The 288,358-nt window shown below is 51.5% G+C and overlaps 1 protein-coding gene across 1 annotated transcript; it reads right to left on the bottom strand.

Annotated features, from left to right (window-relative positions):
• Window positions 1–71,502: 71,502 nt before the first annotated feature.
• LOC144766558 (poliovirus receptor homolog) lies at window positions 71,503–222,653 on the bottom strand. The gene is made up of 5 exons (XM_078650363.1): window positions 222,461–222,653; window positions 141,022–141,375; window positions 137,355–137,660; window positions 111,858–111,994; window positions 71,503–71,671 (listed from the first exon to the last, which is right to left on the bottom strand). Exons 1-5 carry the CDS (start codon window positions 222,522–222,524, stop codon window positions 71,609–71,611), a joined length of 924 nt encoding a protein of 307 aa, XP_078506489.1. The 5' UTR covers window positions 222,525–222,653; the 3' UTR covers window positions 71,503–71,608.
• Window positions 222,654–288,358: the final 65,705 nt, after the last annotated feature.

Here is a 288,358-nt window from a genome sequence, read left to right as displayed (position 1 = left end):
ACCTTACAAGACACACCCACCTTACAAGAGACACCCACCTTACAAGAGACACCTCACAAGAGACACCCGCCTTACAAGACACACCCACCTTACAAGAGACACCCGCCTTACAAGAGACACCCACCTTACAAGAGACACCCACCTTACAAGACACACCCACCTTACAAGAGACACCTTACAAGAGACACCCGCCTTACAAGAGACACCCACCTTACAAGAGACACCCGCCTTACAAGAGACACCCACCTTACAAGAGACACCCGCCTTACAAGAGACACCCACCTTACAAGAGACACCCACCTTACAAGAGACACCCACCTTACAAGAGACACCTTACAAGAGACACCCACCTTACAAGAGACACCCACCTTACAAGACACACCCACCTTACAAGAGACACCCACCTTACAAGAGACACCCGCCTTACAAGACACACCCACCTTACAAGAGACACCCGCCTTACAAGAGACACCCGCCTTACAAGAGACACACCCACCTTACAAGACACACCCACCTTACAAGAGACACCCGCCTTACAAGACACACCCGCCTCACAAGAGACACCCTCCTTACAGGACACACCCACCTTACAAGAGACACCCACCTTACAAGAGACGCCTTACAAGAGACATCCGCCTTACAAGAGACACCCTCCTTACAAGAGACACCCCCCTTACAAGAGACACCCACCTTACAAGAGACACCTTACAAGAGACACCCACCTTACAAGAGACACCCACCTTACAAGAGACACCCGCCTTACAAGACACACCCTCCTTACAAGAGACACCCACCTTACAAGAGACACCCGCCTTACAAGACACACCCTCCTTACAAGACACACCCACCTTACAAGACACACCCACCTTACAAGAGACACCCACCTTACAAGAGACGCCTTACAAGAGACACCCGCCTTACAAGAGACACCCTCCTTACAAGAGACACCCACCTTACAAGACACACCCACCTTACAAGAGACACCCGCCTTACAAGACACACCCACCTTACAAGAGACACCCACCTTACAAGACACACCCACCTTACAAGACACACCCACCTTACAAGAGACACCTTACAAGAGACACCCACCTTACAAGAGACACCCACCTTACAAGAGACACCCACCTTACAAGAGACACACCCACCTTACAAGACACACCCACCTTACAAGAGACACCCACCTTACAAGACACACCCACCTTACAAGAGACACCCACCTTACAAGACACACCCGCCTTACAAGACACACCCACCTTACAAGAGACACCCGCCTTACAAGAGACACCTACCTTACAAGAGACACCCGCCTTACAAGAGACACCTTACAAGAGACACCCGCCTTACAAGACACACCCGCCTTACAAGAGACACCTTACAAGAGACACCCGCCTTACAAGACACACCCACCTTACAAGAGACACCCTCCTTACAAGAGACACCCACCTTATAAGAGACACCCACCTTACAAGACACACCCACCTTACAAGAGACACCCACCTTACAAGACACACCCGCCTTACAAGACACACCCACCTTACAAGACACACCCACCTTACAAGACACACCCACCTTACAAGACACACCCACCTTACAAGAGACACCCACCTTACAAGACACACCCACCTTACAAGAGACACCCACCTTACAAGAGACACCCACCTTACAAGACACACCCGCCTTACAAGAGACACCCACCTTACAAGACACACCCACCTTACAAGAGACATCCACCTTACAAGAGACACCCGCCTTACAAGAGACACCTGCCTTACAAGATACACCCACCTTACAAGACACACCTTACAAGAGACACCCACCTTACAAGACACACCCACCTTACAAGAGACACCCGCCTTACAAGACACACCCACCTTACAAGAGACACCCGCCTTACAAGACACACCCACCTTACAAGAGACACCCACATTACAAGAGACACCTTACAAGAGACACCCACCTTACAAGAGACACCTTACAAGAGACACCCACCTTACAAGAGACACCCACCTCACAAGAGACACCCACCTTACAAGAGACACCCGCCTTACAAGAGACACCCGCCTTACAAGAGACACCCACCTTACAAGAGACACCCACCTTACAAGAGACACCCGCCTTACAAGACACACCCACCTTACAAGAGACACCCACCTTACAAGAGACACCCACCTCACAAGAGACACCGCCTTACAAGAGACACCCACCTTACAAGAGACACCCACCTTACAAGACACACCCACCTTACAAGAGACACCCGCCTTACAAGAGACACCTTACAAGAGACACCCACCTTACAAGAGACACACACCTTACAAGAGACACCCGCCTTACAAGAGACACCCACCTTACAAGAGACACCCGCCTTACAAGAGACACCCACCTTACAAGAGACACCTTACAAGAGACACCCGCCTTACAAGACACACCCACCTTACAAGAGACACCCGCCTTACAAGAGACACCCACCTTACAAGAGACACCCACCTTACAAGACACACCCACCTTACAAGAGACACCCACCTTACAAGAGACACCTCACAAGAGACACCCGCCTTACAAGACACACCCACCTTACAAGAGACACCCGCCTTACAAGAGACACCCACCTTACAAGAGACACCCACCTTACAAGACACACCCACCTTACAAGAGACACCTTACAAGAGACACCCGCCTTACAAGAGACACCCACCTTACAAGAGACACCCGCCTTACAAGAGACACCCACCTTACAAGAGACACCCGCCTTACAAGAGACACCCACCTTACAAGAGACACCCACCTTACAAGAGACACCCACCTTACAAGAGACACCTTACAAGAGACACCCACCTTACAAGAGACACCCACCTTACAAGACACACCCACCTTACAAGAGACACCCACCTTACAAGAGACACCCGCCTTACAAGACACACCCACCTTACAAGAGACACCCGCCTTACAAGAGACACCCGCCTTACAAGAGACACACCCACCTTACAAGACACACCCACCTTACAAGAGACACCCGCCTTACAAGACACACCCGCCTCACAAGAGACACCCTCCTTACAGGACACACCCACCTTACAAGAGACACCCACCTTACAAGAGACGCCTTACAAGAGACATCCGCCTTACAAGAGACACCCTCCTTACAAGAGACACCCCCCTTACAAGAGACACCCACCTTACAAGAGACACCTTACAAGAGACACCCACCTTACAAGAGACACCCACCTTACAAGAGACACCCGCCTTACAAGACACACCCTCCTTACAAGAGACACCCACCTTACAAGAGACACCCGCCTTACAAGACACACCCTCCTTACAAGACACACCCACCTTACAAGACACACCCACCTTACAAGAGACACCCACCTTACAAGAGACGCCTTACAAGAGACACCCGCCTTACAAGAGACACCCTCCTTACAAGAGACACCCCCCTTACAAGAGACACCCTCCTTACAAGAGACACCCACCTTACAAGACACACCCACCTTACAAGAGACACCCGCCTTACAAGACACACCCGCCTTACAAGACACACCCACCTTACAAGAGACACCCGCCTTACAAGAGACACCCGCCTTACAAGAGACACCCACCTTACAAGAGACACCCGCCTTACAAGAGACACCCTCCTTACAAGAGACACCCGCCTTACAAGAGACACCCGCCTTACAAGACACACCCTCCTTACAAGAGACACCCACCTTACAAGAGACACCCACCTTACAAGACACACCCACCTTACAAGAGACACCCGCCTTACAAGACACACCCCCCTTACAAGACACACCCACCTTACAAGAGACACCCACCTTACAAGAGACACCCACCTTACAAGACACACCCACCTTACAAGAGACACCCGCCTTACAAGACACACCCGCCTTACAAGACACACCCACCTTACAAGAGACACCCGCCTTACAAGAGACACCCGCCTAACAAGAGACACCCACCTTACAAGAGACACCCGCCTTACAAGAGACACCCTCCTTACAAGAGACACCCGCCTTACAAGAGACACCCGCCTTACAAGACACACCCTCCTTACAAGAGACACCCACCTTACAAGAGACACCTTACAAGAGACACCCGCCTTACAAGACACACCCGCCTTACAAGAGACACCCTCCTTACAAGAGACACCCACCTTACAAGAGACACCCTCCTTACAAGACACACCCACCTTACAAGACACACCCTCCTTACAAGAGACACCCGCCTTACAAGACACACCCACCTTACAAGACACACCCGCCTTACAAGAGACACCCGCCTTACAATAGACACCCACCTTACAAGAGACACCCACCTTACAAGACACACCCACCTTACAAGAGACACCTTACAAGAGACACCCACCTTACAAGACACACCCTCCTTACAAGAGACACCCGCCTTACAAGAGACACCTTACAAGAGACACCCACCTTACAAGACACACCCACCTTACAAGAGACACCCACCTTACAAGACACACCCGCCTTACAAGAGACACCCACCTTACAAGAGACACCCGCCTTACAAGACACACCCACCTTACAAGACACACCCTCCTTACAAGAGACACCCGCCTTACAAGAGACACCCACCGTACAAGACACACCCTCCTTACAAAAGACACCCGCCTTACAAGAGACACCTTACAAGAGACACCCACCTTACAAGACACACCCACCTTACAAGAGACACCCACCTTACAAGACACACCCGCCTTACAAGAGACACCCACCTTACAAGAGACACCCGCCTTACAAGACACACCCACCTTACAAGAGACACCCACCTTACAAGAGACACCCACCTTACAAGAGACACCCACCTTACAAGAGACACCCACCTTACAAGGCACACCCGCCTTACAAGAGACACCCGCCTTACAAGAGACACCCGCCTTACAAGACACACCCACCTTACAAGAGACACCTTACAAGAGACACCCGCCTTACAAGACACACCCACCTTACAAGACACACCCACCTTACAAGAGACACCCACCTTACAAGAGACACCCACCTTACAAGAGACACCCACCTTACAAGACACACCCACCTTACAAGAGACACCCACCTTACAAGACACACCCACCTTACAAGACACACCCGCCTTACAAGACACACCCGCCTTACAAGAGACACCCACCTTACAAGAGACACCCACCTTACAAGAGACACCCACCTTACAAGAGACACCCACCTTACAAGACACACCCACCTTACAAGAGACACCCGCCTTACAAGAGACACCTGCCTTACAAGACACACCCACCTTACAAGACACACCCTCCTTACAAGAGACACCCGCCTTACAAGAGACACCCACCTTACAAGACACACCCACCTTACAAGAGACACCCGCCATACAAGAGACACCTGCCTTACAAGACACACCCACCTTACAAGACACACCCACCTTACAAGAGACACCCGCCTTACAAGAGACACCTGCCTTACAAGACACACCCACCTTACAAGACACACCCTCCTTACAAGAGACACCCACCTTACAAGACACACCCACCTTACAAGACACACCCACCTTACAAGAGACACCTTACAAGAGACACCCACCTTACAAGACACACCCACCTTACAAGACACACCCACCTTACAAGAGACACCCACCTTACAAGAGACGCCCACCTTACAAGACACACCCACCTTACAAGAGACACCTTACAAGAGACACCCACCTTACAAGACACACCCACCTTACAAGACACACCCACCTTACAAGAGACACCCACCTTACAAGAGACGCCCACCTTACAAGACACACCCACCTTACAAGACACACCCACCTTACAAGACACACCCACCTTACAAGAGACACCCGCCTTACAAGAGACACCCTCCTTACAAGAGACACCCCCCTTACAAGAGACACCCTCCTTACAAGAGACACCCACCTTAAAAGACACACCCACCTTACAAGAGACACCCGCCTTACAAGACACACCCGCCTTACAAGACACACCCACCTTACAAGAGACACCCGCCTTACAAGAGACACCCGCCTTACAAGAGACACCCACCTTACAAGAGACACCCGCCTTACAAGAGACACCCTCCTTACAAGAGACACCCGCCTTACAAGAGACACCCGCCTTACAAGACACACCCTCCTTACAAGAGACACCCACCTTACAAGAGACACCCACCTTACAAGACACACCCACCTTACAAGAGACACCCGCCTTACAAGACACACCCGCCTTACAAGACACACCCACCTTACAAGAGACACCCTCCTTACAAGAGACACCCACCTTACAAGACACACCCACCTTACAAGAGACACCCGCCTTACAAGACACACCCGCCTTACAAGACACACCCACCTTACAAGAGACACCCGCCTTACAAGAGACACCCGCCTTACAAGAGACACCCACCTTACAAGAGACACCCGCCTTACAAGAGACACCCTCCTTACAAGAGACACCCGCCTTACAAGAGACACCCGCCTTACAAGACACACCCTCCTTACAAGAGACACCCACCTTACAAGAGACACCTTACAAGAGACACCCGCCTTACAAGACACACCCGCCTTACAAGAGACACCCTCCTTACAAGAGACACCCACCTTACAAGAGACACCCTCCTTACAAGACACACCCACCTTACAAGACACACCCTCCTTACAAGAGACACCCCCCTTACAAGACACACCCACCTTACAAGACACACCCGCCTTACAAGAGACACCCGCCTTACAATAGACACCCACCTTACAAGAGACACCCACCTTACAAGACACACCCACCTTACAAGAGACACCTTACAAGAGACACCCACCTTACAAGACACACCCTCCTTACAAGAGACACCCGCCTTACAAGAGACACCTTACAAGAGACACCCACCTTACAAGACACACCCACCTTACAAGAGACACCCACCTTACAAGACACACCCGCCTTACAAGAGACACCCACCTTACAAGAGACACCCGCCTTACAAGACACACCCACCTTACAAGACACACCCTCCTTACAAGAGACACCCGCCTTACAAGAGACACCCACCGTACAAGACACACCCTCCTTACAAAAGACACCCGCCTTACAAGAGACACCTTACAAGAGACACCCACCTTACAAGACACACCCACCTTACAAGAGACACCCACCTTACAAGAGACACCCACCTTACAAGACACACCCACCTTACAAGAGACACCCGCCTTACAAGACACACCCGCCTTACAAGACACACCCACCTTACAAGAGACACCCTCCTTACAAGAGACACCCACCTTACAAGACACACCCACCTTACAAGAGACACCCGCCTTACAAGACACACCCGCCTTACAAGACACACCCACCTTACAAGAGACACCCGCCTTACAAGAGACACCTGCCTTACAAGAGACACCCACCTTACAAGAGACACCCGCCTTACAAGAGACACCCTCCTTACAAGAGACACCCGCCTTACAAGAGACACCCGCCTTACAAGACACACCCTCCTTACAAGAGACACCCACCTTACAAGAGACACCTTACAAGAGACACCCGCCTTACAAGACACACCCGCCTTACAAGAGACACCCTCCTTACAAGAGACACCCACCTTACAAGAGACACCCTCCTTACAAGACACACCCACCTTACAAGACACACCCTCCTTACAAGAGACACCCCCCTTACAAGACACACCCACCTTACAAGACACACCCGCCTTACAAGAGACACCCGCCTTACAATAGACACCCACCTTACAAGAGACACCCACCTTACAAGACACACCCACCTTACAAGAGACACCTTACAAGAGACACCCACCTTACAAGACACACCCTCCTTACAAGAGACACCCGCCTTACAAGAGACACCTTACAAGAGACACCCACCTTACAAGACACACCCACCTTACAAGAGACACCCACCTTACAAGACACACCCGCCTTACAAGAGACACCCACCTTACAAGAGACACCCGCCTTACAAGACACACCCACCTTACAAGACACACCCTCCTTACAAGAGACACCCGCCTTACAAGAGACACCCACCGTACAAGACACACCCTCCTTACAAAAGACACCCGCCTTACAAGAGACACCTTACAAGAGACACCCACCTTACAAGACACACCCACCTTACAAGAGACACCCACCTTACAAGACACACCCGCCTTACAAGAGACACCCACCTTACAAGAGACATCCGCCTTACAAGACACACCCACCTTACAAGAGACACCCACCTTACAAGAGACACCCACCTTACAAGAGACACCCACCTTACAAGGCACACCCGCCTTACAAGAGACACCCGCCTTACAAGAGACACCCGCCTTACAAGAGACACCCGCCTTACAAGACACACCCACCTTACAAGAGACACCTTACAAGAGACACCCGCCTTACAAGACACACCCACCTTACAAGAGACACCCACCTTACAAGAGACACCCACCTTACAAGAGACACCCACCTTACAAGAGACACCCACCTTACAAGACACACCCACCTTACAAGACACACCCACCTTACAAGACACACCCGCCTTACAAGACACACCCGCCTTACAAGAGACACCCACCTTACAAGAGACACCCACCTTACAAGAGACACCCACCTTACAAGAGACACCCACCTTACAAGACACACCCACCTTACAAGAGACACCCACCTTACAAGAGACACCTGCCTTACAAGACACACCCACCTTACAAGACACACCCTCCTTACAAGAGACACCCGCCTTACAAGAGACACCCACCTTACAAGACACACCCACCTTACAAGAGACACCCGCCATACAAGAGACACCTGCCTTACAAGACACACCCACCTTACAAGACACACCCACCTTACAAGAGACACCCGCCTTACAAGAGACACCTGCCTTACAAGACACACCCACCTTACAAGACACACCCTCCTTACAAGAGACACCCACCTTACAAGACACACCCACCTTACAAGAGACACCCGCCTTACAAGACACACCCACCTTACAAGAGACACCCACCTTACAAGACACACCCACCTTACAAGACACACCCACCTTACAAGAGACACCTTACAAGAGACACCCACCTTACAAGAGACACCCACCTTACAAGAGACACCCACCTTACAAGAGACACACCCACCTTACAAGACACACCCACCTTACAAGAGACACCCACCTTACAAGACACACCCACCTTACAAGAGACACCCACCTTACAAGACACACCCGCCTTACAAGACACACCCACCTTACAAGAGACACCCGCCTTACAAGAGACACCTACCCTACCTTACAAGAGACACCCGCCTTACAAGAGACACCTTACAAGAGACACCCGCCTTACAAGACACACCCGCCTTACAAGAGACACCTTACAAGAGACACCCGCCTTACAAGACACACCCACCTTACAAGAGACACCCTCCTTACAAGAGACACCCACCTTACAAGAGACACCCACCTTACAAGACACACCCACCTTACAAGACACACCCACCTTACAAGACACACCCACCTTACAAGACACACCCACCTTACAAGACACACCCTCCTTACAAGAGACACCCACCTTACAAGAGACACCCGCCTTACAAGAGACACCTACCTTACAAGAGACACCCGCCTTACAAGAGACACCTTACAAGAGACACCCGCCTTACAAGACACACCCGCCTTACAAGAGACACCTTACAAGAGACACCCGCCTTACAAGACACACCCACCTTACAAGAGACACCCTCCTTACAAGAGACACCCACCTTACAAGAGACACCTTACAAGAGACACCTTACAAGAGACACCACCTTACAAGACACACCCGCCTTACAAGACACACCCACCTTACAAGAGACACCTTACAAGAGACACCACCTTACAAGACACACCCGCCTTACAAGACACACCCACCTTACAAGAGACACCCTCCTTACAAGAGACACCCACCTTACAAGAGACACCTTACAAGAGACACCCACCTTACAAGAGACACCCACCTTACAAGAGACACCCACCTTACAAGAGACACCACCTTACAAGACACACCCACCTTACAAGAGACACCTTACAAGAGACACCCACCTTACAAGAGACACCTTACAAGAGACACCCACCTTACAAGAGACACCCACCTTACAAGAGACACCTTACAAGAGACACCACCTTACAAGACACATCCGCCTTACAAGAGACACCCACCTTACAAGAGACACCCACCTTACAAGAGACACCCACCTTACAAGAGACACCTTACAAGAGACACCCACCTTACAAGAGACACCCACCTTACAAGAGACACCCACCTTACAAGAGACACCCGCCTTACAAGAGATACCCACCTTACAAGAGACACCCGCCTTACAAGACACACCCGCCTTACAAGAGACACCTTACAAGAGACACCCGCCTTACAAGACACACCCACCTTACAAGAGACACCCTCCTTACAAGAGACACCCACCTTACAAGAGACACCTTACAAGAGACACCTTACAAGAGACACCACCTTACAAGACACACCCGCCTTACAAGACACACCCACCTTACAAGAGACACCTTACAAGAGAAACCCTCCTTACAAGAGACACCCACCTTACAAGAGACACCTTACAAGAGACACCCACCTTACAAGAGACACCCACCTTACAAGAGACACCCACCTTACAAGAGACACCACCTTACAAGACACACCCACCTTACAAGAGACACCTTACAAGAGACACCCACCTTACAAGAGACACCTTACAAGAGACACCCACCTTACAAGAGACACCCACCTTACAAGAGACACCTTACAAGAGACACCACCTTACAAGACACATCCGCCTTACAAGAGACACCCACCTTACAAGAGACACCCACCTTACAAGAGACACCCACCTTACAAGAGACACCCATCTTACAAGAGACACCTTACAAGAGACACCCACCTTACAAGAGACACCTTACAAGAGACACCCACCTTACAAGAGACACCCACCTTACAAGAGACACCTTACAAGAGACACCACCTTACAAGACACACCCGCCTTACAAGAGACACCCACCTTACAAGGGACACCCACCTTACAAGAGACACCCACCTTACAAGAGACACCCACCTTACAAGAGACACCTTACAAGAGACACCTGCCTTACAAGAGACACCCACCTTACAAGAGACACCCACCTTACAAGAGACACCCACCTTACAAGAGACACCTTACAAGAGACACCACCTTACAAGACACACCCGCCTTACAAGAGACACCCACCTTACAAGACACACCCACCTTACAAGACACACCCACCTTACAAGAGACACCCGCCTTACAAGAGACACCCTCCTTACAAGAGACACCCGCCTTACAAGAGACACCTTACAAGAGACACCCACCTTACAAGAGACACCCACCTTACAAGAGACACCCACCTTACAAGAGACACCTTACAAGAGACACCCACCTTACAAGAGACACCCACCTTACAAGAGACACCTTACAAGAGACACCCACCTTACAAGACACACCCTCCTTACAAGAGACACCCACCTTACAAGAGACACCCTCCTTACAAGAGACACCCGCCTTACAAGAGACACCCACCTTACAAGAGACACCCACCTTACAAGAGACACCTTACAAGAGACACCCACCTTACAAGAGACACCCTCCTTACAAGAGACACCCGCCTTACAAGAGACACCTTACAAGAGACACCCACCTTACAAGAGACACCCACCTTACAAGAGACACCCACCTTACAAGAGACACCTTACAAGAGACACCCACCTTACAAGAGACACCCACCTTACAAGAGACACCTTACAAGAGACACCCACCTTACAAGACACACCCTCCTTACAAGAGACACCCACCTTACAAGAGACACCCTCCTTACAAGAGACACCCGCCTTACAAGAGACACCCACCTTACAAGAGACACCCACCTTACAAGAGACACCTTACAAGAGACACCCACCTTACAAGAGACACCCACCTTACAAGAGACACCCTCCTTACAAGAGACACCTTACAAGAGACACCCGCCCTACAAGAGACACCTTACAAGAGACACCCACCTTACAAGAGACACCCACCTTACAAGAGACACCTTACAAGAGACACCCACCTTACAAGACACACCCTCCTTACAAGAGACACCCACCTTACAAGAGACACCCGCCTTACAAGAGACACCCACCTTACAAGAGACACCCACCTTACAAGAGACACCTTACAAGAGACACCCACCTTACAAGAGACACCCACCTTACAAGAGACACCCGCCTTACAAGAGACACCTTACAAGAGACACCCACCTTACAAGAGACACCCACCTTACAAGAGACACCCACCTTACAAGAGACACCCACCTTACAAGAGACACCCACCTTACAAGACACACCCGCCTTACAGGAGACACCCACCTTACAAGACACACCCGCCTTACAAGAGACACCTACCTTACAAGAGACACCCACCTTACAAGAGACACCACCTTACAAGACACACCCGCCTTACGAGAGACACCCACCTTACAAGAGACACTCACCTTACAAGAGACACCTTACAAGAGACACCTTACAAGAGACACCCACCTTACAAGAGACACCCACCTTACAAGACACACCTTACAAGACACACCCGCCTTACAAGAGACACCTTACAAGACACACCCGCCTTACAAGAGACACCCACCTTACAAGAGACACCCACCTTACAAGAGACACCCGCCTTACAAGAGACACCCACCTTACAAGAGACACCCACCTTACAAGAGACACCCACCTTACAAGACACACCTTACAAGACACACCCGCCTTACAAGAGACACCCACCTTACAAGAGACACCCACCTTACAAGAGACACCCTCCTTACAAGAGACACCCACCTTACAAGAGACACCCACCTTACAAGAGACACCCGCCTTACAAGAGACACCCGCCTTGCAAGAGACACCCACCTTACAAGAGACACCCGCCTTACAAGAGACACCCACCTTACAAGAGACACCTTACAAGACACACCCGCCTTACAAGAGACACCCACCTTACAAGAGACACCCACCTTACAAGACACACCTTACAAGACACACCCGCCTTACAAGAGACACCTTACAAGACACACCCACCTTACAAGAGACACCCACCTTACAAGAGACACCCACCTTACAAGAGACACCCACCTTACAAGAGACACCCACCTTACAAGAGACACCCACCTTACAAGACACACCTTACAAGACACACCCGCCTTACAAGAGACACCTTACAAGACACACCCGCCTTACAAGAGACACCCACCTTACAAGAGACACCCACCTTACAAGAGACACCCGCCTTACAAGAGACACCCACCTTACAAGAGACACCCACCTTATAAGAGACACCCACCTTACAAGAGACACCTTACAAGACACACCCGCCTTACAAGAGACACCCACCTTACAAGAGACACCCGCCTTACAAGAGACACCCACCTTACAAGAGACACCTTACAAGAGACACCCTCCTTACAAGACACACCCTCCTTACAAGAGACACCCACCTTACAAGAGACACCCACCTTACAAGACACACCCACCTTACAAGACACACCCACCTTACCAGAGACACCTTACAAGAGACACCCACCTTACAAGAGACACCCGCCTTACAAGACACACCCACCTTACAAGAGACACCCACCTTACAAGAGACACCCGCCTTACAAGAGACACCCACCTTACAAGAGACACCTTACAAGAGACACCCGCCTTACAAGAGACACCCACCTTACAAGAGACACCCACCTTACAAGAGACACCCACCTTACAAGAGACACCTTACAAGAGACACCACCTTACAAGACACACCCGCCTTACAAGAGACACCCACCTTACAAGACACACCCACCTTACAAGACACACCCACCTTACAAGACACACCCACCTTACAAGACACACCCACCTTACAAGACACACCCACCTTACAAGAGACACCCTCCTTACAAGAGACACCTTACAAGAGACACCCGCCTTACAAGAGACACCCACCTTACAAGAGACACCCACCTTACAAGAGACACCTTACAAGAGACACCCACCTTACAAGAGACACCCGCCTTACAAGAGACACCCACCTTACAAGAGACACCTTACAAGAGACACCCACCTTACAAGACACACCCACCTTACAAGAGACACCCACCTTACAAGAGACACCCACCTTACAAGAGACACCCACCTTACAAGAGACACCCACCTTACAAGAGACACCCTCCTTACAAGAGACACCTTACAAGAGACACCCGCCTTACAAGAGACACCTTACAAGAGACACCCACCTTACAAGAGACACCCACCTTACAAGAGACACCTTACAAGAGACACCCACCTTACAAGACACACCCTCCTTACAAGAGACACCCACCTTACAAGAGACACCCGCCTTACAAGACACACCCACCTTACAAGAGACACCCACCTTACAAGACACACCTTACAAGACACACCCGCCTTACAAGAGACACCCACCTTACAAGAGACTCCTTACAAGACACACCCTCCTTATTTACGGGTTTGTACCGCGCTAGGATCACCTCCCGAAGGAGTATCTCCGCGACACCCACCTTACAAGAGACACCCACCTTACAAGAGACACCCACCTTACAAGACACACCTTACAAGACACACCCGCCTTACAAGAGACACCCACCTTACAAGAGACACCTTACAAGAGACACCCTCCTTTCAAGACACACCCTCCTTACAAGAGACACCCACCTTACAAGAGACACCCACCTTACAAGACACACCCACCTTACAAGACACACCCACCTTACCAGAGACACCTTACAAGAGACACCCATCTTACAAGAGACACCCGCCGTACAAGACACACCCACCTTACAAGAGACACCCGCCTTACAAGAGACACCCACCTTACAAGAGACACCTTACAAGAGACACCCGCCTTACAAGAGACACCCACCTTACAAGAGACATCCACCTTACAAGAGACACCCACCTTACAAGAGACACCCTCCTTACAAGAGACACCCACCTTACAAGACACACCCACCTTACAAGAGACACCCACCTTACAAGAGACACCCACCTTACAAGAGACACCCACCTTACAAGAGACACCCTCCTTACAAGAGACACCCACCTTACAAGAGACACCCACCTTACAAGAGACACCCACCTTACAAGAGACACCCACCTTACAAGACACACCCGCCTTACAAGAGACACCCGCCTTACAAGAGACACCCACCTTACAAGAGACACCCACCTTACAAGAGACACCCACCTTACAAGAGACACCCACCTTACAAGAGACACCCTCCTTACAAGAGACACCCACCTTACAAGACACACCCACCTTACAAGAGACACCTTACAAGAGACACCCGCCTTACAAGAGACACCCACCTTACAAGAGACACCCACCTTACAAGAGACACCCACCTTACAAGAGACACCCACCTTACAAGAGACACCCTCCTTACAAGAGACACCTTACAAGAGACACCCACCTTACAAGAGACACCCACCTTACAAGAGACACCCTCCTTACAAGAGACACCTTACAAGAGACACCCGCCTTACAAGAGACACCTTACAAGAGACACCCACCTTACAAGAGACACCCACCTTACAAGAGACACCTTACAAGAGACACCCACCTTACAAGACACACCCTCCTTACAAGAGACACCCACCTTACAAGAGACACCCGCCTTACAAGACACACCCACCTTACAAGAGACACCCACCTTACAAGACACACCTTACAAGACACACCCGCCTTACAAGAGACACCCACCTTACAAGAGACTCCTTACAAGACACACCCTCCTTATTTACGGGTTTGTACCGCGCTAGGATCACCTCCCGAAGGAGTATCTCCGCGACACCCACCTTACAAGAGACACCCACCTTACAAGAGACACCCACCTTACAAGACACACCTTACAAGACACACCCGCCTTACAAGAGACACCCACCTTACAAGAGACACCTTACAAGAGACACCCTCCTTTCAAGACACACCCTCCTTACAAGAGACACCCACCTTACAAGAGACACCCACCTTACAAGACACACCCACCTTACAAGACACACCCACCTTACCAGAGACACCTTACAAGAGACACCCATCTTACAAGAGACACCCGCCGTACAAGACACACCCACCTTACAAGAGACACCCGCCTTACAAGAGACACCCACCTTACAAGAGACACCTTACAAGAGACACCCACCTTACAAGAGACACCCGCCTTACAAGAGACACCCACCTTACAAGACACACCCACCTTACAAGAGACACCCACCTTACAAGAGACACCCACCTTACAAGAGACACCCTCCTTACAAGAGACACCCACCTTACAAGAGACACCCACCTTACAAGAGACACCCACCTTACAAGAGACACCCACCTTACAAGACACACCCGCCTTACAAGAGACACCCGCCTTACAAGAGACACCCACCTTACAAGAGACACCCACCTTACAAGAGACACCCACCTTACAAGAGACACCCACCTTACAAGAGACACCCTCCTTACAAGAGACACCCACCTTACAAGACACACCCACCTTACAAGAGACACCTTACAAGAGACACCCGCCTTACAAGAGACACCCACCTTACAAGAGACACCCACCTTACAAGAGACACCCACCTTACAAGAGACACCCACCTTACAAGAGACACCCTCCTTACAAGAGACACCTTACAAGAGACACCCACCTTACAAGAGACACCCACCTTACAAGAGACACCCACCTTACAAGAGACACCCTCCTTACAAGAGACACCTTACAAGAGACACCCGCCTTACAAGACACACCCACCTTACAAGAGACACCCACCTTACAAGACACACCCTCCTTACACGAGAGACCCACCTTACAAGAGACACCCACCTTACAAGAGACACCCACCTTACAAGAGACACCTTACAAGAGACACCCGCCTTACAAGAGACACCCACCTTACAAGAGACACCCACCTTACAAGAGACACCCTCCTTACAAGAGACACCTTACAAGAGACACCCGCCTTACAAGAGACACCCTCCTTACAAGAGACACCTTACAAGAGACACCCGCCTTACAAGACACACCCACCTTACAAGAGACACCCTCCTTACAAGAGACACCTTACAAGAGACACCCGCCTTACAAGAGACACCCACCTTACAAGACACACCCACCTTACAAGACACACCCACCTTACAAGAGACACCCTCCTTACAAGACACACCCACCTTACAAGACACACCCACCTTACAAGAGACACCCACCTTACAAGAGACACCTTACAAGAGACACCCACCTTACAAGAGACACCCACCTTACAAGAGACACCCACCTTACAAGAGACACCCTCCTTACAAGAGACACCTTACAAGAGACACCCGCCTTACAAGAGACACCCTACAAGAGACACCCACCTTACAAGAGACACCCACCTTACAAGAGACACCTTACAAGAGACACCACCTTACAAGACACATCCGCCTTACAAGAGACACCCACCTTACAAGAGACACCCACCTTACAAGAGACACCCACCTTACAAGAGACACCTTACAAGAGACACCCACCTTACAAGAGACACCCACCTTACAAGAGACACCCACCTTACAAGAGACACCCCCCTTACAAGAGATACCCACCTTACAAGAGACACCCGCCTTACAAGACACACCTACCTTACAAGAGACACCCGCCTTACAAGAGACACCCACCTTACAAGACACACCCACCTTACAAGAGACACCCACCTTACAAGAGACACCCACCTTACAAGAGACACCCACCTTACAAGACACACCCACCTTACAAGAGACACCTTACAAGAGACACCCGCCTTACAAGAGACACCCTCCTTACAAGAGACACCCGCCTTACAAGAGACACCCTCCTTACAAGAGACACCCGCCTTACAAGAGACACCCACCTTACAAGAGACACCCACCTTACAAGACACATTTGCCTTACAAGAGACACCCACCTTACAAGACACACCCACCTTACAAGAGACGCCTTACAAGAGACACCCGCCTTACAAGAGACACCCTCCTTACAAGAGACACCCCCCTTACAAGAGACACCCACCTTACAAGAGACACCTTACAAGAGACACCCACCTTACACGAGACACCCGCCTTACAAGACACACCCTCCTTACAAGAGACACCCACCTTACAAGAGACACCCGCCTTACAAGACACACCCTCCTTACAAGACACACCCACCTTACAAGACACACCCACCTTACAAGAGACACCCACCTTACAAGAGACGCCTTACAAGAGACACCCGCCTAACAAGAGACACCCTCCTTACAAGAGACACCTTACAAGAGACACCCACCTTACAAGAGACACCCACCTTACAAGGGACACACCCACCTTACAAGAGACACCCACCTTACAAGAGACACCCGCCTTACAAGAGACACCCACCTTACAAGAGACACCCACCTTACAAGAGACACCCACCTTACAAGACACACCCTCCTTACAAGAGACGCCTTACAAGAGACACCCGCCTAACAAGAGACACCCTCCTTACAAGAGACACCCCCCTTAAAAGAGACACCCTCCTTACAAGACACACCCACCTTACAAGAGACACCCGCCTTACAAGACACACCCGCCTTACAAGACACACCCACCTTACAAGAGACACCCGCCTTACAAGAGACACCCACCTTACAAGAGACACCCACCTTACAAGAGACACCCGCCTTACAAGAGACACCCTCCTTACAAGAGACACCCGCCTTACAAGAGACACCCGCCTTACAAGAGACACCCACCTTACAAGAGACACCCGCCTTACAAGAGACACCCACCTTACAAGAGACACCCACCTTACAAGACACACCCTCCTTACAAGAGACACCCGCCTTACAAGAGACACCCACCTTACAAGACACACCCACGTTACAAGAGACACCCACCTTACAAGAGACACCCACCTTACAAGAGACACCCACCTTACAAGACACACCCACCTTACAAGAGACACCTTACAAGAGACACCCGCCTTACAAGAGACACCCTCCTTACAAGAGACACCCGCCTTACAAGAGACACCCTCCTTACAAGAGACACCCGCCTTACAAGAGACACCCACCTTACAAGAGACACCCACCTTACAAGACACATTTGCCTTACAAGAGACACCCACCTTACAAGACACACCCACCTTACAAGAGACACCCACCTTACAAGGGACACACCCACCTTACAAGAGACACCCACCTTACAAGAGACACCCGCCTTACAAGAGACACCCACCTTACAAGAGACACCCACCTTACAAGAGACACCCACCTTACAAGACACACCCACCTTACAAGAGACACCCGCCTTACAAGAGACACCCACCTTACAAGAGACACCCGCCTTACAAGAGACACCCGCCTTACAAGGGACACACCCGCCTTACAAGAGACACCCGCCTTACAAGAGACACCCACCTTACAAGAGACACCCACCTTACAATACACACCCGCCTTACAAGACACACCCGCCTTACAAGAGACACCCGCCTTACAAGAGACACCCGCCTTACAAGAGACATCCACCTTACAAGAGACACCCACCTTACAAGAGACACCCACCTTACAAGAGACACCCGCCTTACAAGAGACACCCACCTTACAAGAGACACCCGCCTTACAAGAGACACCCACCTTACAAGAGACACCTGCCTTACAAGAGACACCTTACAAGAGACACCCACCTTACAAGAGACACCCGCCTTACAAGAGACACCCACCTTACAAGAGACACCCTCCTTACAAGAGACACCCACCTTACAAGAGACACCTGCCTTACAAGAGACACCTTACAAGAGACATCCACCTTACAAGAGACACCCGCCTTACAAGAGACACCCACCTTACAAGAGACACCCGCCTTACAAGAGACACCCGCCTTACAAGGGACACACCCGCCTTACAAGAGACACCCGCCTTACAAGAGACACCCACCTTACAAGAGACACCCACCTTACAAGAGACACCCACCTTACAAGAGACACCCGCCTTACAAGAGACACCCACCTTACAAGAGACACCCGCCTTACAAGAGACACCCACCTTACAAGAGACACCTGCCTTACAAGAGACACCCGCCTTACAAGAGACACCCGCCTTACAAGACACACCCGCCTTACAAGAGACACCCGCCTTACAAGAGACACCCACCTTACAAGAGACACCCGCCTTACAAGAGACACCCACCTTACAAGAGACACCCACCTTACAAGAGACACCCACCTTACAAGACACACCTTACAAGAGACACCCACCTTACAAGAGACACCCACCTTACAAGAGACACCCACCTTACAAGAGACACCCACCTTACAAGAGACACCCGCCTTACAAGAGACACCCACCTTACAAGAGACACCCACCTTACAAGAGACACCCACCTTACAAGAGACACCCGCCTTACAAGAGACACCCACCTTACAAGAGACACCTGCCTTACAAGAGACACCCGCCTTACAAGAGACACCCGCCTTACAAGACACACCCGCCTTACAAGAGACACCCGCCTTACAAGAGACACCCACCTTACAAGAGACACCCGCCTTACAAGAGACACCCACCTTACAAGAGACACCCACCTTACAAGAGACACCCACCTTACAAGAGACACCCACCTTACAAAAGACACCCGCCTTAAAAGACACACCCGCCTTACAAGAGACACCCGCCTTACAAGAGACACCCGCCTTACAAGAGACATCCACCTTACAAGAGACACCCACCTTACAAGAGACACCCACCTTACAAGAGACACCCGCCTTACAAGAGACACCCACCTTACAAGAGACACCCGCCTTACAAGAGACACCCACCTTACAAGAGACACCTGCCTTACAAGAGACACCCACCTTACAAGACACACCCACCTTACAAGAGACACCCACCTTACAAGAGACACCCACCTTACAAGAGACACCCACCTTACAAGACACACCCACCTTACAAGAGACACCTTACAAGAGACACCCGCCTTACAAGAGACACCCTCCTTACAAGAGACACCCGCCTTACAAGAGACACCCTCCTTACAAGAGACACCCGCCTTACAAGAGACACCCACCTTACAAGAGACACCCACCTTACAAGACACATTTGCCTCACAAGAGACACCCACCTTACAAGACACACCCACCTTACAAGAGACACCCACCTTACAAGGGACACACCCACCTTACAAGAGACACCCACCTTACAAGAGACACCCGCCTTACAAGAGACACCCACCTTACAAGAGACACCCACCTTACAAGAGACACCCACCTTACAAGACACACCCACCTTACAAGAGACACCCGCCTTACAAGAGACACCCACCTTACAAGAGACACCCGCCTTACAAGAGACACCCGCCTTACAAGGGACACACCCGTCTTACAAGAGACACCCGCCTTACAAGAGACACCCACCTTACAAGAGACACCCACCTTACAATACACACCCGCCTTACAAGACACACCCGCCTTTCAAGAGACACCCGCCTTACAAGAGACACCCGCCTTACAAGAGACATCCACCTTACAAGAGACACCCACCTTACAAGAGACACCCACCTTACAAGAGACACCCGCCTTACAAGAGACACCCACCTTACAAGAGACACCCGCCTTACAAGAGACACCCACCTTACAAGAGACACCTGCCTTACAAGAGACACCCGCCTTACAAGAGACACCCGCCTTACAAGACACACCCGCCTTACAAGAGACACCCGCCTTACAAGAGACACCCACCTTACAAGAGACACCCGCCTTACAAGAGACACCCACCTTACAAGAGACACCCACCTTACAAGAGACACCCACCTTACAAGACACACCTTACAAGAGACACCCACCTTACAAGAGACACCCACCTTACAAGAGACACCCACCTTACAAGAGACACCCGCCTTACAAGAGACACCCACCTTACAAGAGACACCCGCCTTACAAGAGACACCCACCTTACAAGAGACACCTGCCTTACAAGAGACACCCGCCTTACAAGAGACACCCGCCTTACAAGAGACACCCGCCTTACAAGAGACACCCGCCTTACAAGAGACACCCACCTTACAAGAGACACCCGCCTTACAAGAGACACCCACCTTACAAGAGACACCCACCTTACAAGAGACACCCACCTTACAAGACACACCTTACAAGAGACACCCACCTTACAAGAGACACCCACCTTACAAGAGACACCCACCTTACAAGAGACACCCACCTTACAAGAGACACCCACCTTACAAGAGACACCCGCCTTACAAGAGACACCCACCTTACAAGAGACACCCACCTTACAAGAGACACCCACCTTACAAGACACACCTTACAAGAGACACCCACCTTACAAGGCACACCCGCCTTACAAGAGACACCCACCTTACAAGAGACACCCACCTTACAAGAGACACCCACCTTACAAGAGACACCCGCCTTACAAGAGACACCCCAGGCCAACGAACCCATGTGAAGGTGAGAGAGGCGCCTCGAAACCCTCCAGGAAAAGGGGCCCCAAGAACAAGCGTCACTGCAGGCTGCCCGGGGGCACGAATGGGACCCTCCAAAGAGGGAGGCCGCCTTACTGCCACATGAGGGCCCACGAGGCAGCCGACAGTGTTGGGGGCCCCTCGGGGTCCGCGTGCCCGCAGCACATCCGGGCAGGTGTGGGCGGGGCGAGGTACACATACGTCTCCCACCTGTAATGTTTCAGATGGGGGGCATTGCCCTACCTCTGGACAATGGGGGCGGGGCCCTTGCAGCTCGCCGCGCAATAATGAGGCTCATACTCGGATTAAACTTTGGCGCGGACTGCCGTCACAGCTCCTCCCATCTTTATTGACGCGCTCACGCCGGCCGGCGTGAACGCGGGGGCGGTGAACTCTCGGCGCGCACCAGCGGTAAACACTGGTGCGCTGACCGTCACATCCCTTCTTAACTCAGTCCTTGACTGGATCTCAAAAGTCGCATGGTTCACTTACTTGACTGGCGAAGTCTCTCAGACGAGTGCTCGGCGGGGGATTCTCGCTGAGAACGTACCTGGAGATGCTCCGGCCGGTGGTGGAGGCAGGGACCTGGGTGAGGGGTGCAGGGTCCTGGAGGCAGATTGGTGGTTTCACAGGTGGCGTCAGCACTTGCCAGCAGCGGGGTTACAGGACTTTCCGGAGGCGGGGTTACTCCTGGATGGTGGTCGGCCGCTTCTGGGGACCCCTCTCGACTGGCCTGGGCCTCCTTGGCTAGATTCTTGACAATTGTGGGAGTATTGGGCTTGTCTACTTGTTGGACCCACGATATGTTGTGGGTCACTGTTTCTCCCTCCTTCTCGACAGTCCTCATGGTTCCTTGTCTATTGATCACTGTCCAGTACCCCTGCTCGTACCGAGTCCAAAATTTGCCTCCGGTCTTTCATGATGACTGTGTCTCCTTGCTGCAGCTGGCGGAAAAACGATCTCCAAGATTGACTGGCGGTGTTATTACGCTTCTCTCTCCTCCTGACGGCTCCTTCTTCGTCAAACGGAGGGGGAGACCAACCCGTTGCAGTGGGGAGACCATCGCGGCGGGTGCCATTGAACATTAGCGCCCAGGGAGCTTGGCAGGTGGAACAGTGTGGCGTGCTCCGATACTCCCGCAGGAACTTCTGCAGTTCTTGTTCTGGGTTGCTTTGCTCTGCCATGACGATGCGGAGGGCTTTGTTTAGTGTTCTCATGAGGCGTTCAATTTCCCCATTGGGCTGGGGCCATTGTGGGGTGATCCGCCGGATGCCATGGTGGTGCATGAACTCACAGAATGTGTACCCTTGGAATGGGGGCCCATTGTCGCTGCGGAGTTCATCCGGACATCCGAACATGCTGAATATCATCTTGAGGGCAGGGCCAACATGCAGGAATGCGGTTGACTGCACGACTTCTACCACTGGATACTTTGAGTAGCTGTCGATAAGGGCTAGAGTGACATGCCCGTCAGGGAAACTCCCAAAGTCCACGCTCACCTTTTCCCATGGGATCTGGCCGTGTACTTCTGTGAGGAGGGGTGCTGGTCGCCCAGACCCGCTTGTTAGTTTGCAAGGCGGGCACTTCCGTACGGTCTCTTCCACTCGAGTGTCTATCCCTGGGAACCAGACCTTCTCTCTCATGCGGGCCTTCATCTTCTCCATACCCTGGTGCCCGCCGCGGGTGAGTTGCATCACCCGTAGCTGCAGGGAGGCCAGGATGACGATCCGGGATCCTCTGAGGAGAATGTCTCCTTGGGTAAGGCCTAGTTTGTTCCGGACTCTCTACATGTGCATCAGGTCTTCTTTCTCCGGGCTTGACCATGTGTTAGCAGACTGTTGGAATTGATGCCACAGCCCTCCCTGGATGGTGTCCCGAACTTTGATCATGATGGGGTCTTGCTCGGCAGCGGTAGCCACTTCTTCAAGCGTCAATGCTCGGGTGCACATCAGTGCCGCGATCAGGTCTAGGTGGGCCTTTGTGTCATTACTGCTAGGCTCTTCGCTGCCTTCTTCGGTTGTGTCTGGGTGTCGTGACAGGAAATCGGCTGGTTTCTTGGTGCCAGGTCGGTAGACCACGTCCATGTCGTAGTGTTGGAGCCCGATGGCCCATTTTTTGATATGTGGCAGCAGGTGAGGCGCTGATCCTTTGAATAGCGGCACCAGTGGTTGGTGATCTGGGACTACCGTGAATGGGTGTCCGCTTATGTAAGATGGAAGTGTCTACAACCCCACCGGATGGCTAGGGCCTCTCTCTCGATTTGAGAGTCTTCCTTCTCGGTCGGGGATAGCGCTTTGCTGGTGTATGCTAAGGTGGCCCATTGTCCTGGCTCTTGTTCCTGAGTGAGGACAGCCCCTTGGCCTATTGGGCTAGCTTCTACCAATATTTTCATCTTCTTCTTTGGGTCAAAGTACAACAGCGTGGTGTGGTCAAGGAGGACTTTCTTGATGGCTGGGAACACCATCTCTTCAGCTGGACCCCACTACCACATGGAGTCTGCTCTAGTGAGGTTTCAAAGGGGCTCTGCAAGGGTTGCCAGGCCCAGAATGAAACGGCAACAGTACATGGCCATCCCCAGGGAACTGCGTACTTCCGCCACGGAGAGTGGGGCAGCTGCGGTCTTGATGGCTTGGGATTTCAGTGGATCGACTTGTATGCCTTCTTGGGTAAATGTGTATTTGAAAAATTCTATCTTTTGTTGGAACAGTAGGCACTTCTGTTTGTAGAGGGTGACTCCGTGGTCTATGAGTCTCTTCAGCGTGGCTCCCACATGCCGGTAGTGTTCTTCTGATGTCTTAGATTGAATGAGGATGTCATAGTCATAACTCACATTTAGGACGCCAGGTAGTCCTACCAGTATTTCCTTAACAGCAATCTGGATTATTTATGCTGCAGAGGATATTCTGAAATTCAGCCTTTTGTACCTCCAGAAACCTAGGTGCGTGCTGAAGGTTGTTATGTAACAACTGTCTTTGTCAAGGGCTAGTTGGTGATAGCTCGCATTCAGATCCAGCTTCGAAAAACATCTGGATCTGTTCAGGTAAGCCTTGATGTCATCCGTGGTCGGCATTATGTGGCGTTTGTGCCGAATGGCCTTGTTGGGAAGGCGCATATCAATGCAGAGCCTGATCTTCTCTGGTTGGCGAGGTTTTTCTGCAATCACCATGGGTGATACCCACAGCGTTGGCCCGGATACTTTCTCTATAACCCCTTGGTCTTCGAGTTTCTGCAATTCCTCTTCTACCAGAGGCCGTAGGTGGAACGGGATCCTCCGGTGTCATAGGGCCGTTGGCGGTACAATCGGGTCTATGTGTAGTCAGATGGGGGCTTTATTCATCTTCCCTAGCCCCTTGAACAGGTCTTCAAACTGGCCCAGTAAATCTTCCATCTGGTCTGCCTATATTCTCTTGGCGAACATCACTAGACACAGGTCTTCAGCTGCATGGCTACTGAGCAGTGTGTCCACTTCCTGGTTAATCACATTGATATCGATGGTGATCTAAATTTTTTCTGACCGCAGTGGCATGGTCATTTTGCATCGGAGGGGTAGTGGCGAGTCGTTCCCATTCGCGAAGATTTGGGCCTTCGCCGGTCTGAGCTCCGGTCTGGGCCTTAGCTTGTTGTACTGCTGGATCCCCATTACTGTCACTGAGGCTCCGGTGTCGATTACCGCATTGATGTCTGTCCCTGCGACAGTACATTCAGGGTGTGGGGGGGTGAGTTTTTCTAACCTATTATTTTGTGTTGCAGGCATAGTTACAGGGCGATCCAGAGGCTGTAAGGTACAGAGGGGTACCCTCTGCAGGAGCACAACAAGATTGCAAAGGCCAAATATCCCTAGGGAGGTCCTTGCGTTGGACCCTGGAGGAGCGATGGTGTCCCGTTAGTCCTATGGGTGGTTGTGGACCTGAGCAACTGGGGGTTGCCTGGAATGCTTCCCCCCTTCTGGGGGCGTGAGTCATGGGGTGGACTAGCTGTCTACCGGTGGATGGGGTTATCCACTCTCCCAAATCTGACAAACACCATTGGCTATGGCCACGGTGAAATTTGGCTCATCAGGTAGGCAGGTGGCGAGGGGCTGCCTGCCCTGGTATCGCCCATAAGATAACCCACGATGTTGGTATATTTGTCATGCAAATAAATCTGCAGCAATTTTCTCCACAAAGAAGGTGTCTTGTCTATTTATTTCTCCAGGAGATTGCTGTATGGGGGATGGGGAGTGTTGCCGATATTGGCACTGAGCTCCTTGCATGGTAAACCAGCCCTCTGTGCCCGACTTCTGCACCTAAAATAAACCAAACATTGGGCCTGATCACAGAACTAACTAAAGACAAAATCCTAAACTTACTACTTTTGGTATTCACAGATGGCATTTAGTGGTCTTATGTTAGGATTTTGTCTTAAGTTAGGATTTTGTCCTAAATTAAGATTTTGTCCTAAATTAGGATTTTGTCTTATACTAGGATTTTGTCCTAAATTAGGATTGTGTCTATTTTGTCTTAAGTTAAAGTTAAGTTTAACTTATGTTTGTTTTAAATTTAATTTAAAACAAAATCCCAATTTAAAACAAAATCCTAACTTAAGACAAAATCCTAATTTAAGACAAAATCCTAATTTAAGACAAAATCCTAATTTAAGACAAAATCCTAATTTAGGTCAACATCCTAACTTTAATACAAAATCCTAATTTAAGACAAAATCCTAATTTAGGTCAACATCCTAACTTTAATACAAAATCCTAATTTAAGACAAAATCCTAATTTAAGACAAAATCCTAATTTAGGTCAAAATCCTAATTTAGGTCAACATCCTAACTTTAATACAAAATCCTAATTCAAGACAAAATCCTAACTTAAGACAAAATCCTAATTTAAGACAAAATCCTAATTTAGGTCAACATCCTAACTTTAATACAAAATCCTAATTTAAGACAAAATCCTAACTTAAGACAAAATCCTAATTTAAGACAAAATCCTAATTTAAGACAAAATCCTAATTTAGGTCAACATCCTAACTTTAATACAAAATCCTAATTTAAGACAAAATCCTAATTTAGGTCAACATCCTAACTTTAATACAAAATCCTAATTTAAGACAAAATCCTAATTTAGGTCAACATCCTAACTTTAATACAAAATTCTAATTTAAGACAAAATCCTAATTTAGGAAAAAATCCTAATTTAAGACAAAATCCTAATTTAAGACCACTAAATGCCTTCTGTGAATACCAAAAGTAGTAAGTTTAGGATTTTGTCTTATGTTAGTTCTGTGAACTAGGCCCATTGAGTCTGCTTACTCTCAGGCATGCAGTTTCTAGGGTAATTCACGGTCAATGCACCTGCTCTCTTTAATGACACGTTTTGGCATGCTTGCTGCCCTCCACAGTGCTTCTGCAGGCTTGTGTTGAGGATGTAGCATTTTCTTCACGTTCACCAGTGAAGACTTCCTTCAGTTACTGCAGTGCCTTGGTGGTGTGCAGTGATGGAGGTGGGCAGTGGCAGTGATGGGGTGGGCAGTGATGGGGTGGGCAGTGATGGATGCGGGCAGTGATGGGGGCGGGCAGTGATGGGGGCGGGCAGTGATGGGGTGGGCAGTGATGGAGGTGAGCAGTGCAGGAGGGAGTGTCTCTGCATCTCTTTTTCCCCCAAAGTCACACTGTTGCCAGAGTCTCTGAGTGTCGCCTGTCTCGGGCGATCTGTGTTTCCAGTAGTCGCCCAGGCGGTATTTGGAGGCTGTTAGCGCTTTGAGGTTTTCACCACAATGAGCCTTTCAGTGAGGTAAAGTTTCTTCCCAGCAATCTGTATGGCTGTATGTATGTACGTGGTATTTCTATAGCCGCGTCTGGTAGCTAAGTGGACTGATGCGCCCACTGTAGGGGGCTGTGTTTGACCTCAAGGTCACAGTTTCAAACCCTGACTGGCCCACTCAGCCTCTCATCCTTCAGAGGTGGGTAAAATGAATACTGTTGCGTAACAATAAACACCTGTTATTCAGCGCCAAGAGGCCCTTGTGGGTGAACGTACAGACCTCTGTACCAACTGAAAGAACATTTTAGACCCTCTAGCTTGTGTTGAGAAGGCTGTGTTTTGCCTCAATTGTTACACAAGGGGTTAACAACTCTGGAAAAAGAAAAGTCTCCGGGAAAAGAGACCTCTTTTAGGAAAGATATTGACAAGACTCTGCATCTCAAGGCCAGAGTCTGTATGGTTAGTAAAGGGTTACACCCTCAGGGAATGGGAACTGTGACATCCGGGAGAGGCAGGATTGGGGACACAGCACCGCGCACAGAGTGCAGCACCACACACAGAGTGCAGCACCACACACAGAGCGCAGCACCACACACAGAGCGCAGCACCACACACAGAGCGCAGCACCACACACAGAGCGCAGCACCACACACAGAGCGCAGCATCACACACAGAGCGCAGCATCACACACAGAGCGCAGCACCACACACAGAGCGCAGCACCACACACAGAGCGCAGCACCACACACAGAGCGCAGCACCACACACAGAGCGCAGCAGCACACACAGAGCGCAGCACCACACACAGAGCGCAGCACCACACACAGAGCGCAGCACCACACACAGAGCGCAGCACCACACACAGAGCGCAGCACCACACACAGAGCGCAGCACCACACACAGAGCGCAGCATCACACACAGAGCGCAGCATCACACACAGAGCGCAGCACCACACACAGAGCGCAGCACCACACACAGAGCGCAGCACCACACACAGAGCGCAGCACCACACACAGAGCGCAGCATCACACACAGAGCGCAGCATCACACACAGAGCGCAGCATCACACACAGAGCGCAGCACCACACACAGAGCGCAGCACCACACACAGAGCGCAGCATCACACACAGAGCGCAGCACCACACACAGAGCGCAGCACCACACACAGAGCGCAGCACCACACACAGAGCGCAGCACCACACACAGAGCGCAGCAGCACACACAGCGCAGCACCACACACAGAGCGCAGCACCACACACAGAGTGCAGCATCACACACAGAGCGCAGCACCACACACAGAGCGCAGCATCACACACAGAGCGCAGCACCACACACAGAGCGCAGCACCACACACAGAGCGCAGCACCACACACAGAGCGCAGCATCACACACAGAGCGCAGCACCACACACAGAGCGCAGCACCACACACAGAGCGCAGCACCACACACAGAGCGCAGCACCACACACAGAGCGCAGCACCACACACAGAGCGCAGCACCACACACAGAGCGCAGCACCACACACAGAGCGCAGCACCACACACAGAGCGCAGCACCACACACAGAGCGCAGCACCACACACAGAGCGCAGCACCACACACAGAGCGCAGCACCACACACAGAGCGCAGCACCACACACAGAGCGCAGCACCACACACAGAGCGCAGCACCACACACAGAGCGCAGCACCACACACAGAGCGCAGCACCACACACAGAGAGCAGCACCACACACAGAGCGCAGCACCACACACAGAGAGCGCAGCACCACACACAGAGCGCAGCACCACACACAGAGTGCAGCACCACACACAGAGCGCAGCACCACACACAGAGCGCAGCACCACACACAGAGCGCAGAACCACACACAGAGCGCAGCACCACACACAGAGCGCAGCACCACACACAGAGAGCGCAGCATCACACACAGAGCGCAGCACCACACACAGAGCGCAGCACCACACACAGAGCGCAGCACCACACACAGAGCGCAGCACCACACACAGAGAGCGCAGCACCACACACAGAGCGCAGCACCACACACAGAGAGCGCAGCATCACACACAGAGCGCAGCACCACACACAGAGCGCAGCACCACACACAGAGCGCAGCACCACACACAGAGCGCAGCACCACACACAGAGCGCAGCACCACACACAGAGAGCGCAGCATCACACACAGAGCGCAGCACCACACACAGAGCGCAGCACCACACACAGAGCGCAGCACCACACACAGAGCGCAGCACCACACACAGAGCGCAGCACCACACACAGAGAGCGCAGCATCACACACAGAGCGCAGCACCACACACAGAGCGCAGCATCACACACAGAGCGCAGCACCACACACAGAGCGCAGCACCACACACAGAGTGCAGCACCACACACAGAGCGCAGCACCACACACAGAGCGCAGCACCACACACAGAGCGCAGCACCACACACAGAGCGCAGCACCACACACAGAGCGCAGCACCACACACAGAGCGCAGCACCACACACAGAGCGCAGCACCACACACAGAGCGCAGCACCACACACAGAGCGCAGCACCACACACAGAGAGCGCAGCATCACACACAGAGCGCAGCACCACACACAGAGCGCAGCATCACACACAGAGCGCAGCACCACACACAGAGCGCAGCACCACACACAGAGTGCAGCACCACACACAGAGCGCAGCACCACACACAGAGCGCAGCACCACACACAGAGCGCAGCACCACACACAGAGCGCAGCACCACACACAGAGCGCAGCACCACACACAGAGCGCAGCACCACACACAGAGCGCAGCATCACACACAGAGCGCAGCACCACACACAGAGCGCAGCACCACACACAGAGCGCAGCACCACACACAGAGCGCAGCACCACACACAGAGCGCAGCACCACACACAGAGCGCAGCACCACACACAGAGCGCAGCACCACACACAGAGCGCAGCACCACACACAGAGCGCAGCACCACACACAGAGCGCAGCACCACACACAGAGCGCAGCATCACACACAGAGCGCAGCACCACACACAGAGCGCAGCACCACACACAGAGCGCAGCATCACACACAGAGCGCAGCACCACACACAGAGCGCAGCACCACACACAGAGCGCAGCACCACACACAGAGCGCAGCACCACACACAGAGCGCAGCACCACACAAAGAGTGCAGCACCACACACAGAGCGCAGCACCACACACAGAGCGCAGCACCACACACAGAGCGCAGCACCACACACAGAGCGCAGCACCACACACAGAGCGCAGCACCACACACAGAGCGCAGCACCACACACAGAGCGCAGCACCACACACAGAGCGCAGCACCACACACAGAGCGCAGCACCACACACAGAGCGCAGCACCACACACAGAGCGCAGCACCACACACAGAGTGCAGCACCACACACAGAGCGCAGCATCACACACAGAGCGCAGCACCACACACAGAGCGCAGCACCACACACAGAGCGCAGCACCACACACAGAGCGCAGCACCACACACAGAGCGCAGCACCACACACAGAGCGCAGCACCACACACAGAGCGCAGCATCACACACAGAGCGCAGCACCACACACAGAGCGCAGCACCACACACAGAGCGCAGCACCACACACAGAGCGCAGCACCACACACAGAGCGCAGCACCACACACAGAGCGCAGCACCACACACAGAGCGCAGCACCACACACAGAGCGCAGCACCACACACAGAGCGCAGCACCACACACAGAGCGCAGCACCACACACAGAGCGCAGCACCACACACAGAGCGCAGCATCACACACAGAGCGCAGCATTTATGGGAAACATCAGAAATCTCCAGGAAAAGAAACTCTGCCAATGGGAGTGACAGTTACGAAAAAAAGACACAACAAAATGTAACGTCTCTGGGAAGAAAGAGGTATCTTGAGCAAAACAGACATCAATGGGGGGAGAAGTAATCCCGCAATGATTCTAACATGTTTGATACCAAACACAACAGGGCTCATTACAGCCAGTTTAGAGTTAGCCATCGCCTAATGACTCATGCTCACTCTATATATTGTAATGGCTGAGGCACGTGCAACCACGGACAATGGACTGCGTGGATTGTAGGGGTGTCCTACTCAAGCAGGGGCACTCTCACGCTTAGAATCGAGTACCCTGCCTTCAGGATTCAAAGGCACGGACCAAGCACCGTGCCATCAGGATTGAAAGGCCTGCCTTAGGGGTGACTTATAGGTTTAAAGTGTAGTGACCTCAGATATCAGGTAACATATCTGCCGTACGTGGTGCTAGCAGCAGCGTAAACAGGCTGCAACGGCAGGCCTGTAGTCACAATTTGAGTGGTCTCCCTTGGGAGGCATAATACATGCTTCAGCCCATGGGGGGCCCTGGTGTACCTATGCCCTGCGTACCTTAGTACCATACACAAGAGACTCACATGGGTATACCAGTAGCCAATGTGGGGTGTACCTTAGTACTCAACATGTCCAACAAACGGAGGAACATCAAAAAATGGGACAGCTTAGTGTCCCAAGCCTCTAGCACTGCGAGATGCCGCTTTGGCTGTCTATTATTTCTTCACTTTTAGTCCATTTTCTTGATTTTTCATTTTTCTCATCATGCTTTTCCATCTTGTTTGTCCTTTTAAACTTTGTACTTGGTCGCAATCCACAAGTGAGAAATTAAGGCAATTTCCCAAGTTTCCTGTGTTAGAGATGGCCCTTCCGAACCTTTTTCAAAAACACGTACTGAAGCCTGGTTCTTAAAAAAGCAGTTTTTATTCACTCCCAATGCATTTCAAGCCGCCTTGGCTCTTCGTCAGGGGTCACTGAAAATTACAATATACGCATGTTTTAATGTAACATCTTCTTGTTGCATAATATTCAACACCATTCTTTACATTTAATTTAACTAATCAGTTAAAAACGTCAGTTGCATTTAGCTCCCGGTAAATATTTGCTTTACATTTCCCAACGTATTTTACAGCGTTTCACAAACCTCCCTACTGTGTTTTAAACAAAGACCATCCTGCCAGTGTTTACGTTAGACTTTCATTTCCCTCTTTAGATCTGTGTCTCTGACGTACCTGCTTTATAATCCTTCTTTCTGCGGTAACACCATCCTGCTCCTCACCTACTCGCTAGGACGTGCTCCTGAGCACTGCAGTTCACCTGTTTTTAAGCCTTAGTTCCACCCCTCTTTCCCATTTCAGTCCCGCGCTAATTACGTCATGATCACCTGACCTCCGTCTATCACTCATTTGTGCTGTGAAACACTCTAACTCCCATGGTACATCATTCCCGTCTACAACATAACCCGGTGCTCGTGAATAATGCAAAGTAACTACATTATCATTAAAAACATACAAGATAACTCAGAGCCTATGATGCTCGGTATAAATATAAAAATTCAACATTGTTACATCTTCAGTTAAATTCTATTTCTCTGCGCCAAAACCTGCTATACGAACACGGCTGTTCCGTCTCACGTGTGGAATGTGGTGTGCAGAAACGTTGATTTATTACTTCTTCTACCGATTAATTATGGGTGCAAACCCCAGGGCTAAGTTATACAAAACAGCCCGATTTCGGCCGTTACCGACCGGTATTTGGAGTTTCAGATGTAGGGGGCCAAAATTTTACTGAGTCTGTAAATTTACCGAATCGGTAGATTTACCGATTCTGTAAATTACTGAATCGGTAAAATTACTGAATCGGTAAACAGTGCCACAGGCCCTTAAGAATTCGTTATTTACCATCAAATACTAGTTGATGGTAAATAACGAATTCCTGTGTACATGCACATCTGTGCATGTACACCTGTGCCATGTGGCACACAAGCCTGAATCAGGGGTGCAACAGGGTGTCAAAGTGACACCCTGCCCCCCTTGTAAAATCGGTAATTTTACCGAATCTGTATTTACCGATTCGGTAATTGCCATTGGTTCCTATGGGCCTCAAGGCCCAGAGAAATCAATGGCAATTACCGAATCGGTAAATACCGATTCGGTAATTGCCGAATGTTACCGAATCGGTAATTATTTAGGTAAATATACCTACATAGCATTTACCGATTTGTAAATACCGAATCGGTAAAATTCGGTATTTACAAATCGGTAAATACCATTTACCTACATATGGCCCCTGGTCAGGAAAATAATTATGCATAAGAAATGATTTGGGCCATCTTACAATGTGCCTGTACCCGTCCTGGCTGTCGAAGGTACCAGAACTGTATTCTTCTGCCCCCTGCCGATCGAAGAGACAAAAGGTTTGTCTCCATTGATCTGATTAAACCACCTTATGAGGCTGATTCTCAGTAGTAGGCCACGTGGCATCCTGGGTAGCTGTGGGTCTCCTCTCACTACTGTACAAGAAGTTCATATGAAAGCTTTAATAACTAAAGAAGATCCCCTTCTCCAGCAAGAGACAATAAACATTAATGAAGTATTTCTCTCCCTGTTGAAACAACAACTGTAGGAATCAACTAGTACAGAGACACAAATGTCTATTCAACAACTGAAAGAAAACAAGATCTTGATAGATATATCAAAGATTGACTCATGTCCTGATCATACAAAACTAGACCGGGCATGCATCTGGCTACTTCGTGGACTATGATGATTTCTCGTCTTTGACAGAACCTGGGCCACCATTGCCACCACCTCTCTTTTCAAGCTACAAGTGCATGCTCTCAATCTTTGGCTGAAAAAGACAGGTTTTGTTACTCCTTGGTTACACCTATGGATTACAATTCGATTACTATTCCTGGTCCACTGGATTGGTTTGGTGAGTGTCTTTTACCTGCTTCTGAATGAAAATTATCTCCCGGAACATCGTGCAGTACGACTTGTGAACTTGGTTCTGAAACCACATGAGTCATCACACCATGAACTAAGAGGCCTGTCCCTGGTGAACATTACAGCGGTTCCAGTTCCAGAAGGAATAGTGTGGGACAGGGTATCGAACGATGTGTATGGTCCTACTGAACTTTTGCAAATTCCTTATTTATTTGAACTTTCTTTAAATTGTATCCTCCCCTCTAGTTCTTACTCTAATTATTGGGACATTGATACAGTACATACTATGTTAGAAGATCTAGAGCAGTCCACTGTGTTTTCTTCTGATGAATTGTATGATCGAATTACGTCAAGCAAGAAAACAAGAGTAGTCGAATAATATACAGCACATTGACAACAAGAGAGCAAAGTACTTGTGCACCAGGGGCGAACCAACAATAGTCAACATAGAGCTAGAAACCAAAACAAACACCAAACACGCAACAAGAAAACAAGACACGTATAACTATATACAGCACATTGACAACAAGAGAGCAAAGTACTTGTGCACCAGGGGCGAACCAACAATAGTCAACATAGAGCTAGAAACCAAAACAAACACCAAACACGCAACAAGAAAACAAGACACGTATAACTATGTACAGCACATTGACAACAAGAGAGCAATGTCCTTGGGCACCAGGAGAGAACCATCGATAATCAATGTTTATAGAACCATAAAAGAAACCAAACACCAAGCACACAGCAAGAAAGCTAGACAAGTAGAATCATATATATTAGACTGACAACAAGAGAAATGTCTTTGAGCACCAGGAGAGAAACATCAACAATACATGTTCACAGAACTAGAAAAAAAAAACAACACCAATAACACAGCAAGAAACAGGGGTGTCAGATTACAGGCTTTCAGCCAGGCTTTACTGGCGCAGGGTTGGAAGCTGGCTCTTTAGTTTCCTGAGTGTGGGAGGGACTGATAGGGACGGGAAGAGACTCCAGTTTCTGGGGATACTCACAGAGAAGGCGGGCCGGTGGGGGGGATTTTAAAAAAAAAGCCTCTTTGCTTTCAGAGGCATAAACATGTCTTCCCCTCTCATGTTAATATTTCAAACAAATCATGGATTCCAGTTTTAGGATGTAGGGCACAGAAACAGAAACATGAAGCAGGTCCAAACCAATGACACAAGGGCAGGCACAGGGTTTAGGCTCTGTCAGAGACCCTCCACCAGGACTGGGGAGCGCTCCTAGAACCCCCTTCTCTCAGGGAGCCTGCGGATCGATGGTGAAGAAACCCACAGCGAACCATCACAGATCCATAGGCTTCCAGGCACCGCAGGAAGAGTCGTGTCTCATGTGCCGACAGTCACTCCTCGACCGCTTCCTTGGTCACTTGGGGACTCACTACGGAGCTGGTGTTAAATCAGGAGGCAAAAAAAACAGAACAATGAAAAAAAGTGCTGGACGTTTGCTACCAGTTTAACCCGCCACAGGAACGCGCAGCTAACAGGGTTGCCAGGCATGTTACCACTCTGCCAACAGGACTTTTTCTGGAAGCTACGGGGAAATGTGACAGTAATACAACAAATCTATTAGTATGTGTTGTCCTGGCTCTACCCTTCCAGGCCAAGAGGCATGCCCGCAGTCAGCACAGCAGGGTGACACTGGGAGCATCAGCACCACCCTCCAAGGCTTAGAGGCGTGCCTGTGTCAGCACAGCAGGGTGACGTCAGCACCATCCTCCAAGGCCTTGAGGCGTGCCTGTGTCAGCACAGCAGGGTGACGTCAACACTACCCTACGATGCCTAGAGGCGTGCCTGCAGTCAGCACCACCCTCCGAGGCCTGGAGCCGTGCCTGCAGTCAGCACCACCCTCCGAGGCCTGGATGCGTGCCTGCAGTCAGCACAGCAGGGTGACGTCAGCACCAGCACCGCAGACTATGAAATTGACCGTCCCTTTTAGGGCAGTTTTACGCCATTTTTAAGTCTCGCCTAGAGCTGCGCACATGCACTGTACTGGGAGATGACCTTTAGCAATTGGTCAGCACTTTTAAAGCATTGAACAAAAAAAGAGACCTGCCTGTGGAACCTTCTAATTACCAGCACCTAACTCGTTTTAAACTCATTTGATATTGTCCCTATTGTGTAGAATGGGAGCTGTGTGTACACTGTATAGTACCCAACCGTCACAGTACTTGTTCCTTCAAGGAACTTAACAAATTACAAGAAGCAAACAAAGGTGCATCACTCAACAGAACGGAATAGCACGGAAACAGCGATTCTCCATATTGTTGATGATGCGATATAGGCCCTTGACCAAAATCAAGCATGCCTACTGATTCTCCTTGATCTGTCGTCGGCGTTTGATACGGTAAACCACGAAGCATTACTGACCAGGCTGCAGGACAGGATGGGACTGTCGGGAATTGTGCTGAACTGGTTCAACTCTTTTTTACAGAACAGAACACAGCGATTCCTGGTCAACCAATCAATCTCACCTCCATGCCCTATTTCAATAGGAGTCCCTCAAGGATCGACGCTATCCCCAGATCTGTTTAACCTATACGTCGAACCGCTTACAGAAATTCTCCAAAAATCACAGATATCATATCACATGTATGCGGATGACACGCAAATATACATAAAGATCGCATCCCTAAAAGACATTGAACTAATGAACGAGACATTAAAAAGGGCACTACAATGGCTAACTAACAATCATCTGAAACTAAATGCTCACAAAACCGAGTTCTTACTAATCTCACCACCAAGGAGCCATGCGGAAATAAAGGAATGGACGAAATTCGTGACTGCGCTTAACTGCACCCCAACCCTAGTCAACTCAGCTAAATCGCTTGGAATCACCTTAGACGAGAATCTGGACATGAAAGCAACATTAACTCAATGGCTAAAAATGCCCGCTTCCACCTGAACTACTTAAGAAAACTGAAACCATTCATCTCAGAGGCGGATCTCAAACTGGCAATCCAATCCTTAGTTATCTCTAGGATTGAATATGGCTGCACCACCTTAGCTGGCCTACCAAAAACGTCCACAGCACCACTAAAAGCCTGCCTCAACGCCGCGGCAAGACTTGTCACCGGATCTAGGAAATATGATCATATATCCCCTCACTTGAAAGCTTTAAACTGGCTACCTTACGAAGCCAGAATCCAAATGAAGATAGCTTGTATCACACATAAAGCATTACATGACAACACCCCAGGATACCTAGCCAAGAAAATTCAGCTGTCTGGAGGTAACCGACCAGCTAGAAGTGCTGAGGAGTTGCTATTACGGCCAGCCATCTTCCGAAAGAAAAAAACCTATGACAGAGCGTTCTCAAGAGCTGCCCCCAGAATCTGGAACTCACTCCCTCCAACCATTCGGAAGATCAAAAATGTGGCAGCATTCAAGCGGGAAGTGAAGAGCCTTCTGATGAACAAATACAATAAATAGAGAAGATCATCGATCACTGCCCTGAACTATTGCTGCTTTATTTCAGAACATTTATGACATCAGGAAGGCGAAGAATAAGTCAGTATTATAAAGATCGCTAATTCTAGGATATGAAACGGTCCATAAATTTATCACCAAACGATATCTTTAAATGACCTTACAACCGCATCCCTCATGGACTTATAACGATCTACCTCACCTATGTGTATATATTTTGCTTATGATATAATTGTAGCCGCAACTCACTATTAACGCTAACGGCACATGTGTTAAGAATGATTATATTTCATCTACCTCATATCTGTGATTCTTACAACTGTTAATATATATGTTAAGCTTTCACCTACTCTATGTTAAGCGCTCTGATACCCACGGGTCTTGTTTGCGCTATACAAAACTTTATAATAAATAAATAAATAATAAATAAATAACAGAAATGTTATCAGAAAGAACACATGCAATGTCCATATCCGAGAACAAAGAGATCTTCAACTTTTTCTGTTTTTCTTTCTCTTTTATTGTTTCATTTTCATTTTGGATAAAACACAAAGAACAGCTGACGCGTTTTGTCCTCATACATAACTTCTTCAGGGCACTAGATTTGAAAATAAGTCAACACTCTCCATAAGATTTCGGGATATGAGGATCCTTTCAGAGAGGTTTTCACCATCTAGTTGAGTATTTTATTAAAGTGTTGCGCCGTATATATCTGGGCCATAGGTAATCACTAGTCACTATAGACACGTCCCACTGTACTGATGACCACCTCCGCCAATATAGGAGCTAAAAAAGGTCTTTCTTTGAAGTTGGTCACCCACATCAGGTGGCGAAGCAAGGGTCACCCTTAATAAAGGATAAAACCCTTATTGTATAAAGCGACCGCTACACCTCCATAGCATCCGTATAGAAATGATGTCCCATTACAATACAACTTGATAGTTGTGGACATAAACACAACCTAACAGGATAACAGCTGAAATAAGGCTGTCGCAGTCGAAACGGGCGCTGTGGGGCACGCAGCAACGCGGCTCTTTTCAAGCACTCGTGCTTGTGCTGGCGTTCACCTTGCAGGAGCGCACGCGCCGATGCCAGCACAAGCACGAGTGCTTGAAAAGAGCTGCTCGCCTTTGCCTGCTCTCGGTGGAGAAGTGTGGCTCAATGGTTAGAGCGGCAGACCCTGATGCAGAGGTCTGGCCCGCGACCAGGGTTCAATTCCCCGCCTCGCCGGGTCTTGGACTCAAAATCCCACGGACCTGATAATTCTCGCCTCGGTGCCTATTCCAATCATGGAGTCCCACTCTGCAACTCTGGGCAATAGCTTGCTTAATCTCCACAACGACTCCCACAACGCTAAGGATGCCTGGCCTCCACCTTGGGGGTGCCCAGGAGTGGACACCTCACAGGGAAAGCCAGGATGGGTTCCACAGCGGTATGAGTACAAGCGCCTTGAGACCCTTGTGGGTGAGTAGTGCGCTATACAAGTATCAATTTACATTTTTACATTTACATGTTCTTGTACTGTACTTGTGCTCTACCTACTGGCCATTTTCTGCAAGGCAATTTTCATCCATTCAAACACTGTCAACAGCTTCTAAAGAGGCCATTCAAGGCCACTTGGAAGTTGAGCTCCATCTGTATCAAGACATGTCTCCATAGACCCAGAATGGGTCAAATCTCTGATCCATCGAGCCCTTGGATATTTAATGAGAACCTATGAAAAATACCAAACTCGGGCTGCAAATGACACATTCTTCTTGCCAATGCATCACTTGTTGAAAACTAAGAGTTAGTCAGTGCTGGAGTGAGGACCTCTGGGAGGCACATCCTTAGGAAGTAACACAATTCACAGTCCTTAAAAGACCTGGGTAAACTGGCAACAAACCATGAAACAATGTGAAGGTCTGAAATTATGTGATGCCAAAATACCACTGCAGAAAATGAATTTTGGTTGCAGCCAAGGGAATACTATTAATACAGGATGACGTTACATTGTTAAACACAAGGGGGCAGATTTATGAAGGCCTTGCGCCGCCGGTGCGTCACTTTTTCCCATGTTAAAAATGACGCACCGGCGGCGCAAGGCCTTCATAAATCTGCCCCAAGGTTCTTTTTCGTTGACTTCCTCAGTCCAGCTCTGCGTCTCTTCCTATTCTCAGAAAGATTTCTGTTTACGGATACTAATAAAGTAATGCATACTTACATTTAAACACATAGTGCAAACCCATACATGTTATGTTATTTATGCTTACAGAGCTCCTGGTACCCTGGGGTGTCCTGGCGCTGAGCACTGGTTACCTGAGGAGCGTAAGGCCGAGTGGTGAGAGAAAAACCATGTCTTCAAGCCCTTCCGGAAAGAAAACAGATCTTGGGCATTTCTAAGTTGGAACGGGAGTTCCTCCCATGCCTTAGAGGCACAGTGAACAAAGCTCTACCACCCCAGTTAGTTTTTAAAAGGGGGGGGGGGTTAGCACTAGTTTTGGCCCGGTTGACCTTAATGTTTTGTTAGGAATATACCATGAAAGTTTAGATTTAAGGAACTCAGGACCTGTCCCATTCACAGTTTTAAAGACAATACAAAGTGCTTTGAAGCGTGATCTTAGAGGTATGTGAGGCCAATGCAAATTCTTAAGTACTCCCCTGACTGAGGCAGCCCTAGGTGTTCCGGTCAGCAATCTAGCTGCCGCGTTCGCGACCACTTGCAGCCTGTGCAGATGTTGTCATCTGTAGAAAAGGGTGAAAAGACTGTAATGAAGAACGTTTCCCGGAGCCCTTGTTACTGTAGCGCGCCCTCTTTATCAGCAGCGGCAGGAACCGATGCAGACATCTTTCATTCATCACAGGTTAGGCTTCGATTAGGTTAGTACTTTGCATTTTTCAACATGGTGGCATGGAAGCAAAGGGTTTGGCGCAATAAGAACAGGTGCCTAAATTGCATTAAAAACTTTGTATTCGTTTGTTTCTAAATGTCCAGGCAAAGCTGCTCATTAAGTGGGACCTGCTACTTCCGGCCTGGTTGTATTTTACACCATCATTAGCACAAACATTGTGTGGCAGAAATAGTGTGTCCGAAACATGGTGCACAAAACACTGGACCCGTTGGGTGTGGACGTTCTACTGTTAATTACAATGGAGCCAGATATCTGTCAATCATATTCAGGATACAGAATTTCTGTCTAACGCTGCTCTGGTGTCAGTCCCACTCAGTGGAATTTTTAAATCAAACTGCCACCTGTCTACTGAAGTTCACCCGAGCTCACGGGCTACTTTCGCAGACTTAAGCATCGTCTCCACAATGTAAGCAAGAGTTCTTGATTGAAAATACAACAACTGTCCATGCACCGATGTTGTCTCTTTTGCAGTTGTATTTAATCAGCCTTTCAGTTGTTCAAAAAACGTGAGCTTTCCACTATAGTGTCGTGCAAGTTAACCCTTTTGGTTCCTGATGAACTCCGTAGAACTATGACGTATTGGTTTTGTTAAAGGTGTGATCAGAGTCTCGGTGTTAAACTGCTACTACCAACTGCCATATCTGAAGATGCCCTTCTCAAGTGCATACGCGAAACAAAGCCCTCCAACCATTCTCTTGACCCCATCCCCAGTGCCATTGCCTTGGACTTCTATACCCATTCCCTTTCCTATTGGACCACTCTGATCAACCTCTCCCTATGGCAAGGCTCCCTTCCTGTCGCCTTCAAAACTGGGCAGGTCACCCCTCTGCTTAAAAAACCCACTGCTGATGCGAATGACCTCAACAACTTCCGCCCCATCACTAACCTTCCCTTCCTTGCGAAGGTCACAGAAAGATGTGAAGCGAAACAACTCTCTCGTCATATCAAGGACAATGATCTTCTTGACAAGTGTCAGTCCGGCTTCATCCAAGACTGCAGCACTGAAACAGCCCTGCTGCAAGTGGTTGATGATGCGCTGAGGATACTCGACTCAGGGGGGTCCTGTCTTCTAATTCTCCTTGCCCTTTCGGCAGCCTTTGACACTGTCAATCACAACACCCTCCTCAACATTCTTAAACAGAGAATGGGCATGGAGGGCACTGTGCTTAAATGGTTTGCCTCCTTCCTCTCTGACAGATCCCAAATGATCAAAATTGCGAACAGTCTTTCTTCTCCTGTGGCGGTAGGTCAGGGTGTTCCTCAAGGCTCTATACTTGCACCCACATTGTTCAATCTCTACTTAGAACCACTGGGAAACCTCCTAAGCAAATCCGGGATTCACTACCATCTCTATGCAGACGACACTCAACTCTACCTCAAGGTCGCCTCCACTCATGATCTCTCCATCCTAAGCTCTACTCTGGACTCCATCCAAAACTGGATGTCAACTCATCAACTGATTCTGAATCCTTCCAAAACTGAATTCCTCCTCTTCTCCTCCTCACTCTCTCCCCCCCCCGGTTCAATCATGGATGGATCAGCTGAATCTACTCAACACTAAACCCATCATTGTCGACAGCGCAAAATCCCTTGGAGTTATTCTAGACAAAAAACTCAATCTAACCCCCCACATCAATTCTATTGCAAAATCTGCTCGTTACCAACTGCGCCTTCTTTGGGGAATCCGTCGCTTCTTCCCGGAGCAGGACCTTATAACCCTGGTGCAATCGCTGGTCCTCTCCAGATTAGACTACTGCAATTCTCTTCTTACCGGCCTCCCCAAATCCCACTTGTCCCCACTTAAGTCTGTTTTCCACTCAGCAGCTCGTTTCATCTATGGGGCCAAAAGAAGCGAACATATCACTCCGATGTTATCCACCCTTCGCTGGCTCCCCTTCGAGGCTAGAGCTATCTACAAGACCACCTGTATCACCCACAAAGCCTTGCACTCCTCCTCTCCTCGCTACCTGGCGAATAAACTGAAACTCTCTGGAGGCTCTAGACCTTCACGCAATGCGGAGAATCTACTGCTTGAACCTCCCACTTTCAAGAAGGAGAGAACAATGGCCCAATCCTTTTCAGGCAACGCGGTGAGAATCTGGAACTCACTCCCGCCCCAGCTCCGGACCACCACCTCCTCCGAGGCTTTCAAAAGGGACCTCAAAGTTCTCCTCCTCCAGAGACACCTCCAAAAGTGATTCACGTCCTCTTGGTATTTGGAGGAAGACTTCCCACTACTGATATTTTCCATGGTGTACAGTCTTAATATCGAGTCATTTATTTCGACTGGACATAATATCGACTAGAGAATATCGAGATGGCATTAATATCGAGGTAAGTAATATCGATTTTTTTTTTATCGATTGTTATGTATGTAAAAAATATCGACATAAAAAATATCGAGTAAGTAATATCGTCAGTAAAAAATATCGATATGTTTATTAGTTTAAAAATATCGAAAGTTGTGTTATCGACTGTCACAATATCGACTCTCATGATATCGAATTTTAATATGTATATATATAATATGTAATAGTTCAATGTACATTGTTTTAATGTTTTATAATAGCATTTTGTGTTAAAATGTATTAATTTTAATTATTTATTTATATAGAATTAATGTTAAAAATAATTAATAAATTAAAAAAAAATTATATTACTATAATAATTTCTAGGAGCGGGTAGTGGGTTTTTAGGGGAATAGGGTGGGAAGTATTTTAAATATAATTAATTAATTATGTAAATATATTAATTGGTATTAATTAATTAATTATGTAAATATATTAATTGGTATTAATTAATTAAATATGTAAATATATTAATTGGTATTAATTAATTAAATATGTAAATATATTAATTGGTATTAATTAATTAAATATGTAAATATAATTATTGGTATTAATATGTAATTAATTGTTAAATTACTATTTAATTAAATATATAATATGTAATTGGTAAATATGTTATTTTAATAGCTTATTTGAGAATTATGCTTATTTAAATCATTTTTTTCATGTAGCCGGTTGTGGGATTATAGGGGATTAGGGTGGGAAGTAATTTAATAGTAAGTAATTAAATCTGTTAATTAATTAATTTGTAAGAATAAGTAAATACTTGTTATTTATCTAAAATATGTTAATTATATATAATTTAATTGTTAATTTATTTAAATAAATGGAATTATTGTTGAATATGTAAAATCAAACTTTTTTAGGATATGTAGTGGGTTGTGGGATTATAGGGGAATAGGGTGGGAAGTAATTTAATTGTAAGTAATTAATTATGTTAATTAGTTAATTGTTATGAATAATTAAATATTTGTAAAATAAATTAAATATGTTAATTATATTTTATGTAATTGTAAATTTATTAACATTAATGCTATTATAGTAAATTATGTTACATCTCACATTTTTATGTTATGTAGTGGGTTGTGTGTTAATAGGGGTATAGGGTGGGAAGTTAATTAATTATAATTAATGACATATGTTAATTAATTAATTGGTATTCATAATGAAATAATTGTTAAAGACTTAAAATATGTTAATTATATAGATATAAATAGATATAACTAATATTATAATAATTAAATATAAAATATATATATATGAAATATAATTGTCTAATTACATTTAATTACATATATAATATATTTATAATTAGATATATAAAGATATATATAACATATATATATATAATTATAGATATTCTCATATATATATTATTTTGTATTTGGGGAAAGAGGTTGGTTTAGTCTTCTGGGTTACTTTTCTGTTTGGTTATTAAGGGGTATATGTTGTGTGCAGAGTCAGTTGTCAGTTTTTTGGTAAAGGTGTATTTGTAGGGGTCAGGGTCAGTTTTCATTTAGTGTGTAAAGGGGTATTTTTAGGGGTCAGGGTCAGTTTTTAGTTAGTGGGTAAAGGGGTATTTGTAGGGTTCAGGGTCAGTTTTCAGTATTTGGGTAAAGGGTAATTTTTTTCTTTCAGAGTCAGTTTTCAGTTTGTGGATAAAGGTGTTTTTAGGGGTCAGGGTCAGTTTTCAGTTTTTGGGTAAAGGGGTATTTGTAGGGGTGAGGGTCAGTTTTCAGTTAGTGGGTAAAGGGGTATTTGTAGGGGTCAGGGTCAGTTTTCAGTTAGTGGGTAAAGGGGTATTTTTAGGGGTCAGGGTCAGTTTTCAGTTAGTGGGTAAAGGGGTATTTTTAGGGTTAAGGGTCAGTTTTAAGTATTTGGGTAAAGGGTATTTTTTTGGTTGCAAGGTCAGTTTTCAGTTTGTGGGTAAAGGGGTATTTTTAGAGGTCAGGGTCAGTTTTCAGTTTTTGGGTAAAGGGGTATTTTTAGGGGTTAGGGTCAGTTTTCAGTTAGTGGGTAAAGGGGTATTAGTAGGGGTCAGTGTCAGTTTTCAGTTAGTGGGTAAAGGGGTATTTTTAGGGGTTAGGGTTAGTTTTCAGTTAGTGGGTAAAGGGTTATTTTTAGGGTTAAGGTTCAGTTTTCAGTATTTGGGTAAAGGGTCTTTCTTTGGTTGCAGGGTTAGTTTTCAGTTTGTGGGTAAAGGGGTATTTTTAGAGGTCAGGGTCAGTTTTCAGTTTTTGGGTAAAGGGGTATTTTTAGGGGTTAGGGTCAGTTTTCAGTTAGTGGGTAAAGGGGTATTAGTAGGGGTCAGTGTCAGTTTTCAGTTAGTGGGTAAAGGGGTATTTTTAGGGGTTAGGGTCAGTTTTCAGTTAGTGGGTAAAGGGTTATTTTTAGGGTTAAGGGTCAGTTTTCAGTATTTGGGTAAAGGGTCTTTCTTTGGTTGCAGGGTTAGTTTTCAGTTTGTGGGTAAAGGGGTATTTTTAGAGGTCAGGGTCAGTTTTCAGTTTTTGGGTAAAGGGGTATTTTTAGGGGTCAGGGTCAGTTTTTAGTTAGTGGGTAAAGGGGTATTTGTAGGGGTCAGGGTCAGTTTTTAGTTAGTGGGTAAAGGGGTATTTTTAGGGGTCAGGGTCAGTTTTCAGTTAGTGGGTAAAGGGCTATTTTTAGGGTTAAGGGTCAGTTTTCAGTATTTGGGTAAAGGGTATTTTTTTGGTTGCAGGGTTAGTTTTCAGTTTGTGGGAAAAGGGGTATTTTTAGAGGTCAGGGTCAGTTTTCAGTTTTTGGGTAAAGGGGTATTTTTAGGGGTCAGGGTCAGTTTTCAGTTAGTGGGTAAAGGGGTATTTTTAGGGGTCAGGGTCAGTTTTCAGTTAGTGGGTAAAGGGTTATTGTTAGGGGTCAGGGTCAGTTTTCAGTTAGTGGGTAAAGGGGTATTTTGTGGGTTCTGGGTCAGTTTTTAGTTTGTGGGTAAAGGGGTGTTTTTAGGGCTTTGGGTCAGTTTAGGGTTTTAGGTTAGAGGGATACAGGGTAAAAATATGGTCAATTTAAATGTCTATTTAATTAGTTACTTTTTCATATATTTTATATAAAATATTTCAATTAATATACATTAAAACAATTATTGGTATTGTAGGACTTTAAATATTAATACAATTTTTAAATATATTTAAATGTATAAGGTATTTTTAAATAGATTATTTAATATGCAAATAATATTTATATACAATAATAAAGAAGGAAACATAGACAGGGTTAAATGCCATAAATGAAAAATTGTTTATTCACATATAAAAATTTATTTGTAAGTAGAGAATCATTTTTTATTTATAATCAAAAATTTTCATTCAATGTTTTTATTAACATAACAAAAATATGAAGTACATGTATATGTTTTTAACACATAAATTATATTAACATAATTTTTTTATCTTTTACATATATTAACATTTAAATAGTTTCTGAAACAAATTGGTAATATGTACTTTTTATTTAATAACAAAATATTTATTCAGATACACATTGAATTTATTGTGATTGCAAATTATGTACATTTTTTTGTAATTGTAACATTTTTGTTTATTACCAAGTCATGTTATATTTTTGGAAATAATTATTATGAATATTGAACATATTTATAATATTCATTTTTAAATACATAAACACCAAAAACATTTATTATATACATACATAATGTTTTACATAATATTTGCAAATTTAAAAAAAACATTTCTTGTAACAAACTTATATATGCAATTTATTTTTACATTAACATTATTTACTAAATGTATTTATAAATCAAAAATTAATTTTTTAACTATAACATAACAGTTGAATAATTATTTCAAACTTATGAATATTTATGAAATAATTTTATACACTTTAAATAAATATTTACACTTAATATAATACTCTGTGTATTTTTTAAAGTGTTGGAATATAGAAATTAAATAGCATTTAGCTGTATACAGGGACTACTTTTTAACCGCGTAATGTTACTTAGGCGTATTTGGTGCTTCAACAGATCGCGGTTGGGTGCTGCTTCGCGTTAGAGAGGGTAAGTTTGTTTTAATTGTGTTTTATAAGTTTCTGAACTTATTGCTAGTGTATGTGTGCTGTGTTTATGTTTATGTAGGTAGAGTTAATTAGAGAAGATTGTGTGTTCGGTGTTAGGTAGAGTGTACGATATTGGATTTTTACCGCGTTTTTGTTGTAGGTGTGTGAGGTGAGGTAATATGTTTAAATGTTACTAAGATAATATGTTTGATGTATAAATATGTGTTTTTATATATGTATGGGTGTTTTTATGTGGGTGGGTATGTTATTTATTTTTTCTAGGTTATCGTTGCGTTTCGCTGTTTTGGAGGACTCCCTTCTTTTTTGATCACAGCTGTGTAACGAGTATTATATACTCTTAGTTTTGCACACTATTTTTTGGGTTTTTACATTTTCTTGGAGCGTTTATTTTTCGCCATTACGGATTTTGGGGTTTTCTATGGTATCTGGTGTCTACTGAAGTGGAAAGGAGTCGCTATGCATTTGCTTGTATTTTTGCATTTATTTTGGGCTTTCATGGATTGTATGGGTTTTTGGAATGGTGTCCTATGGATTGCTTGGAATTGGATTACGTTTGAAGCTGCATCAGAAATATAAGTATTTTCTGGATTTTTAATGGGTGGGAAAACTGTTTTTAATTTTGCTTTACTTACGTTGTATGTAACATTTTGTAAATACATTATCTAAATACATTTTATATATGTTAATATTATGTATTTGATAATTTAATTGCAATTTGTTACATATTATAATGAAGAATTTTAGGAAAAATATGTTTAGTTTTACGTGTATAGTTATGTAATGTTTTAAAGAATAGTTTTGGCAATCATTGATAGATATTCTAGTCCTTTGCTAGTTGGATAGAGGGTAACTTGACTTTGGAGTGTGTTATACATTTTTTTAGTTTCTTTGGTGAGTTTAGGTCCAATCAAAGTTACTGATTGCTCCATTCGGAGCTCCTGGTAACTTTGTTCTTTTTGTAAGGATTGTATTAATTTGTGAAGGGTAGGCGTTCCTCGGCCTGTAGTTGCTTGGAAGGCATTGTGCCATCCTTCAACTGCATTGTTTGTTTTTGCTTCCTTATTTAGTGTGCTAAGGTAGACATTCCACCAAGCTATTTGGTATTTGGGTTGTCTTCTATGGCCTGATCTGTGTAGCCTTCCTACCCATGTGTCTTCGAAGTAGTCAAGCATAGGGCTTAGTTTATCTTCGTTTCTTTTATAGTAGGGGCTGTCTATTAATAAGTTATAGTGCTCAGTTACATCTGTTAGTGGAACATAGGCTAGGGCGATGAGTTTTTTGATTTGATAAGCAAATGTGCTATCAGTGGCGTATTGGATACTCAAGGTTGATTTTTGTAGATGTCGCCAGATACATTGATTAAAGTGGTAATAGCAACCTTGTATTGCTGTGTGTGGGTATGTTTTAAGGATGCTGTTTATCATAGCTTTTTCAAAGTCAATGATAATTTTTTGTGGAAAATAGTTGTTAGTATGTTGCTTGACTTCAGTTAGTATTTCTTGATAGGTAGTTTGCTGTTTGTTTGGTAGAAGGGCATAAAGGAATGGAATATTTGCATTTTGGAAATGACCATGGATGGTGTATAATTGATAAAAAGGTTTGGGGCATACAGAAAAAGTACCGTCCATCATCCAAGTTTGGCATTGGGTAAGTTTTGTCATGTTGTTTGCTGTGGCAAACAGTATAATTCTTTTATCTTTAGATTTGTTGTCATAGAGTATAAAATTTTCTTTATTGTGAGTTACAGAGAGTTCAGGTGGAATTTGGACTTCTTCTAAAGTTTTTGGTGTGGGAGGAGTAGTGCATGTTGCTCTTTTTTGTCTAGCTACTGTTCTTTTAAGGGATTCTATAGATGGTAATTGGCTAGAAGCATGTTGGGGAAGTACACTTAAATGGTGTTTCAGAATAGCAGTTGTTGGTTGATCAGTGCTAGTACTAGCTTCTTTAAGGGAATCTAGCATTTGTCTAATCTCTATTTCTGTTACATTGGGTGGGTGATTATGTTCTTTAGTATAAGTAACAGTAGTTTCCTGAGTTATAGCTCTACCATAACATTTGTTGGCATAATATTTCGTACACTTCCAAAACACTTTCAAATCTTTTTGTTTCTCTTGAGTGTAGACATATCCCATGTAACAAAGAAGCATTTTCCCTTTTTGTGAATAAATGAATTTAGCTCCTTCAGTCATGATAGTATTGTAGTGCTAGGAGGTAATTAAAAGAGAATGTAAATATTTTTTAAGGAAAAAAAATGTTCTAATCACATTATACAGTTTCACACATTTGTATTTTACCTGTAAATGTTTTGATGCTTTCAAGTCGTTATTTTCAGCTGTTGATGTTCTTCAAACTGTTATTTTCTGTGTATATCTTTTTGTACCTGTGGAAGTTGAGAAAATGTGTAGAAATATTTTATTACTATTTATGATAATTTGTTCGACGTTTTTTGCTAGTTTAGATTTAGTTACCTATCTATTAATTCTCGATTTTACATTTCTAATATATACTTACTTTTTTATATGTAACTTTTGATGTCCAGGTGTTGTGTAGGTCTTCTGTTTTTTTTTTTCATCTGTAGGATGAGTGCTAAAAAAAAAAGATATATTTGATGTATTTTGCTTTAAAATATAGGTGTGAGCTTTGAGAGTTACATTTTCGCTGACTAATAATGTAGTAGTACTTACTTTAGATATGTGTAGGTCTCTTTCTGTTGAAGTCCATCAGTTTTCTTCCAGAAATCCAGCAGAGTTTCGTCTTCCTTTACTTAGGAGATGTATACTGCGTTTTTAGTTACTTATTATTTCATTTATATAGTATTAGGTTAATTGTTTCAGAAATAGGATTGGTTGTTTAAATGGATAGTCTGTTTTTATTTGTTGATTTGAATTTTTTTTTCTGTTATGCTAATTGCTTTCCTTATATGGGTGACGCAAATTAACGTTTATTGAATGTGTAAGGATTTATTTTGTATAGGTAATGTTCTAGGTAATGTTATTTTGATATTTGTAAAGTGGAGGAATATATATAATTAGTTGTAAAAAATGTGTAGAAGGTCGAAACATTGTTTATGTATTATAAAATGTATGTTAGTATTTATTGTGTGTTGTAAATGTTATGAAAATAAATAATATATGTCATCTATTTATATTAACTAAATCTGGTTTTTTATGATCAGTATGACTTAATTATTAAATAATAAAGTCATTTATTTTAGGATCTATTAATGGCGATATTTTTACAATCGATAAATTTGCTATCTATGTTTGTGTAATCGATATTTTGACTGTTGTTATATAAATATTTGATAATCGGTGTTTTAGAAATCGATAATGTTGTGAGTCGATATTGTTGTAGTCGTTGTTTTTAGTAGTCGATATTGTGTAGTCGATATTTTTGATGTTTGTTGTGTAAGTATAGTAAATCGATAATTTTGTTGTCGATAATTAGTCATCGATATTTTGTCCAGTCGATATTCGGTCTGTCGAGGTTATGTCAGTGATCCATTTTCCATGCCCATGGAAGTGCCTTCCCAGGGTACTCCTGGGGTTGGAGTGTCTGCCTCTTTGGAGTTTTTTCCATGTACCTGTGTTCGGTGCCCTTGTGTAACATGCACACTCCACTTTGTCCTTGTAACACACGGTTGCTACCTCTCACATGTTTTTATCTTTGATACTTGCACAAGTGCCACCTTGCCTACATAACGCTTGTTCGTGTGCCCGAGTGTCTAGCACCTTTTGCAGTATTACACCTCAAATGATACTTTGTTCTCTCTTGTAACTGCACACTTGTCACTTTTTTCTTCCTGTGCACTTTTTACTACCTCATGTATTCTGTTTGCTCACAACTGTCACTATTACCTTTACTACCTCATGTATTTTTGGTTGCTCACAATTTTTACTACCTCATGTATTCTGTTTGCTCACAATTGTCATTATTACCGTTACTACCTCATGTATTTTTGGTTGCTCACAATGTTTAACACCTCATGTATATTGTTTGATCACAAATGTCACTATTACTTTATGTAACGTAACGTATGCTTTTGTAATGTTTCTCATTATGTTCCATTTCTGTTCCTTTTGTGAAGCGCTCTGACACCTTCGGGTAAAGTCTGCGCTATATAAAAATGCATAAATAAATAAATAAATAAATAAATACTAAGTAGGCGCGACCTATGTCCAGACAGCGTTAACAAGTGTAAAAAAAAAGACAGAAAATGAACTAATCCTATCAGCAAATGTGCCGGATTATGCCACATCATTTTCCATTTCTTGCCTCTTAATTTACTCAACCCTGCTGCATAATGTGGCCCTCCCCTGCCGCACAGGTCCAGGGCCCTGAATATGATGGTTTGGCCCCACCCTGCTGCACACGTCCAGGGCCCTGAATATGATGGTTTGGCCCTCCCCTGCCGCACAGGTCCAGGGCCCTGAATATGATGGTTTGGCCCTCCCCTGCTGCACACGTCCAGGGCCCTGAATATGATGGTTTGGCCCCCCCCCCCTGCCGCACAGGCCAAGGGCCCTGAATATGATGGTTTGGCCCCACCTGCCGCACAGGTCCGGGGCCCTGATAATGATGGTTTGGCCCCCCCTGCCGCACAGGTCCGGGGCCCTGAATATGATGGTTTGGCCCTCCCCTGCCGCACTGGTCCGGAGCCCTGAATATGATGGTTTGGCCCTCCCCTGCCGCACTGGTCCGGGGCCCTGAATATGATGGTTTGGCCCTCCCCTGCCGCACAGGTCCGGGGCCCTGAATATGATGGTTTGGCCCTCCCCTGCCGCACAGGTCCAGGGCCCTGAATATGATGGTTTGGCCCCCCCCTGCGGCACAGGTCCAGGGCCCTGAATATGATGGTTTGGCCCCACTCTGCCGCACAGGTCCAGGGCCCTGAATATGATGGTTTGGCCCCACTCTGCCGCACAGGTCCAGGGCCCTGAATATGATGGTTTGGCCCCACTCTGCCGCACAGGCCAAGGGCCCTGAATATGATGGTTTGGCCCTCCCCTGCGGCACGGGTCCAGGGCCCTGAATATGATGGTTTGGCCCTCCCCTGCCGCACAGGTCCGAGGCCCTGAATATGATGGTTTGGCCCCCCTGCCGCACAGGTCCGGGGCCCTGAATATGATGGTTTGGCCCTCCCCTGCCGCACAGGTCCAGGGCCCTGAATATGATGGTTTGGCCCTCCCCTGCGGCACGGGTCCAGGGCCCTGAATATGATGGTTTGGCCCTCCCCTGCTGCACACGTCCAGGGCCCTGAATATGATGGTTTGGCCCTCCCCTGCTGCACACGTCCAGGGCCCTGAATATGATGGTTTGGCCCTCCCCTGCCGCACAGGCCAAGGGCCCTGAATATGATGGTTTGACCCCACCCTGCCGCACAGGCCAAGGGCCCTGAATATGATGGTTTGGCCCTCCCCTGCCGCACAGGTCCAGGGCCCTGAATATTTCAATTAATATACATTAAAACAATTATTGGTATTGTAGGACTTTAAATATTAATACAATTTTTAAATATATTTAAATGTATAAGGTATTTTTAAATAGATTATTTAATATGCAAATAATATTTATATACAATAATAAAGAAGGAAACATAGACAGGGTTAAATGCCATAAATGAAAAATTGTTTATTCACATATAAAAATTTATTTGTAAGTAGAGAATCATTTTTTATTTATAATCAAAAATTTTCATTCAATGTTTTTATTAACATAACAAAAATATGAAGTACATGTATATGTTTATAACACATAAATTATATTAACATAATTTTTTTATCTTTTACATATATTAACATTTAAATAGTTTCTGAAACAAATTGGTAATATGTACTTTTTATTTAATAACAAAATATTTATTCAGATACACATTGAATTTATTGTGATTGCAAATTATGTACATTTTTTTGTAATTGTAACATTTTTGTTTATTACCAAGTCATGTTATATTTTTGGAAATAATTATTATGAATATTGAACATATTTATAATATTCATTTTTAAATACATAAACACCAAAAACATTTATTATATACATACATAATGTTTTACATAATATTTGCAAATTTAAAAAAAACATTTCTTGTAACAAACTTATATATGCAATTTATTTTTACATTAACATTATTGACTAAATGTATTTATAAATCAAAAATTAATTTTTTAACTATAACATAACAGTTGAATAATTATTTCAAACTTATGAATATTTATGAAATAATTTTATACACTTTAAATAAATATTTACACTTAATATAATACTCTGTGTATTTTTTAAAGTGTTGGAATATAGAAATTAAATAGCATTTAGCTGTATACAGGGACTACTTTTTAACCGCGTAATGTTACTTAGGCGTATTTGGTGCTTCAACAGATCGCGGTTGGGTGCTGCTTCGCGTTAGAGAGGGTAAGTTTGTTTTAATTGTGTTTTATAAGTTTCTGAACTTATTGCTAGTGTATGTGTGCTGTGTTTATGTTTATGTAGGTAGAGTTAATTAGAGAAGATTGTGTGTTCGGTGTTAGGTAGAGTGTACGATATTGGATTTTTACCGCGTTTTTGTTGTAGGTGTGTGAGGTGAGGTAATATGTTTAAATGTTACTAAGATAATATGTTTGATGTATAAATATGTGTTTTTATATATGTATGGGTGTTTTTATGTGGGTGGGTATGTTATTTATTTTTTCTAGGTTATCGTCGCGTTTCGCTGTTTTGGAGGACTCCCTTCTTTTTTGATCACAGCTGTGTAACGAGTATTATATACTCTTAGTTTTGCACACTATTTTTTGGGTTTTTACATTTTCTTGGAGCGTTTATTTTTCGCCATTACGGATTTTGGGGTTTTCTATGGTATCTGGTGTCTACTGAAGTGGAAAGGAGTCGCTATGCATTTGCTTGTATTTTTGCATTTATTTTGGGCTTTCATGGATTGTATGGGTTTTTGGAATGGTGTCCTATGGATTGCTTGGAATTGGATTACGTTTGAAGCTGCATCAGAAATATAAGTATTTTCTGGATTTTTAATGGGTGGGAAAACTGTTTTTAATTTTGCTTTACTTACGTTGTATGTAACATTTTGTAAATACATTATCTAAATACATTTTATATATGTTAATATTATGTATTTGATAATTTAATTGCAATTTGTTACATATTATAATGAAGAATTTTAGGAAAAATATGTTTAGTTTTACGTGTATAGTTATGTAATGTTTTAAAGAATAGTTTTGGCAATCATTGATAGATATTCTAGTCCTTTGCTAGTTGGATAGAGGGTAACTTGACTTTGGAGTGTGTTATACATTTTTTTAGTTTCTTTGGTGAGTTTAGGTCCAATCAAAGTTACTGATTGCTCCATTCGGAGCTCCTGGTAACTTTGTTCTTTTTGTAAGGATTGTATTAATTTGTGAAGGGTAGGCGTTCCTCGGCCTGTAGTTGCTTGGAAGGCATTGTGCCATCCTTCAACTGCATTGTTTGTTTTTGCTTCCTTATTTAGTGTGCTAAGGTAGACATTCCACCAAGCTATTTGGTATTTGGGTTGTCTTCTATGGCCTGATCTGTGTAGCCTTCCTACCCATGTGTCTTCGAAGTAGTCAAGCATAGGGCTTAGTTTATCTTCGTTTCTTTTATAGTAGGGGCTGTCTATTAATAAGTTATAGTGCTCAGTTACATCTGTTAGTGGAACATAGGCTAGGGCGATGAGTTTTTTGATTTGATAAGCAAATGTGCTATCAGTGGCGTATTGGATACTCAAGGTTGATTTTTGTAGATGTCGCCAGATACATTGATTAAAGTGGTAATAGCAACCTTGTATTGCTGTGTGTGGGTATGTTTTAAGGATGCTGTTTATCATAGCTTTTTCAAAGTCAATGATAATTTTTTGTGGAAAATAGTTGTTAGTATGTTGCTTGACTTCAGTTAGTATTTCTTGATAGGTAGTTTGCTGTTTGTTTGGTAGAAGGGCATAAAGGAATGGAATATTTGCATTTTGGAAATGACCATGGATGGTGTATAATTGATAAAAAGGTTTGGGGCATACAGAAAAAGTACCGTCCATCATCCAAGTTTGGCATTGGGTAAGTTTTGTCATGTTGTTTGCTGTGGCAAACAGTATAATTCTTTTATCTTTAGATTTGTTGTCATAGAGTATAACATTTTCTTTATTGTGAGTTACAGAGAGTTCAGGTGGAATTTGGACTTCTTCTAAAGTTTTTGGTGTGGGAGGAGTAGTGCATGTTGCTCTTTTTTGTCTAGCTACTGTTCTTTTAAGGGATTCTATAGATGGTAATTGGCTAGAAGCATGTTGGGGAAGTACACTTAAATGGTGTTTCAGAATAGCAGTTGTTGGTTGATCAGTGCTAGTACTAGCTTCTTTAAGGGAATCTAGCATTTGTCTAATCTCTATTTCTGTTACATTGGGTGGGTGATTATGTTCTTTAGTATAAGTAACAGTAGTTTCCTGAGTTATAGCTCTACCATAACATTTGTTGGCATAATATTTCGTACACTTCCAAAACACTTTCAAATCTTTTTGTTTCTCTTGAGTGTAGACATATCCCATGTAACAAAGAAGCATTTTCCCTTTTTGTGAATAAATGAATTTAGCTCCTTCAGTCATGATAGTATTGTAGTGCTAGGAGGTAATTAAAAGAGAATGTAAATATTTTTTAAGGAAAAAAAATGTTCTAATCACATTATACAGTTTCACACATTTGTATTTTACCTGTAAATGTTTTGATGCTTTCAAGTCGTTATTTTCAGCTGTTGATGTTCTTCAAACTGTTATTTTCTGTGTATATCTTTTTGTACCTGTGGAAGTTGAGAAAATGTGTAGAAATATTTTATTACTATTTATGATAATTTGTTCGACGTTTTTTGCTAGTTTAGATTTAGTTACCTATCTATTAATTCTCGATTTTACATTTCTAATATATACTTACTTTTTTATATGTAACTTTTGATGTCCAGGTGTTGTGTAGGTCTTCTGTTTTTTTTTTTCATCTGTAGGATGAGTGCTAAAAAAAAAAGATATATTTGATGTATTTTGCTTTAAAATATAGGTGTGAGCTTTGAGAGTTACATTTTCGCTGACTAATAATGTAGTAGTACTTACTTTAGATATGTGTAGGTCTCTTTCTGTTGAAGTCCATCAGTTTTCTTCCAGAAATCCAGCAGAGTTTCGTCTTCCTTTACTTAGGAGATGTATACTGCGTTTTTAGTTACTTATTATTTCATTTATATAGTATTAGGTTAATTGTTTCAGAAATAGGATTGGTTGTTTAAATGGATAGTCTGTTTTTATTTGTTGATTTGAATTTTTTTTTCTGTTATGCTAATTGCTTTCCTTATATGGGTGACGCAAATTAACGTTTATTGAATGTGTAAGGATTTATTTTGTATAGGTAATGTTCTAGGTAATGTTATTTTGATATTTGTAAAGTGGAGGAATATATATAATTAGTTGTAAAAAATGTGTAGAAGGTCGAAACATTGTTTATGTATTATAAAATGTATGTTAGTATTTATTGTGTGTTGTAAATGTTATGAAAATAAATAATATATGTCATCTATTTATATTAACTAAATCTGGTTTTTTATGATCAGTATGACTTAATTATTAAATAATAAAGTCATTTATTTTAGGATCTATTAATGGCGATATTTTTACAATCGATAAATTTGCTATCTATGTTTGTGTAATCGATATTTTGACTGTTGTTATATAAATATTTGATAATCGGTGTTTTAGAAATCGATAATGTTGTGAGTCGATATTGTTGTAGTCGTTGTTTTTAGTAGTCGATATTGTGTAGTCGATATTTTTGATGTTTGTTGTGTAAGTATAGTAAATCGATAATTTTGTTGTCGATAATTAGTCATCGATATTTTGTCCAGTCGATATTCGGTCTGTCGAGGTTATGTCAGTGATCCATTTTCCATGCCCATGGAAGTGCCTTCCCAGGGTACTCCTGGGGTTGGAGTGTCTGCCTCTTTGGAGTTTTTTCCATGTACCTGTGTTCGGTGCCCTTGTGTAACATGCACACTCCACTTTGTCCTTGTAACACACGGTTGCTACCTCTCACATGTTTTTATCTTTGATACTTGCACAAGTGCCACCTTGCCTACATAACGCTTGTTCGTGTGCCCGAGTGTCTAGCACCTTTTGCAGTATTACACCTCAAATGATACTTTGTTCTCTCTTGTAACTGCACACTTGTCACTTTTTTCTTCCTGTGCACTTTTTACTACCTCATGTATTCTGTTTGCTCACAACTGTCACTATTACCTTTACTACCTCATGTATTTTTGGTTGCTCACAATTTTTACTACCTCATGTATTCTGTTTGCTCACAATTGTCATTATTACCGTTACTACCTCATGTATTTTTGGTTGCTCACAATGTTTAACACCTCATGTATATTGTTTGATCACAAATGTCACTATTACTTTATGTAACGTAACGTATGCTTTTGTAATGTTTCTCATTATGTTCCATTTCTGTTCCTTTTGTGAAGCGCTCTGACACCTTCGGGTAAAGTCTGCGCTATATAAAAATGCATAAATAAATAAATAAATAAATAAATACTAAGTAGGCGCGACCTATGTCCAGACAGCGTTAACAAGTGTAAAAAAAAAGACAGAAAATGAACTAATCCTATCAGCAAATGTGCCGGATTATGCCACATCATTTTCCATTTCTTGCCTCTTAATTTACTCAACCCTGCTGCATAATGTGGCCCTCCCCTGCCGCACAGGTCCAGGGCCCTGAATATGATGGTTTGGCCCCACCCTGCTGCACACGTCCAGGGCCCTGAATATGATGGTTTGGCCCTCCCCTGCCGCACAGGTCCAGGGCCCTGAATATGATGGTTTGGCCCTCCCCTGCTGCACACGTCCAGGGCCCTGAATATGATGGTTTGGCCCCCCCCCCCTGCCGCACAGGCCAAGGGCCCTGAATATGATGGTTTGGCCCCACCTGCCGCACAGGTCCGGGGCCCTGATAATGATGGTTTGGCCCCCCCTGCCGCACAGGTCCGGGGCCCTGAATATGATGGTTTGGCCCTCCCCTGCCGCACTGGTCCGGAGCCCTGAATATGATGGTTTGGCCCTCCCCTGCCGCACTGGTCCGGGGCCCTGAATATGATGGTTTGGCCCTCCCCTGCCGCACAGGTCCGGGGCCCTGAATATGATGGTTTGGCCCTCCCCTGCCGCACAGGTCCAGGGCCCTGAATATGATGGTTTGGCCCCCCCCTGCGGCACAGGTCCAGGGCCCTGAATATGATGGTTTGGCCCCACTCTGCCGCACAGGTCCAGGGCCCTGAATATGATGGTTTGGCCCCACTCTGCCGCACAGGTCCAGGGCCCTGAATATGATGGTTTGGCCCCACTCTGCCGCACAGGCCAAGGGCCCTGAATATGATGGTTTGGCCCTCCCCTGCGGCACGGGTCCAGGGCCCTGAATATGATGGTTTGGCCCTCCCCTGCCGCACAGGTCCGAGGCCCTGAATATGATGGTTTGGCCCCCCTGCCGCACAGGTCCGGGGCCCTGAATATGATGGTTTGGCCCTCCCCTGCCGCACAGGTCCAGGGCCCTGAATATGATGGTTTGGCCCTCCCCTGCGGCACGGGTCCAGGGCCCTGAATATGATGGTTTGGCCCTCCCCTGCTGCACACGTCCAGGGCCCTGAATATGATGGTTTGGCCCTCCCCTGCTGCACACGTCCAGGGCCCTGAATATGATGGTTTGGCCCTCCCCTGCCGCACAGGCCAAGGGCCCTGAATATGATGGTTTGACCCCACCCTGCCGCACAGGCCAAGGGCCCTGAATATGATGGTTTGGCCCTCCCCTGCCGCACAGGTCCAGGGCCCTGAATATGATGGTTTGGCCCCCCCCTGCGGCACAGGTCCAGGGCCCTGAATATGATGGTTTGGCCCCACTCTGCCGCACAGGTCCAGGGCCCTGAATATGATGGTTTGGCCCTCCCCTGCGGCACGGGTCCAGGGCCCTGAATATGATGGTTTGGCCCTCCCCTGCCGCACAGGTCCGAGGCCCTGAATATGATGGTTTGGCCCCCCCTGCCGCACAGGTCCGGGGCCCTGAATATGATGGTTTGGCCCTCCCCTGCCGCACAGGTCCAGGGCCCTGAATATGATGGTTTGGCCCTCCCCTGCGGCACGGGTCCAGGGCCCTGAATATGATGGTTTGGCCCTCCCCTGCCGCACAGGTCCGAGGCCCTGAATATGATGGTTTGGCCCCCCCTGCCGCACAGGTCCGGGGCCCTGAATATGATGGTTTGGCCCTCCCCTGCCGCACAGGTCCAGGGCCCTGAATATGAGGGTTTGGCCCTCCCCTGCCGCACAGGTCCGGGGCCCTGAATATGATGGTTTGGCCCCCCCCTGTCACAGTGGTCCAGGGCCCTGAATATGATGGTTTGGCCCCCCCTGCCGCACAGGTCCGGGGCCCTGAATATGATGGTTTGGCCCCCCCCTGCGGCACAGGTCCAGGGCCCTGAATATGATGGTTTGGCCCCACTCTGCCGCACAGGTCCAGGGCCCTGAATATGATGGTTTGGCCCTCCCCTGCGGCACGGGTCCAGGGCCCTGAATATGATGGTTTGGCCCTCCCCTGCCGCACAGGTCCGAGGCCCTGAATATGATGGTTTGGCCCCCCCTGCCGCACAGGTCCGGGGCCCTGAATATGATGGTTTGGCCCTCCTCTGCCGCACAGGTCCAGGGCCCTGAATATGATGGTTTGGCCCTCCCCTGCGGCACGGGTCCAGGGCCCTGAATATGATGGTTTGGCCCTCCCCTGCCGCACAGGTCCGAGGCCCTGAATATGATGGTTTGGCCCCACTCTGCCGCACAGGTCCAGGGCCCTGAATATGATGGTTTGGCCCCCCCCTGCCGCACAGGTCCAGGGCCCTGAATATGATGGTTTGGCCCCACCCTGCGGCACAGGTCCAGGGCCCTGAATATGATGGTTTGGCCCTCCCCTGCCGCACAGGTCCGGGGCCCTGAATATGATGGTTTGGCCCTCCCCTGCCGCACAGGTCCAGGGCCCTGAATATGATGGTTTGGCCCTCCCCTGCGGCACAGGTCCAGGGCCCTGAATATGATGGTTTGGCCCTCCCCTGCGGCACGGGTCCAGGGCCCTGAATATGATGGTTTGGCCCTCCCCTGCGGCACGGGTCCAGGGCCCTGAATATGATGGTTTGGCCCTCCCCTGCCGCACAGGTCCGAGGCCCTGAATATGATGGTTTGGCCCTCCCCTGCCGCACAGGTCCGGGGCCCTGAATATGATGGTTTGGCCCTCCCCTGCCGCACAGATCCAGGGCCCTGAATATGATGGTTTGGCCCTCCCCTGCCGCACAGGTCCGGGGCCCTGAATATGATGGTTTGGCCCCCCCCTGTCACAGTGGTCCAGGGCCCTGAATATGATGGTTTGGCCCCCCCTGCCGCACAGGTCCGGGGCCCTGAATATGATGGTTTGGCCCTCCCCTGCCGCACAGGTCCGGGGCCCTGAATATGATGGTTTGGCCCCCCCCTGTCACAGTGGTCCAGGGCCCTGAATATGATGGTTTGGCCCCCCCTGCCGCACAGGTCCGGGGCCCTGAATATGATGGTTTGGCCCTCCCCTGCCGCACAGGTCCAGGGCCCTGAATATGATGGTTTGGCCCCCCCTGCCGCACAGGTCCGGGGCCCTGAATATGATGGTTTGGCCCCCCCTGCCGCACAGGTCCAGGGCCCTGAATATGATGGTTTGGCTCCTAAACCAGGCGCTGGGCCCAGTGTGTGCCACCGGTGACTTGTCAGCTCATTAAGCAATGGCCGGATTATTAACAGGATAATGTGCTGTGTGGCTAAACACTTGTAAGGTCCCGAAGGCGAAGCCTATTGGCTATGCCAATGCTTGTTAGACCTTCCTAATGCTTTGAAAGCCAATAGTGATCTCTTTACACTCTTCATTGCTTCGTTTTATTTGTTAAAATGTCACTCAAAATGTCACACATTTGGCGTGAAATGTCACTCCTAGAGACACTGACACCAGGGAAGTGTCACACATGAGGAGTCTGAAAGCGTGGCTCAGAGTACCTCAGAGTACCAGAGTGAGTGTGAGTGAGTGTGAGTGACTGAGTGTGAGAGAGTGAGTGTGAGAGAGTGTGAGTGAGTGAGTGTGAGAGAGTGAGTGTGAGAGAGTGAGTGTGAGAGAGTGTAGTACAGTCAGAATGGGGGCAAGCGAGGGTGAACGAGAAAGTATGAGTGCCTCAGAGTACCAGAGTGAGTGTGAGTGAGTGTGAGTGACTGAGTGTGAGTGAGTGAGTGTGAGAGAGTGTGAGTGAGTGAGTGTGAGAGAGTGAGTGTGAGAGAGTGTGAGTGAGTGAGTGTGAGAGAGTGAGTGTGAGAGAGTGTGAGTGAGTGAGTGTGAGAGAGTGTGAGTGAGTGTGAGTGAGTGCGTGTGAGAGAGTGAGTGTGAGAGAGTGTGAGTGAGTGAGTGTGAGAGAGTGAGTGTGAGAGAGTGTGAGTGAGTGAGTGTGAGAGAGTGAGTGTGAGAGAGTGTGAGTGAGTGTGAGAGAGTGTGAGTGAGTGTGAGAGAGTGTGAGTGAGTGTGAGTGAGTGAGTGTGAGAGAGTGAGTGTGAGAGAGTGTAGTACAGTCAGAATGGGGGCAAGTGAGGGTGAATGAGAATCTTTTGTTTCTGATCCTGCCATGCTGATGGTAGTTCTTGGTGACCCTGGCACAGGGAGGCAGTTCTTAGCATCAGAGGCCCCTGCAGACTGGCAGTGGCACACTCGAGGTACTCTTGGTACGTTTGCTTTTGTAATCTGTTCTTTTGTAATGTTTCTCATTATGTTTCATTTCTGTTCCTATTGTGAAGCCTCTGACGCCTTCGGGTAAAGTCCGCGCGAGAGAAAAACGCATAAATAAAAATGCATAAATAATTGGCCTCATACTCACCCCTGGTAAAATGAGGGTTCTGGCTACTAGGGGCAACTCTTGTCTCCATGGACACCCGTGAGGAGATGCCGTCACTGCCACATTTGAGGTTATTGCAGACACGAGGAAGGACAGCCGGGGTTGAAGGTAGTGGGCGCGATAAGAGAAGGCGGGCGATGACGAACTAGACGCAGTGTGCGTCAGAAGCGTCATACATGGCTTATGGACTGCATTCATGGCAACATTCTGGCGCATCATATGTACTTTTTGGCCTAAGTGGGCATCCTTGGCCTGGGGGGGAGGGGGGGCACCCAAAACACAATACTGCCCCTGGCAGAGTGGTATGGTGTACAGTCACCCATGGGCAGACTCTGGTTTCAGTGGCGTGTCATTCCATTAAAGGACTTTGGGCCAGATGTAGGTAGCCAAATACCGGTCGGTAACGGCCGAATTCGGCCGTTACCGACCGGTATTTGGCTATTGAGATGTAGGGGCACGGAAACAGGGCAAATCGGTAATTTTACCGATTCGGTAAATATACCGGTCGGTAAATTTACCGACCGGTATATTTACCGACCGGTAAATTTACCGACCGGTATATTTACCGATTCTGTAAAATTGATATGTAGGTGGGACTCTTCTGAGTCCCACAAGGCCTACAAAATCGGTATTTTACCATCAAATTCAATTTGATGGTAAAATACCGATTCCGGTGTGCATGCACATGTGTGCATGCACACCTGTGCCATATGACAGGCAGACCTGCCCTTAGGGCAGGTATGCCTGCCACATGGCCCCCGAACCTTTTTTGGGGGTGCTAGAGGGTGTCAAAGTGACACCCCCTGCACCCTTGTCAAAATCGGTATTTACCGAATCGGTAAATACCGACCGGTAATGCCCCATTCATTCCTATGGGCTTCAAAGCCCATAGGAATGAATGGGGCATTACCGGTCGGTATTTACCGATTCGGTAAATACAGATATTTACCGAATCGGTAAAAAACACATCTGGATGGACCTACATGTCCACCCTTCATATTTACCGATTCGGTAAAATTCGGTAATTAAGAATCGGTAAATATTTTTTACCTACATCTGGCCCTTTAATATTTAATAAGGCCCCTTTCAGCGTCCATGGCTCATCTTCAAATGTATGTGAAAACTGTGCTTTAAAAGGCACCGGTTCACCCATTTTTTAACTTCTTCTAGTTGCACCGGGTGGTGATGGGGGGAATCACCCTCCAGACCCACCTAGAAGGGGCCGGTTCTCCAGTCACCTGCTACAGTTCAGGCAAGTACTGTGCCCCCCACATTCAGAGATCACGCCCCCCTCAGGCTAGAGGCGGGATCTAAACCATACATGTGTCTGGGTTGTGTTGTTTTATTAATAATGCAGTTATTATGGAACTTCCTTGATCCCAGGTCTTGTAATGCCCTCAGGGCTAAGGTCATGTGACATTAGGTGCTGGTGAGACTCGAGGTCAATGATCATGTGATGTCACTTCCTGTGATATCATTGCGGTGAACGGGTATGTAACGTCACTTCTGGTACGGGAAACATCCTTTACAACGAAACTTTTACAACGCAGTGCTTTTACAACGCAGGTTTTACAACGAAAACCATTACAACGCATTGCGCTGGGGGGCGCTCTAGGATAGGGAATAGTTTTAATTTACTATCCAACACCTTCCCTACTATCCACGGGCACTGGAGTTGGAATAGTAAATTAAACTATTCACTATCCAGCAGCCCAAAGCGCTATGTGATGTAACAGCATGCGTTGTAAAAACTGCGATGTAAAGGCATGCGTGGTAAAAGCATGCGTTGTAACGTCATGCAACCTTCTGGTACCCCAGGAAGTTTATATTCTGGGCACACTTTAAATCCCCGAGTGGGCTGCACAAAGATGCTGCACGCGTAAGATCTCTGGATCTTGCCAGATCTGGTCTCGGAGTGGCAGCCATGGCTGGGATCCACGGGCCCGCGCGGGGTGAAGGCCACGGGTCACGTGCACAGGGCTCCGCTGCCCATGGACACTGTTGGGCGGCTTCTCTTCGGTGGGACCTGGGTGGTGTGGGGTACACGTGACTGGGCAGTCTGAGGAACCCAAGGATAGCGATGCCCCGCGGGTGCCCACCTGGGTCTTTAGGTGGGACCCTGGCAACATGTAGATGTTACATTTGCTAAGAACAAAAAATGCACGCTGGTAAATTTCTCAGAAAAACGTCATCCCTTTATTAAAATAAGTTAAATTTAAGATTAACACATCACATGTTGTTTATCCAACAGCTACCTCTCAGCTGACTCCCAGGTCTTCCTCAAGTTCTAAAAATAGCCACATTACACGAGAGCGTGTATTCGAGAAAACCATACACCAAGGGGCATATTATCAAGGGGGGCGATAGGCAATTATCACTGTTTTCGGCCGCTAAGCGGCGATAATTCTATCGCCCTATTACCAAGCTGACGCTAACTAATGTTAGCGACAGCTTTAAGGCGATAGCGAGCGGTTTGGGGCCCGCTTTGCATGTCAGCTAGATTTATCGCTAATGACATGCAAAGTGGGCGTACCCAACCTGTTAGCGACTGAAAGCAGTCACTAACGTAACTATCGCCTATTAGCAAGGCAGGCGTAGCGATGGAAATATTCGCGCTAAGCGCGAATATCTCCACATATTAACACCTGCCCAGATCAGTTCTTAGCCATGTTATACAATGGGAGGTGGATAACATGGCTAAGAGCATTTCGTTGCTAATGCGTGAATATCATCTGTATTCTCAGCGATATTCACGCATTTCGCCACTATCGCTGGATATTTTAGCACAATGGAGCTGTGTCGTGCTTTACGGCACAGATGCGTCCTGCATCTGTCCGTTTTTGCCCCATGGTGCACTGCATTGTGAATGCGGCACATCCAGGGTGGCGGAGCCGTGGCGCACAATAACTGGCGCATCCCTGCTGATATGCAGGGATGCGCCAGTTATTGTAAATCTGCCCCTTCGATTTTGGAGGAATCTTGCCTTATCGACCACTTCTTCTTACCTCCAGGCAGCTGTCTTTACGGGCATATCCCAAAACTTTGCTGTTGCCAGGGTTGTTATCTATCCCATCATTAGAGATTTTTCTTGCCCTGTTTTCTTCTCTGGGTTCCCTGTTTCCGGGAGCAACCACAAATATATTCTATCATTTTCTACAGTTCCTTGTCCAGCAATTAATTTTTTTATTTATTTGTTTGTATAGCGCTAGAATCGACCCCGAAGGGGTATCTCTGCACTTAAGCAGACTGTGAGAAGAGGCAGTGGTTCTTAGCAAGTTTACCAGACACAGAACAAGAAGGTTTTAAGCAGTTTCCTGCCCAGTTTCCTTCCAAGAACATACTGTTGCTGCTGATAGTTATTACACGACAATACTCTATTGAGGTTCCACACAGTCCACTCGTACTCGTACTCTCAACGCATCATTCAAACATTCAAAGACCCTTACTGACTCTGACCACTTTGAAGTTTCTTTGCCAGAATCAGAGGGTCCTTAAGTATGGGTGAATTTTGCAAATCAGCGGTCCGCGAATTCGCAAAAAATCTGCAAATTCGCGTATTTTTGCACGAAATCAGGGATTTTTTTGCGATTTGCACCATACTTTACTAGAGTACTTTCTACTGGCTAATCAGTAAGTGCTACCTCATTGGGTAAATGTATCGTGCTTTTTCTACAATACAGCTGCGTAAATGCCCAGAAGAGTTGACCTCGTGTGTCTGTAACTTTGCCACCGCGCCCATAGGAGCCGAGGTTCCTCGAGTGAGCTGTCCATCACAGTGGGGGAAAGGGCGGGAAGAGGCTGCATCGCCTAGTATGTGTGGGGCCGGGCTTCTGTGCGAGTTCACATGCCTCTCGTTTATAAAGGGTCAGAGACCGATCAGCGCTAAGCGCGAATATCTCCAAAAGCTAACACCTGCCCCTGAGCAGTTCTTAGCCATGTTATCCAATGGGAGGTGGATAACATGGCTAAGAGCATTAGCTCGGTAATGCATGAATATCGCTGACTTTTCAGCGATATTCATGCATTGCGGCCAATTTTTTATCGCTTAGGAGATAAACCTTGCTAATAGCAAGGTTCCTAAGCGAAAAAAATCGTCGCTACACGGCGATAAATTATAGCCGCTAAGCCAACATAGCGATAATTATCACTAGTTGTTGGTAATATGCCCCTGAGATTTTATATTCCACTCTGGTAGCATCGGGCCAGATGACGATCTTGGCGAACAGGGTTACTCCGTCACAAACGTGCCGGCCATCCCGCCCGCTAAATTACCATTCCATTATATCCTACGGAACTTGTAATACGACGGAAGGAATATCCGTCGCGTTGGAGATGGAGTATCCCATCCGCCAAGATCCTAATCAGGCTCATAGTCTTGTATGAATTTTGAATAACATTCGGTTAAACTTAAAAAGGCGACCAATTGTTCTTTCGACATCAGTTTATTGACATCCATGAGGACTGAGACAAGGCAGGGCTGGGGTCTCATACGCATCTCTGGAACGGTGTGTCCAGGATATCCAACCTCTCGCACGCGCAGCTCACACGTAGACACTTTAAGATCAGACATGTCTTTTGAAGAACGCATCACACTTCCTTCTGCTTGACGTCAGGATCCAACTCATCCTTTCAACAGGCTGTTTGTCATCTTGGAACGCGATCACCCCTGAGACACTCTCTAAAGTTTCCTTTATTAACCTTTGTAAGACTGAAGCTGCACTAACAGTATAAAGAGGAACTCTACAAAATCAAAACGTGCCTCTCGGAGTCACAAATGCCATGAGGTGTCTGGAAATACCATCTAATACCTCCTGGTGATACACACTAGTTAAATCAAGGGTTGAAAGTACTGATGCACCAGCCGGAGTAGAGGCACCACCTCATGTAAACTAGGTAATGGATGTGAATCTACCCACATTCCTTTACTTAAACGGAGAAGGTCAACAATCTCAATTCCCCTGATGTTTTCACAGAACATGAGATGAGGCAACCCTGGCTAGGGAACATACGTTGAGGCAGCCCTGGCTAGGGAACATGAGATGAGGCAACCCTGGCTAGGGAACATACGTTGAGGCAGCCCTGGCTAGGGAACATGAGATGAGGCAACCCTGGCTAGGGAACATGAGTTGAGGCAACCCTGGCTAGGGAACATGAGATGAGGCAACCCTGGCTAGGGAACATGAGATGAGGCAGCCATGGCCAGGGAACATGAGATGAGGCAACCCTGGCTAGGGAACATGAGATGAGGCAGCCCTGGCTAGGGAACATGAGATGAGGCAGCCCTGGCTAGGGAACATGAGATGAGGCAGCCCTGGCCAGGGAACATGAGATGAGGCAACCCTGGCTAGGGAACATGAGATGAGGCAACCCTGGCTAGGGAACATGAGATGAGGCAGCCCTGGCTAGGGAACGTGAGATGAGGCAGCCCTGGCGAGGGAACATGAGATGAGGCAGCCCTGGCGAGGGAACATACGTTGAGGCAGCCCTGGCTAGGGAACATGAGATGAGGCAACCCTGGCTAGGGAACATACATTGAGGCAGCCCTGGCTAGGGAACATGAGATGAGGCAACCCTGGCTAGGGAACATGAGTTGAGGCAACCCTGGCTAGGGAACATGAGATGAGGCAACCCTGGCTAGGGAACATGAGATGAGGCAGCCATGGCCAGGGAACATGAGATGAGGCAACCCTGGCTAGGGAACATGAGATGAGGCAGCCCTGGCTAGGGAACATGAGATGAGGCAGCCCTGGCTAGGGAACATAAGATGAGGCAGCCCTGGCCAGGGAACATGAGATGAGGCAACCCTGGCTAGGGAACATGAGATGAGGCAACCCTGGCTAGGGAACATGAGATGAGGCAGCCCTGGCGAGGGAACATGAGATGAGGCAACCCTGGCTAGGGAACATGAGATGAGGCAACCCTGGCGAGGGAACATGAGATGAGGCAGCCCTGGCTAGGGAACGTGAGATGAGGCAGCCCTGGCGAGGGAACATGAGATGAGGCAGCCCTGGCCAGGGAACATGAGATGAGGCAACCCTGGCTAGGGAACATGAGATGAGGCAACCCTGGCTAGGGAACATGAGATGAGGCAGCCCTGGCGAGGGAACATGAGATGAGGCAACCCTGGCCAGGGAACATGAGATGAGGCAACCCTGGCTAGGGAACATGAGATGAGGCAACCCTGGCGAGGGAACATGAGATGAGGCAGCCCTGGCGAGGGAACATGAGATGAGGCAGCCCTGGCCAGGGAACATGAGATGAGGCAACCCTGGCTAGGGAACATGAGATGAGGCAGCCCTGGCGAGGGAACATGAGATGAGGCAGCCCTGGCCAGGGAACATGAGATGAGGCAACCCTGGCTAGGGAACATGAGATGAGGCAACCCTGGCGAGGGAACATGAGATGAGGCAGCCCTGGCGAGGGAACATGAGATGAGGCAGCCCTGGCGAGGGAACATGAGATGAGGCAGCCCTGGCCAGGGAACATGAGATGAGGCAACCCTGGCTAGGGAACATGAGATGAGGCAGCCCTGGCGAGGGAACATGAGATGAGGCAGCCCTGGCCAGGGAACATGAGATGAGGCAACCCTGGCTAGGGAACATGAGATGAGGCAACCCTGGCTAGGGAACATGAGATGAGGCAGCCATGGCTAGGGAACATGAGATGAGGCAGCCCTGGCTAAGGAACATGAGATGAGGCAACCATGGCTAGGGAACATGAGTTGCGGCAGCCCTGGCTAGGGAACATGAGATGAGGCAGCCCTGGCTAGGGAACGTGAGATGAGGCAGCCCTGGCTAGGGAACATGAGATGAGGCAGCCCTGGCTAAGGAACATGAGATGAGGCAACCATGGCTAGTGAACATGAGTTGAGGCAGCCCTGGCTAGGGAACATGAGATGAGGCAGCCATGGCTAGCGAACATGAGATGAGGCAACCCTGGCTAGGGAACATGAGATGAGGCAGCCCTGGCTAGGGAACATGAGATGAGGCAGCCCTGGCAAGGGAACATGAGTTGAGGCAGCCCTGGCGAGGGAACATGAGATGAGGCAGCCCTGGCCAGGGAACATGAGATGAGGCAGCCCTGGCCAGGGAACATGAGATGAGGCAGCCCTGGCGAGGGAACATGAGATGAGGCAGCCAGGCTAGGGAACATGAGATGAAGCAACCCTGGCCAGGGAACATGAGTTGAGGCAGCCCTGGCGAGGGAACATGAGTTGAGGCAGCCCTGGCGAGGGAACATGAGTTGAGGCAGCCCTGGCAAGGGAACATGAGTTGAGGCAGCCCTGGCGAGGGAACATGAGATGAGGCAACCCTGGCTAGGGAACATGAGATGAGGCAGCCCTGGCCAGGGAACATGAGATGAGGCAGCCCTGGCTAGGGAACATGAGATGAAGCAACCCTGGCCAGGGAACATGAGTTGAGGCAGCCCTGGCGAGGGAACATGAGTTGAGGCAACCCTGGCGAGGGAACATGAGATGAGGCAGAGCTGGCTAGGGAACATGAGATGAGGCAGCCCTGGATAGGGAACATGTGATGAGGCAACCCTGGCTAGGGAACATGAGATGAGGCAGCCCTGGCTAGGGAACATGAGTTGAGGCAGCCCTGGCGAGGGAACATGAGATGAGGCAGAGCTGGCTAGGGAACATGAGTTGAGGCAGCCCTGGCGAGGGAACATGAGTTTAAGCAGCCCTGGCGAGGGAACATGAGATGAAGCAACCCTGGCGAGGGAACATGAGATGAGGCAGCCCTGGCCAGGGAACATGAGTTGAGGCAGCCCTGGCTAGGGAACATGAGATGAAGCAACCCTGGCTAGGGAACATGAGTTGAGGCAGCCCTGGCGAGGGAACATGAGTTTAAGCAGCCCTGGCTAGGGAACATGAGTTGAGGCAGCCCTGGCTAGGGAACGTGAGATGAGGCAGCCCTGGCTAGGGAACATGAGATGAGGCAGCCCTGGCTAGGGAACATGAGATGAGGCAACCCTGGCCAGGGAACATGAGATGAGGCAGCCCTGGCTAGGGAACATGAGATGAGGCAACCATGGCCAGAGAACATGAGATGAGGCAACCCTGGCTAGGGAACATGAGATGAGGCAGCCCTGGTGAGGGAACATGAGATGAGGCAGCCCTAGCTAGGGAACATGAGATGAGGCAGCCCTGGCTAGGGAACATGAGATGAGGCAGCCCTGGCGAGGGAACATGAGTTGAGGCAGCCCTGGCTAGGGAACATGAGATGAGGCAGCCCTGGCTAGGGAACATGAGATGAGGCAGCCCTGGCTAGAGAACATGAGATGAGGCAGCCCTGGCGAAGGAACATGAGATGAGGCAGCCCTGGCTAGGGAACATGAGATGAGGCAGCCCTGGCTAGGGAACATGAGATGAGGCAGCCCTGGCGAAGGAACATGAGTTGAGGCAGCCCTGGCTAGGGAACATGAGATGAGGCAGCCATGGCTAGGGAACATGAGATGAGGCAGCCCTGGCTAGGGAACATGAGATGAGGCAGCCATGGCTAGGGAACATGAGATGAGGCAGCCCTGGCTAGGGAACATGAGATGAGGCAGCCCTGGCGAGGGAACATGAGTTGATGAGGATGATGTTCGTTGTCAGCATCTGAGGTCCCTCCGGTACAGTGATGATGCTGTCGCTCGCTGGCAGTGTCGGGGTCCCTCCAGTCCGCTGCTGACGGTCACTGCCAGTGTCGGGGTGCTACGGGTGACTGCTCTAGGGCGCCCGCTGAGGGGATGGACAGACTGGTACCTCTGCACCATGGGTTACTCGCTGTATCTGGACAACGTTCCACAATTAGCGAGAAGGTCCGACGTGGAACCCGCACAGCGGGCTCTAAAGCTTGGTGGTGCAGCGCTCCAGCGCTGTGTCCTCGCGACAACTCGGGTACCGCTCGTCCTAAAGAGGAGGGAACAAGCCAGACCCATGGTTAACTGAAAATAAAGTGAGTCTAGATCACACTGAAAAGAAAGGAAAGCATTTGACAATATAGCATATCTACTGTGATTATTATTAATTATAATAATAATAACTTCCTAGGGGATCTTAAATTCCACCTCAACGACCCCAGATGGCCCACTCAAGCGGCGGCGCCCTCAATGCGAACAGAAGGTTTCTCAACATGAGTGGTAGCAACCTGCCGCCATCGCCCGCGCTGAGAAATCTCACTGTGGGTGGTCTAACATTGGACTTTCCTTACTCGCGCTCGCCAACGTAACATTGGCGAGCCGCGAGAGTGGAAAAACTCCACTCTGCGCCGCAACACAGTTTTGCAGGACTTCGTGCTGTACGCGGAGCATGAAGTGGGAAAAACTCCTGAGCAGAGCAGCCCTTGTCCCTAGTAGGAGTCAAATTCCCAGGTAGGGTTTTTTTGGGTTTTGCATATGAAAATTACCCTCGTTGCTGTGTGGGTCTGGGGTGCAATGCACCAGCTGTGGGGGAGCCTGGGTGCAGCAAGCAGAACACACGAGCAGCATGCGGCGAAGAATGACAAACAAGCCTCAAACCTATCCATGAATAGCGCTTCGCTAAACTCCCAGGCGCAGATTCACAAGCCCCTTGCGCCTCTTTTACTTGGCCTTTGTGTCACTTTTGTGACGCAGCGGCGGTGCAAAACCAGCGCCATGGTGCAGGCTATTTACAACGTGATACATCTGGGAGATGCGTCACGTTGTAAAGCCCTATTTACAACAAGGGGTGGTGATGGACAGAGTCTCTGAATTAAGCAGAGTACTCTCACCCAGTCAAGAGATCAGGGCTAGATCCAACACCGTTTTTTAGCTCATTGCACCATCCCAGTTTCAGAACCTGGCTGTATGCAAATTAGTCTGTCCCTGGCCCAGTGCATCATGGGAACAGGGCAGACCAGACTACAAAAGCCAATTCTTACACTGGGAAGGAAACAAGCTTCCGGGGACCGGTTTCTGCCATTTCAGGCGTCTTCGGCCCGGCTTGCTTGAACCCTGATGGTGCAATGAGCAAGGGACTCACGTCTGAGTATACCCTTCCACGCTTAGGGTGGACAAAATTATTTGTAGTAGTTTGGTCTGCCCTGTTCCCATGATGCACTGGGCCAGGGACAGACTAATTTGCATATAGCCAGGTTCTGAGCTGGGATGGGGCAGTGATCTAAATAACGGTGATGGATCAAGCCCTGATCTTTGGACTGGGTAAGAGTGGTCTGCTTAATTCAGACACTCTGTTCATCACCACCCCCTTTTCTGAATCGTTTTTGGCCACTATAGGTGTGGCAGGGTATACTCAGACATCAGTCCCTTTCTCACTGCTCCATCAGGATTCAAGCAAGCCGGGCCGACGAGGCTGAAATGCCAGAAACCGGTCCCCTGTAGCTTGTCTCCTTTCTGGTGAAGAATTGGCTTGGTAGTTTGGTCTGCCCTGTTCCCATGATGCACTGGGCCAGGGACAGACTAATTTGCATATAGCCAGGTTCTGAGCTGGGATGGGGCAGTGAGATAAATAACGGTGATGGATCAAGCCCTGATCTTTGGACTGGGTAAGAGTGGTCTGCTTAATTCAGACACTCTGTTCATCACCACCCCCTTTTCTGAATCGTTTTTGGCCACTATAGGTGTGGCAGGGTATACTCAGACATCAGTCCCTTTCTCACTGCTCCATCAGGATTCAAGCAAGCCGGGCCGACGAGGCTGAAATGCCAGAAACCGGTCCCCTGTAGCTTGTCTCCTTTCTGGTGAAGAATTGGCTTGGTAGTTTGGTCTGCCCTGTTCCCATGATGCACTGGGCCAGGGACAGACTAATTTGCATATAGCCAGGTTCTGAGCTGGGATGGTGCAGTGAGCTAAATAACGGTGATGGATCAAGCCCTGATCTTTGGACTGGGTAAGAGTGGTCTGCTTAATTCAGACACTCTGTTCATCACCACCCCCTTTTCTGAAACGTTGTAAAGCCCTGCGCCAGAAGTTGGAGTTCCGGTGCGCGGAGGGGGGGGGGGGCATTCTGGCGCAGGAACGCATCCTATAAGTGGCTGAGTGAAATCTACAAGATTTCACTCAGTCACTTTTAGGCCAATGCTGCGTCAAAACCCTGCGTCTGCTTGAAGCAGGCGTAAGGATTGACGCAGCATTTACAGGATAGGGCCCCCCAGAGCATTGCTGGAGCTGCGTCACGCTTGCAATGCCACCTCAGCAATGTGCCGCCTTTATGGCACAGATGCGTGACGCATCTATCTATTCTTGCCCCATGGTGCACTGCTTTGTAAATGCGGCCCATCCATGGTGGCGGAGCCATGACGCACAATAACTGGCGCATCCCTGCTGATATGCAGGGATGCGCCAGTTATTGTAAATCTGCCCCCAATGATAACCGCATTAGGCGCTACTAATTGCAGCGATGACTTACAAGAGCTCGCCCACAGGGACCTGAGCCTGGGGGTGCAAGGGCCAGTCCAGGGCGGGTGGGAGGTGCTGAACCTGGGTGGAGGGGGGGGAGGGGCTTCTCAGGTCTCAGCAGCAAGGCAATGAAAGAGAGACCTTTGGTGATCCAATCACCGCAGACGGCCAGAGAGACATTCATGACTTCACTTCCGGCTCAACTGCAGCTTTGCTTTGTCAATGTTAAGTTTCCTCAGGAAGGTGAATGAGTATTCATGGAGTCAGGGCGCCACCTGCTGGTCACGTGGCACCATGATTACAGATTCAATGATGATGACACTCATGGAGTGGGGTCCGGGAATAAACTCCGCCCCGCGGGGGCGGGGGGGGGGGGGGGGGGAGGGGGAGGGTTGCTGATTTCAGTACACAAAGCAGAGCGGAGAGCAGCGACAACTCTGCAACCTCCGCAGGCAGAACTGAGTTCACCCCACCCTGCATCGGAGGCGCCCTCGCTTACAGACCACCAGGACCGCGCCCTCACATACAGACCACCAGGACCGCGCCCTCACATACAGACCACCAGGACCGCGCCCTCGCATACAGACCACCAGGACCGCGCCCTCGCATACAGACCACCAGGACCGCGCCCTCGCTTACAGACCACCAGGACCGTGCCCTCACATACAGACCACCAGGACCGCGCCCTCACATACAGACCACCAGGACCGCGCCCTCGCATACAGACCACCAGGACCGCGCCCTCACATACAGACCACCAGGACCGCGCCCTCGCTTACAGACCACCAGGACCGTGCCCTCACATACAGACCACCAGGACCGCGCCCTCGCATACAGACCACCAGGACCGCGCCCTCGCTTACAGACCACCAGGACCGCGCCCTCGCATACAGACCACCAGGACCGCGCCCTCGCTTACAGACCACCAGGACCGTGCCCTCACATACAGACCACCAGGACCGCGCCCTCGCTTACAGACCACCAGGACCGTGCCCTCACATACAGACCACCAGGACCGCGCCCTCGCATACAGACCACCAGGACCGCGCCCTCGCTTACAGACCACCAGGACCGCGCCCTCGCATACAGACCACCAGGACCGCGCCCTCGCATACAGACCACCAGGACCGCGCCCTCGCATACAGACCACCAGGACCGCGCCCTCGCATACAGACCACCAGCACCGTGCCCTCACATACAGACCACCAGGACCGCGCCCTCACATACAGACCACCAGGACCGCGCCCTCGCATACAGACCACCAGGACCGCGCCCTCGCATACAGACCACCAGGACCGCGCCCTCGCATACAGACCACCAGGACCGCGCCCTCGCATACAGACCACCAGGACCGCGCCCTCGCATACAGACCACCAGGACCGCGCCCTCACATACAGACCACCAGGACCGCGCCCTCGCATTCAGACCACCAGGACCGCGCCCTCACATACAGACCACCAGGACCGCGCCCTCGCATACAGACCACCAGGACCGCGCCCTCGCTTACAGACCACCAGGACCGCGCCCTCACATACAGACCACCAGGACCGCGCCCTCGCATACAGACCACCAGGACCACGCCCTCGCTTACAGACCACCAGGACCACACACTCGCATACAGACCACCAGGACACCGCACCCTCGCATACAGACCACCAGGACCGCACACTCGCATACAGACCACCAGGACCGCGCCCTCGCATACAGACCACCAGGACCGCGCCCTCGCATACAGACCACCAGGACCGCGCCCTCGCTTACAGACCACCAGGACCGCGCCCTCGCATCCAGACCACCAGGACCGCGCCCTCGCTTACAGACCACCAGGACCGCGCCCTCGCATCCAGACCACCAGGACCGCGCCCTCGCATACAGACCACCAGGACCGCGCCCTCGCATACAGACCACCAGGACCGCGCCCTCGCTTACAGACCACCAGGACCGCGCCCTCACATACAGACCACCAGGACCGCGCCCTCGCTTACAGACCACCAGGACCGCGCCCTCGCTTACAGACCACCAGGACCGCGCCCTCGCTTACAGACCACCAGGACCGCGCCCTCGCATACAGACCACCAGGACCGCGCCCTCACATACAGACCACCAGCACCGTGCCCTCACATACAGACCACCAGGACCGCGCCCTCACATACAGACCACCAGGACCGCGCCCTCGCATACAGACCACCAGGACCGCGCCCTCGCTTACAGACCACCAGGACCGCGCCCTCGCATACAGACCACCAGGACCGCGCCCTCGCATACAGACCACCAGGACCGCGCCCTCGCTTACAGACCACCAGGACCGCGCCCTCGCATACAGACCACCAGGACCGCGCCCTCGCATACAGACCACCAGGACCGCGCCCTCGCATACAGACCACCAGGACCGCGCCCTCGCATACAGACCACCAGGACCGCGCCCTCGCATACAGACCACCAGGACCGCGCCCTCACATACAGACCAACAGGACCGCGCCCTCGCATACAGACCACCAGGACCGCGCCCTCACATACAGACCACCAGGACTGCGCCCTCGCATACAGACCACCAGGACCGCGCCCTCACATACAGACCACCAGCACCGCGCCCTCGCATACAGACCACCAGGACCGCGCCCTCACATACAGACCACCAGCACCGCGCCCTCGCATACAGACCACCAGGACTGCGCCCTCGCATACAGACCACCAGGACCGCGCCCTCGCTTACAGACCACCAGGACCGCGCCCTCGCATACAGACCACCAAGACCGCGCCCTCGCTTACAGACCACCAGGACCGCGCCCTCGCATACAGACCACCAGGACCGCGCCCTCGCTTACAGACCACCAGGACCGCGCCCTCGCATCCAGACCAGCAGGACCGCGCCCTCACATACAGACCACCAGGACCGCGCCCTCGCATCCAGACCACCAGGACCGCGCCCTCGCATACAGACCACCAGGACCGCGCCCTCACATACAGACCACCAGGACCGCGCCCTCGCATACAGACCACCAGGACCGCGCCCTCGCATACAGACCACCAGGACCGCGCCCTCACATACAGACCACCAGGACCGCGCCCTCGCATACAGACCACCAGGACCGCGCCCTCGCATACAGACCACCAGGACCGCGCCCTCGCATACAGACCACCAGGACCGCGCCCTCGCATACAGACCACCAGGACCGCGCCCTCACATACAGACCACCAGGACCGCGCCCTCGCTTACAGACCACCAGGACCGCGCCCTCGCATACAGACCACCAGGACCGCGCCCTCGCATACAGACCACCAGGACCGCGCCCTCGCTTACAGACCACCAGGACCGCGCCCTCGCATACAGACCACCAGGACCGCGCCCTCGCATACAGACCACCAGGACCGCGCCCTCGCTTACAGACCACCAGGACCGCGCCCTCACATACAGACCACCAGGACCGCGCCCTCACATACAGACCACCAGGACCGCGCCCTCGCATACAGACCACCAGGACCGCGCCCTCACATACAGACCACCAGGACCGCGCCCTCGCATACAGACCACCAGGACCGCGCCCTCGCTTACAGACCACCAGGACCGCGCCCTCGCATACAGACCACCAGGACGGCGCCCTCGCATACAGACCACCAGGACCGCGCCCTCGCTTACAGACCACCAGGACCGCGCCCTCACATACAGACCACCAGGACCGCGCCCTCGCATACAGACCACCAGGACCGCGCCCTCGCTTACAGACCACCAGGACCGCGCCCTCACATACAGACCACCAGGACCGCGCCCTCACATACAGACCACCAGGACCGCGCCCTCGCTTACAGACCACCAGGACCGCGCCCTCACATACAGACCACCAGGACCGCGCCCTCGCATACAGACCACCAGGACCGCGCCCTCGCATACAGACCACCAGGACCGCGCCCTCGCATACAGACCACCAGGACCGCGCCCTCGCATACAGACCACCAGGACCGCGCCCTCGCTTACAGACCACCAGGACCGCGCCCTCGCATACAGACCACCAGGACCGCGCCCTCGCATACAGACCACCAGGACCGCGCCCTCGCTTACAGACCACCAGGACCGCGCCCTCACATACAGACCACCAGGACCGCGCCCTCGCATACAGACCACCAGGACCGCGCCCTCGCATACAGACCACCAGGACCGCGCCCTCGCATACAGACCACCAGGACCGCGCCCCCGCATACAGACCACCAGGACCGCGCCCTCGCATACAGACCACCAGGACCGCGCCCTCGCATACAGACCACCAGGACCGCGCCCTCACATACAGACCACCAGGACCGCGCCCTCGCATACAGACCACCAGGACCGCGCCCTCGCTTACAGACCACCAGGACCGCGCCCTCGCATACAGACCACCAGGACCGCGCCCTCGCATACAGACCACCAGGACCGCGCCCTCGCTTACAGACCACCAGGACCGCGCCCTCGCATACAGACCACCAGGACCGCGCCCTCGCATACAGACCACCAGGACCGCGCCCTCGCATACAGACCACCAGGACCGCGCCCTCGCATACAGACCACCAGGACCGCGCCCTCGCATACAGACCACCAGCACCGCACCCTCGCATACAGACCACCAGGACTGCGCCCTCGCATACAGACCACCAGCACCGCGCCTTCGCATACAGACCACCAGGACCGCGCCCTCGCATACAGACCAGCAGGACCGCGCCCTCGCATACAGACCACCAGGACCGCACCCTCGCATACAGGCCACCAGGACCGCACCCTCGCATACAGACCACCAGGACCGCACCCTCGCATACAGGCCACCAGGACCGCGCCCTCGCATACAGACCACCAGCACCGCGCCCTCACATACAGACCACCAGGACCGCGCCCTCGAATACAGACCACCAGCACCGCGCCCTCGCATACAGACCACCAGGACCGCACCCTCGCATACAGACCACCAGGACTGCGCCCTCGCATACAGACCACCAGCACCGCGCCTTCGCATACAGACCACCAGGACCGCGCCCTCGCATACAGACCAGCAGGACCGCGCCCTCGCATACAGACCACCAGGACCGCACCCTCGCATACAGGCCACCAGGACCGCACCCTCGCATACAGACCACCAGGACCGCACCCTCGCATACAGGCCACCAGGACCGCGCCCTCGCATACAGATCAGCAGGACCGCGCCCTCGCATACAGACCACAAGGACCGCACCCTCGCATACAGACCACCAGGACCGCACCCTCGCATACAGACCACCAGGACCGCACCCTCGCATACAGACCAGCAGCACCGCGCCCTCGCATACAGACCACCAGGACCGCGCCCTCGCTTACAGACCACCAGGACCGCGCCCTCGCATCCAGACCACCAGGACCGCGCCCTCGCTTACAGACCACCAGGACCGCGCCCTCGCATCCAGACCACCAGGACCGCGCCCTCGCATACAGACCACCAGGACTGCGCCCTCGCATACAGACCACCAGGACCGCGCCCTCGCTTACAGACCACCAGGACCGCGCCCTCACATACAGACCACCAGGACCGCGCCCTCGCTTACAGACCACCAGGACCGCGCCCTCGCATACAGACCACCAGGACCGCGCCCTCACATACAGACCACCAGGACCGCGCCCTCGCATACAGACCACCAGGACCGCGCCCTCGCATACAGACCACCAGGACCGCGCCCTCGCATACAGACCACCAGGACCGCGCCCTCGCATACAGACCACCAGGACCGCGCCCTCGCATACAGACCACCAGGACCGCGCCCTCACATACAGACCACCAGGACCGCGCCCTCGCATACAGACCACCAGGACCGCGCCCTCACATACAGACCACCAGGACCGCGCCCTCGCTTACAGACCACCAGGACCGCGCCGTCACATACAGACCACCAGGACCGCGCCCTCGCATACAGACCACCAGGACCGCGCCCTCGCTTACAGACCACCAGGACCGCGCCCTCACATACAGACCACCAGGACCGCGCCCTCGCATACAGACCACCAGGACCGCGCCCTCGCTTACAGACCACCAGGACCGCGCCCTCACATACAGACCACCAGGACCGCGCCCTCACATACAGACCACCAGGACCGCGCCCTCGCATACAGACCACCAGGACCGCGCCCTCACATACAGACCACCAGGACCGCGCCCTCGCATACAGACCACCAGGACCGCGCCCTCGCTTACAGACCACCAGGACCGCGCCCTCACATACAGACCACCAGGACGGCGCCCTCGCATACAGACCACCAGGACCGCGCCCTCGCTTACAGACCACCAGGACCGCGCCCTCGCATACAGACCACCAGGACCGCGCCCTCGCATACAGACCACCAGGACCGCGCCCACGCTTACAGACCACCAGGACCGCGCCCTCACATACAGACCACCAGGACCGCGCCCTCACATACAGACCACCAGGACCGCGCCCTCGCTTACAGACCACCAGGACCGCGCCCTCGCATACAGACCACCAGGACCGCGCCCTCGCATACAGACCACCAGGACCGCGCCCTCGCATACAGACCACCAGGACCGCGCCCTCGCATACAGACCACCAGGACCGCGCCCTCGCATACAGACCACCAGGACCGCGCCCTCGCTTACAGACCACCAGGACCGCGCCCTCACATACAGACCACCAGGACCGCGCCCTCGCATACAGACCACCAGGACCGCGCCCTCGCTTACAGACCACCAGGACCGCGCCCTCACATACAGACCACCAGGACCGCGCCCTCGCATACAGACCACCAGGACCGCGCCCTCGCTTACAGACCACCAGGACCGCGCCCTCACATACAGACCACCAGGACCGCGCCCTCGCATACAGACCACCAGGACCGCGCCCTCACATACAGACCACCAGGACCGCGCCCTCACATACAGACCACCAGGACCGCGCCCTCGCATACAGACCACCAGGACCGCGCCCTCGCATACAGACCACCAGGACCGCGCCCTCGCATACAGACCACCAGGACCGCGCCCTCGCATACAGACCACCAGGACTGCGCCTTCGCATACAGACCACCAGGACCGCGCCCTCGCATACAGACCAGCAGGACCGCGCCCTCGCATACAGACCACCAGGACCGCGCCCCCGCATACAGACCACCAGGACCACGCCCTCGCATACAGACCACCAGGACCGCGCCCTCGCATACAGACCACCAGGACCGCGCCCTCGCATACAGACCACCAGGACCGCGCCCTCGCATACAGACCACCAGGACCGCGCCTTCGCATACAGACCACCAGGACCGCGCCCTCGCATACAGACCAGCAGGACCGCGCCCTCGCATACAGACCACCAGGACCGCGCCCCCGCATACAGACCACCAGGACCACGCCCTCGCATACAGACCACCAGGACCGCGCCCTCGCATACAGACCACCAGGACCGCGCCCTCGCATACAGACCACCAGGACCGCGCCCTCGCTTACAGACCACCAGGACCGCGCCCTCGCATACAGACCACCGGGACCGCGCCCTCGCTTACAGACCACCAGGACCGCGCCCTCGCATACAGACCACCAGGACCGCGCCCTCGCATACAGACCACCAGGACCGCGCCCTCGCATACAGACCACCAGGACCGCGCCCTCGCATACAGACCACCAGGACCGCGCCCTCGCATACAGACCACCAGGACCGCGCCCTCACATACAGACCACCAGCACCGCACCCTCGCATACAGACCACCAGGACTGCGCCCTCGCATACAGACCACCAGCACCGCGCCTTCGCATACAGACCACCAGGACCGCGCCCTCGCATACAGACCAGCAGGACCGCGCCCTCGCATACAGACCACCAGGACCGCACCCTCGCATACAGGCCACCAGGACCGCACCCTCGCATACAGACCACCAGGACCGCACCCTCGCATACAGGCCACCAGGACCGCGCCCTCGCATACAGACCACCAGCACCGCGCCCTCACATACAGACCACCAGGACCGCGCCCTCGAATACAGACCACCAGCACCGCGCCCTCGCATACAGACCACCAGGACCGCACCCTCGCATACAGACCACCAGGACCGCGCCCTCGCATACAGACCACCAGCACCGCGCCTTCGCATACAGACCACCAGGACCGCGCCCTCGCATACAGACCAGCAGGACCGCGCCCTCGCATACAGACCACCAGGACCGCACCCTCGCATACAGGCCACCAGGACCGCACCCTCGCATACAGACCACCAGGACCGCACCCTCGCATACAGGCCACCAGGACCGCGCCCTCGCATACAGATCAGCAGGACCGCGCCCTCGCATACAGACCACAAGGACCGCACCCTCGCATACAGACCACCAGGACCGCACCCTCGCATACAGACCACCAGGACCGCACCCTCGCATACAGACCAGCAGCACCGCGCCCTCGCATACAGACCACCAGGACCGCGCCCTCGCTTACAGACCACCAGGACCGCGCCCTCGCATACAGACCACCAGGCCCGCACTCTCGCTTGCAGACCACCAGCACCGCGCCCTCGCATACAGACCACCAGGACCGCACCCTCGCATACAGACCAGCAGCACCGCGCCCTCACATACAGACCACAAGGACCGCGCCCTCGCATACAGACCACCAGCACCGCGCCCTCGCATACAGACCACCAGGACCGCGCACTCGCATACAGACCACCAGGACCGCGCCCTCGCATACAGACCAGCAGGACCGCGCCCTCGCATACAGACCACCAGGACCGCACCCTCGCATACAGACCACCAGGACCGCGCCCTCGCATACAGACCACCAGGACCGCGCCCTCGCATACAGACCACCAGGACCGCGCCCTCGCATACAGACCACCAGGACCGCGCCCTCGCATACAGACCACCAGGACCGCGCCCTCGCTTACAGACCACCAGGACCGCGCCCTCGCACCACCAAGACTGCACCTTTTCATACAGACCACCAGGACCGCGCCCTCGCATCCAGACCACCAGGACCGCGCCCTCGCATACAGACCACCAGGACCGTGCCCTCGCATACAGACCACCAGGACCGCGCCCTCGCATACAGACCACCAGGACCGCGCCCTCGCATACAGACCACCAGGACCGCGCCCTCGCTTACAGACCACCAGGACCGCGCCCTCGCATACAGACCACCAGGACCGCGCCCTCGCTTACAGACCACCAGGACCGCGCCCTCGCTTACAGACACCCAGGACCGCGCCCTCGCACCACCAAGACTGCACCCTTTCATACAGACCACCAGGACCGCGCCCTCGCATCCAGACCACCAGGACCGCGCCCTCGCATACAGACCACCAGGACCGCGCCCTCGCATACAGACCACCAGCACCGCGCCCTCGCATACAGACCACCAGGACCGCGCCCTCGCATACAGACCACCAGGACCGCGCCCTCGCATCCAGACCACCAGGACCGCGCCCTCGCCTACAGACCACCAGGACCGCGCCCTCGCATACAGACCACCAGGACCGCGCCCTCGCATACAGACCACCAGGACCGCGCCCTCGCTTACAGACCACCAGGACCGCGCCCTCGCTTACAGACCACCAGGACCGCGCCCTCGCACCACCAAGACTGCACCCTTTCATACAGACCACCAGGACCGCGCCCTCGCATCCAGACCACCAGGACCGCGCCCTCGCATACAGACCACCAGGACCGCGCCCTCGCATACAGACCAGCAGCACCGCGCCCTCGCATACAGACCAGCAGCACCGCGCCCTCGCATACAGACCAGCAGCACCGCGCCCTCGCATACAGACCACCAGGACCGCGCCCTCGCATACAGACCACCAGGACCGCGCCCTCGCATACAGACCAGCAGGACCGCGCCCTCGCATACAGACCACCAGCACCGCGCCCTCGCATACAGACCACCAGGACCGCGCCCTCGCATACAGACCACCAGGACCGCGCCCTCGCATACAGACCACCAGGACCGCGCCCTCGCTTACAGACCACCAGGACCGCGCCCTCGCATACAGACCACCAGGACCGCACTCTCGCTTGCAGACCACCAGCACCGCGCCCTCGCATACAGACCACCAGGATCGCACCCTCGCATACAGACCAGCAGCACCGCGCCCTCGCATACAGACCACCAGGACCGTGCCCTCGCATACAGACCACCAGCACCGCGCCCTCGCATACAGACCACCAGGACCGCGCCCTCGCATACAGACCACCTGGACCGCGCCCTCGCATACAGACCAGCAGGACCGCGCCCTCGCATACAGACCACCAGGACCGCACCCTCGCATACAGACCACCAGGACCGCGCCCTCGCATACAGGCCACCAGGACCGCGCCCTCGCATACAGACCACCAGGACCGCGCCCTCGCATACAGACCACCAGGACCGCGCCCTCGCTTACAGACCACCAGGACCGCGCCCTCGCACCACCAAGACTGCACCCTTTCATACAGACCACCAGGACCGCGCCCTCGCATCCAGACCACCAGGACCGTGCCCTCGCATACAGACCACCAGGACCGCGCCCTCGCATACAGACCACCAGGACCGCACCCTCGCATACAGACCACCAGGACCGCACCCTCGCATACAGACCACCAGGACCGCGCCCTCGCTTACAGACCACCAGGACCGCGCCCTCGCATACAGACCACCAGGACCGCGCCCTCACTTACAGACCACCAGGACCGCGCCCTCGCTTACAGACCACCAGGACCGCGCCCTCGCACCACCAAATCTGCACCCTTTCATACAGACCACCAGGACCGCGCCCTCGCATACAGACCACCAGGACCGCGCCCTCGCATCCAGACCACCAGGACCGTGCCCTAGCATACAGACCACCAGGACCGCGCCCTCGCATACAGACCACCAGGACCGCACCCTCGCATACAGACCACCAGGACCGCACCCTCGCATACAGACCACCAGGACCGCGCCCTCGCTTACAGACCACCAGGACCGCGCCCTCGCATACAGACCACCAGGACCGCACCCTCGCATACAGACCACCAGGACCGCACCCTCACATACAGACCACCAGGACCGCGCCCTCGCTTACAGACCACCAGGACCGCGCCCTCGCATACAGACCACCAGGACCGCACCCTCGCATACAGACCACCAGGACCGAGCCCTCGCACCACCAAGACTGCACCCTTTCATACAGAGCACCAGGACCGCGCCCTCGCATACAGACCACCAGGACCGCACCCTCGCATACAGACCACCAGGACCGAGCCCTCGCACCACCAAGACTGCACCCTTTCATACAGACCACCAGGACCGCGCCCTCACATACAGACCACCAGCACCGCACCCTCGCATACAGACCACCAGGACTGCGCCCTCGCATACAGACCACCAGCACCGCGCCTTCGCATACAGACCACCAGGACCGCGCCCTCGCATACAGACCAGCAGGACCGCGCCCTCGCATACAGACCACCAGGACCGCACCCTCGCATACAGGCCACCAGGACCGCACCCTCGCATACAGACCACCAGGACCGCACCCTCGCATACAGGCCACCAGGACCGCGCCCTCGCATACAGACCACCAGCACCGCGCCCTCACATACAGACCACCAGGACCGCGCCCTCGAATACAGACCACCAGCACCGCGCCCTCGCATACAGACCACCAGGACCGCACCCTCGCATACAGACCACCAGCACCGCGCCCTCGCATACAGACCACCAGGACCGCACTCTCGCTTGCAGACCACCAGCACCGCGCCCTCGCATACAGACCACCAGGATCGCACCCTCGCATACAGACCAGCAGCACCGCGCCCTCGCATACAGACCACCAGGACCGCACCCTCGCATACAGACCACCAGCACCGCGCCCTCGCATACAGACCACCAGGACCGCGCCCTCGCATACAGACCACCTGGACCGCGCCCTCGCATACAGACCAGCAGGACCGCGCCCTCGCATACAGACCACCAGGACCGCACCCTCGCATACAGACCACCAGGACCGCGCCCTCGCATACAGGCCACCAGGACCGCGCCCTCGCATACAGACCACCAGGACCGCGCCCTCGCATACAGACCACCAGGACCGCGCCCTCGCTTACAGACCACCAGGACCGCGCCCTCGCACCACCAAGACTGCACCCTTTCATACAGACCACCAGGACCGCGCCCTCGCATCCAGACCACCAGGACCGTGCCCTCGCATACAGACCACCAGGACCGCGCCCTCGCATACAGACCACCAGGACCGCACCCTCGCATACAGACCACCAGGACCGCGCCCTCGAATACAGACCACCAGCACCGCGCCCTCGCATACAGACCACCAGGACCGCACCCTCGCATACAGACCACCAGCACCGCGCCCTCGCATACAGACCACCAGGACCGCACTCTCGCTTGCAGACCACCAGCACCGCGCCCTCGCATACAGACCACCAGGATCGCACCCTCGCATACAGACCAGCAGCACCGCGCCCTCGCATACAGACCACCAGGACCGCACCCTCGCATACAGACCACCAGCACCGCGCCCTCGCATACAGACCACCAGGACCGCGCCCTCGCATACAGACCACCTGGACCGCGCCCTCGCATACAGACCAGCAGGACCGCGCCCTCGCATACAGACCACCAGGACCGCACCCTCGCATACAGACCACCAGGACCGCGCCCTCGCATACAGGCCACCAGGACCGCGCCCTCGCATACAGACCACCAGGACCGCGCCCTCGCATACAGACCACCAGGACCGCGCCCTCGCTTACAGACCACCAGGACCGCGCCCTCGCACCACCAAGACTGCACCCTTTCATACAGACCACCAGGACCGCGCCCTCGCATCCAGACCACCAGGACCGTGCCCTCGCATACAGACCACCAGGACCGCGCCCTCGCATACAGACCACCAGGACCGCACCCTCGCATACAGACCACCAGGACCGCACCCTCGCATACAGACCACCAGGACCGCGCCCTCGCTTACAGACCACCAGGACCGCGCCCTCGCATACAGACCACCAGGACCGCGCCCTCACTTACAGACCACCAGGACCGCGCCCTCGCTTACAGACCACCAGGACCGCGCCCTCGCACCACCAAATCTGCACCCTTTCATACAGACCACCAGGACCGCGCCCTCGCATACAGACCACCAGGACCGCGCCCTCGCATCCAGACCACCAGGACCGTGCCCTAGCATACAGACCACCAGGACCGCGCCCTCGCATACAGACCACCAGGACCGCACCCTCGCATACAGACCACCAGGACCGCACCCTCGCATACAGACCACCAGGACCGCGCCCTCGCTTACAGACCACCAGGACCGCGCCCTCGCATACAGACCACCAGGACCGCACCCTCGCATACAGACCACCAGGACCGCACCCTCACATACAGACCACCAGGACCGCGCCCTCGCTTACAGACCACCAGGACCGCGCCCTCGCATACAGACCACCAGGACCGCACCCTCGCATACAGACCACCAGGACCGAGCCCTCGCACCACCAAGACTGCACCCTTTCATACAGAGCACCAGGACCGCGCCCTCGCATACAGACCACCAGGACCGCACCCTCGCATACAGACCACCAGGACCGAGCCCTCGCACCACCAAGACTGCACCCTTTCATACAGACCACCAGGACCGCGCCCTCACATACAGACCACCAGCACCGCACCCTCGCATACAGACCACCAGGACTGCGCCCTCGCATACAGACCACCAGCACCGCGCCTTCGCATACAGACCACCAGGACCGCGCCCTCGCATACAGACCAGCAGGACCGCGCCCTCGCATACAGACCACCAGGACCGCACCCTCGCATACAGGCCACCAGGACCGCACCCTCGCATACAGACCACCAGGACCGCACCCTCGCATACAGGCCACCAGGACCGCGCCCTCGCATACAGACCACCAGCACCGCGCCCTCACATACAGACCACCAGGACCGCGCCCTCGAATACAGACCACCAGCACCGCGCCCTCGCATACAGACCACCAGGACCGCACCCTCGCATACAGACCACCAGGACTGCGCCCTCGCATACAGACCACCAGCACCGCGCCTTCGCATACAGACCACCAGGACCGCGCCCTCGCATACAGACCAGCAGGACCGCGCCCTCGCATACAGACCACCAGGACCGCACCCTCGCATACAGGCCACCAGGACCGCACCCTCGCATACAGACCACCAGGACCGCACCCTCGCATACAGGCCACCAGGACCGCGCCCTCGCATACAGATCAGCAGGACCGCGCCCTCGCATACAGACCACAAGGACCGCACCCTCGCATACAGACCACCAGGACCGCACCCTCGCATACAGACCACCAGGACCGCACCCTCGCATACAGACCAGCAGCACCGCGCCCTCGCATACAGACCACCAGGACCGCGCCCTCGCTTACAGACCACCAGGACCGCGCCCTCGCATCCAGACCACCAGGACCGCGCCCTCGCTTACAGACCACCAGGACCGCGCCCTCGCATCCAGACCACCAGGACCGCGCCCTCGCATACAGACCACCAGGACTGCGCCCTCGCATACAGACCACCAGGACCGCGCCCTCGCTTACAGACCACCAGGACCGCGCCCTCACATACAGACCACCAGGACCGCGCCCTCGCTTACAGACCACCAGGACCGCGCCCTCGCATACAGACCACCAGGACCGCGCCCTCACATACAGACCACCAGGACCGCGCCCTCGCATACAGACCACCAGGACCGCGCCCTCGCATACAGACCACCAGGACCGCGCCCTCGCATACAGACCACCAGGACCGCGCCCTCGCATACAGACCACCAGGACCGCGCCCTCGCATACAGACCACCAGGACCGCGCCCTCACATACAGACCACCAGGACCGCGCCCTCACATACAGACCACCAGGACCGCGCCCTCACATACAGACCACCAGGACCGCGCCCTCGCTTACAGACCACCAGGACCGCGCCGTCACATACAGACCACCAGGACCGCGCCCTCGCATACAGACCACCAGGACCGCGCCCTCGCATACAGACCACCAGGACCGCGCCCTCGCTTACAGACCACCAGGACCGCGCCCTCACATACAGACCACCAGGACCGCGCCCTCGCATACAGACCACCAGGACCGCGCCCTCGCTTACAGACCACCAGGACCGCGCCCTCACATACAGACCACCAGGACCGCGCCCTCACATACAGACCACCAGGACCGCGCCCTCGCATACAGACCACCAGGACCGCGCCCTCACATACAGACCACCAGGACCGCGCCCTCGCATACAGACCACCAGGACCGCGCCCTCGCTTACAGACCACCAGGACCGCGCCCTCACATACAGACCACCAGGACGGCGCCCTCGCATACAGACCACCAGGACCGCGCCCTCGCTTACAGACCACCAGGACCGCGCCCTCGCATACAGACCACCAGGACCGCGCCCTCGCATACAGACCACCAGGACCGCGCCCACGCTTACAGACCACCAGGACCGCGCCCTCACATACAGACCACCAGGACCGCGCCCTCACATACAGACCACCAGGACCGCGCCCTCGCTTACAGACCACCAGGACCGCGCCCTCGCATACAGACCACCAGGACCGCGCCCTCGCATACAGACCACCAGGACCGCGCCCTCGCATACAGACCACCAGGACCGCGCCCTCACATACAGACCACCAGGACCGCGCCCTCGCATACAGACCACCAGGACCGCGCCCTCGCTTACAGACCACCAGGACCGCGCCCTCACATACAGACCACCAGGACCGCGCCCTCGCATACAGACCACCAGGACCGCGCCCTCGCTTACAGACCACCAGGACCGCGCCCTCACATACAGACCACCAGGACCGCGCCCTCGCATACAGACCACCAGGACCGCGCCCTCGCTTACAGACCACCAGGACCGCGCCCTCACATACAGACCACCAGGACCGCGCCCTCGCATACAGACCACCAGGACCGCGCCCTCACATACAGACCACCAGGACCGCGCCCTCACATACAGACCACCAGGACCGCGCCCTCGCATACAGACCACCAGGACCGCGCCCTCGCATACAGACCACCAGGACCGCGCCCTCGCATACAGACCACCAGGACCGCGCCCTCGCATACAGACCACCAGGACTGCGCCCTCGCATACAGACCACCAGCACCGCGCCTTCGCATACAGACCACCAGGACCGCGCCCTCGCATACAGACCAGCAGGACCGCGCCCTCGCATACAGACCACCAGGACCGCGCCCCCGCATACAGACCACCAGGACCGCGCCCTCGCATACAGACCACCAGGACCGCGCCCTCGCATACAGACCACCAGGACCGCGCCCTCGCATACAGACCACCAGGACCGCGCCCTCGCTTACAGACCACCAGGACCGCGCCCTCGCATACAGACCACCGGGACCGCGCCCTCGCTTACAGACCACCAGGACCGCGCCCTCGCATACAGACCACCAGGACCGCGCCCTCGCATACAGACCACCAGGACCGCGCCCTCGCATACAGACCACCAGGACCGCGCCCTCGCATACAGACCACCAGGACCGCGCCCTCGCATACAGACCACCAGGACCGCACCCTCACATACAGACCACCAGCACCGCACCCTCGCATACAGACCACCAGGACTGCGCCCTCGCATACAGACCACCAGCACCGCGCCTTCGCATACAGACCACCAGGACCGCGCCCTCGCATACAGACCAGCAGGACCGCGCCCTCGCATACAGACCACCAGGACCGCACCCTCGCATACAGGCCACCAGGACCGCACCCTCGCATACAGACCACCAGGACCGCACCCTCGCATACAGGCCACCAGGACCGCGCCCTCGCATACAGACCACCAGCACCGCGCCCTCACATACAGACCACCAGGACCGCGCCCTCGAATACAGACCACCAGCACCGCGCCCTCGCATACAGACCACCAGGACCGCACCCTCGCATACAGACCACCAGGACCGCGCCCTCGCATACAGACCACCAGCACCGCGCCTTCGCATACAGACCACCAGGACCGCGCCCTCGCATACAGACCAGCAGGACCGCGCCCTCGCATACAGACCACCAGGACCGCACCCTCGCATACAGGCCACCAGGACCGCACCCTCGCATACAGACCACCAGGACCGCACCCTCGCATACAGGCCACCAGGACCGCGCCCTCGCATACAGATCAGCAGGACCGCGCCCTCGCATACAGACCACAAGGACCGCACCCTCGCATACAGACCACCAGGACCGCACCCTCGCATACAGACCACCAGGACCGCACCCTCGCATACAGACCAGCAGCACCGCGCCCTCGCATACAGACCACCAGGACCGCGCCCTCGCTTACAGACCACCAGGACCGCGCCCTCGCATACAGACCACCAGGCCCGCACTCTCGCTTGCAGACCACCAGCACCGCGCCCTCGCATACAGACCACCAGGACCGCACCCTCGCATACAGACCAGCAGCACCGCGCCCTCACATACAGACCACAAGGACCGCGCCCTCGCATACAGACCACCAGCACCGCGCCCTCGCATACAGACCACCAGGACCGCGCACTCGCATACAGACCACCAGGACCGCGCCCTCGCATACAGACCAGCAGGACCGCGCCCTCGCATACAGACCACCAGGACCGCACCCTCGCATACAGACCACCAGGACCGCGCCCTCGCATACAGACCACCAGGACCGCGCCCTCGCATACAGACCACCAGGACCGCGCCCTCGCATACAGACCACCAGGACCGCGCCCTCGCATACAGACCACCAGGACCGCGCCCTCGCTTACAGACCACCAGGACCGCGCCCTCGCACCACCAAGACTGCACCTTTTCATACAGACCACCAGGACCGCGCCCTCGCATCCAGACCACCAGGACCGCGCCCTCGCATACAGACCACCAGGACCGTGCCCTCGCATACAGACCACCAGGACCGCGCCCTCGCATACAGACCACCAGGACCGCGCCCTCGCATACAGACCACCAGGACCGCGCCCTCGCTTACAGACCACCAGGACCGCGCCCTCGCATACAGACCACCAGGACCGCGCCCTCGCTTACAGACCACCAGGACCGCGCCCTCGCTTACAGACACCCAGGACCGCGCCCTCGCACCACCAAGACTGCACCCTTTCATACAGACCACCAGGACCGCGCCCTCGCATCCAGACCACCAGGACCGCGCCCTCGCATACAGACCACCAGGACCGCGCCCTCGCATACAGACCACCAGCACCGCGCCCTCGCATACAGACCACCAGGACCGCGCCCTCGCATACAGACCACCAGGACCGCGCCCTCGCATCCAGACCACCAGGACCGCGCCCTCGCCTACAGACCACCAGGACCGCGCCCTCGCATACAGACCACCAGGACCGCGCCCTCGCATACAGACCACCAGGACCGCGCCCTCGCTTACAGACCACCAGGACCGCGCCCTCGCTTACAGACCACCAGGACCGCGCCCTCGCACCACCAAGACTGCACCCTTTCATACAGACCACCAGGACCGCGCCCTCGCATCCAGACCACCAGGACCGCGCCCTCGCATACAGACCACCAGGACCGCGCCCTCGCATACAGACCAGCAGCACCGCGCCCTCGCATACAGACCAGCAGCACCGCGCCCTCGCATACAGACCAGCAGCACCGCGCCCTCGCATACAGACCACCAGGACCGCGCCCTCGCATACAGACCACCAGGACCGCGCCCTCGCATACAGACCAGCAGGACCGCGCCCTCGCATACAGACCACCAGGACCGCGCCCTCGCATACAGACCACCAGCACCGCGCCCTCGCATACAGACCACCAGGACCGCGCCCTCGCATACAGACCACCAGGACCGCGCCCTCGCATACAGACCACCAGGACCGCGCCCTCGCTTACAGACCACCAGGACTGCGCCCTCGCATACAGACCACCAGGACCGCACTCTCGCTTGCAGACCACCAGCACCGCGCCCTCGCATACAGACCACCAGGATCGCACCCTCGCATACAGACCAGCAGCACCGCGCCCTCGCATACAGACCACCAGGACCGCGCCCTCGCATACAGACCACCAGCACCGCGCCCTCGCATACAGACCACCAGGACCGCGCCCTCGCATACAGACCACCTGGACCGCGCCCTCGCATACAGACCAGCAGGACCGCGCCCTCGCATACAGACCACCAGGACCGCACCCTCGCATACAGACCACCAGGACCGCGCCCTCGCATACAGGCCACCAGGACCGCGCCCTCGCATACAGACCACCAGGACCGCGCCCTCGCATACAGACCACCAGGACCGCGCCCTCGCTTACAGACCACCAGGACCGCGCCCTCGCACCACCAAGACTGCACCCTTTCATACAGACCACCAGGACCGCGCCCTCGCATCCAGACCACCAGGACCGTGCCCTCGCATACAGACCACCAGGACCGCGCCCTCGCATACAGACCACCAGGACCGCACCCTCGCATACAGACCACCAGGACCGCACCCTCGCATACAGACCACCAGGACCGCGCCCTCGCTTACAGACCACCAGGACCGCGCCCTCGCATACAGACCACCAGGACCGCGCCCTCACTTACAGACCACCAGGACCGCGCCCTCGCTTACAGACCACCAGGACCGCGCCCTCGCACCACCAAATCTGCACCCTTTCATACAGACCACCAGGACCGCGCCCTCGCATACAGACCACCAGGACCGCGCCCTCGCATCCAGACCACCAGGACCGTGCCCTAGCATACAGACCACCAGGACCGCGCCCTCGCATACAGACCACCAGGACCGCACCCTCGCATACAGACCACCAGGACCGCACCCTCGCATACAGACCACCAGGACCGCGCCCTCGCTTACAGACCACCAGGACCGCGCCCTCGCATACAGACCACCAGGACCGCACCCTCGCATACAGACCACCAGGACCGCACCCTCACATACAGACCACCAGGACCGCGCCCTCGCTTACAGACCACCAGGACCGCGCCCTCGCATACAGACCACCAGGACCGCACCCTCGCATACAGACCACCAGGACCGAGCCCTCGCACCACCAAGACTGCACCCTTTCATACAGAGCACCAGGACCGCGCCCTCGCATCCAGACCACCAGGACCGCGCCCTCGCATACAGACCACCAGGACCGCGCCCTCGCATACAGACCACCAGGACCGCGCCCTCGCATACAGACCACCAGGACCGCGCCCTCGCATACAGACCACCAGGACCGCGCCCTCGCATACAGCCCACCAGGACCGCGCCCTCGCTTACAGACCACCAGGACCGCGCCCTCGCATACAGACCACCAGGACCGCACCCTCGCACCACCAGGACCGCGCCCTCGCTTACAGACCACCAGGACCGCACCCTCGCACCACCAGGACCGCGCCCTCGCTTACAGACGACCAGGACCGCACCCTCGCACCACCAGGACCGCACCCTCGCTTACAGACCACCAGGACCGCGCCCTCGCTTACAGACCACCAGGACCGCACCCTCGCTTACAGACCACCAGGACCGCACCCTCGCTTACAGACCACCAGGACTGCGCCCTTTGCATACAGACCACCAGGACCGCGCCCTCGCATACAGACCACCAGGACCGCACACTCGCATACAGACCACCAGAACCGCACCCTCGCATCCAGACCACCAGGACCGCGCCCTCGCATACAGACCACCAGGACCACACCCTCGCTTACAGACCACCAGGACCACACACTCGCATACAGACCACCAGGACCACACCCTCGCTTACAGACCACCAGGACCACACCCTCGCTTACAGACCACCAGGACCACACCCTCGCATAAAGACCACCAGGACCACACCCTCACTTACAGACCACCAGGACCACACACTCGCATACAGACCACCAGGACACCGCACCCTCGCATACAGACCACCAGGACCGCACACTCGCATACAGACCACCAGGACACCGCACCCTCGCATACAGACCACCAGCTCCGCGCCCTCGCATACAGACCACCAGGACCGCACCCTCGCATACAGACCAGCAGGACCGCACCCTCGCATACAGACCACCAGCACCGCGCCCTCGCATACAGACCACCAGAACCGCACCCTCGCATCCAGACCACCAGGACCGCGCCCTCGCATACAGACCACCAGGACCACACCCTCGCTTACAGACCACCAGGACCACACACTCGCATACAGACCACCAGGACACCGCACCCTCGCATACAGACCACCAGGACCACACACTCGCATACAGACCACCAGGACACCGCACCCTTGCATACAGACCACCAGCACCGTGCCCTCGCATACAAACCACCAGGACCGCACCCTCGCATACAGACCAGCAGGACCACACCCTCGCATACAGACCACCAGCACCGCGCCCTCGCATACAGACCACCAGGACCGCGCCCTCGCATACAGACCACCAGAACCGCACCCTCGCATCCAGACCACCAGGACCGCGCCCTCGCATACAGACCACCAGGACCACACCCTCGCTTACAGACCACCAGGACCACACACTCGCATACAGACCACCAGGACACCGCACCCTCGCATACAGACCACCAGGACCGCACACTCGCATACAGACCACCAGGACACCGCACCCTCGCATACAGACCACCAGCACCGCGCCCTCGCATACAGACCACCAGGACCGCACCCTCGCATACAGACCAGCAGCACCGCACCCTCGCATACAGACCACCAGCACCGCGCCCTCGCATACAGACCACCAGGACCGCGCCCTCGCATACAGACCACCAGAACCGCACCCTCGCATCCAGACCACCAGGACCGTGCCCTCGCATACAGACCACCAGGACCACACCCTCGCTTACAGACCACCAGGACCACACACTCGCATACAGACCACCAGGACACCGCACCCTCGCATACAGACCACCAGGACCGCACACTCGCATACAGACCACCAGGACACCGCACCCTCGCATACAGACCACCAGCACCGCGCCCTCGCATACAAACCACCAGGACCGCACCCTCGCATACAGACCAGCAGGACCGCACCCTCGCATACAGACCACCAGCACCGCGCCCTCGCATACAGACCACCAGGACCGCGCCCTCGCATACAGACCACCAGAACCGCACCCTCGCATCCAGACCACCAGGACCGCGCCCTCGCATACAGACCACCAGGACCACACCCTCGCTTACAGACCACCAGGACCACACACTCGCATACAGACCACAGGACACCGCACCCTCGCATACAGACCACCAGGACCGCACGCTCGCATACAGACCACCAGGACACCGCACCCTCGCATACAGACCACCAGCACCGCGCCCTCACATACAGACCACCAGGACCGTGCCCTCGCATACAGGCCACCAGGACCGCGCCCTCGCATACAGACCACCAGCACCGCGCCCTCGCATACAGACCACCAGGACCACGCCCTCACTTACAGACCACCAGGACCGCGCCCTCACTTACAGACCACCAGGACCGCGCCCTCGCATACAGACCACCAGGACCGCGCCCTCACTTACAGACCACCAGGACCGCGCCCTCGCATACAAACCACCAGGACTGCGCCCTCGCATACAGACCACCAGCACCGCGCCCTCGCATACAGACCACCAGGACCGCGCCCTCGCATACAGACCACCAGGACCGCGCCCTCGCATACAGACCACCAGGACCGCGCCCTTGCATACAGACCACCAGGACTGCACCCTTGCTTATAGACCACCAGGACCGCGCCCTCGCTTCTTCAACACCATCCCCATCATCGCCCGTCGCCACTACACCTTCCTAGGGGATCTTAAATTCCACCTCTATGACCCCAATGACACAAACACAGCCCCCCTCCTGGAAAGCATGAGCAACATCGGCCTCAACCAACTCATCACCGACCGTACCTACATCACCGGGCACACGCGCAGCCACATTATCATTTGCAGCGACAGAGTGAAGTACAACAACGCATCAGGGAGGAGAAGCATGGCTCAATGAGTGGAGAAGTGTGGCTCAATGGTTAGAGCGTCAGACCCTGATGCAGAGGTCTGGTCCGGGACCAGGGTTCAATCCCCGCCTCGGCGGGTCTTGGGCTCAATTTCCTCGGACCTGATAATTCTCGCCTCGGTGCCTATTCCAATCATGGAGTCCCACTCTGCAACGCTGGGCAATAGCTTGCTTAATCTCCACAACGGCCCCCACAACGCTAAGGATGCCTGGCCTCCACCTTGGGGGTGCCCAGGAGTGGACACCTCACAGGTAAAGCCAGGATGGGTTCCACAGCGGTATGAGTACAAGCGCCTTGAGACCCTTGCGGGTGAGTAGTGCGCTATACAAGTATCAATTTACAATTTATTTACAATTTATCACAGCTCACCTGCACCAACCACTACTGCACACACGTCACCATCTCAGGACCCACCAATGACAGCACCACGACCCCCAAAAACATGCAGAGAAACTTGAATAGGACATCAGAAGAACAATGGAACATCGCACTCAACTTCCACCTCCCATACAAGCATAGAATTTATGACATTACAACACATATATTTACAATGCATGCCTTTACAGCGCAGTTTTTACATCGCAACTTCCTTTACAACGACCTCCATTACATCGCATACCACTACAATGATTTTTTTAAACTACACTTACAACGCATTCCATTACATTGCATTTAAGGTAAGTGTTGGATAGTGTAGGGGTAAAAATGACTATTCTAACTCCAGGGGGTGCAACAGTAGGGTAACTGTTGGATAGTGTAAGGGTACTATGCGTTGTAATGACATGCGAAGTAATGCCTGCATTGTAGTGACATACGATGTAGTGTTATGCGTTGTAGAAACATGCATTGTAATGGATGCGTTGTAGTGACATGCGATGTAAAGGATGTTGCGATGTAATCCCCGCGTTGTAAATGTAGTGCAATGTAATGGTTGCGTTGTAAAGGTTGTTTCCCATAAGCATCCCACCCTGATCAGGCTGCAAGGAACGCCTCCCAGTGGATCACAAAACGCACTGACACAATCACCCCCGCCAAGCCAGCCAAACCCAACGGACCTGCCGTAAGAGCCAGCTGGTTCACAGAGCAGCGGAACTTGACCAAATACAACTGCCGGCAACTAGAAAGGACTGGCACACCAGCAAAGAGCCAGGACACCACACCATCTTCAAGACAGCACTCAACCAGTACCACCGCCTCCTGAAAAAAACAAAGAGGAACACGCTAGCAGACCACATAGAAGCCAGAACGAACCACAGCCCGGAGCTCTTCGCCACTGTGAAGGAGTTTCCAACCCCATAGCCACCACGAATGACATCACCCCTTTCCCAAGAACTTGGGACACCCTGGCGGACTTCTTCCAAGACAAGATCTCAGCAGTCTACGAACACTTCGAACCTCGACCCCACCACCAACAATATCAGCCTTCAAACTCCCAAGAACACAGACCCAGAACACCCACTTACCCGACGAGACCCTCTCTTAATGAAAGCCATAGTCTCCATCACAAACTCCATCACAAACTCCATACATTCAGGAGCATGCACGGACCCTGTCCCTACCATATCTTTAACCTCAGAGCAAGACGATAGGCAACAAGCTCAAGAAAGTCTTGAAGGCCTCCATCACCTCGGCCACCTACCCAGAGGACTGGAAACACGCTGAAGAGAGGCCCCAATCAACCAGCAAATCACTGACCACCTGGGACACAACAACCTCCTGAACCCCTCTCAATCCGGATTCCGAGCCAACCATAGCACCGAGACAGCTCTTACGCAGCTACAGATGGTAGGAAAGTGCCCCCCTTTGCATGGTCACCCCCGCTTTTTGCCTGACACGTGATGCACTTTGACTTGATGTGCCCTGGGTCCCTGCCAATCAGGCACCCAGGGCCTGTGTTCATTCTGAAACACTGTACCTTTGTACCCACAATTGGCACATCCCTGGTGACAGATAAGCTCCTTGTAAAAGGTACCAAGGGCACTGGGACCAGGGAAGGCCTCCAAGGGCGTCAGCACCTATTGTGCCACCCTTAGAGGTCCTGTACCTTTACACACCCACACTGACATTGCAGGCTGCATGTTTTGGTGCAGAGAAAAGTGAAGCGCCACACATGGCCCATACCTGTGTGCCATGCTTGCAACCCACTGCCCTGGCATAGGTGAGGCACCCCTCTAGCTGGGTACACTAGATCACAGATGAGGGTACAGTCGCAGGAGCCCTGTACCCCTGCAGTGTCTAAGTACATTCTAAGAAAGAACACATTTAAAACAAGAACAGAAAGAAATTGTGCCAGTGGCGTTAGCAACATCACACGAGCGCAAAGCCGGGCCCGGCTCCCTCCAGGAGGACTCATGAGGGGCGCGGTCTCCGGGCTGCAGCAATCCAGCAATGACCACAAGGCTCAAAAGCAGCCAAACCAAAGCCACTCTAAGGACATTAGAGATTATTTTAACTGTGATAAGGCAACAAATACTTCACATACGTTGAAAGGAATGGCTCTATTCATTTAGGAGGGAATGGATGAAACTCTCTGTCACCTCCCGTCGGCTGATGTCTCTGTGAACAAGTGGACACGAGCCGGCGCCACTGGAAGACCAGCCGAGTCTACAGCAGAGAAATCAAGCCATACAAAAAACCTAGAACTGACTCCCGATCTGTTCTTATTAAAACCTCGCTACCCTTTGTCTCCAAACGTTAAGATTAACAACAATCAACTAATGGAAGACCAGGAGCTAACTTGTGAGAACCCCGGGGGTGTTGGCAGAAACACAGCAAAGGGTTCTGGCACTCCACTCCCCCCTCACTTCTCCTCTGGTACATCTAATATTACATTAATATGAAACAAATTAAACATTCACCCCCAGTCAAGAGATCTTGGCAAAACCCATCGTTCTTTTGTTCACTATCCATCTCAGTTTCGACCCAGCCAGATGCAGATCAGTCTTGACCCTGCTCCCTATGAGTACAGTCCAGCCCGCACTGGCAGGCCAAGTGTTACCCTGAAACCAGTTCCAGGATGCTTGTTTCCGGTCCAGGGAAGACCTGGCAGTTCAGGCCGGACTGTTCCCATGAGGCACCGGGTCAATACTTATTTGCATATGGCTGGGTCCAAAATGGGGTGGCATGGTGAGAAAAGAACGATGAATTTAACCCAGGTCTTGTTGCGGGGATTCTGCACATACACAGAACTATGCACAGAAAAACAGGACCTTAGTGTATGGGGGTGTACCAACCTATCACCTTAGTACCCAAAATCACAAAACTGATTAGCTATAGTGTCTCATCCGTTCTCCTCCAAAAATCACGAAGCTACAAGTACCCGGGGCTTATAGCACACTCATGGGATAGTAGGAACTTAATGACACCTTCACAAAACCAGAAGCAATGAAGGACTTGAGGCTAAACAATATAGTTAGCATCCAGGAGACCTGGAAGACAATAGGTGCCTGCCGACAAGACTACAACAAAGAACGTGCTCGGACCTACCATCAATGAAAGGGGTCGTCCTAATGACAGCGTGGCAACGCACATAAGTTAAAGCCTGGGGCAAATATAGCATCACTCCACACGGGCGCTGCTGACTTTGTATTCATTCAACTAGAATTGAAATCTCCGGTAACAAATCCCAGCTCAACAATAATCATCCGTAGTGTATATGTGTTATAAATGGGATTTCCGGTTGGCTAAGGCTTGCACCAAAGCCAGGCAGGAACCACCACTCTAGTCAGGGCAAGGGAGTTACACGCCAAAGATAACCCCTGCTCACCCTCTAGGCAACATGACACGAGCAGTAAGGCTGATCCCCGGGGCAATGTAAGTTAAGTATTTGCACACGCACCCCAGCAACAACATCCAAGGCCCACCACAAAGGAAACTCCACACAAGGTTATATATAAAAATAGCCTTTGTATTATACCAAACACATTAGATAAGAAACACACACTTTACAATGTGCCAGAGGCGCAGGCAGAATTTATAGGGGATTATATACATGGGGCAGCGCCACGTGGGCCACTGTCATGAATAGGCACTTTTAGAACTAGCACTTGGTAGAACATAGGATACTTGTAGGAATAGTGCTGGGAACATAGAACAATAATAACCGTAGCACCAAATAGAAAATGTAGGACACAACCAGTAATCACTGGTAAAAGGTAAGTACCACCCACGCAACCCTAAACACCTTAGAAAAATATCACACAGGGAACCCTGAACTCACTAGCATAACTATACTAGGAAAAACAACCTCCTAAACATAACACTACATTCAGAGGTATAGCAACAAAGACATTATACATGATGCAGAAATGACATTAGGCAGATTATCACAAATTGCGCAAAGATCACATGAGGCCAAACATGTACCCCACGCAAGGGCACAGCCGCACAACACATGAACTGTCCCCCAGGCCAACTGGCCTCTCAGGGGCTGAAACGCCCTGTGTCCACAATGTCAGGGCAGGCTGCGCGGGCAGCCACAGGAGAAATGCGCAAGGGTTCCTGGGGGGCCTAAACGAAGCAGCTGCCCACTAAGTGCTGGGGATAGAAATGTGGCCTGGGCTCTCAGTAGACCTGTGAATAAATTGCGCCACGTTGGAGCCCTCTGGCTCGAAGAAAGAATGCCCCCGGTCGTTGGGAGTCCCGCTCGGGGGACTCGAAGTGGCCAAAATGCCCCCTGAGCCTCGTGGGCTCTGAACAATAATGCTGACAACACTTTGGAGTCCCTCCCTGGGGGACTCGAGAACAATGGCCCCTGTAGCCTCTCGGGGGCTCTGAAGTATAATATGCCTGATGGTGTTAGAGCCTCCTGGGCTCTAACAGTAATGCCCTCTTCGTTGGAGTCCCCCCTCTGGGGACTCTTACTAAAATGCCCCCAGCACTGGAGAAACGGAGCAGCACTCACCGGGACTCCTGGGGCGGGTGCTCCTCCTCGGCGCTGCTCCTCTGCTGCATCTCCCGGCGGCTGGGACTCCTTCTGCTGGCGGCGGGCGGGGCTCTCTCCCTCAGGAGAGCCTCGCCGGGCGGCAGGACGCTTCCTGCTTTTTCTCTCGCGCTGCCCTCCGTGGCTCTCCCTCACTCTGGGGAGCCCCAGGGAAGAGATGACGGCTTTCCTTGGGTTGCGTCAGGTGGAGGCGGAGTGGGCTCTCGTCCTCACCCAGCACTTCTTCCGCTTCCGGGTCGCTTTCCTGCACAACCAATGGCAGCGCAGCCCTCACCTCGAGCCCCCGGGCTGGCGGCGGTGATTACCTCAGGCAGAATACGGGGTGGGCACCCGTTGCGCAAATAATGATAAATACGGGATGGGCACCCGTGAAGGCTGTAGCAAGTCAACAAATAATGATAAATACGGGTGGGCACCCGTGATGGCTGTAGCACGTCGGCAAATAAGGGGGTGGGCACCCGCGCCGCAACTCGGCCAACCGGCTCGGCAAAATGCAGGGTGGGCACCTGCCTTGGAAATCAGTCAAAAGGGGAATCCCCACACCGGGGAATCCCTCTAGGAAGGGATCGCCTGCACCAGCGGCGCAACGCGCTATTTTGAGGGGGAGGCCAGCACTCCTCAGGCCCTGGCAGGCCACCCAAGTCCCTCCAGGTCCAGGGACAAAGTCCAGAAAGAAGGGAAGGCAGGGGGGGGGCAAAGGCTGGGCCCAGGGGCCAGCTCACAGGGCCCTCCAGGCAGGGAGGCAGTCCCAGTGGCGGTCCTCCTGGCACCCAGCAGAAACAGCAGGCCCACCTCCTAGTTAGGATCAGCAAGAGAACATTTTGTAAGGGGTCACAGACCCTTTTTGTACACTAAATCCCTTTGTCTGTGTCTGTAGGGTGGGGGGAAACCAGTTGCAGCTGGTTTTGGAGCACTCTGATGTGCTCAGCCCCTCTTACTATTCACTGGCCTGGCTAGGGACATTAGACGCACCACAGGGGGCGGAGCCAGCATTGTGTGGGGGAAAGCCCAGCCCTATTCAGGTCCCAGGTGCACTCATCCCCGGCCTTCAACATGCAGATCTCCCATTCACCACTGGGGCAGACCCATCCTGACTCCTGGAGCCTGGCACACCAGCCAGCTCCAGCCAATCACAAGCCAGCCAGTCATTTCGCCTAAATTACACAGACATGCCAACTTCTAGAAGTGGCACCTCCACACTAGACACATTCACACCGCACACATCATTGCGCAGCATTCACTCTCACGAGTTCGCACATACCAAACTCGAGCCTGCACTCCCCACACATCAGGAACTAACATGGACACATACATTCCCCATGCATTCCTATGGGAGGGCAGGCCAATCTCACCACACGCACTCAGAGCGCGCACGCACTTTACACTGGGACACAGTGAAAGTGCGCAGAAGCCCAACAATAACTAACAGCAAGTCACAATTAAAAGCAAAAAGTTCAGGGGTGAACCTGCCAGAAGGGCCAAGTCCAACAATATGTCGACCCACACCGGCGAAGTCCCAGCTCAAAAGCATTGTTTCAATAGTGAGAGGCCAGATGATGAGACCTCCAGAAGCTATCTGGGTACAGACGGGAGATTGCAATCCATACTTGCTGGGCTGGCCAGGTATGCCAATACGGCATAAAATACACAATGTAGAATGGGGAATTCTTCCTTTAAAAAAAACATCGGCAAACGAGGGATCACTTATGGATGCCCCCTTGAATGACCTGGCCTTCAGACTTCTAATGGAAGATTCTTGTGTGATCGACCGGCGTCATTCACACGAATTTTCCGAAATCAGGTGTTGCCGTTAGATCACATCTCGGTCTCAGGCCAAGATTTTCTAGAGTTAAAGCCTTTACAGTGCTTCGTACAAGGATCCATGGCCACGCGATTCTAGAGTGCCAGTTTGAGCATAGCTGTCACCATAAAGATCCAGTGAAACTATTAGGGACCCAAAAGGAACTTACACCACCCTAGTGAGATGAGATGGAGACCACTGCATTATGAGGAAGAGAGCGAGAAACTCAAATGCTGTCTTTGGAGGATGCCAGTTGAATCCGGTGGTACTGCTAACAGCTCGCATGCAGTTACCAGGAAAGTTCACGATGATCTACAATTCTCCAGAGCCCGCCACGGCCACAAAAAGTCACCCATGAATAAGAGCACTTCAAGAGTTGAAGAAATCAGACTTCTGCAAAGAAAAGTCAAACTACTGTGAGACAGCTGGCATGTGACGGATTACATAAACAAGTTAAAACCAACCTGTCTCAAATCAGGAAACACTGCAGGAGAAACCTTTGGGATTTTAAAGAACAAAAGCAGGATAAACAATGGTTGCAATTGCACGAGGCCTCATAGCCTTCAAATCCTCATACATTCTGGATCCTTGTCCATCGATCATTGAGATCAAATAGCACACCGGTGCATTCCAATATGGCAGCAGCAACATGTAGCTACCTTATACACGGTCGACTACTCAGCAGTGCCACAAGAGTGGCCTTCCAAGAAGTGGATTACAGTCGGGCCACTCAGCTCGAAGTTCCAAGCCTAACCTACGATTCAGTGTTGAACAGAATTCCATGGTGCGCCGGGGCCGAACGGGTTGCAGCCAATATTTTTCAAGTGGCTAGCCATGAATGGGCAGACTTGATGTTTGCATTATTGAATAACTACAGAATATTTAATACCATTCCAGCCACTTGGAGAGATTCCATTCTGATACCAATTCACAGGAAGTGGCCTAGAGATCAACGTGGGTAATGAACTCCGCTCCGCTAGCGGAGGTTGCCGAGATTTGTTAACTACGCATTACATTGAAAACACAGAATTCATGCAAGAATTCCGACTACGCCACGTAGCGGAGTTAGCTATTGCACCCACAACCCATTCATAAAACAACTTTACCTTTACATGCTAGAAAGCATATAACCAATTCACAAAAGTGAGCTTTGAAAATTATCAGGCAATGACGATTATCAGGTGATGATTAACCCTAACCTAGGGGGAGGACCAAGCAGATGCCTCGAACGCAAGGAGCACATCATGCTGAACGACTGTGGTGGTCCCATCCTCCTAGGACCACCCCAAGCACAGTTATGGGCAAAAATACAATGCCAACCAAAGGCCCTGCAAAGCATTATGGGGCGAGATTCTACATTGCAGTGGATAATATAGTATTAGCTCTCAGCTGAGCCCAGAGAGCCTGCCCCTTGAGCAATGTTTTGATATTGGATACAATAATATTCACTGCACACTAGAATCTCGTCCCATAATGCTTTGCAGGGCCATTGGTAGGGATTGTATTTTTGCCCATAACTGTGCTTGGGTTGGTTCTAGGAGGACGGGTGAGTCCCATACAAAAGCCCTGCGTCATTCCTTACGCCTAGTCTGAGCAGGAGTAGGGATTTTGACGCAGTGAAGGCGTAGAGTGATGTGATGTCTTGTAGATTTACTGTGTCAGCTCTACATGGCTTTTTGCGTGGGAACGCCCACCCGGCATACATTATACCTGACGCAGGTATAATGTGACGCTGGGCTCTACAACGTGACGCATCTCCATAGATGCCTCATGTTGTAAATGGGCCGCAACATGGGCTTGTAAATCTGCCTGGAAGTATTTTCATGATCTAAGAGCTGCTGCCGACAGAAAATGTGAACAAGAATTGTAGTTTAGTGTAAGGTGATGCCTCTTTTTGTATGGTCGACCTCACATTTTTTAACTGATGCTGCTGGTGTTTCGACTATGAGAGTGCACTGCGGCCCCCCAACCAGACCTTGGTGCCGGCGCACTGACAGTAAACTGTGAATGTTTGACTGGCTTACACCCCATTGGCAGAAGCAAAGTTACCTATAGGTGCCGGGTATATGGTAACCAGACCTGTGAGAAGGATGGTCATCCCAGAGGCTGTAGCACTGGCTGTGCCACCCTGGGTGTGCCAACCGTAAACATGGCTGCCGGTCGGCCACTGTTCACTCGACTTGGTAATTTAAGGTAATGACAAACCACAATCCTCCCCTTTTAATATATATAAGTCACCCGTATGGTAGGCCTAACAATCCCTATATCAGAGTGCTGTATATTAGAAAGAGGGACAGGTACTTTTACATGTTCCAATAGTAAAAACCTGCAATAAAGTTTTTACTGTATACGGCTAGAAGCCCCATTGGTGAGTGCAGGGCTACAGGCTGACAGCAGCCCTGCTAAGGTCTGACTGTGGCTACTATAGGTGATTCTGTAAGGTACAAACAACTCATTACATTAAGCCCGACTTGAGGTCCACGTGGAAATGAATGTGGCTTGTTGCTGGGTGCATCTTTTGTAAAATTGCCAATTTGTGCCCACAGTCGCCTTTGCCCTTTCACAGTTGCACACGGGGCCTGTCCCTGAGACAGCTTTCTGCCCTCCAGGGATAATGTGCCATCGACTCCCAGGAAAGGACACAATAGAAGCCGGCGTGGGGGCAGGTGTGACCGCTCCGTGGCAGGAAGTCACACAGGAGTTGGCCGAAAAGGCAAGCGTCAAGGCTGAAGCCGTCTTTGGAGGGCACTGGTGAACACTTGGGACAGGGGCCGGCTACATTAGGATGTACGACGTTACAACGCGTACTTTTATAACGCGTGCCATTACTACGCAACTTTTACAACGCAAGTCGTTACAACGACTTGCGTTGGGGGGCACAGGATAGTTAATGTTTTTATTTACTATTCCAACTCCAGTCCCCGTGGATAGTAGGGAAGGAGTTGGATAGTAAAGTAAACTATTTACTATCCTGGAGCGCCCCCCAGCGCAAGTCGTTGTGACGACTTGCGTTGTAAAAGTTGTGTGGTAACAGTACCGCGTTGTAAAACCTTCGTTGTAAAGGTTGTTCCCCCTCCATTATTCAGGCAGACAGGCTGGCACTCGGGAAGGAGTGGGGAAACCAGTAGCCAAACCAGTTGTTCAGGAGCGCATAGCCTCCTTGGTAGCCACACATCTGGATTGAGCTACGGAGCTCTACAAGCTGAGAGGGGGGTTCTGCCATCTTGAGAGTGGGCAGAGTGAAGGCTTCTGGGATAGCTGGATGCCGCACTTGACAAGACAGAGTCACCAGGAGGGAAAGAGCCTGCAGCCCATTGGCTAGTGACTGCACCCTTCCCCAGGGGCATAAAAAGGGCAGTCCTGGCACCCTTGGGTACAGATCACATCCGGTGACTGGAAGACGCTGGCAGGTGTGGAGTTTGCAGTTTTCCATGAAAACCAACTTCTTCAGCGAGATTTCGGCCAAAAGGTGTCCGGCTTTGAGTGAACTCCTCAGGCACAGCCTTTAACCTGGCCCTATTGGGGGACTCTGACTCCCATAAACAGAACGTAGAGACTTTGACCGGGGTGACCCGCGTGGTGTGTCCGCGCTCCGCTCCATCGCGGTTAGCCTGCACCCACACCTAGGTCACGTCAGCCTCAATCCCTGACTTCTGATTGGTGCTTTACTTTTTCTTCTAAAGTGTAAAGATTCATATCTCTGGTTCCTCTAAATGGATTGTAATCCTTTTTGTGATGATTTTCTTATTCAAATGTTCTTTTTTTTTAGAAATGGACTGTGGCGTTTTTATTGAGTTGCGTTTGGACTTTTTAATTGTTTTTGGTTCTGTAAATATTTCACACACTTTTCCTCACCTGAGGCTTTCTGCTCTGAGGCGTGGCCCCGGTGACCTGAGGCGTGGCCCCGGTGACCTGAGGCGTGGCCCCGGTGACCTGAGGCGTGGCCACGGTGACCTGAGGCGTGGCCACGGTGACCTGAGGTGTGGCCATGGTGACCTGAGGCGTGGCCACGGTGACCTGAGGCGTGGCCACGGTGACCTGAGGCGTGGCCACGGTGACCTGAGGCGTGGCCACGGTGACCTGAGGCGTGGCCACGGTGACCTGAGGTGTGGCCATGGTGACCTGAGGCGTGGCCACGGTGACCTGAGGCGTGGCCACGGTGACCTGAGGCATGGCCACGGTGACCTGCGGCATGGCCACGGTGACCTGAGGCGTGGCCACGGCGGTCTGAGCCGGGTTTACGTTCCTGAGACTGTCCGTAGAACCTGACCGGATTCTGCATTTATTCTTGGGGGGGCCCACCCTCCGCCCCAACGAAGAACCCACTGCCTCACACTGTGCACTCAGCACACTTGTGGTTGATAACTGGACCATTTACTGATACTGAGAAGGAATCATCGTCTAGACCAGAGGTCTTCAAACGTTTTGATGCCGAGACCCCCTTGTCAAACTTTTTAAGGCATAAGGACCCCCTTCTGACAAACATTTCTAAACCCCAGAACTCCTCGTCATTGACAACTATCGACAGCCATAAACACCCCAAATCCCACAGCAAATAATTTTTGTGGTGGGTAAATGATATTAAACCGTGTGTAGCAAAGCAAAGGTCAGTGAGCGTGGGGCGTGGTCAAAGGTGTAGATAAAAACAAAGGGCCTCCGTTATAAGGGATTGGTGCAGGGCCGCGCTGCCAGTCTTCCTGCTGCACTGCCAGTCTTCCTGCCGCGCCGCCAGTCTTGTTGCTGCGCCGCCAGTCTTGTTGCTGCGCTGCCAGTCTTGTTGCTGCGCTGCCAGTCTTCCTGCCGCGCCGCCAGTCTTCTTGCCGCGCTGCCAGTCTTCTTGCTGCGCTGCCAGTCTTCTTGCTGCGCTGCCAGTCTTCTTGCTGCGCTGCCAGTCTTCTTGCTGCGCTGCCCTACGCCAATGTGCAAGGACGGGAGTGCACCGTATTTACGAAATGCACCGCATTCCTGTCCTTTTGCAGTGTGTTGGTTCACATCTTGCTGCCGAGCACCAACATCGCAAGGATTGTTTTTGTGCAGAAAGGGGCGCCTTCCTTCACAAAAACAATCCCAAGAGGCGCTTCCTCGTTCTACGTGAGCTGCAGAATGCAGCACGCATGGAAAGAGGAAAAAACGAGGAGAAATGAAAACAATACTCCTTGTTCTGCCTCTGCTGGGGTGGCGTCTGCTGTTTGAGCTGCCCCGGGTTTACGTGATTTTGTAAATATGGCGCAGCCTCAAAACCCATGGGTGTTGGCTGGGAACAGCACGCAGCGCCCATGGCCTACCTCCTTTACGCAGAGTACGACAGCGCAGTGACCTGCGCTGCTGTGTTTTACTCCATATCTATGAGGCCACGCAGGTGCCTTTGCTCCGCCTCATAGGTGTGGTTGAGACGCCTGCGCCGCCTGCTCCTCAAAAAAGTGATGCTCTGGCGATGCGAGCCGCTCATAAATGGGCACCAAAATATTCTTCATGTTTGTTTAGGTCTTTCATCCTCAGGTATCTACATAAAATAATGGGCAGCCAAGTGAAAAATAAATGTAAAAAGTTGTTACTCAGTGAGAAATGCACTGTAGTGCATTATGAAACCTCGATTAGTTAAAGCACTGCAGAGGTCTGTGTGTAACCAGAGAGACACAGAATTAAATCTTGGTTGGTGCAGTGGAGAATAGTGCCGTGTATTTTTAGTGCTACGAGGTCACAGCATGCGACAAAAAGCACTGTGAATATATAAGTGATTATTTCATACTTGCACTTCACACAGTGCAAGATAGAGTGCTACAAAATGTGCAAATATTTTAACAATAAAATGGTGCCTCCAAAATATTGACTTTAACAATACCAGAGCATATGTGATGGAATTTATTTTTCTATAGCTGTCCCTTCAACACCTCTTTAGGGGCGCTAAGGGCTGTGTAAATGCAGATACAATTAAAATCAAGCACTTCACAGCCCAGTTGTTAGCTCTTTGCACTACCACTCAAAAAAACAAATCTTTGTCATCCCAAAGCTTGGAGTGATTTGATCAATTAAAGCCAGAACTGGTCCCAAGCACCCTTTACACTTGTAGATGAACTAATAGGCACATTTGCATTTCAATCAGGCAAACAGGCACCCTGGCACAAAGCTTTAACAGCACGAGGGACTCAAATGATAAAACCTCAGCTGATAATGCTCTAAATTAGCCATTCGAGGAGGGCTGTTTTTTTCCAAAACAAAAGCAAAGGTTTTGGATTGCAGGCACAAGTGAAGCTGGGGAATGCGCGACCCCCTTCCCAGGACTCCACGGCCCCCCTGAGGGCCGCGCCCCACAGATTGAAGACCTCGGGTCTAGACCATCCCAAACTGCATTACCGCATTAAAAACACCTGTGACAATATTACAGATGTGTGTTAGTAGCAATACTGCACATTTCTACATTACAAGACAACTTTAATTCAACATTGGTTATTCAATTGTTAATTATTGGGAGAAAGAAATAAACTAGTAAGTGACTGTGTGCGCCCGCTTCCCCCCCACCCCATCTCGCGCCTCTCCTTCGCAGCCAAGGTTGCAGAGAAAGCAGTCAACAGGGAACTGACACGTTTCATCAAAGACAACGCCGTCCTCGACCCGTCCCAATCTGGATTCCAAAGGAACCACAGTACGGAGACCGCCCTACTCGCCGCCACGGACGACATCTGCGCCCTCCTGGACCAAGGCCACTCCGCAGCCCTTATCCCACTCGACCTATCAGTGGCCTTCGACACCATCTGTCACCGCGCTCCAGCCAACGGATTACACTACGCCGGCATACAAGGTACAGCCCTGGACTGGATCTGATCATTTCTCACCGGAAGAAGCCAAAGGATCAAACTCCCACCGTTCCTCTCTGATCCCACGACAATCACCTGCGGAGTCCCACAGGGGTCATCACTGAGCCCCACCCTCTTCAACATCTACATGGCCCCCCTCGCAACCATCGTCTGACAACACAGCCTTAACATCGTGTCCTCCGCTGGCGACACCCAGCTCATTCTCATCTTACCAAAGACCCCAACATCACAAAACTCAACTTCCAGAGAGTAAAGCAAGGCGTCGCAGTCTGGATGACCAACAGCTGCCTAAAACTCAACGCCGAAAAGACTGAAGTTCTCACCCTCGGAACCACCTCCTCAGCATGGGACAACACCTGATGGCCCCCGCGCCTTCGGACGCCCACCTACCCTCTCAGACCATGCCAAAAATCTCAGCATCGTACTCGACTCATCACTTGCAATGACCCGACAGGTCAACGCCATCACCTCCCGCTGCTTCAACACCATCCGCATCTTTTGAAAGACCTTCAAATGGACCCCCCCAAAGTCTAGGAAGACAGTCACCCACGCACTCATTACCAGCAACTGGACTATGGAAACACACTCAATGCCGACATCAATAAATACCTACTCCGCAAACTCCAGACAATACAGAACACCGCAGCCAGACTCGTCCTCAGCATCCCCCGGCACAAACACATCAGCCAACACCTGCGGAGAATCCACTGGCACACTGTGGAGAAGAGAGTCACCTTTAAAAATCCTCACCCACACCTACAAAAGCTTACACAACAACGGACCCAAATACCTCAACGACAAAATACATATCCACGTGCCCAAAAGAAACCTCCAATCTGCCAGCCTTGCACTGGCCGAAACCCCACACATCCACAGAGACAGAGAAGGCGGAATATCGTTCTCCCACATTGCAGCCAAGACCTGGAACGAGCTACCGGCACACATCAGACGCGCCCCCTCCCCGAACACCTTCAAGAAGACCCTCAAGACCTGGCTTTTCGGCTGAACGGGTCTGCGTACCCCAACGCCCCCCTCTGCGCCTTGAGACCCTCACGGGTGAGTAAAGCGCTAACAATTCCCTGGTTGATTGATTGATGGATTAATTGAGGACTCCTGCCCAGTGGGGGCTCTCTTTAGGGTGGTAGTACAGGTGGGCGGGCCCTGCCCCGTGGGGGCTCTCTTCATGGTGGTACTTACAGGTGGGAGGGCCTTGGTCCTCGGACACTGGGAGTACATGATGGTGAAGCCGAGAAACGCCATGGTCGCCAGGAGCCCCACACACACCCAGATGGACACACTGGGCGCCCAGACGGGTGTCCTATGGATCGAAGGCGCTGTGGAGGAAAAGTAGAGACGTCAATGTATGTCAATGTGTGTAAAATGAAATTAATTCACTCAGAGACTAAGGGGCACTGCAATCCCATGAGGGAGGAGTGGGGACCTGTTAGACAGCCTGGACAGTTCCACTGGGGAAAGGGGTAGATATTCACTGCAGTGCCTGGACAGAGCCACTGGGGAAAGGGGTAGATATTAACTTAACATAACATGACACGTATATTTGTAAAGTGCACTTATCACCCATGGGTCTCAAGGCGCTGAAATAACAGATGTATATTGTTACCCAACTCAATGGTACTCATTTTGTCGACCTCAGATGGATGAAAGGCTGAGTGGTCCCTCCGGCATTTGAACCTGTGACCATTAAGTTGAACGCAGGCCCCTGCGGTGGGTGCGTTAGTCCACTGAGCCACCAGACGCAGTGCAGCGCCTGGACAGGTCCACGGGGGGGGGGTAGCTATTCTCTGCAGAGCCTGGACAGTTGCAGGGGGAGCAGGGTACGTATATGGACTTCTCACCCCCTTCTGTATTCCGGACACACTGTCCCTTTTTCATTTCCTCTGCCCTATCCTTGATGTCTCTTCACAGTCAAAGTTACACTGTTTGTAGGGAGCTGCCAGACCCTCAAAAAGCACCTGGGAGATAAAACAAACGTAGATAAAGAAATGAAAGGAAATGCTGGCCCACCAGTCCTGGCGCTGTAGTGCACTACTTTGTAGGCGGATGTGCACATGTACTAAGGACTGCCGTCACTCCTAGTGCAACAGAGCGACTGCCTACTGCCCGCCCTCTGTTACTTGTTATGTTACTTGGTACTTATAAAGCGCGCGGGTATTCCACAGAGTGTCCAGGCGCTAAGAAAGGACCCGGAGACGAGACAGTGCACACAGGCTGACGTGGAGATCTCTACTGAGGCTGGAAAAACAAGTTGAAAGATTTTTCCTAAAGCTGAGTGTGAGAAGTTGGCCTGGCATATGCTGTCCACTCTTCCAGTGGGCACCTTGCACCAGTCCAAATGACCCTTATTGATGGTAGGTTAAAGACAACCTTTATTGAGAGCTGTCCTAGTGGTAGCTATAGAGAGGAGCCTTCAGGCTAAGTCTCGAAGGAATGTAAAGCAGCTTGTTTTACCAGTCTATAATATCGTGAATGACCAAATGAAAGGAGAACCACACCAAGTATATATCTAAAATATATGTATTTATTCTAAACACATCCCTCAAATTTCCTTATGAGGTTAGAGGCAAAAGTATATTCAGTAAACTTAATATCAAACAGTAAATTAGCACAATATACGTTGAGCCCTAGGGGCGTACCAAACCATATATTAAGAAAGTGGTATAAGAACCATGACTTGCATAGACACAAGGCATAGAGCCTGTAGAACCGCTGGGACCACAAGGAACCACCCAAGGTAGTGACACCGGAGACCCACGGGGGACGCATGCAGTGTGTAATCAATGCCGAGAATCACCATTAACTTCTATGGGGAAAGTCGCGGTTGGAATTTTGAAGATAAAGGACACTTAGAAGAGAACTTGGAGCAAACCCCTGTAGAACTAGGAGGTTACCCACGGAAGCACCAGAGTACTTGTGTTACCTCACCCAGGGAAGCCGGGTGCATAGGTGTCTTTTGGTGTCGGGTTTCGTCGTCGTTTTCAATGGTGATCTCCTGCAAAGTGCTGCTGCTGCCGTAGATAAAAGTGTCCGGTGTGATCCAAGCCTGGATTGAAGATGAGAAGAACATGAAAGCAGAGGGGACAGAGTCTGGGTCATTAGCCAGTGATCAGGAGCACGATAGGCGGATGCCCACAGATGTCATGTGATTTCAGGTGAAAGAGGTGAAACTTGACTATTCAGCCACGAGGACCAGGAGGCATCGATGACGAGGACCTGAAGTCGGGCTGTGCCACAAAGGATGTCGAGTGCTGCGGTGCCGGTTTCCGGATTGCCCTAAACAAGCCTTGGCAAAAGCAACCCACGCAGAAAGAAGAGATAGGCTTCGGTGCAGACCAGCAAGGTCTGTGGGGCTCACCACTTGGTAGGGAGTCAGGGCACATCTGGAGCAACCATGAAAGCCCAAGGAAAATAAGCATGGCCATCATGGCGACCAGGGATCGCAAAGGAGCCCTGAGCGGAATTGCAAGAAGCAGGCTCACGGGACACTTGTGGAGTGTAGGCCACTATCCTCAAAGCAGATGGTGCTCGGGGCTTGGGCTACAAGTAACCCAAAGCATAACTTCGGGAAAGATTGGGAAGTCAATGCACTTAGCAAATGTGCACGGTGTCCAGGAGTTCCAGTTCCACGTCACTCGTGAGGGCTGCGGGTCTCAGCTTTGCTGGGGACTCGTGTCGGACTCTGAGAAGTCTGGAAATCCTCTTCCTGGGCTGCAAATACCTCAGAGGCCGTCGGGAGCTTCAGAGATGCAGACCGGCAAATGCTTTGTTGGTGCCTGCCAAGCAGGGGAGTCACTCCTTGACCCCAGGGGATATTCTTCCTTCCTCTAGTCTTTAGTAGAGCATCGAAGTTCCAGGATTCAGTTTCAGAGTTTCGTCCAGGTGTAATCTAAAGTCCTGTTGCCAGGGGTTCCTTACTTATGCTAAAGAAAGGGGTTGGACATACTCTGGGGACCCACCTATGGGAGGTTCTGGAAAGAGGGGTGGCTACACCCATTTCCTCTGTCCAGGTTCATGCCAGATCAGGGGCTGATAGACCCTGCAATCAGTTTGAACTGGCCTATGCACAGGGACACCAAATGTACCCCCAGTGCAGACATCAATGCACTCTCACAGTGCTCCCAAACAGCCCCGATACACTCAAGCCTGTCTGGGAGGTGGTTACACCTCCCTGTGACAGGTAACCTATTGTCCAGGCCTCCCCTGCCAGAGTTTCGTCCAGCAGCAGGAGGTCAGACTCGTGTCTGTGGCTGCAGCATCCATTTTGTGATGCTAGGGCTCTTTTAAACTATTACTATAGACCAGTGTGTACATGTCTCTCCCTCTAGAAGGGTGGAATTCTACCCCCACCACCAGGACTGGCGGGGGGGGGGGGGGGGGGGGGGGAGGATTCCAAAGTGTTTGACACCAAACACGACATATTTCCATGCAGCGATTTCAAAGTTAGCATTTACAGCGAGGTTATATGCACTTAAGAGTATATGGTCTGGCTGCATCACAGAGCAGCCTCAGAGAATAGATTCTGAAGGCTGCAGAGGGGTCCTGCTCATGCACGGGCACCCTCTCACACAAAACTAAACACCATGGGCCCGCTTCACAGAACTTACTTAAGACAAAATCCTAAACTTACTACCATTTTGGTATACACAGAAGGCACTTACTCATTTCTTTTTTTTTTTTTTTTTTTATTTGTCCTCATCTCCACCATGGTTGTAATCTGTCGAGTTTCTGGACTGGGAAGAAAGAAAAACAGACAGTGGATATGACACGCAAACTCAGTATGAACTGGTAGGGGTGCGACCGATTTGTGGAATTACCAAAGCCCAGATGCTGTGTCAATCACTCTGCCCATTCTTTTACGGGGAGATGAAAATCCCCGTCAATCTCCTCCAAGATTAAATTGTACCATAGGGAGACTTTCTTTGCTGCTGTTGGTTTATCTAACATGAGGGATTCCAGATGGTTGCCTTCACCTAGAGGTCTATTGTGAAGCCGAGCGGGTCTATCTAGCTGCGCTTGGGCTTGAGTCCAACTTGAGATTTGCAGATACTTTAATCTAGACAGGCTTGGACCTGTCTTTCTCGCTAGATGTTCCCATGGCAGCAAGACTCCATCCACGAATAAGTCACCCCAAGTTGAAATTCCAGTGTCTTTTAGTGGGATTACCAATGCATCTGTAGTCCAGCCAGGGGGTACAGGGAGATCCCATATTGGAGATCTATTAGAATAGTATCCTAATTTAGTTACAGACCTTATATTGTACCAAGTTCTTGCAAGACCCTGCAGCACCTTTAATTTGATCTTCTTAAAAAATGTTGGGTCGCCAAACTTGAATAGGAAGCCTGACTGCCTGACTTCTTCCCCCTGCAACAATGCCTTAAACATCGACCCTATTCCTTGGTCTGCTGGAATTTTTAACAGCATTCGTGCATGTGTCATCTGAAAGGCCCAGGCATATATCTGGAGGTCGGGACCAGCTAAGCCACCTTTCTCCCTACGTCGCCTTAATTTCTTCCACGCTATTGTTAGTTTTCTTTTTCCATATAAATGAAGAGATACTGCTTTGCATCTTCGCCACTAATGATGTGTCAAAAAATAATGGTATAGTGTTAAAAATAAAAGTTAACTTAGGTAAAATTGACATTTTCACCAAGTTTGCACGTCCCAGAACCGTCAGAGGTAGATGCATCCAAGACTCCATTAGTTTCCGGCATTCTTTCGCAACTATTGTAAAATTTGTAGATGCAATCAAATTGATGTCTTTAATGATTCTTAAACCAAGATATCTGAGATTACTACTAAGTTGGCCATTGAAACCTGTTAGATCGCTGTTCCAAGCCATTGTTTCCGTCTTAGATGCGTTAACCTCGTACCCTGAAATTTCCCCGAACTCCAATGCTAAATTTATGGCTGCTGGAAATGCGGTGCAGATGTCCGAAGTCATGATCATAACATCATCGGCATACAGTGACACAATTTTTTTCCCAATCTCTGTACTTAAAAGGCTTGATGTTATTAGCCTGGCGGATTTTCTGCGCAAAGGGCTCAATATAAAGATCGAAAAGCAGAGGGGATAAGGGGCACCCCAGACGTGTGCCCCTTGTGATGGTAAATAGCTCAAATAGTCCTCCGTTAACCAAAACGGAGGCAGTTGGATTATGATATATAAGATCCACTGCTCTACGAAAAGAGCATCCCACACCGAACTTTTCCAAGACCCCCGACAGGTACAACCAATTGACCCTGTCGAAGGCCTTGGTGGCGTCCAGCGTGAGAATTGCCAATGGCGCAGAAGTTGTCGCCATATCGATTGCTCCTATAAGGTCATTCGTCAGCTCAAAGAGCTGGCGACCCTTCAAGAAGCCCTTCTGATTGGAATGTAGGACTTCTGGAGCCACCTGGCTCAATCTCTTGGCTAAAAGGGACGTAAAGATTTTGTAGTCCGCATTAAGTATTGAAATGGGACGGTATGAACCGCAGTCGGTAGCGACCTTACCTGGTTTCAGGATGAGTGTAATGGAAGCATTATTCCAGGAGGTAGGGGGTAAGATTCCTTCCTGCAAAATTTAGTTAAATATATCTACAAGAAGAGGAGAAATTTCAGTTATTAGGTGTTTATATATTTCGGACGGCAAGCCGTCGGGCCCCACCGCTTTACCTCCCTTGCTGTTTTTTATTACATATATCACCTCTTCTTCCGTGATCCTCTTATCCAAAGCTAAACTTTGTTCTGCGGATAGAGATGGTAAAGAAATGCCTTCCAGCCACTCCTTTATTCTATCAGATGAGGTATTCATATCCTCCTGGTATATATTCTGGAAAAAATCCTTGAAGGCAGATCTTATTTCTGCGTCTGATGATACGGTCCCAGCCCTGGTTTTAATAAAATCTACGTTGTTCCGACTCCGATCAGTTCTGGACTTCCAGGCTAGTAATTTACCAGCCCCTTCTCCAAATTCAAAATTGGCTGACTTGCTAGCTTCCCACTTCTGGAGAATACGCTGGTTGAGGATAGAAGCCAACTGCCCCTTAAGCTCTAGTAGTTTTTCCTGCTTATCCGATGTAGCTGAGTTAGAGACATTATTGCAGGCCTCCAGCTCAGCTTGGATCAGTGACAGGTTGGCTTCTATAGATTCAACTTCTTAGGTGTATTGCTGTTGGACCCGGCCTCGTGGCGTGGTCCCACTTCCCCTGCATAGCGGGCCCTGGACAACAGCAACCCCTATCCCCCGGCCTAAAACTATCCCCTCCGAACTTCACGAGAGCCACCACCCCTGGCGACCCCCGGCTCTCCCCCTCGGGAACCCGGTGACCCATGCTCGCCCCACTCTGCGGATCCAACCCCGATTCCGGCCCACCATTTCAGGCCCCGACTCTATCTTGGACCCTACACGTCCGGACCATGTGGCCTCGGCCCGACCTCGGCCACAGCCCCAGCGAAGCCTCGACATCGAGGCACCAGGATCCAACCAGGTGGTAAAGCGGCCACTTGACGGATCCAGGAGGAGGGGAGTTTCGATGGGCCCCCCCAGCCGTCCCCGGACGCCTGGTTTCGATCGCCCTCCGGCCTCCTTGGGCGCTGGCTCCACCCCCTGCTGGGTGTCTGGACCCTCTCATCCCGGCCCCTCTGACCCCCAGGCGCGAGGGTCCGGACATCAAAGGGCTCCAGACGTATATCTGGGGCAGCTCTGGGATGGGTCAGTAGTTGTATCCTGGATACGAGAGCCCTGCTGACGCTGTCGCGGCTGACCCCGAGAAGAACTCACTACTTGGAACCCTGAACCTTTGGAGTCCTGCTGGCGCTGCCCCGGCCCAACCTCGCCGAAACCTTCTTCGGAGCCTGCTGGTGCTGCCGCGGCCCAACCTCGCCGAAACCATCTTCGGAGCCTGCTGGCGCTGCCGCGGCCCAACCACGCCAAAACCATCTTCGGAGCCTGCTGGCGCTGGCGCTGCCGCGGCTCAACCTCGCTGAAACCATCTTTGGAGCCTGCTGGCGCTGCCGCGGCCCAACCCTTACGGAACCCCCCAGCTCGAGGATTGAGAACTGAGCGGAGGGTACCCCCGTGCCAGACTGGTATTAAGACTGTCCCGCTACCCTTTTCCCCCCTATTACCGAGACTCTGAGGATCCCTCGATCCGTTGTACATATTACCGAAGGAACCAATCATTAATGCTGATAAAGATTCTAAGAAGTACTCTCTTGTGTGGGGTCCCTTTGTAGTGTTGTGATTACTCTGCTGTGACGATTCTAGGAGAGGGCCCTCACCCAGGAGGCCTCTCGACGGCGCTCGGCCAATTCCTTAAGGAAAGGTGGGCCTCGGGGTGGTCAGTCAGACATCCTCTGCCTCCCCAGGGAATGCTTTTCTAACAATTGCTTTCTACGGAATATAGTTTTACTCTTAATAACACCTCGCAGGAAGCACTTAAAAGCGTCCCAGACAATACTGGGATTAGCAAAGCCTATATTGAGGCGAAAGAATTCCTGTACTTCTGCCTTAATACATGCGAGATCATCCGGAGATGAAAAAAGGGAGCGATCGCACGTCCATGTCCTGTTCGGAGGTCTGATCAAGCCTACAAGTTCTAGAGAGACAGCACTGTGATCTGACAAATGTGACGGTAGATAAGCAATATTTTTTACCGAGTCAAGCAAAGTTTTGCTGATTAGGATGAAATCGATCCTAGATTGATGGTGATATTTAAAATTATGAAATGAATAGGCAGGTTTTTGATCTGCTCTTACTCTCCAGATATCTAGAATTCCATATTGATTCATAGATTTAAGTAAAAAAGCTCTGGATTTGGAGAATGTTTGTTGTCGGCTAGACGGAGTCTTGTCAATCAGACGATTAAGCACGATATTAAAATCTCCTGCCATTATGACCGGTTCTGGGAAGTGCAATAATTCAGAGAATAATGTCTCTAAAGCTGATGGGTCGTCCCGGTTAGGTCCATAATACCCTACAATGGTGAAATGTGATCCATTTATGACCACTGCGGCAATGACCCATCTGCATGCGGAGTCAACCTTCTGCTTTATGATTTTTGTGGTGATTGATTTTTTTTTAAAAATCGAGACCCCTCTGGTGGTAGTTGTTTGCGAAGTTGAAACAGACAGATCTATCCACTTGTCCTTTTTTATTACGTCTAACAGCTCGACTTCAACCAGGTGTGTCTCCTGGAGTATTATGACATGCGCATCCGAGTCCCGTAAATATTGAATAATCCTGTTAGACCTAGGTTTGGTGCGCAGGCCATTAATATTCCAGGAGAGAATTCTAAGCATACTCAAGACAAGTAAGATTAATTCGACCCATCATGTGGTCATTAACTGACAACTGAAATACTATGCCTAAAAATATTATACCTGTCCATACTGAAGAGCAAAATAATGAGACAGTCTACAGCTGAATTGGAAATGAGGAATTTTTTATTTTTTACTCCCACCCCCCAACACCCAAGTGAAACCCCCCCCACCCTCCCTTGAGGAACCCTTGTTCTATCTAACCGAAACATGTCCGGTTTTCGGTACCCCTAACTCTTTACTAAGCCCCTGCAAGAGCGTATCTTATAGTGTAGAGGGCTACATAGTGCTCCATTATACTAATAACTTGGATATCGCAAATTTTTTTTTTGTATCAAAACACCCCATTGTGCAAATTAACTTCGTGTGAATATTTAGTCTTTCGACCTCTCCCTTTTTTTTTAATTTATTTATATTATTATTTTGTAACATTTTTTTTCCACTTCCTTTTCTCCTCTTTTTCTCCTATCTTTCCATTATCTTTTTCCCTTGCTTCTATCCTTCTCCTATTTTCCTTATTTCTCTAATAGTTTCCTCCCCTTTTTTTTCTCCTTTTCTCCTTATTAACTTCACCCTCCTCCATTATTTTACTAAGGGGGGACACAGAATTGTTTTGGGGGGGGGAGTCAAAGAGATAAAGGGAAGGACAAGAGACAAAAAAAAAAAAAATAGTGTGGCCCTCGTTATTTTATCCCGAGCCGCCTTCAGCCCCCTTTGCGGCTCCAAAGGTCATCAGTAGGTCATCTGCAGCCTGAACCGTGTGGATATTAAACATCTTATTATTCATCATAATCTTCAGGGCTGCTGGAAATCTCAGCTGTACTGTTGCGCCTAGATTTCTAAATGCCTCCATCCTCCTGCCTAATTCCCATTGCCTATTTAAGGTGGCCCTTGATAGATCAGATCGTATTTGAAAGTTAAAGCCATCTCCTAACAGGAATTTTTGCTTAAGTGCTAGGTTGAGAATCTGGTCCTTTAAAGAATAGGTGTGGAAGTTTACCAATATCTTGCGTGGTTTAGACCTCTGTGTACTTAATCTAAAGGGATCCCTCTGTATTCGTTGTATATCTAGAGCTAGTTCCTCTTCCGTGTGATCCAGATTAAGAGATTTTTGTAGGAATCGGATGATGTATGCCTTGATATTTGAGCCTTCACTACCTTCTGGCACATTTAAGATACGAATATTAGAGCGCCTAGAGTTATTCTCCAAAATCTCCAGCCTATCAGCCAGGACAGTGTCCTCTCTTTTTAGTTTTGTGATCTCTTCCTTAGCATTGTCCAGTTCAAGACAGATCACAGCAACTGTCTCCTCAAGCGCTCCAGTTCTCGAAAATAGGCCATCTATCTTGCTGTCCAGGGACTTGCAATAAGATCTAATTTCTTTCTGAATTTTCGTTGACTCGTCGAACTCCCGTTTTATATCTGCTGACAAGTTCGAGAGCATGGGCAATAGAGATGAGACCGTGAGATCTGGGAAAGCGTCCATACCAGAAACGGGAGGTCTAGATGACATAGCACTAGTGGAAAGGAGATTAGGAATTATCTGTGAAGAAATATTCAAATTCGAATATAAATTTAAATCGGGACCCTCCTCTTGGCTCTGGGTTTGGTTTTGGTTTTCTAATGGGACTTCAAGCTCAACAAAATTGCTTGATACACTGGGGGTTTCAGGTAACAAGAGAAAATCTGTTGAGGGCTCTCCGATGCAGATGCCTTTGCCGGCATTCACCTCTGCCGTGGATGCCGTATGATTGGGTGTACTAGGGGCACTATTGGCGTCTGCCAAGAAAAGGCTCTTTGTGGAGTCAATACAAGACATCTTATCATTGTTGATCACAGGAGCGTCCTCATCCAAACAACCGGATTGATCCGTCTCCATTTGCTGGTCTAAGGGTATGCTTGTAAGGGTAGAAATATTTTGTACCAGGTCCAATACTTGAGGGATCGCCTTAAAATAGGAACGGAGCGACGGTGTTATCTTAGAACTGGTGTCCAGGACAGTTTTTGCAGCCTTAGTTTTTTTTGCTCGCTTGGCTTTCACATCATTGGAAAGGTAAGAAGATATTTTAGAGGGGGTTTTTGAGTCACTCACTATCTTAAACCATTCGATACCCCCTTCAGCAATTTCTGGGAGCGGGCTCTTGATCTCTGGGCTGACTTTCGACTGACCCCCTGCCCCTGGGAATGCACTTCCGACCCCTTTCCCGTTTTTCACTTTCCCCCCTCGGTTGTGATGTTTGCTCGAACCCTTTCCTCTGTGCCCTTTGTTAAGTACCTCAGACTGCACGCAATCGCGGGGAACCCCCCTCCCTCCGATGGTTCCCAAGTCTAAGTCTGAGGGTACCTGAGTTAACTTGCCACAAACTTGCCCCCCCTCTTTGCTTCCCCTTCACCTGTTTTATCGGCGTTAATTGTTGAGCTGCTTGCGATATAACATCCGATGCTGTGGCTGCTGCTGGTGCAAGGGGTGAGGCTGCCGCTATCAGGTCTGCTCCGCTTCTTCCACACGGTCCCTACGGAGAGACCGCAAGTATCTTCCGCGGCGGAGCTCCAGGGCGGCCCTGTGCCAGAGCCAGAAGCTAAACGGCGAAGTTTGCAGAGGAGACGACGAGTCAGATGAGAAAACGCCCTTCTCCCAACACACGGAGAGGGAAAAAAGACTTACACTACCCTATTCAGAAACGACAGTCCTGTGGAGCCGATTTTTTTGAAAAACAGCGTGTTCTCCGGAAAAATAACTCCAATATTTCCTGATTTAAGGATTAGATTTAGAGCTTTCCTTAGCTTTCACACGATGAAAAAAAAAAACGCCCTCATTCTTCCTTTCGATGTTAGTAGAGAAGCACCGCTCTGCAGGTGCTCAGAGCGGAGTACCGCGGCAGCTAGCCTGCTGCCGCCATGTTCCTCCCAAAAGCAAACTCACCGGCACTTACTCATTCCGGTCTTCACAGAAGTTAGGAGTCCTAACTTCACTACTCCTAAACTGAGAAAAATCCTGACTTTAAGACTTTCGGTATTCACAGAAGGCATTTAGGAGTCCTAAAGGTAGGACTCCTAACTTCTGTGAATACCGAAATGGTAGTAAGTTTAGGATTTTGTCTTAAGTTAGTTCTGTGAATCGGGCTCCCGCCTTCAGGATTGATAAGGCCTGCCATAGGAGTGACTGATAGGTTTATATGTGCACCACCTTACCCAGGCTACAGTAGCAGTCATGTGGTGTCATATTGGAAGGCTTCCCAGGGGTGGCATAATACATGCTTCAGCCCCTGGTAGGCCTCTGGGGTACCTATGCCCTTGGTACCTAAGGTACCATATACTAGGGACTCACAAAGATACCCCAGTAACCAAACCGGAGTGTACCTAAAATACATGCAATCAATTTAGAGAGGAAGCAGCTAGGCTGGGGTCCTGGATAGCAGGGCCCCAGCCAGACTAAAGTAAAAAAACAATGAAACACCCGCAAAAAGTGGGGGCGACCATAGTAAGCAGATCCTACTCTCCTACACTGAGGAGATCCTGAACCTGTCTTGAGGAGGGCGGCAGGCTATTCCATGGCTGTGAGGCCACCACCTGAAAGGAGTGGCCCTTATGCGAGAGCGAGCACATTTTGGCACCACCGACAGTCGCTGAGTGGAAGATCTCAGGATTCTAAGGAGAGCGTAATGTTGTATTCTGTTCCCAATTGACACTAGGCTCAGGACGTGCGCTCACCATGGCTTTTTCACTAGGTGCAAGACGTGTGCTCACCATGGCTAGTTCACTAGGTGCAGGACGTGTGCTCACGATAGATTGTTCACTAGGCTCAGGACGTGTGCTCACCGTGGCTTGTGTTTGTTCACTAGGTGCAGGACATGCGCTCACCATGGCTTCTGTTTGTTCACTAGACTCAGGACGTGCGCTCACCATGGCTTGTGCACTAGGTGCAGGACGTGTGCTCACCGTGGCTTGTGCACTAGGTGCAGGACGTGTGCTCACCATGGCTTGTTCACTAGGTGTAGGACGGGTGCTCACCATGGCTTGTTCACTAGGTGTAGGACGTGTGCTCACCATGGCTTGTTCACTAGGTGTAGGACGGGTGCTCACCATGGCTTATTCACTAGGTGCAGGATGTGCGCTCACCATGGCTTGTTCACTAGGTGTAGGACGTGTGCTCACCATGGCTTGTGCACTAGGTGCAGGACGTGTGCTCATCATGGCTTTTTCACGAGGTGTAGGACATGTGCTCACCATGGCTATGGCACTAGGTGCATGACGTGTGCTCATCATGGCTTTTTCACTAGGTGTAGGACATGTGCTCACCATGGATTGTGCACTAGGTGTAGGACGGGTGCTCACCAAGGCTTATTCACTAGGTGCAGGATGTGCGCTCACCATGGCTTGTTCACTAGGTGTAGGACGTGTGCTCACCATGGCTTGTGCACTAAGTGCAGGACGTGTGCTCATCATGGCTTTTTCACTAGGTGTAGGACATGTGCTCACCATGTCTTGTGCACTAGGTGCAGGACGTGTGCTCATCATGGCTTTTTCACTAGGTGTAGGACGTGTGCTCACCATGGCTTGTGCACTAGGTGCAGGACGTGTGCTCACTGTGGCTTGTGTCTGTTCACTGGGTGCAGGATGTGTGCTCACCATGGCTTGTTCACTAGGTGTAGGACGTGTGCTCACCGTGGCTTGTTCACTATGTGTAGGATGTGTGCTCACCATGGCTTGTGCACTAGGTGTAGGACGTGTGCTCACTGTGGCATGTTCACTAGGTGTAGGATGTGTGCTCACCATGGCTTGTGCACTAGGTGCAGGACGTGTGCTCACCGTGGCTTGTGCATCAGGTGCAGGACGTGTGCTCACCGTGGCTTTTATCTGTTCACTGGGTGCAGGACGTGTGCTCACCATGGCTTGTTCACTAGGTGTAGGACGTGTGCTCACCATGGCTTGTTCACTAGGTGTAGGACGGGTGCTCACCATGGCTTATTCACTAGGTGCAGGATGTGCACTCACCATGGCTTGTTTACTAGGTGTAGGACGTGTGCTCACCATGGCTTGTTCACTAGGTGCAGGACGTGTGCTCACCATGGCTTGTGCACTAGGTGCAGGACGTGTGCTCAACATGGCTTGTGCACTAGGTGCAGGACGTGTGCTCACCGTGGCTTGTATCTGTTCACTGGGTGCAGGACGTGTGCTCACCATGGCTTGTTCACTAGGTGTAGGACGTGTGCTCACCATGGCTTGTTCACTAGGTGTAGGACGGGTGCTCACCATGGCTTATTCACTAGGTGCAGGATGTGCGCTCACCATGGCTTGTTTACTAGCTGTAGGACGTGTGCTCACCATGGCTTGTGCACTAGGTGCAGGACGTGTGCTCATCAGGGCTTTTTCACTAGGTGTAGGACGTGTGCTCACCATGGCTTGTGCACTAGGTGCAGGACATGTGCTCACCGTGGCTTGTTCACTAGGTGTAGGACGTGTGCTCACCGTGGCTTGTTCACTAGGTAGGTGTACGACATGTGCTCACCATGGCTTGTTCAGTAGGTGTAGGACGTGTGCTCACCATGGCTTATTCACTAGGTGCAGGACGTGCGCTCACCATGACTTGTTCACTGGGGGCAGGATGTGCGCTCACCTTGGCTTGTGTTTGTTCACTCGGTTCAGGACGTGTGGTCACCATTGCTTGTTCACTAGGTGCCGGACATGCGCTCACCATGGCTTGTGTTTGTTCCCTAGGTGTAGAACATGTGCTCACCATGGCTTGTGTTTGTTCACTAGGTTCAGGACGTGAGCTCACCATGGCTTGTGTTTGTTCACTAGGTGCAGGACGTGTGCTCAGTGTGGCTTGTGTTTGTTCACTAGGTTCAGGACATGTGCTTACCATGGCTTGTTCACTAGATGCAGGACGTGTGCTCAGTGTGGCTTGTGTTTGCTCACTAGGTGCAGGAAGTGTGCTCACCATGGCTTGTTCACTAGGTGCAGTATGTGTGCTCAGTGTGGCTTGTGTTTGTTCAATAGGGGCAGGATGTGTGCTCAGTGTGGCCTGTGTTTGTTCAATAGGTGCAGGACGTGAACTCACAATGGCTTGTGTTAGTTCACTAGGTGCAGGAAGTGTGCTCACCATGGCTTGTGTTTGTTCACTAGGTGCAGTAAGTGTGCTCACCATGGCTTGTTTACTAGGTGCAGGATGTGTGCTCAGCGTGGCTTGTGTTTGTTAACTAGGTGTAGGAAGTGTGCTCACCATGGCTTGTTCACTAGGTGCAGGAAGTGTGCTCACCATGGCTTGTTCACTAGGTGCAGGAAGAGTGCTCACCATGGCTTGATCACTGGGTGCAGGATGTCCGCTCAGCATGACTTGTGTTTGTTCAATAGGTGCAGGACGTGTGCTCACCATGGCTTTTTCACTAGGTGCAGGACGTGTGCTCACCATGGCTTGTTCACTAGGTGCAGGACGTGTGCTCACAATGGTTTTTTCACTAGGTGCAGGACGTGTGCTCACCATGGCTTGTTCACTAGGTGCAGGACGTGTGCTCACCATGGCTTGTTCACTAGGTGCAGGACGTGCCCTCACCATGGCTTGTTCATGAGGCTCAGGACGTGTGCTTACCATGGCTTGTTCACTAGGCTCAGGACGTGTGCTCACCATGGCTTGTTCACTAGGTGCAGGAGGTGTGATCACCATGGCTTGTTCACTAGGTGCAGGACGTGTGCTCACCATTGCTTTTTCACTAGGTGCAGGACGTGTGCTCACCATGGCTTGTGTTCGTTCACTAGGTGCAGGACGTGTGCTCACCATGGCTTGTGTTTGTTCACTAGGTGCAGGACGTGTGCTCACCATGGCTTGTGTTTGTTCACTAGGTGCAGGACGTGCGCTCACCATGGCTTGTGTTTGTTCACTAGGTGCAGCAGGTGCGCTCACCATGGCTTGTGTTTGTTCATTAGGTGCAGGAAGTGTATTCCCCATGGCTTGTTCACTAGGTGCAGCACGTGTGCTCACCATGGCTTGTGTTTGTTTACTACGTGCAGGAAGTGTGCTCACCATGGCTTGTTCACTAGGTGCAGGATGTGCTCTCACGATAGATTCTTCACTAGGCTCCGGACATGTGCTCACCATGGCTTGTGTTTATTCACTAGGTGCAGGACGTGTGCTCACCATGGCTTGTGTTTGTTCACTAGGTGCAGGACGTGCAGTCACCATGGCTTGTGTTTGTTCACTAGGTGCAGCATGTGCGCTCACCATGGCTTGTGTTTGTTCACTAGGTGCAGGGCGTGCGCTCACAATGGCTTGTGTTTGTTTAGTAGGGGCAGCAGGTGCGCTCACCATGGCTTGTGTTGGTTCATTAGGTGCAGGACGTGCGCTCACCATGGCTTGTTCACTAGGTGCAGCACGTGCGCTCACCATGGCTTGTGTTTGTTCACTAGGTGCAGGAAGTGTGCTCACCATGGCTTGTTCACTAGGTGCAGGACGTGCTTTCACAATAGATTTTTCACTAGGTTCAGGACGTGTGCTCACCATGGCTTGTGTTTGTTCACTAGGTGCAGGACGTGTGCTCACCATTGCTTTTTCACTAGGTGCAGGACGTGTGCTCACCATGGCTTGTATTCGTTCACTAGGTGCAGGACGTGTGCTCACCATGGCTTGTGTTTGTTCACTAGGTGCAGGACGTGTGCTCACCATGGCTTGTGTTTGTTCACTAGGTGCAGGACGTGCGCTCACCATGGCTTGTGTTTGTTCACTAGGTGCAGGACGTGCGCTCACCATGGCTTGTGTTTGTTCACTAGGTGCAAGACGTGTGCTCACCATGGCTTGTGTTTGTTCACTAGGTGCAGGACGTGCACTCACCATGGCATCTGTTTGTTCACTAGGCTCAGGACGTGCGCTCACCATGGCTTGTGTTTGTTTAGTAGGGGCAGCAGGTGCGCTCACCATGGCTTGTGTTTGTTCATTAGGTGCAGGACGTGCGCTCACCATGGCTTGTTCACTAGGTGCAGCACGTGCGCTCACCATGGCTTGTGTTTGTTCACTAGGTGCAGGAAGTGTGCTCACCATGGCTTGTTCACTAGGTGCAGGACGTGCTTTCACAATAGATTTTTCACTAGGTTCAGGACGTGTGCTCACCATGGCTTGTGTTTGTTCACTAGGTGCAGGACGTGTGCTCACCATTGCTTTTTCACTAGGTGCAGGACGTGTGCTCACCATGGCTTGTGTTCGTTCACTAGGTGCAGGACGTGTGCTCACCATGGCTTGTGTTTGTTCACTAGGTGCAGGACGTGTGCTCACCATGGCTTGTGTTTGTTCACTAGGTGCAGGACGTGCGCTCACCATGGCTTGTGTTTGTTCACTAGGTGCAGGACGTGCGCTCACCATGGCTTGTGTTTGTTCACTAGGTGCAAGACGTGTGCTCACCATGGCTTGTGTTTGTTCACTAGGTGCAGGACGTGCACTCACCATGGCATCTGTTTGTTCACTAGGCTCAGGACGTGCGCTCACAATGGCTTGTTCACTAGGTGCAGGACGTGCGCTCACCATGGCTTGTGTTTGTTCACTAGGTGCAGGACGTGCGCTCACCATGGCTTGTGTTTGTTCACTAGGTGCAGGACATGCGCTCACCATGGCTTGTGTTTGTTTACTAGGTGCAGGACGTGCGCTCACCATGGCTTGTGTTTGTTACACAACGGAGCTACAATGTTAACTTATACCAGCAGGGAATTAAAGAGGTGGAATCAAGGTAAAGCCGTCAAGTCACACTTGAGCTCCCAGCTGACACAGTCAGCTACACTCCCTGGGAAGCTCCCCCTATGGGAGCCGCCTAGAAACCTCCCTACACCCATCATAAAGGGTAGTATAGAGACCAGACTGCTAACAAGCTCGCCAAAGTCACCAGTTAGGAATGGTCTTGTAGAATGTGCGATTATTACTGCACTCTACCTTAATGCTCGTTCTATACCCAAGCATGCCACGGAGCTATGGAGCCTACTCGAGGCAGACAAGCCGGAACTCTGCTTCTTGACAGAAACCTGGCTCCATAGCTCGGCGGCCTCAGACATAGTGGCTGCCTTTCCTTCTGAATATTTTGTTACAAGGCTGGACAGGGTGGGGAAAAGGGGGGTGGCTTAGCAATAGCAGCCAGATCCGCCATTAAGATCAAGCTACTAGATTCTCTGTCCAGTGCCACACTCGAAATCATGATCGTGAACACACAGCTTTCCCGTGCGGATAATTGGTGAGTTGCACTAGTGTATAGGCCCCCGGGCGCTAAAACAGGTTTTGTTAACAAATTGTTAGAAATAATAGTCACCCACGCCCTACCCATGGAGAATTTTATTTTATTAGGCGACTTTAATTATCATGCAGAGCTTTCCGTAGATCCAGAGACATGTCTCCTAATAAGGACTAAGGAAAGCCTGGGCCTGTCTCAGCGAGTCAGCGGCCCCACCCACTGTGCGGGCCACACTCTTGAATTAATTTTTACTAGTTCCCCTAGATTAAGCATTGCTGATCCCCTCCCAATGATCTGGACGGATCACTATCTTTTAAAGTTTAATCTCCCAAGTAAAATTCCGGCCATTCCTGTGAGTGGCACAAGAGTGCGGATCCGCCCATGGCGGAAACTTACCCCGGAAGCATTTTTAGCTCATTTTAAGCATGTAAACAATTCGGCTCTTCCATTAGAGCAAAGGGTAGATAATCTGGGGGCATATTATCAAGGGGGTTTATCTCTGCTTTTTTGGCTTTAAAAGCCAAGAAAGCGGAGATAAAATGATCTCCCTATTACCTAGCTGTCGCTAACACCAGTTAGCGACAGCTAGTAGGAGATAGCGACCATCATGGGCCCCACTTTGCATGTCAGTGATATTTATCACTAATGACATGCAAAGTGGGCGTGCCAAGATGTTAGCGACTGGAAACAGTCGCTAACATCGCTATCTCCTATTACCAACTTTTGGAGATATTCGCGCTAAGCCCGAATATCTCCAAAAACTAACACCTGCCCTGAGCAGTTCTTAGCCATGTTATCCAATGGGAGGTGGATAACATAGCTAAGAGCATTAGCTCGGTAATGCATGAATATCGCTGACTTTTCAGCGATATTCATGCATTGCGGCCGTTTTTTATCTCATTTGCGATAAACCTTGCTAATAGCAAGGTTTATCTGCGATAAAAATCGCCGATTTGCGGCGATAATTTTTGTCTCTAAACAAGTTAGAGACAAAAATTATCGCTAGTTGTTGGTAATATGCCCCCAGGAGTCTTCCATTCTACAAGCTTTAGATCATGTCATTCCGGAAACCACCGTCAAAGCCAAATTGGTGGCTTCTCCATGGTTTACCACCAATCTTAAGATAGATAAACTGGCTAGTAGAGCCGCAGAGCGAACATGGCGGAAAACCAGAACCGAGGAGGACAGAGCTAAATACAAGTTACTTCATTCAGGCTACATGAACAAAATAAAATTGGCAAAGAAGGAGTATTTAACTCCGCGGATAAAAATCTCAGCTAATTCAAACAGAGAACTATTTAAAATATTGAATGAATTTACGTCCTCTCGTGCTGAACAATCCCTGTTTAGCCCCTCCCAAAAATGGGTTGAGTCAATGGCAGAATTTTTTGAGGATAAAATCAAGTTAATATATTCTGCTTTCCCTACTCTAGATTCAGACCAACCGATCCCAGATAATAGCTCGGTGACGCCGCCACCTGAGATGATCGATAACCAAGATCTCTACTTGACAAAATTCACGCCGATCACGGTCAAGGAGACTCTTGAAGGTCTTAGCAGAATAAAGTCAGGCTCCCCTATGGACCCTTTCCCGCCACGACATTGCACGAAAATCATGCCCCTGCTAGCCGAGTACCTTACAGCCATCTTTAACGCCTCTCTGGAGCAAGCTGAGGTCCCTTCTAAGTGGAAGCAGGCCCAAGTAAAGCCTATCTTGAAGAAGACATCTGATGATCCTGCTTTACCTTCCCACTACCGGCCAATATCACTGCTGCCTTTTTTTGGTAAGGTGTTGGAACTCCTTGTGAACAACCGACTGACGGCCTACATAGAAGCCAGTGGAGCTCTTGACCCCTCCCAGTCTGGCTTTCGGGCCGCGCACAGCACTGAGACCGCTGTAGTGGAGATTGTGGATAACATCAGACTCACGGTGGATAGGGGCGATTCAGCTGTACTCATCCTCCTAGACCTCTCCGCAGCATTTGACACCATCTCCCACGGTATTTTGAAACATCGGGTGTGGGAGATTGGTGTCCGAGGAGGGGCACTGGGTTGGATTGAGGATTATCTCACTGGCCGCCTCACCACCGTTCGAGTCGACTCCCTGGCTGCCGTAGTCACCCGGTCACGGTAGGCGTGCCTCAAGGCTCGATTTTGAGCCCGCTGCTTTTTAATCTGTACTTGACACTAGGCTAAAATAATCAAATCTTTTGGCTTTGGAACGGTGTCATATGCAGATGATACGCAGCTGCTGATCACATGCGGGGTAGATCCTGCTGACACCTGCCTGCATTTAAAAAAATGCATGGTTGAGATCAGCAGCTGGATGCGGGCGAATAAACTCCAACTCAATGCGGGCAAGACCGCAATCATTCTGTTTGGAAAAGCAGACAGATGTTGGACGCCAGAGTGGTGGCCATCCGAGTTGGGAGCTTGCCCGTCCCCTAAGTCGGTAGTCCGGAACCTTGGAATTATAATGGACAGCGCTCTGTCCTTGAAACATCATGTAGCCAAGGTGACGTGCACCTGCTATGGTATAATGCGTGGCCTCAGAAAGATCTTCAGATGGCTTCCGCTTGAAGCCAGGAAGCCGTTGGTCCAGGGCCTGATCATTAGCCTTCTTGATTATGGTAATGCCATGTACCACGGCCTGAATGAGGACCTGTTGACAAAACTACAAACTTTGCAGAATACGGCGGCTAGATTGGTGCTGGATCTGCCGCCTAGAACAGCGTCCGCTCCATGTTTGAAACAACTACACTGGCTCGCCATACGGCAAAGAAGTCAATTTAAGATCCTATGTTTGACCCACAATGCATTGTATAATAAGGGGCCCCGGTATCTTAAAAAAACTGAACTGGTATGCCCCCAAGAGGGCCTTAAGATCTAGCCTCAAGTCTTTACTAATGCAACCCCGCGTGCGAACCTCTATGGGCAACGCTCCTTTTCATTTCTCGCACCTGCTCTCGGGAATAAGTTACCCCCTCACCTTCTTTCTATTAATGAGCATTAGCTATTTCGTAAAGCCTTGAAAACATGGCTTTTTCCCTAGCAGGGGGCCCCTGTTCTTTGCTGTGAGGCCCGTTCTGTGTTTGTCTCCTCCTACCCGGTTCTTATGCTGCAAGCGCCTTGAGACCTTGCGGTGATAATGGCGCTCTATACAAACTTATGACATTGACATTGACATTTGTTCACTAGGTGCAGGACATGCGCTCACCATGGCTTGTTCACTAGGTGCAGGATGTGCTCTCGCGATAGATTTTTCACTAGGCTCAGGACGTGTGCTTACCATGGCTTGTCTTTGTTCACTAGGTGCAGGACATGTGCTCACCATGGCTTGTGTTTGTTCACTAGGTGCAGGACGTGTGCTCACCATGGCTTGTGTTTGTTCACTAGGTGCAGGATGTGTGCTCACCATGGCTTGTGTTTGTTCACTAGGTGCAGGACGTGTGCTCACCATGGCTTTTTCACTAGGTGCAGGACGTGCGCTCACCATGGCTTGTGTTTGTTCACTAGGTGCAGGACGTTTGCTCACCATGGCTTGTGTTTGTTCACTAGGTACAGGACGTATGCTCACCATGGCTTCTGTTTGTTCACTAGGCTCAGGACGTGCACTCACCATGGCTTGTTCACTAGGTGCAGGACGTGCGCTCACCATGGCTTGTGTTTGTTCACTTGGTGCAGGACGTGTGCTCACAATGGCTGGTGTTTGTTCACTAGGTGCAGGACGTGCGCTCACCATGGCTTCTGTTTGTTCACTTGGCTCAGGACGTGCGCTCACCATGGCTTGTTCACTAGGTGCAGGACGTGCGCTCACCATGGCTTGTGTTTGTTCACTAGGTGCAAGACGTGTGCTCACCATGGCTTGTGTTTGTTCACTAGGTGCAGGACGTGCACTCACCATGGCGTCTGTTTGTTCACTAGGCTCAGGACGTGCGCTCACAATGGCTTGTTCACTAGGTGCAGGACGTGCGCTCACCATGGCTTGTGTTTGTTCACTAGGTGCAGGACGTGTGCTCACCATGGCTTGTGTTTGTTCACCAGGCTCAGGACGTGCGCTCACCATGGCTTGTTCACTAGGTACAGGACGTACGCTCACCATGGCTTCTGTTTGTTCACTAGGCTCAGGACGGGCGCTCAACATGGCTTGTTCACTAGGTGCAGGACGTGTGCTCACCATGGCTTGTGTTTGTTCACTAGGTGCAGGACGTGTGTTCACAATGGCTGGTGTTTGTTCACTAGGTGCAGGACGTGCGCTCACCATGGCTTCCGTTTGTTCACTAGGCTCAGGACGTGCGCTCACCATGGCTTGTTCACAAGGTGCAGGACGTGCGCTCACCATAGCTTGTGTTTGTTCACTAGGTGCAGGACGTGCGCTCACCATGGCTTGTTTACTAAGTGCAGGACGTGCGCTCACCATGGCTTGTGTTTGTTCACTAGGTGCAGGACGTTTGCTCACCATGGCTTGTAATTGTTCACTAGGTGCAGGACGTGTGCTCACCATGGCTTATTCACTAGGGGCAGGATGTGTGCTCAGCATGGCTTGTTCACTAGGCTCAGGACGTATGCTCACCATGGCTTGTGTTTGTTCACTAGGTGCAGGACGTGTGCTCACCATGCCTTGTGTTTGTTCACTAGGTTCAGGACGTGCGCTCACCATGGCTTGTGTTTGTTCAGTAGGTGCAGGACGTGTGCTCAGTGTGGCTTGTATTTGTTCACTAGGTGCAGGACGTGTGCTCACCATGGCTTGTGTTTGTTCACTAGGTTCAGGACGTGCGCTCACCATGGCTTGTGTTTGTTCACCAGGTGCAGGACGTGTGCTCATTGTGGCTTGTGCTTGTTCACTAGGTGCAGGACGTGTGCTCACTATGGCTTGTGTTTGTTCACTAGGTTCAGGACGTGAGCTCACCATGGCTTGTGTTTGTTCACTAGGTGCAGGACGTATGCTCAGTGTGGCTTGTGTTTGTTCACTAGGTGCAGGACGTGTGCTCACCATGGCTTGTGTTTGTTCACTAGGTGCAGGACGTGTGCTCAGTGTGGCTTGTGTTTGTTCACTAGGTGCAGGACATGCGCTCACCATGGCTTGTGTTTGTTCACTAGGTGCAGGACGTGTGCTCACCATGGCTTGTTCACTAGGTGCAGGACGTGTGCTCACGATAGATTGTTCACTAGGCTCAGGACGTGTGCTCACTGTGGCTTGTGTTTGTTCACTAGGTGCAGGACATGCGCTCACCATGGCTTCTGTTTGTTCACTAGGCTCAGGATGTGCTCTCACCATGGCTTTTTCACTAGGTGCAGGACGTGTGCTCACCATGGCTTGTTCACTAGGTGCAGGACATGTGCTCACCGTGGCTTGTGTTTGTTCACTAGGTGCAGGACGTGCGCTCACCGTGGCTTGTGTTTGTTCACTAGGTGCAGGACGTGTGCTCACCATGGCTTGTGTTTGTTCACTAGGTGCAGGACGTGTGCTCAGTGTGGCTTGTGTGTGTTCACTAGGTGCAAGACATGCACTCACCATGGCTTGTGTTTGTTCACTAGGTGCAAGACGTGTGCTCACCATGGCTTGTTCACGAGGTGCAGGACGTGTGCTCACGATAGATTGTTCACTAGGCTCAGGAAGTGTGCTCACCGTGGCTTGAGTTTGTTCACTAGGTGCAGGACATGCGCTCACCATGGCTTCTGTTTGTTCACTAGGCTCAGGACGTGCGCTCACCATGGCTTGTTCACTAGGTGCAGGACGTGCACTCACCATGGCTTGTTCACTAGGTGCAGGACGTGTGCTCACCATGGCTTGTTCACTAGGTGCAGGACGTGTGCTCACCGTGGCTTGTGTTTTTTCACTAGGTGCAGGACGTGCGCTCACCGTGGCTTGGGTTTTTTCACTAGGTGCAGGACGTGTGCTCAATGTGGCTTGTGTTTGTTCACTAGGTGCAGGACATGCGCTCACCATGGCTTGTGTTTGTTCACTAGGTGCAGGACGTGTGCTTACCATGGCTTGTTCACTAGGTGCAGGACGTGTGCTCACGATAGATTGTTCACTAGGCTCAGGACGTGTGCTCACCGTGGCATGTGTTTGTTCACTAGGTGCAGGGCATGCGCTCACCATGGCTTCTGTTTTTTCACAAGATTCAGGACGTGCGCTCACCATGGCTTGTCCACTAGGTGCAGGACGTGCGCTCACCATGGCTTGTTCACTAGGTGCAGGACGTGTGCTCACCGTGGCTTGTGTTTGTTCACTAGGTGCAGGACGTGCGCTCACTGTGGCTTGTGTTTGTTCACTACGTGCAGGACGTGCGCTCACCGTGGCTTGTGTTTGTTCACTAGGTGCAGGACGTGCGCTCACCATGGCTTGTGTTTGTTCACTAGGTGCAGGACGTGCGCTCACCGGTGCTTGTGTTTGTTCACTAGGTGCAGGACGTGCGCTCACCATGGCTTGTGTTTGTTCACTTGGTGCAGGACGTGTGCTCACCATGGCTTGTGTTTGTTCACTAGGTGCAGGAGGTGCACTCACCATGGCTTGTTCACGAGGTGCAGGACGTGCGCTCACCATGGCCTGTTCACTAGGTTCAAGACGTGCGCTCACCATGGCTTGTTCACTAGGTTCAGGACGTCCCCTCACCATGGCTTGTGTTTGTTCACTAGGTGCAGGACGTGTGCTCACTATGGCTTGTGTTCGTTCACTAGGTTCAGGACGTGCGCTCACCATGTTTTCTGTTTGTTCACTAGGCTCAGGACGTGTGCTCACCATGGCTTGTGTTTGTTCACTAAGTGCAGGACGTGTGCTCACCATGGCTTGTGTTTGTTCACTAGGTGCAGGACGTGCGCTCACCATGGCTTGTGCTTGTTCACTAGGCTCAGGACGTGCGCTCACCATGGCTTGTGTTTGTTCACTAGGTGCAGGACGTGTGCTCACCATGGCTTGTGGTTTTTCCCTAGGTGCAGGACGTGCGCTCACCATAGCTTGTGTTTGTTCACTAGGTGCAGGACGTGTGCTCACCATGGCTTGTGTTTTTTCCCTAGGTGCAGGACGTGCGCTCACCATTGCTTGTGTTTGTTCACTAGGTGCAGGACGTGCACTCACCATGGCTTGTTCACTAGGTGCAGGATGTGTGCTCACCGTGGCTTGTGTTTTTTCACTAGGTGCAGGACGTGCGCTCACCATTGCTTGTGTTTGTTCACTAGGTGCAGGACGTGCACTCACCATGGCTTGTTCACTAGGTGCAGGATGTGTGCTCACCGTGGCTTGTGTTTTTTCACTAGGTGCAGGACGTGCGCTCACCGTGGCTTCTGTTTGTTCACTAGGTGCAGGACGTGCGCTCACCATGGCTTGTGTTTGTTCACCAGGTGCAGGACGTGCGCTCACCATGGCTTGTGTTTGTTCACTAGGTGCAGGACGTGCGCTCACCGTGGCTTGTGTTTGTTCACTAGGTGCAGGACGTGCGCTCACCATGGCTTGTGTTTGTTCACTTGCTGCAGGACGTGTGCTCACCATGGCTTGTGTTTGTTCACTAGGTGCAGGAGGTGCGCTCACCATGGCTTGTTCAGGAGGTGCAGGACGTGCGCTCACCATGGCTTGTGTTTGTTCACTAGGTGCAGGACGTGCGCTCACCATGGCTTGTGTTTGTTCACTAGGTTCAAGACGTGCACTCACCATGGCTTGTTCACTAGGCTCAGGACGTCCGCTCACCATGGCTTGTGTTTGTTCACTAGGTGCAGGACGTGTGCTCACTATGGCTTGTCTTCGTTCACTAGGTTCAGGACATGCGCTCACCATGGCTTGTGCTTGTTCACTAGGCTCAGGACGTGCGCTCACCATGGCTTGTGTTTGTTCACTAGGTGCAGGACGTGCGCTCACCATGGCCTGTTCACTAGGTTCAAGACGTGCGCTCACCATGGCTTGTTCACTAGGCTCAGGATGTCCGCTCACCATGGCTTGTGTTTGTTCACTAGGTGCAGGACGTGTGCTCACTATGGCTTGTCTTCGTTCACTAGGTTCAGGACATGCGCTCACCATGGCTTGTGTTTGTTCACTAGGTGCAGGACGTGCGCTCACCATGGCTTGTGTTTGTTCACTAGGTGCAGGACGTGCGCTCACCATGGCTTGTGTTTGTTCACTAGGCTCCGGACGTGCGCTCACCATGGCTTGTTCACTAGTGCACCACACACACTTACATTTCTCACAGGTGATAGACAGGAACACCTCGATGCTCTCTTGCACTGCCCCGGGCTTGTTGCTGATCTCGCACGTGACCCTCTGGTTGTGCACCTGGACAGTGGGACTCACGAGGAGGTGGCTTTGCACACTGACGGTCCCATCCGTGTTCACCGTCTCGGTGGTGTTCACATCAAAGAGGAGCTCCGACCTCCAGGTGATCTTCGCTGGGGGAAGCCCCCTGGCCGAGGTGCAGATGGCGACCACCGCCAAGCCAGGGGTGCCCCCCGCAGCTGGCACTGCGTGGGCACTGTTGTTGGGTGTGGCTGAGGATAGAAGAGAAGAAGAAAGAAGAGGTTCAGTTGGAAGGAAGCTGGCACAAGTCTTTCAAGGGCACCTCAAGCCGAACCCACAAAAGATGGACTCTAGAAGAGGCCTTCCCTCGACCCCTGGTGAACTCACCCTCAACGCCAGCCTGCCATGCTGTCTGGGGGAGAGTGAGCCCTGGCACCCAAAGGGAGAGTGAGCCCTGGACCCACAGGGAGAGTGAGCCCTGGCACCCACTGGGAGAATGAGCCCTGGCACCCACAGGGAGATTGAGCCCTGGCACCCACAGGGAGAGGGACCCCTGGCACCCACAGGGAGAGTGAGCCCTGGCACCCACAGGGAGAATGAGAGTGAGCCCTGGCACCCACAGGGAGAGGGACCCCTGGCACCCACAGGGAGAATGAGAGTGAGCCCTGGCACCCACTGGGAGAGTGAGCCCTGACACCCACTGTGAGAGTGAGCCCTGGCACCCAAAGGGAGAGTGAGCCCTGGCACCCACAGGGAGAGGGACCCCTGGCACCCACAGGGAGAGTGAGCCCTGGCACCCACAGGGAGAATGAGAGTGAGCCCTGGCACCCACAGGGAGAGTGAGCGCTGGCACCCACAGGGAGAGTGAGCCCTGGCACCCACAGGGAGAGGGACCCCTGGCACCCACAGGGAGAGTGAGCCCTGGCACCCACAGGGAGAATGAGAGTGAGCCCTGGCACCCAGAGGGAGAGGGACCCCTGGCACCCACAGGGAGAATGAGAGTGAGCCCTGGCACCCACTGGGAGAGTGAGCCCTGACACCCACTCTGAGAGTGAGCCCTGGCACCCACAGGGAGAGTGAGCCCTGGCACCCACTGGCAGAGTGAGCCCTGGCACCCATAGGGAGAATGAGAGTGAGCCCTGTCACCCACTGGGAGAGTAAGCCCTGGCACCCACTGGCAGAGTGAGCCCTGGCACCCACAGGGAGAGTGAGCCCTGGCACCCACAGGGAGAGTGAGCCCTGGCACCCACAGGGAGAATGAACCTGGCACCCACTGGAAGAGTGAGCCCTGGCACCCACTGGGAGATGGAGCCTTGGCACCCACTGGGAGAGGGATTACTGGCACCCATTGGGAGAGTGAGCCCTGGCACCCACTGGAAGAGTGAGCCCAGGCACCCACTGTGAGAGTGAGCCCTGGCACCCACTGGAAGAGTAAGCCCAGGCACCCCGCTGTGAAAGTGAGCCCTGGCATCCACAGGGAGAGTGAGCCCTGGCACCCACAGGGAGAGTGAGCCCTGGCACCCACTGGGGGAGGGAGCCCTGGCACCCACAGGGAGAGTAAGAGTGAGTTCTGGCACCAACTGGGAGAGTGAGCCCTGGTGCCACAGGGAGAGTGAGCCCTGGCACCCACAGGGAGAATGAGCCCTGGCACCCACAGGGAGATTGAGCCCTGGCACCCACAGGGAGAGGGACCCCTGGCACCCACAGGGAGAGTGAGCCCTGGCACCCACAGGGAGAATGAGAGTGAGCCCTGGCACCCACAGGGAGAGGGACCCCTGGCACCCACAGGGAGAATGAGAGTGAGCCCTGGCACCCACTGGGAGAGTGAGCCCTGACACCCACTGTGAGAGTGAGCCCTGGCACCCAAAGGGAGAGTGAGCCCTGGCACCCACAGGGAGAGGGACCCCTGGCACCCACAGGGAGAGTGAGCCCTGGCACCCACAGGGAGAATGAGAGTGAGCCCTGGCACCCACAGGGAGAGTGAGCGCTGGCACCCACAGGGAGAGTGAGCCCTGGCACCCACAGGGAGAGGGACCCCTGGCACCCACAGGGAGAGTGAGCCCTGGCACCCACAGGGAGAATGAGAGTGAGCCCTGGCACCCAGAGGGAGAGGGACCCCTGGCACCCACAGGGAGAATGAGAGTGAGCCCTGGCACCCACTGGGAGAGTGAGCCCTGACACCCACTCTGAGAGTGAGCCCTGGCACCCACAAGGAGAGTGAGCCCTGGCACCCACTGGCAGAGTGAGCCCTGGCACCCATAGGGAGAATGAGAGTGAGCCCTGTCACCCACTGGGAGAGTAAGCCCTGGCACCCACTGGCAGAGTGAGCCCTGGCACCCACAGGGAGAGTGAGCCCTGGCACCCACAGGGAGAGTGAGCCCTGGCACCCAATGGGAGATAGAACCCTGGCACCCACAGGGAGAATGAACCTGGCACCCACTGGAAGAGTGAGCCCTGGCACCCACTGGGAGATGGAGCCCTGGCACCCACTGGGAGAGGGATTACTGGCACCCATTGGGAGAGTGAGCCCTGGCACCCACTGGAAGAGTGAGCCCAGGCACCCACTGTGAGAGTGAGCCCTGGCACCCACTGGAAGAGTAAGCCCAGGCACCCCGCTGTGAAAGTGAGCCCTGGCATCCACAGGGAGAGTGAGCCCTGGCACCCACAGGGAGAGTGAGCCCTGGCACCCACAGGGAGAGTGAGCCCTGGCACCCACTGGGGGAGGGAGCCCTGGCACCCACAGGGAGAGTAAGAGTGAGTTCTGGCACCAACTGGGAGAGTGAGCCCTGGTGCCACAGGGAGAGTGAGCCCTGGCACCCACAGGGAGAGTGAGCCCTGGCACCCACTGGGGGAGGGAGCCCTGGCACCCACAGGGAGAGTAAGAGTGAGTTCTGGCACCAACTGGGAGAGTGAGCCCTGGTGCCACAGGGAGAGTAAGGCCTGGCACCCACTGGAAGAGTGAATCCTGGTACGACAGTTAAAATGAGCCCTGGCACCACCTGGGAGAGTAAGGCCTGGCTCCCACTGCAAGAGTGAGCCCTGGCACGCACAGGGAGAGTGAGCCCTGGTGCCCACTGGGAGAGTGAGCTGGGGCACCCGCAGTGAGAGTCAGCCCTGACACCCGCAGTGAGAGTGAGCCTTGGTGCCCATGGGGAAAGTGAGCCCTGGCACCCACAGGGAGAGTGGTCTGAGAGAATGAGTGAAGGAGGCACCTATTACGAAGGAGTGTTGGGGACGTCTACCAAAGAGGGGGAGTATGTGGACTCTCCTAAGAGAAGGAGTGAGTGGACTCTACCAACATAAGTGGAAGGAGCAAAAAGAAAGTGAAACTCGTGAGCTCTGAAGGACGCTCCCAAGACGAGGAAGGCTTTAATCCATAGAAAGATTGACTATGGAGGCCAGAGTGAGCTTCCTAAAGTCGGGGGAAAGCTGCCAGGATTTGGAGTGAAGGTGACACTAATCACCAGGTGAAGCAAGGGGCATCGCTTAGTCATCAGAGCTTTGATGGTATCCCCCACAACCCTCAGTCAGACCGTGGCCTGTGGTTGTCGCTTCAGGTCCGGCGCCCATGACGCCGGTGGTCAGTCCCTAGTAGTCATTTGCGATCCTCACCTGTGATGATCAGTGTCGTTGGCTCCTCTGCCCTTCGTTGAGGTAAGTCGAAGGTGCAGTAGTAGGTTCCTCCATCCTTGACCGTCAATGACCGGATGATGAGCGCTGCGTCTTCAGTAGGGAGAGAAGACCTAAATTCGAGGCGGCCAGGGCGTCGCTCCAGAGGGTAGGATGGTCGCCCATCTCGCTCAAACACAGCCACTTGCACCCGATCCCCATTGGTCACCACTGACCAGCTGACCTTGGCCACGTCAGAGGAGGCGGGAACAAGCGCGCATCTCAAGCTGACCTCGTCCATCAGAGAGCCAAAGACAGTGGGAGCCACCCGGACTACTGGTGCTCGCTGCCACGACACTGAGAAGAGAGCATTGAGGGAGTTAGACTCAAGCCAAAGTGTCAACAGAAGAGGATAAAGAAGCAAGGCTGAAGGCAAGAGACCTGGAGTTAAGAAACAAGAGAAAGAATAAAGAGATAGAAAAAAGAAGGAGCAAAGATAAATACTGGGACAGAGTGGAGAATAGAAAACGAGGTACAAGGAAGGAAAAGGCAGAAGTGAGTTAAAAAGTGGAGAAAAGAGGAAACAAAATTAAAGAGCAGGAGCCACAAAAGGAGAAGAGGAGGGATACAAAAGCAGTGGAGGGTTCGGAACAAGCTGCACTGGTCCTGAGAAAAGAAAGGAACTAAGGCACAGCATTGATTACTGGCCATGTAGAAGAAACCATATACTCGTCTTCTTCCAATGGAATCGGGCAAAAGAAGATGAAGGATTGAGCCCCCCCATGCTGCCCTCATCAGTACCTTTCCTGGATGGACACAAGGTTGAGCCCCCCCATGCTGCCCCCATCAGTACCTTTCCTGGATGGGCACAAGGTTGAGCCCCCCCATGCTGCCTCTCATCAGTACCTTTCCTGGATGGACACAAGGTTGAGCCCCCCCATGCTCCCCCTCATCAGTACCTTTCCTGGATGGACACAAGGTTGAGCCCCCCCATGCTGCCCCTCATCAGTACCTTTCCTGGATGGACACAAGGTTGAGCCCCCCCATGCTGCCCCTCATCAGTACCTTTCCTGGATGGACACAAGGTTGAGCCCCCCCCATGCTGCCCCTCATCAGTACCTTTCCTGGATGGACACAAGGTTGAGCCCCCCCCATGCTGCCTCTCATCAGTACCTTTCCTGGATGGACACAAGGTTGACCCCCCCCATGCTGCCCCTCATCAGTACCTGTTGGAAATGGGATCCCCGGCTGGCCAGGGCTTTCGCCAAAGTCAGTCAGAGACCACCACACCCAAGTCAGGGCAAGGGAGTTACACGCCAAGATAACCCCTACTCACCCTCTAGGTAACGTGGCGCGAGCAGCAAGGCTAAACTTGGAGGCAATGTAAGTTAAGTATTTGCGCACGCACCCCAGCAACAACAACCAAAGGCCCACCACAAAGGAAACTCCACACAAGGTTATATAAAAATAGCCTTTGTATTATAATAAATATACATCAGATAAAACACACATCTTGTTACACTGTGCCAACAGGCACGGGTGGAATTTACAAGGGATATTGCACAGGACAGGGCCACTTGGACCACTGTCAGGGGTATCAGCACTTTTTGAAATAATACTTTCAGAAATAGCACTTTAGAAAGTAAAATCAGTGTAGCACACAATATAAACATAGAGCACTCAACCAGTAATCACTGGTAACAGGACCTCACTAGCACCACCTGTACTAGGGAGAAAAACAACCACCTACACATCTTAATTCCTGTAGGGGTGTAAAAACATAACACATGATGCATTAACATTCAGAGGTGTAGCAATAACATTGCGCAAAACTTAGATCAGTCACCACCTGTGACAGTCCCTGTGTCCCAATGTCAGGGCCTAAACGTAGCAGTTGCCCACAAAGTGCTGGGCAACTGGTTCAGGGAAAGTTCGGGCAAAGTTGGAGCCTCTCTGGGCTCAAGAACCACCACTGTGGCACTGCGGAGCCTCACTGGACTCTCAGAACAAATGGGCAATGAGCCTCTCTGGGCTCACAAAGCAATCTGCCACCTCGAGCCTCTCAGGGCTCAAAACCAAAAAGGTGCAGCCTCACTGGGCTGTTGGGGACCCTCACGGGGGAATGGCACCCTCAGAGCCTCTCTGGCTCAAAGAACAAATGGCCCCCAGGAGCCTCTCTGGGCTCTTCAACAATGATGTGGGCGTCGGGGCCCCTCACGGGGGACCCTCGACCACGTGGGGCGCTTCTGTGTGAGTCCCCACCTCTGGGGGACTCGGGAAACAACTGTGCACCCTGGTGGAGCGGCCCGCTGTCACGTGGGGCCGCTCGAGTAGAGGCAGGGGGGGGGGAGAGGGTGCGCGACCTCGCGCCTCTCTCCCTGGCCGGCTTTCACTCACCGGCTGCTGGGCTCCTCACTCCCGGGCGGCGGCTCCTGCACGAGAGCTCCCGCTCCTCGGGGGCTCTCTCCACACTTCTCCTCCGGGGCCTCGAAGGTCCAGGACTCTTCCTGGGCGGCGGGGCTCCTCTTCTCTCGTCCCGGGGCTCTCCTCTCCACTCGGGGAGCCTCGGGGAGCCTCGGGGACCCGGCCGGCAGCTTCTCTGCTGCGAGGGGCGGGACTTCCGGGTTGCCTGTCTCGGGCAGCGCTGCAATTGGTCAGCCGGCCCAGTGCTTCCGGGTCGCCGCGGGCAGCGCGGCGGCTCGCTTTTAGGCAGGCAGGCGGGCTCCCATGATCCGAGGAGTGGGCTCCCTCGTGGATCAACAAAAACGGGCCAAACAAAGCGGCAATGAGCGGGGTGGCACCCGCGCCGCTAACTCGCCACACGGGGCAGTCAGATGCCGGGTGGGCACCGGCTGTGCACACCAAGCGCTAGCAGCGCTAGTAACGAAGGGCAGGCGCTCCCAAGCGCCTCCAGGACAAAATACAGCGCTCACAGCGCTATGGCCAAAATCAAGCGCTTTCAAGCGCTAGGCAGGCGATTTCAGCGCTTCCAGCGCTGAAGGGCAGAGAGCAGCGCTCTCAGGCTGCAGGCAAGGAGTCCTCAGTGCTCCCCAGCACTGGAGGACAGGACAAGGCTCCAGCAAGGGCTGGAGGCAGGCAGGGGGGCAAGGCTGGGCCAGAGCCAGCACACTGGGTCTCCAGGCAGGGAGACACCCCAAGTGGCGGTCCTCCTGGCCCCAGCAGCAGAAACAGCCCCCTCTGGCAGGATCCAAAAGCAGAACATTTTCCAAGGGGACACAGCCCCTTCTTTATACTGTAAAATCCTTTGTTTCAAGGTGCAGGGTGGGGGGAAAACCAGTTTCAGCTGGCTCTGGAGCACTCTTGATGGCCCAACCACCCATTTCTTTCACTGGGGAGGCTAGGGTCGTTAGACACACCACAGGGGGGCGGAGCCAGCATTGTGTGGGGAAAACCCAGCCCATCCAGGACACAGGTACACTCCTCCCACACATCACTCATGCTAATCTCCCACTCACCACCGGGCAGACCCATCCAGACTTCCTGGAGCCTGGCATGCCAGCCAGCTCCAGCCAATCACGCTCCAGCACCCTCACAGCACACGCACACATATCTCAATGTCCAGAAGTAGCACTTCCCTTCTAGACACATACATGCCGCAGACACCATCTCGCAGCATTCACTCTCACGAGTTTACACATACTAAACTCGAGCCTGCACTCCCACGCATCAGGAACTACCAGGGACACACACATTCCCCATGCATTCCTATGGGAGGGCAGGCCAGCCATGCTACACGCACGCACTTTCACTCTGGGACCCAGGGAAAAGTGCGCAGAGACCCAAAAATCACTGACACATGGTCACGCATAACAGCAAAAAGTTCAGGGGTGAACCAGCCCTGCGGGCCAAGTCCAACAGTACCTTTAATGGATGGACACAAGGTTGAGCCCCCCCATGCTGACCCTCATCAGTACCTTTAATGGATGGACACAAGGTTGAGCCCCCCCATGCTGACCCTCATCAGTACCTTTCCTGGATGGACACAAGGTTGAGCCCCCCCATGCTGCCTCTCATCAGTACCTTTCCTGGATGGACACAAGGTTGAGCCACCCCATGCTCCCCCTCATCAGTACCTTTCCTGGATGGACACAAGGTTGAGCCCCCCCCCCATGCTCCCTCTCATCAGTACCTTTAATGGATGGACACAAGGTTGAGCCCCCCCCATGCTCCCCCTCATCAGTACCTTTAATGGATGGACACAAGGTTGAGCCATCCATGCTGCCTCTCATCAGTACCTTTAATGGATGGACACACGGTTGAGCCCCCCCCATGCTGCCTCTCATCAGTACCTTTCAAGGATGGACACAAGGTTGAGCCCCCCCCCATGCTCCCCTCATCAGTACCTTTAATGGATGGACACAAGGTTGAGCCCCCCCCCCCATGCTGCCCCTCATCAGTACCTTTAATGGATGGACACAAGGTTGAGCCCCCCCCCATGCTGCCCCTCATCAGTACCTTTAATGGATGGACACAAGGTTGAGCCCCCCCCCATGCTCCCCTCATCAGTACCTTTAATGTATGGACACAAGGTTGAGCCATCCATGCTGGCTCTCATCAGTACCTTTAATGGATGGACACAAGGTTGAGCCCCCCCATGCTGCCTCTCATCATTACCTTTAATGGATGGACACACGGTTGAGCCCCCCCCATGCTGCCTCTCATCAGTACCTTTCAAGGATGGACACAAGGTTGAGCCCCCCCCATGCTCCCCCTCATCAGTACCTTTAATGGATGGACACAAGGTTGAGCCCCCCCATGCTGCCTCTCATCAGTACCTTTAATGGATGGACACACGGTTGAGCCCCCCCCATGCTGCCTCTCATCAGTACCTTTCAAGAATGGACACAAGGTTGAGCCCCCCCATGCTCCCCCTCATCAGTACCTTTAATGGAGGGACACAAGGTTGAGCCCCCCCATGCTGCGCCTCATCAGTACCTTTAATGGATGGACACAAGGTTGAGCCCCCCCCCATGCTCCCCTCATCAGTACCTTTAATGGATGGACACAAGGTTGAGCCCCCCCCATGCTGCCTCTCATCAGTACCTTTAATGGATGGACACAAGGTTGAGCCCCCCCCCCATGCTCCCCTCATCAGTACCTTTAATGGATGGACGCAAGGTTGAGCCCCCCCCATGCTGACCCTCAACAGTACCTTTAATGGATGGACACAAGGTTGAGCCCCCCCCATGCTGACCCTCAACAGTACCTTTCCTGGATGGACACAAGGTTGAGCCCCCCCCATGCTGCCTCTCATCAGTACCTTTAATGGATGGACACAAGGTTGAGCCCCCCCCCCATGCTGCCTCTCATCAGTACCTTTAATGGATGGACACAAGGTTGAGCCCCCCCATGCTCCCCCTCATCAGTACCTTTAATGGATGGACACAAGGTTGAGCCCCCCCCCCCCCCATGCTGCCTCTCATCAGTACCTTTCCTGGATGGACACAAGGTTGAGCCCCCCCATGCTGCCCCTCATCAGTACCTTTAATGGATGGACACAAGGTTGAGCCCCCCCCCCCATGCTGCCTCTCATCAGTACCTTTAATGGATAGACACACGGTTGAGCCCCCCCCCATGCTGCCTCTCATCAGTACCTTTAATGGATGGACACAAGGTTGAGCCCCCCCATGCTCCCCCTCATCAGTACCTTTAATGGATGGACACAAGGTTGAGCCCCCCCCCATGCTGCCTCTCATCAGTACCTTTCCTGGATGGACACAGGTTGAGCCCCCCCCATGCTCCCCCTCATCAGTTCCTTTAATGGATGGACACAAGGTTGAGCCCCCCCATGCTGCCCCTCATCAGTACCTTTAATGGATGGACACAAGGTTGAGCCCCCCCCCATGCTGCCTCTCATCAGTACCTTTAATGGATGGACACAAGGTTGAGCCCCCCCCCCCATGCTGCCTCTCATCAGTACCTTTCCTGGATGGACACAGGTTGAGCCCCCCCCCATGCTCCCCCTCATCAGTTCCTTTAATGGATGGACACAAGGTTGAGCCCCCCCATGCTGCCCCTCATCAGTACCTTTAATGGATGGACACAAGGTTGAGCCCCCCCCATGCTCCCCCTCATCAGTTCCTTTAATGGATGGACACAAGGTTGAGCCCCCCCACGCTGCCCCTCATCAGTTCCTTTAATGGATGGACACAAGGTTGAGCCCCCCCCCATGCTGCCTCTCATCAGTACCTTTAATGGATGGACACAAGGTTGAGCCCCCCCATGCTGCCTCTCATCAGTACCTTTAATGGATGGACACAAGGTTGAGCCCCCCCCCCCATGCTGCCTCTCATCAGTACCTTTCAAGGATGGACACAAGGTTGAGCCCCCCCCATGCTGCCCCTCATCAGTACCTTTCCTGGATGGACACAAGGTTGAGCCCCCCCATGCTGCCCCTCATCAGTACCTTTAATGGATGGACACAAGGTTGAGCCCCCCCCATGCTGCCTCTCATCAGTACCTTTCCTGGATGGACACAAGGTTGAGCCCCCCCATGCTGCCCCTCATCAGGACCTTTAATGGATGGACACAAGGTTGAGCCCCCCCATGCTGCCCCTCATCAGTACCTTTAATGGATGGACACAAGGTTGAGCCCCCCCCATGCTGCCTCTCATCAGTACCTTTCCTGGATGGACACAGGTTGAGCCCCCCCCATGCTCCCCCTCATCAGTTCCTTTAATGGATGGACACAAGGTTGAGCCCCCCAATGCTGCCCCTCATCAGTACCTTTAATGGATGGACACAAGGTTGAGCCCCCCCATGCTGCCCCTCATCAGTACCTTTAATGGATGGACACAGGTTGAGCCCCCCCCCCATGCTCCCTCTCATCAGTACCTTTCCTGGATGGACACAGGTTGAGCCCCCCCCATGCTCCCCCTCATCAGTTCCTTTAATGGATGGACACAAGGTTGAGCCCCCCCATGCTGCCTCTCATCAGTACCTTTAATGGATGGACACAAGGTTGAGCCCCCCCCATGCTCCCCCTCATCAGTTCCTTTAATGGATGGACACAAGGTTGAGCCCCCCCCATGCTCCCCCTCATCAGTTCCTTTAAGGGATGGACACAAGGTTGAGCCCCCCCCCCATGCTGCCCCTCATCAGTACCTTTAATGGATGGACACAAGGTTGAGCCCCCCCCACGCTGCCCCTCATCAGTTCCTTTAATGGATGGACACAAGGTTGAGCCCCCCCCATCAGTTCCTTTAATGGATGGACACAAGGTTGAGCCCCCACCCATGCTCCCCCCATCAGTACCTTTAATGGAGGGACACAAGGTTGAGCCCCCCCCATGCTCCCCCTCATCAGTACCTTTCCTGGATGGACACAAGGTTGAGCCCCCCCATGCTGCCCCTCATCAGTACCTTTAATGGATGGACACAAGGTTGAGCCCCCCCCATGCTGCCCCTCATCAGTACCTTTAATGGATGGACACAAGGTTGAGCCCCCCCCACGCTGCCCCTCATCAGTACCTTTCAAGGATGGACACAAGGTTGAGCCCCCCCATGCTGCCCCTCATCAGGACCTTTCCTGGATGGACACAAGGTTGAGCCCCCCCCCCACGCTGCCCCTCATCAGTACCTTTCAAGGATGGACACAAGGTTGAGCCCCCCCCCCATGCTGCCCCTCATCAGTACCTTTAATGGATGGACACAAGGTTGAGCCCCCCCATGCTGCCCCTCATCAGTACCTTTAATGGATGGACACAAGGTTGAGCCCCCCCCCATGCTGCCTCTCATCAGTACCTTTAATGGATGGACACAAGGTTGAGCCCCCCCCATGCTCCCCCTCATCAGTACCTTTAATGGATGGACACAAGGTTGAGCCCCCCCCCCCCATGCTGCCTCTCATCAGTACCTTTCAAGGATGGACACAAGGTTGAGCCCCCCCCATGCTGCCCCTCATCAGTACCTTTCCTGGATGGACACAAGGTTGAGCCCCCCCATGCTGCCCCTCATCAGTACCTTTAATGGATGGACACAAGGTTGAGCCCCCCCCATGCTGCCTCTCATCAGTACCTTTCCTGGATGGACACAAGGTTGAGCCCCCCCATGCTGCCCCTCATCAGGACCTTTAATGGATGGACACAAGGTTGAGCCCCCCCATGCTGCCCCTCATCAGTACCTTTAATGGATGGACACAAGGTTGAGCCCCCCCCATGCTGCCTCTCATCAGTACCTTTCCTGGATGGACACAGGTTGAGCCCCCCCCATGCTCCCCCTCATCAGTTCCTTTAATGGATGGACACAAGGTTGAGCCCCCCCATGCTGCCCCTCATCAGTACCTTTAATGGATGGACACAAGGTTGAGCCCCCCCATGCTGCCCCTCATCAGTACCTTTAATGGATGGACACAGGTTGAGCCCCCCCCCCATGCTCCCTCTCATCAGTACCTTTCCTGGATGGACACAGGTTGAGCCCCCCCCATGCTCCCCCTCATCAGTTCCTTTAATGGATGGACACAAGGTTGAGCCCCCCCATGCTGCCTCTCATCAGTACCTTTAATGGATGGACACAAGGTTGAGCCCCCCCCATGCTCCCCCTCATCAGTTCCTTTAATGGATGGACACAAGGTTGAGCCCCCCCCATGCTCCCCCTCATCAGTTCCTTTAAGGGATGGACACAAGGTTGAGCCCCCCCCCCATGCTGCCCCTCATCAGTACCTTTAATGGATGGACACAAGGTTGAGCCCCCCCCACGCTGCCCCTCATCAGTTCCTTTAATGGATGGACACAAGGTTGAGCCCCCCCCATGCTCCCCCCATCAGTTCCTTTAATGGATGGACACAAGGTTGAGCCCCCACCCATGCTCCCCCCATCAGTACCTTTAATGGAGGGACAAAAGGTTGAGCCCCCCCCATGCTCCCCCTCATCAGTACCTTTCCTGGATGGACACAAGGTTGAGCCCCCCCATGCTGCCCCTCATCAGTACCTTTAATGGATGGACACAAGGTTGAGCCCCCCCCATGCTGCCCCTCATCAGTACCTTTAATGGATGGACACAAGGTTGAGCCCCCCCCACGCTGCCCCTCATCAGTACCTTTCAAGGATGGACACAAGGTTGAGCCCCCCCATGCTGCCCCTCATCAGGACCTTTCCTGGATGGACACAAGGTTGAGCCCCCCCCCCACGCTGCCCCTCATCAGTACCTTTCAAGGATGGACACAAGGTTGAGCCCCCCCCCATGCTGCCCCTCATCAGTACCTTTAATGGATGGACACAAGGTTGAGCCCCCCCATGCTGCCCCTCATCAGTACCTTTAATGGATGGACACAAGGTTGAGCCCCCCCCCATGCTGCCTCTCATCAGTACCTTTAATGGATGGACACAAGGTTGAGCCCCCCCCCATGCTCCCCCTCATCAGTACCTTTAATGGATGGACACAAGGTTGAGCCCCCCCCCATGCTGCGCCTCATCAGGACCTTTAATGGATGGACACAAGGTTGAGCCCCCCCCATGCTGCGCCTCATCAGTACCTTTAATGGATGGACACAAGGTTGAGCCCCCCCCATGCTGCCTCTCATCAGTACCTTTAATGGATGGACACAAGGTTGAGCCCCCCCATGCTGCCTCTCATCAGTACCTTTAATGGATGGACACAAGGTTGAGCCCCCCCATGCTGCCCCCATCAGTACCTTTAATGGATGGACACAAGGTTGAGCCCCCCCCCCATGCTGCCCCTCATCAGTACCTTTAATGGATGGACACACGGTTGAGCCCCCCCCATGCTGGCTCTCATCAGTACCTTTCCTGGATGGACACAAGGTTGAGCCCCCCCATGCTGCCCCTCATCAGTACCTTTAATGGAGGGACACAAGGTTGAGCCCCCCCATGCTGCCCCTCATCAGTACCTTTCCTGGATGGACACAAGGTTGAGCCCCCCCATACTGCCCCTCATCAGTACCTTTAATGGATGGACACAAGGTTGAGCCCCCCCCCATGCTGCCTCTCATCAGTACCTTTAATGGAGGGACACAAGGTTGAGCCCCCCCCCCATGCTGCCCCTCATCAGTACCTTTAATGGAGGGACACAAGGTTGAGCCCCCCCCCCCATGCTGCCTCTCATCAGTACCTTTAATGGATGGACACAGGTTGAGCCCCCCCATGCTGCCCCTCATCAGTACCTTTAATGGATGGACACAAGGTTGAGCCCCCCCCATGCTGGCTCTCATCAGTACCTTTCCTGGATGGACACAAGGTTGAGCCCCCCCATGCTGCCCCTCATCAGTACCTTTAATGGAGGGACACAAGGTTGAGCCCCCCCATGCTCCCCCTCATCAGGACCTTTAATGGATGGACACAAGGTTGAGCCCCCCCATGCTGCCCCTCATCAGTACCTTTAATGGATGGACACAAGGTTGAGCCCCCCCCCATGCTGCCCCTCATCAGTACCTTTAATGGATGGACACAAGGTTGAGCCATCCATGCTGCCCCTCATCAGTACCTTTCAAGGATGGACACAAGGTTGAGCCCCCCCATGCTGCCTCTCATCAGTACCTTTAATGGAGGGACACAAGGTTGAGCCCCCCCCCATGCTGCCTCTCATCAGTACCTTTAATGGATGGACACAAGGTTGAGCCCCCCCCCCCATGCTGCCTCTCATCAGTACCTTTAATGGAGGGACACAAGGTTGAGCCCCCCCCCCATGCTGCCTCTCATCAGTACCTTTAATGGATGGACACACGGTTGAGCCCCCCCCCATGCTCCCCTCATCAGTACCTTTAATGGATGGACACAAGATTGAGCCCCCCCCATGCTGCCCCTCATCAGTACCTTTAATGGATGGACACAAGGTTGAGCCCCCCCCCCATGCTGCCTCTCATCAGTAGCTTTAATGGATGGACACAAGGTTGAGCCCCCCCCATGCTCCCCCTCATCAGTACCTTTAATGGATGGACACAAGGTTGAGCCCCCCCCCATACTCCCCTCATCAGTACCTTTAATGGATGGACACAAGGTTGAGCCCCCCCCCATGCTGCCTCTCATCAGTACCTTTCAACGATGGACACAAGGTTGAGCCCCCCCATGCTGCGCCTCATCAGTACCTTTAATGGATGGACACAAGGTTGAGCCCCCCCCCCCCCATGCTGCCTCTCATCAGTACCTTTCAAGGATGGACACAAGGTTGAGCCCCCCCCCCCCATGCTGCCTCTCATCAGTACCTTTAATGGAGGGACACAAGGTTGAGCCCCCCCCCATGCTGCCTCTCATCAGTACCTTTAATGGATGGACACAAGGTTGAGCCCCCCCCCATGCTGCCTCTCATCAGTACCTTTAATGGATGGACACAAGGTTGAGCCCCCCCCCATGCTGCCTCTCATCAGTACCTTTAATGGAGGGACACAAGGTTGAGCCCCCCCCATGCTCCCCTCATCAGTACCTTTAATGGAGGGACACAAGGTTGAGCCCCCCCCCCATGCTCCCCTCATCAGTACCTTTCCTGGATGGACACAAGGTTGAGCCCCCCCATGCTCCCCCTCATCAGTACCTTTAATGGATGGACACAAGGTTGAGCCCCCCCCATGCTGCCTCTCATCAGGACCTTTAATGGATGGACACAAGGTTGAGCCCCCCCCATGCTCCCCCTCATCAGTACCTTTAATGGATGGACACAAGGTTGAGCCCCCCCCCCATGCTGCCTCTCATCAGTACCTTTCCTGGATGGACACAAGGTTGAGCCCCCCCATGCTGCCTCTCATCAGTACCTTTCCTGGATGGACACAAGGTTGAGCCCCCCCCCCATGCTGCCTCTCATCAGTACCTTTAATGGATGGACACAAGGTTGAGCCCCCCCCCCATGCTGCCTCTCATCAGTACCTTTAATGGATGGACACAAGGTTGAGCCCCCCCCATGCTGCCCCCATCAGTACCTTTAATGGATGGACACAAGGTTGAGCCCCCCCATGCTGCCTCTCATCAGTACCTTTAATGGATGGACACAAGGTTGAGCCCCCCCATGCTGCCTCTCATCAGTACCTTTAATGGATGGACACAAGGTTGAGCCCCCCCCCATGCTCCCTCTCATCAGTACCTTTAATGGATGGACACAAGGTTGAGCCCCCCCCATGCTGCCTCTCATCAGTACCTTTAATGGAGGGACACAAGGTTGAGCCCCCCCATGCTGCCCCTCATCAGTACCTTTAATGGATGGACACAAGGTTGAGCCCCCCCCATGCTCCCCTCATCAGTACCTTTAATGGATGGACACAAGGTTGAGCCCCCCCCCCATGCTGCCTCTCATCAGTACCTTTCCTGGATGGACACAAGGTTGAGCCCCCCCATGCTGCCCCTCATCAGTACCTTTCCTGGATGGACACAAGGTTGAGCCCCCCCCATGCTGCCCTCATCAGTACCTTTAATGGATGGACACAAGGTTGAGCCCCCCATGCTGCCTCTCATCAGTACCTTTAATGGATGGACACAAGGTTGAGCCCCCCCATGCTCCTCTCATCAGTACCTTTAATGGATGGACACAAGGTTGAGCCCCCCCATGCTGCCTCTCATCAGTACCTTTAATGGATGGACACAAGGTTGAGCCCCCCCCCATGCTGCCTCTCATCAGTACCTTTAATGGATGGACACAAGGTTGAGCCCCCCCATGCTGCCCCTCATCAGTACCTTTAATGGATGGACACAAGGTTGAGCCCCCCCCCCCCCCATGCTGCCTCTCATCAGTACCTTTAATGGATGGACACAAGGTTGAGCCCCCCCCATGCTGCCTCTCATCAGTACCTTTAATGGATGGACACAAGGTTGAGCCCCCCCATGCTGACCCTCATCAGTACCTTTAATGGATGGACACAAGGTTGAGCCCCCCCATGCTGCCCCTCATCAGTACCTTTAATGGATGGACAGAAGGTTGAGCCCCCCCCCACGCTGCCCCTCATCAGTACCTTTCAAGGATGGACACAAGGTTGAGCCCCCCCCCATGCTGCCCCTCATCAGTACCTTTAATGGATGGACACAAGGTTGACCCCCCCCCCATGCTGCCCCTCATCAGTACCTTTAATGGATGGACACAAGGTTGAGCCCCCCCATTCTGCCCCTCATCAGTACCTTTAATGGATGGACACAAGGTTGAGCCCCCCCATGCTGCCCCTCATCAGTACCTTTAATGGAGGGACACAAGGTTGAGCCCCCCCATGCTGCCCCTCATCAGTACCTTTCAAGGATGGACACAAGGTTGAGCCCCCCCCCATGCTGCCTCTCATCAGTACCTTTAATGGATGGACACAAGGTTGAGCCCCCCCATGCTCCCCTCATCAGTACCTTTAATGGATGGACACAAGGTTGAGCCCCCCCACGCTGCCCCTCATCAGTACCTTTCAAGGATGGACACAAGGTTGAGCCCCCCCCCATGCTCCCTCTCATCAGTACCTTTAATGGATGGACACAAGGTTGAGCCCCCCCCCCATGCTCCCTCTCATCAGTACCTTTAATGGATGGACACAAGGTTGACCCCCCCCCATGCTGCCCCTCATCAGTACCTTTAATGGATGGACACACGGTTGAGCCCCCCCACGCTGCCTCTCATCAGTACCTTTAATGGATGGACACAAGGTTGAGCCCCCCATGCTGCCCCTCATCAGTACCTTTAATGGATGGACACAAGGTTGAGCCCCCCCCATGCTGCCTCTCATCAGTACCTTTAATGGATGGACACAAGGTTGAGCCCCCCCATGCTGCCCCTCATCAGTACCTTTAATGGATGGACACAAGGTTGAGCCCCCCCCCATGCTGCCTCTCATCAGTACCTTTAATGGATGGACACAAGGTTGAGCCCCCCCCATGCTGCCCCTCTGTAAAAAGTTCATTCGGGTCGGGGACAATCGATATTTGCCCGGCGGTATTGCCTCTGTGACCCCCTAGTTATTTAAATCAATGAAGAGGCAGGCGCTGGAGACTGGAAAGCAGGAAACAAGGTTTTTTTATTCTCTCCGGAGGAGAACACAACGAAACGGACAGAAGGTATCGTTCTGAGGTGCTCTAACTGTATTTCTGAGGCCTGGCCTCTTATACCCACATTTATGACTTTATTGTAGATTACACATACATGTTAAAGCTTTGATGTACGGAAAAGACATTCTCGGAACTCCCCTTTGGGCCCGTTCCCACACACATTTACAGTTGGAGTCCCCACCCTAGTCACAACAGGTGATGAGCATCGCGCAGCTGGATAATCCGCCGATTCACGGAATGTGGGGAGTTTGATCGGATCTCATGGGGTGGGGGCTTTGATCAACCCAGGGATTCTTTGATGGGGGAAGCTTTCTATTGTACGGGGAGGGGCAAGGATGGTATCGGCAGAGCTGGGTGTCGGCTTGGGAACGGGGAGGACAAAACGGGCACACGGGGAAAAAAGGGTTTTGCATCTAAGGGCCGGAGATCATGAAAGGAAAGCAGGGAGGTGTCGCGCTGGGAACAGGATGAGGGCCTGGGGCAGAGCAGCGCCGAAGAGGGGTTTATGACTCAAGGCAGGTGCAAGCAGGGGGTGGTCAGCGTGCAGGCTTAGTGAAGGCAAAGGGCTATGTCAGGGGCCAGCGGCATGCAAAAGGGTTTGTTCTGATCGGGGCATCTTAAAATGGCGGGCGCGCACGACAAAAGTGTGGCATCAGGGGAAGAGGCAAGATGGCGCAGATAATGTTCACCAAAATGTACTAATTTTCCACAGTCCTCCCTTTAACATATTCAAGACATCTTGCTGGTTCATTTTCTATTCGGTTCTACTGTGGTGAGCATGAGAAAGAAAACGGTGGGAACCCTAGATGAAAAGAGTTGTAAATAATACATTTTAACATTTCTAGTTTTCAGGAGGTGCACCTATTCGATAAACTTTGATACATTTGTTCAGCAGGAAAGTCATAGGAATGAAATACAAAAAACGGTTCTGCAGCGAGAGCAGCAAGTACATATCATAACGTGAACTGGCAGGTTATTACATATTTCAGATTCGGATTGGAGCAGGATCAATACAATGGCGGCTGGGAGAGAAATGAGGCGTAGCAAAACGGTGGTTGAGGATGTCAAATGTTCGAAGTTTACGAGTTCTCATTGTTCTTTGTGGTCTTTCGTTGGCGCTGTTGAGCACCGGCGGTGGAGCTACAAGTCCAGCTCTGTTCTAAGTTCTGCGTTGCAGGGCACGACCCTTTCCTCGCGTCTCCGGCCGAAAAGGTCCTTTTCGCCCTGTGTCCTTTGAGGTGATTGTCAGAAAGTTCAGATGGAAGAAGAGAGTACAAAACAGTCCATAGGGTAGGTCAGAGGAAAAGGGGGATGGAGCAAGGCCAAATTAGAAACAAACTAGGAGAACGAGAGACTTCAAATAGGCGAGCATGTGACCGAATTCAGAGAGCGGGGACTTGTCGACAAGTACTGGACATCGAGCAGGGGCATCAGGTCGACCCTTTCTTCTCATGTTGTCAAAAACAGTGCCTCGTCCTGCCGCTCTTTTCTGTCGTGGTCTCGCCTCGGCTAATGTCGCAGGTGTTCCATAGTCTGCAGTCAGGCCTCGTGCTCCCACATCCGGTCCTTTTCTCCTCCAACAGCGGTACCCTTAAACAAGTTTGAAAAGACAGTCTTTAGAAAATTTGCAGATGAAGATAATCAAAAAGTCTATTTCTCTCCCAGCTCCAGGCAAAGAATGAAAAAATGCCCGTTATTTTAGTGGTCACAACTGGCATATGAATGACTGGCGACGGGTCCTGTTGGATTTACTATGACTTTCCTTCATAATTATTTATTACAGGCATGGCAGTTCATCTGATGGTAACCCACCCTTGTGAGACAAATCTGGCGAAGATATGCCGTTCTCTAGAGTTTCACATTTACAAAAGGGTACAGTGAGTCGTCAACATGGTACTACACAGGTATTTTGCTGAGAGACGAACATGGCTAAACATTTCCTTTCTATCGGTGCATCCTGCTTTTCAACTACTGCGGGGTTCATTTTGATGATTTCTTTACCTTGGTCTAGTCTGTTAACCTTGTAAAACATCATTCTGGGTCCTACGTAACCTTTTACAGCCCGGTTACTTAACTAGGAAGGACAGGGGTTTTATGGGAAACAACCAGGGACATAGACAGGGGAGGTAACGGGGGTGATCGTTTTTCTGGTTTGGGTATTGCGACAATTCAGGGAGGGGAGGGTCGCGTATTCTGAGGTCCTTGTTTTATACTATAGGAGCCGTCGACATGTAGTTCCCTTATTTCGGGTCAGATTAGGGAACCTCTGCCGTCTTACCTGTCCTTTCCCTTACGGCCCCACCTGGGTTCATTGACTTCTAGCGGAAAAGGAGAGGTAATGACGCGGCTTCAGGGTGATTGTATTAAAGACAAGTTTTTGTGCAAATACTGACGGTATTTGAAGCCAATTAGGTGGGGTGCTAGGGGTGGCAATCTGCCAATTTCGGGGCTAACCACTCGGAAGAGTGGTAGTGCAAAAATAGAGAGAGAGAGAGAGAGAGAGAGAGAGAGAGAGAGAGAGAGAGAGAGAGAGAGAGAGTGCAACGGCAGGCTAAATAGTACACGTGCAACAGAGAGGGTGGCAGTGTATTCAAGAAAGGCTATTTAGTGCATTACACAGTAAAGGGTATTCACGAGTCCGCGTTAGAATCTTGTAATCATGCAGTTTGAGCATTAGACAGGGTAGAGGGGACGTGCTTTGAGAAAAGGAAAGAAGGAAAAAGGAGGTACCATTCTGTCGCACTTTCTCGCATTCTCGGTCCTTTGACCAGTTGGGTCAACGCCTCAGTCACACACACACATTCCCTCATAGTTTCACATCATACGTGACATGGGTTCATTCATCCGGTCTGGTTTAAGGGTGATCACTTTCTATCAAGTTGTGCTAATTTTCCGGGTCTGTTCGATACGTGAGTAGTCTGCAGGCGTGCTTAGACACCACCTTGCGGCGCTAGTCCGCTTCGTGTATTAGACGTGGCAGGGCTTCAGATCTTCGTCACACCTCAGCTGTAATCTCTGATGTAACCTGCAGAAGGAGGAAAAAAAGGGGGGGGGTGGGGGAGACAGCATTCGCGCGCATTCAAATACATGGATTCATAAGTCCTTTACTTGCCTCTTACTCGTCTTTCCTCCTTGGGGCAGGGTCCCCGGGGATATGGTTTCCGGAGTCGAGGGGGGGTAGTGTGTTCATGTAGGGCGTGTGCGGGGAAACATAAAGAGGAAACCAGAGGTGCCTAGTGCGAGGTATCTAGTCAAAGGATATATCTCACTATCGGGATCCTTAAACCTCTTTCAACGCCGTGGCGTTCTAAAGTTCTTCGGTTCTTGGGTCCCTGCTACTTTGGAACGTTGTACTTTATAATATTTACATTATTTCATTTCACCCTCCTTTTACATTCCCTCATTTACACCATTCGTTTTACCCATCCTTGGAAGTCAAGGTCTTCCTCTACGCGAGAGTTCATGAGTCAGTCGCGTACTTTGAAGGCGGAGTGTCGTGTTGTCGATCCGATCCGTCCTCCAGGGCTGGGCAACCATCTTCTTTTAACCTTAAAGAGAGAGCAGAGTAGGGTGCACAGAAAAAGAACTTTCCCACCGATCCCACATTTTTAAAATAAAGCATGCAATACCCGTCCATAGTTTCAAAGACTTTATTTTGCAAAATCATTTCAGCATATGGATTATGAGGGTGCGGTCGTATTTGGTCGGTCGTGGCAATGGCTAAAGTGCATACAGTGGGGGGTGTCGTTTGCAGCAATAAAAACATCGGAAAGTTTTACTCATTCATTTGTAAGAGACTAAAACGTCTATTAATTGACTGGGGGTTCGGGGGCATATATTTTCATAATTTAGAAGCATAATCATAACAGTTGTAATCAGATTTCCTATATGCATACCGTACGTGTGCATCGTAAATGGGGTTTACATCAGTTATAAAAATATAATACATTGTACATTCGTAATCAACATTTGTAACGGGGATCTTTTCACACTATTCGTCGAGTGAGTTCTCTTTGTCTTTTCTAGCCAAGTGTACAAAGGATCACAAAAAAATCTCAGAACATCAAGTTTGTATTAGTGCGAAGGAACACCACGAGGTGTTCGTAAGTTCCGATTGATACCGGCGCCATTTTGGGCGGGGCCGGCTCAGTCCGGAAGCAGCATCAGGGGAAATGTTTCCATTACTGGCAGTTTGGACCAGAGTCCTTTTCGGCAGTTCTAGAATTCACGCTAACAGAAGGTGTGGCAATGTCATGTTTGTTTCGTTGGCGATCAAGGCAGCCGTCCCTTACCGGAAACCTGCAAAGGCTGAAGGTTCCGCCGGGGACCTTTGTATGATCTTCAAGGCTGCGGAGATGCTGTCGGAGATGGGGGCTCAGACTCCAGAGGGCAAATGTTCGAGTTATATTGCTGGTCAAAGTTACTCTAGGGGCCGGGGCCCACCTTCCAGCGGACCCAGACGCCATTTTGAGGCCCTACCGGGGCCACTCTCGCCGAGTTTGCAAGAGTGGAAGAGACCCTTCGGAGTGAAAGGAAGAGGTCCCTGTTTTGTGAAAGCGGGACGTTCGGCTGGGGTGCGGCTGTGATGCCCCCACCTGGGGGGGGGCGAGGGAGACTCGTTCACATCGTCTCCTTCTCCCGGTGCCCTCCATGCCGCTCCTTTTCATCGCCCCGCATGAAGGCCTCTCCACATCCGGTGTTCCCCCAGGTGCCACCATTGTACGTTCGGTGCTGCGCAAATACTGGGGTGCCACCATTGTACGTTCGGTGCTGCGCAAGTACTGCGGTGCCACCATTGTACGTTCGGTGCTGTGGAAGTATTGGCACCATCGCCTGACTGGGGGTGTTCGGCGCCGGGCTGGGGGCTGGGAAACCTCCTACCGGTGGAGGTGGGAGAGGCTCGTCCGCGTCGCCTCTCCCTCCCAGCCCAACTTGGACAAATTGTTGTGGAGGTACGTGCAGGACATCCCGCCGTCCAGGACTGCTGCGGCTGTGACGGAAGAGAAAAGGAAGAGGTGCCTCGTTCTCCTCTTGGACATGTGGCGGGACTACCTTAGTCTTTCCCGGCCCGTTGCGGCCGGCCAAGGAGACATGTGGCGGGACTACCTGCAAATGCCCAGGCTGCGGGCTCCTGCCTCTCCTCCGGCTCCCCCATACGTTAAGATTTCCTGACCAAGAGTTGGCGGCGGGGCTCGCCTTATATGGGTTGCCGTTGGTTGGGCGTAGCCGTAACCCTGCCCTACTTTGGAAGGTTCCAGAATGGGGGGGGGCGAATGTTCTGTTTGACTTTCATTTTCTACAGTTTACCGTTATTATTCCTTGTTTGTTGTGTTAAATTAAAAGTTCAAGTTCATTAATGGTCTACGGATTTTGCTTTACCATTTCTTTCTTTTCAGGTTGTTTTTATGCTAAGTTTCTGCTAACAGAGGTTGAGTAACACGGAAACACGTGTAGAGGGATGACGCAGATTTGTACATTACATACACACAAACTCAGACGGGGGAATAGTACAAGTATGACATACAAAGACCCAAGACGAATATAAAACAGTTATTGGTCATAATTATCTCTTTCTGTCTGCGAATTTGAAACGAGGCTGGGTTCCCGTCTTGACATTGCCCGACCTAGGAGAACTTGAGCATGCCGCTGAGATTTTCCTGGCGAAATCTGTGCCATCGGGCATAATCAAACGTGGTGGTTCTGTCTGGTCTGTCTATGTAAGTCGGGTTCTTCTTTGTCTCGCGCTTTTTCTCGTACTGTCGGTCTGTCGTTCTTGTCGGCCCTTTGCCTTTACTCACGCTCAGTAGAGTCGGGCATTGGGCTTTCCAGTGTCCGACATACCTACAAAAAGCGCATTGGTCTGACCCTAAGTCTGGTCGTCCTTTGCATAGTGTCGGGGGATAAGTTGTGGGTAGCGGTGTCCTGGGGTTGTCCTGTCGGTATATTTCCCTACTTGGTTTATCCTCGTCTTTTCTCTGTCGTTTCGTAGCCTCTCTGCGCCACATACCGAGACTGTCGAGCATAATTGGCGTCGTCTTATTATTTCGAAGGGCTATTTCTAACGTTTCTATTTTATCAAGGTCAAAGGATCCTGCCAGTGGCCACTGTTTGTTTTGGCTATCTTCGGTATACCTGTGCCATAATTTATTATAAGCTATGGTGACTAACCCATAGTTTATGAACATGTCCTTATTAGGGGTGCCTTCTAGTGGAGCTATATGGTCCACCTCTAACACCCGGTCCGGGCTAAACAGGCTATTTATCAGTGGGGAGAAGACAGACATGACGGCTCGTAACGAGGGACTAAAAAGTCAGCACTGCCTATCTTATCACTAGGTGCAAAGACTAGACAGAATATTTCTATTCTACGTTGTTTGCAGGTAGTGAATACCTCATGGATCAAAAAAAAATATAAAACCAAACGACCAATAAATAACAATGGGGAGAATGAGTAGGTCCGCAAAGATCTGCGTTACCTACCCTTTTCACTATCTGCAAAAAGGGTGGTCTCTTCCCTACTTGCAGACAGGGAATCTCCAGGAAACAATAGTTTGCGAACAACAGTTCAGTTTCAAGCAATTATTGAGTGGGGGAGAAAAAGAATAAGCACGGCTGCTACCCTACCTATCCTCCACTGCTTGCAAAGGGAGAGAGAGCCTGTTGTTTCTCCGTTTGCAGACAGTGAATCTCCAAATAAAAATAAACAAAGCAATACTAGTATTTTGAACAATCAAGCAATCAAACAAATTTTTCGCAACTTGTCGTGGCAACACGACCTTACCCGGACCATGTGGACAGTTTCTTGTCTTCCGAATCCAGCGCCCGATCGTCCTCTTTTTCTCGTATTTCTCACGGCACTCCTGATGGTTCCCAGTCAGGACCGTAGATCACTCGAGAGAGGTCTGTTCGGAACTAGTGAAGTTCGGATGATCGGCTGCCAGACGAGGGTCTATTGGGCAAGAGCTCTCCCGATCGTTGCAGTCGTTCACTCTGTCGTCGGGACCTCTCCCACTGGATCCACGAGTCGCTGATGGGCCCCACGCTTGGGACGCCAATTGTAAAAAGTTCATTCGGGTCGGGGACAATCGATATTTGCCCGGCGGTATTGCCTCTGTGACCCCCTAGTTATTTAAATCAATGAAGAGGCAGGCGCTGGAGACTGGAAAGCAGGAAACAAGGTTTTTTTATTCTCTCCGGAGGAGAACACAACGAAACGGACAGAAGGTATCGTTCTGAGGTGCTCTAACTGTATTTCTGAGGCCTGGCCTCTTATACCCACATTTATGACTTTATTGTAGATTACACATACATGTTAAAGCTTTGATGTACGGAAAAGACATTCTCGGAACTCCCCTTTGGGCCCGTTCCCACACACATTTACAGTTGGAGTCCCCACCCTAGTCACAACAGGTGATGAGCATCGCGCAGCTGGATAATCCGCCGATTCACGGAATGTGGGGAGTTTGATCGGATCTCATGGGGTGGGGGCTTTGATCAACCCGGGGATTCTTTGATGGGGGAAGCTTTCTATTGTACGGGGAGGGGCAAGGATGGTATCGGCAGAGCTGGGTGTCGGCTTGGGAACGGGGAGGACAAAACGGGCACACGGGGAAAAAAGGGTTTTGCATCTAAGGGCCGGAGATCATGAAAGGAAAGCAGGGAGGTGTCGCGCTGGGAACAGGATGAGGGCCTGGGGCAGAGCAGCGCCGAAGAGGGGTTTATGACTCAAGGCAGGTGCAAGCAGGGGGTGGTCAGCGTGCAGGCTTAGTGAAGGCAAAGGGCTATGTCAGGGGCCAGCGGCATGCAAAAGGGTTTGTTCTGATCGGGGCATCTTAAAATGGCGGGCGCGCACGACAAAAGTGTGGCATCAGGGGAAGAGGCAAGATGGCGCAGATAATGTTCACCAAAATGTACTAATTTTCCACACCTCATCAGTACCTTTAATGGATGGACACAAGGTTGAGCCCCCCCCATGCTGCCTCTCATCAGTACCTTTCAAGGATGGACACAAGGTTGAGCCCCCCCCATGCTGCCTCTCATCAGTACCTTTCAAGGATGGACACAAGGTTGAGCCCCCCCCATGCTGCCCCTCATCAGTACCTTTAATGGATGGACACAAGGTTGAGCCCCCCCCCATGCTGCCTCTCATCAGTACCTTTAATGGAGGGACACAAGGTTGAGCCCCCCCATGCTGCCCCTCATCAGTACCTTTAATGGAGGGACACAAGGTTGAGCCCCCCCATGCTGCCCCTCATCAGTACCTTTAATGGAGGGACACAAGGTTGAGCCCCCCCCCATGCTCCCCCTCATCAGTACCTTTAATGGATGGACACAAGGTTGAGCCCCCCCCATGCTGCCCCTCATCAGTACCTTTCAAGGATGGACACAAGGTTGAGCCCCCCCCCCCCATGCTGCCTCTCATCAGTACCTTTAATGGATGGACACAAGGTTGAGCCCCCCCCCCATGCTGCCTCTCATCAGTACCTTTAATGGATGGACACAAGGTTGAGCCCCCCCCATGCTGCCCCCCATCAGTACCTTTAATGGACGGACACAAGGTTGAGCCCCCCCCATGCTGCGCCTCATCAGTACCTTTAATGGAGCGACACAAGGTTGAGCCCCCCCCATGCTCCCCCTCATCAGTACCTTTAATGGATGGACACAAGGTTGAGCCCCCCCCATGCTCCCCCTCATCAGTACCTTTCAAGGATGGACACAAGGTTGAGCCCCCCCATGCTGCCTCTCATCAGTACCTTTAATGGAGGGACACAAGGTTGAGCCCCCCCCATGCTGCCTCTCATCAGTACCTTTCCTGGATGGACACAAGGTTGAGCCCCCCCCATGCTCCCCCTCATCAGTACCTTTAATGGACGGACACAAGGTTGAGCCCCCCCATGCTGCCTCTCATCAGTACCTTTAATGGATGGACACAAGGTTGAGCCCCCCCCCATGCTGCCCCTCATCAGTACCTTTAATGGATGGACACAAGGTTGAGCCCCCCCCATGCTCCCCCTCATCAGTACCTTTAATGGATGGACACAAGGTTGAGCCCCCCCATGCTGCCCCTCATCAGTACCTTTAATGGATGGACACAAGGTTGAGCCCCCCCCCCATGCTCCCCCTCATCAGGACCTTTAATGGATGGACACAAGGTTGAGCCCCCCCCATGCTGCCCCTCATCAGTACCTTTAATGGATGGACACAAGGTTGAGCCCCCCCATGCTGCCTCTCATCAGTACCTTTAATGGAGGGACACAAGGTAGAGCCCCCCCATGCTGCGCCTCATCAGTACCTTTCCTGGATGGACACAAGGTTGAGCCCCCCCCATGCTCCCCCTCATCAGTACCTTTAATGGACGGACACAAGGTTGAGCCCCCCCCCCATGCTGCCCCTCATCAGTACCTTTAATGGATGGACACAAGGTTGAGCCCCCCCCCCATGCTGCCCCTCATCAGTACCTTTAATGGATGGACACAAGGTTGAGCCCCCCCCATGCTCCCCCTCATCAGGACCTTTAATGGATGGACACAAGGTTGAGCCCCCCCCCCCATGCTGCCCCTCATCAGTACCTTTAATGGATGGACACAAGGTTGAGCCCCCCCATGCTGCCTCTCATCAGTACCTTTAATGGATGGACACAAGGTTGAGCCCCCCCCCATGCTGCCCCTCATCAGTACCTTTAATGGATGGACACAAGGTTGAGCCCCCCCCCCCATGCTGCCCCTCATCAGTACCTTTAATGGATGGACACAAGGTTGAGCCCCCCCCATGCTGCCCCTCATCAGTACCTTTAATGGATGGACACAAGGTTGAGCCCCCCCATGCTGCCTCTCATCAGTACCTTTAATGGAGGGACACAAGGTTGAGCCCCCCCCATGCTCCCCCTCATCAGTACCTTTCAAGGATGGACACAAGGTTGAGCCCCCCCATGCTGCCTCTCATCAGTACCTTTAATGGAGGGACACAAGGTTGAGCCCCCCCCATGCTGCCCCTCATCAGTACCTTTAATGGATGGACACAAGGTTGAGCCCCCCCATGCTCCCCCTCATCAGTACCTTTAATGGAGGGACACAAGGTTGAGCCCCCCCCCATGCTCCCCCTCATCAGTACCTTTCAAGGATGGACACAAGGTTGAGCCCCCCCATGCTGCCTCTCATCAGTACCTTTAATGGATGGACACAAGGTTGAGCCCCCCCCCATGCTCCCCCTCATCAGTACCTTTAATGGATGGACACAAGGTTGAGCCCCCCCATGCTGCCTCTCATCAGTACCTTTAATGGAGGGAAACAAGGTTGAGCCCCCCCATGCTGCCCCTCATCAGTACCTTTAATGGATGGACACAAGGTTGAGCCCCCCCCATGCTGCCCCCCATCAGTACCTTTAATGGATGGACACAAGGTTGAGCCCCCCCATGCTGCCCCTCATCAGTACCTTTAATGGATGGACACAAGGTTGAGCCCCCCCCCCATGCTGCCCCCATCAGTACCTTTCCAGGATGGACACAAGGTTGAGCCCCCCCCCATGCTGCCTCTCATCAGTACCTTTAATGGATGGACACAAGGTTGAGCCCCCCCATGCTGCCCCCATCAGTACCTTTAATGGACGGACACAAGGTTGAGCCCCCCCCATGCTGCCCCCATCAGTACCTTTAATGGACGGACACAAGGTTGAGCCCCCCCATGCTGACCCTCATCAGTACCTTTAATGGATGGACACAAGGTTGAGCCCCCCCCATGCTCCCCCTCATCAGTACCTTTAATGGATGGACACAAGGTTGAGCCCCCCCATGCTGCCCCTCATCAGTACCTTTAATGGATGAACACAGGTTGAGCCCCCCCCATGCTCCCCCTCATCAGTTCCTTTAATGGATGGACACACGGTTGAGCCCCCCCATGCTGCCCCTCATCAGTACCTTTAATGGATGGACACAAGGTTGAGCCCCCCCCCATGCTGCCTCTCATCAGTACCTTTAATGGATGGACACAAGGTTGAGCCCCCCCCATGCTGCCCCCATCAGTACCTTTAATGGACGGACACAAGGTTGAGCCCCCCCACGCTGCCCCTCATCAGTACCTTTAATGGATGGACACAAGGTTGAGCCCCCCCCCATGCTGGCTCTCATCAGTACCTTTAATGTGTGGAAAAGTAAATTTTGCCATGTTCTGTGTCCCTACGCCTCATCCATCATATGTTATGTGTGCATGACCAATATGCATATGTTATTCCCCATGTCCGATTAATAACGCAATTACAGTTGTGTCCACCTCTGGTATGTCAGTTTCCAGTCCTCGTGAATACTACGAATATCAGGCCTATGTAAAGCTACGTTGCCACGTTTCCAGTGTGCACGTTATTCCATTATAAAGTCCCCGTTTCTAGGCCTCAAAAGGGCCCGGACATCAGATTCAGCTCCTGTCTCCTGAAGCCTCGCTGAGGAGCGATACAGCCCCCACCTGTATCCTCGACCTTTCACTTACTTCCTGCCTCGCAGTGCCCGGTGCAGCCCGGCTCTGCCTCTGAGTCTGCCAAAAGTATGTTATAGTTCCAGCTATCAGTTCAGTCCTCCTTCTCTGCATTCCTAAGCTACTGAACTGCATCAATAGTTTCCGTCATTGTCTAGCCTATTCGGCTCCATGTTAGAGAAATACTGTATTAATGGTCATTTCATATTCTTCATCACGCACTACATGTAGAATAATGCATGGTCCAGTCTTAGAATCAAGTTAGCCTCTTCCCCACATGACTTCTAGTTTATATCAACATGTTCCCTAAACATCAGATACTAGATAGGGTTTAGGTACATGTCGCTCCGACCCTCCAGACTTTAGTCTCTGCTCCTAGCACAGAGTTCATAGCCCCCAGCTTCTCCCAGTAACACGTCATTGCCAGTTTACGCGCACCACCAGGTTAGAGGTCCCGGCTCCTTAGGTAGCACCCTCCAATGTTTCCGCCCCATTCATGACATATTCTGTTACGTTTGCATCACATGTCTATGTATACTCCCAGTTACACCTCTTTTTACTGTTATCTTTCGCGACTGCTACGCGTCACGCCTTCTGCTCCACCCACTGCTACGCCTACTGCAATGTAATGCTATGTGTTCGCGCTATGTATATAAGTTCATGTATTGTTATTAAAAGTTAGCGCGCTCATTCCTGACCCAGCCCCGGCAGCTGCCGGGCCCTGTTACCCCCGTTCTATGCAGGTTGTCCTGATCCTGTCCTTATGCTGTAATAAACCTGCAGAAACTCCTACTACCTCGAATCTTGACTCTTATTTTATTGAGCTATCTGTTATTCATTCATTCATTCAAAAATAGATCCGGTATTATTTATTTATATACCACATAATGGCGCCCGAATAGGGACTTGCCCTTTCCCCACGCGTCGGTGAAGCCACGCCGACCCCCTGACCCTCTGCAGCCGTGACGGAACCATACCGTGCACCGGCAGATATTTCTGCTTCAAGTATCCCTCAGGCCCACGGAGGAGACGGAGGAGGCGGTCCAGCATCCAAACGAGACGGTGGAGGAACGCGGCGAGTCCCGACCAGAGCCCAAGCCGAGAGTCCAAGGTCCGAGGTATCCGGAGGCCCACCCGTAACTGAAGTCCGAAGTCCGTCGTCGTAGCAGTCCAGTCCCGTCCGAGGCCTTCCGTTCCGTGCTGCCCGGTGAGTACCATTGCTGGGGTAGTATCTAGACAGGGTCAGTCTAAATTGACTCCTGGTCCGTGGGTTGGTGGTGCCCAGACTCACAAACGAAGTGTTCACCTAGGTGGATACGGGTCTTGATGCGTCCCTTTATGGGACCGGTATGTTCCGTACTGTTATAGCAGTGCATCCAGTAATTCTAGTCTGTTCCGTTCTCGAGAAATTCTGTTCTGTTTCTGTTTTCCGTATTCCAGGTAATATTCTGTTCGAACTGTTATTTATAATGTTCTTCATGTATTTTAATGTTGTGGTATGAGTGCGATGTGATTTCGTGTTTTCTTTGTGTATTGTATTGTGTCCAGATTATAGTCCAGTCATGCCGCTCTTTTCCAAGTTACGTCAGATAAAAACTAGAAAGGGTCTGTTAGAGGAAGCAGTTCCTGTCCCGCCCAGGGACAGTCCAGGTCATTTTATGTATCAGAAACATGGCATAAGCGCCATATTGTATCTAGATTTATGGGTAGAGTATACCAAACAGTTAGACGAAAAGTATAGATGGCCCGTATCGGGTACATGGGATGCCGAATGTATCATGCGAGTAGAAGAAGCATTATGGAAAAAGAAAGCCAGACAGTCACAGAAAGATGCCATCGAGTTATGGCGTAAAGAAGCCCATAGAAGGACCGAGAAAGAAGTCAGAAAGTCAGAGTTAAGTAGGGAATCCCAAGAACGAGCCCAAGAAAGAGAATTAATCGAGATAGGTGAACAAGTCAAAGCCGAACAGTCAGACAGACAGAGGCATGCCCTCATTAAGGGTATGTATCCTCTTCTTGCCGAAGGTTTGCCAAAAGCGACCCCGGAGGCATCCAGTAATTTCCCGCCACCATTAGTTCCGACCAAGCCACGTCACAAACCGACCGCAGCTGATATTTTTATTTCGTCCTATCTGGACGACACAGTCCCAGAATATGCAAATCCTGTTCGCGCTCCGCCAGTCCCTGTAAATCAGGCACTTCCTGCTCCTCCAGGCACCGGGGTGCCCTTAACAGCTCCCCCGGGTCAGCCTGCCATACAAGTCCAGCCCACGTTACAATTACCGACCCTGCCAGGACGAAGAATGTCAGTCGACGATTCTAGTCTAGGGGCCGCAGGAGGAGCTACTCCTCAAACCCCGCCGCCACACAAGCGTTTATCAGCACTCGAATTACATGTTCAAGCATCACAGCGTACTCCTAAAAGTAATAAGTCTGTCACAGAAATCAGACAAGCCCTTGGCGAATGTGTCTATGACGCAGTCCCAGGCGAGTATAATATGGTTTTATATTCCGTACGCGTAAGAAGGGTGACCGAGTATCTAGTCACCCTACCGAATATGAAAGAAGATCTAGACAGAATATATCGTTTCATCCGTACAGGGGATGATCCAGAAAGTATTGGCGAGATTATGTCTCAAAGGAAAGCCGAGATCCAGCTCATGATATTAAAGTTCCTGATCAATTGTCTAATAAGAGAACAAGATTACCCGTCTAAAGATCCCGCCGAAATGAGAATTCTGACAAGGTGGAGTGATAATATAGCCGAGGGTAAGCACAAGACCATTAGTGCTATGGAGAGTATGTACAAGAAAATCCGTAAAGAAATAATAAAGATACACGAACAGCGTAAAGCAGCACAAATAAGCGAGAAAGAAAGTACCTCTGAACCTGAAGAGGAAGAGGACGAGAACCCCGCCAGAATAGCGTATGTAGGAAAATCCAGATTTCCAGATCGCCATTTACGCCTAGAACCCAAGTCTATTTTTCGTCATCCAGCACCAGAACAAGGTTCTCTAGAACAAGTATTCCAAGCTACCGATCACATTCTGAAATCACGAGTCGGTTACAGTGAGTTAAGTACCATGCATGAACAAGAACTAGCCCGATCAGCAGTCCGATGGATTACTGATTCTACCACTTTTCCAGACGAAATAGTGGCACAAATGTTTCTGAAATTGCCCCCAGCCGAGCAGCGACTGGTGGGTATGTATATGATCCAGCACCTAATTACTCTGTATGAGGGTCAACATACTGATCCAGGTCCGTTACACGATATCCTGAACGAGTTACTCCAGTATAGATGGAGAGGTCTAGGTACCGATTTAATTAGTGTCATTCTAGAACAGCGTCACAAGTATAGAACGTTTCTGAACCCGCATTTTGTTCATGTCTCACCCCCAGAAAGTAAATCATTCTACATAGACAGACAGAATCCGTTACGAGAAGTCCACCCAGTTAAAGGGACGGGTGGCGAAATGCAACGAGTGTTTGTATACACTCCAATATCAAAGATGGAACTCCTTGAAATGAAAAAATTAATTCCTTGTCATGACAAAGATCCAGCAGGGTTCCATAGAGAATTAAAAGACATGCTCCGTATGGGAGAATACACCTACCCAGATATCATTAAAATGTTAAAAGTCCTGTTACCCGCAGGGGTATATGAAAAATTAAAAGAAAAAGAATGGGAGGTGGGAGAGAAAAAGATCGATTGGGCAGTTCTAGAAGCAGAAGACAAGGCACGAGTACCAGGTACCGGTCTTGGAGATAAATGTAAAGAATTACCAGAATTATTGATTCAAGTTTTACCCAGATTATTGACAACGAGAAAAGAAGACTGGGATGCAATCTCAGCCTGTAAACAGAAACAAGATGAAGATATTAGTGATTTTTATTCCAGGTTTGAAAAATGTTTCAGTATCAATAGTGGTCTCAAGACAAGTAGTGAGTCATACCCTCACCTTTTCGTTACCAAATTAGTCGAGAATTCAAGTCCACAAATTAAAAATCGAGTTTTGAAAGTCGAAAGCACCTGGCAAGCAAATACTCCGTCCCAGATGCTCCAGATGCTCCAGTATCACCAGAATAGAATCAGGGAAGAGCAAGAACATGAAAGAAAACGTATGAAAGACACGAAAATGAAAGTGCTAGTTGCACAATCTGTTCCTCAAGACAGTCAGAAGAGGGGTCCGAATCAAGCCAGTCATCCTGCAGCTCCCGTTAAAGGGAACTGCAATTATTGTAAACAGCCAGGTCATTTTATAAACGAGTGTGCAGTTCTGAAACGTAATATAGCTACTGGTAAGACTAAAGAAAGACCACGTCCGCCTAGACAAGAACAAGTTTCACAGATTCCTCAGCCACAGAATGCACAACAGACAGTTACCGTACCGCAGCCTATCGCTGCAACACAGCACGTTACATCGCAGATGTACCAGTATGCACAGTCTGAGTATCCAGAGTACCAGCAGTATTCATGAAACAGCCTAGAGAGGGAGGTAGGCTTGCCTCTCATCGAGATACCTGTAGATCAAGAAGGTCCCTATGTTCACAGTCAAGTATTAGGGAAAGACAGAAAGTTTTTGATCGATACAGGGGCAAGTAGGACCACAATTAGTCATGCCGAAGTTCCAGGGGCTCCGCTCTCAGGCTCAAGAAATGTTTCCCTTGGATTTTCAGGAAAGCCCATAGTTAACGAGATATCTAAGCCAGTTACTCTAGAAGTAGGTCCATTGTCCCGTACTACTGATCTGTTACTTACTAAGTCATGTCCAGAAAATCTATTAGGCATTAAGACACTGAAAGAATTAGGTGCAGTTATTTGCTGTTCCCCAGAGGGAATACGATTGTTCCTACGTGACTTTAAGGGTCACTATGTATTACGAGATTTTGATTCAAGATTGTCTCATGTTCCACAGCATTTATGGGCGCAAGGTCCAACTGATGTAGGTTACATGCAAATCACACCGCATCGTGTGACTCTCAAACCAGGTGTAGTGTTACCCCGAATCAGACAGTACAGATTGCCACCTGAGGCTGTAGCAGCCTTATCCAAAATTATTGACGAGCTCATGGCTCAAGGAGTAGTTGTAGAAACTGACTCCAATGTATGCAATTCTCCGATCATTCCAGTCATGAAACGTACTGATCCAAATGCACCCCCAGTATACCGTTTAGTGATTGATTTACGAGAGCTTAACAAATGTATTATTCCTCAGTACCCAGTAGTCCCAGATATTTCTTCCCTGTTAACTGCTATTGATTCCGAAGCCACGTTTTTCACTGTCATAGACCTCAAGAATGCATTTTTTAGTGTTCCAATTCATCCAGACAGCCAGTTTCTTTTCGGATTTTGTTTAAATGGAAGGAGCTATATGTTTACACGCGCTCCTCAAGGTTTCACAGAAAGCCCTAGTATTTACAGTCAAGCACTCAAGAGACAACTAGACAATATTCACATGCCAACTGACACTGCCCTGCTCCAGTATGTCGACGATCTACTGATCACAGCCCGTTCTGAACGTGACTGCGAGCGAGCGTCACTGACAGTCCTGTATTTCCTAGCCGAGATGGGGCACAAGGTGTCCCCTTCTAAGCTTCAATTCTGTGTCCAGCAAGTGGTCTACTTAGGACACTTACTGTCCAAGAGGGGTAGGCAGTTGACACCAGACCGTATCCAGTTAATAGCGAGTCTTCCCCAGCCCAGAACCCAGAAGGAGGTACGTGCCTTTATCGGCCTTACTTCTTATTGTAGACAATGGATTCCCCAGTATGCATTTCTAGCCAAGCCACTGATACAGTTAACGACACAGGAGGCAGCCGTATCGACTGTTCTCCCTTGGACATCTGACCATACACTTAGTTTCAACGAGTTAAAGAAAGCTTTATGTCAAGCTCCAGTTCTAGCTACACCGAACTACAGTAAGCTTTTTACACTTTTTGTTACTGAACGTGAAGGTACAGCATTATCTGTTCTCACACAAGATCAAGCAGGTCAATACAAGCCCTGTGCTTATTTTTCGAGCACACTAGATCCAGTCGCCCAGGCGTTGCCTGCGTGCCTCAAGTCAGTTGCAGCCACAGCACTAGCTATCAGACAAAGTGATTCCATAGTTTTAGGACATTCCCTGACAGTACAAGTCCCACATTCAGTAGAAGTTCTGTTAAACCGAACACAGACTCAACACTTGACAATTGCACGTTTAACAGGTTATGAATTGACACTGTTTCAGCCACACATAGAAATAAGACGCTGCAACGTCCTGAATCCTGCTACACTGTTACCATCAGTTAATTCAAATTCTGCCACACACGATTGTGTGGAAGTAGTTAACATTACGACAAAGCCAAGACAAGACCTGACAGATATTCCGTTACCAGATCCCGACCTGACACTTTATGTGGATGGTTCATGTATGAGAACTAGTACAGGAGAACTAGTCGCCGCGTATGCAGTGACTACTGACACCGAAGTTATTGAAACATACCGTATTGACACTCTGTCCGCTCAAGCAGCAGAGCTAGTTGCTCTGACACAAGCCTGTATACATGCCAAGAACCTGAAAGTTAATGTTTACACAGATTCACGTTACGCATTCGGAGTTGTACACGACTTCGGAGTGCTCTGGCAGGAGAGAGGTTTCATGACTTCTCATGGAACCAAGATTCAGCATGGTCTCCTTATTCAAGCCCTGTTAGATGCCATACACTTACCGACATCTATTGCTATTATGAAATGCAAAGCACATACGAAAGTTACTGACATTATTTCCCGAGGTAATGATCTAGCAGACCGCACAGCCAAGCTTACAGCACAGACTCCAGACATTCCAGTTAACATGACACATACTCCAGATCCGACTACATGTATGACAGTTAAGGACCCTACACAAGATGTCATAGATATCCAGTTACATGCTACTCCCGATGAAATCAAGAAATGGTCTGAACAAGGAGGGGTCCAGACAGATCAAGGATGGTTAACGAAGGGTAGAGCCACATGGTTTCTCCCCGACTCTATGGTTCAAGTCATTATTAATACCGCACATAGTCCAGCACATTTAGGAGAAAAAGCTATGTTAGACAGTATCCAGAACATTTGGTTCAACAAGCATTTACGAGCTGCAGCCAAGCAGAAAGTCCGTACCTGTATGATATGTTGTCAGTTTAATCCAGGTAAAAGTGTCCCGGTGGAACAAGGTGGTTTCCAGCCCCCTGACCACCCTTTTGAGGTCCTCCAGATGGATTATATTCAGATGGAGCGATGTCGAGGTTTCAAGTATGTCCTTGTAGTTGTATGCGCTTTGTCCAGGTGGACAGAAGCATATCCAGTTCCAGATTACACAGCCGCGACCACTGCCAAGCAGTTGGTTCGTGAATTCTTCCCTAGATACGGACTCCCTAGAGTCGTATATTCTGATAATGGTCAGCCATTCTCCTCAGAGTTAATGAAGCACGTTTCCCTGTTGTTAGGGTACCAGTGGAAGTTTCATTGTGTACGCCATCCAGAAGCAGCCGGTCTAGTCGAGAGACATAATCAGACCCTGAAAATCCGTATTGCCAAAGTTTGTAAAGAAAAAGGTGTGGACTGGCTAGTAGCTCTGCCAGTCGCTCTGTTTTATATGCGCATGGTCGCACATTCCAGATCAGGTCTGTCCCCGTATGAGGTCGTATTCGGCCGCCCCCCTAACATGTGGGGTACTCCTAGACCCCGAAGTATTACCGATGTTTCATGTAATATGCTGACAGATTACCTAGCTTCCTTGATGTCTGCCCTCAACTCATGTCGTTCACAGGTTGCCGCCACATTTCCAGACAATACCGAGGTGGCACCGCACGAGATCGTTCCAGGCTCCTTGGTGATGATCCGAAATTTTGACAGATCAAGTCCGCTGGAACCACGTTGGAAGGAGCCACGTCAGGTCCTCTTGACCACCCGTACCGCCGTCAAGTTGGAAGGCAGAAAAGGATGGATCCACCTTTCTCATGTTAAACTTTTTAAAGGATTGAAACCCGTTTCTAAAAACATTTCCAAGAACATTTCCAAGGATTCCCAGGACTCTAAAGACTGCCAGAACATTGTTCTAAAGGACTGTCCCGCAAAAGACATTACTTCAACCCCTCCCTTGTTAGAGAAAACTCCGCAACAGGAGTATAAGTTAAAGCTCAGGTCTAGTAAAATAAGTCAGTCAGTTTGATTGTATAAGTCCTCCCCTAGGTGAAACGGTTAGATTGTTTCTGACATGTATAAAATAGACCCCCATAGTGAGAGAGTCAGTCGAAGTTCAATTCAATGTATCGTTTTTCTGAGTTTCATATTATTCATCAGCATAATGATTTCCTGCACCAGTTACGCATTTTTCCTGTATTTTCCAGTTCCTCATGTAAATATGTCTGCTAATGCTACAGTAGAGCACACGTTTAGTGATCTGCCTCCTCACGAATATTCATACCGCCTCGCTATGCGTAATAACACATTTATCCGTATGTTACATTACTCACACCAGACCAGCAATGCCACTAATTGTTGGGTGTGTGGTCGACTCCCCCCTTTCCAGATGCCGAAGGGAGTTCTGCCACTCTTTCCTTATCCATTCTCACATAATGGTTCATGTGGAGCATGGTCCACGTTAACGTCATCCTCAACAGATATGTCTTTTCTTAACAGCACATGTTTTCCAGACAAGCAAGGTCTACCCCACAGAACAGGTTTAGATCTAGAAAATGAAGTGTATAATTTAGGTAATTATTCGTCGAATTTCATGGTCCTGAATGTTCAGTCTGATACTACTCCAGACTTACCAGCCATTTCAGTACTACCTGTCAAAGGCGAATTATGTGTCCGTAGTTATGGTTCCATACATGTAGGTCATAGTGAATGTACTACTGTTATCCAGTATAGTGACAGTGGGAAATCTGTTTTCAAAGCCTCACGTCATTCTTATTTTATTTGTGGTCAAACCGCATATGTCCGTCTGCCCCTCGATTGGGAGGGAACCTGTTATATTGCTTTCCTACTGCCACCTGTTTTCCTAGCCCCATCTGATTATCACAGAAACACACATCTAGTACACATTAGACATAGAAGGGAGTCCCCAATTGTCGATTATACTGAAACTACTCTAGAACAGTATACAGATTTCAATAAAGGTTTCTTCTTCTTTGTAGGACCTGTCCAGAATAGTAAACTAATCCGTAGGTTAACAAGAACCCTTGAAGCAGTAGTAAATGAGACTGCCTCCGCTCTAGGTAACTTAACCGAAGAGCAATCTGCTATGAGATTTGTCGTTTTACAGAATCGTCTCGTCCTTGATGTCATACTGGCCGATAGGGGCGGGGCCTGTAGAGTCATCGGATCTAGTTGCTGCATTTTCATTCCAAATAACGCGCCGTCTGTTTATTCAGCTATAACCAGACTCCATAAAATTGCCCATCTGTTACACCAAGATCCAGGCACCTGGACATGGTCCGGTTGGTTCTGGAATATGATTTCCGCATGGGGATGGAAAGTCCTGTCCTTTTTAGGTGTTGCAGTAGCGATCATATTTAGCTGCTGCCTCTGTATACAATGTGGCCCTGCGATTTGCAGCATGTGTGCTACCTCTTGTATTCCCAGTCCCAAGCCCCGTTCTAAATCCCGTTCCAAGACAATTCGAGACGAGCAAATGATACTGTATGAAATGATAGATGGTATCATGAAAATTGATGTTTCCTGATGGAAACGTAGTGACAAGGAGGGAATGTGGAAAAGTAAATTTTGCCATGTTCTGTGTCCCTACGCCTCATCCATCATATGTTATGTGTGCATGACCAATATGCATATGTTATTCCCCATGTCCGATTAATAACGCAATTACAGTTGTGTCCACCTCTGGTATGTCAGTTTCCAGTCCTCGTGAATACTACGAATATCAGGCCTATGTAAAGCTACGTTGCCACGTTTCCAGTGTGCACGTTATTCCATTATAAAGTCCCCGTTTCTAGGCCTCAAAAGGGCCCGGACATCAGATTCAGCTCCTGTCTCCTGAAGCCTCGCTGAGGAGCGATACAGCCCCCACCTGTATCCTCGACCTTTCACTTACTTCCTGCCTCGCAGTGCCCGGTGCAGCCCGGCTCTGCCTCTGAGTCTGCCAAAAGTATGTTATAGTTCCAGCTATCAGTTCAGTCCTCCTTCTCTGCATTCCTAAGCTACTGAACTGCATCAATAGTTTCCGTCATTGTCTAGCCTATTCGGCTCCATGTTAGAGAAATACTGTATTAATGGTCATTTCATATTCTTCATCACGCACTACATGTAGAATAATGCATGGTCCAGTCTTAGAATCAAGTTAGCCTCTTCCCCACATGACTTCTAGTTTATATCAACATGTTCCCTAAACATCAGATACTAGATAGGGTTTAGGTACATGTCGCTCCGACCCTCCAGACTTTAGTCTCTGCTCCTAGCACAGAGTTCATAGCCCCCAGCTTCTCCCAGTAACACGTCATTGCCAGTTTACGCGCACCACCAGGTTAGAGGTCCCGGCTCCTTAGGTAGCCCCCTCCAATGTTTCCGCCCCATTCATGACATATTCTGTTACGTTTGCATCACATGTCTATGTATACTCCCAGTTACACCTCTTTTTACTGTTATCTTTCGCGACTGCTACGCGTCACGCCTTCTGCTCCACCCACTGCTACGCCTACTGCAATGTAATGCTATGTGTTCGCGCTATGTATATAAGTTCATGTATTGTTATTAAAAGTTAGCGCGCTCATTCCTGACCCAGCCCCGGCAGCTGCCGGGCCCTGTTACCCCCGTTCTATGCAGGTTGTCCTGATCCTGTCCTTATGCTGTAATAAACCTGCAGAAACTCCTACTACCTCGAATCTTGACTCTTATTTTATTGAGCTATCTGTTATTCATTCATTCATTCAAAAATAGATCCGGTATTATTTATTTATATACCACAAATGGATGGACACAAGGTTGAGCCCCCCCCATGCTGACCCCATCAGTACCTTTAATGGACGGACACAAGGTTGAGCCCCCCCATGCTGCCTCTCATCAGTACCTTTAATGGATGGACACAAGGTTGAGCCCCCCCCCATGCTGCCTCTCATCAGTACCTTTAATGGATGGAGACAAGGTTGAGCCCCCCCCATGCTGCCCCCATCAGTACCTTTAATGGACGGACACAAGGTTGAGCCCCCCCATGCTGCCTCTCATCAGTACCTTTAATGGATGGACACAAGGTTGAGCCCCCCCCATGCTGGCTCTCATCAGTACCTTTCCTGGATGGACACAAGGTTGAGCCCCCCCCATGCTCCCCCTCATCAGTACCTTTAATGGATGGACACAAGGTTGAGCCCCCCCATGCTGCCCCTCATCAGTACCTTTAATGGATGGACACAAGGTTGAGCCCCCCCCCCCATGCTGCCCCTCATCAGTACCTTTAATGGATGGACACAAGGTTGAGCCCCCCCCCATGCTCCCCCTCATCAGGACCTTTAATGGATGGACACAAGGTTGAGCCCCCCCCATGCTGCCCCTCATCAGTACCTTTAATGGATGGACACAAGGTTGAGCCCCCCCATGCTGCCTCTCATTAGTACCTTTAATAGAGGGACACAAGGTTGAGCCCCCCCCATGCTGCGCCTCATCAGTACCTTTCCTGGATGGACACAAGGTTGAGCCCCCCCCATGCTCCCCCTCATCAGTACCTTTAATGGACGGACACAAGGTTGAGCCCCCCCCCCATGCTGCCCCTCATCAGTACCTTTAATGGATGGACACAAGGTTGAGCCCCCCCCCCCCATGCTGCCCCTCATCAGTACCTTTAATGGATGAACACAGGTTGAGCCCCCCCCATACTACCCCTCATCAGTTCCTTTAATGGATGGACACAAGGTTGAGCCCCCCCCATGCTCCCCCTCATCAGTACCTTTAATGGATGGACACAAGGTTGAGCCCCCCCACGCTGCCTCTCATCAGTACCTTTAATGGATGGACACAAGGTTGAGCCCCCCCCCATGCTGCCTCTCATCAGTACCTTTCCTGGATGGACACAAGGTTGAGCCCCCCCCATGCTGCCTCTCATCAGTACCTTTCCTGGATGGACACAAGGTTGAGCCCCCCCATGCTGCCTCTCATCAGTACCTTTCCTGGATGGACACAAGGTTGAGCCCCCCCATGCTGCCTCTCATCAGTACCTTTCCTGGATGGACACAAGGTTGAGCCCCCCCCATGCTGCCTCTCATCAGTACCTTTCCTGGATGGACACAAGGTTGAGCCCCCCCCCATGCTGCCTCTCATCAGTACCTTTCCTGGATGGACACAAGGTTGAGCCCCCCCCATGCTGCCTCTCATCAGTACCTTTCCTGGATGGACACAAGGTTGAGCCCCCCCATGCTCCCCCTCATCAGTACCTTTAATGGATGGACACAAGGTTGAGCCCCCCCCATGCGGCCTCTCATCAGTACCTTTCATGGATGGACACAAGGTTGAGCCCCCCCACGCTGCCCCTCATCAGTACCTTTAATGGAGGGACACAAGGTTGAGCCCCCCCCATGCTGCGCCTCATCAGTACCTTTAATGGATGGACACAAGGTTGAGCCCCCCCACGCTGCCCCTCATCAGTACCTTTAATGGAGGGACACAAGGTTGAGCCCCCCCCCACGCTGCCCCTCATCAGTACCTTTAATGGAGGGACACAAGGTTGAGCCCCCCCCATGCTCCCCCTCATCAGTACCTTTAATGGTTGGACACAAGGTTGAGCCCCCCCATGCTGCCCCTCATCAGTACCTTTAATGGATGGACACAGGTTGAGCCCCCCCACGCTGCCCCTCATCAGTACCTTTAATGGATGGACACAAGGTTGAGCCCCCCCATGCTGCCTCTCATCAGTACCTTTAATGGATGGACACAAGGTTGAGCCCCCCCATGCTGCCCCTCATCAGTACCTTTAATGGATGGACACAAGGTTGAGCCCCCCCCCATGCTGCCTCTCATCAGTACCTTTAATGGATGGACACAAGGTTGAGCCCCCCCCCCATGCTGCCTCTCATCAGTACCTTTAATGGATGGACACAAGGTTGAGCCCCCCCCATGCTCCCCCTCATCAGTACCTTTAATGGATGGACACAAGGTTGAGCCCCCCCATGCTGCCCCTCATCAGTACCTTTAATGGATGGACACAAGGTTGAGCCCCCCCATGCTGCCCCTCATCAGTACCTTTAATGGATGGACACAAGGTTGAGCCCCCTCCCATGCTGCCTCTCATCAGTACCTTTAATGGATGGACACAAGGTTGAGCCCCCCCATGCTGCCCCTCATCAGTACCTTTCAAGGATGGACACAAGGTTGAGCCCCCCCCCCATGCTGCCTCTCATCAGTACCTTTAATGGAGGGACACAAGGTTGAGCCCCCCCATGCTGCCTCTCATCAGTACCTTTAATGGATGGACACAAGGTTGAGCCCCCCCATGCTCCCCTCATCAGTACCTTTAATGGATGGACACAAGGTTGAGCCCCCCCCCATGCTCCCCCTCATCAGTACCTTTAATGGATGGACACAAGGTTGAGCCCCCCCATGCTCCCCTCATCAGTACCTTTAATGGATGGACACAAGGTTGATCCCCCCCCCATGCTCCCCTCATCAGTACCTTTAATGGATGGACACAAGGTTGAGCCCCCCCCCCCATGCTGCCTCTCATCAGTACCTTTAATGGATGGACACAAGGTTGAGCCCCCCCCCATGCTCCCCTCATCAGTACCTTTAATGGACGGACACAAGGTTGAGCCCCCCCCCCATGCTCCCCTCATCAGTACCTTTAATGGATGGACACAAGGTTGAGCCCCCCCCCCATGCTGCCTCTCATCAGTACCTTTAATGGATGGACACAAGGTTGAGCCCCCCCCATGCTGCCTCTCATCAGTACCTTTAATGGATGGACACAAGGTTGAGCCCCCCCCCATGCTGCCTCTCATCAGTACCTTTAATGGATGGACACAAGGTTGAGCCCCCCCATGCTCCCCCTCATCAGTACCTTTAATGGATGGACACAAGGTTGAGCCCCCCCCCCCATGCTGCCTCTCATCAGTACCTTTAATGGATGGACACAAGGTTGAGCCCCCCCCATGCTGACCCTCATCAGTACCTTTAATGGAGGGACACAAGGTTGAGCCCCCCCCATGCTGCCTCTCATCAGTACCTTTAATGGATGGACACAAGGTTGAGCCCCCCCCCCCCATGCTGCCTCTCATCAGTACCTTTAATGGAGGGACACAAGGTTGAGCCCCCCCCCCATGCTGCCTCTCATCAGTACCTTTAATGGATGGACACAAGGTTGAGCCCCCCCATACTGCCTCTCATCAGTACCTTTAATGGATGGACACAAGGTTGAGCCCCCCCCCATGCTGCCTCTCATCAGTACCTTTAATGGAGGGACACAAGGTTGAGCCCCCCCCATGCTCCCCTCATCAGTACCTTTAATGGAGGGACACAAGGTTGAGCCCCCCCCATGCTCCCCCTCATCAGTACCTTTCCTGGATGGACACAAGGTTGAGCCCCCCCATGCTGCCTCTCATCAGTACCTTTCCTGGATGGACACAAGGTTGAGCCCCCCCCATGCTGCCTCTCATCAGTACCTTTAATGGATGGACACAAGGTTGAGCCCCCCCCATGCTGCCTCTCATCAGTACCTTTAATGGATGGACACAAGGTTGAGCCCCCCCCCATGCTCCCCCTCATCAGTACCTTTAATGGATGGACACAAGGTTGAGCCCCCCCATGCTGCCCCTCATCAGTACCTTTAATGGATGGACACAAGGTTGAGCCCCCCCCATGCTGCCTCTCATCAGTACCTTTAATGGATGGACACAAGGTTGAGCCCCCCCATGCTGCCCCCATCAGTACCTTTCCTGGAGGGACACAAGGTTGAGCCCCCCCATGCTCCCCCTCATCAGTACCTTTAATGGAGGGACACAAGGTTGAGCCCCCCCATGCTGCCCCTCATCAGTACCTTTAATGGATGGACACAAGGTTGAGCCCCCCCATGCTGCCCCTCATCAGTACCTTTAATGGATGGACACAAGGTTGAGCCCCCCCATGCTGCCCCTCATCAGTACCTTTAATGGATGGACACAAGGTTGAGCCCCCCCATGCTGCCCCCATCAGTACCTTTCCTGGAGGGACACAAGGTTGAGCCCCCCCATGCTCCCCCTCATCAGTACCTTTAATGGAGGGACACAAGGTTGAGCCCCCCCATGCTGCCCCTCATCAGTACCTTTAATGGAGGGACACAAGGTTGAGCCCCCCCATGCTGCCCCTCATCAGTACCTTTAATGGAGGGACACAAGGTTGAGCCCCCCCCATGCTGCCTCTCATCAGTACCTTTAATGGAGCGACACAAGGTTGAGCCCCCCCCATGCTCCCCTCATCAGTACCTTTAATGGATGGACACAAGGTTGAGCCCCCCCATGCTCCCCTCATCAGTACCTTTAATGGATGGACACAAGGTTGAGCCCCCCCATGCTCCCCTCATCAGTACCTTTCAAGGAGGGACACAAGGTTGAGCCCCCCCCATGCTTCCTCTCATCAGTACCTTTAATGGAGCGACACAAGGTTGAGCCCCCCCCATGCTGCCCCTCATCAGTACCTTTAATGGACGGACACAAGGTTGAGCCCCCCCCCTATGCTGCCCCTCATCAGTACCTTTAATGGATGGACACAAGGTTGAGCCCCCCCCCATGCTCCCCTCATCAGTACCTTTAATGGAGGGACACAAGGTTGAACCCCCCCATGCTGCCCCTCATCAGGACCTTTAATGGATGGACACAAGGTTGAGCCCCCCCCATGCTGCCCCTCATCAGGACCTTTAATGGATGGACACAAGGTTGAGCCCCCCCCTATGCTGCCTCTCATCAGTACCTTTAATGGATGGACACAAGGTTGAGCCCCCCCATGCTGACCCTCATCAGTACCTTTAATGGATGGACACAAGGTTGAGCCCCCCCATGCTGACCCTCATCAGTACCTTTAATGGATGGACACAAGGTTGACCCCCCCCCATGCTGCCTCTCATCAGTACCTTTAATGGATGGACACAAGGTTGAGCCCCCCCATGCTCCCCCTCATCAGTACCTTTAATGGATGGACACAAGGTTGAGCCCCCCCCCATGCTCCCCCTCATCAGTACCTTTCAAGGAGGGACACAAGGTTGAGCCCCCCCCCTGCTGACCCTCATCAGTACCTTTAATGGATGGACACAAGGTTGAGCCCCCCCCTATGCTCCCTCTCATCAGTACCTTTAATGGATGGACACAAGGTTGAGCCCCCCCCATGCTGCCCCTCATCAGTACCTTTAATGGATGGACACAAGGTTGAGCCCCCCCCCCATGCTGCCTCTCATCAGTACCTTTCCTGGATGGACACAAGGTTGAGCCCCCCCATGCTGCCTCTCATCAGTACCTTTAATGGATGGACACAAGGTTGAGCCCCCCCATGCTGCCCCTCATCAGTACCTTTAATGGATGGACACAAGGTTGAGCCCCCCCATGCTGCCCCTCATCAGTACCTTTCATGGATGGACACAAGGTTGAGCCCCCCCATGCTGCCCCTCATCAGTACCTTTAATGGATGGACACAAGGTTGAGCCCCCCCATGCTGCCTCTCATCAGTACCTTTAATGGATGGACACAAGGTTGAGCCCCCCATTCTGCCCCTCATCAGTACCTTTAATGGATGGACACAAGGTTGAGCCCCCCCATGCTGCCCCTCATCAGTACCTTTAATGGATGGACACAAGGTTGAGCCCCCCCCATGCTGCCTCTCATCAGTACCTTTCCTGGATGGACACAAGGTTGAGACCCCCATGCTGCCCCTCATCAGTACCTTTAATGGATGGACACAAGGTTGAGCCCCCCCATGCTCCCCTCATCAGTACCTTTAATGGATGGACACACGGTTGAGCCCCCCCCCCTATGCTGCCTCTCATCAGTACCTTTAATGGATGGACACAAGGTTGAGCCCCCCCCCCATGCTGCCTCTCATCAGTACCTTTAATGGATGGACACAAGGTTGAGCCCCCCCCATGCTGCCTCTCATCAGTACCTTTAATGGATGGACACAAGGTTGAGCCCCCCCATGCTGCCCCTCATCAGTACCTTTAATGGATGGACACAAGGTTGAGCCCCCCCCATGCTGCCCCTCATCAGTACCTTTAATGGATGGACACAAGGTTGAGCCCCCCCATGCTCCCCTCATCAGTACCTTTAATGGATGGACACAAGGTTGAGCCCCCCCATGCTGCCTCTCATCAGTACCTTTAATGGAGGGACACAAGGTTGAGCCCCCCCCATGCTCCCCTCATCAGTACCTTTAATGGATGGACACACGGTTGAGCCCCCCCCATGCTCCCCTCATCAGTACCTTTAATGGATGGACACAAGGTTGAGCCCCCCCCTATGCTGCCTCTCATCAGTACCTTTAATGGATGGACACAAGGTTGAGCCCCCCCCATGCTGCCCCTCATCAGTACCTTTAATGGATGGACACAAGGTTGAGCCCCCCCATGCACCCGTCATCAGTACCTTTAATGGATGGATACAAGGTTGAGCCCCCCCCCCATGCTGCCTCTCATCAGTACCTTTAATGGATGGACACAAGGTTGAGCCCCCCCCCATGCTCCCCCTCATCAGTACCTTTAATGGATGGACACAAGGTTGAGCCCCCCCCCCCATGCTGCCTCTCATCAGTACCTTTAATGGATGGACACAAGGTTGAGCCCCCCCATGCTGCCCCTCATCAGTACCTTTAATGGATGGACACAAGGTTGAGCCCCCCCCCATGCTGCCTCTCATCAGTACCTTTCCTGGATGGACACAGGTTGAGCCCCCCCATGCTGCCCCTCATCAGTACCTTTAATGGAGGGACACAAGGTTGAGCCCCCCCCATGCTCCCTCTCATCAGTACCTTTAATGGATGGACACAAGGTTGAGCCCCCCCCATGCTGACCCTCATCGGTACCTTTAATGGATGGACACAAGGTTGAGCCCCCCCCATGCTGCCTCTCATCAGTACCTTTAATGGATGGACACAAGGTTGAGCCCCCTCATGCTGCCCCTCATCAGTACCTTTAATGGAGGGACACAAGGTTGAGCCCCCCCCATGCTGCCTCTCATCAGTACCTTTAATGGAGGGACACAAGGTTGAGCCCCCCCCCCATGCTCCCCTCATCAGTACCTTTAATGGAGCGACACAAGGTTGAGCCCCCCCCATGCTCCCCTCATCAGTACCTTTAATGGATGGACACAAGGTTGAGCCCCCCCCCCCCATGCTGCCTCTCATCAGTACCTTTAATGGATGGACACAAGGTTGAGCCCCCCCCATGCTGACCCTCATCAGTACCTTTAATGGATGGACACAAGGTTGAGCCCCCCCCCATGCTGCCTCTCATCAGTACCTTTAATGGATGGACACAAGGTTGAGCCCCCCCATGCTGCCCCTCATCAGTACCTTTAATGGAGCGACACAAGGTTGAGCCCCCCCCATGCTGCCCCTCATCAGGACCTTTAATGGATGGACACAAGGTTGAGCCCCCCCATGCTGCCCCTCATCAGGACCTTTAATGGATGGACACAAGGTTGAGCCCCCCCATGCTGCCCCTCATCAGTACCTTTAATGGATGGACACAAGGTTGACCCCCCCCATGCTGCCTCTCATCAGTACCTTTAATGGATGGACACAAGGTTGAGCCCCCCCCCAGGCTGCCCCTCATCAGTACCTTTAATGGATGGACACAAGGTTGACCCCCCCCCATGCTGCCTCTCATCAGTACCTTTAATGGATGGACACAAGGTTGAGCCCCCCCCCAGGCTGCCCCTCATCAGTACCTTTAATGGATGGACACAAGGTTGAGCCCCCCCATGCTGCCTCTCATCAGTACGTTTCCTGGATGGACACAAGGTTGAGCCCCCCCATGCTGACCCTCATCAGTACCTTTAATGGATGGACATAAGGTTGAGCCCCCCCCCATGCTCCCCTCATCAGTACCTTTAATGGATGGACACAAGGTTGAGCCCCCCCCCATGCTGCCCCTCATCAGTACCTTTAATGGATGGACACAAGGTTGAGCCCCCCCATGCTGCCTCTCATCAGTACCTTTAATGGATGGACACAAGGTTGAGCCCCCCCCCCATGCTCCCCTCATCAGTACCTTTAATGGATGGACACAAGGTTGAGCCCCCCCATGCTGCCTCTCATCAGTACCTTTAATGGATGGACACACGGTTGAGCCCCCCCCATGCTGCCTCTCATCAGTACCTTTCAAGGATGGACACAAGGTTGAGCCCCCCCATGCTCCCCCTCATCAGTACCTTTAATGGATGGACACAAGGTTGAGCCCCCCCATGCTGCCTCTCATCAGTACCTTTAATGGATGGACACAAGGTTGAGCCCCCCCCATGCTCCCCTCATCAGTACCTTTAATGGATGGACACAAGGTTGAGCCCCCCCCATGCTGACCCTCAACAGTACCTTTAATGGATGCACACAAGGTTGAGCCCCCCCCATGCTGACCCTCAACAGTACCTTTAATGGATGCACACAAGGTTGAGCCCCCCCCATGCTCCCCTCATCAGTACCTTTCCTGGATGGACACAAGGTTGAGCCCCCCCCATGCTGCCTCTCATCAGTACCTTTAATGGATGGACACAAGGTTGAGCCCCCCCCCCATGCTGCCTCTCATCAGTACCTTTAATGGATGGACACAAGGTTGAGCCCCCCCATGCTCCCCCTCATCAGTACCTTTAATGGATGGACACAAGGTTGAGCCCCCCCCCCATGCTGCCTCTCATCAGTACCTTTCCTGGATGGACACAAGGTTGAGCCCCCCCATGCTGCCCCTCATCAGTACCTTTAATGGATGGACACACGGTTGAGCCCCCCCCCATGCTGCCTCTCATCAGTACCTTTAATGGATGGACACAAGGTTGAGCCCCCCCATGCTCCCCCTCATCAGTACCTTTAATGGATGGACACAAGGTTGAGCCCCCCCCCCCCCATGCTGCCTCTCATCAGTACCTTTCCTGGATGGACACAAGGTTGAGCCCCCCCCCCCCATGCTGCCCCTCATCAGTACCTTTCCTGGATGGACACAGGTTGAGCCCCCCCCATGCTCCCCCTCATCAGTTCCTTTAATGGATGGACACAAGGTTGAGCCCCCCCACGCTGCCCCTCATCAGTACCTTTAATGGATGGACACAAGGTTGAGCCCCCCCCCCCCCCATGCTGCCCCTCATCAGTACCTTTAATGGATGGACACAAGGTTGAGCCCCCCCCCCCATGCTGCCCCTCATCAGTACCTTTCCTGGATGGACACAGGTTGAGCCCCCCCCCATGCTCCCCCTCATCAGTTCCTTTAATGGATGGACACAAGGTTGAGCCCCCCCATGCTGCCCCTCATCAGTACCTTTAATGGATGGACACAAGGTTGAGCCCCCCCCCATGCTGCCTCTCATCAGTACCTTTAATGGATGGACACACGGTTGAGCCCCCCCCATGCTGCCTCTCATCAGTACCTTTAATGGATGGACACACGGTTGAGCCCCCCCCATGCTGCCTCTCATCAGTACCTTTAATGGATGGACACAAGGTTGAGCCCCCCATGCTCCCCCTCATCAGTACCTTTAATGGATGGACACAAGGTTGAGCCCCCCCCCATGCTGCCTCTCATCAGTACCTTTCCTGGATGGACACAGGTTGAGCCCCCCCCATGCTCCCCCTCATCAGTTCCTTTAATGGATGGACACAAGGTTGAGCCCCCCCATGCTGCCCCTCATCAGTACCTTTAATGGATGGACACAAGGTTGAGCCCCCCCCATGCTCCCCCTCATCAGTTCCTTTAATGGATGGACACAAGGTTGAGCCCCCCCCCATGCTCCCCCCATCAGTACCTTTAATGGAGGGACACAAGGTTGAGCCCCCCCATGCTGCCTCTCATCAGTACCTTTAATGGATGGACACAAGGTTGAGCCCCCCCCCATGCTCCCCTCATCAGTACCTTTCAAGGATGGACACAAGGTTGAGCCCCCCCCATGCTGACCCTCAACAGTACCTTTCCTGGATGGACACAAGGTTGAGCCCCCCCCATGCTGCCTCTCATCAGTACCTTTAATGGATGGACACAAGGTTGAGCCCCCCCCATGCTGCCTCTCATCAGTACCTTTAATGGATGGACACAAGGTTGAGCCCCCCCCCCCATGCTGCCTCTCATCAGTACCTTTCAAGGATGGACACAAGGTTGAGCCCCCCCCATGCTGCCCCTCATCAGTACCTTTCCTGGATGGACACAAGGTTGAGCCCCCCCATGCTGCCCCTCATCAGTACCTTTAATGGATGGACACAAGGTTGAGCCCCCCCCCATGCTGCCTCTCATCAGTACCTTTAATGGATGGACACAGGTTGAGCCCCCCCACGCTGCCCCTCATCAGTACCTTTAATGGATGGACACACGGTTGAGCCCCCCCCCATGCTGCCCCTCATCAGTACCTTTAATGGATGGACACAAGGTTGAGCCCCCCCCATGCTCCCCCTCATCAGTACCTTTAATGGATGGACACAAGGTTGAGCCCCCCCCCCCATGCTGCCTCTCATCAGTACCTTTCCTGGATGGACACAGGTTGAGCCCCCCCCATGCTCCCCCTCATCAGTTCCTTTAATGGATGGACACAAGGTTGAGCCCCCCCATGCTGCCCCTCATCAGTACCTTTAATGGATGGACACAAGGTTGAGCCCCCCCATGCTGCCCCTCATCAGTACCTTTAATGGATGGACACAGGTTGAGCCCCCCCCCCATGCTCCCTCTCATCAGTACCTTTCCTGGATGGACACAGGTTGAGCCCCCCCATGCTGCCCCTCATCAGTACCTTTAATGGATGGACACAAGGTTGAGCCCCCCTTGCTCCCCCTCATCAGTTCCTTTAATGGATGGACACAAGGTTGAGCCCCCCCATGCTGCCTCTCATCAGTACCTTTAATGGATGGACACAAGGTTGAGCCCCCCCCATGCTCCCCCTCATCAGTTCCTTTAATGGATGGACACAAGGTTGAGCCCCCCCCATGCTGCCCCTCATCAGTACCTTTAATGGATGGACACAAGGTTGAGCCCCCCCCATGCTGCCCCTCATCAGTACCTTTAATGGATGGACACAAGGTTGAGCCCCCCCCACGCTGCCCCTCATCAGTTCCTTTAATGGATGGACACAAGGTTGAGCCCCCACCCATGCTCCCCCCATCAGTACCTTTAATGGAGGGACACAAGGTTGAGCCCCCCCCATGCTCCCCCTCATCAGTACCTTTCCTGGATGGACACAAGGTTGAGCCCCCCCATGCTGCCCCTCATCAGTACCTTTAATGGATGGACACAAGGTTGAGCCCCCCCCACGCTGCCCCTCATCAGTACCTTTCAAGGATGGACACAAGGTTGAGCCCCCCCATGCTGCCCCTCATCAGGACCTTTCCTGGATGGACACAAGGTTGAGCCCCCCCCCCACGCTGCCCCTCATCAGTACCTTTCAAGGATGGACACAAGGTTGAGCCCCCCCCCCATGCTGCCCCTCATCAGTACCTTTAATGGATGGACACAAGGTTGAGCCCCCCCATGCTGCCCCTCATCAGTACCTTTAATGGATGGACACAAGGTTGAGCCCCCCCCATGCTGCCTCTCATCAGTACCTTTAATGGATGGACACAAGGTTGAGCCCCCCCCATGCTGCGCCTCATCAGTACCTTTAATGGATGGACACAAGGTTGAGCCCCCCCCCCATGCTCCCTCTCATCAGTACCTTTAATGGATGGACACAAGGTTGAGCCCCCCCCCATGCTGCCTCTCATCAGTACCTTTAATGGATGGACACAAGGTTGAGCCCCCCCATGCTGCCCCTCATCAGTACCTTTAATGGATGGACACAAGGTTGAGCCCCCCCATGCTGCCTCTCATCAGTACCTTTAATGGATGGACACAAGGTTGAGCCCCCCCATGCTGCCCCCATCAGTACCTTTAATGGATGGACACAAGGTTGAGCCCCCCCCCCATGCTGCCCCCATCAGTACCTTTAATGGATGGACACAAGGTTGAGCCCCCCCATGCTGCCCCCATCAGTACCTTTCCTGGATGGACACAAGGTTGAGCCCCCCCATGCTGCCTCTCATCAGTACCTTTAATGGATGGACACAAGGTTGAGCCCCCCCATGCTGCCCCCATCAGTACCTTTAATGGATGGACACAAGGTTGAGCCCCCCCCCCATGCTGCCCCTCATCAGTACCTTTAATGGATGGACACACGGTTGAGCCCCCCCCATGCTGCCCCTCATCAGTACCTTTAATGGAGGGACACAAGGTTGAGCCCCCCCATGCTGCCCCTCATCAGTACCTTTAATGGAGGGACACAAGGTTGAGCCCCCCCATGCTGCCCCTCATCAGTACCTTTCCTGGATGGACACAAGGTTGAGCCCCCCCATACTGCCCCTCATCAGTACCTTTAATGGAGGGACACAAGGTTGAGCCCCCCCATGCTGCCCCTCATCAGTACCTTTCCTGGATGGACACAAGGTTGAGCCCCCCCATACTGCCCCTCATCAGTACCTTTAATGGATGGACACAAGGTTGAGCCCCCCCCCATGCTGCCTCTCATCAGTACCTTTAATGGAGGGACACAAGGTTGAGCCCCCCCCCCATGCTGCCCCTCATCAGTACCTTTAATGGAGGGACACAAGGTTGAGCCCCCCCCCCCATGCTGCCTCTCATCAGTACCTTTAATGGATGGACACAGGTTGAGCCCCCCCATGCTGCCCCTCATCAGTACCTTTAATGGATGGACACAAGGTTGAGCCCCCCCCATGCTGGCTCTCATCAGTACCTTTCCTGGATGGACACAAGGTTGAGCCCCCCCATGCTGCCCCTCATCAGTACCTTTAATGGAGGGACACAAGGTTGAGCCCCCCCATGCTGCCCCTCATCAGTACCTTTAATGGATGGACACAAGGTTGAGCCCCCCCCATGCTGCGCCTCATCAGTACCTTTAATGGATGGACACAAGGTTGAGCCCCCCCACGCTGCCTCTCATCAGTACCTTTAATGGATGGACACAAGGTTGAGCCCCCCCCCATGCTGCCCCTCATCAGTACCTTTCAAGGATGGACACAAGGTTGAGCCCCCCCATGCTGCCTCTCATCAGTACCTTTAATGGAGGGACACAAGGTTGAGCCCCCCCCCATGCTGCCTCTCATCAGTACCTTTAATGGATGGACACAAGGTTGAGCCCCCCCCCATGCTGCGCCTCATCAGTACCTTTAATGGATGGACACAAGGTTGAGCCCCCCCCCCCATGCTGCCTCTCATCAGTACCTTTAATGGAGGGACACAAGGTTGAGCCCCCCCCCCCATGCTGCCTCTCATCAGTAGCTTTAATGGATGGACACACGGTTGAGCCCCCCTCCATGCTCCCCTCATCAGTACCTTTAATGGATGGACACAAGGTTGAGCCCCCCCCATGCTGCCCCTCATCAGTACCTTTAATGGATGGACACAAGGTTGAGCCCCCCCCCCATGCTGCCTCTCATCAGTAGCTTTAATGGATGGACACAAGGTTGAGCCCCCCCCATGCTCCCCCTCATCAGTACCTTTAATGGATGGACACAAGGTTGAGCCCCCCCCCATACTCCCCTCATCAGTACCTTTAATGGATGGACACAAGGTTGAGCCCCCCCCCATGCTGCCTCTCATCAGTACCTTTCAACGATGGACACAAGGTTGAGCCCCCCCCCATGCTGCCTCTCATCAGTACCTTTCAACGATGGACACAAGGTTGAGCCCCCCCATGCTCCCCTCATCAGTACCTTTAATGGATGGACACAAGGTTGAGCCCCCCCATGCTGCGCCTCATCAGTACCTTTAATGGATGGACACAAGGTTGAGCCCCCCCCCCCCATGCTGCCTCTCATCAGTACCTTTCAAGGATGGACACAAGGTTGAGCCCCCCCCCCCCATGCTGCCTCTCATCAGTACCTTTAATGGAGGGACACAAGGTTGAGCCCCCCCCCATGCTGCCTCTCATCAGTACCTTTAATGGATGGACACAAGGTTGAGCCCCCCCCCCCCATGCTGCCTCTCATCAGTACCTTTAATGGATGGACACAAGGTTGAGCCCCCCCCCATGCTGCCTCTCATCAGTACCTTTAATGGAGGGACACAAGGTTGAGCCCCCCCATGCTCCCCTCATCAGTACCTTTAATGGAGGGACACAAGGTTGAGCCCCCCCCCCCATGCTCCCCTCATCAGTACCTTTCCTGGATGGACACAAGGTTGAGCCCCCCCCATGCTCCCCCTCATCAGTACCTTTAATGGATGGACACAAGGTTGACCCCCCCCCATGCTGCCTCTCATCAGTACCTTTCCTGGATGGACACAAGGTTGAGCCCCCCCCATGCTCCCCCTCATCAGTACCTTTCCTGGATGGACACAAGGTTGAGCCCCCCCATGCTGCCTCTCATCAGTACCTTTAATGGATGGACACAAGGTTGAGCCCCCCCCCATGCTGCCTCTCATCAGTACCTTTAATGGATGGACACAAGGTTGAGCCCCCCCCCCATGCTGCCTCTCATCAGTACCTTTAATGGATGGACACAAGGTTGAGCCCCCCCCATGCTGCCCCCATCAGTACCTTTAATGGATGGACACAAGGTTGAGCCCCCCCATGCTGCCTCTCATCAGTACCTTTAATGGATGGACACAAGGTTGAGCCCCCCCCCATGCTCCCTCTCATCAGTACCTTTAATGGATGGACACAAGGTTGAGCCCCCCCCATGCTGCCTCTCATCAGTACCTTTAATGGAGGGACACAAGGTTGAGCCCCCCCATGCTGCCCCTCATCAGTACCTTTAATGGATGGACACAAGGTTGAGCCCCCCCCATGCTCCCCTCATCAGTACCTTTAATGGAGGGACACAAGGTTGAGCCCCCCCCCACGCTGCCTCTCATCAGTACCTTTCCTGGATGGACACAAGGTTGAGCCCCCCCATGCTGCCCCTCATCAGTACCTTTCCTGGATGGACACAAGGTTGAGCCCCCCCATGCTGCCCCTCATCAGTACCTTTCCTGGATGGACACAAGGTTGAGCCCCCCCATGCTGCCTCTCATCAGTACCTTTAATGGATGGACACAAGGTTGAGCCCCCCCCCATGCTGCCTCTCATCAGTACCTTTAATGGATGGACACAAGGTTGAGCCCCCCCCCCATGCTGCCTCTCATCAGTACCTTTAATGGATGGACACAAGGTTGAGCCCCCCCCATGCTGCCCCCATCAGTACCTTTAATGGATGGACACAAGGTTGAGCCCCCCCATGCTGCCTCTCATCAGTACCTTTAATGGATGGACACAAGGTTGAGCCCCCCCCCATGCTCCCTCTCATCAGTACCTTTAATGGATGGACACAAGGTTGAGCCCCCCCCATGCTGCCTCTCATCAGTACCTTTAATGGAGGGACACAAGGTTGAGCCCCCCCATGCTGCCCCTCATCAGTACCTTTAATGGATGGACACAAGGTTGAGCCCCCCCCATGCTCCCCTCATCAGTACCTTTAATGGAGGGACACAAGGTTGAGCCCCCCCCCACGCTGCCTCTCATCAGTACCTTTCCTGGATGGACACAAGGTTGAGCCCCCCCATGCTGCCCCTCATCAGTACCTTTCCTGGATGGACACAAGGTTGAGCCCCCCCCATGCTGCCCTCATCAGTACCTTTAATGGATGGACACAAGGTTGAGCCCCCCATGCTGCCTCTCATCAGTACCTTTAATGGATGGACACAAGGTTGAGCCCCCCCATGCTCCTCTCATCAGTACCTTTAATGGATGGACACAAGGTTGAGCCCCCCCATGCTGCCTCTCATCAGTACCTTTAATGGATGGACACAAGGTTGAGCCCCCCCCCATGCTGCCTCTCATCAGTACCTTTAATGGATGGACACAAGGTTGAGCCCCCCCATGCTGCCCCTCATCAGTACCTTTAATGGATGGACACAAGGTTGAGCCCCCCCCCCCATGCTGCCTCTCATCAGTACCTTTAATGGATGGACACAAGGTTGAGGCCCCCCCCATGCTCCCTCTCATCAGTACCTTTAATGGATGGACACAAGGTTGAGCCCCCCCCATGCTGCCTCTCATCAGTACCTTTAATGGATGGACACAAGGTTGAGCCCCCCCATGCTGACCCTCATCAGTACCTTTAATGGATGGACACAAGGTTGAGCCCCCCCATGCTGCCCCTCATCAGTACCTTTAATGGATGGACAGAAGGTTGAGCCCCCCCCCACGCTGCCCCTCATCAGTACCTTTCAAGGATGGACACAAGGTTGAGCCCCCCCCATGCTGCCCCTCATCAGTACCTTTAATGGATGGACACAAGGTTGACCCCCCCCATGCTGCCCCTCATCAGTACCTTTAATGGATGGACACAAGGTTGAGCCCCCCCATTCTGCCCCTCATCAGTACCTTTAATGGATGGACACAAGGTTGAGCCCCCCCATGCTGCCCCTCATCAGTACCTTTAATGGAGGGACACAAGGTTGAGCCCCCCCATGCTGCCCCTCATCAGTACCTTTCAAGGATGGACACAAGGTTGAGCCCCCCCCCATGCTGCCTCTCATCAGTACCTTTAATGGATGGACACAAGGTTGAGCCCCCCCATGCTCCCCTCATCAGTACCTTTAATGGATGGACACAAGGTTGAGCCCCCCCACGCTGCCCCTCATCAGTACCTTTCAAGGATGGACACAAGGTTGAGCCCCCCCCCATGCTCCCTCTCATCAGTACCTTTAATGGATGGACACAAGGTTGAGCCCCCCCCCCATGCTCCCTCTCATCAGTACCTTTAATGGATGGACACAAGGTTGACCCCCCCCCATGCTGCCCCTCATCAGTACCTTTAATGGATGGACACAAGGTTGAGCCCCCCCCATGCTCCCTCTCATCAGTACCTTTAATGGATGGACACAAGGTTGACCCCCCCCCATGCTGCCCCTCATCAGTACCTTTAATGGATGGACACAAGGTTGAGCCCCCCATGCTGCCCCTCATCAGTACCTTTAATGGATGGACACAAGGTTGAGCCCCCCCCCATGCTGCCTCTCATCAGTACCTTTAATGGATGGACACAAGGTTGAGCCCCCCCATGCTGCCCCTCATCAGTACCTTCAATGGATGGACACAAGGTTGAGCCCCCCCCCATGCTGCCTCTCATCAGTACCTTTAATGGATGGACACAAGGTTGAGCCCCCCCCATGCTGCCCCTCATCAGTACCTTTAATGGATGGACACAAGGTTGAGCCCCCCCCATGCTGCCTCTCATCAGTACCTTTCAAGGATGGACACAAGGTTGAGCCCCCCCCATGCTGCCTCTCATCAGTACCTTTCAAGGATGGACACAAGGTTGAGCCCCCCCCATGCTGCCCCTCATCAGTACCTTTAATGGAGGGACACAAGGTTGAGCCCCCCCATGCTGCCCCTCATCAGTACCTTTAATGGAGGGACACAAGGTTGAGCCCCCCCCCATGCTCCCCCTCATCAGTACCTTTAATGGATGGACACAAGGTTGAGCCCCCCCCATGCTGCTCTCATCAGTACCTTTCAAGGATGGACACAAGGTTGAGCCCCCCCCATGCTGCCTCTCATCAGTACCTTTAATGGATGGACACAAGGTTGAGCCCCCCCCCATGCTGCCTCTCATCAGTACCTTTAATGGATGGACACAAGGTTGAGCCCCCCCCATGCTGCCCCCCATCAGTACCTTTAATGGACGGACACAAGGTTGAGCCCCCCCCATGCTGCGCCTCATCAGTACCTTTAATGGATGGACACAAGGTTGAGCCCCCCCCCATGCTCCCCCTCATCAGTACCTTTAATGGACGGACACAAGGTTGAGCCCCCCCATGCTGCCCCTCATCAGTACCTTTAATGGATGGACACAAGGTTGAGCCCCCCCCATGCTCCCCCTCATCAGTACCTTTCAAGGATGGACACAAGGTTGAGCCCCCCCATGCTGCCTCTCATCAGTACCTTTAATGGAGGGACACAAGGTTGAGCCCCCCCCATGCTGCGCCTCATCAGTACCTTTAATGGACGGACACAAGGTTGAGCCCCCCCCCCCCCCATGCTGCCCCTCATCAGTACCTTTAATGGATGGACACAAGGTTGAGCCCCCCCCATGCTCCCCCTCATCAGTACCTTTAATGGATGGACACAAGGTTGAGCCCCCCCATGCTGCCCCTCATCAGTACCTTTAATGGATGGACACAAGGTTGAGCCCCCCCCCCATGCTGCCCCTCATCAGTACCTTTAATGGATGGACACAAGGTTGAGCCCCCACCCCCATGCTCCCCCTCATCAGGACCTTTAATGGATGGACACAAGGTTGAGCCCCCCCCATGCTGCCCCTCATCAGTACCTTTAATGGATGGACACAAGGTTGAGCCCCCCCATGCTGCCTCTCATCAGTACCTTTAATGGAGGGACACAAGGTTGAGCCCCCCCCATGCTGCGCCTCATCAGTACCTTTCCTGGATGGACACAAGGTTGAGCCCCCCCCATGCTCCCCCTCATCAGTACCTTTAATGGACGGACACAAGGTTGAGCCCCCCCCCCATGCTGCCCCTCATCAGTACCTTTAATGGATGGACACAAGGTTGAGCCCCCCCCCCATGCTGCCCCTCATCAGTACCTTTAATGGATGGACACAAGGTTGAGCCCCCCCCCCATGCTCCCCCTCATCAGGACCTTTAATGGATGGACACAAGGTTGAGCCCCCCCCCACGCTGCACCTCATCAGTACCTTTAATGGATGGACACAAGGTTGAGCCCCCCCATGCTGCCTCTCATCAGTACCTTTAATGGATGGACACAAGGTTGAGCCCCCCCCCATGCTGCCCCTCATCAGTACCTTTAATGGATGGACACAAGGTTGAGCCCCCCCCCCATGCTGCCCCTCATCAGTACCTTTAATGGATGGACACAAGGTTGAGCCCCCCCCCATGCTGCCCCTCATCAGTACCTTTAATGGAGGGACACAAGGTTGAGCCCCCCCCATGCTGCCCCTCATCAGTACCTTTAATGGATGGACACAAGGTTGAGCCCCCCCATGCTCCCCCTCATCAGTACCTTTAATGGAGGGACACAAGGTTGAGCCCCCCCCATGCTGCCCCTCATCAGTACCTTTAATGGATGGACACAAGGTTGAGCCCCCCCATGCTCCCCCTCATCAGTACCTTTAATGGAGGGACACAAGGTTGAGCCCCCCCCATGCTCCCCCTCATCAGTACCTTTCAAGGATGGACACAAGGTTGAGCCCCCCCATGCTGCCTCTCATCAGTACCTTTAATGGATGGACACAAGGTTGAGCCCCCCCCCCCATGCTCCCCCTCATCAGTACCTTTCAAGGATGGACACAAGGTTGAGCCCCCCCATGCTGCCCCTCATCAGTACCTTTAATGGATGGACACAAGGTTGAGCCCCCCCCATGCTGCCCCCCATCAGTACCTTTAATGGATGGACACAAGGTTGAGCCCCCCCATGCTGCCCCTCATCAGTACCTTTAATGGATGGACACAAGGTTGAGCCCCCCCCCATGCTGCCCCCATCAGTACCTTTCCAGGATGGACACAAGGTTGAGCCCCCCCCATGCTGCCTCTCATCAGTACCTTTAATGGATGGACACAAGGTTGAGCCCCCCCATGCTGCCCCCATCAGTACCTTTAATGGACGGACACAAGGTTGAGCCCCCCCCATGCTGCCCCCATCAGTACCTTTAATGGACGGACACAAGGTTGAGCCCCCCCATGCTGACCCTCATCAGTACCTTTAATGGATGGACACAAGGTTGAGCCCCCCCCCCATGCTGCCCCTCATCAGTACCTTTAATGGATGGACACAAGGTTGAGCCCCCCCCCATGCTCCCCCTCATCAGTACCTTTAATGGATGGACACAAGGTTGAGCCCCCCCATGCTCCCTCTCATCAGTACCTTTCCAGGATGGACACAAGGTTGAGCCCCCCCATGCTGCCCCTCATCAGTACCTTTAATGGATGGACACAAGGTTGAGCCCCCCCATGCTGCCCCTCATCAGTACCTTTAATGGATGAACACAGGTTGAGCCCCCCCCATGCTCCCCCTCATCAGTTCCTTTAATGGATGGACACACGGTTGAGCCCCCCCATGCTGCCCCTCATCAGTACCTTTAATGGATGGACACAAGGTTGAGCCCCCCCCCATGCTGCCTCTCATCAGTACCTTTAATGGATGGACACAAGGTTGAGCCCCCCCCATGCTGCCCCCATCAGTACCTTTAATGGACGGACACAAGGTTGAGCCCCCCCATGCTGCCTCTCATCAGTACCTTTAATGGATGGACACAAGGTTGAGCCCCCCCCCATGCTCCCTCTCATCAGTACCTTTCCAGGATGGACACAAGGTTGAGCCCCCCCCATGCTGGCTCTCATCAGTACCTTTCCTGGATGGACACAAGGTTGAGCCCCCCCCATGCTCCCCCTCATCAGTACCTTTAATGGATGGACACAAGGTTGAGCCCCCCCATGCTGCCCCTCATCAGTACCTTTAATGGATGGACACAAGGTTGAGCCCCCCCCCATGCTGCCCCTCATCAGTACCTTTAATGGATGGACACAAGGTTGAGCCCCCCCCCATGCTCCCCCTCATCAGGACCTTTAATGGATGGACACAAGGTTGAGCCCCCCCCATGCTGCCCCTCATCAGTACCTTTAATGGATGGACACAAGGTTGAGCCCCCCCATGCTGCCTCTCATCAGTACCTTTAATGGAGGGACACAAGGTTGAGCCCCCCCCCATGCTGCGCCTCATCAGTACCTTTCCTGGATGGACACAAGGTTGAGCCCCCCCCCCCCATGCTGCCCCTCATCAGTACCTTTAATGGATGGACACAAGGTTGAGCCCCCCCCATGCTGCCCCTCATCAGTACCTTTAATGGATGAACACAGGTTGAGCCCCCCCCATGCTCCCCCTCATCAGTTCCTTTAATGGATGGACACAAGGTTGAGCCCCCCCCCATGCTCCCCCTCATCAGTACCTTTAATGGATGGACACAAGGTTGAGCCCCCCCACGCTGCCTCTCATCAGTACCTTTAATGGATGGACACAAGGTTGAGCCCCCCCCCATGCTGCCTCTCATCAGTACCTTTCCTGGATGGACACAAGGTTGAGCCCCCCCATGCTGCCTCTCATCAGTACCTTTCCTGGATGGACACAAGGTTGAGCCCCCCCCATGCTGCCTCTCATCAGTACCTTTAATGGATGGACACAAGGTTGAGCCCCCCCCATGCTGCCCCTCATCAGTACCTTTAATGGATGGACACAAGGTTGAGCCCCCCCACGCTGCCCCTCATCAGTACCTTTCCTGGATGGACACAAGGTTGAGCCCCCCCCATGCTGCCTCTCATCAGTACCTTTAATGGATGGACACAAGGTTGAGCCCCCCCCATGCTGCCTCTCATCAGTACCTTTCATGGATGGACACAAGGTTGAGCCCCCCCACGCTGCCCCTCATCAGTACCTTTAATGGAGGGACACAAGGTTGAGCCCCCCCCATGCTGCGCCTCATCAGTACCTTTAATGGATGGACACAAGGTTGAGCCCCCCCACGCTGCCCCTCATCAGTACCTTTAATGGAGGGACACAAGGTTGAGCCCCCCCCCACGCTGCCTCTCATCAGTACCTTTAATGGATGGACACAAGGTTGAGCCCCCCCATGCTGCGCCTCATCAGTACCTTTAATGGATGGACACAAGGTTGAGCCCCCCCACGCTGCCCCTCATCAGTACCTTTAATGGATGGACACAAGGTTGAGCCCCCCCCATGCTCCCCCTCATCAGTACCTTTAATGGTTGGACACAAGGTTGAGCCCCCCCATGCTGCCCCTCATCAGTACCTTTAATGGATGGACACAGGTTGAGCCCCCCCACGCTGCCCCTCATCAGTACCTTTAATGGATGGACACAAGGTTGAGCCCCCCCATGCTGCCTCTCATCAGTACCTTTAATGGATGGACACAAGGTTGAGCCCCCCCATGCTGCCCCTCATCAGTACCTTTAATGGATGGACACAAGGTTGAGCCCCCCCCCATGCTGCCTCTCATCAGTACCTTTAATGGATGGACACAAGGTTGAGCCCCCCCCCCATGCTGCCTCTCATCAGTACCTTTAATGGATGGACACAAGGTTGAGCCCCCCCCATGCTCCCCCTCATCAGTACCTTTAATGGATGGACACAAGGTTGAACCCCCCCATGCTGCCCCTCATCAGTACCTTTAATGGATGGACACAAGGTTGAGCCCCCCCATGCTGCCCCTCATCAGTACCTTTAATGGATGGACACAAGGTTGAGCCCCCCCCCATGCTGCCTCTCATCAGTACCTTTAATGGATGGACACAAGGTTGAGCCCCCCCATGCTGCCCCTCATCAGTACCTTTAATGGATGGACACAAGGTTGAGCCCCCCCCATGCTGCCTCTCATCAGTACCTTTAATGGATGGACACAAGGTTGAGCCCCCCCATGCTGCCCCTCATCAGTACCTTTAATGGATGGACACAAGGTTGAGCCCCCCCCCATGCTGCCTCTCATCAGTACCTTTAATGGATGGACACAAGGTTGAGCCCCCCCATGCTGCCCCTCATCAGTACCTTTAATGGATGGACACAAGGTTGAGCCCCCCCCATGCTGCCTCTCATCAGTACCTTTAATGGAGGGACACAAGGTTGAGCCCCCCCATGCTGCCTCTCATCAGTACCTTTAATGGATGGACACAAGGTTGAGCCCCCCCATGCTCCCCTCATCAGTACCTTTAATGGATGGACACAAGGTTGAGCCCCCCCCCCATGCTCCCCCTCATCAGTACCTTTAATGGATGGACACAAGGTTGAGCCCCCCCATGCTCCCCTCATCAGTACCTTTAATGGATGGACACAAGGTTGAGCCCCCCCCCATGCTCCCCTCATCAGTACCTTTAATGGATGGACACAAGGTTGAGCCCCCCCCCATGCTGCCTCTCATCAGTACCTTTAATGGATGGACACAAGGTTGAGCCCCCCCCCATGCTCCCCTCATCAGTACCTTTAATGGACGGACACAAGGTTGAGCCCCCCCCCATGCTCCCCTCATCAGTACCTTTAATGGATGGACACAAGGTTGAGCCCCCCCCATGCTGCCTCTCATCAGTACCTTTAATGGATGGACACAAGGTTGAGCCCCCCCCATGCTGCCTCTCATCAGTACCTTTAATGGATGGACACAAGGTTGAGCCCCCCCCCATGCTGCCTCTCATCAGTACCTTTAATGGATGGACACAAGGTTGAGCCCCCCCATGCTCCCCCTCATCAGTACCTTTAATGGATGGACACAAGGTTGAGCCCCCCCCCCATGCTGCCTCTCATCAGTACCTTTAATGGATGGACACAAGGTTGAGCCCCCCCCATGCTGACCCTCATCAGTACCTTTAATGGAGGGACACAAGGTTGAGCCCCCCCCATGCTGCCTCTCATCAGTACCTTTAATGGATGGACACAAGGTTGAGCCCCCCCCCCCCCCATGCTGCCTCTCATCAGTACCTTTAATGGAGGGACACAAGGTTGAGCCCCCCCCCATGCTGCCTCTCATCAGTACCTTTAATGGATGGACACAAGGTTGAGCCCCCCCCCATGCTGCCTCTCATCAGTACCTTTAATGGATGGACACAAGGTTGAGCCCCCCCCCCCATGCTGCCTCTCATCAGTACCTTTAATGGAGGGACACAAGGTTGAGCCCCCCCCATGCTCCCCTCATCAGTACCTTTAATGGAGGGACACAAGGTTGAGCCCCCCCCCCATGCTCCCCTCATCAGTACCTTTAATGGATGGACACAAGGTTGAGCCCCCCCCATGCTCCCCCTCATCAGTACCTTTCCTGGATGGACACAAGGTTGAGCCCCCCCATGCTGCCTCTCATCAGTACCTTTCCTGGATGGACACAAGGTTGAGCCCCCCCCATGCTCCCCCTCATCAGTACCTTTAATGGATGGACACAAGGTTGAGCCCCCCCCATGCTCCCCCTCATCAGTACCTTTCCTGGATGGACACAAGGTTGAGCCCCCCATGCTGCCTCTCATCAGTACCTTTCCTGGATGGACACAAGGTTGAGCCCCCCCCATGCTGCCTCTCATCAGTACCTTTAATGGATGGACACAAGGTTGAGCCCCCCCCATGCTGCCTCTCATCAGTACCTTTAATGGATGGACACAAGGTTGAGCCCCCCCCATGCTGCCTCTCATCAGTACCTTTAATGGATGGACACAAGGTTGAGCCCCCCCCATGCTGCGCCTCATCAGTACCTTTAATGGATGGACACAAGGTTGAGCCCCCCCATGCTGCCCCTCATCAGTACCTTTAATGGATGGACACAAGGTTGAGCCCCCCCATGCTGCCCCCATCAGTACCTTTCCTGGAGGGACACAAGGTTGAGCCCCCCCATGCTCCCCCTCATCAGTACCTTTAATGGAGGGACACAAGGTTGAGCCCCCCCATGCTGCCCCTCATCAGTACCTTTAATGGAGGGACACAAGGTTGAGCCCCCCCATGCTGCCCCTCATCAGTACCTTTAATGGAGGGACACAAGGTTGAGCCCCCCCCATGCTGCCTCTCATCAGTACCTTTAATGGATGGACACAAGGTTGAGCCCCCCCATGCTCCCCTCATCAGTACCTTTAATGGATGGACACAAGGTTGAGCCCCCCCATGCTCCCCTCATCAGTACTTTTCAAGGAGGGACACAAGGTTGAGCCCCCCCCATGCTTCCTCTCATCAGTACCTTTAATGGATGGACACAAGGTTGAGCCCCCCCCATGCTCCCCCTCATCAGTACCTTTAATGGAGCGACACAAGGTTGAGCCCCCCCCATGCTGCCCCTCATCAGTACCTTTAATGGACGGACACAAGGTTGAGCCCCCCCCTATGCTGCCCCTCATCAGTACCTTTAATGGAGCGACACAAGGTTGAGCCCCCCCATGCTGCCCCTCATCAGTACCTTTAATGGATGGACACAAGGTTGAGCCCCCCCATGCTCCCCTCATCAGTACCTTTAATGGAGGGACACAAGGTTGAGCCCCCCCATGCTGCCCCTCATCAGGACCTTTAATGGATGGACACAAGGTTGAGCCCCCCCCATGCTGCCCCTCATCAGGACCTTTAATGGATGGACACAAGGTTGAGCCCCCCCCATGCTCCCCCTCGTCCGTGACCTTTAATGGATGGACACAAGGTTGAGCCCCCCCCTATGCTCCCCCTCATCAGTACCTTTAATGGAGGGACACAAGGTTGAGCCCCCCCATGCTGCCCCTCATCAGGACCTTTAATGGATGGACACAAGGTTGAGCCCCCCCCCCATGCTGCGCCTCATCAGTACCTTTAATGGATGGACACACGGTTGAGCCCCCCCCATGCTCCCCTCATCAGTACCTTTAATGGATGGACACAAGGTTGAGCCCCCCCCTATGCTGCCTCTCATCAGTACCTTTAATGGATGGACACAAGGTTGAGCCCCCCCATGCTGACCCTCATCAGTACCTTTAATGGATGGACACAAGGTTGAGCCCCCCCATGCTGACCCTCATCAGTACCTTTAATGGATGGACACAAGGTTGACCCCCCCCCATGCTGCCTCTCATCAGTACCTTTAATGGATGGACACAAGGTTGAGCCCCCCCATGCTCCCCCTCATCAGTACCTTTAATGGATGGACACAAGGTTGAGCCCCCCCCCATGCTCCCCCTCATCAGTACCTTTAATGGATGGACACAAGGTTGAGCCCCCCCCATGCTGACCCTCATCAGTACCTTTAATGGATGGACACAAGGTTGAGCCCCCCCCTATGCTCCCTCTCATCAGTACCTTTAATGGATGGACACAAGGTTGAGCCCCCCCCATGCTGCCCCTCATCAGTACCTTTAATGGATGGACACAAGGTTGAGCCCCCCCCCATGCTGCCTCTCATCAGTACCTTTCCTGGATGGACACAAGGTTGAGCCCCCCCATGCTGCCTCTCATCAGTACCTTTAATGGATGGACACAAGGTTGAGCCCCCCCATGCTGCCCCTCATCAGTACCTTTAATGGATGGACACAAGGTTGAGCCCCCCCATGCTGCCCCTCATCAGTACCTTTAATGGATGGACACAAGGTTGAGCCCCCCCATGCTGCCCCTCATCAGTACCTTTAATGGATGGACACAAGGTTGAGCCCCCCCATGCTGCCTCTCATCAGTACCTTTAATGGATGGACACAAGGTTGAGCCCCCCATGCTGCCCCTCATCAGTACCTTTAATGGATGGACACAAGGTTGAGCCCCCCCATGCTGCCCCTCATCAGTACCTTTAATGGATGGACACAAGGTTGAGCCCCCCCATGCTGCCTCTCATCAGTACCTTTCCTGGATGGACACAAGGTTGAGCCCCCCCATGCTGCCCCTCATCAGTACCTTTAATGGATGGACACAAGGTTGAGCCCCCCCATGCTCCCCTCATCAGTACCTTTAATGGATGGACACACGGTTGAGCCCCCCCCATGCTGCCTCTCATCAGTACCTTTCCTGGATGGACACAAGGTTGAGCCCCCCCATGCTGCCCCTCATCAGTACCTTTAATGGATGGACACAAGGTTGAGCCCCCCCATGCTCCCCTCATCAGTACCTTTAATGGATGGACACACGGTTGAGCCCCCCCCCCCTATGCTGCCTCTCATCAGTACCTTTAATGGATGGACACAAGGTTGAGCCCCCCCCCCATGCTGCCTCTCATCAGTACCTTTAATGGATGGACACAAGGTTGAGCCCCCCCCATGCTGCCTCTCATCAGTACCTTTAATGGATGGACACAAGGTTGAGCCCCCCCGATGCTGCCCCTCATCAGTACCTTTAATGGATGGACACAAGGTTGAGCCCCCCCCATGCTGCCCCTCATCAGTACCTTTAATGGATGGACACAAGGTTGAGCCCCCCCATGCTCCCCTCATCAGTACCTTTAATGGATGGACACAAGGTTGAGCCCCCCCATGCTGCCTCTCATCAGTACCTTTAATGGAGGGACACAAGGTTGAGCCCCCCCCATGCTCCCCTCATCAGTACCTTTAATGGATGGACACAAGGTTGAGCCCCCCCCCATGCTCCCCCTCATCAGTACCTTTAATGGATGGACACACGGTTGAGCCCCCCCCATGCTCCCCTCATCAGTACCTTTAATGGATGGACACAAGGTTGAGCCCCCCCCTATGCTGCCTCTCATCAGTACCTTTAATGGATGGACACAAGGTTGAGCCCCCCCCATGCTGCCCCTCATCAGTACCTTTAATGGATGGACACAAGGTTGAGCCCCCCCATGCTCCCCTCATCAGTACCTTTAATGGATGGATACAAGGTTGAGCCCCCCCCCCCATGCTGCCTCTCATCAGTACCTTTAATGGATGGACACAAGGTTGAGCCCCCCCCATGCTCCCCCTCATCAGTACCTTTAATGGATGGACACAAGGTTGAGCCCCCCCCCCCCATGCTGCCTCTCATCAGTACCTTTCCTGGATGGACACAGGTTGAGCCCCCCCATGCTGCCCCTCATCAGTACCTTTAATGGATGGACACAAGGTTGAGCCCCCCCCATGCTCCCTCTCATCAGTACCTTTAATGGATGGACACAAGGTTGAGCCCCCCCATGCTGCCCCTCATCAGTACCTTTAATGGATGGACACAAGGTTGAGCCCCCCCCATGCTGCCTCTCATCAGTACCTTTAATGGATGGACACAAGGTTGAGCCCCCTCATGCTGCCCCTCATCAGTACCTTTAATGGAGCGACACAAGGTTGAGCCCCCCCCCATGCTCCCCTCATCAGTACCTTTAATGGAGCGACACAAGGTTGAGCCCCCCCATGCTCCCCCTCATCAGTACCTTTAATGGAGCGACACAAGGTTGAGCCCCCCCCATGCTGCCCCTCATCAGTACCTTTAATGGAGCGACACAAGGTTGAGCCCCCCCATGCTGCCCCTCATCAGGACCTTTAATGGATGGACACAAGGTTGAGCCCCCCCATGCTGCCCCTCATCAGGACCTTTAATGGATGGACACAAGGTTGAGCCCCCCCATGCTGCCCCTCATCAGGACCTTTAATGGATGGACACAAGGTTGAGCCCCCCCATGCTGCCCCTCATCAGGACCTTTAATGGATGGACACAAGGTTGAGCCCCCCCATGCTGCCCCTCATCAGTACCTTTAATGGATGGACACAAGGTTGACCCCCCCCATGCTGCCTCTCATCAGTACCTTTAATGGATGGACACAAGGTTGACCCCCCCCATGCTGCCTCTCATCAGTACCTTTAATGGATGGACACAAGGTTGAGCCCCCCCCCAGGCTGCCCCTCATCAGTACCTTTAATGGATGGACACAAGGTTGAGCCCCCCCATGCTGCCTCTCATCAGTACCTTTCCTGGATGGACACAAGGTTGAGCCCCCCCATGCTGACCCTCATCAGTACCTTTAATGGATGGACACAAGGTTGAGCCCCCCCCCATGCTCCCCTCATCAGTACCTTTAATGGATGGACACAAGGTTGAGCCCCCCCCATGCTGCCCCTCATCAGTACCTTTAATGGATGGACACAAGGTTGAGCCCCCCCATGCTGCCTCTCATCAGTACCTTTAATGGATGGACACAAGGTTGAGCCCCCCCCCATGCTCCCCTCATCAGTACCTTTAATGGATGGACACAAGGTTGAGCCCCCCCATGCTCCCCTCATCAGTACCTTTCCTGGATGGACACAAGGTTGACCCCCCCCCATGCTGCCCCTCATCAGTACCTTTAATGGATGGACACAAGGTTGAGCCCCCCCATGCTCCCCCTCATCAGTACCTTTAATGGATGGACACAAGGTTGAGCCCCCCCCCCACGCTCCCCCTCATCAGTACCTTTAATGGATGGACACAAGGTTGACCCCCCCCCATGCTCCCCCTCATCAGTACCTTTAATGGATGGACACACGGTTGAGCCCCCCCCATGCTGACCCTCATCAGTACCTTTAATGGATGGACACAAGGTTGAGCCCCCCCCCCCACGCTCCCCCTCATCAGTACCTTTCCAGGATGGACACAAGGTTGAGCCCCCCCATGCTGCCCCTCATCAGTACCTTTCCTGGATGGACACAAGGTTGAGCCCCCCCCCCATGCTGCCCCTCATCAGTACCTTTCCTGGATGGACACAAGGTTGAGCCCCCCCATGCTGCCCCTCATCAGTACCTTTCCTGGATGGACACAAGGTTGAGCCCCCCCCATGCTCCCCCTCATCAGTACCTTTCCTGGATGGACACAAGGTTGAGCCCCCCCCCCCCCTTGCCTCTGGACTTTATTTCTCCTTTGTTTCTGCAGTTGCATAAGGTCTTTCCTCAGTCTTGAAACCTTACTTCCTGTTTACTCAGGGGAAGCAGTGACGCGTCAGCCCTCTGGCCCCGCCCCTTCACTGCCCCGTGGTCGAGGCTTCTTCAAGTAACAGGGGGACCCTGACATCCGGGCCAGCTGAACCCAGAAACTGTGAGAGTCTAAACCAAGTCTCAGATATATCCCCAAGTAACTGGAGGGAACCAGCCCTTAATTTGTGCCGGAGGTGGCGGCCACTGACGTTCACTTCGGGACACCAGAGCAAGAGAAGGGAAGGCAGAAGAGAAAGAAATAGGAAACCAGCGACAAAGCGAGAAAGTCAGCGTGAACAAGAACGTCGAAGAGCGAGAGAGGCAGGCGCGAGGGGGCAGAAGGACGAACATTGTGCACTGGGTTTGCACCATAAAGGGGATTATTTACAAGGCCCTTGCGCCGCTGGTGCGTCACGTGTCTTGGCGCTCTGGCAGCGCAGAGTGCAGACCCATATCTACGAGGCCGCGCAGAGCCGCCCTGCGTGGCTTTTCATGGCCTCGGACGCGCAGTCTAGAGATAAGCAGCTAACGCAGAGCCTTTTAAAAACTGAATCTTAGCAACTTGACATATTTTTAAAATCACTCGCACTTTGCTTTGTTTACTTGGAGTGGTCACGGGTAGCTGCCATTAAAGCAGCAGATGGAGCGGGCGCGCGCAGCGGGCTCGCCGGCGGCGTGCCGAAGGTGCACCAAAGGCAAGCCTGTCTGCGCCCGTCCGCGACCGGCCAGAACCCCTGCTCGAGCATTGAGGTATGCACCTGAGACTTTATGGGCACTCAAACCTGCTAGCTGTGGGCTTGAGGACAGTGTACGCTCAGTTCTCCAAGCGGAATCCCTGCTGGTGAACAGTCCCTTGGAGAGGGAGGGGGAGAGGGCCCGGGGGACACCGAGGCAGCCCCAAGCCCCCATAGGAAACGGCCTGAAGGTAGCACGCGCTCCTTGCAGAAACATCACCCTGAAGTGTTCTCCCTTCTACAAGAAGGTAACATCCATAGCTTGGCTCTTACTGAGACGTGGTTGGGCGACACCTCTACGCCGGACATGGTGGCAGCCTTGCCTGCTGACTATGACGCGATTTGGCATAAAAGGCCTGGCGACTGCAGGGGAGGGGGAGTAGCGGTCGTGTTCAAAAAGAGTCTCACAGTGACCAAAATACTTGCGGATAACTGTGACAGCGCTGACATTTTGGCGATAAAAATCTTTTTGAAATCGTCCTGCTTTATACTAATAGTAGCATATCGTCCCCCCAGATCTACCCCGGACTTTAATGAGGGTCTTCTGGAACTCTTGTCTGATTTATGCTCCAGATATAAACACCTCCTAGTTTAACTATCACTAGGACAGGCCGCATAAAGAATCGGCGGAATCTGTATTTGAGTCAAACATGAACTCTATGGAAATGGTGCAGTTAGTAAAGGGACCCACCCATATTAAAGGGCACATGTTAGACCTCATCTGGTCCTCAAAACCCCTGGCACGGATGTACGACGTTACAACGCGTACTTTTACAACGCGTGCCGTTACTACGCAACTTTTACAACACAAGTCGTTACAACGAATTGCGTTGGAAGGTGCTGGATAGTAAATATTTTAATTTACTATTCCAACTCCAGTCCCCGTGGATAGTAGGGAAGGAGTTGGATAGTAAATTAAACTATTTACTATCCTGGAGCGCCCCCCAGCGCAAGTCGTTGTAACGACTTGCTTTGTAAAAGTTGCGTGGTAACAGTACCGCGTTGTAAAACCTTTGTTGTAAAGGTTGTTCCCCCCCTGGCACTGATAACTGACATCAGCCCTTGTGCCTGGTCAGACCACTCGCTGTTGAGATGCTGGGTCCCCATGGATAGTCCACTTCTGCGACCACCACCTCTGTGGAGGGAAGTCAGACTATGGAAGAACGTCGAGGCAGATTCCTTAGTCGCCGTACTCCACTCTATTCCCGTCCCTGTGCTAAGTGAGGATAATCTGGACCATAATGTGCAGCCCTATTCTCCCGATTATTACAGGCCTTTGATTCCTTAGCGCCTGAACGGAAAGAAAGGGTTAGAGATAAAGGGAAAGGAGCCCCTTGGTACGACAAGTCCTTAAGGGGAAAAAAACAAATCCTTCGTCAAGCCGAGAGGAGGTGGAGACTTAGGTACGATCATTTAGATCTAATAAATTATAAAACGCTCCTTGGCACATATAAATCAGCTATCCTAGAGAAGAAGGCAGCATTCTACGAAACTAGGATTAGCTCGGCGGGAAACAAACAATAAGAGATCTTCGCAATACTGAAGGAACTGAGCCAAATAGGGGACAGAAACGCCACGGGAGACTTGCCGACCTGTGATAGCTTCCAGGAGTTTTTCCTTCAAAAGGTTCGGGATATTGTCTCAGAAATCACTGTAAACCCCGTAGACCCCAGTCTCCTGGACCTAGTATGCCCCACCACGCCCCCCCTGCCTCAGTAGTCAGTTGGACAGCTTTCCAAAACTCGACCAGGCTACCTTAAGCACTGTGGCCACACAGACTAAATCAGGCTCTCGAATGGACCCCTGCCCGCCGGGCCTTTTTCAAATGGCTCTGCCGGGAGTGGAAAGGCAGGCCCTGGGACTACGCAATGAGTCCTTAGCTCTGGGTTATTTACCAGAAATGCTGAAAGAAGCACGGGTCACTCCCCTGTTGAAAAATCCAGGGGCGGATGCGTCAGCCTTAAAAAACTACAGACCATCTCACAGCTCCCTTTCCTTGCTAAAATACTGGAACATGTCCTGAAATCCCTTTCAAAATATCTAGATGACCTTCACCTGCTCCACTCTAGACAAGCGGGTTTCAGGACACATCATAGCACTGAGCTGGTGATGGTATCGGTTCTGGATGAGCTTAGATGCAGGGCCGACAACAAACATCCGAGTGCCCTGATTCTATTAGATCTGTCATCAGCATTCGACACGGTCAGCTATGACATCTTGCTGTGCCGGTTGTCGAATCTGGGCATAAAAGGACAAGCACCCGAGTGGCTAAGATCCTTCCTCACCAACCGTACCCAGAGAGTCCAAATGGGGGACCAGGTGTCGACCTTGGGCTCCCTGACCTGTGGAGTCCCCCAGGGTTCTGCGTTGTCTCCACTCCTCTTTAGCATCTATCTGCAGCCCTTGGTGGAGGCGCTCACAGGCAGGGACTGCCAGGTCTTTAACTACGCTGACGACACCCAACTTCTGGTCCGTCTTGACCATACCAGCCAGGCTCAAGAATCCATGAGAAATCTTCTCAGGTACACTGTTAACTGGATGGCAGCTAACTCGCTAAAAATCAACCCGGATAAAACCGAGGTGCTTATTGTCCCAGCTTGAAATAGCCCGTGGTGTGAACTGTTCTGGACCTCGGAGTTAGGTGGGGCACCAACCCCAGTACCAGTCGTAAAGAGCCTGGGTCTGAAGATCGGCTCTGAGCTGTCGATGTCTAGCCAGGTATCGACAGTGGTGGGTCTATGTATGGGCCTACTCAGGCAACTACGGAAACTTGTCCCTCTCCTCTCCACCTCTGTCCTACAATCAATTGTATCGGCTACGGTCCTCTCCCGGCTAGACTATGGGAATGCCCTTTATTTAGGCATCCCACAGAAGCTACTACGGAGGCTGCAGGTTGTGCAAAATGACGCAGCTAGGTTAATCTTTAACCTCCCTAGGCGCACGAGAGCCACCCCCTGTTAGACGGACCGGGAGGGTCGGCCGAGGATAAGGGGAGAGGTCTCCGGGGAGATCCGTCTCCAGCAATCGTACAGACAAATAACTTCCCCCCCACTGACGTACACCACACAAGGATAAGGTTCAACTTTACTTTATAAGCAATTCTTTAAGTACGGTGAGGTGGTACAAGGAGGTCTGGACTCCGGGGTCCCCTCTATTCTAGTCTCTTGGTTGGGTAAGGGGGTAGCGGGACAGTCTCGTTACCACTCTGGGGGATGTGGTGGTAGATGAATTAGCTCACAATCCTCGAGCTCGGCGTTCTAGATGATCGGGCCGCGGCGGAGCCAGCAGGTCCCGGGATGGTTGAAGGTAGTGACGGTCCGCGGCGGAGCCAGCAGGTCCCGATGAAGATGGGTGCAGAGAGCCGCGGCAGCGCCAGCAGGCAGATCGGTAGTTCGCAAGGCAGGGCTACGGCAGCGCCAGTAGTCCGTCAAGGATGAGTTCTTCACTGCGTCTCTCGACTCCAGGATACAACTGCCTTCCTGCTCTGGAGCTGCGCCAGTTATAGGTCTGGCGCCCTTTGATGTCCGGACCCTCGCACTGGGAGGTCGGGAGGTCCGGGATGAGGGAGTCCAGACACCCAGCAGGGGGGTGGAGCCAGCGCCTGGGGGAGCTGGGGGCAATCGGCACCTGGCGGGGGGAGCCATCGACACCTCTCTCTCCCATTGACCTGCCAAGTAGTCCGCTCACCTCCTGGGTGGATGGTGGTGCCGGGATGTCGGGGCCTGGCCAGGCCCAGGGTTAGGGTTGATTGGAGGCCACGCGGCCTCGTGGTGCCGTGTCCAAGATGGCGCCCGGGCCGGGCGAGAGGGCCGGTAGGGAATCGGGCCCACGATTTGGAGATGTTCAGGGGCAGGGGCCCTATAGGAGACGGGAAACGGGTTGTTGTTGCGTGTAACACCTGAGGAGCGGGGCTCGGGCCTGGTCGTGCGGGGAGGGAGCAAGCCTTACACGTGGCCTGTCCAACATGCGTCCCCCCCAGCTGAAGGCGGGGAGAGTCACCCATCCTCTTGAGGACTCTCCTCGTCGAGGCGGAAAAAGCGTGACAGGCCATCTGCGTTGGCGTGGTCTTGCCCGGGTCGATGTTCCACAGTGAAGTCCATCCCCTGCAGGGAGATGGACCAACGTAGTAGTTTCGGGTTTTCCCCCCGCATCTGCATTAGCCATTGCAGGGGTCGATGATCGGTCTGGACCCGGAAGTGGGTGCCGAAGAGATAAGGCCGGAGCTTTTTGAGGGCCCACACCACGGCGAAGGCCTCCCTCTCGATGGTGCTCCAGCGTTGTTCTCGGGCCAGGAGCCGTCTGCTGATGAAAGCCACTGGCTGGTCAAGTCCTTCGGGGTTCAGCTGGGAAAGGACTGCCCCAACGCCATGGTCGGAGGCATCTGTTTGGACGATAAATTCCCGACTGTAGTCGGGGGCCTGGAGCACCGGGGCGGAGCACATGGCGGCCTTCAGCTTCTCGAAGGCCGCTTGACAGTCTGGGGTCCAGTTGACCTTCTTGGGTTGGTTTTTGGATGTGAGTTCCGTGAGGGGCCCTACAATGCTGCCATAGTCCCTCACGAACCGCCGGTAGTAGCCTGTGAGTCCCAAGAAGGCGCGGACCTCGGTCTGGGTGATGGGGGGCTGCCACGACTGGATGGCAGCGATCTTGAGTTGCAAAGGGGCCACCAGACCGCTTCCCACCTGGTGCCCGAGATAGGTCACGGACCCCTGGCCAATTTGGCATTTGCTGGCCTTGATCGTGAGGCCAGCTCGTTGGAGGGCCTGTAGCACCTCTCGGAGGTGGTGGAGGTGGTCGGACCAGTGGCGGCTGTACACAGCGATATCGTCCAGGTAGGCGGCGCTGAATTCTTCGAGTCCTGCCAGGACCTGGTTCACTAGCCGCTGAAATGTTGCTGGGGCATTCTTCATGCCGAATGGCATGACCTTGAAGTGATAGTGGCCATCAGGAGTGGAGAATGCAGATCGTTCTTGGGCCCGGGGTGTGAGACCGATCTGCCAGTAGCCCGCTGTCAGGTCGAAGATGCTGAGGTAGCGGGCAGCTCCCATGCGGTCGATTAGTTCATCTGCTCGGGGGATGGGGTGTGCGTCTGTTCTGGTGACCGCATTCAAGCCCCGGTAGTCGACGCAGAACCGAAGCTCCGGCGTGGCGCCGGGGGCGGCCGCTTTGGGGACCAGTACCACTGGGCTGGCCCAGGGGCTGTCTGAGGGCTCGATGACCCCGAGCGTGAGCATCTTGGCCACCTCCTCTTGGATGCAGGCCCGTACCCGATCTGGTACGCGGTAGGCCCGATGGCGGACAGGGGGACTGTCTCCAGTGTCCACGTCGTGTAAGCACCAGGGGGTGACCCCTGGGGTGAGGGAGAACAGGGTGGCGAACTGCAGCAGGAGGTCTCGGCAGCCTTGGCGCTGTTCCAGGGTGAGGGCCTCCGAGAGTCGGACCCCGTCCACGGAGCCATCCTTCTCCCGAGACCGTAGGAGGTCAGGGAGGGGTTCGGAGTCCTCCTCGGTTCCATTGTCGGTTGCCATCAAGAGGCTGAGCTCTTAGCGTACAAAGTGGGGTTTAAGTCTATTAGCGTGGAGGACCCGGAGAGGGTTTCGTGAAGATTCCATATCGATGAGATAGGTGACAGGGCTCTTGCGCTCGATTACTTTGAAGGGCCCCGTCCATTTGTCTTGCAGGGCGCATGGTTCGGTGGGAGACATTACCCACACTTGTTGGCCGGGTTCAAATTCGATGGAGGATGCATTCTGATCGTACCACCTTTTCATGTCCTCCTGACTGGCCTCCAGGTTTGCTTTTGCCATCTCTCTGAACCGTCTGCTCTGGTTGCGGAGGGTTAGGAGGTACTTGAAAACATCTGGAGGGTTCTTTAGAGGGGGCATTTCCCAGCCCTCTTTGACTAGGCTGAGCGGCCCCCGCACCGGGTGCCCATACAAGAGTTCGAACGGGCTGAAGCCGAGGGACTTCTGGGGGACTTCTCGGTAGGCAAAGAGAAGGCACGGTAGTAGCACATCCCACTGGCGACGGAGGGGCTCTTCCAACCCCCCAATCATCCCTTTGAGCGTGCGGTTGAACCGCTCAACCAGTCCGTTTCCTTGAGGGTGATAGGGGGTCGTGAATCGGTAGGTGACCCCACACTGTTGCCAGAGGGACTTCATGTATTTTGAAATAAAGTTTGTGCCCCGGTCGCTGACGACTTCTCGGGGGAAGCCCACCCGGGAGAAGATCCCCATCAAGGCCCGGCCGACTACCGGGGCTGTCACAGTTCGCAGGGGAACAGCCTCGGGGTAGCGGGTGGCGTGGTCCACCAGTACTAGGATGAACCGATGTCCTTGTGCTGTACGGGGGTCCAGGGGTCCCACAATGTCTATCCCCACCCTCTCGAACGGGGTGGTGACCACTGGAAAAGGTTGCAGGGGTGCTTTAAGCTTGCGGCCGCTCTTCCCGCTGGCCTGGCACGTGGGGCAAGATCGGCAGTGTTGGAGTACGTCGTTCCTCATCTTGGGCCAGAAAAAGTGGGTCACCAGGCGACTGTAGGTTTTATCCTGACCCAGGTGGCCAGCCAGGGGGACATCGTGGGCCAGGTTTAGCAAGAAGTCTCTAAAGCGGAGGGGCACCACTAGTACTCGACTGGCCCCTAACTCTGCGAATCTCTGTTCGCTGTACAACAGGTCATTGTCCCAATAGACCCAATGGGTTCCGGAGGTATCCCCTGCACTCTGGGCGAGGGCTTGTTGGCGGAGTCCCTCGAGGGAGGGACAGGTCTTCTGCTCGTGGCGAAACTGTTCTTGGGTGGGCCCCCCCTCCTGACGCCACTGATCCAGGCCGGGAAGGTCCTGAGGCTGAACGAGCCCCTCGGGAGTTTGTTCTGGGGTGACGGCACGGTCGGTGTCTGGAGCGACCGGGGGAGGAGGTGCCGGCCATTCAGGTTCTTCGGGTCGGGGGATGGCACGGGCAGTCATGGACCGGGTGGTTACGCACGCCCAATCCGGGATGCCCAACATCCCTAGGTGCTCTCTCCTCTCTATGGCAGCCCACGGGGAACTCTCAAGATCATTTCCCAGGAGACAGTCTACGGGGGCATCATCTCGGACCGTCACTTCCAACATGCCGGAGACTCCTCCCCACTCGAAGGGGACGCAAGCCATCCGACATAGACTCTCCGAATTGTCGGCTGAACGGACAGGGCAGAGGACGTTCGGCAGAATCTGTTCTGGGGTCACCAGGTGACATCGGACGGCCGTTACACTGGCCCCGGTGTCACGTAGGGCTTCGGCCCGGCGTCCATTAATGTTCACCCATTGACTGTACTTCCGGGTGTTGGCGGGTAGGGGGACCCGCGGGACCATGTCTCTTCCCCCTAGGCACGCTAGAACCATGGCGGCTGGTTCCCATTCCTGGCGTTCTTGCTCACATTCCTCATGTTCTTCGTAGATTTGTTCTTCCCACAGGGCGGCGGCAGCCATCTGGCGGGGTCTCGGAGTCTGGCTCTGTGGACAATTCGGGTCGTTGGCGTAGTGGCCGACTCGCTGGCATCGGTGACACGTGACATTGGCTCTGTATCCCGGCCGCGCCGGGGTGTTGCCCCGGTTGGCCGGGGGTGGGGTGCTGGTAGCGGGAGCGGCCGGGGCGTTGTCTCTCCCTCGTCCCTGGCCCCCTCCTCCTCCTCGGGGACGGTGCTGACCGTGGTTGTTCCGGTTCTGTTCATGGGGCCCAGTTCGGCCCACTCGGGTAATTTCCCACCGGTCAGCCTCGGCGGCAAGCTGTCGTGGATCAGTTAATTTACTGTCGAGGAGGTGCTGCCTGAGCTCGACGAAGCAGTTGTTCGATAGATGCTCCCATACCATGAGATTGAAGAGGTGCTCGTAAGTCGTTACGTTGCTTCCCTTGATCCACCCCTCGAAGGCCCGGCTGAAATAGTTCACGTATTCCACCCAAGTGGTGCCCGGGATCCGAGTGCAGTTTCGGAACCTCTGGCGGTACATTTCGGGTGTGAGCCCATAGCGGGTGAGGAGGGTAGCTTTCATGTGGTCATAGGAGGTCATCAGATGGTCTGGGAGCTGTAGCAGGGCATCGCGGCCCTCATTGACGAACCTCCCCCATAGACCGGCTCCTCAGTCGCTTCGATCGATCCGGTGGGAGGTCATAGCGATCTCGTAGGCCTTGAACCATTGCTGTATGTCGTCCTCTCGGAAATATTCTCGAACGACATCCTTGGGGATGTGTACCTTCCTTTCTGTCACCCCCGGGGGGCGCGGTTGCTCGGGCACTCCTAATTCTTTGTTCTGCTTGCGTAAGTCTATCTCAGCTAGTTTGCGTTCGTGTTCGTACGCCAGTCTCTTCTCTTCAAGCTCTCTTTGTCTCTGTTTCTCTTCCCGTTCTTCTCGGAGCCGCAGATGTTCCAGATTTAGTTTTTGTTCGGCTAATTTGAGTTCGCCATCCATTTTGAGCCGGGCCATCTCTAGCTCATGTAGTCGGTTTCTTTCTCGTTCTTGGATCTCATCTTGCGAGAGACCCGTTCTTCGCTCCTCGGGAGCCGTGGTGTCTTTCTCTGCTGTTGCGAGATTTTGGTCCGGGGGTCTGACGGCCCCGGTTTCTGCCCATGACTCAATGGCGTGCTTGAAATCGTCTTTAGTATTCAGACCGGTGGTAGCGATACCTAGTTCAATGCAGAATTGTTTCAGCTCACGATGGCTGTATTCTTCCAATTTCTCCATCTGGAATTTTTCGGTGGATCCGCTTTCTTTGGTTGACATTGTGGTTTTGTCGTGGGGTGAGCTACTCTCTGTACGATTACGCGTTGATTCGGATCCCGTCGCTGGCCACCAATGTTAGACGGACCGGGAGGGTCGGCCGAGGATAAGGGGAGAGGTCTCCGGGGAGATCCGTCTCCAGCAATCGTACAGACACATAACTTCCCCCCCACTGACGTACACCACACAAGGATAAGGTTCAACTTTACTTTATAAGCAATTCTTTAAGTACGGTGAGGTGGTACAAGGAGGTCTGGACTCCGGGGTCCCCTCTATTCTAGTCTCTTGGTTGGGTAAGGGGGTAGCGGGACAGTCTCGTTACCACTCTGGGGGATGTGGTGGTAGATGAATTAGCTCACAATCCTCGAGCTCGGCGTTCTAGATGATCGGGCCGCGGCGGAGCCAGCAGGTCCCGGGATGGTTGAAGGTAGTGACGGTCCGCGGCGGAGCCAGCAGGTCCCGATGAAGATGGGTGCAGAGAGCCGCGGCAGCGCCAGCAGGCAGATCGGTAGTTCGCAAGGCAGGGCTACGGCAGCGCCAGTAGTCCGTCAAGGATGAGTTCTTCACTGCGTCTCTCGACTCCAGGATACAACTGCCTTCCTGCTCTGGAGCTGCGCCAGTTATAGGTCTGGCGCCCTTTGATGTCCGGACCCTCGCACTGGGAGGTCGGGAGGTCCGGGATGAGGGAGTCCAGACACCCAGCAGGGGGGTGGAGCCAGCGCCTGGGGGAGCTGGGGGCAATCGGCACCTGGCGGGGGGAGCCATCGACACCTCTCTCTCCCATTGACCTGCCAAGTAGTCCGCTCACCTCCTGGGTGGATGGTGGTGCCGGGATGTCGGGGCCTGGCCAGGCCCAGGGTTAGGGTTGATTGGAGGCCACGCGGCCTCGTGGTGCCGTGTCCAAGATGGCGCCCGGGCCGGGCGAGAGGGCCGGTAGGGAATCGGGCCCACGATTTGGAGATGTTCAGGGGCAGGGGCCCTATAGGAGACGGGAAACGGGTTGTTGTTGCGTGTAACACCTGAGGAGCGGGGCTCGGGCCTGGTCGTGCGGGGAGGGAGCAAGCCTTACACGTGGCCTGTCCAACACCCCCCTGCTGCATAAACTGCACTGGCTGCCTATAGAACAGCGGGTGCACTTTAAGAGCCTGTGAATAGCCCATAAGGCCATACACGGAGAAGCCAAAATATATAAAAGACAGAGTACAAAAGTACGTGCCGGGACGGGCTCTGCGTTCTTCAGAGACCTGCAGATTAGCCTCGTCCAGATACAACCTTAAGACCAAAGAGGGCAGAGCGTTCTCGGTTCTCCTGCCTCGGATCTGGAATGACCTACCAGAGTCCATACGCAGAGAACCAGCCCTGCTCCCCTTTAGAAAGCTGCTAAAAACACACCTGTTCAGAGAAACACTGACATCTGTTTAGCCCTCCGCCCGGCAGCCTTGCAGTGCCCTGCTCCTTCTCTTAAGTGCTTAGAGACCAGTGGTAATTTGCGCTATATAAAAATAAAATAACATAAAATAACAATGCAGGTACCCTTGCACCATGACGCAAGGGCGCCTGAGTTGGGGAAGGCACCAAATTGTGCGCTGGTTGAATGAACAGGAATGCGTTGTATCTTGTAAATACGGTGCGCTGCTGTCCTTTCCATTTATGGAGGGCAGTGCAGCAAAATAACCCGCAGAGCTGTCCTTCAACAAAACAACCAATCAGTGTGAATGAGTCCTACAATGTTCATTTGGGGTTCACTCTCCCCCCTGTGCTGGAAAGACGCCTGAAAGAAGCGTAACTTCCGTCCAGGGCTCGTTCCAACTCTGGCCTGGATTAGCAGTAACAAGCAGACATGTGTTCATGTCTCCAGATGTTTGTGGTTGTGCCCCCTGCTGCGCTGGGCCGCACAGGTACAAAGTGGGAACAGATGTGAAGCTTCAGTAGGCAGAGCCGTCGGTGCTCGAGGGGCCCCACGACCACAGGCCACTTCCTGTCACAACCCGATGAGCTGTCTGAATCTCAGCCGAGCTCCCCCTGTGGCTGGGATATGTTTGCAGGATGATTTTAAATGCATGAACTTCTGGTGGGCTGTGGGCTGTGGGTAGAGCATGTGTTCATGTGTGCTGGGGCCACACACATGACCTGTGGCTGGGAGGTGACATGTGATCCTCCCTGCCCTGCCACAGCTCACCACTGGGGGGCGGACTCTGACATATGTTTACCTCACTCTTCTACCTCTGACCTCACCTCCCTTCCACCTCTGCCCTCACCTCCCCTTCCACCTCTGACCTCACCTCACCCTACCACCTATGACCTCAACTCACCCTACCACCTCTGACCTCACCTCCCCTTCCACCTCTGACCTCACCTCACCCTACCACCTCTGACCTCACCTCACCCTGCCACCTCTGACCGCACCTCACCTTCCACCTCTGACCTCACATCACCACGGGGGGGGGGGGGCGGACTCTGACATATGCTTACCTCACTCTTCTACCTCTGACCTCACCTCACCCTACCACCTCTGACCTCACCTCACCTTCCACCTCTGACCTCACCTCATCATACCACCTCTGACCTCACCTCACCCTACCACCTCTGACCTCACCTCACCCTTCCACCTCTGACCTCACCTCACCCTTCCACCTCTGACCTCACCTCACCCTCCACCTCTGACCTCACCTCACCCTACCACCTCTGAGCTCACCTCACCTTCCACCTCTGACCTCATCTCACCCTGCCACCTCTGACCTCACCTCACCCTACCACCTCTGACCTCACCTCTCCCTTCTACCTCTGACCTCACCTCTCCCTTCCACCTCTGACCTCACCTCACCCTACCACCTCTGACCTCACCTCCCCCTACCACCTCTGACCTCACCTCACCACGGGGGGGGGGCGGACTCTGACATATGTTTACCTCACCATCTCTGACCTCACCTCACCCTACCACCTCTGACCTCACCTCACCACTGGGGGGCGGACTCTGACATATGTTTACCTCACTCTTCTACCTCTGACCTCACCTCCCCTTCCACCTCTGACCTCACCTCACCCTACCACCTCTGAGCTCACCTCACCCTTCCACCTCTGACCTCACCTCACCCTACCACCTCTGACCTCACCTCACCCTACCACCTCTGACCTCACCTCACCCTACCACCTCTGACCTCACCTCACCCTACCACCTCTGATCTTACCTCTCCCTACCACCTCTGACCTCACCTCACCACGGGGGGCGGACTCTGACATATGTTTACCTCACCACCTCTGACCTCACCTCACCACTGGGGGGCGGACTCTGACATATGTTTACCTCACCACCTCTGACCTCACCTCTCCCTTCCACCTCTGAGCTCACCTCACCCTACCACCTCTGACCTCACCTCACCCTACCACCTCTGACCTCACCTCACCCTACCACCTCTGACCTCACCTCACCACTGGGGGGCGGACTCTGACATATGTTTACCTCACCACCTCTGACCTCACCTCACCCTACCACCTCTGACCTCACCTCCCCTTCCACCTCTGAGCTCACCTCCCCTTCCACCTCTGACCTCACCTCACCTTCCACCTCTGAGCTCACCTCACCACCTCTGACCTCACCTCACCCTACCACCTCTGATCTCACCTCACCCTACCACCTCTGACCTCACCTCACCTTCCACCTCTGAGCTCACCTCACCACCTCTGACCTCACCTCACCCTACCACCTCTGATCTCACCTCACCCTACCACCTCTGACCTCACCTCACCCTACCACCTCTGACCTCACCTCACCCTACCACCTCTGACCTCACCTCACCCTTCCACCTCTGACCTCACCTCACCCTACCACCTCTGACCTCACCTCACCCTACCACCTCTGACCTCACCTCACCCTTCCACCTCTGACCTCACCTCTCCCTTCCACCTCTGACCTCACCTCACCCTACCACCTCTGACCTCACCTCACCCTACCACCTCTGACCTCACCTCACCCTTCCACCTCTGACCTCACCTCACCCTTCCACCTCTGACCTCACCTCACCCTACCACCTCTGAGCTCACCTCACCTTCCACCTCTGACCTCATCTCACCCTGCCACCTCTGACCTCACCTCACCCTACCACCTCTGACCTCACCTCTCCCTTCTACCTCTGACCTCACCTCTCCCTTCCACCTCTGACCTCACCTCACCCTACCACCTCTGACCTCACCTCCCCCTACCACCTCTGACCTCACCTCACCACGGGGGGGGGGGGGGGGGGGGCGGACTCTGACATATGTTTACCTCACCATCTCTGACCTCACCTCACCCTACCACCTCTGACCTCACCTCACCACTGGGGGGCGGACTCTGACATATGTTTACCTCACTCTTCTACCTCTGACCTCACCTCCCCTTCCACCTCTGACCTCACCTCACCCTACCACCTCTGAGCTCACCTCACCCTTCCACCTCTGACCTCACCTCACCCTACCACCTCTGACCTCACCTCACCCTACCACCTCTGACCTCACCTCACCCTACCACCTCTGACCTCACCTCACCCTACCACCTCTGATCTTACCTCTCCCTACCACCTCTGACCTCACCTCACCACGGGGGGCGGACTCTGACATATGTTTACCTCACCACCTCTGACCTCACCTCACCACTGGGGGGCGGACTCTGACATATGTTTACCTCACCACCTCTGACCTCACCTCTCCCTTCCACCTCTGAGCTCACCTCACCCTACCACCTCTGACCTCACCTCACCCTACCACCTCTGACCTCACCTCACCCTACCACCTCTGACCTCACCTCACCACTGGGGGGCGGACTCTGACATATGTTTACCTCACCACCTCTGACCTCACCTCACCCTACCACCTCTGACCTCACCTCCCCTTCCACCTCTGAGCTCACCTCCCCTTCCACCTCTGACCTCACCTCACCTTCCACCTCTGAGCTCACCTCACCACCTCTGACCTCACCTCACCCTACCACCTCTGATCTCACCTCACCCTACCACCTCTGACCTCAACTCACCACGGGGGGGGGGCGGACTCTGACATATGCTTACCTCACCACCTCTGACCTCACCTCACCACGGGGGGCGGACTCTGACATATGTTTACCTCACTCTTCTACCTCTGACCTCACCTCCCCTTCCACCTCTGACCTCACCTCACCCTACCACCTCTGAGCTCACCTCACCCTTCCACCTCTGACCTCACCTCACCCTACCACCTCTGACCTCACCTCACCCTACCACCTCTGACCTCACCTCACCCTACCACCTCTGACCTCACCTCACCCTACCACCTCTGATCTTACCTCTCCCTACCACCTCTGACCTCACCTCACCACGGGGGGCGGACTCTGACATATGTTTACCTCACCACCTCTGACCTCACCTCACCACTGGGGGGCGGACTCTGACATATGTTTACCTCACCACCTCTGACCTCACCTCTCCCTTCCACCTCTGAGCTCACCTCACCCTACCACCTCTGACCTCACCTCACCCTACCACCTCTGACCTCACCTCACCCTACCACCTCTGACCTCACCTCACCACTGGGGGGCGGACTCTGACATATGTTTACCTCACCACCTCTGACCTCACCTCACCCTACCACCTCTGACCTCACCTCCCCTTCCACCTCTGAGCTCACCTCCCCTTCCACCTCTGACCTCACCTCACCTTCCACCTCTGAGCTCACCTCACCACCTCTGACCTCACCTCACCCTACCACCTCTGATCTCACCTCACCCTACCACCTCTGACCTCAACTCACCACGGGGGGGGGGCGGACTCTGACATATGCTTACCTCACCACCTCTGACCTCACCTCACCACGGGGGGCGGACTCTGACATATGTTTACCTCACTCTTCTACCTCTGACCTCACCTCCCCTTCCACCTCTGACCTCACCTCCCCTTCCACCTCTGACCTCACCTCACCCTACTCTACAACTTCTGAGCTCACCTGCTACACTCACATTCTTGCGTGACCTCACCTTGTCCTTCCGCCAGAAGCGTGAGCAGACACAGGCTCGCCATCCACCGTGCCAGCCTTGCCATGGCCGGACCCCAGGGAGGGGCTGTCCTGATTGGAGGTGGGGGTGTTCTGGGTGGTGACCGCGGACCCTCCGCGGATCCAGGTGGCGGCTGCAGGGTGCCTCCTTGTCTGTGGTAGCCCCACCACTGTGAGACAGTCACGTGTCGCGCTGACACCGACGGTAGCAGGAAGTGAGGCTTGACTTGCGAGACGAGTCACAGCCTGTGGTTTCTGTGGGGGGTGGGGGCGGGGAGGGGAAGGGAAGTGGGGGCGCAGGGGAGCTCCAGCGTGAGAGGAAGCGCTCACATCACGTGAGGGGGGGGGGGGGGCAAGTCCTGCTGAAAGGCGACTGTCCACGTCAATCTGCCAGGGTCCCTCAGCATGTGTGGGCATCTGTGGCAGGGCCTCTCAGTGGTCCCCTTCCCATCCCTGGATCTGTACCAGGGCCTCTCAGTGACCCCTCCCAGCCTCGGATCTGTACCAGGGCCTCTCAGTGACCCCTCCCATCCGTAGATCTGTGGCAGGGCCTCTCGGTGGCCAACCTCCCATCCCTGGATCAATTCAAGGGCCTCTCAGTGACCACCCTCCCATCCCTGGATCAATTCAAGGGCCTCTCAGTGACCACCCTCCCATCCCTGGATCAATGCCAGGGCCTCTCAGTAGCCAACCTCCCATCTCTGGAACTGTGCCAGGGCCTCTCAGTGGCCCCCTTCCCAACCCCGGGATCAATGCCAGGGCCTCTTATTGGGCACCCTCCCATCTCTGGATTTGTGCCAGGGCCTCTCGTTGACCACCTTCCTATCCCCGGTTCTGTGCCAGGGCCTCTCAGTGGGCGCCCTGTCATCCTTGGATCTTTGCCAGGGCCTCTCAGTGGGCGCCCTGTCATCCTTGGATCTTTGCCAGGGCCTCTCAGTGGGCACCCTATCATCCCCGGATCTTTGCCAGGGCCTCTCAGTGGGCGCCCTGTCATCCTTGGATCTTTGCCAGGGCCTCTCAGTGGGCGCCCTGTCATCCTTGGATCTTTGCCAGGGCCTCTCAGTGGGCACCCTATCATCCCCGGATCTATGCCAGGGCCTCTTAGTTGCCACCCTTCCATCCTCGCAGACATGACCACAGTCCACCAAAAAACAACAGCCATCGGAGGGTCATCGCTGTGAATTCAGACTTCGAACAGGCGTCCAGGGCATCCTGCCTGAAATACGAATCTAAAACAAACCTCGTGGCGCTGAGAGGTCCTGTGGGAAAAACTAAAACCGACGTTATTTGTCAATTTGTCTATGATTAAGAAAAAACATAAAGAATGACGTCACTAAATCGGTGACGCTGAAGGAAACTCCAAAAAAGTTAGGCGTGTAACTGAGAAAATCACAGATGATGCGAACTGGAAAGAGGCCTTTTGGAGAAGTGCTCGTGTGAGGAGAGGCAAAGCGCCTCGCGTCACTCAACGGCCCGTAGCGCCTCATGTCACTCGACGGCCCAAAGCGCCTCGCGTCACTCGACGGCCCGTGGCGCCTCGCGTCACTCGACGGCCTAAAACACCTCGCGTCACTCGACAGCTCGAAGCGCCTCGCGTCACTCGACGGCCCGAAGCGCCTCGCGTCACTCGACGGCCCGAAGCGCCTCGCGTCACTCGACGGCCCGAAGCGCCTCGCGTCACTCGCCAGCTCGAAGCGCCTCGCGTCACTCGACGGCCCGAAGCGCCTCGCGTCACTCGACGGCCCGAAGCGCCTCGCGTCACTCGACGGCCCGAAGCGCCTCGCGTCACTCGACAGCTCGAAGCGCCTCGCGTCACTCGACGGCCCGAAGCGCTCGCGTCACTCGACGGCCCGAAGCGCCTCGCGTCACTCGACGGCCCGAAGCGCCTCGCGTCACTCGACGGCCCGAAGCGCCTCGCGTCACTTGACGGCCCGTGGCGCCTCGCGTCACTTGACGGCCAGAAGCGCCTCGCGTCACTTGACAGCTCGAAGCACCTCGCGTCACTCGACGGCCCGAAGCGCCTCGCGTCACTCGACGGCCCGAAGCGCCTCGCGTCACTCGACGGCCCGAAGCGCCTCGCGTCACTCGACGGCCCGAAGCGCCTCGCGTCACTCGACGGCCCGTGGCGCCTCGCGTCACTTGACGGCCCGAAGCGCCTCGCGTCACTTGACGGCCAGAAGCGCCATATGTTCCCACCATCACGCAGTGTATTAAAAACAAATATATATAATGGTTCTTGAATTGAAAAAGTCTCTTGCAAACGCCTCTGCTCTGACTGGCGAGGACGGTGAGCCTCATTTACAATATTTTGGCATAGGGCAGTGCCGCAAGCCTTCCTGCAGCTCTGCCCCACGGCAAAGAAAGCGCCGTATCTATCAGAAACAGCCCATTCCCGTCCTTTCCCCTGCGCCGGCGCACAATGGGCTGCCGTGCGTCAACGCAGGCCCCGCTGCACCACGGTGTCCCATAGTCCAGGCGTGGCAGAATGAGCGGCTGGACCACAAGCCTTCCTGCCCGGACGGGAAGAAGGGGAGGACTTTGCGAAGCATCTTTAGGATGCCGTAACAGGAGGCCGCAACATCACGCGCCCGAACCTTCAAGCTCAGGTCTTGATCGAGCCAAATGCCCTGGCTTTTCATCTGGGTCTCAGGGCCCGAGCAGGCCGGCCATATTACTTCAGGTTCCAAAAGGGTCGGGGTTCCTAAAATCAAGATCTCTGTCTTTTCTCCGTTCATTTTCAAGTAGGAATTATTCATCCATTCGGCTGCCTCTTCCAAACAAGGACAGGGGGGAATTGTCAGAGCGGTTAAGTGCCACTGTAGGTTGCGTGTCATCAGCATAAGTCACTATATGTACCCCAAAAGGCAGCACAATCTCCGCGAGCGGGCTCATATAAATATTGAATAAGGTGGGACTCAGGGTCGATCCCTGAGGAGCGCCGCCGCGGAGGGGCTCTTGTTTTGAGGCAGCATCAGCTTCAAAGACCTGGAGGGATCTGTCATCCAAAAAGGATCGCAGCCAAGCTAAAGCAGCCCCGGTCACCCCCAAATGTACGAGTCTATGGACCAAAACGTGGTGGTTGACCGGGTCAAAGGCTGCACTGAGGTTCAGGAGGATGACCACAGAGGTACCTCCGGCGTCCAGTATCCTCATAGACTCGTCAACCACGGCTAACAGAGCAGCTTCTGCCCCTTGGGGTCGCCGAAAGCCAGTCTGTGCCAGATCGAGAGGGTTATGAGTCTCCAGGAATGCCGGCAGCTCTGAGTTGACCGTCTAATCTTTGGAAGAGACGATGATGAACACACCACGCCTGAGAGAGGCGTTCATGCCGTTATGTGACAGTAACCTCACTATCAAAGTGGAAAAGTGTAACTTTCGCACCGATACCGTTAATTATCTGGGTCATAATATCACTGGAGAAGGTATAAAACCTAAGGTTCAGATCGTTTCCACCATTCAGAGCATGACTTCTCTGTCATCTGAAGAAGAATTGATGGGATTTTTAGGGATATTATTGCAAGTTTGTGAGGAATATTGCAGAGCTTAGCATAAACATGAGAAGGCTTTTGAGGAAGGGTGTGGAGTTCGTATGGGATTGTAGTTGTAAGACCGAGGGGTATATTATCAAGCCTGTGAGATAAAATTATCGCCGCTTTATCGGCCGAAAACGGCCGATAAAGCGGCGATAATGGGCTTGATAATATGCTCTAAGGAATTCCAATCGAAGCCCATGTTAGATGTGAAAACATCTAACATGGGCTTCGATTGGAATTCCATAGAGCATATTATCAAGCCCATTACCGCCGCTTTATCGGCCGTTTTCGGCCGATAAAGCGGCGATAATTTTATCGCACAGGCTTGATAATATGCCCCCGAGTTTCTGCCGACGAAGGAAAGACTTTCTCCTACACCCAATTTTAGTGATGTAGGGCCCGATTCACAGAACTAACTTAAGACTTACAGCCAGATTCATCATTAAATATTGCGCTCGCAAAGGGCCAGATTCTAAGAATCTGGCCCTTTGCGAGCGCAATTTTTGCATTTGGGATTCATCATCCCAAATGGAAAAATCGCTAATAGCAAAATCGCAAAATTGCGAGGAATAGCATTTAAGGAATCTCTATTTGAGATTCCTTAACTGCAATTCATTAACCATTTTTAATTTGCGAATTCGCAATTTTTGGCCGCTATTTACCGCGAAGTCTGACTTCGTGGTAAATAGCGAAAACTTAGCAAAATGCACTTTAGTGCATTTTTCTAAGTTGTATGTTACACACACACATGTCCTTTGGACATGTGTGTGCGCAACATCAGTCTACATTACCATTTATGGGGTACTACAAGGTGTCCTTTGGACACCCCTGGCACCCTTGAAATCACATCCTTATTTGCGATTAGCAAATTGCTAATCGCAAATAAGGAATAACTCCCCATTCATTCCTATGGGCCTTTAGGCCCATAGCAATGAATGGGGAGTTATTCCTTATTTGCGATTAGCAATTTGCTAATCGCAAATAAGGAAGCTGTAGGAATCGCTATTATTTTTGCGATTTCTACATAAATCCCGTTTTGCAAGTCCTTAATAGCGATTCCTTAATAATCGCTATTAAGGACTCGCAAAACGGGACAATGATGAATCTGGGGGAAAATCCTAAACTTACTACCATTTTGGTATTCACAGAAGGCACTCACTCATTTTGGTATTCACAGAAGGCACTCACTCATTTTGGTATTTACAGAAGGTACTCACTCATTTCGGTATTCACCGAAGGCACTCACTCATTTCGATATTCACAGAAGTTAGGAGTCCTAACTTTAGGACTCCTAAATGCCTTCTGTGAATACCAAAAGTCTTAAAGTTAGGATTTTTCTCAGTTTAGGAGTAGTACAGTTAGGACTTTGCCTTAAGTTAGTTCTGTGAATCGGTCCCAGTGATCCCAACAACAGATCAATCATAACCACTGATGCAAGTGAAAGAGGACTGGGTGCCGTTTGACATCATCATGGTTCTAATGGCAGGATCCCTTCACTTCCACACTGACCCTCGCTGACCTCGCACATTGCCTGGAAAAAGCTCAAACTGGAGGACTTCCATCGTCTATTGGCCATTTCACCTCTGGTTCTTACGGATGACGTCGCAACGGGGTATAACGCCCTGTGCGATTGGATCGTTCAAGCGCTTGATGCACTAATCCCGGCCAGCTGGAGTAGAAACCGTTTTTCTCAGCCTACTCCCTGGTATTCGGAGACGCTTAGGAGGGCCAAAGCCATCTGCCGTCGAGCCGAAAGAGCATGGAGGAAGAACTACGACGGTGATCTGAAGGTGCGTTATCTTGCTGAGGTAAAGGTGTATCACAGAGCTGTCTGCCGGGCTCGAGCTGACTATTATGCTTTGGAGTTCCAGGCGAGTTCCAATCCATCCAAACTGGTTTTTAAAGTCTTGAAGGAGCTCACATTGAACAGACTTCCTAGCACGGAGATTTGCTCCCTTGCTCACTGTGAGTCGGTAGGCAGCTTCTTTGTGGAGAAAGTAAATGCTATCTACCGTTCTTTTCCCAAAGTCGATCCTGACAGTACGTCTTTTACACTGCGTACCTCACAGTGCTTGGCCTTGTTCCTTTTACCTTCAGAACAGGAGTTCAGTCTCCTTGCGGCCAAGGTTAAGTCTGGTTCACCAGATGACCCTCTGAGACCAGTCCAGTTTTTGGACTCTGCGTCTGTTATCCTTCCTCCTATTCGACATCTTGTGGATCAATCCCTTACCACCGGGTTGGTCCCACCTAGCTGGAAGGCCGCCTGTGTCATGCCCATCATAAAAAAGCCTGGTCTGGATCCGCTTAAACCGGAGAGTTATAGACCTATCTCCCTCCTTCCATGGGTGACAAAGATCACAGAGGCTCACGTAAACAACATCCTAACAAAACATCTGACCTCTGCACACCTACTGGATCCTACACAGAATGGTTTTAGATCTGGGCATAGTACAGAGACGGCACTCCTTTACATGGTTGAACATCTCCGCTCTGTACTAGATGCAGGTCAAACGGCGGCACTGGTCTTGTTAGACCTTAGTGCCGCCTTCGACACTGTATCCCATGCCATTCTTATTCAAAGGCTTGGTGAGGCGGGCATATCTGGCAAGGCGCTGGATTGGTTCCAATCGTTCCTCGCGGATAGATCCTTTCAGGTAGTGGTTCCACCTTTCAGATCTAAGTCTCATGCCATCACCCAAGGAGTTCCGCAGGGATCGGCGTTGAGCCCCATTCTCTTCAACTTATATGTACAACCTTTGGCGGTGGTTGCGAAGAGTTGGGGTCTCACAATGGTATCATACGCCGATGATACCCAGTTGGCGGTGGTCCTCAATGGGGACCCTGATCCATTGGCATCTAACTTCGCGGATGGTTTGAGGGCTGTTGCCAGTTGGCTTACAGCCAATTGTTTACAGCTTAACGCCCTCAAAACCGAAGTGATGGTAATAGGGAACCGCCCTGATCTGTGGGGTGCGAGTTGGTGGCCTAATGAACTGGGTCCCCCCCCAAAACCCGTTACCGAGCTAAAAAATCTCGGTGTGTGGCTAGACTCTAAACTAACCTTCGCATGTCATACTAAGAAGGTAGCATCCATGTGCTTCGGCATCCTGCGGGGTTTGAGGCCTACAGCATGAGGCCTATCCTCAAATTTTTCGATGCCCCCACACGCCAGATGGTGATCCAAGCTAGTGTTTTATCGAGGCTGGATTATGCTAGCTCGCTGTTTTTAGGCGCCAACCAGGCGGAGATTATGTGACTCCAACGGGTACAGAATGCGGCCGCCAGGGTTCTGGTGGGCCTACCTCGCTTCTGTTCAGCCCGCAGTACAATCTCTAAACTGCACTGGCTACCAGTAATTAGACGCATAGAGTTTAAGACCCTTTGTTTTGCGTTCAAAATTCTTATTACTGAGACCCCTACCATCCTTCAGCATCTTTTGACTTTGTACATCCCTTCACGCAGTCTGCGCTCTGCAGGTCAGAAACTAGCTCTTGTCCCACGTTTCCAAAAATGTAGATTGGGTGGTCGATCGTTTACAGTGCTGGCTTCCAAGCTCTGGAACGCGCTTCCTGTCCATATTCGATCTCTAGAAGATCTTTTTTCATTCAGGAAAGCAGTTAAAACCTATCTTTTCCCATTGCCCTATTAAAAGCCAGCTTATTTCCTAGTTGCTGTCTGTTGTGTTACCTTGTTTGATATAGCGCCGGGACGCCCCTTTGCTGGGGCAGCTGCGCGCTCAAAAAATTTGATTAACATAACATAACATAACATAACATTGCAGGAAGTCGCCCATACGGACGCACATACTTCCCAGCGGCGGCCTCTTATTTCCATACCTCGTGGTCATTGTCGAGAGACCCATCGACTGAGCAAGAAGTGATACATGGATTGTATTGAGACAAAGCATTAAGATTTTTTGACAAACTCTCAGAGAACCGAATGTTGAGTCGGAAACTCACTTAATTCTTCATTTTTGGATTCTTTGTGAACACAGTCATTGATGGACAGGCTCTCGTCATCACATTGGAGAGGCGCAGCCCTTTCGAGCTCTACCAGTGTGAGTGGAAACATAAAAAACGATGCAGAGTGTCCTTTCCATCGTCAGGACTGGGAATATGAAATGTCACCAGACATTATTCAGTTCTGTTCATTCCGTGGCTTCCTGAAGAAGGCCACCAGCCGAAACACATGGAGGAAAAAAACCTTTATATTGGTTAGGCCATATATGTGCAGAGAACATCTTTGTATTAGAATAATTATTTCCTGTAGAGAACATGATTATAATTAATTTCACCTGTATTATTTTATATGAGAGAAGTGTATAGTGGATGAATGGGAGAGTATGAGGATGTTATATGAATGAATTGCATTTATCCTAATGGAGATTAAATATAATGACTGTATATCCTTGTTGAAAAGAAGATGTATATAAACAAAGTGATATTTCTATTTATAATAACAGTAAACAGTACCTTTCTATATTTGTACCAACACACGTGTCTCTCCGTCTGTCTTAGCATGTGCCCCTTACCTTGACTGTGTTTGGAAATAGTTGTCTGAGATTGTCTAGTAATTCATTGATACTTTCCCTGCCTCGGGCAAGTTATCTTGTAGCAGGGGACCCCTTCTTTGTCACATTAATGACAACTGTCAGGTTCATATCCCGGAGTTTAGAGGTCATTTACGAGCCGTATCTTGACGTCCGCTGTCGAGCCGGAATCTATGCACCCGGAACGTATTCTCTGCACCCGGGCCATGCTCTCCGGCTCGGGCCGTACTTTCCAGCTCGGGCCGGATGAAGTGTAATTAATGGGCCGGAATGCAATTTTTACAAAAGGAACATTAGGAACGTGTGATAAATGGTAGAAGAGGTCGTGAAAATCAATTAGGTAAGGTGAAAGGGTGTGGCCGGACACTAAATCATGTCCCAGAAAAGTTTGCTCCTTTGCATCATAGTAAATGCGGTTCACAATTCACGCTCCCCTCAGTTGAGACCGTAGTATAAACACTGCAGTCAACACTAAGGGGCTCCCCTGAGGGGAGCGCAAATTGTGGACTGCATGTACCATGATACAGAGGTGTAAACTTTTCTGGGATATGGTGTAGTGTCCGGCCACACCCTTTTCCCTGCCCAAAGTGATTTTCATGACCTTCTCTACTATTTATCACACATTCCTAATGTTCCTTATTGTAAAAATTTCATTCCGTCCCATTGATTACACTTCATCCAGCCCAAGCCAGAGAGAATGGCCCGAGCCGGAGAGTATGGCTTGACTGCGGACATAAAGATAGACTCTTAAATGACCTCTGTGAATACTAAAAGTCGTAGTTAGATTTTGTGTCAGATTGCCTTTGTGAATGGGGCCCAGTGTCTCTCAGGACCTGGTGTTTTTTGAGGCTCAAAACTATTACCTCGTAAAATCTCAGGAAAGAGCTAATTGACCCAGCCCGTGAGACTCATCCAGGCATCAGCAAGGCCAAAGAGAGGCCGGTAATGGGCAAACAGGTAGAGAGGTCCATTAGTGATTGTCTTCTTTGTGCCATGAGTGACAAATCTAAGACCCAAGAGTGCAGCCCATGGCTGTAAGAGAGCGGCCATCACAGCCTTGGCAAGATATTGCACTGTGCATCTTGGGACCCTGTAACATATTGAATAATCCAGGTTTCTTTTCAAGTAGAACTTTTATTCGCAGCACAGCAACATGACTGAACTGGTCATAGCGAAGGTCCAGTGCAACAGACTCTTCAGCTGACCAGCAACAGTGTTCCAATTGGAATTGGAATACAGAAAATAAAATGAATAGCAATAATAAAATGAGGTGGCAGCAGAATGAGATATATGTAAAGATGTAACAGACCCGTTCATGGTAATGGTCAGCTGGTGTATGTAATTGTCATAATAGACTTTTGCGCTGGCCATAGGTCTGCTTTATATCAGCTATTGATATCAAACATGTCATCACATTTCTGGATGAACTTATGTCTAGAGAGGGGGCTCCGGAAACAGTTCTTACTGAGAATGGGGTTCAGTTGGTGTCTAAGGAAATGGAGGAATTTTTAAGGAAAAGAGGTATGCAGCATAGGAAATGTGTGCTCTATCACCCGGAGACAAATGGAGTGGTAGAGAGGTTAAATAGGGTGCTCAAGGAAACGATAGCCATGGCAAAGCCCAACTCACTGAACTGGAAGAAAGAAGTGTTTAAAAAAATAGAGATGTACAGTGTTACCCCTCACAGTACCACTGGGAGCACTCCTTTTGAACTATTCTGAGGAAGGTTGCCCAGAACTTCTGTAGAACCACCATGGGTGTGTAAATATGAAGCATTAAGAGGGAAGACTTGTGGTGGGAATAAGGTACCACCTAGAGAGGAGCCAAGGGTGGAATACAGGAAGGAAAGTTTTGATGAGAGGAAAGCGGTGAAGACAACGGAGGTCATGGTGGAAGGCTTGATAATGATAAAGTATCCCGCAATGTGTGGGGTTGGTCCTAGTTTCTCTAAACCTATATGTGTCATTAAGATTTTTGACAATGCTATAAAAACTCAAGACATCCGCATATGGAATCTTAACAGGGTTGTTGTGTATAAGAAAAAGGCAGATGTACCGAAAGCCTTGGGTAAGAAAGTTGGGTATGGGGGTAAGGAGGAAGACGTTGAGACACGTAGGTCTGAGAGAGTTGTGAAAAAAACAAATCATCTAAAAGTCTATGTTTCGTTTTTGTTTTCTTTTCATGTAAATAGTTATCTGTGTTGATCTGAGGAAGGGAGGTGTGTGGTTTCTAGGCTTGGTAGTTCATAGCATCTCGTGAGTCATCAGGCTGATTGAAGTGGAACTCAGAGTATGTCACAAGAGATATGAGAAGGGAGTCCAACAAGGTATGGCTTACGTGGATCCCCAACATTTTTCTACCCAGAATACCCTGTAAACCACAAATTTAGCTGCAAAAATCACTTTTTTCTCAGATTTCTGAGTGGGAAAGTTCTGGAATCTACGTGCATCCACAAATGTCCTCCCACCCAGCGTTCCCCAGGTCTCCCGATAAAAACAGTACCTCACTTGCGTGGGTGGGTCAAGTACCCGCGACAGGCAAGGGTCGAAAACGTATTGAGGAGACATCAAAATTAACTATCACAAAATAACCTGGTTTTGCAAGGGGGGTCACCTGGATTTTTGGCCCCGGGCTCGGTGGACATCTTGGGAAACTACCAAACCCACACATTTCTGGGAACTAGATGGAGATGAGTTGGCCTAACGGCTAGGGCGCTCGACCTCGGACCTGGGGATCTGGGTTCGAGTCCCGGTAACTACGCCAAAACCTCCTGTGATTCTGGGCAAATCACTTAATCTCCCCGTGCCTAAAATGAAAGTGTGTCCTTGTGTAACGTAACTGGAAAATATGTAAAAGCGCTCTGATACCTGATTCGGTTCGGGTCTAGTTCGCGCTATATAAAACTCTGCAAAAAAAAAAACGAGATACCCGGGGGAGTCCAGCTAGGTATGGATTGCGTGGATCCCCCACCGTTTTTCTTCCCAGAAAGACTGTACCTTTGCGGCAGGGGTGTGGGCATTTGCATGCCCATATTGGGCAGCCCACACCCCTAATTATAATTTTTTTTTTAATCCCTGGTATCTAGTGGGCTTTCTGCCCCTCCCCCCCCCGGGGGGCAAAAAGACTGTACCCTTGTGGTGGGGGGCATCCCCCACCCCTAATTATAATGTATATAAAAATCCCTAGTGTCTAGTGGGCTTTCTGCCCCTCGGGGAGGCTGATTGAGGGCTACTGCCCCATCTGCCCCTCAGGGGAGGCAGAAAGACTAAATATGCCCAAATTATTTTGGGGGGAGTAAAGGCTCTTGTCCAAGGGGCCGCTCCCCCCTCCCTGGTGCCTAGTGGGTGGATCCCTGCTTGGGGATCGCCCTCCTGGAGTGATCCACAAGCAGGGATCCACTCACTGGTGAGGCGTACCATTGGAAAGGTGAGAATATCCCCCTTTCCAATGATACCTCTCCCCTATGTCTACGTGCTCTACGGCTGAGATAGCCCCCTGAGCATGTAGAGGGGAAACTCTTGGCACATTTCAGTTTCGGTTTCTGTGCAATGAAGACAGCGCGACATGCGCGCTGATCGTCATTTCAGAGAAACCTGGGGAGAGGGGGGCTCTGGATCTGGGGAAGGTCTTCCCCAGCTCCTGAGGTTCTTGGGGGGTTAAAGGGAACCCCTCTTGTGCCCGCACCAGAGGGATTCCCTGGGTCATGGCGTCGGACGTGTGTGAGCCGTCCGAGTATTTTCAATTCTATTAAGGACACGGTATCTCACCCTGTTGCACTCTATGGCTCATATACATACGGTATAAGTGCATTTCTAATGTTGCTTTTGTATTTGTATGTTGGATTCCCGCCCTGTATGGGCTACCTCTTTGCATACATTAGTTTTAGGTACAGATTGTATGGCTTCTTTTTTCTGATCTCACAAGACAATCAGAAATACATGTGACATGGACTGATCTTCCATCAGGATTGTCATGAAACCCACCTGAACCCTATCCTGCATGTCGCATTCTTCAGAGTAGGGAAAAACGCAGTCGGAACTCAGAATACTACGGGCCGACTTAAGACAGATTTAAGACAAACTTAAGACAAAATCCTAACTTGAGTCGGTCTTAAGTCTGTCTTAAGCCTTACTTAAGTTTGTCTTAAATCTGTCTTAAGTCTGTCTTAAGTTCGTCTTAAGTTCGTCTTAAGACAAACTAAAGACGAAATCCTAACTTCTGTGAATACCAAAAGTAGTAAGTTTAGGATTTTGTCTAAAGTTAGTTCTGTGAATTGGGCCCCCAGATTCCCATGACTACTTGCGGCAGCCCGTCAACAGGAGAGCGGAAACCAGATAAAGACTCTTCCGCTCCCTGTGGCATTGCCGAGTATTCTTAGTCATGGGCTGGAGTCCTGAAGACGTGTTACAGAGTTGTGCAAGGGTCTGGTATGGGTGCGGTTGCACCTTTAGGGGCTTATTTATGAGCCCTTGCGTCTTTTTTGAGCCTCTGGTGCGTCACTTTTTGTGGCGCACAAGCGGAGTAAAAGTTGTGTAATGTTGCGTCACATTTACAAAGTGACGCATCTAGGTAGATGCGTCACTTTGTAAACCCCTGCACTACATTATACCTGCGCCAGGTATAATGCATGCAGGGGGGGGGGGTGTTCCGGCGCAAGAAGGGGTGGTAGAAGTGACGCATTGAAATCTATCAGATTTCACTGTGTCACTTCTAGGACACAAATGCATCAACATCTTACGCCTGCCTCACAGTAGGCGTAAGACTGACGCAAGCACATTTCACATGGGACTTGCCCCATTTGAAAGGACGCATTGCTAGAGTTGCGTCACTTTTGTGACACACTCCGGCAATGCGTCATTTTTGCGCCTACAGATACGTCAGAAATACAGACGTATCTGTAACTCCTTGCGGCATGATGCGTCATACTGTAAATATGACGCATCATTGGTGTCGCAAGCAGGGCGCAATGAAGAGTGACGCATCGCTGTTTTCACTTTTCATAAATGAGGACTTTAGTTTTTACGGGACAAATTATCTTGCTCTTGACTTATGTTTTGGCTGTTATTGGTGACAAATTCACTATGGAGTGGGAAATAATTGGGATTCCTGTTGGTTAAGAAATACCGTATATTCTGGGCCGCATTACTACATTACTACTCATAGCCCCAGTGTTTCGACCCGTTGGCGAGACACACTTTTGTTGTCTCTTGCGGGCTGCAGGAATACCTGCACTTTTTCTGGACATATTGGGGCATATTACCAACGTTAAGCGATATTTATCGCCAACGATGCTTAGCAACGAATTTTTTAACGCTAAGCATCGTCAGAAATTATCGCAGATAAACCTTGCTATTATCAAGGTTTATCGCAAATGCGATAAAAAACAGCCGCAATGCATGAATATCGCTGAAAAGTCAGCGATATTCATGCATTACCGAGCTAATGCTCTTAGCCATGTTATCCACCTCCCATTGGATAACATGGCTAAGAACTGCTCAGGGCAGGTGTTAGTTTTTGGAGATATTCGCGCTTAGCGCGAATATCTCAAAAAGTTGGTAATAGGAGATAGCGATGTTAGCGTCTGTTTCCAGTCTCTAACATCTTGGCACGCCCACTTTGCATGTCATTAGTGATAAATATCTCTGACATGCAAAGTGGGGCCCAAGATGGTCGCTATCTCCTATTAGCTGTCGCTAACTGGTGTTAGCGACAGCTTGGTAATAGGGAGATCATTTTATCTCCGCTTTCTTGGCTTTTAAAGCCAAAAAAGCGGAGATAAACCCCCTTGATAATATGCCCCATTATTCTTGGGCAACACTTGTTCCGTTGGTGAGGTACATGTCGGGCGGGCTCTTTTCTATTCACGTTCGAAGAACTCCCTTCATGATGGCGTGTTTGCATTTTCCGTAAACTCATGCGGAGGGGAACCAGAAGCAATACAGATGTATATGTATTTAGATGAATAAGCGACGTGTGAAAAGAGGCATTATCATGGTTTACAGGGATGCAGTTAATGTTTGTGTGTCACATTGATGTCAAAGTATTTTCTGTGTTTTTTTGCCTTATTGGCATTGTCTCGGTTTGACATGTATGTGTTCGGGAGAACAAACATGTCTGACTCTCAATAACAAGATCTTCATTGAAAAAGAAATAAGAAAGGAATTATCTAGCTACCACTCTTGGGGCCTAATTCATGAGGCCTTGCGTCAGTTTTACGCTTCCGATGCGTCACTTTTTGTGACGCATTGGCGGCGTAAAACATGCCTCCTGATGCGCACTATTTACAAAGTGACGCATCTAAGCAGATGCGTCACTTTGTAACCCCCTGTGCTACATTATACCTGCGTCAGATATAATGTATGCAGGGGGCGTTCCCCCGCAAAAAGCTTCGTAGAAGTGACGCAACGAAATCTATGAGATTTCACTGCATCACTTCTAGGACGCCGTTGCGTCAAAATCTTGCGCCTGCCTCACAGCAGGCGTAAGACTGATGCAGGCCCTTTCCTATGGGGCTTGCCCCATGTGAAAGGACGCATTGCTGGAGTTGCGTCACTTTTGTGACACACTCCAGCAATGCGTCACTTTTGCGCCTACAGATACGTCAGAAATACTGACATATCTGTAACTCCTTGCGCCATGATGCGTCATACTGTAAATATGACGCACCATTGGTGTCGCAAGGAGGGCGCAATGAAAAGTGACGCATCGCTGTTTTCACGCAGCGATGCGTCACTTTTCATAAATGAGGCCCCTAGAACCAAAGGCTTTGATTAGAATTAACATGTATGTTCTCTTGCCCCACTCGAACAGGGAATTGTTGTAGAGTCATTATCCTGTCAGTCTCTTCCATCCTCTGTGAAGCGAGATTCAATATTACAAGGGTAGGTTATGTCAAATAGTATATCAGCCTATAACCAAATGTTCATGTACCTTACTAATAAAGTCTTACACATGCCCTGTCTTTGGGTTTTGTCTTTTGTTCTTTTTAATAGTACATCTTGGTTTGGCTACCAGGAGGGGGTCAAAGGATTCTTAGCGACCTTGCTCTGAAAACTATTTGACACTCCAGGTGTATGCAAAGGAACAGTGGGGCATATTATCAAGGGATTTATCTCCGCTTTTTTGGCTTTAAAAGCCAAGAAAGCAGAGATAAAATGATCTCCCTATCAGCAACAGGGTGCTAACACGCAAATTTGCATGTTAGCACCCTTTTTCTCTACGCTTCCCCTTGCATCTCTAATGAGATGCAAAGGGGGCGTTCCAGAGATAAAGAATAGGAGAAATGTTGTTAAGCGACATTTCTCCTATTATCAAGGATTTCGCTAACCCTGTTAGTGATAAAAAAAAAGCAGCGCTAACGGCGGTTAGCTTCTGGTATTTTCCTGACTTAGCCATGATATCCTATGGAAGGTGGATATCATGGCTAAGTTTGTGAGCCCCTATCATCAAGCTAACGCAAAAACTTTGAGAGATTATCGTTGGTTTTCCAGCGATAATCTCTCATTTGGCAGTTAGCGCGAGGATTTTTATCACTTCTGAGATAAACCTTGCTAATAGCAAGTTATCTCTGTGATAATTTCCAGCGATGCTTAGCTTTAAAAAATTCGTTGCTAAGCCTCGTTAGCGATAAATATCGCTAATCATTGGTAATATGCCCCAGTATCTTTTTCTTTACAGGTAGTTTATCCTTGAAATTAGCGATTATTTAAAAAAAAGGTCTAGAAAGATTATCATTTGGTTGCTTATTGTCTCTTGTTTGTTCTTTGTCGTTGTAGGTCTCCTTCTCTGCTGTCCCCACAATTTGCTTCCCTTGCTTGATCGCTTCGATGCTCTGTGCTGTAATAGCAATCAGACTTGGAGCTATCGAGAGGTGGACCATATTAGAGCATAGTTCCGATCCCGAGGAGTTGGTGTACCTGACAAGGATGCTCGAGCAGGTGTTCCTGTCCTGTGTGAAGAATGATTTGTTCTTTGTTGACAGTTCACCAGGCTTCCCTGGAATTTTTTAGATACAACTAGGGGGGTATGCCCAAATGACCCTCCTATACCTGGGCAAAAAACATCAAAAATGTGCAAAAAGGAAAAAAGTATGGAGGGATCAATCACTCTTTTATTTATGTACAAGGCACCATCAATTACCCTGATGTTTTCATTATTTTATAATTATAAATATTAATGATTCTGTTAGATACACATATCATTCGGCGGGACTCTGGTACACAAATCAATTACTTATGGCAAGGACATCAAACATAATATCTATATAACATAATCAAATACATAAGTAATCAAACACAAATCATTATCACAATACCAATACAATACGTATACACAATATATCCAACATATACAAAACCGTATTTTACATATACTAATGTACACTCCTCACTCCGAGTGATACATTCCGAGGTAGTCCTCTTAGCTCCAGAGGTATCACACCGCTCTCATATTTACTTGTGTGCGCCTATAATCTAAAGCCAAATTCATAATTCATTGGACTCCTCATATATCTGTCAACGCAGTTGAGGTTGCATTTCAGCCCACAATTTCTTTTAGCTTCTTCAGGACAAGGGTACAAAATATCTGTAGTTTTAACTGCACTCTCAGCAACAAGGAGAGTCCTATTCAACGGGGGGTGCGCTCCCCATATTGCACAAAACCGTATTTCAAATCATCACCTTAAATGATCATGTCTGCCGCATAAGTGGACGGTAGAAGACCTCCAGTCACCAGCCGTTCCTTCACTTTTCTACCTGCCGTAGGGGTCCGCTCAAAAAGGAAACAATCCTCACTTCTTCCGCCAAACTGTGCGTTCCAAGCGCTCTCCGGCTGACCCTGGAATTTGCAGTTGTTTTAATCTCTCCACTGAGAGGCTTGGAGGGAACTTCCTCATGGTTTGAACATTGTTGTACTCCAAAGTATTGGCCTTACCCTTACAATTCAGCTCAGTTTGCAAAGAAAGAGGGGTACAAAATGGAGATACTGGTTCTTAAAGGACTTTGTTGATGGTGGTTGGAGCATGTGATTATGGACTAGAGGTTCATGAGACCTAAAGTTTTTTGCTTTTATATGGTTGTGATTGGCTGCTGCCCTAAACAGTGTAATGAAATATGTAAGGGATTTGGAGTCAGGATGCAACTCTGTTTGATGGTATGTTGACAATAAATCAATGACACTAAAGACCTCAGCTTTACGAATTACGCTAATCATCTCATTTATGCAAGGGAGGGGAAAACTGTCCACCAAGATATTAGCATTCAACTCTGAGGTCAACACAGAGGCGCAGTCCACTTTCTCCCGATTTCTGGGTCACTACTATAGGGACAAACCACAGGTAACTTTCTATAAGTTCAACAAAGCCATGGGAGCTTCTTTCTATATAACCAGTGTTTACTTTGAACTGGTGGCTGCAGGTGGGGCACTCCGGCAATCATTTTTGGGCCCTGCACTTATTTTTCCTTATCAGACTTTTACCCAAAGTAAGGGAGAGAAAAACACAAAGAAGGAGAAAGAGAAAGATTGAAAACATTGATAAAGAAGGAAAGCAGATATTAATATCTTAAAAGGGCTGGGAGGTGGACTCAAGATCACACAGCCTTAGTATTCAGCACCACTGATATTTGATAGCGCTGGCTGTGGGTTTCTGATCACAAGTTTGGGCCCAGGCACGGAGGGGCATATTTAACAAACTTTCATCCAGTGCCAGTGCAGAGCAGCAGTCTTGCTGTGCTGCGTGAAAGGGCAGAAATGCATCATATTTAACATTATACGGTGCATTCCGGCTCTCTGCCTGCACTGGCGCACAATGTGCTGCTTAGAACCAAAGCAGCCACCCTTGCACCTTGGTGCAAGAGGGCCTCTGTTGCATGCAGGATTGTTTTTGTGCAGGAAAGGGCCCCTTCCTGCGCAAAAACAACCTACAGAGGTGTTTTCCTCTATCTAAGTGTCCTGCAGAATGCTACACACTTCGAAAGAGGAAATAACGAGGAGAAATACAGATTTTTCTCTGCGCTGCGCCTCTGGTGGGGAGGTGTGCAGTTTTGATGCATTTCCTGGTCTGCTACTCTTGGTAAATCTGGGAATTCGACAGAATGCATGGGTGGATGTGTGGGAACACGCACTCCATCCATGTAATGCCCCCACCATGCATTGTACCTAATTTGTTGCCTTTCATTACACTAGACATACCGAGCCACGTAGGGGGCCTTTTGTGGCTTGATAAACCTCATTGTAGGTTTTGCGCTGCCTTATATCAGCCTGCGTGGCGCAGGGTGACACAGAAATATGCCCCTTATTGTTTTACAAATTAAGCAGTGTGCGTAACACCCTCCATTGCTGTCTGCACTGCGTGGAACAGAGGGATCGACCCTTGGGTAGATGAACCCAGTGTAAAGTCTGTAACACACCGACACAGGCCAGTGTCACACTGTGTACAGCCCCCCTTCCCAGGCTCATACCACACAGGATCATACCATCACTCACCTACTCGCAGGGAGATCAACCCCCCTCCAACAGAGTACGACCCTGCTGTACCAGGCCAAGCATTGCATGTATGATGACCGAGGCCACCAAGGACAGGGCAAGCATTGCATGTATGATGACTAAGGCAACCAAGGGCAGGGCAAGCATTGCATGTATGATCACCGAGGCCACCAAGGACAGGCCAAGCATTGCATGTATGATCACCGAGGCCACCAAGGACAGGGCAAACATTGCATGTATGATCACCGAGGACAGGCCATGCATTGCATGTATGATCACCGAGGACAGGGCAAGCATTGCATGTATGATCATCGAGGCCACCAAGGACAGGCCAAGCATTGCATGTATGATGACCAAGGCAACCAAGGACAAGGCAAGCATTGCATGTATGATCACCGAGGCCACCAAGGACAGGCCAAGCATTGCATGTATGATCACCGAGGCAACCAAGGACAGGGCAAGCATTGCATGTATGATCACCGAGGCCACCAAGGACAGGGCAAGCATTGCATGTATGATCACCGAGGCCATCAAGGACAGGCCAAGCATTGCATGTATGATCACCGAGGCCACCAAGGACAGGCCAAGCATTACATGTATGATCACCGAGGCCATCAAGGACAGGCCAAGCATTGCATGTATGATCACCAAAGCAACCAAGGTCAGGGCAAGCATTGCATGTATGATGACCGAGGCCACCAAGGGCAGAGCAAACATTGCATGTATGATCACCAAGGACAGGGCAAGCATTGCATGTATGATCACCAAGGACAGGGCAAGCATTGCATGTATGATGACCGAGGCCACCAAGGACAGGCCAAGCATTGCATGTATGATCACCGAGGCCACCAAGGACAGGGCATGCATTGCATGTACGATCACCAAGGACAGGGCATGCATTGCATGTATGATCACCGAGGACAGGGCAAGCATTCCATGTATGATCACCGAGGCCACCAAGGACAGGCCAAGCATTACATGTATGATCACCGAGGCCATCAAGGACAGGCCAAGCATTGCATGTATGATCACCAAAGCAACCAAGGTCAGGGCAAGCATTGCATGTATGATGACCGAGGCCACCAAGGGCAGAGCAAACATTGCATGTATGATCACCAAGGACAGGGCAAGCATTCCATGTATGATCACCAAGGACAGGCCAAACATTGCATCTATGATCACGAGGCCACCAAGGACAGGGCAAGCATTGCATGTATGATCACGAGGCCACCAAGGACAGGGCACGCATGGCTGCAGATCGGCTTTCGATTATTAGGTCTTAGTTCTTCAAGTTATGATTTTACTGAAAGTCACCCTGGCGCTCACCTTAATGTTGTTTCACCTGTAAGCGCAATGTGAACTGGTGGCAGTAGGTGGCGTTACAGCATTACAATCGGAAGAGTTTCCTGACAGTTTTGGTGCATGTTTTTTTTCGTATTTCCATGATGGGAGCGCCATCGTGCGGGAAGCGCCGGTACTTCATGCTGCCAGGCTCGCTTTGGGGCACTGCTGCAGGCAGTCTCTTCTGCTGCCACCTGGGGGCGCCAGAGCTGAGGGCAGCAGCTGCCACAGCAGGGTCCAGCTCATGAGGCCTGGGGTGAGCATTCAGGACTCTCATGCTTCCGAGGAAGGACAGCCTAAGGGCTAAGGGGCCCCAAACGTGTATTGGGGGCCCCTGCTCGGCACAGCTTTGCATTTATGATCCAGTTTCAGCTCTTTCGGGCCCTCTTTGGACGGGCACTGGCAGTGCACAGGTCCATACTCTAAATGTGTCCGGGCCAGTGACCGGTGTACAGTGTTGGAACATACCAGCAGTACGCTAACACCACTGCAAGCAATCTCTGTGCCCCGCCCACTTCTACTACATGAGGACTGTTTCCATCTGAAAGGAACTTTTTTTACGGATCTTGCTTGGGTTCGAAAAACAAACATTTCTCTGCAAAAGATTCCTAAACATCAGGGGCCTCATTTATGAGGCCGTGTGTCACTTTTACGCCGCCGGTGCGTCATTTTTTGTGATGCACCAGCAGCGTAAAAAATGTGCCTTGGCACCATATTTACAAAGTGACGCATCTAGGTAGATGCGTCACTTTGTAAACTCCTGCGCCACATTATACCTGCGCCAGGTATAATGTATGCAAGGGGGGCGTATTGACGCAAGGAAGGGTCATAGAAGTGACGCAGTAAAATCTATAAGATTTCACTGCGCCACTTCTAGGACGCAAATGCGGCAATTTCTTACGCCTGCCTCACAGCAGGCGTAAGACTGACACAGGTCCTTTCACATGGGGCTTGGTCCATGTGAAAGGACACATTGCTGGAGTTGCGTCACTTTTGTGACACACTCCAGCAATGCGTCACTTTTGCACCATACAGATACGTCAGAAATACTGACGTATCTGTAACTCCTTGCGCCATGATGCGTCATACTGTAAATATGACTCATCATTGGTGTCGCAAGGAGGGCGCAGTGAAAAGTGACGCATCGCTGTTTTCACGCAGCGATGCGTCACTTTTCATAAATGAGGCCCCACGTGTATTCAAAATAAATCAAAGGAAAATTATATTTAAAATATTCTGGGGCATATTTGCAACGAAGTGCAGAGCACGGTTGTCTTAACGCCTGTTGGACTTTGGCCCTTAGGGCAGGTTCACCCCTAGACTTTTTGCTTGAAATGGTGACCTGGCAATGGTGATTTTTGGGATTCTGCGCACTTTCACTGTGTCCCAGTGGAAAGTGCGTGCGCACTCTGAGTGCATGTGCTGAGCTAGGCCTGCCCGCCCATAGGAATGCATGGGGAATGTATGTGTCCCTGGTAGTTCCTGATGCGTGGGGTGTACAGGCTTGAGTCTGGTATGTGTGAACTCGTGAGAGTGAATGCTGCGAGATGGTATATGCAGCATGTATGTGTCTAGTAGGGAAGTGTCATTCCTAGACATGGCTGTACGTGTGCAGTGAGGGTGCTGGAGCGTGATTGGCTGGAGCTGGCTGGCATGCCAGGCTCCAGGAAGTCTGGATGGGTCTGCCCGGTGGTGAGTGGGAGATTAGCATGAGTGATGTGTGGGAGGAGTGTACCTGTGTCCTGGATGGGCTGGGTTTTCCCCACACAATGCTGGCTCCGCCCCCCTGTGGTGCGTCTAATGACCCAAGCCCTGCCAGTGAATAGAGAGGGTGGTTGAGGTAAACAGAGTACTCAAGAACCAGCTGCGACTGGTTCCGCCCCCACCCTGCACCTTCAGACAAAGGAAAATGGTGTATAAAAATGGGGCTGTGTCCCCACAGAGGTTGTTCTCTGCCAGGATCCTGAGGGGGCTGTTGCTGCTGCTGGGCCAGAGGACCGCCACTTGGGGTGTCTCCCTGCCTGGAGACCCAGTGAGCTGGCTCTGGGCCCAGCCTTGCCCCCTGCCCCTTGAAAGGACTTTTTCTGGACCTTTATCTACTGCTAGCGCTGGGGAGCGCTTTCTGATGTTCCTAGCGCCTGGGAGCGCTTCGTTTTCCTTCTAGCGCCTAACAGCGCTCTATTTTGGCTGTAGCGCTGGGGAGCGCTTTATTTGCAGAGGCCGGTGCCCACCCAGCATTGTCCGCCCCAAGCTAGTGCCACCTCGCTTATTTTCGAGTGTTTTGTTGCCTGGCAGGTGCCCACCCTGCCAGGGACCTTGCCGCCCGTTTTCGCTATACTTTAGGTTTACCTCGAGGGAGCCCACTCCTCGGTAAACTCACCCCCCGCCTAGAAGTGCCGAAGACGGGCCGCCGTGCTGCCCGCGACGACCCGGAAGTGTTCTGCCGGCCGGCCAATCCGAGCGCGGCCCGACAGAAGTCCCGCCCCCACAGCCGTGACCCGGAAGTCAGGCAGGCCGGGGGCAGGACAGAGAAGCAACCGGAAGCGGACGGGAGGCCATCCCGCGCTCCGGTAAGGAGAGAGAGCCGGCGTCTTTCCTTGTCCCTCCTCTGGGGCTCCCGAGGACGAGGGAGAGCCCCGGAGCACCAGAAAGAAGAGTCCTGACGGCAGCGAGACGCCGCAGAAACCCAGCGCGACCTCGGAGCCCCCGCAGCAGAGCCCGGTGAGTGAAGTGCGGGCGTCTCGAGGCGGGGGCCCCAGTGATCTGTAAAGGTCCCGTGGGGGCCCGTGCATACTTCAGGAGCGGCCCCGGAAGGCAGCGGGCTGCTCCCCCCTCTTAAAATCCGAAGTGAGGGAAATTGTTGGTGGAGCCCTGAGAGGGCTCCGGGGGCGTTGTCATTTTGAGTCCCCAGGAGGGGGGACTCCGCCGATTGCTCCGCATCTGGTGCAAGGGCCCTGAGGCCCCACCGACCAGCCCGCCTTACCTTGGTGGTTTGGAGCCCCAGAAAGGCTCTAGGTGCCCCAATTTTGCTTCGAGTCCCCAGGAGGGGGACTCCAACGGCGGCCATTATTGATTTCGAGCCTACAGAGGCTCAGGGGGCACAGTTGTTTTACGAGCCCTGAGGGGCTCGGGAGGGCCATTCTGTTTGTTTAGAGCCACGAGGCTCTTGGGGGACACTAGTGCTTTGTCCAGAGCCTGAGAGGCTCCAACGTTGTCCCCACCAGCATTGCACCAGTTGCCCAGCACTTTGTGGGCAACTGCTCCGTTTAGGCCCCCCCTGACATTGGACACAGGGCGTCCTAGCCCCAGAGAGGCCAGTTGGCCTAGGGACAGTCACAGGTGGTGACTTACGTGAGTTTGGCGCTATTGTTCCTTTTTTTACACCTCTGAATGTATTGTTGATGCATCATGTGTTTTCCTCTTTACACCTCTGAATGAATGTTATGCATTGCATCATGTGTTATGTTCTTACACCCCTACAGGTATTGTAATACTTAGGTGGTTGTTTTCTCCCTAGTACAGGTGGTGCTAGTGAGACCCTGGTTACCAGTAGTTACTGGTTGTGTGCTATTTTGTGCTATATTCTATGTACTAAGTGCTATTTCTGAAAGTGTTACTTCTGATTCCTGACAGTGGTCCAAGTGGCCCTGTCTTGTAAATATCCCCTGTAAATTCTGCCCGTGCCTCTGGCACATTGTAAAGTGTGTGTTTTATCTAATGTGTTTTGGTGTAATACAAAGGCTATTTTTATAAAACCTTGTGTGGAGTTTCCTTTGTGGTGGGCCTTTGGGTGTTGTTGCTGGGGTGCGTGCGCAAATACTTAACTTACATCGCCTCCAAGTTTAGCCTTGCTGCTCGCGCCACGTTACCTAGAGGGTGAGCAGGGGTTATCTTGGCGTGTAACTCCCTTGCCCTGACTTGGGAGTGGTGGTCTCTGACTGACTTTAGCCGCAAGCCCTGGCCAGCCAGGGATCCCATTTCCAACAACGCCACACTCCGCCCCTTGAGAAACGGAGGGCTGCACTGTACAACAATGTGGTCCAGCCGTGTGTTTCCCCAGCCCTGGCGCTACACTTAGCAGTCTGGCACCAAAGCAGACACACTTGAGCCATTGTGCAACGGTGTCTGCGTGCAGAAGAGCATTGTTTATGTGCAGAAAGGTGTCCCTTCCTGCATATAAACCATCTTTGCATGCTGTTTTAACTTCCATGTGTGCTGCTTCATGCAGCGCACATAGAAGCTGCAACTCGTCATTTTTTTTTCCAATGATTGTTTATGAGCAGGAAGTGACGCCAGGTAATGTTCACATTAATATACACTCGGCAACTGCCAACACGAACACATCAGAAATATGGCAATGTTACAGGGGAGGCAACCGAGAAAACATGACTAAGGAAGCGCAGAAACAGTCGGCCATTTTCAGAACATATGAGAAAGAAACAGGAGCGAGAGGAAACTAGAAAAGGTAATCGCGGTGGCGGCTGCTCCGCTGTGGCGGAGGTGCGTCGCCCCTCTGCTTTTAAGCAGTGCGAAGAAGAAGCATAAAATGATAATAACTTTAAGTTATTATCATTTTATGCTTCGTGTCCTGCTGCTTTGTGGTGGGCGGGTGGGTGGGTGGGTATCTGCTCTGCTCACAGGGCAGGGGAGGAGAGGTACCACCCTCCCAAGTGCGCAACAATAGTTTGGGCAACCCGCCCAAAACAGTCCTGCGCACTTTCCCTGTTCTCCATGCAGGCTGCATTACAGTCTCCATGGAGAAGAAGCCCAGGCCCACATTCCCTGGTTGCACATCAAATAGGGATGCTCAACACCAATCACAACGCTGAATTGCAGCGTTGTGATTGGTTGGAGGAGCCTGGATGCCAAACCAATCACAACTCTGTATTTCAGCGTTGTGATTGGTCAGTGGGGTCTGGCTGTGCTTCCATCCGAGACGGGGAAGAGCAGGAGGGGAGACGTGAGACCCGGCAGTAAGTTTATTTAAAAAAATATGTGTGACCCCCCCAACCCCCACACTCCCTGCACTCCTTGCCGCCCCTCAACTCGCGAGCAATGCCGGCCACTGCTGTGTAACAGAGAAGAGTAGGTGAGAAAGAGAAAATCGTCACAAGGGGGCGGAAATCAAAGGTATGCGAAAGCAATTAGGGGCTTATTTACTAGCCCGGTGCACTGCCGATGTGTCTTTTTCAATATTAGAAAAAAAAAACATAGTGGCAGAGAAAGGGGCTTGTAAATATGCCCTTAGTTGAGCCAAATAGGAAGAGTTTTTGTAACTGAAGCAGTCTTTGATCTTTCTCGAGTGTGGCCAGAGATGAGATGGTGCAAAGTGTAGGAGAGGATGAATTCCTTGTCCAAGTCATACCGCCGGAAAAGAATCGAGCCACTGCATTCTTTTGTCCTCACCGGAGCTACACGGAGCAGTATTACATCACCCGCTGTACAAGGAGCAGTGTGTTAGAAATGGGATCCCTGGCTGGCCAGGGCTTGCGCCAAAGTCAGTCAGAGACCACCACTTCCACGTCAGGGCAAGGGAGTTACACGCCAAGATAACCCCTGCTCACCCCCTTGGTAACGTAGCACGTGCAGCAAGGCTAAACCTGGAGGCAATGTGAGTTAAGTATTTGCGCACGCACCCCAGCAACAACACCCAGGCCCACCACAAAGGAAACTCCACACAAGGTTATATGTAAAAATAGCCTTTGTATTACACCAAAACACATTAGATAAAAACACACACTTTACAATGTGCCAACAGGCACGGGCAGAATTTACAGGGGATAGGTACAAGACAGGGCCACCTGGACCACTGTCAGGAATCAGCACTTTTAGAACTTGAAATACTGTTAGAATTTCACTTAGAACATAGCATAGAGAATTACTGTAGCAAGAAATAGCACACAACCAGTAATCACTCTTCACCAGTGCACTCAGTCCTCAAAGCCACTCTTCACCAGTGCACTCAGTCCTCAAAGCCACTCTTCACCAGCGCACCTAGTCCTCAAAGCCACTCTTCACCAGTGCACTCAGTCCTCAAAGCCACTCTTCACCAGTGCACTCAGTCCTCAAAGCCACTCTTACCCAGTGCACTCAGTCCTCAAAGCCACTCTTCACCAGCGCACCTAGTCCTCAAAGCCACTCTTCACCAGCGCACCTAGTCCTCAAAGCCACTCTTCACCAGTGCACTCAGTCCTCAAAGCCACACTTCACCACTGCACTCAGTCCTCAGGACCACACATCAATGGTATACTCAGTCCTTAGGGCCACACAGCACCATGACGCTAACTCCTCAGGGCCACACATCACTGGCGCACTCAGTCCTCAAAGCCACACATCACCAGTATACTTAGTCCTCAGGGTCACACATCACTAGAGAACCCAGTCTTCAGGACCAATCGTCACTGGCACACTCAGTCCTCAGGACCACATGTCACCGAAGCACTCAGTCTTCAGAGCCAATCGTCACTGGCACACTCAGTCCTCAGGGCCACATGTCACCGAAGCACTCAGTCTTCAGAGCCAATCGTCACTGGCACACTCAGTCCTCAGGGCCACATGTCACCGAGGCACTCAGTCTTCAGAGCCACACGTCACTGGTAAACTCATGGTCACTCGTCACTGGTGGACTCAGTCCTCAGGGCCACACGTCACTGGTACACGCAACCCTCAGGACCACACGTCACTGGTACACTCAGTCCTCTGGGCCACACGTCACTGGTACACTCAGTCCTCAGGGCCACACTTCACCAGTGCACTCAGTCCTCAGGACCACACATCACCGGTATACTCAGTCCTCAGGGCCAAACGTCACCGGTGCACTCACCCCTTAGGGCCACACAAGCCCTGGCACACTTGGGCCTCAGGATCACACTTCACCAGTGCACTCAGTCCTCAGGACCACACATCACCGGTATACTCAGTCCTCAGGACCAAATGTCACTGGTGTGCTCAATCCTTAGGGCCACACAGCACCAGTGCACTCAGTCCTCAAAGCCACTCTTCACCTGTGCACTCAGTCCTCAAAGCCACTCTTCACCTGTGCACCTAGTCCTCAAAGCCACTCTTCACCAGCGCACCTAGTCCTCAAAGCCACTCTTCACCAGCGCACCTAGTCCTCAAAGCCACTCTTCACCAGCGCACCTAGTCCTCAAAGCCACTCTTCACTAGTGCACTCAGTCCTCAAAGCCACTCTTCACCAGTGCACTCAGTCCTCAAAGCCACTCTTCACCAGTGCACTCAGTCCTCAAAGCCACTCTTCACCAGTGCACTCAGTCCTCAAAGCCACTCTTCACCAGAGCACTCAGTCCTCAAAGCCACTCTTCCCCAGTGCACTCAGTCCTCAAAGCCACTCTTCACCAGCGCACCTAGTCCTCAAAGCCACTCTTCACCAGCGCACCTAGTCCTCAAAGCCACTCTTCACTAGTGCACTCAGTCCTCAAAGCCACTCTTCACCAGTGCACTCAGTCCTCAAAGCCACTCTTCACCAGTGCACTCAGTCCTCAAAGCCACTCTTCACCAGTGCACTCAGTCCTCAAAGCCACTCTTTACCAGTGCACTCAGTCCTCAAAGCCACTCTTCACCAGTGCACTCAGTCCTCAAAGCCACTCTTCACCAGTGCACTCAGTCCTCAAAGCCACTCTTCCCCAGTGCACTCAGTCCTCAAAGCCACTCTTCACCAGCGCACTCAGTCCTCAAAGCCACTCTTCACCAGTGCACTCAGTCCTCAAAGCCACTCTTCCCCAGTGCACTCAGTCCTCAAAGCCACTCTTCACCAGCGCACCTAGTCCTCAAAGCCACTCTTCACTAGTGCACTCAGTCCTCAAAGCCACTCTTCACCAGTGCACTCAGTCCTCAAAGCCACTCTTCACCAGTGCACTCAGTCCTCAAAGCCACTCTTCACCAGTGCACTCAGTCCTCAAAGCCACTCTTCACCAGCGCACCTAGTCCTCAAAGCCACTCTTCACCAGTGCACTCAGTCCTCAAAGCCACTCTTCACCAGTGCACTCAGTCCTCAAAGCCACTCTTCACCAGCGCACCTAGTCCTCAAAGCCACTCTTCACCAGTGCACTCAGTCCTCAAAGCCACTCTTCACCAGTGCACTCAGTCCTCAAAGCCACTCTTCCCCAGTGCACTCAGTCCTCAAAGCCACTCTTCACCAGCGCACCTAGTCCTCAAAGCCACTCTTCACCAGCGCACCTAGTCCTCAAAGCCACTCTTCACCAGTGCACTCAGTCCTCAAAGCCACTCTTCCCCAGTGCACTCAGTCCTCAAAGCCACTCTTCACCAGCGCACCTAGTCCTCAAAGCCACTCTTCACTAGTGCACTCAGTCCTCAAAGCCACTCTTCACCAGTGCACTCAGTCCTCAAAGCCACTCTTCACCAGTGCACTCAGTCCTCAAAGCCACTCTTCACCAGTGCACTCAGTCCTCAAAGCCACTCTTCACCAGCGCACCTAGTCCTCAAAGCCACTCTTCACCAGTGCACTCAGTCCTCAAAGCCACTCTTCACCAGTGCACTCAGTCCTCAAAGCCACTCTTCCCCAGTGCACTCAGTCCTCAAAGCCACTCTTCACCAGTGCACTCAGTCCTCAAAGCCACTCTTCACCAGTGCACTCAGTCCTCAAAGCCACTCTTCCCCAGTGCACTCAGTCCTCAAAGCCACTCTTCACCAGCGCACCTAGTCCTCAAAGCCACTCTTCACTAGTGCACTCAGTCCTCAAAGCCACTCTTCCCCAGTGCACTCAGTCCTCAAAGCCACTCTTCACCAGCGCACCTAGTCCTCAAAGCCACTCTTCACTAGTGCACTCAGTCCTCAAAGCCACTCTTCACCAGTGCACTCAGTCCTCAAAGCCACTCTTCACCAGTGCACTCAGTCCTCAAAGCCACTCTTCACCAGTGCACTCAGTCCTCAAAGCCACTCTTCACCAGCGCACCTAGTCCTCAAAGCCACTCTTCACCAGTGCACTCAGTCCTCAAAGCCACTCTTCACCAGTGCACTCAGTCCTCAAAGCCACTCTTCCCCAGTGCACTCAGTCCTCAAAGCCACTCTTCACCAGCGCACCTAGTCCTCAAAGCCACTCTTCACCAGCGCACCTAGTCCTCAAAGCCACTCTTCACCAGTGCACTCAGTCCTCAAAGCCACACTTCACCACTGCACTCAGTCCTCAGGACCACACATCAATGGTATACTCAGTCCTTAGGGCCACACAGCACCATGACGCTAACTCCTCAGGGCCACACATCACTGGCGCACTCAGTCCTCAAAGCCACACATCACCAGTATACTTAGTCCTCAGGGTCACACATCACTAGAGAACCCAGTCTTCAGGACCAATCGTCACTGGCACACTCAGTCCTCAGGACCACATGTCACCGAAGCACTCAGTCTTCAGAGCCAATCGTCACTGGCACACTCAGTCCTCAGGGCCACATGTCACCGAAGCACTCAGTCTTCAGAGCCAATCGTCACTGGCACACTCAGTCCTCAGGACCACATGTCACTGGTGTGCTCAGTCCTTAGGGCCACACAGCACTAGTGCACTCAGTCCTCAAAGGCACTCTTCACCAGTGCACTCAGTCCTCAAAGCCACTTTTCACCAGTGCACTCAGTCCTCAAAGGCACACTTCACCAGGGCACTCACTCCTCAAAGCCACTTTTCACCAGTGCACTCAGTCCTCAAAGGCACACTTCACCAGTGCACTTAGTCCTCAAAGCCACACGTCACCAGTGAACTTAGTCTTCAGGGTCACTCATCAATGGAGAACCCAGTCTTCAGGGCCAATCGTCACTGGCGCACTTAGTCCTCAGGACCACATGTCACCGAGGCACTCAATCTTCAGAGCCACAAGTCACTGGTAAACTCATGGTCACTCGTCACTGGTGGACTCAGTCCTCAGGACCACACGTCACTGGTACACTCAGTCCTCAGGGCCACACGTCACTGGTACACTCAGTCCTCATGACCACACGTCACTGGTATTCTCAGTCTTCAGGACCACACGTCACTGGTATTCTCAGTCTTCAGGACCACACGTCACTGGTACACTCAGTCCTCATGGCCACACGTCACTGGTACACTCAGTCCTCAGGACCACACGTCACTGGTACACTCAGTCCTCAAAGCCACACGTCACTGGTGCACTCAGTCCTCTGATCCAAAGTCACCGGCACACTCAGTTCTCAGGGCCTCACGTCATTGGTGCACTCAGTCCCCAGAATAACGTCACCGGTAGACTCAGTGCTGAAGGCCGCACATCACCAGTACACTCAGTCCGGAGTACCACACGTCACTGGTGCAATCAGGGTCAAACGTCACTGATGCACTCAATCCTATGGCCCACACTTCACTGATGCACTCAGTCCTCTGGCCCACACTTCACCGGCTCACTCACTCCTCAAACCACGTCAATGGTGCACCTAATCCTCAGACCATACAAAACCATTATGCTCTGTCCCAAGGGTCACACATCACGGGCACACTCAGTCCTCAGGGTCACACATCACGGGCACACTCAGTCCTCAGGGTCACACATCACTGGAGAACCCAGTCTTCAGGGCCACACGTCACTGGTACACTCAGTCCTCAGGGTCTCACGTCACTGGTACACTCAGTCCTGAGGGCCACACGTCACTGGTACACTCAGTCCTCAGGGTCTCACGTCACTGGTACACTCAGTCCTGAGGGCCACACGTCACCGAGGCTCTCTTCTCGCACCAGCTGCTGGGAGCTCGTCCTGTTCCAGTGCGAACTGGTCCATTCCTGCCTCGGATGAGAGTTCCTCGGAAGGGCCGGCGCCGCCCTTCATGCTGCACTAGTTGGTGCCAGTGGGACGGGTGGTGAGGAGGACTGCACCCCGGCTTTTATAAGGGGGTTCGGCGAGTGGTTACCGCTGCCGGGGGAAGGGGGGGGGGGGCTCCCAAGGTGTTCACCGCCCTGGGGGTCGGCGCCCCTCCCCCACTTCAGAAGCCGCCGTGAGTGACCCCCCCTCAGTCATCGGGGTCTCGCCCCCTCATGTCCTGCCACTGGTGCCCTCTTCAGACCCCGCCCTGGACTGGCATGGCCCCTCTGGGCAGGAAGCAGGGGCCCCCAGGCGCAGAGGGGCCACCAGCGAAGCAAACGTGTCACCAGCATGACAAGCTCCACAGATGTGCAAAGGCAAAGGTACAGAGGTTGGAAGGTCCCCGAAGTGGGGTGAATCCGGCACAAATCCACTGATATTTGTAGAACGCACCAGAAATTAATGACAAATTCAGTTTTTTTCTCTGCCTTATTTTCCATCGACGTGCGCAGGTTTTGACAAAAATGTGAGAATTATGTAACCTGAGCAACACTTCGCAGGTGCGACATCTGCACGTGTCCTCGGTGCGTGACCTGCGTCTGGAATCCACGAGCCTCGCCCTGTTTCCATCGCACATCACGTCCCTTTCCTTTCCATGGTGTGCGTGAGTGTGCGTGAGGGTGCGTGAGTGTGACCTCTGCCCTCCTCGTGCCTCGGGGTTCACTGCACCCCGGACGCACGAGCCTCGCCCTGTTTCCATCGCACATCACGTCCCTTTCCTTTCCATGGTGTGCGTGAGTGTGCGTGAGCGACCTCTGCCCTCCTCGTGCCTCGGGGTTCACTGCACCCCGGACGCACGAGCCTCGCCCTGTTTCCATCGCACATCACGTCCCTTTCCTTTCCATGGTGTGCGTGAGTGTGCGTGAGGGTGCGTGAGTGTGACCTCTGCACTCCCTCGTGCCTCGGGGTTCACTGCACCCCGGACGCACGAGCCTCGCCCTGTTTCCATCGCACACCACGTCCCTTTCCTTTCCATGGTGTGCGTGAGTGTGCGTGAAGGTGCGTGAGCGACCTCTGCCCTCCTCGTGCCTCGGGGTTCACTGCACCCCGGACGCACGAGCCTCGCCCTGTTTCCATCGCACACCACGTCCCCTTCCTTTCCATGGTGTGCGTGAGTGTGCGTGAGCGACCTCTGCCCTCCTCGTGCCTCGGGGTTCACTGCACCCCGGACGCACGAGCCTCGCCCTGTTTCCATCGCACACCACGTCCCCTTCCTTTCCATGGTGTGCGTGAGTGTGCGTGAGCGACCTCTGCCCTCCTCGTGCCTCGGGGTTCACTGCACCCCGGGCGCACGAGCCTCGCCCTGTTTCCATCGCACACCACGTCCCTTTCCTTTCCATGGTGTGCGTGAGTGTGCGTGAGTGTGCGTGAACGACCTCTGCCCTCCTCGTGCCTCGGGGTTCACTGCACCCCGGACGCACGAGCCTCGCCCTGTTTCCATCGCACACCACGTCCCCTTCCTTTCCATGGTGTGCGTGAGTGTGCGTGAGCGACCTCTGCCCTCCTCGTGCCTCGGGGTTCACTGCACCCCGGACGCACGAGCCTCGCCCTGTTTCCATCGCACACCACGTCCCTTTCCTTTCCATGGTGTGCGTGAGTGTGCGTGAGGGTGCGTGAGTGTGACCTCTGCCCTCCCTCGTGCCTCGGGGTTCACTGCACCCCGGACGCACGAGCCTCGCCCTGTTTCCATCGCACACCACGTCCCCTTCCTTTCCATGGTGTGCGTGAGTGTGCGTGAGTGTGCGTGAGCGACCTCTGCCCTCCTCGTGCCTCGGGGTTCACTGCACCCCGGACGCACGAGCCTCGCCCTGTTTCCATCGCACACCACGTCCCCTTCCTTTCCATGGTGTGCGTGAGTGTGCGTGAGCGACCTCTGCCCTCCTCGTGCCTCGGGGTTCACTGCACCCCGGGCGCACGAGCCTCGCCCTGTTTCCATCGCACACCACGTCCCTTTCCTTTCCATGGTGTGCGTGAGTGTGCGTGAGTGTGCGTGAACGACCTCTGCCCTCCTCGTGCCTCGGGGTTCACTGCACCCCGGACGCACGAGCCTCGCCCTGTTTCCATCGCACACCACGTCCCCTTCCTTTCCATGGTGTGCGTGAGTGTGCGTGAGCGACCTCTGCCCTCCTCGTGCCTCGGGGTTCACTGCACCCCGGGCGCACGAGCCTCGCCCTGTTTCCATCGCACACCACGTCCCTTTCCTTTCCATGGTGTGCGTGAGTGTGCGTGAGTGTGCGTGAACGACCTCTGCCCTCCTCGTGCCTCGGGGTTCACTGCACCCCGGACGCACGAGCCTCGCCCTGTTTCCATCGCACACCACGTCCCCTTCCTTTCCATGGTGTGCGTGAGTGTGCGTGAGCGACCTCTGCCCTCCTCGTGCCTCGGGGTTCACTGCACCCCGGACGCACGAGCCTCGCCCTGTTTCCATCGCACACCACGTCCCTTTCCTTTCCATGGTGTGCGTGAGTGTGCGTGAGGGTGCGTGAGTGTGACCTCTGCCCTCCCTCGTGCCTCGGGGTTCACTGCACCCCGGACGCACGAGCCTCGCCCTGTTTCCATCGCACACCACGTCCCCTTCCTTTCCATGGTGTGCGTGAGTGTGCGTGAGTGTGCGTGAGCGACCTCTGCCCTCCTCGTGCCTCGGGGTTCACTGCACCCCGGACGCACGAGCCTCGCCCTGTTTCCATCGCACACCACGTCCCCTTCCTTTCCATGGTGTGCGTGAGTGTGCGTGAGCGACCTCTGCCCTCCTCGTGCCTCGGGGTTCACTGCACCCCGGGCGCACGAGCCTCGCCCTGTTTCCATCGCACACCACGTCCCTTTCCTTTCCATGGTGTGCGTGAGTGTGCGTGAGTGTGCGTGAACGACCTCTGCCCTCCTCGTGCCTCGGGGTTCACTGCACCCCGGACGCACGAGCCTCGCCCTGTTTCCATCGCACACCACGTCCCCTTCCTTTCCATGGTGTGCGTGAGTGTGCGTGAGCGACCTCTGCCCTCCTCGTGCCTCGGGGTTCACTGCACCCCGGACGCACGAGCCTCGCCCTGTTTCCATCGCACACCACGTCCCTTTCCTTTCCATGGTGTGCGTGAGTGTGCGTGAGGGTGCGTGAGTGTGACCTCTGCCCTCCCTCGTGCCTCGGGGTTCACTGCACCCCGGACGCACGAGCCTCGCCCTGTTTCCATTGCACATCACGTCCCTTTCCTTTCCATGGTGTGCGTGAGTGTGCGTGAGGGTGCGTGAGTGTGACCTCTGCCCTCCCTCGTGCCTCGGGGTTCACTGCACCCCGGACGCACGAGCCTCGCCCTGTTTCCATCGCACACCACGTCCCTTTCCTTTCCATGGTGTGCGTGAGTGTGCGTGAGGGTGCGTGAGTGTGACCTCTGCCCTCCCTCGTGCCTCGGGGTTCACTGCACCCCGGACGCACGAGCCTCGCCCTGTTTCCATCGCACACCACGTCCCTTTCCTTTCCATGGTGTGCGTGAGTGTGCGTGAGTGTGCGTGAGCGACCTCTGCCCTCCTCGTGCCTCGGGGTTCACTGCACCCCGGACGCACGAGCCTCGCCCTGTTTCCATCGCACACCACGTCCCCTTCCTTTCCATGGTGTGCGTGAGTGTGCGTGAGCGACCTCTGCCCTCCCTCGTGCCTCGGGGTTCACTGCACCCCGGACGCACGAGCCTCGCCCTGTTTCCATCGCACACCACGTCCCTTTCCTTTCCATGGTGTGCGTGAGTGTGCGTGAGGGTGCGTGAGTGTGACCTCTGCCCTCCCTCGTGCCTCGGGGTTCACTGCACCCCGGACGCACGAGCCTCGCCCTGTTTCCATCGCACACCACGTCCCTTTCCTTTCCATGGTGTGCGTGAGTGTGCGTGAGCGACCTCTGCCCTCCTCGTGCCTCGGGGTTCACTGCACCCCGGACGCACGAGCCTCGCCCTGTTTCCATCGCACACCACGTCCCCTTCCTTTCCATGGTGTGCGTGAGTGTGCGTGAGCGACCTCTGCCCTCCTCGTGCCTCGGGGTTCACTGCACCCCGGACGCACGAGCCTCGCCCTGTTTCCATCGCACACCACGTCCCTTTCCTTTCCATGGTGTGCGTGAGTGTGCGTGAGGGTGCGTGAGTGTGACCTCTGCCCTCCCTCGTGCCTCGGGGTTCACTGCACCCCGGACGCACGAGCCTCGCCCTGTTTCCATCGCACACCACGTCCCTTTCCTTTCCATGGTGTGCGTGAGTGTGCGTGAGGGTGCGTGAGTGTGACCTCTGCCCTCCCTCGTGCCTCGGGGTTCACTGCACCCCGGACGCACGAGCCTCGCCCTGTTTCCATTGCACATCACGTCCCTTTCCTTTCCATGGTGTGCGTGAGTGTGCGTGAGCGACCTCTGCCCTCCTCGTGCCTCGGGGTTCACTGCACCCCGGACGCACGAGCCTCGCCCTGTTTCCATCGCACACCACGTCCCTTTCCTTTCCATGGTGTGCGTGAGTGTGCGTGAGGGTGCGTGAGTGTGACCTCTGCCCTCCCTCGTGCCTCGGGGTTCACTGCACCCCGGACGCACGAGCCTCGCCCTGTTTCCATTGCACATCACGTCCCTTTCCTTTCCATGGTGTGCGTGAGTGTGCGTGAGCGACCTCTGCCCTCCTCGTGCCTCGGGGTTCACTGCACCCCGGACGCACGAGCCCCTCACAAACATGACACCCCAAAGCAGAGACGCCCCAATATACAGGAGCCATGAATGAGCACTCTAGCTGCACAAAAATACAATTATTTAAGCTATAGTTTAACGATCTAATATCGCCTTAATATCCAGCATCCGTAAAATAGACGGCAAAGTTCATTAAAATAATTTGAACCATTTGCAGTACCTCCGAGCGCATTCCATTCCGTCGTTTGTATTTCCTTTGGTGATGTTGGGCCCGATTCACAAAACTAACTTAAGACCAAATCCTAAACGTACTACCATTTTGGTATTCACAGAAGTTAGGATTCCTAACTTTACTACTCCTAAACTGAGAAAAATCCTAACTTCAAAACTTTCGGTATTCACAGAAGGCATTTAGGAGTCCTAAAGTTAGGACTCCCAACTTCTGTGAATACCGAAATGGTAGTAAGTTTAGGATTTTGTCTTACGTTAGTTCTGTGAATCGGGCCCGTTGTCAACAGACGCACTCCAAGGGAAATCATTGTGACATTTCGGCAAAATGTCCTGACATTACCCGCAAGTGAGGTGAATGCGAAGCCATCCTTTTGTTCTATATTTTTGATGCAAGAGTCGGTTTCACACTAAAAAATGCACAAAAAAAAAGCAAAATCCCAGCAGAGAACCGCTGCTCCCCTTCCATGGAGCCTCTGTGCTTGTGGCACGTTTTTACCACGTACTCGTGCTGGGAGCTACTTTTTATCCCGAATGGCGCGTAATTACGCACAGTGGCGTAAAGGTGTCATTTCGAGACTTTCACATAACAAGCATAATACAAAATGTATGAAACTACACAAACTATGCCAGCGTAATTTATATTTCGCCAGGAGTCCCTGGGGCCCAGGGCGAATGTGTAGAGACGAAGAGAGGTGTTCCTTCGGGAGGAACCTCTGGATAACAGACACCGGCCGCTGAGACACTCCGCACAAGCAGAGACTTTTGGGGCATATTCTCAAGAACATGTGCTAACCATCGCAAAAGCAACTTAACATCGCCGTCTATCGCGGGTAAATTACGCCCTGATAAGTATGTATTCACAACACGGTGGTACCATGCGATAGTCACCTGATAACATGTGAAATGACCGCGTTAAAATGCGAGTTGAGGTCGGTTCTGTGTTTCCCGGAGGCGCGATGGGGGCTGTTTTTAAATCCGGTTCTGGGGAGTTCTGGACGGTTTCTCCTGCCGTGGCGAACGCTTCGTCTGTACCGTGAGCGTCTGCACTTGTGAGATTACATGAGAGATCGAAAGGGCTGCTTATTGTCAATCTTGAAACAAGCCTTGAGAAAGCCCGGGAGGACGAAACGCGCATCGGCTGCTTGTGCTTTTGTCCACAATGGAATAAACTAACATGATCTGATACGTCTACGCCTGTGAAACACTTCTTGGGAAGTTGAAAATAGAAGTTTACTTAATTGATTGTCCCCATAAAGCACATTAGCAGGAGCCTTACATCAGGGCACAGGTCCTAAAAAGCGCTGAAAAAGAATGGTGCTACCTGCTGAGAAAGGTCAACTCAAAGAGCTAGTTATCTACATTAAAAAGAAAAGTCTTTAGTTGCTTACGGAAGGAAAGCAGATTGGAATTAGCCCTGAGCTGAAGGGGGAGCAGGTTCCACAACTTGGCGGCGTTATATGAGAACATCCTGCCACCAGCTCTAGTTCTCTTAATTCTGGGAACGGTGGCCAAAAAGGCCTGGCTTGAGCGAAGTTGTTTGCTAGGATGGTACGGTGAAATCAGCTCACGGCTGATTACTGGGCCCCTTTGCCAGTAGGCTTGGTGAGAGATACACATTGCTTTAAAAGAGATTCTCTCCCGCACGGGAGCCAATGTAGGCTCCTGATTCCAGGTTTTGCTGACATTCTGCGCGGAATCTGGAGCAACGTGCGGGCAGCGCAGTTTTGGATAATCTGCAATTTCCGTATTGTGTAATCAGGCGCACCCAGGTACAGAGCGTTATTAAAATCTAATCGAGACTGGATCAGACCTTGAATAGTTATCTGCTTGGCTTCCAAAGATAAAAGTGGAAGGACTTTTTTTAGCATCCTAAGAAGACCAAAACAGTTCGCAGACAGCTTGGTCGCCTGGGTATTGAAAGTCAGGGACTTATCCACCCATACCCCCAGACTTTTCATATTGTACTTAGGGACAGGTGGTGAACCCAGGCTTGGGGGCCATAGGGAGTCGATGTTGGTTACTGTAGGGGGACCCAGCAACATCAACTCAGTTTTGTCCCCGTTAAGCTTAAGGCAGGATGTCGTCATCCAGCTTTTTACTTCCTCCAGACATTTCATTAGCCCACTCTGTGCCAATTGGCCGTCCTCCTGGACAAGGGAGACCACTAGCTGAGTGTCGTCCGCATATGTAACGATCTTTGTACATCAGATTTGTTTAGTTGTAAAGTTTTGTATAGCGCGAACATGACCTCGAAGGGTATCAGAGCGGTTCACATAATGGAAGGGAAGAACAAAGTAGAGGGGAGATTGCAAGGGGGTAAAAGAGAATAACTTAATTAACTAATAACAATGTATATTAAGACCTTACACAAACGATTATCAGCAAAATCACGAGTACCTTTAAGCGCATTTTAATTTTGGTGCATTTAAGATTTTGGCGCAAACCAGAGCAAAATCTGGACCTCAACTAATACATTTATGTTTTTTAAACTCTGCCACTGGAATAGCAGGACAACTAACCAACAGCTTCCCAATTCAGAAAGGGGTAAGACAAGGGTGCGTGCTGGCCCCGTTCCTATTTACACTCTACACGAACGGCTTAGAGGCTGCACTGCTAAAAGGCGTTAAAGATCTGCCGGAAGCCGGACGTCGACAGATTCCAGCGTTACTATACGCCGACGACGCGGTAATCTTGGCAAGAACATCCGTCCAGCTTCAGAGGGCCCTAAATAATTATTGTACCTTCATGGCTAGTCTTGATCTAAAAGTAAACATAAGGAAAACTTATGTTATGCACGTCGGCAATAGAGGGAAAAAAGAGAAAAAAATCTTCGTGGATAACCTACCTCTTGAAAGAGCCAATACCTATCCTTACCTTGGTATATCTATTGAAGAGGCGTTTAACTGGAGAGAGGCAATCAATTCCAGAAAGTTAGCCCTCATAAGAACAGTCGGCGCCCTAAAAGCATTTTCACTTCGTTTGGGAAAAAGACCACCTAACGAATTGATCAAGATATATAATGCAAAATCCATCAGCACAGCCACCTTTGGAGCAGGAGTATGGGGCACAACGAATGTGGAGCCACTCCAAAGAGTCGAAAACTCCTTCCTGAAGTTTTTATTAGCTGTTCCTAAAAGCACCACCACTTTCGGCTGTCATCTCGAACTCGGAGTACACTATATATCGGACATCATTAAGATTCAGCCAATCATGCTATGGCGTAGAATATGGGCCACGGAAGAATGCCACCTCACAAGAACAATAATAGAGGACTGCATGAAACTAGACCATATGAAAAAGATTAAATGGCTGGTATATGTAAAATCTTTTTTCACTGACATTGGCCGTCCGAGTTTCCTTGAAGATCCTCCATCCGTAACAGACATCTCAAAAAAAGACTTAAAAACTCTTTGTCTGTCACACTTGTCTGAACTCCGATTGTTGTGTGAAATAGGCAAACCCTCAGTACAACAATGCGTAATGATACAGTTGGTTCCAACCATCCAACCTTATTTACAGTATGATTTGTCGCAATATGAAAAGTTACTCCTTACCCGTTTCAGGCTTAACATATATCATTTTCTGGTTTTATTTCCCACCCAGAATGTATGGACTCACAATATTGCAGCGTGTCCGTGTGACTCCACGTCCCCACAGTCTACTATTCATGTTATATTCTTTTGTAAATTTTACACGCAATTACGCAGGAGGTGGATACTGCCGCTACTAAAAGTTCTGAACATTCGTAGATGTCGCCCTGCCTACTTAGCATTGCAATTTTTGGAAAACTTTTTGATGACAAAATCTGTGGCACAGTATCTTAAACTATGCATCAGGCACCGCACAAATTTATAACGACGTAGAACAGTTTTAACAATTCCTTTATTACGAATGAAAAATGACTTTTTTAAATATTTTATTGTGTTTTTATGTACTTTTATGGTTTTCACATATGGAATCCGAATAAAGATATTTTGATTTGATTTGAACTCTGCCACTAAGAAATTGGCAACAAGGAGAAGCATGGTGGTAGATCTGTTCTATTTAATTGGTTGCAAAGTCAACATTTTAAAATATTTGATTGTGTTAAGGCATCTGCTGCTGAGGTGCCAGTAAATCATCTCAGAGAGTAGTACTAATGGGAGATAACTCTGAAGGTTAACGCACTTGCTGCAGAGATCTGTGTTTAGTGAAGTCCCGGCTTTGTGTCAAAGTAGTATAAGGTTAAGGTGTCCCCTTGTAGTGTAGTTCCTATTATCCCAATAGGCTCTGCGCATTGGAATAATACCTTCAATAGTATAGGCCTAGACCAGACGTTAACTAGGTCTTCTATTGTCGATATTAGACTTAAAGTTTTGGGTTTGCCAGCTAGCTCAGAGTTCACTAGAAACTTTCTCGAATAGGCAAGGAGGAGTTGAACCTCCCTGGATAGACAAGAAGGGATTTAGTTTCTGACAACCATAGAACATGACAACTTTGCTCTCCCCTAATCAAGAGTGTATCTCTAGAGTCATGTGAAAACAAAAGGCAATTTATTTTACTCAGTCAGTACGTGCATTCTTAGTCTCACCAGATTGTAGAGAAAAGGAAGAGACGGGCGTGTTCAATAAAAGATGGTATTTATTGATCAGTCTCTTTTCTCATACAAGAGAAATGGATCGATATTATCGCAATACTTATGGTTAAGTAAAGTGCATACAATAAAAGCAGAAGTATAAAATAATACTGTAAAAACATTTATATGGTTTCTAAGCCATAAGGTGGTTTAAAATGGATAAAATAGATACATACATATATACATTTGACTAATCGTACTCAACTGGTGTTTCTACCTACGCCTACCCCAGTGTACCTGACCTAAGCCTAATACGTGGGCGGGAATAGAAAGTAGCAGTTTAAGTTAAGTTTGTTTTGCCAAGTGACTGACTCAAGAATTCTCTGCAAGGGGTTATTCAGTTCTGTACCTGGAATTTAGGATGAATGAGGGATGGTATCTCTCGTCTCTGGTCTCGATATTCCAGGCTGCCTGCAAGGGCTGCCCGGAAGCGCCGGAGCTGGATTTCTCGGCAGGAGAAAGCAGCGTCTCGTTCTCAGCGCGTCAGGAAGGCGGGGCTGCGCCAGCGGGGTCTGCTCTGCTCTGGGCTTCGGCAAGTCTGGCTGCTCCGATCTCGTCACCACCGCGTGTGTTTGCTTAAGGCAATACCGGTAATATTTATACCTGTAAGGTGCCGAGATTGACGTAAGGATGGACATAGATACGTCAATAAGGATGTCATACGAACTGGTCGTTAGCACATTCCTTTGCTGAAGTTCTCGGTGAAATCAAAACAATGGCCGCAGGGTTTTTCCCAGGCTGTCATAGGTTTGATTTGTTTTGAGAACTCCGTATGCCTTATCAGGGGCTGGAGGAATATTGCTTGTCTAATTAGATGGCAAGCGTTATGACCTAATCAGATAACACGTTCCTGTGCCGTGGTGTGGCTTAATCAGATAACGGTTTCTGCATCATGGGATGGCTGCTAGTTAACTTGTTAACCAGAACAGGGTCAGGAATAGGGGGATCGATACAGAACCTATAGGAATACATCACACCCACTCCACGCTAACTATGGCCATATTTACGAATCTAGGCATAGTAAAACATACTGTAGAGTATCGTGTATACCTTACCACCCCAAAATACATATAATGCATTTCGAAATTATGTAATATACGAAAAAAAATAGTCACATGTACTATATGCACTCAAGCTGCAGAATAATGCTAAAGTAATCACGCATATGTATACATTATTACTAATCGAATATGAGAATTACACATGAAATGGCTCTTAATACAGAAGAAAAAGGTTCGAGACCACTTCATCACAGAATAAAAATAATTATGAACATACCAGCGGGCAGCTAATGCCTATAAAGTATCTAAAAATAGAAATTTTTAGTTCTCTAAGAATAGTTCTTACTTTAAGCAGAAGATAAGTGTCCCGAAAAATCGTAAAAATATTTTGGGGCTGCTGAAAAAAATTGCTGTCCGTGAACTGGAGGGAAAATTGTTCATGCTACTTTATTATTAAAGTTGAAGGCCAAATTCAGGGTGTTGGGAACGCCATGTGCTAGCTTGCTCAAAAGTCGTTATTTCTGCTCTGGTGAGAACATCATATCATTGAGACTGTCGAAAAAGCTGTCAACAGCTTCCTGTGAAAGTTCCACTAACTCGGAAAAAGGTGTAACCATGCATTCATGTGCATGATTGTCTCCATAGACGTTATGATTAGTATTGCTGACAGAAGGTCGTACCTGATCAATGCTGCTTTCATCTTGAACTTCACTACCCCTCAATCGTAGTGGTGAAGTTTCCACGAATGCCGTCATCAGGATTGGTAGCCGTTGAGGGCAGCATAAAGCATGGGCCGTTACCGGACCCAACAATGTTTCTGCATCCATTGGCGCATCCGATTGTAGCGTCAGACAGGTGTCCAACACGCATTCTTCTCCGCACAGCAAGCACCTTAATACAGGTAAAACACATCGATGCCACATTGGTCGAAATGAAAGAAACCAAGTCATGTTCAGGTCTCTAAGCCGGGATAGTCCCAGGATTTTTGATATCCGGTCCCGGTATCCAATGGCTCGGATTGTTTCTTCCCTTGTCGCAGGTGTTTTGTCTGTGACATGGTTTGCCATAACGAAATATAAGGACCAAGAATAGGATTCCTGCAATTAGTCCCAAAATGAGGGGAAGTCCGCCAAAAATCGAATGGACGAAGTCTGGAAAAATACCCAGTATGGCTTTGAATGGTGTTAATGCCATCGAAAATACTGTCTTAAATACTTTTGAGACTCCACTGGTATCAGAAATATTTAAGATTTCATTCAGGATTCCTGCGAAATGTATGGGGGAATTAGTTGATAGCAATGAGCGAATCCCTGCAGTCGTCCTTGCGACTAGGAGATCATACGTTTCTTTTGATGACGTGAGCTTGGTCGGCGTCTGAAGAAGCACTGTTTTCATTCTGCTTAAAGTATCTATTCGAATAGAAGTAATTTTCAAGTTGGGCCATGCCTCTGCCTCCCTGTCTGGAAAGGAGCTGGGGAACAATGAGTGTCCACAGCACTTGACCTTCGCAGTCGTAGTTATGAGATAAGGAATCCCAGGCAGAAGACTACAACATCTGCGATCCACAATTAGAATGTAACTCCCATTATAGAGTCTTTGAAAGAATGGTTCTATCTCTGTTGCAGGTGCGCCTAGCTGGTGACATGAAAGGTTATTTGAGTTCCCTTCACAGGCTCCATGCAAACTAATTCCATTACACAGAAGTGTACCGCTTAGTGACATCGCACAATTATTGCCACTAAGAAACACTTTCTGTCCTTTATTACTGACACATGCATGTGAATAGGGCAAGTTCCAAGTTGACTTAATGTACCCTTTTCCCAATTTTTCGTACATGCCAGCCTGTATATATTTTTGGCAGTATTGAAACCTGAAGGTTGATATTGGAATATTAATTATCCCATGTATTATCCATTCACTGACAGGTCGTTCTGACATTGTCACTGGTAATCTCTCGAGTTTCTCAATGCTCAGGATTGTATAATCAGCACCCTTCTGTGCCATACTGATTTGTTTATCAGTAAGGTTAAAGATATTGAATAGTGACGTTGTGTTGATTAAACGCCAAGGCACATAGCCTGAACGCAGATTTTGTAACGTCCAGCCAAGCTGTACAATAGAACGCAATTGAGACTGACCGTGTTGTAACAACAGTAAGTCTTGCGATATTATGTCGATTGCTGAAGACACAATGCTGTCCAAAGAAAAAATTCTGGACGACAGAGTCATTAACCCATTGTCCACTACAGAAAGTGATTTTTCCAAATGAATACGGTCAATTTCCCGTATACTTTCTGCTGTCTTAAATTGGATTCACCTTCCAGGCCACGTTGTAAGCTGCATATACAGAGGCTGCTATGAAACGTTTTTGACGCTGTTTGCGCGGTCCCATAATGAAATCACGCAAGTCAGCACCATCAGTAAGTAAAGTTAGGTGTTGCTTAATTTCTGTCAGTGTGGAAGTTTGTAGCCATTGAAGGCAGAGTTTGCCCACACTGTAGGTGGTGATTATCCCTGGGTGTTGTCTTTGGGAATATCTAGGGTCTGGCCTGGTCAATGTGAACCCCTGTGTTTTGTTCAGGAATCTGTCTTGACAGTTATTAGTATCTGTAGGCCAGATTAACCATTGTTTCCAATCAGGATGTGTTCTGTTTTGGTTTAATACATAGTTTACGTCTATCTCTTCATCTGTAGAGCTATTGCTGTTCATTGTTGGCTTTGGAATAGACGGTTTATTTAAGTCTTTGATTTTGGCTAGGCCAAGACAGGTAGTTTGTTGAACAGTGTCATTCAAAAATATAATTTGTTCTGCGATCATGCAGGCTCTAAACAATGATTCTATACCTTGTACTTGCCATTCTTTTGTACCCCAAACACTTTTTACTTCAACATTTTTGTCCCAATAATCAAAACCAAATGTATTCATTTGTGCAAAAAATGAGTCCGAATATATCAATTTCGTGTTTGTAAGCATGGTTTTTGTTCCTGTCTTATTTGACAATTTGAAATAAAATGTTTCAGCATTACTTGTGTTGAACCCTGAAAAGTATGAATATTTGTCATAAAAGGTTCTTGAGCTTCCTTTTGGAGGGGTTGCACAATGTTCCCATTGATTATAATTTAAAACATTTCTAGGTTGTGCAGATTTATGTAGAAAATGGTTACCATAGTGGTTGTAACAGTACATACTATCATAATTAGATGAACCCTGCAAATAATCATGTTTGGTAAATTTAGCAGACATCACTAGGTCAGACATCATATTATTTATACTTTCAAAGTCCCAATCATCAGCAAATGAGCTTGGTTTTACAAAGTCACTCAACGAGATCTTAATTTGGTGTGGATATTTCAGGATTTCAACCGGACCATAAATTTCGTAGTCAGTATTGTCCCATGCTACCCCGCCGGGTATAGGATTGGCTGTGAAGTTGACTGAAGAAAGTTCTCTTTTCTCGACGTGTGAAGATGTGTGTGGCTTGAGGATCAAGTTGATTTTCTGACTTGCTGTGTCCATTTTAGCATATTTTCCCTCAATGAAGCGTCCCAAGCATAGTACCATGATGAGCCAGAGTATGAGGATAAATACACCAAAGGCCACCCAAAATTCAATCCATGGAGAAATCAGATAGGTTTCTTTCAGTTGTTTCAAAAGTTCCTTAGCTTTATCTTTAAAGGTTTTTGTTGATGGCTGTGTCTTTGATCCACTGAGGTCTTCAGAGGAATCATCGAAGTTTATGAAGTAGCCGGATGCCGTTCTGTCAATTGTTCCAATTGCTTCAGGATTACTGTTTCTTGCATATTCGTTTGTTACTTCATTGTAGGTTGGTGTGTCTTTACTAAATGTTTTTATTTGGGTTTTCAGAGGTCTAAGTTCCATTGCATTGTTGCATAGTCCTTGTTGTTCTTCTGTAGGCGTTTCGAATGTGATTAGCCTCTTAGTTAGTACCTCTGTATTGGTAGCAAACCTTGGTGTTCTACTACTTATCGGGAGTCCACTTGGCCTACTGTTTGTTATCGGCCACTTGATTGTGGTTTTACCAGGTCGATGGATACAACTCGGTTCTCCTTTTTACCAGCAAGCGGCGGTAGTACAACTGATCTTGTCCCGTTGATAGACAAGACAGGAACTGCTTTTCTGTAGGAAGGCCCAAATTCCTTCTTTACCGCGATCTTTTCTCTGACTAGATCCCCGACTTTTGGAATCCAGACAGGTCTTGCTGGGACAGGTGGTGGTTCTTCAGTGGTTGTTGGCTGCTGTTTCAACTTTATGTTGCTCAGGTCTTTTCTTGTTTTGTTTAAGTCCTGCAAAATAGCCAAACGATATTTGATATCAAAGCTTTTTTCCTTCACCACTGAAGTCTGACTGTCAAGATCTAAGACCAATATCCTAGTTCCAAACAATAATTCGTACGGACTGAATCCCCTCAGAGAATTTCTTGGCAGGTTGTTTAGACTACGTTGGACACTTATTAGATGTTTGACCCACCCAGCTCCCGAACCTAATATCCTTTCTGTTATAGATAGCTTTATGCCTTGGTTTTTTCTTTACACCATCCCGTATCCCTTCAGGAAGGAAGTGAGAAGAATCCCGCTGTGCTATGCTCATTTGGCCATGCTTCCCCACAAGCTTGAGGGCTAAAGTGAAAACATTGGTCAAACGTAGCATGCTCCTAGCGTATATGCCATTTAGACTCGCAAATCCTTGTATAACAGTCCCGACGTCAGCCGAGTGCTGGGGTCTACATTGTAAGTGGAAACTAGTCTTTGTTTGTTAATAGGACGCCTTATTCACACTGGTCTTATTGATTATTGTTTAGCCCTTCTTGAGTGAAACGCCATGGTATTACACCGTTTCTCTCGCCGCTGCGATCTCTGTTGCAGTCCGGGCATTTTTTTACAAAAATGTGATGATGCAGGCTCATGCCTGGCCACCAGTACACTGATTGTAGTTCTTCCAGAGAATCTTTTAGTTTGAGGTGTCTGAGACCCTCGCCCATATGTGCGTCTGCTATTAACAAAGTTCTCCTGTCCTTGTTTGGAATTACTCTACCCCCAATCCAGGGATTCGAGCAAAAGGGACGGAGTTTGCATCGATTATGTATGTATAATTGAGTGGATAGTTGATCGGTAGCGCTGAGCAGTCGCCTTTTGATGACGTTTTCACCGCCAGCACTGTTTCACCGTCAATGTATTTCACTGTACGCTTTTTTCTAGCTACGGAAGCCGATTTAGTTGCTACCGCTGTGGCTGTCTCAGCCAATGAATTCCCTGCAATGTGAACGCCATCACGCTGATGACTCAGTGTATGTATCACGTGAGTCTTTGGTAGTTCTTTTTGTAACATAACTATTTGTTCCCAAAGCAGTTTTTGCTTTATTGTTGCACCTGTGTCATCTTTGTAACCGTTTTGAATCCATTTCTGCAAATCGTTGTTATATGATTTGACGCAGTAATATGAATCGGACACTATAAGTGTCGGGAATTCGCGATCTGCATTATCTAGCGCCATTTTCAATGCTATTATTTCAGTCTGTTGTTCTGAATTAGTTTCTACTGAGTGTGTTTTTGTTAATAGAGGTCTTAGTTTACCTCCGCGCCACACTTCTTTTGTAATCTCACATGTGGGGTTGTATGCTTGTTCTCCCCAAACGGAGGGTTGAGCATGTCCGTCTGTATAGATTACACAAGCGTACTGTCGTAATGGCAGAATGTCGATTGGCAGAGGGAATGCTGTTTCATATTCTAGATTTTTTAATTCCTTTAGTTCTGGATCAAAGTAGTATTTTACTCTGTCCGTTGTAATTGAATTCACCCATTGTATCCATTCCGGATTCAATGCTGTTGTTGGTAAATTACACGGTGTTGTTAATGCCTCAAAAGCTGATTCTGTTGTTCGGACTGTGATACGTCTACCGTCAGCTTTATCTTTTTCTCTAGTTATTGCTGTTTGAACTGCATGAACAATGTTTTCTTTAATGCTGAACTTCTTTTCAGCTTCTGTGTACAAGTGTGTTTTGAATGCAATCGGTACCTTTTCTCCCTCATTAGAGGTCAGGTATGTGAATCCGCATCTTCCTGGGATGACTCGAATCACAAGATTGCATGTGTTATCACGTGTTTCTAATTTTCTTTTAATTAACATGTCTGTTTGTAAGGATCTCAGAATTTCTGTGTGTATTTGAGTCCAATTGGTTCTTTTAAAATCTGGTTTTATTAGATCATAAAGGGGTTTGACCCTTTCTGCGTAATTTGCAATGTATGTTCTTCCGAAATTTAGGAAGCCTAGAATTGACTGTAGGTTTTTTGGTGTTCTAGGTGCTTGGAGTACGGCACATTTCTCTAGGAAATTGTCAGCCAGGCTTTTGCCTTCACTTGATAATTCATATCCTAAGAACAGGACTGTCAGATGGGCAATTCTAGACTTTTTAAAGTTGAATTTGTAGCCCTCTGCTGCGAACCCAAGTATTATGGTGTTCACTCTCTTCAAGTGAGTATCCAAGTCATCATCTGTTAGGTATATGTCGTCGACATAAGATAATGCTTCGTCATCATATGTTTGTAGTAACTCTGTTACTCTCGCTGAGAATACTCCCGGGCTGTTCTTGTACCCCTGGGGTAACCGACAGAATTCTTTTTTTGAGCGCCATTTATTGAGAACGCGGGGTAAATATCTGCTCTCTGGTGCTATTTTTTGACAAAAGAATCCATTAGAGATGTCTAATGTTGTTTTGTATTTTTTGCGCACTATGTTATTCATTAGTGCAGCACTATGCGAGTTTTGCACTGCAAAAGTTTTGCAACATGAGTTAAGGTGTCTGTAATCCAAAACTAGACGATATGAATTGTCTGGTTTGGAAACTGGAAACAAAGGGTTTTTCATTTGTGAGGTGCAAGTTTCAATCACCCCCTGGTATTCTAGTTGATCTAGGATTTCTTTTACCTGTTTTTTAGCTTCTTGCTTAATTGGGTACTGTCTTTGTGCAGTAGGTTGTGTTTTAACTGGATTTTGTGAGGAGGAGAGTCCTCATCCCATCCTACGTGATTTTTATATAAAGCAGGAGCTTGAGCTACTGCCCACTTTCTAGCAAGTGTGTATTTTTTATGAATTGGGATATGATTTGAGAAGGCAGGCATAATTATTTCTTCGCCATGAGGGCACTCCCTGACAAACTCAGGTGGCCAGTCTTTTTCAGCTAGAAGGATGTCATAGCCCTTGGAAAGATTATCCCAAAATAGTCCCCTTATTTTTCTAGTCTTATCCCCCTCTATACGTAATGTTATTTCATATATTTTGTGAGGTTTGCTAACTCTGGTGTCTGCAGTTTCCACTTGAAGGTATTCATTCGTGTCCACTGTCTCCAGATGATTCATAAGGACTTTGCGAGCTATGCTCACTTCTGCTGCGCTGTCTAGCATTGTCTGAGCCCATTCTCCGTTTTTCAGTTGTGTCCTCAGTATTCTCGGCATTGTTAATTACTTTAATACTGGCTACCTTCTTTTTTGGAAATTGTAATTTCTTTTTTAGATGAGCAGGTTCCTTGTCTTTGGACTTGGCGTGCTCTTCTCTTTGTTCTGATTGTCCTCTTCTTTCCGATTTCTGCGAGGAAGTCTGAAAAGATTGAGAGGGGCGTGTATCAATTTCTTGATATCTATCAGGCTTCTTTATAATATCCCTATTTCTAAGGTTGTATCTTTTCCCAGAGGGCTCACTTTGGGGAGACCTGTGTCCTTGGTTTGGAGATCTTTCTCTCCGCCGAGGAGACCTTCCTCTGGACTGGAATTTCTTTTCTTTAGGATTGGATTGTTTGTTTCCATCCCATCTCTTTTTTTGTGATGTTAAATTATTATTAAAAAATACTTTTTCAGGACTTTCAATCAGTCGGGGTTTTACTGGTATTCCACCTAGACTGTCTCTACCTAGTTCCTCATAGGACTTTTCTATAATTCTGGCAATTTCAGCTGGTTGGTCTGCTATATCTGTTTCTTTTAACCTTTGGCGGATCGCCACGTTTGCTGCTCCTCCCTTTATGTTGGCTAGTAATATAGCCGAGACCTGCTTGAAGTCTTTCAGTAATTTCATACCAAGAGTTAAAGCGGGTTCTGGACCGTATTCATATTGAATTTGTTTTAGCACATCTGGTATTACCGAGATGGATGGAACACCATGCGTTTTTGTGTAAATGGAAGCAAAGACTGTACCCCAAGTGTCACAGTCCTCCACGTGTGGTGCGATTCCCATTGGAAGACAGATAGTCAGAATCCTGTGTTTATCCACAGGAGTGGTGTCTGGAAACACCGCCTCTATTTGGGTGATTTTTTGTGCTAACCAGAATGGTATTTGTTCCCGTTTAGCTGGTACTTTACCAGCTTTTCCCGTTTAGCTGGTACTTTACCTAGGCAGGATTGCTACCAATCCTGATGACGGCATTCGTGGAAACTTCACCACTACGATTGAGGGGTAGTGAAGTTCAAGATGAAAGCAGCATTGATCAGGTACTACCTTCTGTCAGCAATACTAATCATAACGTCTATGGAGACAATCATGCACATGAATGCATGGTTACACCTTTTTCCGAGTTAGTGGAACTTTCACAGGAAGCTGTTGACAGCTTTTTCGACAGTCTCAATGATATGATGTTCTCACCAGAGCAGAAATAACGACTTTTGAGCAAGCTAGCACACAGCGTTCCCAACACCCTGAATTTGGCCTTCAACTTTAATAATAAAGTAGCATGAACAATTTTCCCTCCAGTTCACGGACAGTAATTTTTTTCAGCAGCCCCAAAATATTTTTACGATTTTTCGGGACACTTATCTTCTGCTTAAAGTAAGAACTATTCTTAGAGAACTAAAAATTTCTATTTTTAGATACTTTATAGACATTAGCTGCCCGCTGGTATGTTCATAATTATTTTTATTCTGTGATGAAGTGGTCTCGAACCTTTTTCTTCTGTATTAAGAGCCATTTCATGTGTAATTCTCATATTCGATTAGTAATAATGTATACATATGCGTGATTACTTTAGCATTATTCTACAGCTTGAGTGCATATAGTACATGTGACTATTTTTTTTCGTATATTACATAATTTCGAAATGCATTATATGTATTTTGGGGTGGTAAGGTATACACGATACTCTACAGTATGTTTTACTATGCCTAGATTCGTAAATATGGCCATAGTTAGCGTGGAGTGGGTGTGATGTATTCCTATAGGTTCTGTATCGATCCCCCTATTCCTGACCCTGTTCTGGTTAACAAGTTAACTAGCAGCCATCCCATGATGCAGAAACCGTTATCTGATTAAGCCACACCACGGCACAGGAACGTGTTATCTGATTAGGTCATAACGCTTGTCATCTAATTAGACAAGCAATATTCCTCCAGCCCCTGATAAGGCATACGGAGTTCTCAAAACAAATCAAACCTATGACAACCTGGGAAAAACCCTGCGGCCATTGTTTTGATTTCACCGAGAACTTCAGCAAAAGAATGTGCTAACGACCAGTTCGTATGACATCCTTATTGACGTATCTATGTCCATCCTTACGTCAATCTCGGCACCTTACAGGTATAAATATTACCGGTATTGCCTTAAGCAAACACACGCGGTGGTGACGAGATCGGAGCAGCCAGACTTGCCGAAGCCCAGAGCAGAGCAGACCCCGCTGGCGCAGCCCCGCCTTCCTGACGCGCTGAGAACGAGACGCTGCTTTCTCCTGCCGAGAAATCCAGCTCCGGCGCTTCCGGGCAGCCCTTGCAGGCAGCCTGGAATATCGAGACCAGAGACGAGAGATACCATCCCTCATTCATCCTAAATTCCAGGTACAGAACTGAATAACCCCTTGCAGAGAATTCTTGAGTCAGTCACTTGGCAAAACAAACTTAACTTAAACTGCTACTTTCTATTCCCGCCCACGTATTAGGCTTAGGTCAGGTACACTGGGGTAGGCGTAGGTAGAAACACCAGTTGAGTACGATTAGTCAAATGTATATATGTATGTATCTATTTTATCCATTTTAAACCACCTTATGGATTAGAAACCATCTAAATGTTTTTACCGTATTATTTTATACTTCTGCTTTTATTGTATGCACTTTACTTAACCATAAGTATTGCGATAATATCGATCCATTTCTCTTGTATGAGAAAAGAGACTGATCAATAAATACCATCTTTTATTGAACACGCCCGTCTCTTCCTTTTCTCTACAATCTGGTGAGACTAAGAATGCACGTACTGACTGAGTAAAATAAGTTGTCTTTTGTTTTCACACGACTCTAGAGATACACTCTTGATTAGGGGAGAGCAAAGTTGTCATGTTCTATGGTTGTCAGAAACTAAATCCCTTCTTGTCTATCCAGGGAGGTTCAACTCCTCCTTGCCTATTCGAGAAAGTTTCTAGTGAACTCTGAGCTAGCTGGCAAACCCAAAACTTTAAGTCTAATATCGACAATAGAAGACCTAGTTAACGTCTGGTCTAGGCCTATACTATTGAAGGAATTATTCCAATGCGCAGAGCCTATTGGGATAATAGGAACTACACTACATGGCGCCCAACGTTGGGCCAAGAACCATACATAGGAGTTTCCTCCTGCGAGGTTTGGCGGATATTACCTTTCACCCACTCCAGACGTCTTTGGAGTATTATGGGAAAAAAGGGGTCTGAGTGAAAAAGCACGACTGAGTTACTCTAATGTCTTGCGTTAGTTTTATCGCCTTTCCAAACGTTTGGGCGCCATGTAGTGTAGTTCCTATTATCCCAATAGGCTCTGCGCATTGGAATAATACCTTCAATAGTATAGGCCTAGACCAGACGTTAACTAGGTCTTCTATTGTCGATATTAGACTTAAAGTTTTGGGTTTGCCAGCTAGCTCAGAGTTCACTAGAAACTTTCTCGAATAGGCAAGGAGGAGTTGAACCTTCCTGGATAGACAAGAAGGGATTTAGTTTCTGACAACCATAGAACATGACAACTTTGCTCTCCCCTAATCAAGAGTGTATCTCTAGAGTCGTGTGAAAACAAAAGACAACTTATTTTACTCAGTCAGTACGTGCATTCTTAGTCTCACCAGATTGTAGAGAAAAGGAAGAGACGGGCGTGTTCAATAAAAGATGGTATTTATTGATCAGTCTCTTTTCTCATACAAGAGAAATGGATCGATATTATCGCAATATTTATGGTTAAGTAAAGTGCATACAATAAAAGCAGAAGTATAAAATAATACTGTAAAAACATTTATATGGTTTCTAAGCCATAAGGTGGTTTAAAATGGATAAAATAGATACATACATATATACATTTGACTAATCGTACTCAACTGGTGTTTCTACCTACGCCTACCCAGGTGTACCTGACCTAAGCCTAATACGTGGGCGGGAATAGAAAGTAGCAGTTTAAGTTAAGTTTGTTTTGCCAAGTGACTGACTCAAGAATTCTCTGCAAGGGGTTATTCAGTTCTGTACCTGGAATTTAGGATGAATGAGGGATGGTATCTCTCGTCTCTGGTCTAGATATTCCAGGCTGCCTGCAAGGGCTGCCCGGAAGCGCCGGAGCTGGATTTCTCGGCAGGAGAAAGCAGCGTCTCGTTCTCAGTGCGTCAGGAAGGCGGGGCTGCGCCAGCGGGGTCTGCTCTGCTCTGGGCTTCGGCAAGTCTGGCTGCTCCGATCTCGTCACCACCGCGTGTGTTTGCTTAAGGCAATACCGGTAATATTTATACCTGTAAGGTGCCGAGATTGACGTAAGGATGGACATAGATACGTCAATAAGGATGTCATACGAACTGGTCGTTAGCACATTCTTTTGCTGAAGTTCTCGGTGAAATCAAAACAATGGCCGCAGGGTTTTTCCCAGGTTGTCATAGGTTTGATTTGTTTTGAGAACTCCGTATGCCTTATCAGGGGCTGGAGGAATATTGCTTGTCTAATTAGATGGCAAGCGTTATGACCTAATCAGATAACACGTTCCTGTGCCGTGGTGTGGCTTAATCAGATAACGGTTTCTGCATCATGGGATGGCTGCTAGTTAACTTGTTAACCAGAACAGGGTCAGGAATAGGGGGATCGATACAGAACCTATAGGAATACATCACACCCTGGAAAGCGCATCACGTAGCGCGCAGATGACAGATTTGTATTTGTGTAGATGGGTAAGCGGGATGCTTCTTCTAACAGAGATCCTTTTGTTTCCTGCAGCTCATAAGTTATAATCCTTGTAATATGGCAGAGTGAGCTGCGGAGGACAAGTGACTTCTGCACCTTGTATCCCTCACTGCCTCATGTAACTTACCTTGTACATTGATTTACACATGGACATGATTTATTGTCAACGTATAATGTGTATTTTACGTAAAGCGCTCCGACACCCTGCATTGGGTTGGGTAATTCAAAAAAAGAAATAAAACTGTCCTATTGAAATTGTTACAAATAAACATTAGGTGGATATGCTTTCAGACCTGCACATCTGTTACTCAGTTATATTGTATTCTAGTATTCGATTTATACCATATCATAGTACAAGGGTGCTCTCCTGGCGCCGTATCACCCATCCGCAGCCTAGACCCAACTGCAAGACAATTGCACCAAGCACACCTAGGGGCATATTACCAAGCAATAGCGATAATTATCGCTATTGCTTGGTTAGAGACAAAAATTTACCGCTGAGCTGCGGCGATTTTTATCGCAGATAAACCTTGGTATCGCAAATGCGATAAAAAACGGCCGCAATGCATGAATATCGCTGAAAAGTCAGCGATATTCATGCATTACCGAGCTAATGCTCTTAGCCATGTTATCCACCTCCCATTGGATAACATGGCTAAGAACTGCTCAGGGCAGGTGTTAGCTTTTGGAGATATTCGCGCTTAGCGCGAATATCTCCAAAAGTTGGTAATAGGAGATAGCGATGTTAGCGACTGTTTCCAGTCGCTAACATGTTGGCACGCCCACTTTGCATGTCATTAGTGATAAATATCGCTGACATGCAAAGTGGGGCCCAAGATGGTCGCTATCTCCTATTAGCTGTCGCTAACGGGTGTTAGCGACAGCTAGGTAATAGGGAGATCATTTTATCTCCGCTTTCTTGGCTTTTAAAGACAAAAAAGCGGAGATAAACCACCTTGATAATATGCCCCCAAATTCCTGCTACTTTTATCCTCATACAGTCACGAGACACGAAAAGCATCATCAATCAAGTAAACTTCTATTTTCAACTTCCCAAGGGTGTTTCACAGTCGTAGACGGGTCAGATCATGTTAGTTTATTCCATTGTGGACAAAAGCGCAGGCAGCCCAGATGGATGTGAAAGAAGCCCCCCCCCCCGCCACCCCCCCCCCTCGCCGCCTGCACCTTGCTGCTGGGAATGGAAAGCAGACGACTGAAAATGACACCGGGACAAGTTCAGCATATTTCTGTGGAGCCCACGTTCTTGGCGTTCCTGCACCTTGAAACCCCAAGTTTAGAAGCTCAGAGATTCAGAACTCACAAGTTCACAATCTCACAAGTGCAGACACTCACAAGTTCAGACAAAACATTCACCACGGCAGGTGAACCCGTCCTGAACTCTCCAGAACCGGATTTAAAAACAGCCCCCATCGCGCCTCCGGGAACACGGAACCGACCTCTGCGAGTTGTGTCTGAATCAAGACGACACCACGCCTCTCAGCCAGGCACGACGACACAGTGCCAGGACACACGCATCAGACTTGAAGCATTTCATGTAAAGCGCCTCCGGCAGCCCATGGCGCTATGTTTTGCGTAAAGCGCTCTGACGCGCACTCATCAGATTTCTAAAATACCTTTGAATACGTAAGGTGTCTGTAATTAGAACAAAGTAGACCCTAATACCCCAAAGCATAGATACGAGAAGTACCTCACTCATAGGGGAGAAAGGGGAGGGGGGGCGTTCTACTTAATAACATTATAATAAGATGTCAGGCAACAGAAAGCGTGACTCGGGGTGCAGAAGTGCCGGGGGAGAGGGGGTTGGAGGAAGGAAAGGCCGATCACAAGGTTCGGTGGAGGCTTCGAGGCACACGATGAAGAGAGTAACCCATTGCATGCTTTTGTCACAAAAATGTACATCTGGAACTGTGGGGTTCGCAGACACAGGCGTGTTTAGGTCTCGCACCTAGCGTTGCAGTGCGCAGCACTGCGCGCGCAGTGAGTTATTGGGGTAGAGGGATTTTAGTAGAAGGAATTTTGCTCCCGCCCATGCTTTGGATTGGGCAACATCAATATTTATTTAAAACTGTGTGTTCTCATTGGTCTGCAGCAGTTATTTTTAACGCCTTGTGGCTTTTTTTCACAAACCCATGAGACCGCGAGTCTACGGCCTGTCTTGCTCACGCTGCCTGCACGCGCCAGTTGGCTCTCTGATTGGTTGGCAACTGCCAAATAAGCACTGTGATAGGTGGACCTTGTCAACCAATCAGAGAGGCTACTGGTGCATGCCGGCATCGTGAGCAAGCCTCGCTGTCCCAAGGGCGTGTCGAAAAAACAGGCGGTGCTCAAGTGACACTTCCGGCTCCTGCAGCTTCCTTTATAGCCGTGGGATCGAGCGGTGGGAATGGCGGTACTCTTAAAGTATCTTTGTTTCTAATAACGTTGCGCGCCACCCTTGTGGCTGATTGCCCTGCTTAGTGCGCTGCCCCCAGCCCCAGAGCTCTGAGGGAAGCCTCATTGGTACGCAGCGAGTCAGGCAGGCAGTTTTGGTGCGCCGGATCGGTGTCGCAGCTTTATGCAAACGACTCGTGGGAAATGCTTAATCCCCCTGGGCATCCCCCTCCCCGCGCAAATCTCCTGTAAAATCTCACGGACCGCCTCTCCATTGGCTGGCCACCTGCTGATGTCCAAGAACCCTTCTCTCGCCATCCCTCCCTCCCCCTGCTCCATCACATACTTCCACCCTGCACTCCACCGCTTCCCTGCCGCAGAAGGCACATCGCAGGCTGCGACGCCAGCATCCTGCCTCTTAGACACGTCTCGTATACCGAAGGCGTGGGATTTGTATTTGGGAACGGGGTATCACTTGTACTGATGATCGTTACAGGGGCAGCTGCGACACAGAGTCGGTTAATTTGAATTCTCCTTCTTTCTCATGTTATATGTAAGCATTATGTAGTATGCGTGTATCCTATACACAGCGATATGGCCATGTTGGGATCTCCGCCCCTACTGCTATCTGTCCTGCACAGTGGTTAACACGTTATCCCCCGTGGTCCCACATTCACTTCCTGTATGTGCCAAGACTGACAGCACCTAGAACTTGTCTCCATGTCGCACCTAGGCGCCATAAAAAGAATAGGACGTTTGCACTGTTTCCTGTGTCACTAAGGCGGCCGCCCTCTTTGCAGGGTCTCCTTCGTGGACCACGGGCAGCCGGCAAAGCGCTCGGAAGCTGCAAGAAGGCAACATGTGACGCTGTAGAAAACCAATGAAGTCTCTCGAATAAGCCATCGTGGTATGGATGCGTGTACCCCTCCTCCGGCGGGTTGACCGTCGAAGCAGAGGGGTCATTCCCATTGCAGATGACCACCGACACTCCGTTGAGGTCGTCACTAACCCCCATTTTGAAAGCAGAATGACCGCCTCTCGGTTCTCGGTGTGGCCGGGGGATGGGATGCCGACAGAGAGGGCCATCTGCTGCTCTATTAGCCATGTACTCCGGTACTACCCTCGGCCACCCTTCCTCCGCTTGCATATACAGATCTGCATAGGTAGGGCTCGCTGCACAGACATAGGCCCCAGCATTTATGGTGGTGCCAGACAGTGCACAATACCAGGCTTACTTGTAGGAGGAGCAGGAGTTACCACCTGTTAGAAGGTGGTTCTGACACTAGGGACCTCCTGGATTTATTCGCTTTTTGAGCACCTAAGTGTTGAGCTTTTACTGTGGGGGAGCCTCGTAATCTGGGACTCACCCACAGTGAACTCATAATGAAGGAGACTGGATTGAGATTTTACTGGTGTCCGCCTGGCTTGACCAGGCCGCTGCGCAGCAGCTGGAGTATGGGGCACCGTGCTGGTGTCATGCAGACACGGGTGTACATGCATGTGCACACTGTAGGGGCTGCACAGGGGAGATTCCTAGCGCGCGCAGTCCAAGAGCGGGTACAAATTGAATGGTGTGGCAGGACTTATGCAGAATTGGGTGGTGACATGGAATAGGCTTTATACACTAGAAAGAAACATGCCAGGGAAACTCATGGGCATATTACCAAGCAATAGCGATAATTATCCCTATTGCTTGGTTAGAGTCAAAAATGTACCGCCGACCTGCGGCGATTTTTATCGCAAATAAACCTTGGTATTACCAATGTTTATCGCAAATGCGATAAAAATCGGCCGCAATGCATGAATATCGCTGAAAAGTCAGCGATATTCATGCATTACCGAGCTAATGCTCTTAGCCATGTTATCCACCTCCCATTGGATAACATGGCTAAGAACTGCTCAGGGGCAGGTGTTAGCTTTTGGAGATATTCGCGCTTAGCGCGAATATCTCCAAAAGTTGGTAATATGAGAAAGCGATGTTAGCGACTGTTCCCAGTCGCTAACATCTTGGCACGCCCAGTTTGCATGTCATTAGTGATAAATATCACTGACATGCAAAGTGGGTTTCCAAGATGGTCGCTATCTCCTACTAGCTGTCGCTAACTGGTGTTAGCGACAGCTAGGTAATAGGGAGATCATTTTATCTCCGCTTTCTTGGCTTTTAAAGCCAAAAAAGCGGAGATAAACCCCCTTGATAATATGCCCCTCAGTGTGTTCTACTGTTTTTCACGTCATTATTCCCCTATGAGGATGTGGAGCCCATGGCTAAAGTAACTTCCATAAGGCCTACCGATTCCAGACACGCACTAAAGTCCAGTGTAGGATGTGAAAATAAGTACTCTGCAGAGTCCAAAGTCATATTTGTGCTGCTTTTGGGTCATCCAGAAATGTCATATTTCTCTGAGTCCCTGGCTGGGGTCTGACCCTGGCAGGTTAGATTAATGACCTTTCTTCCCAGAGCGAAGATCTTCCCTCCAAGGAGAAAAGATAGGTGGAGCTACAAGCCAATCCATCAACTGCTGTCACTGGGTGCCAGGAACCAAGCTGAACCAATGTGAAGGCAGCACTGGGGGAAGGGGGGGCAATGTGACCAGAGACACTGGACGACTCCATTTTGAACAAACTCAGAGGCTGGACAAGAAGGAGGGAGCAGGGGAAGGGAAGTGATGTGTCGCTGTGAGATAGCCCAAACAGAGACTTCCTGCCAGCCCCCTACTCAACATTTAAAAAGAACTTGCACAGGAAGAGAAGCTCTGTCTGGGGTGTGGTCTGCTGAGGCGGAAGGTGCTGGAGCCTGGCGATGGGCAGTTGGAAGGAGGAACCCCCTGACTGCCTCCCAGGGCCCTAACAGCACCAGGATAAGCGCCCAGGACCGGTGCGCAGAAGCAGGGGCCTCTGCGCAGGGAGAAGAGAGTCCCAGGAGGAGAGCCTGGCTAAAGGCTGGCACAGGGAGCCAGTGAAGACCGCTCCCTGCAGAATGCACCCTCTTGGAGACCCAGAGGAGAGTGCACCCAGTGGCTTGGGGGTGTCACCAGGAGCAAGAAGATGCAAAAATGGGGCAGATCGAACCCCCAGGGGCTGAGATATGGCCAACGGAAGGTAGGCGACCTTAGTTCTGTGAATCGGGCCCTGAGTTTGATATGCATAGAAGGAGTTAAACAACACAGACCAGATGGAATGAGATTTGTAAGAGGGATCAAAGTCCTAGTTTTCACAGGGAGCATCAAGGTTTTCCTTGAAGGGTGGTCCAGTGGTGCTCAGAAAGCATAAGGTAATTTAGAAGTGATCGGATCTATTGATTTTGATTGGTGACTGGAAATTTGCAGTTTGAGACTTGGGGCCCTATTCTGATCTCCGGCAGAAAGCAAACAGAACGACTCGTGTCCGGAAAGCTTTCCGTATGACTCGTGTCAGGGGAGTCAGAGGGAACAAGTATGACCCTTTTTTTATTATTTTTAAGTCTTTTTATTGAAAATTAAAGAAACAAACAAGGCAATAAACATGATACAGTAGGATATCTGTCCGAATGAGGAAGGAAAAAGCAATACAATAAGGTATACAAACAATATTAGGGGAGGGAAGCAGGGGAGAGACGAGCTCCAAACAAAATATGCATGATACAATACAAGGAATGGCAGGTCAGGGGGAAAGTGGAACTTCAGGAACATCCACAAGAGGAGGAGTGCAAATGTCTCCACGGTAAATGTTCCAATGACCCCAGATCTTACCCCCTTTCCTGGGTCGGCCCGTGCCACATAGACCGTCTTCTCCCTAAACATGCACCAATCCATGTTTTCCATCCATGCCTCGACCGTGGGTGGCCTTTGGGAACCCCACAACTGCGCTATGTCTCTCTTAGCTACCATATTTCCCAGGGTCGCCCACTGCATCTGCGTTACATCATAGTCAGTTGGTTCCCAAACATTCAGGAGCCAACGTCTGGCCTCGGGCTGCAGGGCAACGCCGGTAGCTTCCTTCATCCTATTGTGTATCCCAGTCCAAAAAGCAGCTACTTCAGGACACTCCCAAATTATATGCAGAAACGTCCCAAGCAGCCCACAACCGCGCTTGCACAGACCATCCTCTGAATAACCCATTCTAACCAAACGGGGGCCAGTCACATAAATTCTGTGCAGGATTTTAAGCTGCACCAACCGGAGATGGGCCGAAATCGCGACCTCCTTAGGAGAAGAGACCGCAGACTGCCAATCCTCATCATCCAATTCAAGGCCATCTCGGGTCCATACGTCCCGGAGATGCACCAACAGATCAGTCCTATCGTTAATCAGTTTTTTGTAGATCAAAGAGATAGTACTTCTGGCACATGACCATACAGTATTCTATCCTCAAGCGGAGAGGACTCCGAAATCTCCACACCCTCAGGAAAAACCGACTGTAAGGCATGGTGGACCTGAGCATACAGAAAATATTCCCTTTCACTCAGTTGGAACTCAGCCTTCAATTCCTCAAAGGTTTTAATCTTGCCCTTAACCCAGAGGTCACTCACCTTACTAACGCCAATCATATCCCATTTCTCAAATCCTTTCGTTTTCCACAACTTACCCAGCTTCTCGGAAGCAAAAAGCGGGGTCGCTCGGGTCAGTCGATCCTTCCAACCCATCGCACTATTTGCACAGTTCCATACCCGTGCCACAATCTTTGTAGGCCCCGAGAGCTTCCCTCCAGCCAATCTCGAATAGAGCGCTCTATAGTAATCGCCCCCGGAAACAACCACCTGTCCATTGCAAACGCGGGATTCAATTCAGGACCATACATGCCATGATTAATGGCCCCCAATTGAGATGCCCAGTAATATCGTTTGATGTCAGGGAGATCGATACCACCATCATACCATGGAAGCGTCAGCTTGGCGAGGGCGATACGCGATCGCCCATCCCAGATCAACTTCCTCTGGAGACCCTCCACCGCCCGAAAATAGCTCGCAGGAATTACATTAAAGGTGTTCTGAAGAGCATACAAAAAGCGTGGCAATGTCATCATCTTAAAAAGCGCCGCACGGCCGAGCGGCGAAAGCGGCAGCTTGCGCCAGCCCACCACGTCTAGCTTCAACCGGTTTAAAGGTGGGAACAAGTTCCGTTCGTATCGGACAACCGGGTTCAACGATACATAAACCCCAAGATACTTAAAACGCGTCTGTGCAACCTGGATGGGACAACCGCGCGGGAAAAGGGGGACATCCCCCGAAAGGACGTATAAGTAAGATTTAGTCCAGTTGAGAACTAGGCCAGAATTCCTACCAAAAGAGGTGAGGACATCAAACAAAACAATTAACGATTTCCGGGGCGACGTCAGGTACAACAGTATATCGTCTGCGTAGAGCGAGATACGATCTTCAAAGTCTGGGGCCCACTGAATACCCCTCATCGACGGTTCCCATCTAATCCAGGCAGCAAGGGGCTCAAGAGCAAGGGCAAACAGGAGCGGCGACAATGAACAACCCTGTCGTGTACCTCTCCCGAGAACAAAAGGCTCAGAAACCCGGCTGTTCACCACAATCTGCGCCAACGGGTCCTCATAGAGGAGTCTCACCCAGCCAATGAAGCCAGGACCGAAACCAAACTTGGCAAGTACGGCCCACAAATACGGCCACTCCACAGTATCAAAAGCCGTCGTGGCATCCAAGGAAGCCAAGATGGCCGGCTCACGCAATGACGCAGTCCTCGCGAGGACACCATGCAAACGTCGCAGATTCAGGGCCGTATTCCGATGCGGGATGAAACCGGATTGATCCGGATGAATCAAGTCACTAATCACCTTTATTATACGATTGGCCAATAATTTAGCAAAAATCTTGGGTTCCGCGTTAAGGAGTGATATCGGCCTATAAGAGGCACAGCGGTCTCTTGGCTTCCCTTCCTTATAAATCACCACAATGGTCGCAAGACGCTGATCACGGGGAAGGGAGCCCCTATATCGCGATTCAAGGAACACGTCACGAAGATACGGCGCCATTTTGTTGGGGCGCAGTTTATAAAGTTCAATGGGGAGACCATTAGGACCCATCGCCTTCCCCGAACGAATGGAACGGATAGCGAGAGCCACCTCATCAGCAGTTATTACTGCATCCATCGAATCTCTAGCGGAATCAGATAAACTGGACAATGCTATGTCACGCAATAATAAATGTGAATCTTCCTCAGGCCTCTCAGATACGGGGGAGTATACTTCCTGGAAATGCTCCGCAAAACTCTGTACTATCTCCTCGGGTTCAGTCACACGCATACCATTCACTCTCTCAATCACAGGAACCACACGACTCGCCCTCTCTTTCTTATCTAACCGTGCTATCAGTTTACCCCCTTTATCCCCGACATCATATAATCGGCCCTGCTGCTCCCTGCGCATAACTTTCGCAGCATTCGTCACCAAAGCCTTGTATTCAAGTTGTTCAAGACGCAAAACATGCATCTTCCCACGGGTGACGCCCAGTTCCAGATCACGCTCCAGTTCGGCAATCTCTGTCTCAAGGCTAACCACCTCCTCATTCTTACTCTTCTTAGCGCCAGCAATCAATGACAACGCCTGACCTCGGATGACCGTCTTAAAAGCTTCCCAGAGCGACACCGCCGAAGACACTGATCCCTCATTCTCAACAAAATACTGGTCAAGGGATTTGACCAACGCAGCAGGGGTCTTAGGGTTACGGAGATACCATGGATTGATCGGGGCTACTCGCCCCTCTGCACCTACACGCGACTCCATCCGAAGCCACAGCGGAGAGTGATTGGATATTCCCCGAGCCAGATGTCGAACCTCAGTAACGGAGGGGCCTGCGCAGCTGGCATCAAGATGTAATCAATCCTGGAAAGGCTACCGTGTGCACCCGAGTGGAAAGTGTATTGGTTCTGGGCAGGATGCAGCAATCTCCAACAATCCACCAACCCCAGTGTATCTATAAAACCACTAAGACAATTCTGTGATCCTGTGAGGTCCCTGGGCGGGTGTTGATCTTCCCTACCAGAGACAACCGAGTTAAAATCTCCGCCCATGACCAGAGTCCCCTCAGGAAGTCCCAATACTACTTGCCCCAAGTCTGCAAAAGTTGTTGACTGTAAACCCGGGGGAACGTAAACAGAGAGCAAGGATACAGTTCTACCCTCCCACCGTCCAGTGAGAGCTACGTAGCGCCCCCTATCATCCAGGACTGTTGCATCTATTTCCAAGGGGAGAGAACTCCTAACTAGGATACCCAGACCCTCTGGATCCAGAGGAGAACCCCGCATGGGCAACCAGACGATACCCTCTCCGGTTCATGGCATGACAGGTGTTACCGATCAAATGTGTGTCCTGCAACAATACCACATCAGGGGAAAGCCGTTTCAATAGTTGTAACACAACCCCTCGTTTTATCCTGTCCCCCAACCCATTCACATTCCAACTTATTAGTCTCAATCCCCTACCCCCCATCCCGAAAGTGAAAGCAGAACCAACCCCCCTCGGAGCTCAGCATCCAAATCAAATGATAGAACAATACATTGCCTTGTACGGAAACAAAACACACCCAAATGAACACCCCCCACCCCCAATCCAAAAACCCGTTACAACCCCTCCCACCCTGCACCCCTGCGTAAGACTAAGTAGCCACCCCAACTTGCAGTGTGCCTGTCGCCCTGACATCAAACTAGTCTACAAAAAGAACCCCAGAGGAGGAAAGAGTCCCATTAATCGCCCCGCCACCCCCGGGTATGACACATCAAATCACACAATAAAAAAGTCATCGAACCACAGTCAGGGCTATCAGCAAAGTTCAGAGACCGGAAACTATGCTCCTATTCCTGCTCCAGCGGACCACCTTCCGCTCCTCCAGAATGTTCCTCCCGGCCACGTTGGTGAGGCAAAGTGTCAAGTCAGTCCCCCACCACCTCTGGGCGATCAAAGAAATATGTCCGTTCCTCAAATTCAACTCGCAACTTGGCTGGAAAAAGCATTGCGTATTTCAGTCCCATCTCCCTCAGTCGTCGTTTAACACCCAGAAATCCTAGTCTTTGCTTTTGGACTGTCTGTGTAAAGTCCGGGTAGAAACTTAGGGCCAGATGTAGGTGGCCAATTACCGGTCGGTAACGGCCGAATTCGGCAGTTACCGACCGGTAATTGGATTTTGAGATGTAGGGCATGCATTTACAGAATCGGTATTTTACCGATTCTGTATTTACCGATTCGGTAAAATTACCGAATCGGTAAATACAGACTCGGTAAAATACAGATTCTGTAAATGCAGATGTAGCTGGCACATGTCAGAGTGCCACAGGGTTTTAAGAATCGGTATTTTACCACCCAATCCAATTGGGTAGTAAAATACCGAATCCAGGTGTGCATGCACATGTGTGCATGCACACCTGTGCCATGTGACACACAGACATGCCCTTAGGGCATGTCTGTGTGCCACATGGCGCACATGCCTATTTATGGGGTGCCAGAGGGTGTCAAAGTGACACCCCCTGCACCCTTGCTAAAATCGGTATTTACCGATTCTGTAATTACAGAATCGATATTGCCCATTGATTCCTATGGGCTGCAAGGCCCATAGGAATCAATGGGCAATACCGAATCGGTATTTACAGAATCGGTAAATACCGAATCTTAACGATTCGGTTTTTACCGAATCTGAAATACCTACATCTCCCCCCCTCTATTTTACCACTTCTTAAATACCGAATCGGTATGATTCGGTATTTAAGAAGTGGTAAATTAAAATTACCTACATCTGGCCCTTACAGTGGTGTTTTCGTATTTCATGGGTCCACCCACCCGCGAGGCCTGCAGGATAGCATCTCTATCTCTAAAGTTAAAGATTCTGGCGATGATGGGCCGTGACGGGGCACCCAACTTCGGTTTACCACCCGGTATTCTGTGGGCGCGTTCGACTGCAAAGAACTAGCTCAGTCCTTTAAGTGCAAGGTGTTTAATTATAAGATCTTCAACAAAGAGATCAGCCACCGGATCCTCCGACTTCTCCGGGACCCCAATAATGCGTATATTGTTACGCCGGGCCCTACTTTCAAAGACCTCCAACCGGCGGGCAAAAAGATCATTGGAGGTTCGCAGGTTGCGGACCTCCGTCTGCAAGTCGGACACATCACCCATCAGGCTGGAAGTCTTCAGATCTAAAGATTTGACCTTCTCATTAGTTTTTGATAAATCCGTGCGGATCAAATTGACATCGATCGAAACAGTGTCCAGCTTGTGGGCAGGAGTCGCAAATTGTTGGCCGATGGAGGCCTTCATCCCGTCAAGGGCGCCCATGATGTCTTGCAAAGTCAATTCCGCCGATGAGGCCGGGACCTCCCCAGTACCTTCAAGTGATCTACTCGGTCCACTGGGGGATCCTTTAGATTGGGTATACCGATCCATGTTATTATTTGGGTGTAACCACCTCGTCGAGTGGTCTTGGACTTTTGCTTGTCTCCATCAAGTCTGGCCGCCATCACGGATAAGGAGATCCCCAGAGGGAGTGGGCGACGAGAGAAGATGGCCGCACCGGGAGCCGCAACCAAACTATCAGCGGCAACCAGAGGGCACAGCCCGTCCAGGCCCAGTATACACACTCAGGATGGCACCCATGAACGCTGCGCAGTCCAATGGCTTTCTGCTCGCATAGGCACGCTCTCAGACAGGATCAGACTGGAGCCTCAAAAGCGTAAGTGAAAGTCCAAATCAGTACGATGGTCCGTATCCCCTGAGGCCGCTGTTGTTCAACTTCTGCCCAGGCACCATGCCAACTCAAGCCCCGGGCAACTCCGAGGGGCAGGCCGCAATATTCAAATCGTTGTTATTCCGGTTCCGGAGGTCCGATTCAAATTTGGACAACGGTTACCGCCTCAGCTATGGCTCATCTTCAATAACCCGTCAACGTAATCAGGATAATTGTCAGGATAGATGCGGGAGGTTGCGAGGGTCTCGGGAGCCCTGTGCTCACGCGGCCATCTTGGTTGCGCGCAAAGCTCCTCCTCCAAGTATGACGCATTTGAATGCATTTTGATACGATTCAGTTGGACTCCTATTGACTTCAATGGGAGCCTGTGTACCGAACACGTACACAGGCTCCCATTGACAAAAGGGGTGGTTGGGGATCATCG

Source organism: Lissotriton helveticus, chromosome 7 (assembly GCF_964261635.1).
Source record: "Lissotriton helveticus chromosome 7, aLisHel1.1, whole genome shotgun sequence".
NCBI classification, from domain to species: domain Eukaryota; kingdom Metazoa; phylum Chordata; class Amphibia; order Caudata; family Salamandridae; genus Lissotriton; species Lissotriton helveticus.
The sequence above is the reverse complement of the archived record's forward strand: the minus strand, read 5'-3'. Positions and strand labels throughout refer to the sequence as shown.

Coding starts and splice junctions, on each gene's coding strand:
- LOC144766558 (XM_078650363.1), bottom strand. CDS start 222,524: ATGGCAAGGCTGGCACGGTGGATGGCGAGCCTGTGTCTGCTCACGCTT. Junction 141,376..222,460: donor GCTTCTGGCGGAAGGACAAG/GTGAGGTCACGC, acceptor CTCTCTTCTCAG/TGTCGTGGCAGCGAGCACCA. Junction 111,995..137,354: donor GTCTATCACCTGTGAGAAAT/GTAAGTGTGTGT, acceptor TTTCCTCCACAG/CGCCTTCGATCCATAGGACA.